We start from the raw sequence: 207,894 nt of genomic DNA on the forward strand, positions 1-207,894 counted from the left end.
TTTTTTACTAAATTTTTTTTTTCAAAATTCGGATTACTACATATTAAAATTAATTATTGTTAACTATATGGCTCTGCAGACTTTGTACTGCCAGATGTTACTGCCCTGTCGGATTCTAATAGAAAAAATAAAATAACGTTACATATTTCAGAGTGATCGCTTAGTACAGGCTGGTTGGAAGAATCGGTAATAGCTTTAAAGTTATTTTTTTTTTGATAAATGAGATATACATTTATCTCTTTATAAACTTTACATAATTATTTATCCTGTTTGCGGCGTTAGGAATTAATAGATAAAACATACTAAATGTATTACAAGGATTTTTGTACTTCTTACTTTTCTACCTTACGCGTGTATAATGAGAAATGTCATTTAATATAAACAAAAATAAAATAAATATTTATTTATAATCTTATTCTGAAAGTGGATAAATATTGCCTATAATTAATTAGAAAGAATTGTCGTGTTCCAATTTAAAAGGCCTGTAATTCAAAATTATGTTTTAATATAGGATAATAAAAGCCACAGACCATAAAAGAACAGGCGAAAAACACTTAGCGGTACTAGATATTTTTTTTTATAAAGAAAGTAAAATAATATATTAATCAACACGAGAGTAGCCTGGAGCAAACAAGTTATTCACAAGATGTGCTCTATGAATTCATTTACAGTGAAGTAACGTTTAGCATACGACTGTTCTTCGACAATTTTTAAATCTAACAATAGGAGCTTTTTGAACGTTATTTCATTCCTTTTGTAGCGTATACAGTGACACAAAACACGCAGAAAAGAATGGAGACCACAAAACGGTGAGCATGGATTAGGATTTTCACTCACAAAGTGAGACGAACTTATTCAGGTTGGATGCTGGCATTAGTCCTATTAGAGACCTTAAGGGAGACCTATGACTAGTAGTGGACATCCTACAGCTTAAATAAATAATGGAATACAATTTCCATAGATTTATTTACTAAATAAAGTCGACTCTTTAGTATTACTATTTAGTACTAGTATTAGGGATATAATCTTTCACTTCAAACTATTGGTGACATCTAGTTATTTAATTTTAGTTATTCTTCTTTATTGTACATGCTAAAAATATATACATGAGTGCTAAAAATTAAAAGTAAAGAATAAAGTACAATGGTCGGTCTTATCATACGAGGCAATTTCTTCCATTCAACCTTACTATAAGACAGCAGAAGTCTAGGTGTCTCTCTAATAACCAATCAAGTTACCATATCTGAATTTCGTACAATACCATCGAAAAGAGATTGTATTAGCTGCAACAAACGATCGAGTAAATAAGTATTTTCATATTTGTTCATTTATAAACCTGGGTAACAGTTACACGTGATTATAGCAAGCAAACATGGGCGCAAGTCGCTAGCTGTGTGGGGAGTGGGCCGACGTTTCGCGAATAAACTTCGTCAGTGTCACCAAAGACTAACTGTTACCTGGTCAAACAAGCATTTGCATATGCAATTAAAGACTTCTTGGAACCAGCGTGAGGAAAAAATGTAAATTGAAATTCTGACTACATGTTCCTTTTAAAACTATTAAAATTTACTTGCTATTTTAAAAACATAACTCTTAATTGTAATTTATATTGTAGAATGCCTACTACCGGGCGTATCCTCTCTCATACATTTCGGTCGGCGTTCAACGTTTTCCGATAAAAATAAAACTGATTAGACATATAAGAAAATCACCTCTTCTTCGTCACACTAAATTTAATCGACCTGAGCCAAGGCCCCTGAAAGAGTCTATGAGTTTACTTACTAAAGTTATCACGCTTTGGATAAGCGCCCTCTACGCCGACTCCTAGATTTAACAAAGAAGATCTCCTCAAATCCAAGGAGTCTTTAAATGCCAGTAAGACAACAGTGACCAGTCGCCATCAAAAAAGGAAAATAAATTTGAATAAACAGCAGTAATATTAGCGGCAAAATATACATCATATAAAATGTAAAAAGTAGATTTCTGACATTTATGTGGTTCTGACATAAAGCTGGATTGTATATTCTCCAATATAAAATACTAGTAATACACGAAATACGAAATAATTTTTTGAAATAATAGACTCAATAATAATGTAATGTCTCTGAATTATCATGTAATAAATTAAAAATTCTTATTAAATAAAACTTAAAGAAATTCCATTACAGTGCGAAAGATTGTTATTGAAAGCTTGTGAATGTGGGCACAGAAGTAAAAACCCCTTCTGAATTTGTTGTAAGCTCTTCGCAGATCAGTACGCGTTTGGCAACTTTGTAATTGAAGGCTTCCATTATAGAGTAAATAATTCGGTTTTTAGTTTTTGTCGAATTGAGCTCTTTTTGCATTTTCGAATGACATACATAATATACTAATAAATGAAATAATCAAAATATATATTCATACTGAAAAAGCAGAGAGAAAGACGAAAATAACTAAAAGAAAGAAGATATTTAGTTGATGTGACAATATACTTAAACATAAGTTAAGTTGAAAAAGGTAATTTGACTTTGTTGTATTTTTTACATTATAAATTATTCACTAAATACGAGTAGCAAAGTCGTTTAGCCGTTCCAAGTCCGTCTCCAGTTCTGGGCGTGTCGATGCACTTATATAGTGTCACAAGACTCCTTCAAGCTTCATTAATTCATACCCGAACCACAATTAATAGCCGAAACGAGTCCATTGTGGTGCGTAAGCGACCGGTATTTAGAACGTCGGCTACACCTGCACAAACATGTAGCGATGAATAATTAAAAATTTTACTCGGGTGATATATCAAGCAAGCGAGCGTTCACGCGTGGGCGACGGCACAAGCGTTCACGTATTGTATGTACTCGATATATCGTGTATTAATAGGTAACGGTGTTGCCAAAGTAAACATGGTGGGATACAGGAAACGATATGCTAATTGTTGTTAAAAGTTCATTCAAGATTAACTAATCTAAAAATATTAGTATAACTCTCTTTAATTTAGTTACATAAACTACTAAAAAATCATACAATGGTTTGAAAGATTTTTCATTAATAATACAAATAAGATGTGAATTGCCCTAACTACAGTATTAAGGATAGTATTTAAAGTGATCACAGAATTAAAATCTTTCTGAATTACTTACGAACTCTTCGAAGACGTTTGCAACGCGTATAGCTTTAAGTTTTATTTTCTATCAAATTGGGCTCTTAAATTCTTCTCTTGTCAAATTCTTGTCTTCACATGTCAAAATCAAATCAAATCAAAATATTCTTTATTCAAATATTTTGTACAAGCATTTTCGAATTATAAATCAATATAAAATATTAGCATTGTCAGTATTACAATGTATCTAAAGCATAGGTGTAGTGTAATTTCTTGATATTCATTTAATGTTAACAATATAACATAGAAATCAAAATAAATAAATTTCAAAATGTCGCAATCGATATTTTAAATAATAATTCTTTCGACTTGTCATTGTGTATAACCTCTAAATAAGGACACACGCCTCCATAAATCGTAATGTGTCATTACCATGTATTTTACTTTACATAGTGTATTTTTTTTTCGTCCAAAATACCGGAATGCCTGCAGATAAAGACCAATGTGTGCTGCCAGTGATAACACACGGATCCGAGACGCGGTCGCTTACGACAGGCCTCATAAGAAGGCTCAAAGCATCCAGAGAGCAATTGAGAGGGCAATGCTTGAAATTTCGCTCCGAGATCGAATCAGTAACGAGGCGTATTTAATGGAATCAGGCGTTACCTTGCGAAAGTCCGTCCTAAGTAAGAAAAGGATCAATATTTAGCCACTTCCGCACTTGCATTAGCAAAGCGGCGACAGACTGAGCTCACTCTGTGTTTGGCACAAATCGGTGTAACATAACTCCTGAAGATGTCCCGTGGAGGGGTTAAAAACGTGTTGAGTGAATTAACGGTGGCAGTTGTGTAATTCACATTGTTTGCCGCATACGCATTTATCAGCGGGCTGGCGGGCGGTGCATTTTGTTGCACGACTTCCACTGCTTGTTCGGAAGTGGCTAAATATTGGTCCTTTTCTTACTTAGTAATGCGGCCATCCGCAAAAAAATTAAGATCACGGATGTAACTCGAAGAATTATGGACGAGGCTCATAGCTCATGAAACCGATGGTCGTCAGGACCTTAAAGCTCTCTAGTGGCAACCACTAACCGATATCACGTGAGTAGGCTTTCCTCTAGGTAGACCGACGATAGGTAAGTTCTGGGAAGTGGATTGATCTTCAGCGGACGCCTATGCCTTGCAGTGGGGGTCTATCGGCAAAGAACAAGAAGAATTCTACTTGGTTACTTATGTTTTAAATGAATATTTTACTGACTATACCTATCTTTTCCTTCCCTTACCTTGCTTTGCTGATTTAGAATTATATTTTTATCTTTGTTTTGATAAGTTTATATATTACATGAAAGATACAAGTGCCCCTGTGAACGAACCTAAGTACAAAATTCTACAATTTATAAACAACTAAATTTAAACTGCGGAAATATTTACTCGTTTCTTCAGACAATAAAAATGATTATAATAATAAATGTTTCACCAAATTATTTCATTGTATCGGAATCTGTATATAAAGGGGCTTGTTGAATCAAAAAACGTATAGAGGAGCCGAGATAAGGGGAGGGCTCTCCGAGGAATACGGCGTTGTTTACACCGCATTTCATTAGGATACCGCCCCCGAGTCTATCTTTGCGAATTTGTTAGACCATAAAAAATAAATAAACCCCTCTATTGCCCCCAACTATTGCTTTGATTGTTACTGGAGATGCATGCTATTAAAGCTGATAATATAAAGCAAGTTTCTGTCATTGAACTCAATCTTTTATTACAAAAAAAAAATGAAATGATGAAAAGTTACACTTTATAATTTCTAATTAAAGAACTTAAACCATCAGAGGAAACTTTTTGCCGAAAAATACTGGATGATTTTTTATAAATGTATATGTCACTATATGTCCAGATCACCTTATTGAAGAATCAATCTTCGGATATAGAACAATAAACAACGTAATATTAGTATAGTTGGACAATATGCATTTGAATCAAACTAATGCTTCTTGAATAGTTACTTCTTAATTTACTCCACTTGTAAATTTTCTATTAAAGGTAAATAAATTTTCCTTTTTAATTAACACTTGGATTATTTCGACACCTTTTCGTGGAATATACTCATACGCCATTAATAAAGTAATTGATGTTTCAATTTGTCAGTAATTTATCTAACATTCCCTATACTTATAATTACCATCCCACGCATGGGGACGACGGAACGAAACAAATGACGCGCTAAACGGAACAATGCGTCTACAAACGCAACCTTTGCCCGCTCCAAACATAAATCTTCTCAAATCCCACACGACGAATCTGTCCGAATCAACGAATCCACATATAATATCCCCTTAATAAATACCAACATGTAGGGGTGAGTTTGCATCCTGGTTATACATGGAACCAAAACGACGCAAGTTCTTCTTACGTAGTATTGAGTTGTGCTGTTTCATGATTCGCAGCTTGACTGCAATTTAACAGTTCAAATGTGCGATTGTTATAATTTGTACGCCAGCACAATGGAGTCGGAATATTTGTCGCGTATGTCACGGGATTATTTAAGTGTACGTGTGGATTTTAAACACTGGCCGGCGTTGCTCCAGCTTTGCCCCATTCTACGGTTTATTACATGCCGTTAACAATTTAATTTGACATTTTATTGGTTTGTTTATAGGTGATTACAGGATGTTACCTTACGTTAAATGCGCAAGTTCTGGACAATAGCACTACCACACGAACACTGATTATAAAATTGTAGAGTTCGAGCGAGAACATCACATAGTATGGCAACTACGGTCATCCATACTTTTTAATATCAGTTTATGATTATACGTACTAATTCAAATTTGAATTTAAACGCTAACAGTCACGTAAAAAGTCTTTTTAATTACACCAGATTCCACCATCAATTCCACCTTCGTTTCTATTAAATAATTTGATTCCAGTCTTCTTTGGTAAACGCCCAAGCCAAAGTTGTCTCCATAGAACACCCGTCTAAGTGATCTAAAAGCCTCCCAATCCTGTAATAATGCAAGTGATGTAACGCCACAGGCTGGGGTTACCGAAAGAGCTCACGAGCTAAGAAACTTAAACAGGATTCAGGCAAAGCGACTTTTACACTGAGATTTTGAGGGGAAAATTCAGGAACATGTAAATATCAATGACGAAGCAAAAAAAAACCTTTTCTAGCTTTATAAAATATCTTATTATGTCAGGTAGCGCCATGGAACTGTTTATGTTTATTCTACAGAACGTCCCGGTAAACTGTTAAAAATATCTCATTTTCGAGGCCAATGTATAAGAATACCCCATAATTCAAATCATCATCACCATTTTAGCCGTAAGACGTCCACAGTTCGATATAGACCTAACCACAGATTTTCCACAGAACCGGTTAGAAGCAGCATTCTTCCAGCATCAACCTAAACTGCTTGAGATTTACATCATTCAAGAAGCTAACGAGAATTAACAAATCAAAACGAAGACACAGGGATAGTTTATTACCTATGATTACCACTTGTTCTATAAGTAACGAATATAACAAATGAAACGCAAGCTTGAACGTAATAGAAGGCGCGGTGTTTATTCTACAGCAACAGGAGTATACATATCGATAGATATGTTAGTATATCGATAGATATGGATACAGCACTATATGTTAGTACAGTATATGTGCAAAGCTTCTAATTGTGCAACCGTTGTGGTTGCAAGAGACTCGATACGATGGTAATTAATTGGAAGCGGGCGGAAACAAACGGCCAGCTTTGAACATCACTTAATAACACTAATTGAAATTATAGCCATACTACTGATAATTATATCATTTTCCACTCTGGATCGATGTTCACGTCATGAGATTTCCAAAATTAGAACAAAATTTGATATCAACTAGAATTAAATGGAGGTTTCACGTATCCTTAAAATGCGTGGCTGCGATCAAATAGTCAGTTCAGACAATAGATTTTTGAGACGAAATTTATTATTATAAGAGTTGAAAATTACGAAGATGCAAATATTTATAATATCTAAATCAACGAAATAACTAATAAATTATTATAAATCACCAATTCAACACCAATTCATTAAAACGATCTCTTTATAATCTTCTGGCTTGTCAAAAGCAAACAGCGGTCCATTTCCAGAATGGGCTTACAAAGCAGTGTTAGGATTATTTAAAAGTAGAGGCAAGGAGTTGAAATCAATTGAAGCCCAGCGGTATAGGACTGAGTTGGGTTCGATTCCTAGGATACGATCTTATATACAATATAACACAGTGCGTGGCGATTATGGTGTATCCTCCCATAGATAGCTTTGCGGGAGGCCAATGCCTTACAGTAGGCATCTATGAGCTAAAACAACGAGGAAAAGGATTCTGTTTGGTGAAGATGAACGCCAATGCATTGCAATAGGGCCTCCTTCCTTGACAACTTGACAGACCTGCCAACTGTACGGTGAATCCATGCAATGCGGGGTGGTAACATCTCTGTAATTGCTTGAAATATTCTTCAAATGTTATGCAGTGGCAATCTAAAATCTAGAGCGATGGAAAGAATTATTTATATTTTATAATCTAAACTCTACGATTACGGTGTGTACTTTATTTTGGAGCAGAAATTAAGCCCACAGTTGCATCTCTTTAGTATATTATAACATTACTAGGCTAACCAGAAATAGAAGTGTTAATTTATTTTAAAACGAACGAAACAACGAAAAAATATGTATAGTCCATTATCTCATTTCGAGTTTTATCATTAAGTAAAAATGAAACATAAAAAGGCAAGGAATTCATTAAATGCTGTATTTGTATAGAAGGACAAGCAATTATGGAGAAACGAGTACTGAACTAACACGGGGCCGTGCGACAGAGAACGTTTCATTTCTCTCCGTTGTATTACCGCGGTTATTAGCACGGTTTTTTTTGTAATTAAGTGTATACATTCATTTTTTGTTTTTCCTAAATTTACGCTTTGATAAAAATAAATGGTACGGAGTCAAGATATCACAGTCGTGTCTCCTGCGTTTTTTTTTTCTAATAATGGTAAAATAAAGTACCCAGATTCAGACCTCACAATCAGCCTCCATTAGAATTCTTAACATGCCTTATGACAGCCCAAGCCAAGTCCATGAAGCGCACACCTAAGCAACGTGAGAGTATGACCCTCTTCGAGCCGAGTCTTCTGAGAAAACTTTCAAACTTTAAACTGAACAAGGGCTTTCAGCGCTTTTTTACAAAGAACTAAAGAAACACAACAAAAAAGCTTCTACTTTTCAAAAAAATTCACTATCATCTTCATCTTCATTTCAGCAGAAGTACGTCAACAAGATATAGGCTCCCCAAGAGATTTCCAATAAAACCAGTAGAGAGCGGCTATCTAGCATCTTCCGACGATCTTAATAAGGCCTATTTATCTTTGGGAGAGGTTGCAATGATGATGAATGTGTTGTCTTTAACCGAGTCATTTAATTTCAACTTTTGGTGATATGTCATTAATAGCACTGCTTGATAAAGTCTGTGATTAAGACGGCAATGCGTGCACGGAGCGATAGCGAAACACCCGTGCCCTGCCGAGCTCCCTGCGGATTAGAGCCCTTCGCCAAGAGCCCTTAACTTGCCAAGAATCCCACGCCGCAAGATGGCCTCGAAAAATTTAATTGTACACTCTATAAGGTTTGCGTCTATTTATTCTAGAAATATCACGATGGCAATAACGGAGTTAATATCGTACTCACTGTTTTTGTATAAAAATGTCATCACTATATTAAGTAATAAAATAACTTATAGTATAATTTTATGACATGAGGGGAAAGTGCCCACAAAGTACAGAAAAAATGTTTTTTTTTTTAAATGAATATGCTATCAAGCAACACTGCCTTTAAATATATTCTAAATCTCTGTTTGATGAATCGGCCAAAATTGAAAAAAAACTTCCTGAATTGTTTATTATACCAACCAAAGCGTCTTTAAAGCTTTGCTGCTTCCTACAACAACAAAATAAAAAACATAAAATTCACTTTTCTTCAGTAACAATATCATCATCATCTATATCGCTCTTCCTGGTAGAACCTTTAAGGCCCCGGCGGCCATCTATTCTGTCCGCCGCTGTGTGACCAGGCACTGCCATTTCAACTTGCCAACCTGCTGGGCTATATCAGTTCAATAATCTCTCCTAAGTAACACAGGAAAGTAAAATATTTGTTTCGAATTTGTAGAGAATGATTTCCATGGAAATACTTTTTAATTTTTTTAATGGTTGCAGACAAATGCTGTTTGCTTGTTTCAATAATCAATACATGAAAAAGGTGCATTTGAGGACAAGAACTGTTATCATGTTATACAATCGTCATTTAAAATTAAAACCTATGTGGCATCGTGTTTGCCGTAAAACACATTGCCAAATACCATAACGTTTAGAGAAATAAATAAAAAGTACTGTATGTATTTGCGCCCAAGTACCTAAAATGCGTAAACAATTACAGTTGCACCGCTCATGATTTTCATTTGGTGCATAAATTAAGCTCGACTCTGGCTGACTCAGTGGTCAATATAGTGTCTTTAACGCTTACCAACACCTTGCTTACTAATAAATTACATCGTATTGGACCCATAAATAAATATTGATGGTAACGGAGTGTCACAAATCAGAAACGTGGTTATCAGAAACCTCTTCAATAGCCACGAGTGACTACCTGGTTACTGGTACTTTTTTATTTCGCGTTATTTTTATTTTTTATTTCTACATGGTACAGATGCAAACCATTAATTTCTATAAGGGTAATAATATTCACAATACGTGAAGTACATACACCCAGAGAAAGGCAATTTAATTCCTACCAAAACAGGTTCTTATTTATGTACCGCCGTGTATTTCGGTTTTTTTAGGCAGTAATATAAATAGATCACGTGGACGATCACCTACTTATCCGCTGGTAAAAAAAAGAATAGAGTCCAGAACATAAACATAAACCATAAACGGAAAGGATAAGCTTCAAAAAGTTCGTCATTGATTAAACTTATTTTTTCTATTGGAATGCGACATGCTATTTCTGGACAACGAAGTCCGCAAAAACAGATAGTAAACAATGATTAATTTTAATATGTAGTAATCAAAATTTTTAGAACGCTTCATATTACTTTATGAAACTTTAACTATTCCACCTCCCGCAGCATAGGATACATACACAAACACAAGGTCGACATACGACCTTATTAATGTCGCCGCAAAAGCTGGATGCTTCCATAGGGTCTTATCATTCGTCGGACATCTTATGGATATCTCTTCACTGATAATAAATAACAGGATACTCGAGTTGTATGTTAATTATTTAGAACACAGCGGTTGTAAGGTCGCAGTAACCTACGGATATCTGCAACTGTCAGTGATATGTGACATTAAGTGTTTCAATCTAACACTAGTAACTATGTGTCACGTATCCGCCACAAGGCAACGCCACGCGTCAGAATTATATCAGCATATTCGTTTTAATATCGCGCCGGTTTGCGCATACACGCGGCTGTGTTTGCGCCACGTGGCTGCCACACGACGTCTCGAGGGCCAGCCACCATCGCTAATATCGTCGGAAATTCCGAATCATAATGAGGGTGAACTTATTGTTCAGTTCCGAAATGATTTGCTCATTTTTTTATTAATAAATTAGATCACTCATTCGACCAGTCTTTCTTACTAATCATCCTCCCTTTTTCACATCCTATTTTCTTTTACGTTGTCTCCGTATCCGCTTGCTTTTCTGCTGGCTTCCAAAAGAACATGTTTAGAGCGACCAAACCTTGTTCTATTTACCGCTTGAGCCTGAATCCACTTTGACTAATGTAACTAAACGATTATTAAACACAACTTGTAAACAGAGATAGTTCAATTGATAATTTTAAGCGAACAAATACATTTTAATAGTTTTTTTTTTAAATTTATTAATCGTCAAGTGAAAAACGTTGGTAGTGTATTATGAGCAAAAATTCTAAATACCTAAATTTATGTCTAACATTAATAATAAATTGTTGTCGATACTACGATTTATCGTCTTTTTAAACGAATTTCTTCTTAACCGTCATAGGTTAAAAATAAATTAAATCATGTTGAAATGTTGAAAAGCAGAATCGCAAGTAAACCGTGGAACTAAAAATGTGATCTATATACTATAATATAATAAGCCAAAAATAACGATAAAAGAGTAAATAAAAAATTTTCGTTGGTATTAAAAATGTTACACTTTTATTTATTTTAAAAAGGCCCCTTATTGGAGATCGGTCGCTCCCACATCATAAAACTACGACAAGACCTTTGGTTTCAAATAATTTTCAGTAATTTTTTATAAACGGTATATATTTTTATTTTTTACATATCTTGTATATTCTTTTCTTTCATTCACAATCTTTACAAAAAATCGCCTTTTTTCTTCGCCGCATTCTTTTAGTATCACAGATATTATTATTCGCGCGTCCTTTAAAAAGTGACTATGTTTAAGTCTCTTTTAATTTCTTTATCTAAGATTTTCATGCTTTTTAATGGTTTTAAAATAATGTTATATTAGCTCGATCATTGGAATATATTATTATATATCTTATATACCATCGTGAGCCTCTTTTATGTTCAAACGTGCCAAAAACCAATAAAACACAATGAAGTTATGTCGCAGCATAAACAATAGCGTAACCTGACATTTTTCTGAGGCTATCGGCGGTCCCTCCCCGATGTTTGCGCGGGAAGACTATCGCCTGCCATCACTGATTGATACGGGCCGCAACAATTCGTGTTTGTTTTCAATTACATACGCCGCGATCCACACTCTATCCACCACCGATACTGGACTTGTCCCTTTAATAGAACGGACATTGCTGAATTATTACATTAGGTTCTGTTCTTTGTGCTATTTAATATTGAATGATCTATGGTGGTCGTCATTATTTCGTTCTATAAATGTCAACTGCAAGCCACATATACCAATATATCATATATATCATAATCACGAAGATTGTAAAGCAGGTTGCTGTCCTCAGTGTGATATTATGGTACGCGGAGGATACTGCTTCAAATCCTCTGGAACGTTGTTTATGAGCAGTGGCAATCCTATATAATTATTGGAAAAAGCGTGAAATACATAACATTGTATATCACTCTCAGTCCACTACCGTTTGGCTACCACTAGTCCACAGTTTTGTTCTACAATTTATAAGCGTCATAAATGAAGTCTTCAATTGTCTGTGATCATACCACATCCTCTAACCAAATTGCAAGTTCTGTTAAGATCGATAAGGTTGCACATTTTGTTTTTATATAAATCAAATTTAACAATATCTATTTTAAGTGATGCAACAAAATTGGAAATCTATAATAAAAACATTCTAATTAACTGTTCGTTTGTAAGTATGTATGTCACTGTTGTTTTAATGTTTTTCTGTTGAACTCTTAGACTGGCTGCATTTGGAGTTTGTCAAAGCTACAAGGATCTGGTCTGCTATCTGTAGTAAAAGTTTTTTTTTCCATAATACCTCCTCAGTATCTGAATGATCCGAATCAGAAGAATCTTCGATAACGGGTAGGACTGGTACTGATCGTATTGGTCTTTATAAATCAGAAGTACTGGGCATAGGTGTAGCTCGCCGAGGACGTGTTATTCTTGTGTTTGAATCAAGATTTGGACTTAAATTATCGGAATGAAATGGTATTGAGCTGGCTAAATTGTTATCAACTTTCTAAACTGGTAATAGTGAACAAGGCCGATCGATCTATCCATTAATTGACGACAGACTAGGCATTGGTATGTTATCTAGTAATAAATTTACGGAACGAGGTTGAAGGCTGAAGGCGAATTGTACTGAAATTTAGGCATTCGTCGTCAGATTCTAAATTATCTTCCGATTGATCAGAGTCATCGGGTAAGCTAAACATGTCTTAAAGAGCCTCTTCTACTTTAAAATCAATTAAGTGCCGATTCATTTCTGAAATCAAACAAAAAAGGAATCGCGAGCCATACCAAGCGACACACAAACGACCGCCACACAGACAGAGGGAATATTCAAACCACCATAAAATGTACAGTCAAACAGGCAAAGGGAATATACAATCTACCACAAAAAATCAAGATTGCCCAAAAACTGCCAATGGCAGACTTGAAAATATTTACATTTTTTTAAGAATAAGATATCATAAACCGTAAAAAAGGAATTACCTAATAAAATTCGCAGATCTTCTAGATAAACCCTGCTTCAATCTCGTCGAAGGAAAAAGTACACTTCTATAAGTTCTCTGAGCTTCCACGAAAGAAACATTTATTTCAACTGTCAAACCTTTCACAGTCAAACTGTCTATTGACAATCGTAAAAGTTGCCTAACTAAAAAAATATGGCTGGTGGACGAAAATTCGGTGATAAAAAAATAAAATTCATGGTGGTGAAAATATCGCCTCTAACTTATAAAGGGTCACTGTGAGATTGACTTTTAATTAGGCCGGCCATCAATGTAACAATGACTCATAGCACTTTTTACACCAAAAGAGTACAGAATAGTTTATAATACCTTTTTTCAAACTGGTATACAGTCATTTGTATATTTATTTTTTTGTAGTAATTTTTTAATAATGCAAATTTTTCTCATTAAGCTGATAATAGACGGAGTATGTATATATTTTTGAATAACCTGAGTAATTTTAACAACTATCATTATTATAAAGAAATTTATTGTGCCGTTGATTATTCCATCGTCTCTACATCTGTGTTAATCCAAGGCAATAAATATTGACCGTTGCCAAAAAAGAACACTCTTACTCGTATAGGTTTAAGATACAAAATAGATTATCAGATTTTCGGTATTGCACCATGATCCCATAGCTGTGATACTTGATCGAATTGCTTCACCCTCAAACAGTTAGCCGTCGGATTTTAATGCTGATCGAATATATTTATAGACTTAGATAACAATATACTGAATATTTTTAATGTTATTAAAAAAATGGGCAGAATAGTTCACGTCTCTAAAGAGTAAATAAGCATTATCTTAACAATTTACATTTAATCAAAGTATAACTGTTATTAAAGAATTAATCATCAACATTTTAAATAAATTTAAATGACCAGATTTTAGTTACTACGATTGCTCAGTTATATATAGTATAAGTAGGCATACTTATTGGTTTCAGTGCTAAAATCAGGCGTAAATACATACGCGTGTAGCGGGTGTCGATAAAAAATAATATTTCTTATTCTTGAATTGCGAGGAAAATGAACGCCATGTGTTATCAAAATGGTATATTTATCGACTACTTACTATTTAAAATTTTTATCCAAAAAAGTATTATTTATAAGGCAGCGACTCTAATATGGCTGGTGTTCGAATTTAAATTTGAAAAGGTATTTTAGTCGTATCGGCTAGTAATATGAAACGTAAGATGTGGACATCATATATATATACATATTATCAATTATTTTTTTAAAATAAGCTGGCCATAAAAGCGGGATATAAAAATAGGTAAAAAATAGAACCATTGTATATATTACGAGTTTATAGAAAATAGGAGCAAAGGATAGATATGAAAAAAAAGGAGGAGAAAAAATAAATAGTGTGACACTTCCTAATGTAATGGCTTAAAACATTTTAACGGACGTTTGAAACCGTAACTATCGAACATTTGTCCGCTGACGAAAAACCTCTCGAACAATCGACTGAAATGCAGAGAGGGAATTTTAACAAGTTAGCCAGTTTTATTTGATTTATTTTCGCAGTACGCCCGGGGCCCCGTGCCGCCAACCTACTACCAACTATTTTAATATTTTATTACAACTAGGCACTCGGCTCTAATAGCTTTCAATGGAACGTTTTTATTGTAGTTAGTCGGTTTTCCCGCTCTGCGAGTTTAGTTCGCGGTTTTAAACCATTACGTTTTGTTTGCGTATTGTTACATATTGTAGTCGTGAAGGTGTTCAGGTTGTTTAAATTCACTAAATTCATTATTTACTATATTGGAGATCCATAAACACTTACAAATATTTTATTTAGATGTTATCTCTTTTTAATAACAATAATTATATGTACATTTAATTTACGATTTACTGCATAAGATATCCGCCCATAAGGTGGACAGAAGTCCTTTTTAAGATCGTTGGAAGACACTGGGTGCAAGCCATTTCCTACCGGTTCTATTGAACATCTTTAGAGAGACCCATAACCAGCAGTAGATGTCTTATGGCTAAAAGATGATGATGATGATAGATTTACTAATAAGCATGTAAAATTTGGATTTAATATTAGTTTCTTACATGCTATTTACAGCGTATTTTTTCGAAATAAATATCATATTTAGTGAAAATTACTGAAATATTTGTGCATATTATTTTCTGACATTTTAATATATATTCTCCTTGAACATAAAAATTAATCTCCAATGGCCTTGGCCACACTGCCACCTGGGAAAAACCTTAACAAAATCATCGGTAAATAGCCATCGCTCATATAATGAATTTATATATTCCGTATTTAATGAATAAATAGAACGATCACACTAAAATACATCATTACACATGACATTAATAATTTTATCTTTATATATAAGTATAAAGTCTGATGAAACAGCTAGTGATAATATAAAAAAACAAAGATATTGTTATTGTATCACCCTTTTAAAAAAAACTGTATATATACCCCCCGTAGGTACAAGCTTCCTTCTAGAATGTGGGTACCGATTACGGCTATAAAATATGGAGGCCATATGTATAACAGATAAAAAGGATATGCTCTTTCCTATCACTCGCACAGTATGGTCTATATGGATAATGTTACACATATTTCGAATTAGGCAGTGATGATCTAATTTACAGAAGGGTGGCCTAATGGTGGCAGAATCTTTGGAAAGACAAATATATATTCCCATAAATATTAATTTTTGTGCATTCAGGAGACTGTTGCTCTCCTAATCTTAAATAGTACCAGTTTCTTCGTCTAGTATCTGATAGATGATTTTATTATGTCTGTAATAAATGGTTGCAGGCCGATTCCAACTGGTCCTATAAGTAATTTATGTTGGAGGTCTATGTCTATGGTGGACTACGTAATGATGATGATGCTGGTGATGTTAAATACTAATAAGTGGACTTTGCTCACTATTATGAATAGAACAAGCACAGAGAGAGAGAGAGATAAAGAGATCGTGATTTCATAACCGGTGTAATATGAAAAAAGTACATAGTAGAATAAACAAAAAGATTTAAATATCATCCGTTCTTTGTCCGTCACCTCACTGAGTTTAATATATAACTCGACGTAGTTTGCAATTAAAGTAATTAAAGCAGCGGGCGCCGGGGTTCGGGTTCGAGTCCGAGCGGAGCCCGTCGTATCGCGAGCGCGCCTTATTTGAAACACAAATATTTGCCCCCGATGAAACTTTTCCAACGTCTCCGGGCCTTTATTAATATTTTATTATTTTGTCTTGTACCTCCGTTTCGGGAAATTTTCCAACTTCCCTTGTTAGCAACTCCCGGTTCTAAAGCGATTATATTTTAAATTATTTTAATTAAAACACTGTGCAAACGTCTAAGAACGGTCCGATGGTTTGGAAATTTCATGGAATTTCTGTAATGTTTTAGTTTTATAACTCCGCTACAAAAGGGAATGGAAGAGTTGCGTCACGTCGGGATTTTAATAAGCTGTAGTAAAACATGAATTAGTGTTATTCTGTCGTGCTGATGAACAAAGGTTTTTTTTTAAATATCGTCGCTATGGTACACTCTGGAGATTACGAAGATTTTGAAATAATCAGCTAAGTCTAAATATTTTTACGAAAGGTTTAAAAAACCATTCAAACAATCTTGTAAAATCAGTGGTGATAAAGAAGGCTCTTTACATAGTCTGCCTGCATTTTTCTCCCTGAGACTATTTCCATGCATAGATTTAAGGTCGACTTCGCGTTATATTCCTTATTCTTTCTTGCTTTATCTTAAGCTGTTCACTAAACGCGTTCAAAATTTATAAAACTCATTTTAAGTTCAATAATGAGAAATTAATCATTATTTCTGTTTAAAAGCGACTTAACTGGACAAATTATAAAACGATTGATACATTCCATCGATCACTTCACAAAGTGACTTATGTAGAATTTTGTGTCACAAAAACACAAATCGGGAAAATTCATCTCACAAACCCATGCTATTATCTGATTGTCTCTTGAATTTAAAGGTATAAAGGAGGACTCTAAATCAAGAAATTGTTTGCTATGTAAAATTCGTAATAAAAAAATCGATAAATCAGTAGAAATATTTTTTTAACATGAGATAGATTTTCTTAGTTTAAAAATGAAGACAAGTTTTGTCAAGTTTAAGTTTACTCAAACGCGTTCGATCTATATAAAATAAAAATTAAATAAATAAAATTAAGAACGTGGAGTAATATTAAAAGAATAAAACTAACGTTACTTTATGACAGTGCTTTACATTTATTTATTTTATTAGGTAGCTTGAGAGCGCTCCAGAAGAAACAAGAAAATATTGACTCATTGAGCCGATGTTGTCCTTACAAATTTCTCCTTCGATCGTTTTTATATTGAGGTGAGTTTTTTAACGTTCACCATAATTTACAATAATTACGGAACATACTAAATTGTTATATTCTAAATCGAAGTTTAAATTACGAATCAAATATTAATATTTCCGGCAGAATCTTTCTTTATCAATTATAAATTCCATGATATACTCGTATTATCAATTCAAGATAAATTAACCATTTAAATAATTATTTATTGTTTTTTTTTTACAGGTTACATCATTGTAATGGCGAATAAACGCCTCTGTCCATTTTTTTTTAATTTGGTCCGGAGTAGGTCTTGAGCATTCTTCAATAATTTTTTAGCATAGACCTTCATTTACATAACCTAGCTCGAGGGCTCCCACAGGAACCACGGCAGGGTTATTATATCATATGCAATATTACTGTATCGGTCTTTATTTATTAGAGAGCAGGCCGACGATCGGGACTAACGATTATTCTCATGCAGTTGTAAACATACACAATCACACATTAAATCTTCTGTATCAAATACATCCAAACATTTAAATATTTTCTCTTAGTTTTCACTATAATAAAATAAGCACAAGCGATATTACAAAACCTTTCTTAAATATTCATTAATTATTAAGGCTTTATTGATGTTAAGATAGTCCGAAGGCACTAGATATAGACCGAACTGAATCGAATTGAACTGATCGTATTGAAAATCTATGGGGAAGACGTGTATCCAGCAGCGAACGTCTTGCGTTCATATAAACTGCATCTCAACCACAAGTGTTGTATTTTCCTCTTAATACCTTAATCTTTTCTCTGTAATTTCTTGCTGCTTTTTCTCCTCTAACATCTTGCGACGCAGAGTACAGTCAAAAATAAAATGAATTTAACAAAAGTTGAAGATCAATAAGAATTCTATTAGGGATTCCATGTTTCATCATTCAATGTTTAATAAATGAATTTTACTTTAAACATGAATTGTGCAAAATGCTTACAGATGTACTAGAAATCGTACTAGTATCCGGCATAAGTTTTGGCACGTCGGAGGTAAGAGCGAGGAATCAGACTTCGCTCAATTTTGTAAATTATTATCCATGTCTATCACAATCGAAGCATCGTGCAATGAAGTCGCTCAATAAAATCTACTCGATTAACATATTTTTTCAAGTAAATAGTCAATACACATAACAATTGAATAACTGTTAATATTAAATAAAATTTATAATTTTTTTCTTAAACAATGGATGATGTATTTGTTTTATTAAATTAGTAAGAAAATGTGTCCCTTAAAACTTGAAATTGTGGAGTATTCATAAAAGTGTAACCAACACCGTTTATTCTGTAGATTAAAAATTTGTTTACAGCAGTCGCTGTGAAAAAGCATTACCATGGGTCGAAGGAACATTGTCAATATTTGACTTCCTTGCTCTTGATACTATCAAATTGGCAAAAACTATGTCATATAGGTCTGTACACCAAGAATGTTTTATAGCTGATGTGTTCCGTAAAATAAAATAGAGAGAACTAAAGCTCAATGATACAGTTTCGTGGTTCTAAAGCGGAGATAACAGACCTCGCAGTCCACCCATAGCGAATTGTATGCCTTATTAAGATCGTCGGAAAATGTTGGATGTAAGTAATCTCCAACCACTTCTAATCTACGGCATCTAGCAGTGGACCTCTTGCGGCTGAAATGAAAGTATTTCAGTTAAAATGTCTGTTCCTATATTATATCTTGAAATCCAAGAAAATCATTGATTCAGATATAAAAAAACGCTATTATAAAATCCATTACATTTAATTAATTTAAAAATTAATTATTCTATGAACCGAAGAATAACTGACATGGTGGTCGTAATTTATTAAAATATTCCGATAGAACTTTGAGTTAAATCTTGTTAGAAGTTTTACCATTCCAACTATTAGGTTCATTGGAAGTTAAAGTTTTCGTGATTTTAACAAAAGTTTTTATATTAATCCAGCGGTTATGACGAAGTTCCTCGATATCGAATAATTAATATATTTTAGTTTCACTTACTACTTGTTTGAATATAATATACATTGAACTTATTGTTTCTGTGGACACCCATCTATTTCATTCTTAATCGTTTTCAATCAATCCATGGATTAATTCTAAATTCTAAAAGTGTTGGTTCTTTACAGAAAGAACCAATAGTTATAAGACACTGCTAGTGTGCGAGAATTTTCATAAGAAAAATATTTTCTATTTCTACGCAGTAAACCTGTTGTGACTCTTCCGAAGATACTCGCAGCAATATTTTCTTTAATGAAATATGTGCAGCAATGTGGTGTATGTATAGACTAAAATTACGTTATTATCACCAGGAACATAATCAACAGTAGAAAGCAAATAAAAACCAAAAATGCGCAAAGATTAACGTCATACGCAATATTTTGAAAAGGAAAAAATCAGCAATGTTTGAACTATATTATGACATGAATGCTTCTTTATAATATGTTATGTACACTTGAAATATAGGTCATATCGCCTCGAGTTAAAGCTGATAATCATTTAAATATATATTTAATGCACGATTTGGCGGGCTGTCATTTTACGTGCTTATTTCGAGTGCCCTCGATGTTGGCTACACATGACGTGCCAAAGACATCGAGTGATGCGACCGACAGATTCTGCCGCAAGCTATTGTGGACGATCTGAATCATTGCGGATGATATCTTGTTGTCGTTCAGGAGGCGCTACCTATAGAATATTTTATAAACATTTCATTGTTGTTTGCAAAAAAACAGTCTACATTAAAAGCATTGATGTTATGGCAACCTTTATTACATTGCATAAAAATAAAAATTATTTTTGACAAGTATTACAATTGTTTTACATCTGTTTAATACTAATACAAACATACACATAAATAAGTACGAAAATGCTAAATACAAACCGATTATAAAAAATACAGAATGAGCGATAATAAATTTGTGTACAACTTCACGTCTTGATTCCAGGACGACGTAGCTGTTTCTCACACATCTAATGCCAGAATGGAGGTCGTGCGAGAAATGGTCTCAATTAAAGTAATAGCTAAGATTGAGTGATCACCATGAAGCCCAGAGTTATCGTCTTGTGATTTCTCTAATAAGAACATCTCAAGATATAAGTCTTCTGTAACTCCGAAAACGCTTATTGAATTTAAGCCCATTCGAGAAGAAATGACGACGATTCCAAGGATTAAACTTACAGCCATGTTTATGAAAATCTTCAGTATCATTTGCAAGAACGTTCCTGAAAATTCTGGAAAGTCAAAAATTGAATTACATTCATTTCTTTGCATAGTAAAATACAATATATAACACAAGTACATTCGCCAAAGCACAGGATGTTTTCTATATATATACACTATTTTCAATGAGCCTGCACGAAGAGATTACTCTGTAATATGTTACTTTATTTAATTGAAATGTGATGGGCCGAAAACCTCTGGCAATACAGTCTCCCGGGACATAGTACACAATAATTAAGTATGTAGTAATCAGAACTATGAAAACTTTATATTATATTGTTACCGTATTTATTATATCTGAAACCATTGATTTTTGAGTAAGGTGCATAATACGTTAATAGAAAATGAGCTATACATTCCCTCTTTAAAGATTTCACACCAATTCTGCATATATAAATAAACATATGAACTTTTTCCAGTTGTAGTGTTTTTGAAATATTTAACGATTTCAAATTAAATTAAGTATTTATATTACGAAACCACGAGGCTACGGCAATAGAAACCGTGAAAGAATATTCAATATTTTTCAGTTAAAATTCACTGAGAACGGAATGATAACATGGTCTTATCCGGCATATAAATCAGTACCGCGTAAATTTATGAGCCCACGGAGCGCTTACGCATATAAATACGTAAATTATTATCACTTTCCAAGATTTAAAAACACCCTCTACAGTATGTAATTATTGTGTGTATATTTTCAGATCTTTGTTTACACTGTTGAAATAATGCTCATTTTTAGTAGACCGCGGTTTATGTTGTTTTTATATCTCATTTACATCAATTGTCGCCCAAAGTCTATACGGTTTTTTACTAACAGATATATATACATATATATGTACATTTTTATCAGAAAAATATCCTCTACATAGAGGAAAGCAGCACTAATAGCCCAGTGGATACACGACTGAAATTAGGATCCAGACAAGTTCAATGTTCACCTGTTCTATTTGTGCCATCCAATGAGAGAATTAAAAAATTATATTCAATAATGATTAAACGGTAAAAAATATTTTAAACTAGAGATAATGCAATTCAGGTATCTTTTACAATTATTTGTCATTGAAACATTAAAATTTTTAATGTACCTTAAAATCGATTGAATTAACGAAAAAAGTAGTGGAAACTATTAGGAAACAATGTTTAAAAAATTATTTTAAATATGAAGTAAGTTTTATAGTCTATTGTATAAGGAACACGTGGCGTTGTTGCCATATCGCTATACATTTTTTCTGTTTAATATTCTCAATTCTTGCTACCGTCGAGACATGTGTTATTATTATTCCACGCTTCATTCACCTTTCTTTGCGTGGACAATGGAACGGTCCACGGAACTATGGCGCACGTATAATAGACGACATTATGTTAAAAGAACGAAAGAGAACTGGGTATGTTGGAAGAAATATGTTACGCGTTTATTCAATGCGCTATTTCGGATGTAAAACAAACTGACATCGAATGTAAATACTATTGTTATGTGTTGTCATCCGAAAAATGACATTCAAAATGGATTTTTAATGGGGCCCTTTCATGTATGTCACCGTCTCATACAGACAAATACTTCCGTCGACTGTGGGTTTTTTTAATGCGTTGTTTTAATACTGATGATAATGTTTTGTTTTGTTTAAACGTAATGGTGAACGTTAAACTAGAATACTGCATTTTTATTTTTAGTAATCTATTTTTGGATGTTTTTTTTATTCACATTGATAACCATTGTTAGTATTTATAGCTCAATCGGGTTTGGAAACTTAGCATCTCCAGAGAAGAATCTCCAGAAACTCAGAAGCTCCAGCTGCAGCCGCTGCTTTAGATGTATTACTAGAATTTGAATGCTGCTCATCTCTAAGATAGTTTAGGCAGATACTCCAAGCAGTGAAAGCACAGGAGCCCATGGAGTGGACCTTTTCTTTGGCTATCATTCGAAACGTGTTTAGTCTCGAACGGCTGCTATTATCAGAATGTTGGAAATACGGGACAGAAGATATAGAAAGAAGTAGCGGATAAAACTCTAGCAACGTAGTTGTCAGTGGCAGTATCCCATGCATGTAGTGACCCAAGAACAGCGTTATGGCTGGTTAATGCTGTTTTACATTGGCATTGTCATACCAAATACACATTTGTTATATTTGCATGATGTTTGATGTTTGAACTAAAGATCGCTAGAGCCTTAAGGATGGAATAGAATGCATAGACCGGGAATTGCCGATTTTAGGAGCGAACATTCTATCATTGAAATGATTTGTTGTTGAGAACAATATTTTCTTTGGGATTTGGTTTGTAAATTTTTTTTGTTATTACATAAGTGTACAATTTGAAAGGTGCAGTAAATAAAATTACTTGATAAAGCATAGCGCTATACTTGATTTTTTTTTAGAAACCCTAGCCAACGATATTGTTATAATCTGGATAACTTTATCCTAATAAAACCAATGATGTCATTTAAAAAAATAATAAGTAGTAGTACGAATGATTTTAAATTATATAATTAGTTTTTTTTTTAATAATAATAACATAATATTCTTTAAATATAAAGATAAAATCAATAGGATGAGTCTATATTGATACGTATGACGACTAAAGGTATATATAATAATAGTACTGTGTAATTACGTATAAACTAAAATAGAAAAGGAATACCCACCGACAACATTGCAAGCATTTTTAATATTTCCATTACTAAATAAACTCGTGTAAATATTAGTTATATGTCCCTCACCTCAACCTATAACTATGCATATATGCAAGCAGAACTGACTACGTCCGTTTACATGGCAGCACAAAATATGTCACGGTCCTCCAACCGACAACGATATACATAGAAATACTTAACAACTCTGAATAATATCAGACCTAATTGCTTACGTATTACGGTACATATTGTATTAAATGCAAATAAAGTATTTTATACTTGTGTAATAAGGTGCGTGAGTGTGAATAAAAACCGAAGCCTTCGTCAGTAGTTACGCCAATACATATCTTAAATCAGGCAATACCACGAACTTGAGACCTTATCATCTTGCTAAGTGTAACGGATAGAACTACGTGTTGACAATTAGGCAAACCTAAATATGCTCTAGGGTAATTTATGTAGGTTAAATGTTATGTTGTGATTAGTTATATGATAAAATAATCAATTTTAAAACGTGCGCCGGTGTGTGAGACTTAGTGCCACAGGCACCAGCGACTTAAACGATCCTCTCCCAACTCCGATATCGATTGTGCTAAAATATCTTGGGAGAAAAGGATCACAACATTCTCCGAAAATCGAGTAGATATCAATTAGTCAATACGATACGTCAGACGACGCATCTGACGTAGATTTTTTTTTATTTATTATCAGGATCCGCGAGCTCTGAGTCCAAAAAAGCTGTAAAAGCGAGAACAGCCAACCGCGTCCAGTATTAATCGAATGTAGCCTAAATGTGTAAAAATATTAAAAGGTTTCACCTCTTATAATTAGAATTGATTGTTCATTTGCTGATAATTTTTTTTTGCCTAATTGCCAGAAAGTGTTTTTGTAATTCGAATTACTACATACTAAAATTAATAGTTGTTATCGCGGATAAACTTTGCACTGAAGTAACTTTCAAGTTCACGGACCCTTCTGCTCCATGAACTCGGTTCTGATGAAGCTTTAAAAGTCTCCAGGCCAACCGCATCAACTTCAACCGAAACCAAGCAGCAAGCAGAAGTAACTGGCCTGTTGCATTTCAGAAGAAAAAAAAACAATACTATATATTTTAAAGTGATCACTTTATACAGTTTAATTGGAAATAGATGTAAAAGCTTTAATATTTTTTGCTTACAAAGGAACTATTACATCTATAACCAACTATCTGGTATATGCGCCTATGATTAGATTTTTTATAAAATACATTACCTTACAAAAACTATACTCCGGTGAACAAGAAAACAACACTCACATCATATCAGTACTGATATGAGTTTTTAATGTTTTTATAGCATGGATCTTGAATTCACGAGCTTTGCGTGAATCGAATATAGAAGCCAGCTAACTTCGAACGTCAAAGAGAAGAAACTTTTCAGCATTTCATGGATTCACCATGCGGGTGCCAGACCTATTTCGTTGTACCGTATTTGGGGCTGACGATCTTCGTAGCAGGCTCAAGGAAGGAATTCTTGGAATGCTTTGGCGTTACCTTCACCGACCGTCTAACCCTCTTCCTAACTAATCCTTGTATTAATATGCTCATATCGATATCCTAAAGATATACTCTTTCACAGTACTATATACATTGATTATACTAGTTGCAGTAATCTTTAAACTATGGCATATTAATTGTTTCTAACTACAGATTGGTTGTAATTACAGTGATTTAGCGTTCACGTTATAGTTTTCTTATTTTGTTAAACAATAGATTAGAATAGGTATAACTATGGTAAATTATTATGCTAATTATTAATTTTTATTTTATTAATAATATATTTTATATATATTTATTACATTAGCATGTATCAAAAATGAGATGTTTGTTTTCGAGCCTTATTGGTTAGATCCGAGGAGATGGATACTGGAGCATTAGGGTTCTGAAGTGGAGATCACGGGTCGGCAAGTGTTGGACAGCAACTCGCAACATGAGCAGGTGACTTTGTCTAATTCGTCGAAAAACCCTTCCCATCTGTCTTCTTGGTTCTATAAATATATGGGTTAGGCCTATGTTAAGCAGTGGAAATCCTACGGCTGATATGATGATAATGATACGATTATTTAATAATTACCTATAATGTTTGTTAAAGTTATTAAAGTGTCTTATTTTATAAAGTAAAAATATATAAATGTAGAAAAAAGTCGGCGATATTAAAGTAGTTTCATGGTAAATAATATTTTGTAAGATGTAATGTTTATTTTCAATACGTAAAAGATATTTATAATTGCCCTACACAATAGAAATATCAAGTAAAGTATGCGTACATCGTACATTGTGAGTAATGTCACGCTCTATTATCAAATTAAACATCAAAATATCAACTAAACCCGCCTCGTACGGAGCTTGAATTAACCGTGACGCAAATACAAGTGCAATGAGTGAATTCCTTACATTACCCTAAAAGGATACGTTTATTTGTCGTACTTCCTTATACTTCCTGTACCTTTAGCGTAACTAGGGAATTAGACACGCCCTAATCAAAATATATTGCTTTGCAAAAGTGCAACGCTGAGTTACACAACATAAAAAGTAATATTTGGTTAACTTTACATTACACATTGGTTCCGTACAATATTCAAATATGAATAGTTTTATAACATATGTTATCATATTTAACCAACTTCAGAGATTTTTAGAACTTTTACTTACCAGATTCTAGTATTAAAAGACTAAGTGATTAAACTTAAACAATACACGACAGATTTCATACACTCCAGATATTACCTTTTTCAGGACCAAAAAAGAAATAAATAAAACATAATTTGTATCGATCACTTTATTTATTGACTTAATGTATAATATTTACAATAAACAGCTACTTAAAAAAATGGTTAATAGTACAATTTTTTTTGTTTGATTACTTCATAACATTTTTTTATGTTTTGATAATTGTCAAATATTTAATAGTAACACGAGTTTTTATTTCGACAGTGGTTTCTATGGAAAGAAAAATTATGATTTTAATACATATATCTGTTTTTTATACATTTTATTCCCTCAAAGAAAATTAAAGAAAAACTGCTGAATTGCAGCCGTTCTAGAGCTTGACGAATCATTTTCAATTCTATTTATTGTAGATTTCATAGGTAAAATTTAACATTTATTATTTATATTGTTTTACTAGGACGTGTACACAGGTCGCTGTCAACCGAGGCTGAAGATGATATTCCTAGGCATGAACTAATATTTAACCTTCGATATTTTATTTAGGAATCTTCCTTCTTGGCAACTGCTTAAAATGATACATTATCAACAAATTACAGTTTGCGGACTCCCAAAAATCACATCGGCGTTCGCACAATCAATCAAGCGATAAGCCAATAAACCTCAACGATGCGCTTTTGAATCGAAAATTCGATTTTTGAATTGAGCTATTGTTGGCATGGCCAGCGGCGACGCGCGAATCTGCCTTGTCGGATTGCACAATGAAAGGGCAAGCGGAAGTGAATATGTCGGTGTCTCCTTATGAATGGGGCGAGCCGGGATGCGCTCAGGAACTATTGAGGTCGATGTACAACTGGTTCTGGTAGATACCGTTACCAAAAAAGTAGTCAATTGGTGAAAAACATTTAGATAGAACACTGTTTTATATTATTCCTTTTTTATCTTTTTAATAACCGTATATATACAGAGTTATTGTTTACAGGTATAAAAGCCTTAAAGAGGCGAATGTATAGCGCTTATGCTGACAAATAAAATATTGTACACCCTTTCCAAAAATCTATGGTTAACGTAATGATAATATATTAAAGAAAAGCGTTTTAAAAATATGGTTTACTACGCATTCAGAAGTTATTGCTCTGGTGCGTTTCAATTTGAAAATAGATAAATGTGTCATATTTGAGAGTAATCACTTTATGCAGGGTGATAAGAAATAGTTATAAAATCTTTCTGCTGACAAATGAGCTATACATTCACTCCTTTAAAGCTTTTAGATCTATATAATATAAAAGTGATGAAGTCTAACTGATATTTTAAAATCGTGTTTTTTTGAAAAAATGGTACCTTTCATCATTTTCATCCAGCCTTTTCTGATAACTTTAACGAGATCGTCTGTCTGTTCATCTTGACGTCTTACGCTGCTACGCAATCTTGATTCACAGGTACCTTTCTAACATTTTAATAAAAATTTACAACAATATTTTTAGATTATCAATTATTTTTAATAAAATGATATATGTACATATATAAATACGATATTTTTGAACGTAGTAAAATTATCGATTTGTTTTTCTAACCATACATTCACTAATGTCTACAAAGTATCAAACTGTATAAAAACTCAACAGAAAAATATTGTATAACAATACAACGCCCCCCGTTCAATAGACGAGCCGGCGTCCTGACTACGCGCTGTGGCAAAAAGCGGGTCTGTCAGAGCTATAAAATTAAACATACCATAAAAGGTAGGAAATAATAATGAAATATGTATTACATGGGTATAATGTTGTTAGCTCCGTTAAACGATTGAATAGATTCTTTGATAACATTTGACTTGTCCTTTTTGATGGGAATTGTCTGTGAAATTTTTCGAGATGTGCGATTGATTTATTGCTAAGCGTAATTCTTTGATTCTAAATACTATCATCAATTTAATATTATAACATTTTTAAACTAATTTGCATCAAATATAATAAGTAATAATAGTATTATATATATTAATAAATAATAATAGTTACGATAATAAAAAAATTATAACCATAACAAAATGTTTAGTTGACTGGTAGTTGTTTGTTGGTTATTAATATTATAAATAACTAATTGCACATCAAGCTCTATTCTTGGAATTTCTATTGGTTCTGATAAAGTTAATGTTGTTAGCCCTAAGGCTTTTACAGCATCATGTAACATGGGTTCACGGAACAGAAGAGTCCGTGAACTATACTAAATTTAAGTCATAGGTCAGATTCTACGATGTCGCTCGCACGAAGGTTGAGAGGGAAACTTACCTCGTTGTGTCAGTGTGGATCCTGGATTTGTTTACACATACGTGTATCTGTTGATATATGAACAGGCCCCGCTCTAGGTAGATCGACGATATAGCTAAGGTCCCGGGAAGTCATTGTGGCGATCTTGAGAGGAGATGTATGACTTTTAGTAGGCGGCTTTCCGCTAATATTATCATAATATGATGACTAATTAGTCAGACGACGATCTTTTAGCATTTACCTCAGTACCTTAAGACATAAGTCTACGACCAAAATGTGTTAGCATTTGATTGTGTTAGCATGACTTACAGCATTGAAACGTAATCGTTTATTTTGTATCTCATTGGCAAGTTCACAATCGCTAAACGAGGCATTGAAAGAAATATATTTTGGAGGGAATGACGAGATGTGTAGATCAATGAAAGTAACCGACGGAGCCCAGCGGATTGGCACATTCAAATGTTGGCGGGCAGGCACAAATCGCGCTGAACAGATAGCCGCTGGTGCCTCCACGTTTACCATCACTGTAGACACCACCGGAAAGCGAAACGTGGTACGTCCACCAACAAGGTGGACAAAGGTTTTTGTTAAGGTCTTCGGAAAATGCTAGACGCAGACCACTTTCTACTAGTTCTAGTGGATTTCTAAGATAGGTTGGTCTTGATGATAGAATACAGGAAGAACAGAAAATTAAGACGCATGTACTTAAACAGATTTGTATTCTATAAAGGTATTATTTTTTTTTCCTTCAACATCAAAACCCTTTAGAAAATAGAAAGCGCTTACTTTCACCATCAAAGACAAAATGTGTTTACACAACATTGTCTTTTACTAATTTAGCTAACGATAAATCAATTTTCAACCTTATGATAATGTCTTATGAGTTACAAAAACGAAAAAAAAGAAAATCATTCAACAATCTTTTAAAAGCAGTTTCAATGCACCGCTAAGCCGTAAAGCCGGTTCATACTAATTAGTGTTAATCAAATAACATCCAATCCGACTTCAGAACTAGTCGTTTCCGGTGTTTAATAAGAGGCTTATAATCATATTTCCTCTAATGAAAACGTAGTAAGTTTTCTCATGTTATGAAAATGATAAGCCAACGGTAAAACCATGAATAATAAATATTCTTTTATAACTAACTGGCCAGACATACTTACTGCCAAAAGTTGTTGACTCGTCAAAGTGCAACTGAAAATTAAATTAAAATATGTTACCCAGTATTCACTTTATTATTTTACTATTCAATTTATAATTTTACTTACAAAAATATGTTATATATTATAAAATGTTATTTACGAAATTATGTTATTTTGTACATAGCAAGACTAGTAATCATTTCATCCCATAGACAGCTACAGCAAGGCCTAGGCCTTTCCCAAAGATCTATGGGGGGATATACCATACGCCGCCCTAGGCAGGTGGGTTGTTGGTCACTGTGTTGTATTATACGCAGAGGACTCTGTTGCCCATCCTCTAGAAACTTATTTGTGAGCAGTGGTAATTTTTTATATTTAATGGAAGTGTTAATTTAAATAGTATCTCGGGATTGAAGCCGCGACCCAGGATCGCAAGTCTTAGATCTCTACCGCTCGGCAACCAGTGCTCAAGAATAATAATAATGTGATTATATCTTTATTTCATGATTTATGTTACACGATTTATTTTTATGTTACACCCCCATATACCTTTTCTTGGGGAAAGCCTATGCTTTGCAGTGGGCGTCTATCGCTTTTATAATAATTACAAACAAATGTTACAATTTACTTCGATGTTCATACGGGAAAAAGCGTGTTTTTTGATACTTTTCTCTTCGTAAGAAACTCGTTCGTTCTCGTACCGTAATGAAGATATGAAAAAAACTAACCGAATGTATCAGGTCTAGTCATTCCAGAGTCCTGCACTTAGCAACACGTTAGGCGATTCATCTAGTATTCATATAGATAACTTTTAATTCATTTTTTCTTAGTTTGAGTTAAAACTCTGTGGTGGAGTTTAACAGGTTAGGTAGGCAATGTTAGAGACAACATCTAACGAGCTGGAGCACAAAAATTAAAACGCTTGGATGAAAGACACAGTTTATTTTAAATGTCATCCGCCTACAACTCCAGATACACCAACTCCGTAATAAATTGTCATGCGAATGGAATAATTTTTACATAAAACTTTCACCACTCATTTGTACATATTAAACATTGATTCAAAATTGATATAAGACAGTGTTTAATTCCTCATTCCATCACAGAACTAAAGGTTCAATACAAATTCAAAAAAAAAACACATACGTCACTTGACGCCATTCGCCATTATTATATTTCATAATATTTTTCGGCGTGAGACGCGGTTTTGACAACCGCCTACAAATCGTACGCCGCGCGTCCTTAGATTTTGCGCATGCGTAGACCGATGGATTGACAGATAAGCGAAAGCATTTTGACTACTGTAATTATTTCGCTACAGGTTTGATAATGAAGAATATGTACTATGTTGTTTCTATGAGATAAGAAAAGTGTAGTGTCTGTTATTTTTCATGTATCTTTCTTATTTTTTCTCTTCACGAGAACCTTTTTTTATTTTGTATCGAACTCATGTAAAATGCCGATTGTGTATCTATTCCACAAGCAATTCATCTGGAATTTATATCGATAACTTTTCATTCCTTCGTTCTGAATTTAAATTTTAAATGTGTACAGAATCTTGTAACATGAAGCAAAGAACGACCACGTTTTAAAAAATCTAAATAGATTAATGTAACTTTTTACGTATTAATTACCTAAGAACAATTATTAAATGCTAATTATAAATAAAAGTAAAAGTTCATAATTTCTTTTGCTAAGCTATACATTCATCAATTTAAAGGTTTTATACCTATGACCAAAATAATCCTGTACATAAAAGTATAAAATTAGAATTTTAGTTCTGAGAAAAAATGTGACTAAAAATATGACAAAATTTGATAGTTTCATAGAAACAATGCTCGTGATATGAGCAAGTATTTGCTTTTCTCCCACTCCTGTGCACAGGAAATCACAAGTCTTAAAGAGTGACGTTAATTTATGATTGATTGACGAGACTTAAAAAGATGAAAGGCCATCTTTCCGATAGCGCTTTGGAGGAGCCTTCTCTTGGCTGCAGTTGCCATTATTTCACAAATTAAACGGACTTGTTCCCTGTTCCTTGTGCAAACTTAAGTAAAGAGAAATCAAAATTAAGTTATTTTACTTACTATCATATGTACTTGTGTTTATTTGTGCACATGAAAGGCATTAAATTAAAGAATTTTAAGCAAATCCTATAATTATGTAAAAAAAGATCTAAGATCTATGTATGGTGGCTAATGACAGTGAAACGTGGTCTCTCATTTTGTTTTCTTGGTCAAGTCGCTCCACGAGCCTTGGAAAGAGCTGGGGATTTCTCTACAAGATCTATTCAGGATTTCAGAGATGCCCAGATAAACAATAGTAGCCGAAAAGTCGACCAGCGGATTAGTAGAAGTAGGAGCAATGAGCAAGCCCCATAGCACGCAGAACAGAAGGCCTCTGGGGATGTAAGGCTCTGGCCTATAGGAGGTCAACCCTAAGAAGAAAGATGTGGACTACGCGGAAACATTCATGACGATGGTAATGAGAGTGTACTTATTTTGTAATGAACATGTAATTACTAAAATGTCATAGTTCCATGTATACACTGATTCAATAACATGTATTTTAAATATTATTGTTATAATATCGCGATATGTCCTTTAATAAATAAAATAAATTTGGCCACCCTTACTTAACAGTAATGAGAAGGTAAATAGTGAGACGACTGGCTGTTATCATTTGATAACCGCGTCTCAGAGGTTGACACGTTCGTGGAATATTTCCACTAATTACTCACTCTCTTATGTCATGCACTGGAAACAGAATCGCTATATATTTAAAAGCGCGTTAAAAAGATTTTAATTATGAAATGTGCAGCATAGGAGTAACTTAGTTTTGAAAAATCTGAATTTAGTTTATATGTATAAACAGAAAATGGGTGTCGACGTTACATATCTGCCATCAAATAAAAGTACACCTGTGGTTTCAAAGTTTCAATATAGCTAGTGAATTCATTAATATGCCAGATAGTTTTTCTATATGTCTCAAAGTGTAACTTACGCAAATCGGATTAGTCTATATCAGAGTTTCTCATCTGTAACCGTAAAACTGGATGTTTGAGGAAGTAATATAACATCTTCTTCAAACTCCTATAATAAAAAAAGGCGTTGGCGACGAATTTGAGGTTATCCGTCGCACTTTTACTTTCGCGGTGGCGCGTGAGCTAAATCTGCTAGCGTCTTTATTATTACGGGTGGGGGGCGGCAACTTTACCCTAAAAATTCGGGACTCTAGGCTACCTAGTTGAAATTATGGAAGTAAAAACGGTCTCGTAGTTGTGACAAAAAACCGTTGGACTTTAGCCGGTAGGAGTCGTGCATAGCACATTTTGTAACCAATCTGTATAATGCCATGCATGCATCCAATGCAATATGGGTAATCCTTTTTAACAATAACGATGTAGATGGAATTATGAAATATAGTTGGACTAATGGTCAGGTATAATAAGAACGCAGTTTACCTGCCTGTATTATAATTTCTAATGTAAAAACATTATCACGCAATTCGTAAGCTGTATCTTAGCTTTTTCTACGGAAGTTTAAAGTTATTGTATTATTGAAGATCTGTATATTATTCATGTTTTCCAGTCATAAGTTGCCAAAACTGTACTCTTATTATCATTAAATATTTGTGTGACCATGAGAGCCCACAGGAACATGGGTATTCCTAGAGTACGTAATTGTTATATTGTACACTGCCTATGTTTTTGAAGGCGTTGTGAAAACTACATTTGAGTTATTGACAGTCAAACGGTTTTGTTACATCATCATTTTAGCCACAGGACGTCCACTGATGGACATATGGCTTTTCCCATAGATTTAAGATAAAACTGATTAGAAGATGTCTATATCAAGCATCTTCTGACAATCTTAAGAAGGACATCTCTCCACCTTGTGGATCACATGTCCTATGCTGCACTTGCTGAGAGGTAGTCTCCACACCAATATCCTGAGGTCCTGAAACCCTCTGTTCTACGCAATAGGCAACGGCCTATGTTGCTAATTCACTTCACAATGTCGATAGTTTTCGTCGGTTATTAAGAATCACCTTACACCCGATCCTGTCAATAAGGCCATTGAAAGCATTGCAAGGCTATGTTATCAGCTTTGGTACTTATATATCGTTTCTGACATGGAGAAGCTTTCTTCAGGTTTGACTTCAGTCTTAACTAAAGAGCTTAGTAATAATCAAAATATCTTTATTCAAGTAGGTATTGATGTGTACTGTTTTTTTCGTCGATATTCGAATACTTGATTTGGGTAGAAACTAACTGCCAAATTATTATTTTTATTTGATATAATCCTTATAAACGATAAAATGAAATATCCTGCCTCGAATAATGCAAAGGATATTTTAAAGTATCTTTTACAAACATAAGGTGGTTGAGTCAAAATGAAAGTCAAAATAGCTTTATTATATAAGATTACTACAGTCATCTATAATCGTAGGAAATGAAATGAAATTAAGTTTACGTTAGTTCGTAACGCAACATCTACAGATAAGAAATAAGAAGAAACTTAGTTTGTTATTTTTTTTGGCGAATCTGTTAACAATTTATTTTTCTTTATAATCAGAACATTTAATTTCCAAATACGTTTATCCTGAACATAGACTGAAACAGAGTAATACACGTTTTGGCAGACCCTGTGCTTAACAAAATAAGTTTACTGCGCAGTTTGGTAATTTGTTATAAAATCGTAAACATTGAGCTCCAAATGAGCCAGCAATAAAAAGCGAAATCCTCGCGTATTGTTTAGAGTATAATAATAATAATGAATTCAATAATAAAAAGTATAGTAATAGTAATAATATTAGTTAAGAGAGATAACATGACTCTAGTACTCGTATCTTCCGGTCAACGACGTGAAAACCCGAAAGGTCTATCTACAGCGCGATTTTGCCATACCCACGAACACTCGTGACTAGCAAGCGTGATTTTCATAAGACACTTAAATATTAAGCATTATATGTACAAAATTTGACACTTAACAAATATGATATTGCTGATCTTTAAAAATAAATGTTACAATAACTTTATTTTCTCACTTTATCTCTAAAGACTAAGAGATCACAAAGTTGACGTCACAAACCTGTACGCAAACGTGACTTGAAGTAATTTACAATATTTACATGAAGATTAAAATTTGATAAGAAATTTGCTACAGCTTTATTTAATCTCGTAAAATATTGTTGCTAATTATTAACAACTACTTATGCAATTCTGGTTCAATGCGTAAATTAAACATAAATATTCATTAAGATTTTCGCTGCATATGCGTGTAGATTTTTTTAATAGTCTTTAAAATTAAATATGGGGACATTCGTATAACATCATATGCCGAAAATCATTTAGGGCACACTTATAGACTTGATCTCTGTATAATAATTTACTATACTAATATATATGTATATATATATATATATATATATATTTGTATATATATAAATATATTTATATATATATATATATATATATATATATATATATATATATATATATACATATATCTAGGTAGTATCATCGATAATGTCTTTACATTGGTCCAGCGACCAAAGTCGTTCCTAATAACAAGAACGCGTATACCGCAATAGTTACAGAGTAGCTCTAGTACCAGTATAGGTAGTAAACCGCATCAATGACAATATTTTATATTCATCATCATTATCATTTCCATTATAAGACGTCTAGAGGTGGATATAGGGCTCCCCCATAAATTTTCTTGCAGACAAGTAGTGAAAGAATGCAGGCTTTAACTGTTGAGTTTATCTTGTTGGTGGATACCTTAAGCTGCGTTTACCGGTTCGTAGGATCTATTGCACTATCTTATGACTCCAGTGGCCACCTGTTTTGAGCGATCTGGCTTGCCTATTACTTCCACTTTCTAATACGTTGTGTTTTATATGATATTATCACTTTTATTAAGGCTTCATGACTGAGAACAAATAAACAGTACTTATGAATCATTTTTTGTTCAGAAAGATGTTCTTTATTCCTTGATATTTTCAGCTTCATCTGATTTGAAGTTGCATAACACTGAAAGGCATGATGAGGGAGAGATACAAGCCTAAATCTCTTGTGCTTTTTTTGGAGATGTGGACAGTTCTTTTATTTTTTCCACCGTATTCGACAGCCGCCAAAGTCTTATTTCACTTAGACACAAGTTGCTGCTAAAGAGAGGCCAAGTTCAGATCATAGTTTGTGAAAATTGTACTAGTTCATTGACCTCATAATCCTAATGTATTGTTAAAATAGAATAACTACCTTGTTAAGATCGTCGGAAGACGATTAAGCAGGCCGCTTCCAACCAATCCTGTTGGAAATTAGGAGACCTTGGATCAGCAGTTGATGTTCTATGAATGAAATTATGATGATGAACATTGTATTTTTCTACGTAGTGGGGCGTTTTGTGTACCGAAAATTAATCAGTAATTTATTTGAAAACTAAAATATGCGTTAGCGTTATTTTTAAAATAATTTTGAATTTGGAACTCTGTCTAAACATCAGACATATAAGTTTAAAGTTACCAGTTTTGAGAATCCGCTTTTACAAAATGATAACATAGCTCATGAGCGAATTTTAAAATAATTGTAAATCTAACAAAACGCTTTAATTAATTAACTACTTCACTAATTGTGTGATTAATAACATTCATTAGTAATTAGCTTTCAATTAACTCAATAAATTCCGAGAGACAAAACTTTCTTCACTTTGATCATGAGACATTTATTCGCAACAAATATTTACTTCTATAAACGTCGAGAAGTCAATGTTTACTGGTAAAATAATCTCTAAGACTCTACAAATTAATTTAGATTGTTGTCTGAATCTACTCCAGTGAGAAATGACAAATTATTTTAAGAGTCCAAGTAGCTTAGCATTCGAGCTCTCTTTTTGTTTATTACAGTAAGATTACAAAATATTTACAAATTTAAATGATGAATATATATACACATATATGAATACTTTATCTTTAAAGGATTTATTAAGTTTACGTGTTAAAATTAATGCCATTTTTAATAGTAAAACAAAATAATATAAAATTAATTATTCTTAGTTCATATAAACATTTAACCTTTACACATATTTTTTATAGTCAGAAATTAAAGAAAAAAAAAACAGTACGTTAATTTTAAACTACCATAAGGATTAGTGCAATTATTAAGTATATTATAAATTAGAAGATAAGAAATTATGAGAAAAGTTACTTTTATTTTATTTTATTTTTATTTTATTTAACAGTTTATTGTACACAATAAAAACACTAAAGTAACAATACAAATATAACTGACACAACAGGCACTACTTATTTCTAACCAGAAATTTCTTCCAGTAGGCCTACGGAAGGAGATTCATAAAAAGTACGGCAGACACAACGTGCACAATAATTAAATTGAAATATTTACAATAGATACGACTTTTGACCATAATTACATACTTAACATGAACATAAATGTATACTTACATAAATAAGCATAATAAATAATATATATACATAATATAAGCATAAATACATATATAACTAAAAATATTATATATACTAGACAACTAGCGATAAATAGTGCTCTTTGACTCGCTTTTTAAATACAGGTAATGATGGACAATCACGTACTTCGTAGGGGAGAGCGTTCCATAATCTTGCGGCATGGACAGTGAAGGAATAGGAAAAGAAATCAGAGTGATGGGTGGGGATGGCCAGTGACGTCCTTACGTTCGTACGACAAGGTTTGTCCTGGGCCCGGGAGAAGTGGAAGAGGTTACGGAGATAAGAAGGAGCAGAGGGATTGTATAGGATGTTATAGAGAGTAGAAAGAACATGAGCGTTCCTGCGGTGACGAATTGGAAGCCACTTGAGTTGCGATCGGAACTGGGAAATATGATCGTACTTACGTAAACCAAAAATAAAAGAAAATAATAAATAATTAGTAAATAAGTTAAAAATCATCATTGTCATCGTTATTTCAGCCATCGATCATCCACTGCTACATATAAGCCCTACCCGTAGATTTTCATTAAGACAGATAGAAAACGGCTTGCAACTAGCATCTTCTGACGATCTTAATGAGATCATCTATCCACTATCCACCTTGTAGTTGAGCATCTTACGAATTACATGCGAGTTTATAGTCACAACTCCAGAACATAAGACCATTTGTTCTGTACAATATATGGTCTGCCTATTGCCACCTTGTCAGTCCTCTCGACCATGTTCGTAACTGACTTTTACGTTCACGAATCTCCTCTTTAAAATATTAAGTTTAATATATTCATATCGGTACATAGGCTTATACTTAAAATTACTGTAATAACAATAGATAATACGACGTATGTAACTAAGGCGAGACACACGGAGACGAGAACGGGATACAGGATGATTTACATGCTTTTTGTGCCGGCTTTGTTTATTAAATCATAAATTTAGCTTCACTGTATTTTTGCCATCCTTCACAGACATGTACAGGACAATTGTTTGGAGATGCTTAAGATTTAAAGGAACGAAGATATAGCTTATTTATTTATATTCAAATAGTTATTGGTAAACCATCTAAAAATAAATGGTTTCAGAAACCATAAAATGGTAAGTAAGAAATAATGATCCAAAAATTCGGAGTACTACATGTAAAAATAAATTATTGTTTATTTTCTGTCACTTTGTACTGCCATTGGCTTATCCAAATCAAAAATGAAAAATGAATTATCTAAAAATTCGGAGTACTACATATTAAAATTAATTATTGACTCTGTGTTTGGCACTAATCGGTGGAACATAACTCCTGAAGATGCCCCGTGGAGGGGTAAACACGTGTTGAGTGATTTTGCGGTGGTAGTTGTGTAATTCGCATTGTTTGCCACATGCGCATATATAAGCGGGCTGGCGGGCAGCGCACTTTGTTGCACGACTACTACTGCATGTGCGAAAGTGGCTAAGTATTGTTCCTTTTCTTAATTATTGTTTATTATCTGTCATTTTGTAGTGACATTGGCTTGTCGAAATCAAAAATGAAAAATTAATGAATGCAAAATATTTCCAAGTGAAAACTTTACTTTGAATGATTGAAAATAGGTGCAACGGCTTTAAAGCTACTAATGATTTTTGCATTCAACCTTTTAAAGTTTTTATAACTATAAGCTATCTCACTACACTTAATGTTTTTATGCGTTAGTCTAGAGAACCATAGATGGAACAATTTTTGTTTCACGGTGTTAGAAAAACAAACGTGGCTAACTCATTAGTACCTGTTGATCCTAAAGGCACGGCCCGATCAACCTACAGCCGTAAGGAGGCTTAAACAAGCGCTAACAATCGGCGAAGTTTATTTCCATATGTAATTTTCCATAACATTCGTCCATGAGGCTTGGTCGTGCAAGATGGCGTCTCGTAAAGCGCTAACATCTCCCGCAAACATAATTATTGAAAGTCGCACGTACACAACGCTGTTTGATCTCGCTTATTGTACAACACGAACGATTACAACTGCTTACTGAAATTAACCTGTAGTTCTGTGTATATATTAACTACAGCCTTGCGTCGTCCCTTGCCTACTTAGCGTCCTTAGCCGCCCAATAAATAGCTTCGAATAGCCACCGATAAATAGTAACTATTTATTTATTTAGCAGCTATATCTCTATTGCAAACTGTAAAATAAGCTACGAAAAATTCGTCGCTACAATATGAGGTTTAAACTTAGCCGTCACAATTCTTCCGGTGTTGTTTTTTGAGAAATGGATTTTTTGTGAATATTTTGCATATTTTGTTTATTTAATCACATTAGAAGCTGAAGAGTATATTTTTCTTCATCATTATCTTCATTGCTGGAAGTCACGCCATTCCTAAAAAGCCTTGGTCGAGGATTCGATAGGTTGCCTCCACAGGTCTCTATAACATGCTTACCTGCACAAATTCCGCCCTTCGGTTTCGTGATCGTTCTCTTTGTTTTTTTCTCTGCTTTTCCTGCAAGCTTATTGAAACTGCCTGGTTTTCTCCGAGGAGAAGGAGCCGAGAATTTGCTTGTAGCAGTTGGTGAAGATGCTGAACTTTATAAGGAGTTGATCGAAAATAGATATGTGGGTACTTCTAGCTGTCAAAAACGTCATTCTCCATTCTGTCGTGTGGGTTGTCCAGGATACAGATTCAAATTCAGGATATATAAAATATGAATAAAAAAGAACAGAATCAACATCAATTTCTTTACACGCGTTGAAAAATGCATTTAGGAAATGGTTAAACAAACCGACGTCGTAATGAAAAATTGGTACAACGTAATTGAAAGAACAAAAACACTGATCAATTTATCATTTATTATACAAAAGGAAAAATTTTTTCGCTGTCTATTAAATTCATTTTAAATTTCTTTTGTTTTCTTTTCTTAAGTTCAATATTGTGCGAAACGTTTACGTATTTTTAGTTGATAAATACACTTCGTATTCGTACGTACGTTTTAATGACAAATTTTAGGTATTCAAGAAAATATTTAAACCAGGAAGAAGACCTTATTTTTTGAGAAGTGATAATTTTGTGGTTGAGTATGTTTATTCTTGTCCGGTGTATAATTTGTGAATATTTTCGACACAAGGCTTCAGTTCGAGAATATTTAAATTACTATACATTAACTACCCCGGAAAATACTAAGCAACCTCCCTTCTTGCGAAAGAATTTTACCACCAGTGTAATCTGACTGTTGACCAGTAGTTAGAAAGAAAAGTCTTGCATTTCTTCTTTTATTCTGCTCTTCAGATACTCTATTACGATGAAATATAAAATTTCTTTTGGGACACGGGATTTAAGTTATTCATATACATAATTGAATTTATTTTTTTATCTTAATAAAGGCAATAGTGAATAATGAAAATAATTTCAACATGCATGCAGCATTTATAAAGTAGGGAAACACGCAATTAAAAAATTCACATTAAATACTACATTTTGACATTGTTCAGACAGTCATAAAAATGCAAAAATATTTTTGTTATTTATTATTATTTATGAATTATGTACACAAAAAATTATAAAGCCTTACTGTTTTGGACCGGGTGTAGACAATATCAATGCATCGTCTAGCAAGGTTTTTGTCGATTTTTGGTATAAAATAACTACTTCGATCTGGATTACTACTTCACCATATTTTAATGTGCAATTTTTAAATTTTAGATTCTCTTAGACTTGAGTTAAGGTAAATCCATTATTCAAATAACTAAGATAAAATCATCATATTAAATAATATTAATATTTAACTTAACACTAATAAAAATAAAAATACTACTTCTTAGAATATTTATTAAACGAGGTTGTTGTCAAAAATATATAATTAATTACGATTCTTTCACATTATAAATACTTAAACACATACAATAAACAAAACAAACTTAAAAACAACACTAACTATTTAAATACACATTAACAGATCTTAATGACTAATTTTTTAAATCTCAATTTATCGGGGCCTTTCGTTCTCGTTCGTGCTTTTGAGACAAGGATTTTTACATTTTTTATTTAAAGTTTTCATTAATTTTTTTTTCCTTTCCTCGTCTATCATTCGACGTAAAATCTGTATGGAAGACAGATTTTTCATCATAAATTCTACAATTTTTCTAACATGTATTTCCAGACTAATATTTCTTTCATGCATCTCCTCTCTTCCTTCTCTATATTATGTTTTCAGATTCACGTTTTACTTTCATTTTCATTTCCTCCTATCTCTTAATTGCTTATTCGTCCGATTTTATATTTCACTTTTATTTAATGACATAATACAGTATACAAGATAAATAAAGATTAATATTACTAGTTTTTTTGGGTACAATTTTTCGAATGACTTACTTGAAGAAAAATAATGTTAAGGATATGTCTAAATGTTATTGTAAGTGAGATATATTATTTTTAGAACTGATCTTTTGAAGCAACGACTTACTAATAAGGTGAACTGTCTGCATGTCTGTGATGTAAAAAAGAAAAAGAAAAAAAAAACAGTATCTAATGCACGACATTCGACCGCAAGCGCGATCAATTACACGTGTATCGCTAAACAAATACGAGTTAGGTTCGGTGTGTTACACGAATCTTTGCGGACATGAATTGAAAACTCAAACACTGGACTTGCGCTTTTGGCGATAATGCCCCGTTTGCTCGCACTTGACGGTCGAGTGGATTAATATGGTATTGTTTGGAACAAAATTCACTTGACGTAATGTTTATTTTATGAATTTCATAATTCTGCTTGTAGTTATGTGAACTTAGATCCTCGTTGCAACATACATCATCACTGCAGTCATCATCGTCATTATGTCGACCTATAGACGCCCACTCCAAGGCATAGACCACCCGCAAAGATCACCACGATGGCCGGTCTTTCGCTGCCCACAACCAAAGACTCACTGCGATCTTGATTATGTCGCCAGTCCATCCAGTGGAGGCTTACTTACGCCGCGTCTGTCGGCTTGATAATATCTGATGCGTATTTTTACTATGCAATTATAAAATTCCTATAATTTTTAAGACATTATTTTTTTTAAAATCATTCATTCGATTTCTTATTCTTATACACCTCTCAAATATTTTTCGTCTTGGATCGTCTAACATGTTGATAGGCTATTATAACACTTCTTCGTCTCTCTATAACTGTCCATGCATGTAAATTTTGTAAAGTAAAACTTGGTAAATAATTTGTTCAGGTCTGTCTACCATACGAATAATCAGTTCTACTGTCTACTCTTCTACTGTCATGTACTCTGATATGGTTCAAGCTGCTGAGCATTCCACACGAATCATATTTTAGAAATTTACACAGCATATTACGAAGTTCTTCGAAAATTTTGGAGTAGCCGTTCTGTTATCCTTCTTTTTCCAAACTTTATTTCTCGAAGGCGTTCATTTTTCTTACATCATTGTGTTCGACACACGATGTCCACTGCTAGACATAGGCCTCCCTGAAAAAATCAAACATCTTATTATCATTTCAGTCATAGATCATCACTGTTGGTCAAAGGTATATCCCATACATATCCAAAAAGATCTTTCACAAAGGGCCTTCTAGTGCATACAATATTGGTTCCGATCATTTGCCATTAGAAAATAAAAATAAACTCTGAACTTAACAGAGCGGCCGAGTTTCAGTTTAGTCAAGTTGCGCTTATGCATAAGCGTTCTAAACAGACGTTTACAAAAAAGGGTACCAGAGGGTCACATTACAGGCGGGCCGATAATTTGTGCAGTCTCGGGTCTCGCTCGACTCATTAGCACGTGTGATGTTATCCGGGTATTGACTTGCTACATTGACTGATTCACGAAAAAGTCGGAAACTAAATTAAGTTATTGAAACAAAAATTTAAACATTCAAAAACCGAGCATAAATAAATGTAATGTACATTTATTTATATTTTTACATTATTCTTTTATCAAGATATATCATGAAGCACTTGTTTCCTGCAACTAACAACCACCATTAGTTCCATCACTTCACAGTCGTATTATTTACATAAAAACCTGAATTGTCACTAGAATCGCTGTACCGCACATTAAGTATGGACGCTATCCTATATAACACAACCCTTTCCTTTATATAAAATACTTGATTTTCATGTATTCTGACATTTTTAATTCTTTATTACATTTCTATTATGAATTTATTATTAATTTACTCGTTTTAACGACTGAAAAAATGTAACTGACGGTATCTCAACTTTTTTTGTAATTAGGTTTTAACATTTTGTTTTCATAGCAACATTCAACTTACATGATTTATGGTATGAGTAGATATCGCTCTCTTTATATCGCGACTTTATATGGCGATATCGCGAGTAGACCTCGCTTATAGATTTCCAAAAAGTTTGGTTTGAAGCGCCGTGCGACTAGAGTCTCCCGACTACAACAAGGTCGTCTGTACACAGAGTGGGTAGCCGTAGCATGCTGCCTTCCTATTCATGGTCACCATTGGCCGCATCACTCATGCGGGCCTTTGCGTCTTCTGTTCTGTGGCATGCCGCTTACCTTACCGCTGGTAAGTCCAACTTCGAGAAAGACAATGCTCGCCGAAGCCAACCTGTATGAGTTCAGAACACTCCGAAACATGTTCAAACTGTATAACTATATATCTTTTTAGTCTAACACAATTTAAAGCATCAAACAACTAATTGATAATTACAGACTTTAGACGATACAAACTTACTCAACCCTCTTAAACACAATGGCCTAAGGATTATCAGTTTCAGCGACAAATTACATAAGTAGCGTTTGCTAGTGAACCGAAAGCCGCTTCAAATATAAATATTATGTTTATATATTGATAGAGTTGAGCGTTCGTCAAACACAGCCGTGTGCGGTGCCAATATTAACTCTAGTTATCAGGCCGATGCTGAACCTGACTGCCAAGGTCATTGCCAGGGTTAACCGTTTACATTTACCGTGTCAATATTGAAAATGGGCGTACGAAAACTCGCCACCTGTAAAATTGTGTAAGCAGCTAAAAGCCCCACACGTAAAAGATTCGTACCAGATAGGTTTTTTCAATCACTTAAAATATCTGTCCATCCATTTCTAAACATAATTATCTTAGTAATGAATTTTTTAAACAATTTATATTTTGAAAATTCAAAACATAAAATGTTTAAAAAATTCATTTATAAATTCACAAATATATTATTTATACCGATTACATTTAATAGAACATTATTTAACGTAGTTATGCAATTTTATTAATGATCAGCAAGGACACGCATATGCTTTAGTCAACGTAAATAAGACTAAACTAAACCTAGAAATGCTTTGCCTTTAAGAGATTATCTTTTATGAGCATATAACAAACAAATAAACTGGACATCCAACTATTTTTAATGGTATATGTAATATCTATGTACATATAAATAAAAATCATCCCTATATCTCTTGGTCACACCATATTTTGAGGTCAACTTTACAAATTTCACTCTAAAAACAAAGAAGAAGAAATCTCACACCCCGAGCAAACAAGACGAACGAATTCTTGGCACCAATACTACAGGTATTTTTCGCTACAATCGTAACATACTATTTCAGCAAAATGAAGCCACTAGTCACACTTTCAATAAGTTCCTGCTGGTGATCAAAGAGATGTTTCCTGCTAGCTGATCTCTAGACTAGACGAGATCCCATGACCATCCAGGAGCCCAGATCTCTCTTCAGACTTCTTTTTGGGGTGTTATTAAAGGAGTCGTGTCTACATCTATGAACTAAAATACGCATCGTCAACTTAAAGAATAAATCGGTGAAGAGATGGAGGTAATCTCGCAGTCTCATTCTTGGGTGACGTGTAATTATTATAAAAACTACCGCACTTGCTTATAAGAGTGCAAAAATCTATAAAAATATTATTCAGATCATACAATTAAAGAAAGTCACTTTAAATAAGCAAATTTTAAAATATATTTAATAGCATTTTTATAAGAATTTTTCGAAAATTAACTAATGGCTCATCCATATAGAAACAAACATCAAACATGATAATAATTCTTGTTTATATTGACTATACATAGTGTAGTAAACGGTTACTTTCGTTTATCATACGACTATGTTGTATTATAAGCAATATTCTGTAATTGTTGCTATCAGAACATTGATTATCCGCGAACGGAACGGCATTACCACTAATCTTAGGTATTGCACAGCGTCTGTTGTAAATATAAACTTTATACATAAACCACTTACATTGTTTCTAGGAATATGATACTTTATCGAATAGATATTTTCGAGTTTAACCAAAAAGAGTTAGCAGAAGATAAATAAACCAAGAATTGATTGCGGTAAATAAAAATATATGATAATCATTCTCAACTTTCCGCTTTTATATAAAGTTCTAAGTCTAGGCACTTTAACATTTAATAAATAAAAAAGCGATTCATTTCACATAACACAGGTTATATACCTTTACTGTAACTAATATCTAGGTAATAGTATACGCTTTTTTAATAAATGCACTAATGATGACTGTGTAATAGTCATGGAAGAAAATTTAAAAGTTAATGAAATAAATAATGAGCAGTGGTATCCAGCGGTAGAGAACATTTGCGATTGTAGGTCGCGTGTTCGATTCAGTCGTATATATAAATCACATTTTGGATTAATTATATAGAATTACTACTACACACAATTTAATTTCCAGAGGATAGCCGCAGTATCTTCTGCATACCATAATACAACATTGCGACCACCACCCAGACTTACTAGCGCGGCGATTATAGTGTATCCTTCCATAAATATTTTTGGACAAGGCCTTGCAGTGGATTTCTACGGACTGAAATAACGACGACATTAAATAAAAACGAATTAAAAATTAATTATAGTTTACAGGAATCTAGTTATAATGTATTGCTCTAACTACTGAATAAAGCTAATATAGATATATACAAAAGCAATTACAAAAAAAATCCTACCAAGTTGATTGAGTGCTCAAGATAAGTTTACATTATTAGCTACTTTGAGTTTTTATCTATAAATATTCCAAAGTGAATAATAATACGCGTATGCCTTGCAGTGAGCGTCTATTGACTGAAAATAATAATATGAATAAACAAATTAATTAAACATACTGATTCTATTACATATTTATTTACGTATTACTCGGTCAAGTACATCATGTAGTAAAAGACGAATAACAGACGTAATATTTTATTATAGTGTAATTCAAAATATCATAATTTGAATTTCGAAATTTTCTCTACATCATGTAATTTCATTAAATGCATTCAATATTTCATAGATTATAACGGCTTTAAAGAAGAATTAGAAAAATTAATTTATCAGAAATAGATACGCAACAGCTAGTATACAATTTTATAATTAAGACGTTTGTAAGATATTAGCAATGTCAAAGAGAATTTAAAAAATAATCAAAATTATACGATAATATTATAATCAAATATTGTCACAAATTACAAAAAGAATTGACCGATTTTAATCTCGACGCATATATGCGATCGGCAATCTGTGTGTTTAATATATCAAGGCAAACTCCTTGGATTACATTGGCGGTGTTACCAAATATTTTCTGTGCAAGCCACGTCGCGTGTGTGCTGTGTACATATTATGTATGTTTGTGTGTTCTTCTTTGTACAGAGCCGTTTAGCTGGCCCTGGTGCAATATCCCTTGATATTTATAGAAGTGTAGAAAGAAAATTCACACTTGTAAAAATTAAATCACAAATTGTGTTTAATTACTTCAATTCGACGACAAGGCTGCAAGCGTAAATGGTGTGCTGCCGCGAATTTAGTATTAAAAACATAGTGCAAACATTAGTTATGAAAGCAAAATAGTTTTTCTTTAATCTAATTTTAAATTTGAATGATTAAAACATTAACTACAACACATAACAGTACTATATAGCTTTCATTTAGGCTACGAAATACTCATTTAGTTCTTCAATAAAAGATATGAGTGCATATGTACATATATGTATTTACATATTTTTTTACAAATATGAAAAACTTTAAAGAACACTTCGTTAGCATATGTTTTTTAAAATAATAAATTTAAGTAAATATGATTCATGCAAGATTCCCATTTATTACAATAACATACTTATAAATAAACCTATAATTATTTAGTGTACGCTTACTATTAGCGATTTATGTAATAAAATTTATAAATAAAACTTATTATTTTTACCCATTACAAATATTAACAAATGGCCTGGACAGCTAAATATATCGAGCTGTTGCTAACCAATCTTCTAAACATTCCGCGATCGTTATCTATCCTGTCTTTATGTGTTTTCCCACCGAATTAACAGTAATATTCATTAACGTATCCATGCTAGATTGTATGCGCCTTATCACGTTATACACTAATTATGATTCACTGCAAAAGATAAATAGAAGACTAAATTACGCAAACAGTTTAATCCTAAAGTCCTCATTTGCATTCTTAGAGTACATTGTGGTCGAGACCTTTATAAAACAGGTCTCCGGAGAACAAACTCTTGCGCAGTGGCGTACGCGACCGCTCTGCAAACAATATGGCGGCGATAAGGCAACGGCCATCTTGGCTTTACGCAGAATGAGGTTACGACGCCACGTTGTAAATGTAAATTATGACTTTATGGTTTCGAGTTTAACAATACATCATATTTGCGAGTTATTTATGGAAAGTTAATTACATTGAGATTATCAAATGACAAAGTTGTACAGGAAACCTTAAAATAATACTTCAGCTTATGAAAACTCTTCATATGGGGATTTTAATAAGATATACCTAAGCTTTTATTTCATAATGACAAATACATGATGACAAAGCGGTCCGATCACTTTACTGCATAGTGCGGGCCTCCCCTATACCTTAGAGAAGTATAGTTTTTTTTTAGGCTTTTTCTTGTTTCTTTGTGGTATAAACCTAAAGTTGATAATTACATTTAAAACAAAGCAGATCTTATCTACCTGCCAAGCTTCTCATCTTGTCATGAAGAGGAAGCTCAATCGCTGTGACCTAGTCACATATGAGTAAGTCACTTATGAATGTAAGAAAACATACATGGCTTGTTCAAAGCAACTTATTCAAGTGGGCTAGAAGAAGTTACTTTGGAAGTGATCAGGTAGATAGCGGAGCTCAGGCTGCCTCTAATTCAGTAGCGGAGTCGGAGTCGCAGAAGAGAGGAGTGTAGTTATTACAATGATTTACCTAGCCGTTACGACTAAGCGCATGCGCCGGATAGTCATCCTCCTTTATTATTTTGGAACAGAGCCAAAAACAAAATTCAACTAATGGTCAGATAAAAGCCTGGACTTTAAAACACATGCTTTCTTGGTGTGCTCTGAGTTACTGAATAAAGGTACGTTACTTTCTGGCGCACCTTTCTTTGAAAGCAGAGGGAGTTCGATGACGATCTGAAGGTGCATAGCAAACTTGCTGGCGGGGCGCGGATATGAGCCTAAGCGTTGCCGGTTTTTTCACTTGGTGTAAATCCGACGTTACCCATCCCTGGGCAGCTGACTATGCAATTATTTTACGTGGGCCCCCTCAAGAGATTTCCAAGGGAACCGGTCGGTAACGGCTTGCAGCCAGCAATTTCCGACGACGGAGGTCCACCCTCAAGATAGGCAGACAACCTTGTTAAGTAAAAAGCCACTACTTTGCCACTTTAACGTGACGATCCGCGAGGCTTTCGTTTATCTACGAATATCCTCAATCAAATTGAGACAAAAGGGGACATCTTTTACTTGCTGTAAGTCATCACTGATATCACACACTAGCAGTAGACCTCAACAAAGATTGGAAAATAAGAAGTCGGATGAGAGATCAACCATATCATTTTGTAACGTATTGGATATGATATGAGTAATCAGATACTGCCAACTTTTATCTGGTATGTACATAAAGTATATTTTCAAGTACCTAATGCGCAAGGACTAAAATGAGTTAAAACATACATACTTACATGTTTAACTTAAACGAAAGGCGTATTCAATTACTAATAGGTAAGGAAATATTCATTAGAAGACTGTCTGAGTAGATGCAACGTTCCGGACCGAAAAACAATGGAGTTATTGAGATAACTAGAAATTCTATCTTACATTTTAAACAACGAACACTAATCAGTTATGTTAATTTTATATTTGAAAATATATATATTGTAGCGGTCTTGTTGCGAGGTAAACGCTTTGCGCATTATTAAAAAAACTTTTTATTTTTGCAATGACAAGTTAGTAAAAATAGAACAATAAAGATTATTTTATAAATAAAAAAATAATCATAGAAAGATTCTATGTTAACTAATAAAAATTGATGATTTATAAACCATCAAAAAAAACTCACTGCAGAGCTGTCATTTTTAACAATCGTCGATAGCATTTAAAACCAATTTGCTTTATTAAGTTTACAGACTTGAGCCCTTTTGTAATAAGTTCATTGTATATGCTTATTCTTTCTCCAGTCTTCATTGATTCTTTTAAAGTTATTAGTATCCTTTATCACCAAGAGACAGAGCTTTTCTGTTTTTCTAAATGATTCATTATCAACTAACGCCGTAATAACAATGGAAAAATAAAAAATAAATTATCTTTTATTTTATTATTTACATATAAAGAACATATAACAAAATATTGCCAATGTGTAATTGATTTATTTATTATTAACACAGAAGATCTAAAACATAAAATACGAATTTTCAGTAATGTTTGAAATTAATTTATTTACATGGGTTCTCAAACTAGAGAAACTTATATCATGAGATCTATCTAACTAACTATACGAGTATAATGGTAAATAAAATTATATTGAATATGATTTAACGAAATATAATTTAAGCCACTCGTTTACTAGGTATAGTAGAAGATTGGTTTATCACCATGTTACAAATTTAAAAGCTATTTGTGCCAGTTAAATTAATTTACAGTACAAAGATATTTATTAATCAATAATTTTTAGAAAAATTTGACAGAAAATTATCTATAGATTCATTTCTTTCGATCACAAACCTATTACTTAATAACTTGTAGACATAGATTATTTAATTAAAGTACGGATATTTTTAAAAAAGTTAAATAAATCACGTTTTTAACTTAAATTCTGACAACATTACTTAATAGCTTCAGTTTTATACTCTTTTAAAATTATTGATATTATTTTAAAAGTTAAAGTTAAATATTATCTAGAAACTTATTTCATGCTTTTTTAATTTCTATTATCATTATTTAATAATAAACTTTTTGACTGTAGTAGACAGTACTCGAGTTTTCTCAAAGGCAACTTTGTTAAAGTTTTCAAAGAATAAACCATGAGTCATGAGAAGCAAAGAGATGTAGCAACTCGACGATGTAGCAAAGATTTCGCAACACAAACACATACAATTAATATTCAACATGATAACAATTGCTATCTTTAGTAGAAAAACAGGCTAATCCCGGCGTTGAGTGAGACAGAGAGTAAATTTGCTGTATCAACAATCAACTGCCACCTAACATTGGTACGTATGAGTAAGGATTAAATCATATCTAGCGGTTTATTAACTCCGAACCTTTGTCATGCGTAAACCATTTATTTCTAATTGAAATTTAAAATTCCTTTTTTATTTTTATAAACTACAGCGCAACATAGACACATATTAATATAAAGAAATAAAAAAGTTAATTAACGCGCTTAAATCAATTAATTGTGCTAATAAAACACAAATTTCGATCTATTTTTTTTTGGAAAATAAATTATGATATTCATGGAATTTGACATTTAAAACATTTTACATTAAATTTACACTACTCCAAATAAAAAAATACACAATGAGCGTCTTTTTTTTAATATTTAACACCCGTTACATGTGTAAACGCCCTTATGGATAGTCACCCACCGCTTACACAGCAAATATTTCAACAAAGATACAGGGGCGCTCAACTCTAACTTTAACTACCCTAGTGTACATAGGGCTTTATGAGAGAAAGCGAATGATGCTTGCTAATGTGTATTCTTATTGTTTTCAGGTTACTGGGATATTTGCATGCATCATGTACTTTAAACACCTGTGCTTTTTCTTACTTAAATACAGAAATTGTTCTTTTGAAGTCCAAAGAGATTTTATTTTATATAATCGTCGTTGACGATATGCCTACAGTAGACACAAATCTCAAAGGGAATAATGGTTGGACGCTAATCTGCCATGAGGGTTTGGTGTGATTTAGTTGACCGCAGATATTTTCAGAATTTTTGATCTACAGTGTTAATGTTTATTTATTTATTTTTATACATTATACAGACAACAGGATACAGCCAATATGAAATCATTTTCTTTTACAATAAATAAGAGACGCATGTTAGATGCATCCCTAATTATTTATCACCATCATAGACACCCATTGCTGGGCATAGGCCTCTTCCAAAGATATCTATGGAGGAGTGTATCATAATCGCCACGCTTGGCAGACTTTTTGGTGATCTTAGTGTGGTATTATAGTATGCACATAACGCTGCTGCCCGCCTTCTGAAAACTTTATGGGCAGTGGCAATCCTGTAATTATTCCACAGTGTGAATTATGTAAGATTGTATCCGAAGTCGAACCCGCGACCTATGATTGCAAGTCCCAGTCCTTACCGCTGGGCTAATATGTCTCAAACTGCTCTGCTAACTATGTATACATAGCAAGATACAGGAAAAACACCTTACATTTTATGTATATAACGTTATACCTAAAAATTATTATAAGAAATTTAAACAAATAAGTAATGAATTTAGAATGCATTCTGAACTATATATAAATAACATGATATAAAAAGACAACGAAAATATTAATTCAGTATAGTATTTTGTAAGATTGTAAAAATGAAAATAAAACAGCTCCTGGATTGGGGTTAAACGTATCAATGTATATATTATCATCATTAATTATTGTTATGTAAAGCCTATCCATTTATTGCAACAGAATATCAATCTCGGCAATAGGAGAGAGAATAGAGAAGAATAACATCGCCCCATTGAATCCCTTGAGTAGAGAGGAGTGTCACCAGATCATTTTTGAGCTCTGAAAAAAGGTAACTGATAAGATAAAAAAGTAATAATTAAATTAAAACATGAACAAGAATAATGGAAATAATAAGCCAGAGTGATAATTTAGCTGTAATATTAGATAGGTAAAGGTAAAGCGAATAAAGTTGGGCAATGCATGGAAGTAAAGTATGCAAAGGAATAAAATAATAAGGATGAAAATGAGTACAGTTAAATAAAATGATGTGAAAAATTATAATCTAAATAAACAAAATGTCCAACCATGAAAGGACTTGAGCGAGATCAAAAATTGGATTGTAAAAAGATATATTATTTTTTAAATGTTCTAAGAAGATCTTACTCCTGCATAAAGTATAGTTAGTGCTGATTTTATTTTTACTTTAAGCTACAATAGTGTGTGTCAGCCGATGAACGCCACCTGCAAAGAATGAGCCACCCCAAAGTTGCCTCAATGACCTGCCTTACGGTGCCCGCACCAGCGACTTCCGACAGCCTTAACTGTATTGTCAGTTCACATAATAGGGGTCGACTCACGATGCTAAAAGTAGACTAAGTTCTGCTTATCCTTTGACTAGGACCTTTGGGAAAGGGAACTCATATCTAAAGAATGAAGTCTTTTATTTATATGACATTATTGAAAATTGCACCTAAGTGCGAGATTTCCGGAACTAACTTGCTAGCTGCAATGATATGTTGGTATACATAGACTCATAACATATATATACAGTTGGTATACATAACTCATAACACTAAATAATATCATCCATAAATAAAGTAATACCGTTTTTTGCAATACAGAACCAAGTATGCATAATTTTATGGCATAGTAATACAAAATTGAGTCTTTTGTGGGTGTTATAACATTCATTCTTGGTTATTTTTAATACGCCAAAAATATATTAGTCTAGCGTCACACTTGAAAGAGTTTTAGTTTGAAAATACTTTGTCTCTTTTTAATTGGACGCCTTCCCAATCATCATTGCTACCAAATTCCAAACCTCTTAGCTTTGTAGTTCCAGAAATATCGTGATGAATAAATACACAGGTAAAAAATCTCGCATATGCATATATGACACATGCATTATCTCATGAGTAGAATTAAATAATAAAATTAATAATTATAACAACACCAAAGTCCTTAATATAAATACTTCAGATAATGTTAGACCAAATGATTATAATGATCAATTTCAAGCCAGTTTGCCATCTCTTCTTTTTTGTCGAAACAAAATAATAAAAAAGGAATAGCATGCAAATTTGCTTAGACTTAAATTTGTACAATGTCAAATTTACGTCTGTTTACACAGGTGAAAAATTTGTCCGCACTTGTTTGCGTATACCAATAAATAAAAATACCGTCGACGTTTATTGCATTCTAACAGGAGCTTCTTATTATATCAATTCAATCTACGAAGTTACTTTTGGTTACAGACAAAAAATGTAACAAAATTTAAGAGTGTAAAGATAAAGTTGTAGTGAACTACTTCAGTAATTTGACTGTCGGTCTAGTTAAATAAACTTGGGATTCACAGTTATAATAAACAAATCATATTTCTTTACAACAAACACATAAGGCATCCATTTTGTAATTTTTTATTTGTTTCAGGAAATGAAAAATACATATATGTTACTCCTAAAATTGGCTAAATTATAATTGAGACAATTTTTTTTACGTGTTACTAAAATTTAGTAACGTAACATACAATATGAATTTTCTATTACCTAAGCGAGCAGTAGGTAACGTAAGAACTTGCTTAATTTGTGAGAGGAGTTTAAAGGAATCCATTAGACCATGAATCACTGCTTCGGGGTATATTGGAGACCTATGAGAAAGGTATAAGCACTACCCAGCATTAAACGTCATACGGTAATAATGACGAATATAATGAAATAAGAGCGCATACATAAAGATGTCATTCTGTATTTTTTTTGATCTTGTTGTTAAAGTACGAAAGTTGTATATCAATCGTTTTTGCATTCGTTTAAGTTTTTCAGAGCGTTCTGCATAGCTAGTGGACCTATTAAAAAAAGTTATAGAGTACACTTTATCTAACAGTGGTGATGACGTCTTTTTAATTTTAATGCATTTCATAGCAGGCTTACTACGGCGACCTCTATTGTCCTAACCGTACAAGATTGATCATAAATTCTAGTCACCTTCGCCTTCTGAAATCTGGAATAAATTAAGTAAAATATAAAAATCTAGCAACCAATTGCTACGCACTATTACAGATGGGCTATCATCTTTCGAACACCCTGCTTATTTAACGGAAGTACGAATTTTTGCAAAAAAAACTAATTAAGAGAGGTTTTTAGTTGTTTGTCTTTAAGTACCTTTTTATTGCAGAGGGTTCTTCATAACTAGATTAAACAGATAACAAAGGAATCCGACGCCGGTATTTTTACACATTCTTTCTTAAATGTAAATATCCTAAACACAAATAGATTATGGTAAAGGAATCTAACGAAGTATTTGTGGTAATTGACATTTAACTTGCAATATTTGTATTTATTTAGATTATCAAGTTAATTGCAATAATGATCAAATGAAAAATCTGTTATTGCGGTAAAGCCCTAATATCGTTTTTAAAAATACTCAAATTGTCGAGGCACATAAGCTGCCTGTGTATATATTATATATATATTATAGATTGTCAGAAGTTATCTGTCGCATTCCAAAGTAAAATATAAATTAATATAACTTATTTCAGAAAGATCTCTTTTTATAGGATGATTAGAAATACATGCAACAGCTTTAAAGGATTTTTCTAACGAATAATTTATGGATTTTTCCTTTTTAAGCAATTACACAGATAACCTATGATCCTGTATAGATACATGAGCATATCAGAGTTTATAATATATAATTCCTATTGCTTACATTCTAAGAATAAAGCGTCTTTTATAAGAAATCTAGAGGTAAACTGAAGCAGATGTCCTTGTTTTTCTTCAATAACGCATTACTGCCTTATAAATTAGCATACAGTTAATATATTTTAACTTACAAAGGTTAGTTACATGGTATATAAAACCAAAGTTATATCCGACAATAAATTAACGTAAAATACCGTTGCCTGTCCCAAACCGAGGTCTAATAAAAAAAAATCAAAACGTATGCACTGCGTCGGCACGAAGATCGCACTCTAATCGCGTCGAGCGTGGTTTTCAAATATTAGTGTTTGTCAAAGAAATGAAGCCGCCGCCCGGCGGGGCTCGCGGCTTGTTTGTCCGTACGTTTGTGCGACCCCAACGACGACTTTTAACTGGGACGACTATTTTTATACACGTATTAGTCGAACATTGTGACACTTGATTACTTCGGTTTTTATTCTTCATTCTGTTTTAAATTCCACAGCTTGAATTTATTTTATACTACCTACCGATGAACTTGCTTTTAAGAGTTATAATAACCTATCTGTGTCCATATTGTGTGTAATAATAAATAAATTACATTTAAAACCTGTGCTGTTTACTTTTTAATTTTTACTTCATACTGTCTTCCGACAAATTTTGCGCTTTCAAAAGTTTTAATCTGTCGTTGCCTAATAAATAAAAAAAAACGTACTTCAGAGTGATCATTTTTATTATTGAATGAGCATCTTAATAATAAACAATGGGTACTTAGAAAAATAAGCAACGCTAGTGGTAACGTGATCATATAAAATGTAGTCGCGTTATTAGTAATACTTTATATATATATAACAAAACATATATATATATATATATGACATCTTAACATTTCTTAATTTTGATTGAAATTATATGTTCCATAACTCGAACTTTTTATGTACTTTGTAGTTCGTAAGGAAAAAAATTAAAAGGTTTTTCTACGATTTTCCACGTTTTAACTTTTTTCTCCATATTATTATTATATATACCTTAATGAAAGTATGAAAAAATGCTGAATTAGTGTGGAGTCACTCTCTAATAATGTTCCTAGTAACATATATTACGTTTCGTTTTTATTTATATGTATATAAGTATTCAAATTTTATTACAGCATAATCGATTAAAAGAAAATTATTTAACTTAAAAATTAGGATCTAAACTATAGATGTATAATTTAAATAATGGTGTAAAAGCTTTAAAGTGATGTATACATAGATCATTCGCTTGGTTAATGTATGGTATACACGCTATGCAAAAATAATGGTTTCAGAAAAAATTAATAACATAATGAAATTACGTTATTATTAGCGTTTACAAAAGTATCTAAATTACAAGTAATTATTGTTTACTATCTATCTCTGCAGACTTTTGTAGTCAGAAGTATTTTGCATATCGTAGTCTAATAGAAATAAAGTTTTTCAAAGTGATCACTTTATACAGATGATTTAAAATGGGTACAAAAATTAAACCTTTTTCTGATAAATGAGCTATAAATCATCCCTTTAAAGCTTTTACACCTATAACCATAAGGTTACTGTCAATCCATTCGACATAAGCTTACTTGTTTTAAATAATTTATTGTACATAATTGAACAAAGTTATGAAGAATTAAAACAATCATGCTCAGTGACATTTCGATATATGTACAACGTCTAAGGGAAGCCAATTTCCCCGGCAGATCTGCTTCCGACCAGTCCCCAATTAATCCGTTTGAAGGCAAGTTAAAAATCGTTTAAACGCTACCTGAGCGGGCGAGCAACCAATTGAATTATTAATGCAGCCTCCACAAACGGCGCGGGTACATATTTACTTGTCGCGTAAATAGATGCGCACACAGCCAACACGCGTATTTTATGTAGTATAACGAAAACTTTCAGATTATACATCAAGAAAATATTTAGTTTGATTTATTAGCTTTTATATAGCCTAAACGAGAGAATGGATAGCACATTTGTTTTCAATTAATGTATAGTACAACCGTTCCAAAAATTATGGTTTGAAAAACGACAAATAACGTAATGATAATATAGTAAAAAAAGCGTTTTCAAAATAAGAATTTATAAATATTAAAATTAACTATAGTTTCTTTCTGTCCCTGTAGGATTTATACTGCTAGAAGTAATTATATCGCATTGAAGAATTCGAGAATGATCTTTTTGTATACGGAAATTCAAAATTGGTATAAAGCTTTTTAACTTTTTTTCTGAAAAAATTGCTATACATTCACCCCTTTAAAGCTTTTTCATCGATAATCGTTCGCCCTGTATATTATTTTGTAAACAATTTACAAATAAATCCAATTTGTGGAAAAAATCCAAACTTCAAACAAAATATGTTCGGTAAACTAAAAAAACATCTTCTCATATTTTCCTCAATACCTTAAGGTAAATGTCTACGACTAAGTGTTACCAAACAGAACTTACAGCACTGAAACGTGGTCTCTCATTTTGGGCCTCACTATTTAGACGTTGTTAACGACGACGGAAACGTTGAATCCTGCCCTCTTACATGATGATACGTTTCAAGTAGGTAAATTAAAATCAAAAGTAATTCATCATCATTTCGAACTTAGATATCCCCTATATATTGCTAATAGGACTGGTTGAACTCGGCCTGCATCCAAAGTCTTTCGACTACATTGTCGTCAGAAGGTAGACTGACGACTGATGCTGTACAAAGTAATTAAAGATCATCAGTTATTAAAACTTAATTGTAATATTTATTTAAATAGGATAGTGTACTCAATTTATTGGAAACACAAAACATTTTTAGCTTCTGTTTTAACTATTTAATCCAAAGAACATGTTTTAATGTTTTGAGATTATTAATAGCTCATCGTAATATTTACAAAAGAAACTGAATGGGTTTTGACTGGTTATCAATATTGCTAAGCCAGCCAACCTCTCGTAGATAAGATACTTTTTATAGAATGTGTAAAAAGAGAAAATAGATATAAGAGTAAATAAATATTACATTCTACTCGTTAAAAACAATAGTTATATACAGTAAAAAATATTAAACCAAAATTTTATGAAATTATGAAAATGTTGTATAATACATAAAATGATTAGTCTTGTTTTTTTATACATACAATCGCTTTTCTGTACACAATACGTACGTAAAAGGCCGTAGTTTTCCCGGTTGCGCGCGCTACCCGTCAATGTGTGCGTATGTGCTTATGTGTGTGTTCAGGGTTGGCCTTTTGCGACGAGGGGCCCGAAGCCCAGTGTGGGGGAAGAGGAGGGAGCGCCTTACTAGGAACCGTGGAGTCGCTCTCTCTACGCGATGTATTTGCCGACTTGTGCAATTAACAGCTCTTTATGAATATTCAACAAGAGTCGAGACGAGAGATTTTTATATTATTCCATGTGTGACTTATACGTGTAATGTTCTGCTTGTTTCAACATATTTATTCATATCAAATCACCTACTCAATCATATGAGAAAAGAAAATAATAAATGTTTTCTCGTTACACGGGACTTGTACTTTGTTATAATTTTGAAAAAAGGTTTCAGAAATCTTTTTTTTAAACTTGCTTCCTATATATATAGTACAAATATATATTTATTGCAAATTATTATCTTATGTATATTAATAACAAAACTGAACTAGTGTAAACCGAGACTCCACGTATCCCACGGAAAACTTTGATGGAAAGAGACGACATTGCGTTTAAAGAGAAAGCAACAACGGGGATGAGTCTTGTGCTTCCAATTCCAAACCGACTTATGTGGAACAGAATACGTTAGCATGATTTTGAATCATGTTCCGCTTAGCTTAAAGTTTAAGATAGCACGATGATATGAATACATGAGCATTGTGCGTGTTGTATTAAGGCAGAAGAGAGCGGACAACAAATATTGATTCGAAACTGGGTGTGAGAGGGGGTTCGCGGAGTGGGGGGCGCACATAATTTGGACTAATTCCTGCGATGTTGACACAGGCTTGTCTGCCAGCCGCATGGCTACGGCCGATCAACCTACCTTTCTTGTACAACTTTTTAATAGTTGCCAAGTGTTCTGTTGAATATTTAATGACGTTGATGGCTTTTTAAATGCCCGATTGTGGCGTTGAGCGAACGTTAATTATTAAGATTATTCGTATACAAGAGTTTTAATAATTGAGTATGCTACTATAAAGAACCTATGAATAATTTTATGAGACTAAAATATTATACACACATTGTGTTAAATACTTTAAGAAAATCCTGCTTATAACACTACTGCTGTCGAAAACAAATAGCAAAGGAAAACAACATGCACAAATAACTAATTCTAGAGACCAAACTAGCACGAAATCTTCATCCAACAGTCGTAACCGAGTCCACGTGTACATCTATTTTCCTCTTTCAAAGGAGGCTATGTCCTAACACACTATCCGGACATATTATATATGTTATAATTAATATATTGAAACCGTACATTTACACAAAAATAACAACTTCCTTACCTTTTCAATTGATTAATGATTAAACCCGCTAATGTGTTTTTACTACAATAAACCATTTTCATTCACAATTCGTAAGATTATATGTATTTAAAATAACTTTATAACTAAAGTACCTAAAAAACACAATAACTTTTAAAAATTTTTGTACATGAAAATTTATAGTTGGGTTGACTGGTAGACAATGCCTAGAAGTCCGCTAACACACAATGTGTAATAAAAGTAAATTAACATATGTATGTATATAAATTGCAATTACTTTGGACAATTCTTTTGCCTCTAAAATATGTTTTTTGCAATATTTTTCTAATTTAAGGCTTTAAATCTGCCAATTATTTAAGACTAATGTCATCGATAAATCCTTACTACCTGGAAAAAATGGGCACCAAATAACATTACAAATATATTTATAATGTTATGTAGAAAAAAACTTCAAACGATCACCCTGGTCTTCTTGAGATTCGATAATATACGTAAAGACAGTCTAAATAGTTATAATTATACAATATATACTTTCTATTTCCATTCTTTACTTTGAGCTTGTACTTATATTATTGCAAGTATATAAGACAACCATACCTTTAAAGCTTATATACAGTGAATGCGCCGATGCGGAAGAGTTTCAATTAAAATTTAAACGTGATAAAAAAATTGAAAATTTGAATTTGTTGTAGTATGTATGTAGTAGTTCTTAAGACGTTCCCTTTTATAACTGGTAGGTAACAAAACGAAAGCGCCATCTTGTATAAACTTTTTAATTAAAATGTCAATGATAATGACATATTTTGGTAGGCCAAAGATGGCAGCTGGAGATTTAAGATTCGGGAATAGGCACCGCGGACAGGCAAAAGCTGCGAAAGACGTCAGCCTAAAAGGTAGACAAACGATCTTTAAGGTTGTCCAAAGACTTTCAGTGCAATCTGCTTCTTACTGATCCCATTGTAAAACTATGCTGGATTCCTATGTCCAGTAGTGGACGTCTTGCGGCTGAAATGATGAAAAAACAAAATTACGTAGCAATTCACATATGTGCCATAAAAGTGAGTCAAATATATTATGTAAAACTAAATAATTACTCATTTACACGTGATGTCGTATTAAATAATTATAATTTTACAAAATAGGTACTATCATGGATTTTATAATTGAATATAAAAACTGCAGCAAAGTTGATTCAATTAAAAAAAAACTCCTTTAAATTCCATTCGCATAGTCGATCATTTGTAATAAGCCTTTATGGAAAAGATTACAAAACATAACGTCGGTAGCATCTCACGTGTACTCACGAATAAATCATTAATAATTCATATTTCTATGTATTAATATTTAACCTATACAATATTAAGTCCTGAATATTTAAATATATGCCTACTGACGATTAATCGTATCTGCCACGCCTTAACAAGAATATACTAAACCAATTCACTTCAAAGTATGATCTTTAGTTTACTATGCGAAAACATTTTTATGAACACACTTCTAAGCGTGAAAGAGATAAATAGATTAAGATAACATATTGAAAACTTTGATTAGAAGAGTCAAAAACATACTCATTATTTTCGGCAGCTTAGTCAGCCTTATGACTAAATATTCCATTAAGGAAAGACGAAATTGATGAAACTATTAACAAGAAAATAAGTCCCGCGACTTATTATTTCTCAGTAAAAATTATTCTACTTCGAAATGCTTAAGTTAATGAATAAATAAATTTATATGTAAATAATTTTGAATGGCCATTTACTACTACATATAACATTACTTGTTTAAAAAATGTACACTATGACTTGCCAACGATATAAACCTAAGTGAGCGACATGTCGCAAGGTGAAAAGTAAAAATAATGTTAATTTACTTTTAAAGTTTTTAAGTAATAAATAAATCAATAAATAAATAATCTCGAAGAGCAGTTGCTACTAAATGAAACGTTTATATTTATCAAGAAGAAATTACTAAGTGTTAAACTTTATTAAAAGACGTGTTGGAAGAAGCAGGAAGAAACTCCACAACGAGTCTTCCTGCTTCTTCTCCACAACTACAGCACCATGCGGAGCAGAGTCAAAAATAAAATTGATTAAAAAATGTCAATAAGAGTTCTTAAAGTTCTAATGTTGAATAAATGAATTTTAACATCGCCTTTACGACTTACTAACAAATTAAACCTAATTGTTAACTTATTTTTTATTAAAAATGAATAAAGGTTGAAATCGTTTTGTGGCAAGTATTAAGTAGGACATTAAATAAGTATTATTAGGAAGAGCAATAATTACTGTTACGGCATTTCTTACGCAGTGCTATCTAAATTAAATCACGTCATTACCGTCTGTTCTTCCGACATTTTGTTCAAAGAATGTTACGTACATTCAATGAAATATTTTCAAACGTTCGAAATCCCCATAAATTGTCAGACGGCGTTTTGTAAAAAAAATCATTACATATTTAAACCGGCCCGCCCTATAGGTTGTTATAAGTATTTTTTATTTATAGCAATGAATTGCCCGCGGTGCTAATATCGTGGAAGATCGCGGATGATCCGCGCAAAGGGGCTGATTTAGTTGGGGCTGGAAGGGTCCGCCTGGGGGGGTGACTTAGTTGTAATTCTACACACCGGGTCGCACATTCAACGTTTATTGTATGACATTTTATCTGTAGAGCGAGACCTTGTTTTTATATAAATCTACAATTATTACAGCAATCTTCGAGTGTTTCATGGTACGATGCGTCATTTTAACACGAAGAGATATGTTGAAGTGATCTGTTTTTATTGTTTTTACGTATCATATGTTTATGACCAACTGTCTGCCTTTATATAGATGATTGGTTATTGTTGTAAAAGATTTTAAAAAGTGATCATTCTAAAATATGGTAGATTGATTTAATTCTTCTATTGGAATGTGATAGTCTAATAAAAACTAGTAATAGGAACGGATAGTAAACACGGAATTAATTATTGTTCCATCCGAATTTTGAAAACGCTTTCTCTTATTATATTATCATTAGTATGTATAATTTATATAAACTATTTAAAATTTTTACACCTATTTCAAATCATCTTATTTACAAATAAACTTTCAACATGTCATAGATATTAAATTCAAATTTTAACTTAGTTTCTTAAATCAACTTTAACTCTTGAAAATTTTGCAAAAACATCAGCTACATAAATAAAATTCAAACGAAAATTACTTGTTGTAACTGGTTAGCACATATTTATATTTAAATAATTATATTTAACGATATTAATTATAATATCGTCACTAAAAGCGATATAAATAATTTTGAAAAATTATAACTTCGAAAATAAATTAGAAATCTTGTTAAATCACGAGACAATTAAAACAAAACATATCGTACTTGTATCTACACTTAGGTATTTGAGAATTAATCACAGTGTAAACATACCTATCTTTGAAGTGCAATAGCCTACACTCTTAGAGGTGACTTTAAACTGATCTTAGTGTTGTGCTTTTTAAATATTCGAGACGACAATTTTATGTACATATAAATTAAATAAAGATTTCTGTAAATATAATATTTACGATCCTCAGATCGTGGTTGTTTACGGCAGCACTTATAAGAAAGCTCAAAGGTCACCCAGGTAGTAACGGATAGAGTTATGCTTGGAGTTTTGCTGCAAGATTTAAAAATGAATGATGAAAAACACAGAAAAACTAAAAGATTCTCGTGTTAACCACTAAACAAGGTGATGATAGGCACTCCACTGAGTGGACCAACGACAGAACTAAGATCACGAGAAGACGCTGAATGCGGGCAGTGCAAGACCAGTTATTGTGGCTGTCTTTGGAGACGGCCCATGCCTTGCAATGGACTTTATCGACTTAAAAGAAGCGAAGAAGCATTACCAATCGTAAAGAAAATTATTTACGATTGGTAATGCTCCTTTGGGTGTTTGCTGTAGTTGGTCAGGATTTTAAAAAAAAACACACCTTTCGATAACCCTAAATAAACGACATAACCATAAATATCAGTGGCCTACTGGTAGGTTCTTTAAAATGAGAGAAACTACTGAATGTATAAAAATGATATTACCTATATGTTGGTTTGTAGCAATACTAGATATCTACATTTATCCTTGTAAATTAACGTCAAATGCATTTCTTTGTCCTTCTTGATATAGGACAAAAAATTTCACTTTTATTACTTTAAATTAAATTAAAACAAAAAGCTACGAATTAATTCTTAAGAATAGATATTGTACGCGATGAAGCCGAAAATGGTCCTAAAAAAATTTTTAGCACTTATCGTGTTCTCAGAAATTCTTGCGTTAAACGACGTATATGGAAATATTTTAAGATAGGAACGAACGGAGTTTGTTCAGTGAGATAAGCGATGTAGCTGATGCCCGTTGTTTGCTTTTATACCTACGTATATACGACTCAGGTACGCTATATAAGCTCATATGCACGTACACTAATTTGGTAAATAGATTGAGGAACCTCCACTCGACTACTTTTCTTGAAACACGTTCAAAGTTTTGGCATATAACTAATTTTAATTTATCTCTTATATCTCAAAAACCGTTATATATCTATATATCTGCTAATTGAAAAAAATGTTATCATCATCACTGTTTCAGCTGCAGAACGTCCACAGCTGGACATACGCCCCTCCCATATATTTCTATTAGGATCGATTGGAAGCGTCTAGCATCCTCATCTTCCGACAACCTTGACTAGGTCGTCTGTCACTAGTGGGTAAAAGTCCTACGTCTCGGTTACCGGTCAGAAAACCATTAGGCGTCAACGGCCATGTGTTCTGCGCAATTTGTGCCCCGCCCACTGCTAATCTAATCTACCAGTTCGCTGGTTTATATCGTTTACTTTCATCTACGGATCTTCTTATACTCGATTCGATCTCGTAGAGAAATCCTGAGCATAGAATTAAACAATACAAACAAAAATTAAAAACATATATAGAGCAAGATCTGATGAACTGACACTTGATACCATGATAGATCTCCTTTGCCCGTGGCTATTTCTGGTTCCTCTCCATTGCTATTTGAGCCAACCTTGATAAGGTTAATAGTACAAGCCGCTTCCAATCAGACCCTTTGGAAATCTATGGGATAGGCATATATGTCTAACAGTGAACGTCTTATGGCTGATGTCATAATGATGATGACATTTCGAAACATATGGTATACATGTCAGAAAAAATCATACTACCGATCACTCGTAGCGATCACAAAATCAACGTGGTCCTGGTTTGAATTGTGCTAGAATTACTGATGTGTGACATGCGCCATATATATAGCGACAAAACCTAAAAATTTCCCGAACATTAGTATAATTGACTACCTAAAAACTTCGAGTTTATTGTCCGTAGTAATAAAAAAAATAGATAAAAACATATTGAGCAATATTGTTCGCAATGCAACAATGTCATCTTTATTGCTTTAACAACGTATATAAAAAGGCAAATTCGGTAGAATTTCTTTAAAATAAGCTCAGAAACGGTATATTTTTGACAATCGGAAAGCGGCCGACTATCGTCGAGCCGAACGCACTTCACCTTTATTTACTTTAATCACCCGTCGGCTCGCAAACATCGCTCGCTGGAATATCTGCTATATCCGCTCAACTCCGATATTCCCCCGTCCAACATCGTACCACATTTCAATCCATTTTCTCCAGTAAAACCATTTTATTAAAAAAAAAGTAACGTTCTATTTTTAAATATTATTTTATGAACCGGTTCATAACAAACCAGAACAACGCCTTTTTTGTATATTCATCTAATAGCTTAAACTTTTTGCTTCTGTTTTCATATAGTAATTGCTTAAAACAATTATTTTAAATTTAAACAACTATTTATTTCGATTAAATATTTTGCGGTTGCCGCCGGATAACTGCGAAAGCAACTGAAAGATAATTTTTAAAACGCGTGTATAACATATCTGTAATTATCTTATACTTTGCTATCAACCAATTACGTGTTTGACGGTGTTAATATTTAATAATAATTTGCCTATGAATTAATATACATATATATGTCTTTATTATCCTGTCTTCTGTAACAAAGGTCACCTAACATAGAAGTCATGTGACTAAACAAATATTGAATTTAAAAATATTTAACGAAGCCATATAAATTATGTTAATAATTTACCAACTTAAAATTTACATAAAATTATATTGATATGTTAGTAATTACAGATGAGCAAAAGCATAATTAGATTCATGTTTGAATTTATTTCAGATAGTAAAATTTAATTTCTTTCTATGTATTATAATATAATATAAATATATATAATTATATTTACTGTAAAACTTGCCAGCAATAATTTTTTAATTTGTTTTCTGAATATTATTTCGTATTTTTTTTACAGATGCCAATAAATTCTCAGGTCATTTTATTATTTCCACAATATTTTTGTACGCAAATAAGACAAAAAGTGAAAGTCTTAGGCCAAGTATTAAAAAAAATATATAAATTTCATTATCGTACTACGTTATATAAATATGAAAGTCCTTTTTACTGACATTGACGTCATTAAATAAATAACATAATCAATGAAGCTTTGTTTTAAAGAAAATGTCATACAATCTTACTACAAATGCAAACAATGACGTCTCGTCGTTTGTAACAAACGGTTAAAATTTTAATAAACAATGTAATTGATTTCTTCCTATATATTCTAGCATACGGTAAAATTTTCCATTTCACTTTACAGTTTATTACCAGGAAGGGCAATAGCTCGAAGTCCAATACGGACTTTGTTAACAGACTTAATTAAACTCCGTTAAAAGTGACCAACCGGATCTATGAATTCCAGTAAAACCGAAAATGAAATCGCCTTTAATTCCCCCAGCGTAGTATCGCCGAAGTAATTCCAGAACGTTCCCACCGGCCATAAATAAAGGCCGCGACTGTGCAAACAGACGGAAAGTGTGCAAACAACATAAAACACGGAATGATTGCAATTAAAAACGCATCGCGTGGTCACGTGCCACGACGCCATCTTGCCACGTTCGCAGAACGAGTAATGGCTCTCGCAAATTATACCTATTTTGAATTTAAGGCATCAGGTATATTTGTCTATACATGAAAGCTTAACTTTTCTCTTTGATGTTTGAATCTTAATTTAAACATGAATTATTCTTTTTATTCTAATTACGTACATAAAATGTACAGAGATTTTTAATATTCTATTCTAAACAAAATTTAACATGTGTTTGCTTATATGAATAAATTTTTATTTCACTTTCTAATGTCATTACTGATAAAAGTTAGAATAACCTTCTATGACCAATCTTTCTTAATAGTATGTGATAATTCTGTACACAGTGTTTATTAATATTTTGAAGTAGACAAAGGTGCACTGATATACCGATAACATATACATACAGTATGATACGAGCTTTTTGAGCATTGAAGATTAAGTTACTAATAATAGCTTACCACCTCCTAAAAACGGAATCTGAAGGTGTTTTGAACAGAAGATCACTTTTAGTATCATCGTTATCACCAAGCGACCACTGTTGTAAGCGGTCTATGTCCAGGGTCTTCCGGGGGCCTTATGGTCGTTTTTTCACCTTGTAGGCCTGGCCCGTGTTATATATTACTTCCAAGACATCAGTGAATAATTAAATGTTTTATCTTTTTTTCTTTATAGTGACTAACGCTTTAAATTCATATGTAATTGACGAAACTTCTAGAATTTTCTATCGAAACAGGTATTAAGCGTTTACATTTCGGGCACAATCTCCTATTTCAGTTAAGTATCGCTGGGAGCATGTGCTGAGTTCGTACAAACTTAATCTACTTAGTGCACGCCGAATAGTTGCGAGGTAGGAGCAACTTGTTTGCTTATCGGCTGGCGTGTTTTACATAAATTGTGAACTCCCTCTGTTTAAGACCTCGATGTCACTATAGTTATGATTTTACGAATGGTTATTACACCGACAGATATAAATTAAATAAATTTGTATCAACTTTAAAAGAAAAGCTCTTAAGTTATGTAATACAAGTAAAAATAATAAAAGAGCTAATAAACGCGGCGTGGGTAAACCCGCCACTAGGTGAACATACGATATACAGTTAAGGTCGCAGGAAATCACTGGATCTTTGGGACACACCTTGTGGTGCGTATCTATAGACTAATATGATGATGATCATTGCAAGTAAATTTAAGAATTATTCATTGGCATTGGGAAGCAAAATATAATAATTTTTTGATTTAGAACATACTCTAATGACTGCGTTTATGTTTTAGTTTCTATTATTTTTCCATAGTTTGTTTTAAATTATGCTGAGTGCTTAGCTCAATTAGTATTTTAAAGTATCATGTGTATTATTTTTTTGGGTACATGCTTACATAAGTGTTAGCTTGTTACTTACGTTTAAATATTTACTATTTGTTTGTAAACTTTTCTATAGTTCTTAAATAAAATAAAAGGAACTCAAAAGTCGCCGAGTGTTTAAATTATCACTCTTAAAAATCCAATTTTTAGACACGTACATTTGTATTTAGTCTGCTCCCGTGTTGTCAAAGGATCAACTTTATTTATTAAGGCACAAGAAAAAATAACTAATTTTGTTTTGTCGTCAAAATGTATTACAATAAACACTACGTTTTAAAATAACTTTTTATTTTTTATTTATTGATGTCCGTACTTATTATTAATTATACAGACATGTCATCTGGAGGGTCAACGAGTATAATCTAGATTCGAGAAGTTAACTCGATTTAAACAATGTCAACACCTCCAGAGCTATCAGTCTATTGCCGACGATAGATTTAGCTTACTGTAGATAATGATTTCCACTATCGGGGATTCTATTCAAAGATTTTCCTATCTTCAATACGGTGTAGATCTCCGACATAATTTCGAGCTCCACACCTAGCCCAAACCTAAGACCTAAATGAACTATCAATACGTGATAATATTGATTTCATTTTCCACTCTGATTACAAAATTTTATTGAAACTCATAACATGTTGAGCTCTCTTATCCACACATCACGTTATTCAACTTTCTTATCTTTATATATAACGTCAAGATTCCCGAAGGAGGCGTCCAGTTTCCTTACTGTAACAGTCTAGGGTGATGAAAACGTTACCACCCCCAAAACCAGTGACTCTGTAACCAACGGGCAAATAAAATTAATATTTTTACTTTCATAGCATCATAATTAATATGGCATTTACTACTTAACTCTACACTAGGTACAATTTAACTGTTAAAGTGAATTAGTTTCAAATAACATTTTGTCCTGGTTGGCATTGTCATAGTGAGAAATTAAGAGAGATAAAAGGAGAAAAATTTAATAGTAACGATATTATAGTTACTTTATGCTATTTATAAAATTTCTGCCGAGTAAATAAGACCAGGATAGATGGCAGCTGAGACTTTAATTTTCTGATGTGAGGACCATAGACTGGCACTAATAGCATAGTACTTCTACCTACAAGGTGGACAGGCAACCTGATTAAGATCATCGAAAGTTGAAGAATGTAGGTTGTTGCCAACCAGAGCTATTGGAAATATTGGGATCACATATGTTCAGAAGTGGACGTCTTATTACTGAAATGATGATTATGATTTAATAATAACAATGTTTATTTCCACAACAACATCTTCACAAGTAACTTACTGTTTTAAGAAAACACTACACTAGATACAACCTGCTTCATAAAGTAAATTAAGTTAAAATCATATTTCGGCCTAGTATGCAGCGTTAAGAAGATTAAAAATATATTAACGACTAGGATAAAATAATAGTTACTTAAATCTATTCATAAAATTTTGGCGATAAATAAAACCAATTTAAAAGTGTAATAGTATTTTCAAGTTGCAACTTTTTAACTTTCTTATATTTGATAAACGATGAGCGAATACTGTTCATACTAAAAACACTGGTATAACAAAAATATTTCACAAAATATCTTCCGATTTCCAAGTTTCCAAGACGATTTCGAGTTGTTAAGGAGTTAAGAGGATTTTGGAAAGTTATTCTTCGTGCAATAATCAACTTTCTCGAAAACTCCTTTCACTAGATTGTATAAATTAAAAAAATACTCTGGCACAATTTATTTGCCGACTATTCAATTATTCTGTCAAGGAACGATCAAACGGCGTCCCCTAGACGTGCATCGTCCCGATAAAACGGAACGCAGCCTAAGTAAATAAGCGAGTTGAACGCATCTGCCCGAACGGTGCCGCCCTTATACCTAACGCGACACAAATGCTTTATGGTATGTAGATAGAGCCCTAAATATAACAATCTATCTAAATTTAAAATATGTTAGTAGTTTATTGTTTTTCTTAACTAATTTCATCAAATAATTCATAAAACATTACTCCTTTGCTAATCTACAGTCTATTGACTATACGTTGATTTTTGTTGCGGTGGTAAAAACATAAGTCTGATATGTGATGTAAGACACAAGACCGGAAAGTAATGTCGCTTTCTTAAGTTAAATTCACACGAATACATTCTTAATGAGTTTTTATTTCTAATCAACAATATATTCAACTTCGTTATCAACAATCTTTTACCATCGAAAATACAAATTGACAATGCCGGAGCGGTAAAAATCAATAGGATTTTATGTAAAACATGTCGACAGAAACTACATTACTTTCCGGTCCCCCTAATACATACATACATACGTCCCCAAATCCATAAGGTGAACGACATAAGGCGAACTCTTTACGTTCGTCGGAAGACGTTGGTTACCAGATTGTTAAGACGGTTTTATCAAGGCCGTCCGTTCTTCCGAGTGGATTTCCTATGCTGCGCTTGCCAGTCCGCAGTCTCAACTCCAGAACCTTAACGCCCCAGTCGCCATCCATTCTACGCGCCACGTGACCTGGCCACTACCAGTTCAACCAGCCAATCCCCTGGACTAGTTCGTCAACGGATCTTCTCATTCTAGATCTCTAGTATACTTTCATTATGACAGGCATACAAAACTAATTTTCATTTTAAAAATCATTACAGCAAATTTCACGTTTCTAATTTTATGTTTAATTTAAAAACTGGTTGGTATAAATCGAGTAACCTGAATAGGAATCCTCATTTTCCTCAATTGTTTAGAATTATCTGAGAATTTGCAGTAATTGAGATGTGGGTGGTGAACCACGTAAGCAAGCCGTGAAGCAATCGTTCTCTGTGCTAAATAAAAAGTAAGGGAAAATATTCTTTAAGACCTAAAAAATAAAGAAATGGTTGAAAAATTTTTATTAAAGTATTCAAAAATATTTTATTTATTTATTGAATAATCTTTATACAAATATATATCAATTCAAACTATCTTTCATTGTTTTTATCATAAAAAGAAAATAATCGTATCGTTCTTGTAAACTAACATTAGGTAAAAAAGACATGTACATATAAATGTAATCCTACTCAGGGTTTTTGGAATATTTCAAATATCCTTCAAGTATTATATAAAAAAGTATTTACGACAAAACTGTTATAAAATACATACATATATTCAGCGTAAATTGTTTAGCACTGTTAAAACGACAAAGTGCATGGTCAAACAACAATCGGAAAAAAAGTTGTCCGTACATCCACGCGGAGTTGTCCGCAATTCTATTTGCGAAAGCAATTTCGCGAAATGCCACAATTTATTTAAAAATTACGCCCTTGTTTGTGTGGGCAAATATTGACGTGTTTGGTTTATGATAATGGCAACACTGAGCGGCAGGTAGACCGGCTAGCGACAGTATTATTTACCTGTACACATATTATTTAATATTTACAGTCACAATGTAAAGTTTACAATATAATATTTATCAAGTATGCTCTTCTTCCGCAGTTTATATTTACACCTTACATATGGTTTTTAATCAAAGGTAAATTTGGAGACTAAACACTCGCATAGACAGGCAGTCTATCAGCTGCAGAGGAATACCTACGTCGACATGAAACAGCAAAATCAATAGTATCTTTTCTTTCATTTATTTTAAATAAAAATACTTTTAATATGTGAAATGTATTAATCAATGTGAAGTGTTGACTCGTTACATTACTGAGAGCTGTCGGCAAGGCGGTGCCAAACAAACTCCTCAATCGAACGCAAAGTCAAACTGCAAACAATATCATCATAGCATTTGTACTGAAACAACAAATTTGTAGCTAGCTTTAAATGCAAGCCCAACACGCGAGCACACACTCACCGTGTGTACAGAGACAATATGTAGGAGACTACTACGATCTTAAGCAAGGCGACAAAATGAATCTCCGCTCGCGACTGATACGGCCCAATTCAAACACAGTCCGCGCCATTTTGTTTTGATAAGCGGCTATCTCGTTCGCACCGAGTCAAACAAACTTACACCTAAAGTTAACTAGTTAAAATCGAGATTGGTGTAAAAACATTGAGTTGTAGGAACATCGGAAATTAAGGGAGGACCAGACACGATTCTGTTTGCAGTCTAACGTGGTCCCAGCACGAAGTTACAAATATTTGACGTGTCAATTTTGTGAATATTGACCGAGAATTGCGGTTAATATTCCCGACCCGACCAACCTGACTGCGTGCCCGGCCACCCTTTAATTAAATGACTAAAACAGACTGGTAATTTCAATTAGAACCGAACGTCTAAGATAGAGTACATTACTCGTAATACAGACAATTTAATTAATAAAACAATGGAATAAGTTACCATTCCATTTTAAAAAGCCTCAACAATTTGTCGAAGTTTGGAATGAACTAACAAAATCAAACATTTAATTGCGAATATATTTTGTGCCAACAAACGCAAATCGATAGAATAAAACAATGTAACAGCTTGTTAGGGCATATTGCTCGTTACCGCGCAGCTATTTATTTTCGAGTAGCAACATCGAAGAGTCCATAAACAAAAAAACACTCCGGCGACTGTTTTCACAGACAACAATGCCGCGAAGCACTCGGCGCGGAGTGTTAAGAGTGAGGTTTTGAGTAGGTACTTACTTTTCGCGACGTAGGTATCTAGTAGGGGCTCTCGGCTCAGTATTTTCATTGTGTGCATTTAATTTTGAGTGCGCGAACTAGCTCGCTCTCCCGGGACGTATGTTTGCGAGGGTAATATTTGCTTCCGCTGTATAATTCAGCCGGCCGCCATATTTGCCAAAGAGCAATCATTTTAATATCGTCAGGCATCACATTAGGGCCGAGTGGGATACTCACTTTGTTGAATGGATTAATTTTTCAATTTTAATTAGATAGCTTTGTGGAAAAATTATGCCGGTATAATTCTGCTTCATACGTATATTTGATTGAGTTGTTCTAATGAATACGTTATGACTTTGACGGTAAACGCCTCCGAGGTTTGCCATTAATATATTGAATTGGTTTTTTTTTGTTGAGAATTTTTCTTTATTTAATAACCTGACTTACTGACACTAAAACGTGGTCTCTCACTTCTCTCTGTTGACTAGCTTACAGGCTCTAAACGAACTATGGAGATGGCTTTGCTTAGGAATTGTCCACGTGATCAAATCAGGAATGAGATGAAGAACATAAGGAACGGAACTACAATACCTAGCGATAATTATTGCACATCGACCTTTGGAAAGAGACAATCGGCTAATTTCGGGTTTCTAAAGGTCGATGTGCAATTTTTATCGCCGGTACTGTAGCATGTTTGCAAGTTAAAGTCACAGTTGACAGACCATATAGCGCCCAGAAGAGATGGCCGCTAAAGCTTTTGTAGCGGACACCACGGATCGGCAAACGCAGCATATACCGTCCTACAATGCGGACATAAAACCGTTGTCACTATCGGAAGACGCTGGATGTAGACTGCTTCAAACCAGTCTTATTAGTAACCTATGGGAAGTCCTTTGTCAAGCCATGGTCGTCTTATGATTTAAATGATGATAATGGTTATTTTAAAAGCTTACTTTACAAAAGAACACATGTTTAAAGGTTATACCTACTTAATAAGCCTGTATATAGAGGTGTTTCTATCTGACCACTTCACGAAGTGTGCAATTAAGTATTAAAACCAGCGTATCTCTACCACGTTTTAAATTAACAGAGATGGTTGGAAATCTTTGCATATTCGTGTTTCTTTTTGGTCGTTGTCAAATACTGTCTTCTTGTAGGCATTTACGGTTAAGATGGTTGAAATGCTTTGAAAGTAACCACCTTGCTTAAATTTATAAATAAGACGATTTTCCTCTTTAGTAGTCCTTGTAATTTTGTAGTAGTCATTGTAATGTCCTATAGGACAGTCGATTTTATTTCTTGATGACGAAGCTAATAAGCTTAATTTTGTACTACAGTATACTGGATACAATACGATATACTAATAATATTCATCTATATTTATTTCAAAATAGTGCTGTAATTACACGCTATTTTCTTTTCCTTAACTTCTGGATAGATACAAGAAAGCCTGCCGTCTGAGAAAAGGACATCGTTATGTGGGATTCCTACCCACGAAAACTCCTTCAGTGATAGTCTCTACGCCATAAACGTACAGTGCTCCTCAGTACTGTACCAAGTAATATCTCCGAAAGCAGAACCTCCTCTGTCATTCTCGCTGTGCCGCAGCAACACGAGACTACTTCACGTACTACTCTACTATTACGCTCCTCAGGTTCGCTAGTAGTAGTAGACAATGAAGACCTTCTCTCTCAATGCCCGTGAAACCGGCGCCTCTTTAGTTACCTTTTACGAAAGACATGTACCTTAGCTCAATTCTAACGAAGCTGGGTTAACGGAACAAGGCGTTCGGTACTTGCTTTGTCGCTCCCCTTTACGAGCAATATCGCTAGGCGGCCTCCTTCTACACCATGATGCTATCGCAGAATAAGACCCACGCTGCTCATGCCATCTTTACTTCTCCATTGCAGCCGCTACTGCTACTGGCAAAGGTTTTACACGATTTCTTGGACTTGGATTTTCCGCTATCGAAATCTCTCTACTGCAACAAAACAGTCTTTTGAAAGGGTTTCGAATAGAAATACTTAACATGTTTCACGTGATAACCCAAGCCTAAGTTCCATGCACCTCATAGGTAGGTTCCTCTCAAATTCCGTCAAAATGGGTAAGAGAATAAAGGAAGAAAGCATTGCCTCGCTCATTGGCGACGATCAATGTCGCCGTGTCTTCCTGGGGTTCTATAGCAAGGTGGTGCAGTACACGAAAGACATAAATAAGACTCTGGGATAAAGCAAGAGTCGGGTTAGATCCACGACAAGTTATACCGACAAGTAAAAATAGATATGTAATAAGGTTAAATAAAACTAGTTTTAAAAATAATATTACCTGCAAAATTATTATTACAAATAATATGTAAACAGAAGCTACAAAGGAGTTAAATAAACTATGATATTGTAATAATCTGTGATCAAGGAATGACAATGTGGGAAGGAAGGCGATGCGTGAAAAAAAGATTGTGAAAAACAGAAGGAAAGTATATAAGAAATTGAGAAGGATTAAAAGTAGAATGATGAATAAAATTAAAATACTGAAAATATTATTTATCCGATAATGTAAAGTCCCTGTCCCAAACACGGTGGAGGGAACGAGAGGTACCCATGGAGACGCCATTAAAAACAGAAGTCCCCGAGGGCTCATGCGCCTCGTGGCTCCATAGAACGTTCGCCAAAGAAACCAAGACCTTGACGGCCACTTTATTTATTCTAATGAATGGCGCTGATCCTCCATTGGTAGAAGCAATTCGGGCATGCCATGTATTGGTTTATTACTCCAACCCAGTGTAGCCACAAATATTTACGGACAAACATCATATGCCAATGACAGCACTAAACATTTAAATAAAAAAAATAAAAATGAACGTGCAGGTCTGCATAAATAAATTTATTGAAAGACAATTTTTGCACAAAAGTTAATTAATAGTTATACAAATAAGTTAAATCGTCTTGTTTTACTGTTTTCTTTAATGAAACTGCAAAGTAGTAAACACTTAATTGGTAGATTATACCTACGGTATTAATTTCGCCGTTGAACTTACATTCTATATGTTTTAATTTGTCAAAAATTTATTAGATAAATAAATAAACAAACCAATGACATTTTATTTCTGCTGTAATACAATTAAAAACTAATATAGCTGCTAACGAGATACTAGAATTATTTATCGTGATTTTAAGTAAATAATTCTATAGGTCGTGTAAAATTTTTAAATCAATTTTTTTAAACAATCATTATTAGAAAAATGATCTTAGCAGAGTGTATATTCTTTAAAGCAGTAACATTATTATTTATGCAATACTAAAATAAACTTTCCATTTATGTAAAACTGACTTTGCATACCAAAAATATGTAAAATTATACATAATTAAAATACAAGATTACAACGCTTATATTAACGACATTATCCGTTGCATTTAGGTAATGTATATACATTTGTTATATTGATTGACTTAAAAATAAACTTTTTAGAAATACAACAATGATTACGTATTTTTTTTACTTTTATTTAAAAAATAGTAGTTTTTTTAATTAATTATACTACTATAACTGAAGAAAATGACAACCACTCGTAAATCGACAAAGTAAACGTAAATTGCAGTTATATAACTTAAAATTCATATTAATTATTGTTCATATTTTGTAATTATTTATAGCTATTTGTAGTGTCGCCATCTATGATGCTTTTGTTGCAACTTTTACTTGTACCTAAAACCAATTACCTTATAATTCTTAGATTTAAAAATAGATGGCATTAGAATTTATAGCTAACGATTATTGATATATTCACTAGATGTCGCTAAAATAATTCATTACGTATCTAACAACAAGTGTCATAGAGGAACTAAACTGGTGTAAAAGAAATTCGCGCTATGATTTATACAAGTATGTACACCATATGAATCTCTTTATTTTCCATGGCATAATCTCGAGTCGGAAAGAATGTTCTTGTGATAGTAAGTAATACGCCATGCCCAATTTGTTACTACCCAGGGTTTTGAAAATCCTGTCTACCACTGCATTTGTTCTTTGAGTAAAGTTATGACAACTTATTAGGTCAGTAACATGACGTATGACAAGCTCTGATGTTCCCTCTCTCCCTATCCCTAGAATCTTTTAACATCTTTTATCATCTAACACAGGTCAGTCATTCTAAACCATCGCCCTAATTGCAGCTAATAGCTTGCAACTAAAAATCTTCCTCAGCTATAGCGCTGTTAAACTGTTTAACGTCCAAGCTATTTATATACCACGTGAATAAAGTCATATAGGGTTCCCACTGTCATGCGCTGTATGAAGTTACGTTTGTCAAGTCAAAAGTCGTTCAAGTCTGCCATCGGTCGGGACTCGCGGTATAACAATTGAGTCATTTTATACAGGTACAAACAAGCTACACACTGGAAGCTTCTAGAGTGGAAGAAGGAACAATGTATACTACTCGTGGTTGTTGGTACTTACTGATGCTTCAAGGCTCTGAAAGTGCAAAGCATCTGCGGGCAAATCAAAGCACTATACGGCCTATTCAACCAACCATTTAAAACCGATTCAACAGTTGGACAGTTACTGCCTGCCCTTGGATCGCCTCGTCTTACTTTCCACCTTTCTATTAATAACTATCGTGCGAGTATCCTTCCTAATTCCTATTCAGTTGGCGAGATGCTTTTATCCCTTTTACAAAAAGTGCAAGGGCGACTTAACCTATGGTGCAGGGTGAGCAATGCACACATGCGCCGCCGTCTCAGGGTGCGCCCTGAGACAGCTAAGAGCATCGTCTTGGACTATCATGGTACAACAATCAGTATCATGATATAACTGAAGCAGCCAGCCAGCGCGGTCGCGGCAACTATTAAACGCGTGCGCTCTATAGGCAGTTTCTTTTTCGAACATTTTGCTAAAACTCGTAATAAAACCTTTCACGGTAGCGAAACAGAAATTCGATTCATATTGCTTCTATTTCGCTGTCCATAAAACTTAAAACACAAGACGAAACATGAACTGTCGCGGTTGTTATTCTGCCGACATAAGAAGAAAAGCCGTAACTAATACCATACTATAAGCTATACCTATTAATAATAATATAAATAGCTCGTTGGAATACGAAAAAACTTTCTTGTTACGACGACAAAGTTAATAGTTATAGCAGGAGGGGGGGGTCTAGGGGGGGGTCTAGGGGGGGGGGTTAATTGAACACGGGCGCTATACGAGCTAGAACCGCCCCTGAAAAAATGATTTCCAAACTGCATTAATAGGCGAAAACCTACAGGCGAAACCTTCCATCCTGTCAGAATACGAGCGCGATTGTCATCGCTCATTAAGGACTTAAGGAAAGTGAAAGTGATGCTTCGCGACAGCCTCGGCCGATACGGTAACCCAGAAACTGGCAAAGACCACATCGGCCCTAAATTGAAACTTCCATACAACGCCATAGACTGCACTACCCTTTACTTAATTGTAAAAAAAATAATGTAGAAACTCAAAGTAAACTTATGCTCTGATCAGTCTAATGATGTTTGACTAAATATTTAACATAACTTGATTACAGCGATTTAAGGACTTAACAAAAGTGACAGCCTTGACAAGCCTTGGTCCATACGGGAACCTATAAACAACCATAGACGGCATCTTAATTCCGATTACTATTTAAATTAACCGTTACACTTTACCCCGTAAGAATAATCTTAGGTCGTCACAAATCTAACTTGTGCTTTTCCATTACTCTTATTTTTACTTCTATATTATTACTAATAAAGGAACTAATATATAGCTACTTCCGCTATGCAGCAGTAGTCATGCAATGAAATGCACCGCCCGCCAGCCCGCTGATAAATCCGCGTGTGATGAAACAATGTGAAACATAACTATCACCGTTAATCTACTCTACACGTGTTTTACCTCTCCACGGGGCATCCTCAGGAGATGTTAGACCGCGCTGTGCCAAACACCGAGTGAGCTCCGTATTGTATTGTATTGTTTCTGAAGATATTAATGCTGTTATCCCTAAAGCTTTTACAGCTTCATCGGTACTGAGTCACGGAGCGGAAGGGTTTGAGAACTAGATATGTGAGCCATAATAAACGGCGTACCATTCGCCATTGTTTGAACTCTTTATGCCCCTATGATTCCCACTGGTGTTAAAACGGCCATGAATTTTTTTGAAAAACAAGCTTTGGGAGTCAGAAGATTCTCAAGTGACGACCACAAGCCGGTAGACGCAGCGTGGGTATGCCCCCACTTGGGGCACCAACAATTTAATCAAGGTCGCAGGATACGGGCAGCTCAAAATCGTACATCGTGGCGTTCTTTAGGGAGGCCTTATCTTGCAGTGAGCGGTTGTCATCATTATGATGAAGCATTTCGTATGGAATATCCCTGCAGTTTACTTCACAAAAAAGTGTTTTATTTCAGTTTAGTATAATAACATCTCTCGGTCCAAACCTCATTATGCAAAGAAAAATTCCATATTTCATTTTATTTGTCTATAATGCATGCAAATCTCTATTTATTTTCAACTCTATTACGCGTTAGGCTAAAGACAAACTATGATTAAAATTAGATGATTTATTTATGAAAAAAAAAAACTAATAGCGACTAAGTATGTGAACATACTTCATTTATACTGCTGAAATAGTATTTTAGCTTTTGAGAATAAAATTCACAAGGCAATTTTTGTGCCATACGAGATTTGGTGACCTCTTTTTGACCTTTGGGGACTATAATCTCTTCTCGAACAGTCGGATGCAATCGTTGAAATAATATGAAATGTATGTACAATATATCTATATATAAGTCTACATATAAATAAAAAGTATTTCAACATCGCAAGAGTCCTAGACACACACTCGACTATTCGGAAGAAGCCACGACAATAAGACAGGTAGCTTACAAAGCAATTAGCAGCATTCCAAAAAAATGAAAGTACAGAGGAAGATAACCCCTCCATTATCCTAGATAAAAGCATTGCTGGTGTTTCTTCCGTCACTTTTTCTCCCTTTGCTAACGCTCTGCGAAGTGATAGTAATGTTAGTTAAGTAATAGCAATCGATCAAGTCAAGGATGCCTTTGAGTCGAAATGCTGAACGTGTATTAAGTGGCAGTACAAGTCGAGGTCTCTTCTCAGGAACCTTACGCTGGTCGCACTATGAGGGGTCGCAGGAAATTAAACGAAGTCATTTGCTGTAGTATTTTAGAAGCGGACGTGAAGAAAGATGGCGTGTATAAGAAAAAACGCAAGCCAGGAGAATATAAGATATTGTGACGAAAAATAGATGATTGATGAATGATGAAAAAATATTTAACACATAAAAAAGACCCTGTCCCTGCCTTGATAGGGGCGAACGGGTAATTTAAAAAAATCCAAGGTTCGTGAGCGGGAGAATATTGTAAATTTTTACAAACGATGCAGCAGACTCATGCGAAGGGACATTCGCGATGAAGATCTGCTTGTAATCCCAAGAACTGATAAAAGATTTTTCATCATTACTTTGACTTTGGCTGCTATGCATCCAATTTCGTTAATTGAAGGTACCGTCATCTATCAAACAATTCCTCCGGCGACATTCCGGACACCATACGTTCTTTCTCTTCTATTATATTTCTTATTGCAATGCTAACGCCTTCCGAAGTGGTAATATTATTAGTTAGTAAACGGATGAAGTCAAAGTTTGACCCTCTTTTGAGTCGAAATGCTAAGCGTGGATTATGTAAGGATCAAATCCGTGGTCGGGGGCCTTTGCACCAGGTCACTTCAAGTTCTCCATGTCTTCGAAGAAAGTTACATAAATGAGTTTTTGAGTAATGTAATAAGTGAATTTATATACTCAAATGAGACCTTTTTATTTATATTCGGTTATGTATGCGGCTGTCTATCTTGAAGGTTTTTAAAAACAAAGTTCCCTTAAGAGACTATAATTTATGGAACGTCCAACTAAGCGACTTAGTAACTTGGCTGTAATCCGGTGAAATAAATAATGTAACTGCCCCGTGAAAGCCCTCGAGCTGAAAGGAGGTCTAATTTCAGTACTCTTTATCGCCCTCCCACCTTAAATACGGTAAGTTGTTCATATCAAAAGAAACGTCGAAAACACCATTATGTAATCCACGAACCTTAAAACTGCATTATAGCTTAATTGGTTAAAACCAGTAAATCACTTTACAGTTTGAAAACTTACCTACCTCGACGGAATCGAGGTCTGATTATTCAATCACAGGAGTGACCAACCTCCGATCATTCTAGACAGGAGCGACTTTAGTGTTCTTTTCTTCACTTCAGCCAGCATTAACGCTTTACGAAGTACTAGTAATGTTAACCGGGCAATAACAACGAATCCTTAAAATATATTAATGATTCACGTCGCTCAAGCGCAATGCGAATTTTATACACATTGGTTCTAGATTTTAATATGGTTGTATGACATTTACTTGGTCGCCGGAGGGTGATTAAAATGACTGTCCTCTACCTGTCTCAAATGTGATCTGTTTTCCAAAAGTAAGACGAAAAAATATATTAATTAGGGTTTTGCGTCATTGCGAATAACCACGAACCACGTATAAAGAGAAACAATACTAATAAGAGAACTAGTTTTCATATAAACGTATAGCCAGTAAAACAAATTCCACCTAAACATTTATCTCAATTTGCCTTTATATTTTCTAATCTAAAATTATTTTTAGCATGAAGGTTACATTTCAGTTCACATTAAACAGATACCTGTTAAATGTGTACCCCGTTGAATATTCATCACCGCCCTCGCGTTCCCATAGGGGTATAAAATACGAATAATTCACATATCTAAGCACATTCAATAAGGGTGAATCGTGTGGAAAACTTCTAAGGTAAGTATTTTTTGTTTGCAATAAATTATTTCTAATATTTTTAAAATGTCATTATATAATTATTTAAAATTGTTTCCATCTTTAACACTGTTTTGTTTTATTTGTGCAGATGTTTCAGCAAACTTTGTTCGTTATCACAGTCGCATTAGTTTCGTCGAGCAGCGGCCATATTGGCGGGCAAATATCGCTTCAGGACGTCAGAGATATGAAACCGCAAAAATATTGCGGTCCGAATCTAGCAAAGACTTTAGCGCTATTATGTTACGAAGAGAACGCCGGAGTTGGAAAACGCTCCGAATACAACTCTGTCTACAGTAAGTCAATATCTATATATAGCCTATAAATTTCCGAACGTTCGACCAAAATGAAAGCAAAATAACGTAGAAATAAAGAATCATATTATTCGATATTCAAAAACAGGTTTTAATAATAACTATTTTTAGCATGCCATAGCTATATTCTCCGAACATATTAGATAGAAGTATTGCTGAAGTTTCTTCCGCCATTTTTTCCAGCGCCAACGATTTCCGAAATGGTAAGTTTTATTAGCAATAGCAATCGACCAAGTCGATGTTCGGTCCTCCCGAGCGCCCTTATGTCGGATTGCTAAGTGGGCATTATCGACTAATGACAGCCAGGCCTAGGTTCCCTCATAGGGACCATTGAGCCTAGTCTCTGCAAGGAGCGTCCGCGGAAGAACGGAACGGATAATTGGGGTAGCAGTGAGAGTCAAATCTCAAAAAAAAACATCAATTACATTTCATTAGATTTGCAGAAGAATGAAGTCAAATCGTTTTAAATTACATTTATTATTTACATTGCTGGGATAATTTGCTTTTTTTATTTTTATAGTCTTAGTAAACTATCTAATGGCTAGAGTCAAACCTTCCTATTGAATCATTCAGCATAATTACTGCAGTACAGAGATAGGGTAAGCGACTTCAGTTGCTTTGTCATATTAAATATAAATTTGGGGAAAAAATTAGCTATAGTCAGTGACAAAAATACAAAAGTCCAGACTTTTAGGTTATAAGACTAATGATTAACTCTTCCAATTTACAGACGCAATTTCCTCGCCATTTTACAAGGAGGTAGAGGTACCGTACTGGCCATGGATCTCCACTGAAAAGTCAAGGAGTATGGGCTTACCAGCTAGAGGCAAACGATACGTGGGAGTTGTTGACGAATGTTGCTTCAAAGCTTGTAGTACTGACGAACTTATGTCATATTGTTAGATATACTATCAAGTCTTCAACATCACATTGGACTAAATACGAATTAGATCATATTTAATACTTGTTTCATACGATCTCTAAAAACGTATGTAAATAGATAATTTAAGTGACATGTATTTATAATATAACAATTAAATAAATATATTTGTTTAGCATCCCATTTCCAAATTTTTTTAATTTTTCGTCTCAAATATTTTTAAATTCAACAACAATCATAATATTTATGAACAAATCATTATTTATATATAAATATAATACCTTGAAATAAAAATGCATATTTTTTATAATTTTTATTAAGAAAAACGAAGTATTAAAATATAATTTAAATCTTAAATAATATGGCGTTCTGCATCGCTCAAATTCTTAATTAAATAATATTTATTAAAAATAATTAGTAGTACACAAATCTGATATTACGGAACGACAAAAATTGCTATTACACACTGATGAAATAAACAACGACTGAAGCTGACCTTGATAACCATGGCAGACCTTGTCGTCATGACTTGAGGCTCCCAAAGGAAACATCAAGGGAGCTCTCTGTACAGAGGTCTTAGCTAAACGTTTCTAGTTGTCACACCAATTCCAGTGAAACTGTTAGCAGCAACAGGCAAACAGCATTTATATATTACGAAAGAAACACATACCATTTTTTCTCCTAGAGGTTTTAAAATAAAGAATAGATAATGCAAGTATAGATAAAAATTTGAATTTTGTTACATTTTATAAAACAATAGGTATTCTGTCGTCCAGCGTTACTTTTAAAAATCAAGTCAATTTTATATTGTCGTCAAACATTACAGGAATGATTTTACATTACATAGACACATGAATATCACAGAAAGGATCAATTTTGGTCCCACAACGTTGTCTGAAAACATAATTTTAAAAAACAAACTTCATGATCTGTTCATCATGAAGTTCTAGTTGTCTTTGCCATTAAAAAACAAAATGGTTGAAAATTTTTATATATATCCTTTCATGATACTGTTTATTTATTACTAAATCATTCATTATGAATCATCTAAGACTAACAACCCAATTCCTATATATTTTCCCATGTCAACAAATAATGCTTACATAGCTATAGTAAAAGTAAAATGTAGCTTATTTTAACATAAATACCTTTAAATAAACAATTTGTTCATGATAAATTGTGAATTTCACCTTAGAGGCCAAGAATAATAATAATTATTCAATAATTTCAATCATAATAAGCAATTAATGTAACACAATCTCACAAGTTTTTAATCATTATTGATATTTTTGTAATATCCTTCAACCTTTAAAAAAATCTTGGCAAAAATGTTACTGGTTGGAATAAATTTTTTCCACAGGATCTATGTAGAGCCACAACATTTTCAAAATTGCACATAATAATCTATTTAAAGTCGTTTTCACTTAAAATAAATTACTCACATATTAAAAAGCTTTAAATTGAGGTATAAAACATGTAAGAGTATCATTTCCTTAAAACTACCTCTTTTAATTACTTGCAACCTAAAATTAACATTATTCTATAACAAGATCAAAGTGGTCAACATCTTCACACATGGAGTTAAAACCTGCTGCCCATGCTTCAGCTTCTTTTTCCTGTAATCAAAATATATTTTATTAAATTATTTCGAATTAACTGATTTTAACATCTTTTTATACACATTTTAAATTAAATTAAAGATTATTTCCATGCATGATTACAATTATTAGATGTTGAATCATTTCAATAACACAGCAGGATAATTATTTATATACTATAAACTATTTTATAAAATTTAATATTTATTTATTGAAATCTTTAATTGCAAAGTATAACATATTGTGTATCAGAAAACACAGAATATGGAAATGGTTTGTTTCAACTAAAAACCAAAGTACAAAATGTACATAATTGAAATATCTATGATATTTTGCTCAAAAAGCAAGTAAAAAAAGAATATAAAATAAAAATATCACAACTGTATTAATACCTCTTTCTTTGAAAACTGTTTCTTCTTCTTTCGGGATTTTTTGGGTTTTTGAGAAGGCATTTGGAAGGTGAGGTCATCTAAATTATCTTCCTCCATACTGGAGCCGTCATGGTTATTAGGAATATCATTCTCCTGGGTGTCACTGGACTCTGAATTTTGCCTGAATGCAACTCTCTTCGGTTTACCATAGCTTTTTCTTGAAGGCTGTGAACATTAAAGACAAAATTTTAGAGTTAATTGTTAGTTTGTAAATTTAATTATTGCTAAAAGTAATACTAATAATATACTTCATTGTAGAGCTATGCCATTGACGACCACAAGGTATATGACCCAAAGATCATTACCACAATCAGTGGCGTAGCTAGGGGGTGGCGAGCGGGGCAGCCGCACCAGGCACCACAAGCAGGGGGGCACCAAAGTTGAAAATATTTTTTTTTTGAATGATGAATAATGAAATGTTAAATAAAAGAAAAATGAAAACCATAATTTAAAGTAAATAACATAAAAAGAATATCGAATTTTACTATTTTTGTGCTAAAAAAGTTGTTAAATAATAAGAACATTAAAAAAAAGTAAACGGTTACAAAAATATAATATACACAGTGTTTAATAAGCCTTTCATTCGCAAAACACATAAAGTGTTTTTTGAAAGGGCCCTAAAAACAAAATAATAAATTATTACATTATTGCAAGATTATTTAATGATAAATAGATTAAATAATCTTGCAATAATGTCAATAGAACATGAACTAGTCGACACTATTGATTTTGAAAATGTGATTATGACTTTGCAGGCCAAAAAGCGAGGAATGTTCATTTTTAAATTTTATAAAGATCTAATGTTATTTTATAAATATTTTTTATTTTAAATATATATTAACTACATTCTGTTCTGAATTTTGAAATTATTTAGACTCTTAAGGGGGGGGGGGGGAATCAAGCCTCAATCTGCCCCAGGCCCCAAATACCATAGCTACGCCACTGACCACAATGACCTTTGGGCACAAGTGTGCCAGTGGTGACCACAAGCGAGTAGACGTGGCATGGCCAGACACCCATCAGGTGGACCAACAACATAGTTAAGGATGTGGAAATACACTGAATGCAGGTAGCACAAGGAATCATCTCTCTTAGACAACCTCTGGATCGATTGCAAATAATTTTGAATATAATGAATGAGTGTTACCAGATACACAAAAAGAAGGAATATTTAAAGGATAACAATAATCCTCTTAATTTAACCATATTATATAAAAGAATTATATGTATGTATATACATATCAATACAAAGTCTTAAAGGATAGATAGTAAACAATTATTAATTTTATTATGTAATAATCTGAATTTTAAAAATGCTTGTTATATTATTGTTACATTATTAATTATTCTTGAAACCTTTGATTTTTGGATAAGGGGCACTATACATTGACATTAAAAGAGCTATACATTCACCCCTTTAAAGCTTTTAAACATATCTTATATAAATAGTTATAACAATTTATTTACAGAACAAAATAGGTTATCATGGAAGAATACATTTGCTCACATTTTTTAAGTCCTTTTGAAGAGAGATTTTTTATAAAGAAGGAATCTTAAATATGTAGTGAGTTAAGTTTTTTAAGAAACTTTTGTATTCATTGAAATTAAATACACAAAAATAGAAAAAATGAGGTTGAATTACGGACCTTGTTATGATGTACAATTTCAAGATCTTCAAACAAATGGACAGACAACGAGTCTTCTTGATTTAACCTTGTTGAGTTATCAATATTTACATTGTCAGCACCTTGAGGCATTTCAGAATCCACAATAGCTTTTAATGCTTCTAAATCTTTATCAACTGTTTTCCCTTCACTAACAACTTCATCATTATAAAAATTGTCATTTTTATTATTTGACACTAATACATGGGCCCTAGTGGGACCAATTTGTGCATTAAATTCTTTTAACACAGCTCTACTATGTGACCTTAAAGCTTTTTTGCGTTGTTTATCTAATTTCTTTTTGGGTGATACATTTTCTTGGTTTTGTTCCTCACTTTCATCAAAACCAAAGAAAGTGATATTTTTATCACAATTTTTATTTTGGGAAGTTTTTTGTTTCACTTTTGGTGAATCATTTTGCTCAATTTCATCATAATCTTTGTCATTCACTTGACTGTTAGATTTATTAATATCATTTTCTGTTAATATACCTCTATTAGGCGTAACACTTTTATTGACCGAACTCGTAACAACTTGTTTTGTCGGAGTAAAAGCATTTGAACTAATTGATATATCTTCAAAAATAGAATTCTCTTTAATTGGTGTTGATTTCAATTTATTTTTTTTCTTTGCACTCCTCTCTACAACTTCTTTGATAAATGAAAGTATACTTGTCTGTTTTAATTTTGATGCTGTTTCACTTTGAACTATTTCAGGTAAGATTGCATCATGCTCTGGCACTATATTTGTATACACATGCTTTTTCTTGTCATTAAAATTGATGAAAGAGCTTTCAAAAGCTGGAGTCATATTAGGTTTAACATAGGTGTTCACTTGCCATTTTATTGGCAATTGCCCAAATTCCACTCTCCATGGTGTTGCTGATGGATTTCTAGCAGACATGTTCAAGCTACTACTTGCTACTGGATGTTCATCAAAGAAACTGAAATCTTCTTTCTCTTGTAGTTTCAAAGGATCTTTATCAAAAGTTGTAACTTCAGTTGCACCATTTATTCCAATTTGAACAGATGGTTGTTCATCATGATGAGGTGAGTTTATAGGCGAGTAGTTAATGTTATCATGATCATTATCAACATGATCCACAAGAATGTCTTCTACTTGGAAAGAATTGAAATTTTGTGGTGAAATGTTCTTTTTAATTGAATCTTCTTTTTGTGCAACATTTTTCACAAAATTTCTATTTCTTTCTTCTTCATTTTGAGGTAATTGTTGTATGGGTTTTATGGTTTTATTTTGGGATTGTACAGAGAGAATCTTTTTTAAAGCTACCATAGATTTTGTTACAGTTTTGTCATAGTTATGTTTAAAAACAGGTTTCGGCTTCTCTTTCTTCTTACGTACAGTTCTCCTAGGTTTCTTCTTTTGAGGTGGGGGTTCTTCAGACGGATCATAGGTGAACTCATAAACATCCAGAACACTAGCATCTCTCTTTAATGTTTTCCTTTTAATGTCTGAAGTTCTACTTGACTTGTTTACTATGGTTGATTTTTTATTGCAAGATGAAGGGATACTGCATAAATTAGTCTGGTCATTTGATTCATTGGCATTATTATTAGAGTCTGCCTTCTTCTTTGTGGAGATATTTTTGGGGTTATTTTGTGTCACTTTCCTGATTGGAAATTGTTTATGTGATCTTGCATTTCTTTTCTTTAGCCTTTCCGTGGATGAATCACTTTTGTGTAAAGTATTTTCGTTAGGATCAATTAAGGTCCTATTTTTAGCTTGGTTTGTCTTCAAGTTGGTTTTCACTTGTACTTTATCTTTAATTGTGACAACTTTAGTAGATATTTTGGCCTTTTTATTTGCTGCAATAGGAGTACTTGCTTTAATAGGCTGTACTGGAATAAATTTATTAGGGCTCATAGAATGATCTTCAAATTTTGATGGTAGACGACAAATTCTTTTAGGACGACTGTCCGTTATCTTAGTTTCTATAACTTTTAAGGGACTTATTAATACAACAAGTTTTTTCTGGCGTTTAATATAACCTCCTTTCCCAACAACAGGTTTATTATGACTATTTGAATTCATAAAAATCGATCGATTTTCAGCATTGTCTTTAGTTAACTCATCATTTACTTTTTCAAATTTTCCATTATTCTTAATTTTATTAGTAGCTTTTCTTGTACGAACACCAAGTTTAGGAGAAGTGGGCGCATCATCATCTGATGCCGAATTCGTTTTATCAGATAAAGCTTTCCTCGGAGCTCTTGTACTTCTGGAACTACGTATTAATTTCGATTTAATGGGAACAAAAATATTCTCTTTTGATGTTGCAATGTTTCCACTCCTTTTAGATTTTGGCGACATGACGCGTAATTAAACTTGATATAATAATCGATGAATTAAACATAAGGAATAATGGACACTTTTTTCATGATTTCCTTTGAACCACCAACTTAAGTTAAATTCACACGATCCACATTAAAAAAATGATCAATATAATAAGATTTTTGTTGTTACAATTTTCGCTCGTTTTTTGTGTTTGACAATCACTATTGACATTAATATTAAGTGTTACTGGTTACAAAAGAAAACATTCACCCTGCCACTAAATTTATATTGTGTACTGTAAAAATTGTATGAAAATTTTATTTCTTTTATAGTAAGATGATTAATAATTAGAAAAAATGAAATACAGAAATCGTATTCGTTTTTATTATCAACATTTGAGCCATTATTAACCTAATAATTGAAAAAAGTTAACAAAATAAAATTATGGCAACTTTGCATTTAATTCAAAAGTGTCGTTGATTTGTATTATTCGATTCTCATCCGTTATAATTTTAAAAGTTTGTACTGGTTGTAGGGTTTACTTCTGTGTACTGTTTTGTCGAATTTCGTTTGTTTCTTTCTTGTAAATACTTCAAAAATTGTTTTATGTGCTTAATACAGCAGGTGAATTTTATCATATACTTTTAATGAATTCAATATTAACGTGGGATTAGGTTCTTTTAAGCTGTAATCAGATATTAAAACCCTTTTTGTAGGAAATTGGTTCGTTGAAAAATGTAACATCCGTTAAATGATAAAATAACTAATTTGTCAGTTTTTTCACTGTTGTTTGTTAGTGTGAGAATATGAAAATTAATGCCTACTGATTCTCTAATATCCAGAACAAGGCCTTATTGTAACAGAGCGAAATAAAAAGTTAAAAAAAATGGTAGACGGTGAGATTAATAAGGGTTCTTTTGATACCGTCCAAGTGGCTCTGCGTATAAGGCCTCTTATGCATCAGGAAATAGAACGCGGATGTGATGAGTGCATAGACGTTGTCAACGGAGAGCCCCAGGTTCAAATCAAAGATCTTGCTTTCACATACAATTACGTATTTCCACAACACATAACACAACAGGAGTTTTACGACACAGCGGTTAAAGGTCTCATTGGAAAATTATTTCAGGGTACGTAACTTAAGATCCCAAATAATATACATTTTAATATTTCTTGTTTTTATTCTATGTTAATGTGAAATGTTTTCTACATTTCAGTCTTTTGAAGATTTTAACAAAATATTTAAAGAATTTATACCAAATTTGGCATAGATAAGTTTTATGTTGTAATGACATGGTAGTAGAATTAGCAACACAATTTCTATAAAAAGTTAATGGTTTATGAGATTTTAAACCATTAGTTGTAATCCTTGATTCATCATTATCATAATTTCAGCTGTGAGACTTATTGGACTAGGCCTCCCCACAGATTTCCGACTGTTTGAAAGCAGCCCTCATTCAGCATTTTCTAACAACCCTATAACATGCAATACAAATATTCTTCCTAAACATTATTATTTGTTTTAGTTCTAATAACTCATAAAACCTTCTAAATTGGATTCCAGGTTATAATGTTACAATATTGGCTTATGGACAAACAGGCTCTGGTAAGACATACACAATGGGCACTAATTATTCGGGATCTGATGGAGATTCCAGTAATTTAGGTATGTTAATTTAAAGTTAATACATACAGATTAAAAAAATAATTATATTATGTTACTATTATTTCTAGGTGTAATGCTAATCTTCTATTAAATATTTAAAACATCTTTTCAGGTGTAATACCTCAGGCAGTTGCTGATATATTTGAATTCATAGAAACCCATGAGGATAAGTTTGTTTTTAAAGTAACTGTTTCTTTTATGGAGCTGTACCAGGAGCAGTGCTATGACCTTTTATCTGGAAAAGAGCGAGCCCACAGTATTATTGAAATAAGGGAAGATATCAACAAAGGTGTTCATTTACCAGGTAGTAACATATCTGTTTCTAGCTGGTTGGTAGACTACTGTCAAATATTATTGACATGTTGCAATCTATATAAGTAAATATAATTAGTGTCGGTCCATAATATTAAAATAACCACTTATTATGACATGCATATATATATGTGGTACATATATCAAAATAACATTTCCATAAAGTTTTGCCTGTTTGTTCTGGCTCATATCTCAAATGGCTGGACCGATTTTGGTGGGACTTACACTGGCAGGAAGCTGAAGCTGATTTTTATAACAATCCTTAAACAAGAATAAAATCTTATTCACCAAAATATTTAGCCATTTCATTAGTGCAGTTAGTCTATTAAATTTCTGTATGATCTAACACAAACAAAAACAAGTTATCTGTTTCATACATTTTAAATTTTAATAATACAATTATATTTTCCTTATGTTTTTAGATATTTAAAGTTACAGGTGGTTAATCTACTCTATGGTTTATGTGGGAAAAGATGTGTTGTTCTACCTCTTAATTTTTAAACTTTTCCTTTCTTTGAGAACCTTCCAATTATCTCAATGAAACTATGTGATAAAAATAAATGGGTTTAGTTACTCCAAATTCCAACTCCTTTGGCATTTTATTTTATAATTATATGAATTGGTCTAAAAACAATGATTTAAATTTATCACGGCTTTGGAGATTGTTGAAAATAACTATGTGAATATATTATACTAGGCCCTATTTAAATAAATGCATTGATAAATTCTTTTTTGTTTGTAGGGATTACAGAACTACCTGTAACCTCCACTATGGAGACTATGATGGTATTAGAGAGAGGATCCATTGGACGAGTTACTGGATCCACAGCTATGAATCAAGCGTCAAGTAGAAGCCATGCTGTCTTTACCATTATTATAGCAAAAGAGAGTAGAACTGATAAGTAAGTAAATTTAATATTTTTGACATGACAGAAAAGTAATAATATCAGTGTTCGTTAATATTTATTTCCTGACTTTTTGGTTTTCAAAAAGTTTTATATAGGCTTGTTGTTGCTCATTTTTGTAACTTAGTCCAGTATGTAGTAGATGAACATCCTCTAGCTTCTAGCTTTACCTTCTAAGCCTCTTCCAAATTTTCTGAACTCTGCAAAGTGGCTGAAGTATTTGCAGATTCTAAGCAAACAAACTTTATAGTCAAGTCCTTGTTTTTATTCACAAATAGTGCAGCCCCGCTGTCCACAAGATTATTAGTATTAGATGCTAACATCACATCATTAATGTGTCTTTCATGCAAGTATGTCTCTTGCCTGACCAAGGCAGAAAAAGAAAAACCAAGCATACTGGTTTCCAACTGGTACAGAAATATAGAGGAGATTTGTATATGTATATATATATATACATTTATTTATATATATAGAAGGATATATATAACAGAAACAAGGAGATACACAAAAGAAATGAAGTTCAGAAGTCATTGATGTAACTAGAAGAATTGCTCGTCAGATTTTAAATTAAATTCCCATTATTTAGCTGTGTTTATTATTAATATAAATAAAATGGAAATCAGATTCATTTGATGTTGTTGATATCAATCAATAATTAATCAAATTTGCAGGAACTTGGCCACTACATCAAAATTCCATCTAGTCGATTTAGCTGGTTCAGAGCGGATTAAGAAGACCAAGGCAAGTGGTGAAAGGCTTAAGGAAGGTGTTAAAATAAACCAGGGCCTTTTGGCACTGGGGAATGTTATATCGGCACTGGGTGATGGCACTAATAGAAGTTTCATTAGTTATAGAGATAGTAAACTTACTAGATTGTTACAAGGTAATTAAATTTTTATTATGATTAAAGAAATTTATTGTCTTATATAAATACAAACTCGTGTATGAGTTTTTGCTTTTTATAGTCTTAGTAATGTTACATACCTATCAATAAAGTTGGTCAGCCATATTTTCTAAAAATAAATCTCGTTCCTATTGGTACGCGATTAATCAATAACCAATATTCAAGAGGGCATTTTAGAGTAAAATATTTGCGGTTGGATTCCAAATCCTACCAAGGCAGATGTTTTTCAGAGGATTTAGTAGCTCCGTGTGGCTGAAACCTGATCATTACAGATTAATTGCCTATCGTCTAACACTTTGCGTTGCTATTGCTTGGCTGTAGCTGATTAGGCCACGGAGTCCGATCTACGCTCGATACTATAGAAGCCGAAGTTATACACAGCGCCAAAAACTAGCTTTATGCCAGTGTAACATACATAGTGCATAATCCTTAGTAATGAGGGATATGATGCAGGACGTAAATTATTAGTAGTCTTCTAATAAATAAAAAGTTAATCTAGTGTTAGTGACCTACGATCAATTACCTTCAATATGTTGACAACCTCTTAAAATTATGCAATTTAAAAAATTACTACCTTTTCATTTTACAGATAGTCTTGGTGGCAATTCATTGACGCTGATGGTGGCTTGTGTTAGCCCAGCTGATTATAACTTGGATGAAACAGTTTCAACACTACGGTATGCGGATCGCGCACGTCGCATTCGCAACAAACCAATTATAAATCAAGACGCAAAGTCTGCTGAGATTGTCAGGTAATAATCATAATTTTATTTGCTTTTTAATTTTTATTTTGCGGTTGCCATCTATGAGATATATATACCCTAACATAAATTCCAAAGTAGGCTAATTGTTTTGTATATTTTGTTTCTATATTATTTCTGCCCAAAACGGCTTTGTAGCATTGCATGTTGTTAAGCTTTTATTTGTCATTTAATTGTACTCATTATATGTATATAATTATTAACAAATGTACGCGGGTGTTACGCGAAATTCGATATTCAGATAAATAGCGAAATTACTCATTTGATGTATTTTTTTTTATGTGACTCGCGTTTTACTGCCTATCTATGAAAAACATAATTATATGTGATCCACTTTTTAGTACTAGTTGACCAGTAATGGATTAATATTGATTCGACTATGTAGTGTTAAGAAAATTTTTGTTTCTATGTATTTATCCAATGAAAATTTCAGATTAAATAATTTGGTAAACGAATTGAGAGTACAATTGTTAGGAAAATTCCCTTCTGTTACCGAACAAGGCAATGAACAATTACAAGAAGAACTGGAAAAAGAGAAAGCGAAGTATGCTGAATTATTGAACAAACACAAGCAAATGACTGAACACCTTAGCAACATGTTGATTGAAAACACAAATTTATGTGAAAAGGCACTTTTAGCAGAAGCTGCAAAGGATAAAATTGAACGAAAGCTAAATGAGCTAACAGAACAATGTAATCAGACATTAGAGAATTTGAACAGCACTGACAAAGTTCCTGATGATGACCGAAGAAACAGTGTTGTAGACTACCTCAAAGAAATTAAGACCCGATTAGAAGATTTACAATCAGTTAATATGAAAACGAATGAGGAATTAATTGATCATGAGATAAAATTATCATTTGTTAAAGATGATAATGGAAGTGACAAAGTAGATGTAGAAATGATTCTAAATGAAGATCAAGCTGTGATGGAGGAAGAAAAACGAGCTATGGGCCAGGTAATATTAAAGGCATCACTCAATATAAATATCCCTCTTTATAAAAACAATTGTCTATAAGTAATGAAACAAATAGTTGTTCTTTTGAAAAGGCTATGCTAAAAAGCACTTTAGCAAAGTTGTATAATATAAACTTAAATATATATTTATTCATTGACTACAGCTAGGTTCGGAATGTTGATTCTATTTAGAAGAATCTGGTAAGAAACTCGATAGTTACTATTTTTATCTCAATTTAAAAAAAAATCCTTTTATCTATAGACTATTTGTCGTCAATATTAGCATGACACTAACCCCAGACCTGTTTAACTCATATACAAATTATTTATATTTGAACTATCTTTATAAACTTCATATCTTTAGGTGGCGCTAAATCAAGAATTGCAAGAATTAAACCGAGCTATGGCTATCAAAGCGTCAGTAGTTCAAGCGATCTTAGCCAATAATAAAGAAATGTTAGATAGTCACAATAATTTAAAAGAAAACGAAGATAAAATTACACACTTAGAAAAGGAAAGGGATGAGCTTTTGCAGCAATTGAAGCAAACTAAGGTACATTATTTTTTGTCACTTTAAGGTGACCATTTGACTTGCTTATAATATATATGAATAACATAACTTTTAATCATTCTATAAGACATAGGCAAGTAATTGATAATTCAAAACCATTATGATAAAAATAGTACAAAATAATTTTATTTAATACAGTTACATAAAATTGCTATAATATTGTTTATTTAAACCTATTGAAAAATGATCTATAAAATTTACGCATTTTAATTTTATTAAAAAAAATTATTTATCTTCATCTTAAAAATTTCACTTACAATATTTTATGATTTAGTATGAAGACATCTAATGGATTCAGGTGTTATTTTGCGAAAGTCCTTTTGCGGAAAGCTTTTCTTACTTAGTATAAAGATATTCAAGTTTATTTTATCGTGGCTTATCTTTGTGGGCTGGTTTTCGTAAACAAGCAGCATTGTGCGCATTTTGCGACGGCATTAGCCTTACTCGAGCCAACCCAAGTCTTGAGGAGGCATCTCCCTGATCCCAGACGGGTAGCCCCGAAAAGTACCAAGTACACCTAAGTTGTAAGTGGGCAGCAGTGCTCTACAAAGTGTTTTGTAACACCTATAGTAAAAAAAGACTATGTCCAGTTAAGATCCCTATCACCAGGTGGAGTCGCGGTCGCGATGGCTGGAGCAGGGTATTGAAGAGACGGCAGCTTATGATAGACATTCTCTTTTGCTCATGGCTCATCAATTGATCAGTGTTGACTACTACTACGTCCTGATATGAGAAATCTGGACTTTCCCATTGGTAGTAGGATGATGCTCCAGGTCGTAAACGAGTTTTCGGCCAGCTAATCTATTGCATTGTTGCCTTTGGAGTCGTTATGATCTTTTTATCTGCTGCAGTATTACAAGGTTCTTACTAATTACCTCCATTATATGTGTTATATTCGAATATTAATCCTGAGTTAATAGTGTGACGGTAAAGAGCTAGTAACACCGCCCTACTGTTAGAATGAATTCGAATGTACGTACTTCTTATTTTTCTAGCAGTCAGGGCGGCAGTCGCATTTATGATACTAATGCATTTAACTTGAAATCTTGTGGTTTGGTTACCTAGTGGTGTTGTTATGCTGATGTTAAAGTTTTCTGTTAATGAGCCGGAGCCATCAGCAGTTTTAATGAAAATCTTGAGTTCCTTTGGATTCAGACCTTCACATTGGTCATCTTCCTACCTACCTTCCAACCTGTTTTTGTATCCTGTCCTTTCTGGTCATTAAGTTAGGATATTTTTCGTAGACCACCTCTTCTCAGGTAGTGTGTGGAACGCCGCTTTTTTTCCATAATATAGGAATTTCAGTCTTAAAGCGTAAAGAGCAGCTTCCTGTTTTACATATAGGTGTAGGAAAGTCAGGTTTATCATAGGTACCAGAGCAACGGTCGATGCGTTTCTTATGCATCCTGTCACGAATGAGTCTTTGGAGTTTTGCGTTTGCTGTTATTTACTACTTTTACTTTAAATTTCTTTATTATATCACGTATTTCACTAGAGAGTTTTTAAGAATTATTTTTAATAAATCATGATCGATCATAACTTTCAGAGTAAGGATCCGACGCATGAGGAACGTCGAACTAAAGTGTCTGCGTTAGAGTCGGAAATATCAGAGCTTAAGAAAAAATGTCAGCAACAAGCACACATCATTAAAACTAAAGAGAAGAATGAAGTTAAGATTGCTGCCCTTAATGCAGAATTACAATCTATGAAAGCAACTAAGGTAACCCGCTTATTAAGATATCTGTAAAATAGTTTTAAATTGCTTTCTATATGACAGTACAGAGATGACCTACAGGTAATATGTTTTGTTCAATACAAAGCTAACCAAGATTTTGACATACAAAATTGTGCATCACTGCATTTTTGCTCATAAACTTGAGATTAAAAATAAAAAAAGACCTGAAATGACTCCGAGAAAAGTTTCTTTGTTAAAAATATATGAAAATCTATCTGAAAACAGTTTATTTGTATAAGTAATATATAAGAAGTGAAATATATAAGAACAATAGTGATTTTCACAATGTTAACATTACAAGCTTATACCTTTTTCCGGGCGGTTGAGATGCTTGTAGATTAAAAAACTCCTTTGTAATCATTTGTACACTTCTATTCCCTTTTTATGGCCTCCTTTACCTTCTTATTGCCTTCCAATTTTTATACAGTCAAATTAAAAATATATAAAACGATTATTAAAAAAGAACTGTTTTACTGTATTGTAATTAATTATTTAAATGATAACAAATCACGAAAAGAAATTTTTAGACTGCTGTATTTATTAAGACTTTGAAAGCAGTAACAAAATAGAACCCAATTCAATTTGTTGAGAGGTTATTGAGGCAGGACTAATTTGGGCTATTCAAGCATTTTTATTTATGACATAATTCAAACTAGTAATGTGACGGGTATAAAAAATAATGTGGTTTTTAAAATGTCTAGGTGAAAATTATAAAACAAATGCGAGAGGAGAGCGAAAAGTTCCGCAAGTGGAAAGCTGATAACGAAAGAGCGATGTTGCGATTACGGAACGAAGATAGGAAGCGCGCCAACGCTATGGTTAAAATGGAGTCACTACATGCGAAACAACAGAATGTACTCAAACGTAAAATGGAGGAGGCAGTCGCAGTTAATAAAAGACTTAAGGTATTTAAATGTTTCATTAACAGTAAATTATCGTCCACTGCAAGGCATAGCCTCTCCCAAAGAAAAGATAGTCACGAAGAAGTCTTTCGCTACCCGTATCCAGCGACTAGCCGCGACGTAAACTATATCGTCAGTTCACCTGGTGGAGGGCCAACCCATGCCAATTCTACCTGCTGGTAGTCGTCACTTGAAAACTTTCGGCACCATGTGTTCTGCCTACTGCTGCTTCTGATGAGCAGTTCTTCAAGCTACATTTCTAAATCGATCTCACAGAGAAACTCGGAGCATATCTATCCATTGCTTTTTAAAGATTCTTCTATGAGTCGGTATACCAAGAAATGTTATTGAAAAGCCTGAAATTGCCACTGATAACCTAATGGTTGTCATTTAGTTGGAATTACTTGCAATGTTTAATTCTCCTAACTAATCCTACTATGGGTATTAATAATTTTATTTTTGTATATAAACAGGAGGCACTGGACAGACAGAAACAAACTCAAATGAAACGTAATGCGAAAGGCAATGTGAAGGCGGGGGCTGTACAACAGTACATTGAACAAGAGTTGGAAGTTCATCTCAGTATAGTGGAGGCAGAGAAGTCCTTGGATGAACTCATGGAATATAGGTATGTTTATGCATAATGTAATACTTGAAATAATTATCATTGCAACTTTAGACATCCTTGAACAATGTATCAGTGATTATTAATTCAACGAGCCAGTTGTGTGGATTTTTGTTGTGTTTTGTATGAGTATTAATTTTAATCATATTTAATTTGCCTTTTACCTTTAATACTTTGTCCAGAAACTCAGCTGGGCTACTAGATTACTTATTTTATCATTTTAGTGCTTTTCTATGAGAAAACCTCATAAGTAATCAGGACAAAAGTATGTCCAGCTAAAATGATTGATGTATACAAATAAACCTTTGGTCCATTTTCCATATATAATAACTATAAATAATTTTTTCAGAGCATTAATAAAGGAACAAATTGAAAATTTGCGTAACAGTACAGATGATGAAGTTACTAGGAAGAAGATTGCAGAACTAGAGGACGATCTGGCACTCCGTAAAGCACAGATATCAGATCTACAGCAAAAGATATTAACTGCTGATCAAGGTATATATTTGTATATATATGTAAATTATTGCTTACATTACTTAATTTTTAATTAATCTAATTTGTCATTATTAGAAAATAAATCGCGGACACAATGGGATAATATCCAATCGATGCTAGAAGCCAAAGTGGCTCTTAAGTGTCTGTTTGAGTTATTAGTGGACACAAAGAGAGAATTGCAGAATCAGAGCGAGAAGGGCTATCAAGCGCGTTACGAACAGGTGAAAGAGGAACACGACCGACTTGCAATGGAATATGAGAGCAGTAAGACTGAATTCGAGAGGCAATTAGCTTTGATTAAACTGCAAAGTGAACAGAAGGTTAATAAAACTTTTTATTATTTTTTATATGAGCCACAATCAATTAAATCATTGAAACTGTATTAGGCTATTTGCTATAACTGCGGTATGCTTTTATATACATATATGTATACACACATATATATATATATATATGTGTGTGTATATATGTATGTATATATATATATATATATGTATGTATATATATATATAACATTAAAGTAAATAATAATCAGTCATATGTAATGTGACCGTAAGACTTTAATCACCTCTTAATTAATTGTTAACGTTTTCATGTCATTCTTTCTTCTTTCTTTCTAAATATTGTGACCTCATTGCTTAGGCCGTGTGACATCCGATGCTGGTCGTAGGCTAGGCCTCCTCGTCCTATTATTGCGTAGTTTATATTAAAAAGAAAACTTTAATTTCCAGTTGAGCGCATTAGTTGCGTTACAGCGAGGCGTAGTGGGCAGAGGTGACAAGAGTGAAGCTTGTAAACACTTGCACAACGTCATAAATTACCAACAGGATCGTTTGGAACAAGTGGAACAAGAAAATGTATGTAGCATTGATTAAACATTTGATATAATTACAATGTCTAAAATTATCCATTATTAAACTCAATTTTCAAGAGATATGGTCTTTTATGTGGTAGAATTAGTGTTCTATAGTTTGAAAAATCAAATAATATTTTCTTTATATAGATATAAATATAGATTGCAATTTCAATGACTCACTTGAGAAACTTATTACTCAGATGATATGAATAATAAATGGATATCAATATCAAATATAACTATTATAAAATCTAAACAAAGTTTAAAATAACTTTAAAGAGGAGTTAATGCAAAAGAAAATAGCTATAGTTTTTTTAACAAGTTTTTGTTTACGATAGAAAAAATTAGCCGAAGAGCTTGAAGAATTACGTTCCGCCGGTAAAAAGGCTAAAAGGCAGAGTAAGAAGAACAATACAGAGAAAAAAGTAGAATACATTGACTACACTGAAGAAGACGAAGATGATTTCGAGGACTCTGAGAAAGACCCGGATTGGAGAGCAACACCTTTATTCAAACGGATACAGGTGAGAAATAGTATACTGAAAATTTGTTAAAAAAGGGAGCTTTGGTTCCAACCCACATATTATAGTTTCGCAAAAAAAACATAGGCTCCTCTGCAAAGAACTTACTTTAATGTCACTATTAGTTTTTTTTTTCATTTTTTTTTTAAATTACTTGCAGGCAATTTTGAAAATGGAATATACTTTTTTAAACAAATCTGATTTTTATAACAGACCAGTAAATGTCCACATAATTAAAAACTTTTTGCATATTTGTGTATTAATAAGTGATATCACCTTAAGATAGAGATAAATCATTAGTGATTGGCTATTATGTGTAAAAGTATTTAAATTATATCTTTATAATATTAAAGTCGTAAACTCACAAAGTCACTGAACGCTTGGCCTGTTTTTTATTACAAAAGTGTATGCAATTAAGATGAACACATCTTACATTAGGATCTCTAAAAAAACAACTAGTTCCATATAGCCCTTAAGGAATCATTACCAAAAGATGGGTCTCACAACCATGTAGTCACAACAATTCAACTTATTATATTTGGTGTAACTAATATAAACTAGGAGAAAACTGATTCTACTACTCTTGGAAAGTCAATCAAGTTATTCAATTCTACAATTGTACCCTGATATCGAGGTAAAACATCTAACAAATTCCAAAATTATTATTGTCAATAACATAGTCTTAAATGAATATCTCGTTCAGGCTCAACGCTCCCGTCTGACGATGAATTTCACGATGAACGAAGGGGACAATAGTCGAGCCTTGAAGCGTGGAAGCGATGGGGCTCCGCATTGTACTTGCCGTGGCTCCTGCTCCACCAAGATGTGCGGCTGCGTCAAGTCTTCGCAGGGCTGCGGTACCGCTTGCCGATGCCAGCCAGCGCTTTGCAAAAACCGACGTAGGACTTCCTCTGATAGTGAGGACAAAGAAAATCAGGTTTGTTTATTATTAGCTCTGTGAAACTTTGGGACTCAAATTACTTGTATTAAATCTCTGACAGCCTACTTTTTTAAAGATTCATTCAAGATTTTGTTAGCTAATAATTGTTAAATATTTTGATGTCAACTGAAGAACATACTCTTTTATTTATACATTGATTTTATTAACTTTTGTGATAATTGACTTAAAGCCTTATAGGCATCTGTACCAGTCAACCCAAGGTGGTGCAGAGTTCCTCAAGCAGTCATAAATGTCGGAGAAATAGTCAAAAGCCTTTAGTAATGTTTTTAAAAAGAGTGTGGTATCTGCTTTGTCACATCACTGTGTCACTAATATAAATTCGATTATTAATTATAGATTTTAATTATTAAAGATTAATTTAATTTAATGTGTTAATTATTAAAGAGACATTTTCAAATGCAATAGTTTCGGATAGTATGAGATATTCAACTAACAGCGTAATGTCTTCTGTACATTGTCCGTTAATTGGTGATGAAACGAAAATCAAACTCATCATATTCTAGCAAGTCAAATCTTATCAAATAATTGTCAAGAGATCAAACGCATTAAAATAGATTAGTTTTAATAAGTTCCAGTTTGCATTGTTATTAAAACAAATAATAGATTAGTTGTAAGCACTTAATAGAGTATTCATAATAATGGGTATAACGGGATGTTACATAGCCATTCTCACAGATCTCTGGCAAAATTTTCAATGTAAACAGTAAAATCTGATCAAAAATGTATTTTTTTACATTCTAGCCTTCAAGCTCGGAACAAAGTGCACTGGACACCACCCCACCCTCTTATTTTGATAAAAGGTGAGCTTATACTGTTTAACTGGCTAAAATAGTAATCTTTATTACTCTGGCAACTAAGATTTTGAACATGTTTAGATTTGAATCGTCACAGGAACTAAAGGAGATGTCAAAACGAAAAGAAAGCCCAGTTAAAAATAACAAAAGTGTAAACACAATTGTTAAACATAATCATCCAGAGGTTCAAAGAGAGTCAAAATGTGACAGTCATAGACAGAAATGGATGCTAGCACTATTGCTGTACAATACATGTGTGGCTCCTATGTCCACATATTGCGCGAACAATATATTGCAGTACGGAATTGATGTCGCCAAGTATAACGTTGTCGGCAGTATCTTCAAATTCATAATGCGAGAGGTTACTAATACAATATTTGAATTGCCGAACTATGCTCTTATCGCTTCATGTTTTGATGACGCAATTCGAATAATTCAAACATGTCTTTAATATACATAAACAGTTAAAACTATTTTATTATTTAGACTAAAGCATAATTTTTAGTGGGAAAAGTACAAATATGTATTTTTTTAACTCCAAAGGCATCCTGAGAAGTATACATTCTATAAAAATTTATCCGGCATTTGGCATATATTTCGGAAGAAAGGACATTTTAAAACAACTTCATGCTGTAAGTGCATAGTTCTGCAAAGCGCTCATGTTTAGTTTGAGTTAGTTTATATTTCATGTACTTTAATTGTAGATTTCATTTGTGAAATTTTTGTATTGATTTGTAGTGTAATCTGCTGTGCAGAACTATGTTCACAAATGTGGTAGTGTGTTTGTACCTGGTGACTTATATCATTGGTTCTCGATCTTTTCCTTTTCCATACCCTTTAACGCCATAGTCCACAGTCGCTCAACGAGCCATGGAGAAGATAATGCTCGAGAATTCTCTGAGATTAAATGAAGAATGAGGAGATCCACTGACGAACTAAAGTAACTGATGGGGCCCAGTGGATTGCCAAGTTACAGTGGCAGTGTGCAGGCCATATAGTGCACTGTTATTTGACCTGCACACTGCATACAGCTGCTGGGGCATCAAAGTTTTAGAGTCCACCTTCATGGTAGACGGATATACCTTGTTAAGGAAACGCTGGATGAAGACTCGGAAACTTATTGGGAAGGCCTATGTCCAGGCCGCGCGGACGTACGACTGAAATGATATTGATGATTTTTGTACACTTGTAGGTGATTTCCATGTGCACCAATAATGGGGATTACCCTCTTTATATTTCTGTACCGTGAAACGTCTTTCTATAGATAGAATTATTATTTTATGTTAAAATTAATATTCCACATTATTAGCAACAGTAGTTATAATAATAGAGAATAATTCATGTTTAAAGAAAGTATTTCCAAATAATGTTAATATTGTATTAAAATTTTAAACTACATAATATATTTTCAGAAATCACCTTGATGCTACCTTTGTAAAGAAAAAGAAAAGCTATTTTTTTCCTCAAGAACAAAATAATGATATCTAAATAAAGGTAAGATCATTTTTTTTACATTTATTTGTCACAAGTTTAGAATATTATTTAACCGTTTTTACTAAAATACAGCTATTGTAATGATTTTAATTAAAATATTGATTATATCTACATATACAATTTATGTAAATGTAATAAATACCAAAGTAATTATTGTTACGATTTTAATAAATGTTGCTTTCATTGTTTTTTTCAGACTGAACACATATCGACTGGTTCGTTTTGTTCGACAAAATGACGATTAAAATCTTGCGGGTTTTATGCCACCTTGGAAGAAGATAACAGACTATAGCAATTTTAAATACTATATACCTTGTTTAGTGATAGAATTATTTAAATTTTCTGCCCAATGTATTGAATTATGATAAAAATGTATTTACGAATATATTTGTTTTACTTAGAGATTGAGAGTGGAGTTTACACAATATGGTGTTTACTTTCAAATTTGTAGAATTCCGGTTGAAATATACGCATTGGTTTTGTCGTGTTATTTATTCCATTCACACGGTTGGAGATGTTCGTGGCTGTATTATACTGCGTGATTGACTACAAGTTAAAAATATAGAGGTGAATATAAAACTCAGTTGTAAGCAAGAAGTTAAAGCTTTTACTTCTATTTCCAACTATCCTTGTATAAAGAGATCACTTTCAAATAAGTTTCAATAATTTATTTCTATTTAAATGTGGCAAGCTTTTGGCAGTACAAAGTTTACAGTGACAGATAATTAAATTTAACATCTATTAATTTTGAGGATGTACCATACAATAATTGACAGCAAATGAAAAAAATATATACATTCATCTCTGAAGCTTTTACAGCTATGAACTTTACTGACCACCTTTATAATCTGAAAAATCCAAGTTACTACAACTCGATCTTTGGTCTCGGTCGATCCTTTGTAAAAATAACAATATATTAACCTAACAGTTGACAGACAAGTAATTTAAGGTAAAAGAAAAAAACAAATGTTTTAGTTTCTCTTTTTTAACTATGTTAATTGCTTTCAACTACATAAACTGATCTACGCGTATGTTTCAAGTCAGTTATCGTCATTCGATCTACCTACCAGTAGTTTTACCGAATAATCTTACCAGTAGTACTACCAGGAGTTTCCCTCTCAATGGGCTTGCTAGTAAGATTACTAGGAATTTTTAACCCTTTAATCTCACCAATAAAAAAAACAATATTATGGACCTAATCATTTTATTGATATGAACGTTCTCTTGTTCTCTATTTACATTATATTTGTTCGACGATTTGTCTCTTATTTTGAAATAATGATACTAATATACATAATATACATAAAGGCGACGAGGAAAAGTATTACTAATAAACGGTTATCTTTACCATATCTTACAAAAATTTCTGTTTGCGTTCATTGAAACAAAAATTATTATGTTTGAATATAAGGAGTATTTCAGCCATGGAACATTTGGTGCGATTGCAGAATCATTTCTACTCTGTACTACTGTATTCATCGCGATCTAGGGGATTTCTGGAGGGATGAAAATAAGGGTGTCTGGGTGGCAGTTTTATATTTTCAAACTTGCTACATAGTTTCAATAAAAGCATTGAAACAGTAAAAATGTGATATTATTTTTTTGAGTATGTCATCCAAATATTTTCTATCGAAACTTGTTTTCTGCACCCAAAGATGCAGTACACTTGGTTCAATTGTGCTGATTTGTCAATGGATATTTTTTTTAATACACAAGAGTTCAAGGATTTTTTTATTGCAACTGATCAGTATTCAGGGAAACGCTTCGCCAAGCAAATTTACTGTAGCTGTGGCACCATCCCGTTGGAACCACGTGTGTGTGTCTTGTCGCTCTAAATAATATGATTTACAGTGCGACTCCAACATAGTTTGTTAATTATGGCTTCACAATTCGTAAGTATGGTGAAGTATACAGGCAGATAGTATTATAAGAAGAGGTTTGTATCCCATATTCAAAACATTTCGATATTTGCAAAGCACCGCAACCGTCTGTAACGTTTAGACGTACAAAGGAATGAAATATTACTTGTGTGTATGTTTTAATCTTGGATAAATATGTTTGATTCATCCCCTAATAAATATGGTACAAATTTAGCGGCACAGAGTCTACCAGAATCAGCTAAATGTTAAAAGTGGACTATACAAAAAAAACGTCTAAGAATCTCTGCTTTAAACGATGAAAATTTAACAGCCGAAATTATAAACTGAATAATTGACAAACCATAAATGTTTGTTTCACTTCGCTGTTTTGGATTGTTCCATCAAAATCGACCGGTTCCGCTGATTGTTAACCGCTGAAGGAATCTCCATTGATTTTGTGAAGCCAAAACAGAAAACTATCGAAATATCTATCATTCCATTGAACGGCCAATATTTGTAAAACATTTGTGTTAATTCAGTAAACTGTATCAATGTAAAGGAATTATGATCTTTTTTTTGAAAATGTATCGTTCACAAGTTTTGGGTTTTGGTGAAGATTTTTATTTCGTCAGTATCTTTTTTGTATTTGATAAAAGCCTAAAAATTGCATAGGATCTATCTAACCGGTTATATAGGAAATCTATGACAGACCTATGAGTAGGAAATTAACAATCTATTTATATGATAGATAATAACATATGATCATTCACAGTTACCACTTTTACGCCACGAGGAGAATGCTGAAAGTGCCTTATTTAAAAGAAACTAGAATCCGATTGAACTTCTCTGCAATGGTATCATTCAATTTAAAGCTACAAGCGTTCCAAGCGGTCCCTCATTCAGAAGGTGTTTTTGGACAATTTTACAACATTCTTAATTATACATTTTACAAGTTCAGATGATTTTCTTTTCAGTAGAATTTAAATAAAAAATGTCATTGATAAATGTTTGCCTGTTCGTACGTACAGCATCCTCGGTTCAGAGACGCATAGTGCTGAAAGCACTTTAGCCTCTTTATATCTCTTTATATCCTCGGGAAGCTACCTGTTGATGCCTACCAAATTTGTATGGCTAAGGGCCACTCTATGTGTCAGTCATCTGAATATATCGCTGTCAAGTAGTCATGTGTGAAATAGAACCACGTGTACACGAAGGCTGTTTGATAGCTCAGTGACTTTTTGAGTTTCTCTTGCAGTAAATTTAAATGCAACATTGCCGTCAACCACTATCTATTAATAGATGACTGTCAAATTTTGTACAAATGCGTCATTATTTTTTCTTTGACTAAAGCAGACAACCTTGCTAATTTTAATAAGAATGATCGTAGTATTTATGACTTTTCCGTCCTAGATGTTAAATATAGAGATGAGCAGTTTATAAGTGTAATCCTTCATTAGGCAAGTTTAAACAGGTTAGGCGAAACATTAGAATATGTTGACCTTAGAAACGATTATGACGTACTGGAAATTACAGGAGCCGCGCTTGGATAATGTATTCGGTAACGCAATGTTTGAATCACGCGGCCTTAGCTCCCGGAGTTGGGTAGAGCGCCTTGGCCGACTTCGTCTTGACGCGCGAACGTCACCCAATGTTGAGTTTGAAGAAAGCCTTTTGATCGGCTTACCACTACCATTAATTTTCGTAATCAGGATCGTTTATTTTGATCGATGTTTATCATTATTTATTTATCTTTTTAAAACTTGGCGTAAATCGAATTTTCTATCGGCTTTAAAATCATTTAATCGTAGGACATCCACTTCTAGACATGGGTCACCTCCATTAATTTCCAATATAAACGGTTGAAACCGGCTGGCTTCTTGCATTCTTCTACGACCTTGACAAAGTCTTCTGCTCAACTTCTAGATGGACGCCTCAGGCCGCGCTTGCCGATCCCTGGTCTTCACTACAGAATCTTAAGGCTCCAGTGGCCATCTGTTCCGCGCACTGTGTGATCTGCCCGTATCATTTCAACTTGTTAACCCGCTGGGCTGTGTGTAACGTTTATTTTTCTGTGGGCCTCCTGATTCCTGATTTGATCTCGAATAGAAATCCCGAGCAAACTCTCTTCATGGCTCGTTGAGGCCTCTTACGTCAGGACGTTTTAACTGTGATTTTGAGTTGAATGATGCTATTACACGGGAGCTCAATCTGATTCTAATTTCTACCCAATTTTCCTCTTCTGGCGTTCTTCTCATAGCGTATATAAATCACAATATATATAAATGAATGTTAGAAAGGATATAAGGGATGTTACATGTAATATGGGGAAGTACCCATTTTTTTATTAATTCTAATTTGTATCGCTAGTGTTTTTTTTTTTTAAATATTATTTTTTCGCTTTTACTAAACGCAGGCAGTTGGGAAAGGGTTGCCGCTATTTGATACGGATCTTTCTTCTCCCAGCTACGAGGCACGACAGCGTTTTATAATTTTTTACCTTTTTTCTTACACAATTTTCTCTTATAGGTGAATACAGCTAAAATTTATACATATTAACAATACAATTTGGAAGTTTTACTCAATTATATATTGTGTTGGTACATTATTTTATTTCAAGTCGCTGCCCAAATGCTACAGACCGTTAAATGCCTTGAGATTTAGGACAATGTGCCGGGCCAACTCATCAAAAGATTGTGCTGTAGATTTTTCTTGAGAAGGTCCGGTAAGTTGAACAGAGGTATATTAAGGGGAAGTACCCATTGAATCTCATCTAATAATTAATGACATCTGATAGTTCCAACTATTTTTATTATAAGCTAAATCTGATAATCTGAAATCTGAAATATTAATACAATATTTATGTTGCATTGCATAAGGAGATTTTTTTATGTGATTAAATACTATACAAACCATTTAAATGGTTTGCAATTGTTCGATGTAGTCTTAAAATTATAAAATAGGTTTTAATGTCGTAAAAGTACTTCAGTTTTTGTACTCCTCTCATTCCTACAATTGTCCAAATACTTTCAGTATTTGGACAATTACAGATTATTTTAAGCACACTTACATGTAATTTAAGGAATTAATATAATACAATATGATCTGTCAAAATAATTTCGAGTGATTTTAATTCGAAAACAATTGGTACAGTTTACATTTCGCCACGAGCAAAGAAAGGCTCGGAAGCGCGCTTTCGATGTTTACGGGGAGAAATCTCGGACCGGTTGCGGCTCCGACGAGTTAGTCAGTGTTATTCGGTGCGTCGCCTCTACACAACGCGTGTTACATTTTTTACTTGGAAATACGTGTTAACGTTTTAAGTTTCGCATATATCATTGAAATTTCGACTATTGTTATAAACACTTGTGTTCTAATTGTGCTCAGATAAAAAACTACACTATTTCATTTATAAATTTTGTTTAAAAGTGCATTCGGAGTGTTTTTCAACCAGTGACCGGTATGTTTTTAAGCGATTTAATACATTAATGTCGGTCCAACAGGGGTTTAAGGTGCGATGCATCGTTTCATCTCCATTCGAGCGCTTCTTAGAAAGGTTTCTCTCGGTTTGCATTTCACCTAGTTCCGTGCGTTGATGACTACAGCGTAAACTTTACCCACTGGCATCTATCCGTTTTGGGGCCAGTTTCACTTCTGAGCAGACATTTATGATTTATTATAAGTTAAAATCTTTAACGACACGGACGGGACTTAATAAAGGCGCGATTAAAATTTATAATAATGTGAATTTATAAAACTGATATCTCTGAATTGATTTAAGATTATTTTATAACTGATTAGAAAGTCACGAACTATCTGAAAAGATATTATTATTAATTCGGTTTAAACATCGTCAATATTTATATCCGCACGAACGCACGAATTCCATTTTAAATTTTTGCAATGATGAATGATATAATTAATCAGTCTAAACATTGTACGACATTGTCGTCATATGCGGTAGCACAGCGGTAGAGGAATGAGACTTGAAATCGTAGGTCGCGGATTCGATTATAAAATGTTATATAATATACATTTTGTGCATTAATTTTAAAACATTGCCACATAAACAAGGTTGCAGAGGATGATCAGCAGCGTCCTCTGTTTACCATAATGCCACACTGCGAACGTCATTCAGTCTCACGAGCGTATTTCCTGATATTTACTCCCATAGATATCTTTGGCGGAGGCCTATATCTTGCAGTGGGCGTCTATGGACTGAACCGACAAACGACCATATCAACATCATTAATATTTAACTAAAATTTTTGACAGATTATCACAAATATTTTATCAGTTGTAATAGACATATAAATTTTTACGTTATCAATGTATTTCTCCCTTCGAAGTAAAATAAAAGTTAAGTTTTTTTTTTTCAATAAAGGAAATTTCTTTATTATAGCTAACAAGAACCATGTGTGTTGAATTCTATCACATAGAGTATACTTAGTTTATGTACATGTCACCTAGCGTGGGTCACTTGGAACGGAGTATTTTAGTAAGTTTTAAAAACAATAATTTGTTAGGCTATAGAAATAACCGTATGTCTTTGTAGATTTGATAGCTAAAAATTCAAGTTAAGTTAAATTTTAATATTACATGTTTTCTTTGTAAATGCTATGCTATTTATATAATTTTATTGTCAGCATTCTAATATTTTCGTACTCTAGAGATCGACTCATGTGTTGCGCCGCGTGTTGAAGGGATTTTTTGTCCTCAGTTAAGGTTATTTATTCACGATAATTACCTTTGCCGTAGGTAAACAGTTGCAATGTCAAATAATACAAATAAAACATTATTTGTTTTATAAGCAATAGAATCAAAATACTTGAATATTGTTCATATATGTTTTACGACATGTTAAATCGAGCCAACATTCCAAACTTAGGGTCGGAAGTCAAATAACCGTTGTAAGGTGAATTTCAATGACAGGTGTATCAGTTAAGTCTTTTTTTAAATTTTTAAACCGAATTCCAAAGACATGGGAATATTTACTTTTGTTCACATTCATTTATTACTACATTTTCAATGTAATATAACAAATTGCCAGTTTTGTTAGTTTCTACAAAAATATTTATTTTTATTTGAAAATATATTTTTATAAGTATGATAATTTGCTTATTTTTTAATTTGGTAAATTATAAATATAATTCTATATGGCTTTACGGGATTTTCTTCTAAGTATTTAATCATGTATCAATGTTTTATCTCTGTTTAACAAAAAATATTAAAAATCCCTAACAAAAAATGAAAGATTTTTTAAGTGATAATAAAACTTTGAAAATCCTTTTGCTAAAAAGAAATCACTCGCCGAATGCTACTCGAATGAACAGCTTTCGGAAAGAATCGAAACACTTCCTTGTCCAAAGTACCGCAATTCCTGAAGACAAAGTCAGTCAGTGATGATACATGGATCCGTGATATCGTCGCTTACGATGTGTTTCATAAGGCTCAAGTTTACCCACAGAATAATGAAGAGAGCTTTGCTCAGAATTTTGATGCGGGATCGAAATGCGAAGATCCGTAGAAGAACCAAAGTCACCGTCCTAGGTGATGTGGGACGGGGTACATGGTTCTTGTAACCGATGACCGTTGGAGGCGGAAAATCGTGCGTGTTCACCACGAACCCGTAGAAGCGGCGTGGGTATGCATTAAGAAAACCGACAACGTAGTCAAGGCTGCAGAAAGTCACTAGAAGCGGACAACACAAGAATGATTATTGTGGTCATATTTAGGATGTATATGCCTTGCAATGGGCGCTTATTATCTAAAAAGATGAAGAATAATATTGAGAATTTTCCACTACTCGAAAAAAAACCGTTTACGTTTATTGACTCTTCTCGAATCGCTCTCTTGGAATTCTCAAAGGTTTAAGTTGATGAATGCGATTATAGGAGAGCAAATTAGGCTCTTCCGACAAAAACAAGTGGTCTATGTAAATGATAGTGTGGCGATAATAATATGAATTAATATAGTAAATGAAATAAGTATAACAGTACACAATATAAAATAACACTTCAGTCCAACGCAATCGTGTGGGAAACGTTACATGTATTCAATTATACGTCACAAATAACTGTCGATACATAGTGACGTGCTATTAATAATAATTATGCTATGAATAATAACAGTAGCTTAATGCAGTTAAGGAACTCTTGAGTGGCTAATCAGCCATAGTACCGTTGTGTTTACGGATTTAAATAGCCGTAGAATGCTTTTAATTTTTGTACATATCTGCAAAACTTAATAATAATTGAAGATTTTAATAGTGCTTCTTTATGAAATATACAGATTGATTAGAAGTAGGTTTAAAAGAGTGAATGAACATCTGATTCGCTGTCAATCAATGCATGGTACATGCTATTTAAAAATCAGTAATTTCAGAAATAATAAACAACTTAATGATAATATAATAAAATCGTTTTCAATATTCGAATTACTACACATAAAAATCAATTATTGCTTACTAACTGTTCCTGCAAACTATAGAGAAAGAAGTTAATGGTGTATCGCATTCCTTAAGAAAAAATAAATTAATGTAACATATTTCAGAGTGATCATTTTAGAAAGTGATCGAGAATAGGTGTAAAAGCTTTAAAGATACTTGTTGATAAATGAGATACACAGTTTAAAGTTAAATTTTAATTCCATTAATGTGCAGACATTCAATTTGGTTCATGATATAAATTAAGCGAAATGTGAAAAAAAATCTCCGGAAGGTTTATGACTCTTGTACTGTTCTATCACTTGTTATATAGATTTGTATACAAAATTTTAGTTGAGATTTCTCAGATATTCCACGCTGCGCGTTGAAGCATTTACATAACACCTCTGTTTACGCTCCAAAAAGAAAAACTGTTAGGCACACTCGAGTAACTTGCGATCGGATTGTTTGAAGTGAACTCGGCGTCGCGGGCGGCGTGTGAGAAATAAATATGAGGTTAAACGAACGGTGGACGAAGCTATCGGCTCAGGGGTGCCATCGTCCATCTTTCTACTTAATATTATTTCATTAAATCGTAACTTATTCAACTATGACGATCGAAAATTTACGTATTAATGATTGGTGTTAGGGCCATAAGATGGAGTCTTTGGAAACATGTTTTTTTTGTTTATATATCATCACCTTCATGTCAGCTGATTGACATCCACTGCAAGGTGTAGGCTTCCGCCAAAGATCGCCACAATGAGCGATCTTGCGCTTTCCCGTGACCTTGACGATAACGACGGTCTGTGTAGGACTTTTATCATCAACCTGATAATCATTTCAGCCGCAAGACGTTCACTGCTGGACATAGGCTTCTCCCATAGGTTTCCACTAGGCCCATTTAAAAGCGGCCCTTATACACGGTCTTCAGTCGATCTTAACAAGGTCATCTGTCCACATTGTGCTTGAACATCCTACGTTTCGCTTGTCGGTTTATTGCCTCCAGAACTTTAAGGTCCCAACGGTTTAGAATATTGACGAATTGTTGTTTTATTTTAATTAATGTAATAGCAGTGTATATTTGGATCATAATAGACGCCTCCCTTTTTTAAGGTTGACAGTGTTTCACTTTATAAGTGGGATAAAAGTTAAAACTAATATTGTTAGATGTGTTATAAATAGTTACCTCAAAAGTTTACCACTATAGCTGAGAGGAAAGCGAACCATTTGTATTGTAAGTGGAACATAGACATGTAGACAAGTTACGCTTAAACTTTTGTTTATACTTAAGTTGTATAGACCTAGTTTAAACTGAAGGAAAAATTTAGACGTTATGTTTCACAGACATGTTTTTGTCGCTCTATTTTTATACATGTTTTCGTTGAATGACGAAAAATACGTTCATAGAAGTAAGCCTTGGGAATATAAGATGGTTGCCTATATGTTAACTCTTATGATAATTATGAAGTATTAAATAATAACCTAAAATTTCTGGTGATTTATTGACCCCCGGCATCTATTTGTAATATTAACTTTTTGAAATCCTCTGTCAGTTGACTTACCCCCTCGCAATTTAAGTAACAACTTTATACGGGCTCTCCTACATATTTAAAAAATCGCTGTCATCGTGAAATTAAACCAAAATTTAGTCATAAGGCGGATAGAGGTTAAAACTTTTTAAAAATTCTTTGTCGTTCGTCGTCTCTGACGCTCAATTTTTTACTACGACTAAACAATTTTTCTTTTCAAAATTTTTTATGTAACTGTAACTCTTCTTATAAATTACAAGTTAAAATTCATACTAAAATAAGCCAATTTTTAGGCTTATTGGCATATTTATGGACATGCTTATTTAATAAAAAAATTGAGTTAACTCATCATAACAGATTCACTGTTATCGTACAAAATTATAAAAACAGAAATTAGTGACGACACAAATATGCAAGACGTCGCGTGGCCGTTCTCTCGGTCTGTACACATTGTCGCAATGTTTTTACACCGTTAAATTAATCGCATATACTTTTTGCGGTAAATAATCGTGAAAAAACTAGAATTACGCTTTTCGTGCCGATAACGGTATGCACGGAAAGTAATGAAAGATTCATTACGTTTATTTCGTGACACTTACAATGTCATCCTTTTACTGGAGTCAACCGTCAATTCGATTCTTACCGTTCCGATTTAAAAAAAAAATTCTCTTTCATCAATGATTTTTTTCTCATAAGGGCATGTCCTGGCGATCATGTAACGGACCCTCATTACTACCAACACATATATTCAAGACTGAATACTGCTTAGTCGGTTCTAGACTTTACTTTTTTCCGAAATCGTATTGGGGTTGATGAACTAAATAATCATCATATGAAGTCCACTTTAAACTTCCAAAAAACCCTTCAAGTTTCAAAAAGACCGGTTGTACTTTTTTACTTAGTGTACTTGGGTTTGTACATCTCAAACTCTAACATTATTTTCATTATAACAACTTAGGTGTATATAGTATATATTATATTTACAGTTTTACTCTTTAAAATTATAAATTAAGTAACTCTTGTTGGTGAATGTTTACACTTTTACACAATATACTCTTATTGAAAAGTTAATCAAATAGAAAAATAATAAAATCCTATATGTAGTGTGAAACATTTTCAAGTTATAAATCTGTTTCAGAACGAAATATTTTAATAATTTAAGAATAAAATTGGATAAAAATAAAATTATTCACATTTTTCTTAATGTATAAATATGTTATATGAACTGTTATCCTTTCTTCTTTCTTCAATCTTGTGATTACTAAATTTTATTATTTGAATTTTTATAAGCGCAGTTTGTTAAGAAATCAAAACTGTTTTGTATCATGTTCAAGCGTTATCTTAGATCTTATACATACTGATTTTAAAGTTTTATATCAAGTTATATTACACTTCAAATAACTAAAAACACCAGACCAAGAAACATTTAACCCGTTTTGAAAACTCGCCGAATTTTTTTCCGGGCAACCCTAAAACGGTCATGCAGTTTATCAATATGCCATAGCCGTGCGACTCCGATGCCTGTTCAATGTTCAGAACGTCAACTCACACGGCGCGAATTTACATGCAAATGTCGTCGGTGGGCGAGTTGGGCTTGCCTAAACGGGGAATGACCTGGCTATCTCGCTATGCCCGTACGCGGCGCCAGTGAACACCTGAGTTCATGACCCAAGCTATTAAAAAAACTATATTTAAAACCTTTACTTTCAAATATATTCATATCTTTATTCGCGTACGTACCTTGAAATCGTTAATTATTTTAAGACTGTAAGTAGTAAGCTACTTCAGAATGCTGTAATGCTGAGAATAGGAAACTATGACAATTACGTTTAACATTATTGTTGTATATATGAATTTTAAAATGTTGTTTGTTATAAGAGAGAGATATAATCGTATTTTTAAATGCCTGATCTAGTTGTGAACCTAAAATAAAAAATATTGCAAAATTAAATGCACTTTCAGCTTTTGCTCTACAGTCTTAATAATAACGCTAGCACAATGTATAGAGTTCATTTAAGTGAAATTTTATGTGTCATATTTTATTATTATTTTTGCGGCCGAAAGGTTCGGAAGTGGACGACTTGAAGAGGGCGTCTATCGACTAAAAAGAAGAAGAGTGCCTTTTATATTTTTCTGATGTATTAGTTTATTAAAGCTTAGATATAAGCTAGCTGCATAAATAATCCTGGGCAATATACAATACTGCAAACATATTTAAATTGAACAATGTTATACCAAATTAGTGTAAACGTATAATGTTTTGCAGTTGGCATGCCTATTTAAAATATATAAATAAGTCTACTAAGTATTAAATTATAATCTAGTGTCCTATAATTGACATCTTTATGTTTGATGTAATTTGAATAATATTCAGACATACGATGAATAAAACATCGACCAACCTCCACAATACTATTTATGGTTGTAATGAAACTAAGATTCCGCTAAATCACAAAAACAGTAATACGAGTGTATCACGTTTCAAACGGCTTAGATATGATAAAACCTTTTACGATCTTTAACATTTTATAATTTAAAATAAAAGCATTTGTAGAACGTCCGTGCACTTCTGATATCTCTTTACAGATTTATTTCCGAAAGCACCAGTTGGAAGCGAAGCATCAAGTGTTTATCGACGACCCTAACAAGGTCATTTGTCCACTTTCTAGGTGAACGTTCTGTGCTGTGCTTACCGGTTCTTGGACTCCATTTGAGAACCTTGCGGACCCAGTGGCCACCTGTTTAACGCGCTATCGGGCTCTTCCATTTTACCTCCCAATCCGCAAGGAGTCAATTATTTTCCTCTGTTTACGGATCTCCTTAATCCTGATTCGATCTTGAAGAGAAATCAAAAATCCTTACTTAAAAATACTGTAATGAAAAACTATTGTTTTGTGATAAAATTGGAAATACATTCACGGAAAAAATTTGATAGATGAACATAATAAGAAAATTTCTTAATTCGTTTTCGTCTTGAAACTCTGACAAATTGCTGATTGTTCAGTTATCAAAATTAAATTTAATAAATTACTAAATAGTAAAGGCAAATTATTACAGAATTAAACTGTGATTTTTGGTTGAGTTAACGTAGAAAAGTTAGTTTAGGGAAAAATTAAAAAGAAACATATATAAATAAATATATTATAAACTTCTAATGTATATATAGTACACGATCATTTTGATTTTAAAACAAAACAAAAGTTTTTTAACACGAAAAATATATTGAAAACAATCCTGTTAAAATCGAGCCGCTGGGGCTTTAAGGTCTGGAATGATGACCACGGACCGGCAAGCGTTGGACTTTCACGTACAAGGTGGGACAGATGACCTTCAGCGACAGTGACGACACTGACGGAGGCCGCTTCCAACTGGTCTTATTAAAAATCCGTGGGGCCATGTCCAGTGGTGCACGTCGTTCGGCTAAAAAGATGGTGACGTTAAAATCTAGACAAACTCACATTCAATCCTTGTTCAATTATGTAAAACTAGATTTTTTAAATATATTTTATTTTGTACAGAAAATGTAGTGTATTTTTGTTTTCTAGTACAATATTGCTTAGTGGAACTATTTGTTTATTTTTAATATTTCTCTATTTGAGTTTTAAAGTATATTGTATACAGTATCATCACGTGCTTAAATTAAGTTAATTTCTCTTATTCTTAATTTTATTGGACACCTGAAGTTTATAGGTTATGCAAATGTATACATATATCAAGATGTCCAATTAGAGTTTGTAAATATAAAATACGACAGTAAATTAATTTAAAAAAAAACACTTTCGGTTTTATTACAACCATAATTAAATATGGTATAATTTCACGGTAAATACCTGTTTATTATAAATGGTTTGCTGTAAAAAAAATATACTAAAGCGGTCTTATAACAGTGTCGGACAACTGTGCCAACAAGAAATTACTTACGAGTGTAAATGACCGCATTCTCAACAGCCCGGTTCCGTATATTCCATGAATTCATCGTTTTGCATCGCTTTGAGATTTACTGATGTAGACGTATTTTTGGAGCCAGTTTTGTAAAGGGTATTTGTAATGGCGTCTTATAAAAAATAATTAGCAGCTCAATTTGCGTTCCGTGGGAAAACCGGAACTGTTGTATTGACCTCCTTATAGGAATGTCGTAATCTCTTTGGTGCTTGGCCGTCTAAATAATTATAAAAAAAAGAACAATTTTTTTGTCAATAACATAATTAACAATTCATTCATTTATTATCCTTTGACCGTTTAATGCATGTATATTCTTTTGTAAATTCATATTCAACGTATGTATTAATTCTTTAGCATATATGTAAGATCGCTATAGAGCATATTAATTGTGAATATGAAAAATTTCGTTCACTTCTAGTCATAGACCTTCCCTAATTATATGATTAAAAAAAACACAATAAAAAATCCTTGTATCAAATAATACATTAATGGAATTATTATAAAACTAAAAGGTGAATTTATGTAACCGACAGTTACAAGGGAAAGCTGCACTGACCTTTTTCGATTGTCATCAACCTGCTCGCGGTATGTCACTTTTTTTAAATATTTTAGAACGGTTATACCTGAGAAAGCTTCAAAGGTGCGAAATAATAAATAACGTAATGATAATATAATAAGCAAAAGCGTTTTCAAAATTCGAATTACTACAATTAAAAATTTATTATACTTTACTATCTGTCCATGCTGAATTTGCTATGCCTGAAGTTATTGGCATTCCAATAAAATAAATAAATGAATGTAATACATTACAAAGCAATCACTATATACAGGTACGATCGTAAATAAATGTAAAAGATTTTACTGATAAAAGTAAAAATATCTTCACCGCTTTAAAGTTTTTACACCGATAAACAATCAACCCGTATGGGTAAGTGTTTTTGAAACTGTACCGATGTACTAGTAAAATTTTATTTTATAATTAATTAAATTATCTAAATTTAATTTCAGTTCATTATTTAAATTTTTGTTATGCTTATTTTAATCACGGCTCTCTTTGTTTTTGTAGAAATTTTTACTTTAATTCATTTTTATAAACTAAGTCGTTTCCTGATTTAAAAACATGATGTTTTTCTAACTTTTGTCATCATCATTGGAGTCATAGGACTTCCACCGCTGTTCCTAAGCCTCCCCGGTAGTTTTCCAATGCAACAGGTTCATCGAGCGTCTTAACAATGTCGTAGGTACATCTATTCCGAATTATGTAGCTTGCCTATTGCCTTTCCAAGCATTCGTCTCTTTATTCATTTATTGATAAATGTAAAAAAGTACACTAACTTATAAACAAAATTTTCCAGGATTTCTACTTATATTAATAATATTGTTCCTTTTCCAATAAACAATTTCCGCATTTGAGTATAAGATGTTTCGTAATGACTTAAGATTTATATAATAGCAATAATATAATATTTTTACATAAAACCTTCACAGCCGCACAAGTATAACATTGCACTTTGGCAGCTTCGGCTTATATTGCCTGCATAATATAATGTCATTAGCATAATGTTATGCAACAAGTTCTAAAGATATTACCTATCACAAAACATGGGAATGTTGATGTAACGGTAGAAATAATGTCATTTTTTAGAATTAATATCTCCTCGTATATTTCGCTTTGGACAGATTGAAATCTGATTAATTTCATTTAAAACGAGAAGTCTTCATACCAAAATTATATTCTGTTGATTACAATTACCTAGTCATCAAAATACACAACCATATAAGACATCTAAAAAGTTGTCCCATAATTCAACGTCAATACCTATTCTGGTATTAAGGCAAGTAGTGGCTAGGCCCTGAAAATTAATAAAAAAATCTGAAATACCTAACTAATACTTCCAGTTTCATGTTACCGTGTGCCTCTTCTATAAACTATAATTTTTTTACTGCATGTATAAAGTTTCTAATAAATAAGTGGCATGAATTCTTTCGACCTTTGATGTATGGGAAATCCTGTATATTTTGATAGTAAACTTATTCGATCACATCTATTAGGTATCGTAACAATAAAAATGTATGAATGTAATTTGTATTATACTTGTTAAAATATATTTTAAAAAATTTGTGTCTGTGGTGTACAGCGTGATTATAAATCACCATGTTACTATACAAATACACGAACAATGAACTCTTACACAGAACAATAAGTTACGAAACATTGTGGTGACCGATTAGTCGAGAAAAACCGCGGGAGAGACCTACTATTGTTAGCACGTGGGAAAACTACGTCTCCGTGTTGTGTGGAAATCTTAAAATAGTCGGCAATCACGATGGAATTGCTTCTGTTTGTGCAAGCGTAATGAGCGATCGTTAAAATACAAATTGGCTTTGGCTTAAGATGTGACTGCAAAATGTTTTATAAATAGCTATTTTTTAGTTACTACTTACAAATAGGTAAGTACAGTTACGTCTTTATTCTATATTTAGCTCTAACATCGACATGTCCTTGTTCGCAACCATTTTATGAAGTGATTGATGTTTTAGAATATATATACCTATACATTTATAGTCATTTAGTTATCATCATCATCATTATACAGCATGCATAAATCAAATCGAGCCAGTTATAGAACAGGTAATGTCTAATCACAGAAAAAAATATTAAAAAAAATGGTTGTCACATATGATAAAATTATTGCCGAAAAGTAGTTTTTAAAACTTAAATAAATTACGTACATACCGTTATATTCTTTTTTTAACTATGACTTTGTCGTCGAAACTCATACTGAAAATAAATACATCTTTACCTTTTTTTAAGAAAAATGATATTAAATAATTTTCTGTGGTCAGCTATTACCTGCCCTATAACTCAATTTTAATTTGAAGTCCTATAACTTCCTGTAAAAATATATCTTATAAAAGTCACAGTCACTTTTTTACCATAAGAAATTATTTTATTTTTGTCATTGATAATAACTATTGTAGATCGAATCAAGAATGACTGCGGAATAAATTATTGGACCATCGTAAGTAACCGACATAGCCCAGTGGATCGGCAAGTTGAGGTAACAGTCTAACTAATGGCCGCTTGCTCCTCAAATTCTAGATAAGGGACTACGGACCAGCAAATACAACTTAGAATGTCTATCCACAAAGTGGACAGACGGCGTTTTTAAGGATGTCAGAGGATGCTTGATTAAACTCGTTTCCAACCGGTCCTATTAGGAATCTATGGAGGTAGCCTATGACCATTTGACTGGACATCCTTCGAATGAAATGGAAATTCAATGATGACGAAATGCTGTAACGTGTTGGTATTTACAGCTTTATTATTTAACGCCACAGGCGAGACAGAGACGCTTACTTTAGGGCATCCACACGTTCCTTTACATTATTTATTTTACTGGAACGGAAGGCTCTCTATCTCTTAGATCGTTTAGATGAACTGTTCATAGAGTAACAAAGCGCATAGAAGAAGAAGGAGAAGGGATTTAGACACGCATTACATTATAAGTTATGGCCCGAGCTTGTAATGCGTTTAGCATTCGTGGATGCCCGAATAAGCCAAACCTTTGTTAAATTTGTAGCTATTATTAGCCAGCGTAATCTATATTTTTGTTATTGCTTTTTACAAAGTTAACATATAATGATAACAATAAACTAGTTAATACGACACGTGACACGACACACAATAAATAAGTTGATGAGACAGGTTTTGCAACATTGTTTATTTATAGTACATCAATTTTATTAATCGAAAATATATAAATTTTAACGGGAAAAGAATCGGTAAAGTTATTCAAATGATTTCTTTACTTTTTGTGTGAACTTATTGAACATATAAACCAATATAAGAACAACTCCGCGGTTTCCCGAGTCTGTGGGAAGACGGAGTTGTGAAGAAATCGGCCCAGTTCTGCGTCGGTCGCGATTTCACCTCGTGGTTATGTTAACTGGGTTTGTGAAGTTGTGTGCTTCATAACTTCAATATAACGATATTTTAAATTGTTTATTAGATCCGGATTCATCGCAGATTGTGCTAAGATGACTTGAATTTTGTGTGGTTTTATATAAACTACTACATTTAGATTTTATTTGCCATTATACACTATAGGTATAATTCATTATAACACTTATTGCTTCAGTTACTATAATTTAAATTATTTATATAAAAACATTCGCTAACAAATAATAAAGGAGAAGATCCGCAGAAGAATTAAGATCAGGAAGTGACAGTGGGCGGAGTAGATCGCTCGTGTATACCATAGCCGTTGGGGCCAAAAGGTTCTCGAGTAGCGGCTATAAGGCGGTAGACGCGGTGCGAGTAAGCCTCCACTAGGTAGACCGACAACAAAGTTAAAGTCGCAATAAGTCGCTAGATGAGAGCAGCGGAAGGCCAATCATGGTGCAATTCTTTGGGGGAAGCTAATGCCTAGCAGTGGGCTGAACTGATATTATGATGAAGATGGTGAAACATTATCCTTATTGAACCCACATCCAGAAAATTCCCGCAAGATGGCCAAATGACCTTGTTAAGTTCGTCGAAAGACGCTAGACCCTGGCCGCTTTTAACATGTCCTATTGGAAATTTATCGGGGAGACCCATGTCTATCAGTGGACGTCTTATCGCTTAAATGATAATAATGATGAAACAATAAAAACAAAAGAAGTATAGAAGATAGCCAGAAAATTTTTAACCTGACCTAATTCGTGAACTAGACACTGGATGCATGTTGCTTCTATAATTGTGAAATAAGTATATCAATAATAATGTATGTAAACCATCTATTAAATATATAAATTAAGAATATAATTAGCTTTTACCATTGTTTGTCATTTTCAATGCTCTTAAAGAGCAAAATTTGTTTACTATAGTTGGTTAAAACAACCATTCACTGTGAAAAAATAAGAGTACGAAAATAACTCATTATGTTTATTCAAACGTAAATTTGCTATTGAATATAGCGTCGGTTGATTTTTTTTTGTTTAGGATTATAAATAATGGAGCTATGGCACGGTTAACAGCAATTGAAATTAAAGAGTTAAGAATTTAAAAATATTTGTTTAGTCTTCCTTATTCAAGTCTACTTCTGTGGGATATAACGACATATTATATGAAAATTAATAATTTTTATAACAAATAATTATTGTTCGAAAACGAAAAACTAAGTTAAATTAAAGATTTGTTTTTTAATCAACGTAAACATTATTTAAGCTCTAAGACGTCCACTGATGGGTATATCTCATAGATTTTCAGTCCTTATTAAAGCGGTCAAAATAACAATACGCCTGACGGTCTTTCGTGGTCTCCAGAACTTTTAGGCCTTAGCGGCCATCTGTTCTGCGAGCTGTATGGCCACTGCCACTTCCACTTGCCAATGCACTGGTCCATCTAGGTTACTTTCGTTCCTTTAACCTTCTAACGGCCAAGCTGTTTTGGCCATGACTTCCCTAGGTGCCAAATGGAAATATCAAGTGTAGGCTTTCCTTATATGAAAATTTGGGATCTTTACATTCTATGAATGAATATAACACATTATGTATATCACACATTATGTATAATAGTGAGGTAGCCGGCGGTCCTCATGGCACTTAAAAGGTTAAGGAGCTCCTTCTTCCTAGTTCAATCTGGTAGAAAAATACAGAGCCTGAAGCGAGAGACTACGTATTAATTAATATAACAGTACCTTTAAAGATTTAAATATTTTTATTTGGCAATACAAGGAGCGACCGCTATCAGCACAAATGCGTACTTCCATCACAGATAATAAAATTTTCTGAATATGTGTGATATTCATTATTATAGTTAGAAGTTAGAAAGTTTTATATAGAAAAGGTCATTATGACCAATTTACGGCTTTAATAATTCTCACAACGTGAATATCTCATTTGTAAGTTTATAATTGCTTTTTGTTCCGTACATTGTTAACGATCTAGTGGAATTATAATCGAATAGCAACAAGATTTTTTTTCTATACGAAGAGTGACTTAATAAACAAGGATTTCAATATGATTAGTGGATATATTTAATAAATATTAACGAAGCGTTGTAAAAACCCTGTGCAGCATTTCTACTGGATCTATCATCGTCATCATCATCATTTCAGCCATAGAACTTCCACAGCTGGACCTTCCCCGTAGAGTTCCTATAGGACTAGCTGGAAGCTGTATGCATCCAGCGTCTAACTTTAACAAGGTCATTTGTTTACCTTGTGAGCGAATATATTACGCTGCCCTTGATGTTCCATGGTCTCCACTCCAGAACCTCAAGGCCCTAGTGGCCGCCATATTCTGCGTGCTATGTGGTATCTGCCACTTCAAATCTGGATCTATAATGCTGCTCAAATGATATTTGCATTTACCGCAGGAACTGGTGGTTAAGGTGCAGGTGACCTTTAGCTTAAATCTCTTTTATAGGCAGCATCGACTTCGACTTGTGCTCGTAGCGAACGATATACCGAGCGAGATATGTACCGGTATATTACCGGAGTAAAAGAAACTAATTTTCATGGTTAATTATCAAGACTTAAGACAGGTCCCTTTTGCGTATAAAAACGAATTTTAGAAGCTGATGGCTTCGTTCTGGTATAAAATATTATCAATAGAAATGTCAAGCAATAAGCTTAAATTTTTGAAATCTTTATCGGATTTATATTTAGAAAGACTGTTGTAAAACCGTATACAAGAAAATACACAACTTATCTGATAGGTCTTTGGAAGACCCTGAAAGCAGATCCTTTATGAAATCTTTGAAGAAGGCCAACGTGCAGCTGTGGTCGTCTTATGGCGTTTACGTGACAACTGTTCCTAAGTACTTTATTAAATCTGAAAAACTTACTACATGGTGTTCGTTTGATGTTATTTTTTGCAATATCTTTCTAATAATAAGTTTCAATCTGATCTATCTAAAATTAATGTTATGAATTAATACTTCGTATATAAAATTAAAAAGGTAATGTTGAAAATAAGGCTTCCATTGCTCTTTTATTGATTGTCCTCCGACTAAGTATATATAAAAATATTGAATGCTATAAGACGTGTTGATTTAGTGTGTTCTTGCATTGATTCCTGTTTGATGCGTGTTTTTAGTTTCGTTGAGAGCGTTTGCAACTGTTTGTACATTCGACAGCATTATTCGTGTACAGAATAAATATATTAAATATATAAATTGTTACTTGCGTCTTTAAAAAAAAGCCATGTCTACTCACATCTTAATTATTTATATTTCATGATGCTGATTACAATTATCCATCTCTTTTATTTGCTTAAGTGTGGCTGAGACAGCGATATTTTTATGTATGTTTTATTACAGAAATGTTTTCACATCAGAATGCGACCTAACCATGTTGGTTAGGTCGCATTCTGATGTGTGTACCAATTAGTAGTCCAGCATTCACAAATTACACGCACTGTTTTAATTCAACAATAAAAAATGGACTATTAAGAATACAATAGTCTGAAATCAGGGGCATCTGCATGTTTAACACAACGGAAAAAAAAAAGAATAAAATCTACCAATCAGGCACACAACGAACAGTAATTATAATTATTAGAGTTATTAATTTTCTTATAACTATAGAGTGAATCAAATGAATACTTTATTTACGATATATTTAATGCACACTCTTACTATGGGCACTTATCAGTGATCTTATAATAAACGTGCCCAAACGTTTTTGCTAAATATCATGGAATAAATAGTAGTAATTAACGTAAATGTATTTTAATTTAAAAATGTTGCTGTAAAGAAAATTGTAAGACAAATGAGACATGCATTCCGATATCTTTCGGTTGCCTAGCAACGATATCGTACTTTTATAAAATAAGGGGTACTTTTTTGATAACATATATCAATGATTTTCCCGGGAAAGATAATATTTACAATGTAAATATTTGACGTAAAAACAAATTTTGTATATCCATGACTTCGTCGAATAAGTAAATCTTTCTATTCACCATGTATATACTTTTTCAATAAGATCCCAGATGCTTGCAAGTTTTGTGTGCTAAGGTTTACTACACTGTAAAATACTGAATAGAAACAGTATACACCTTGGAAATGATCCATGTAACTTTTTTTTTGTTTAAATGGTTCCTGCAATTGGGGACCTCTAATACCCTTTCTTATTTTATGGATACGGCTATTATTACCAATAATTTTTTTCATTTAAATTTTTTATTTTCACGCCCTTCTCTTCACAACTTCACTCTTTCTTTCTTCTTTTGTCCTTCACATTTTCCTTCATACTCACAGCATTCATTTAAATTACATTTACACATTCACGTTTCTTAGAAATTGTTATTTCAATATTTAATAAATATATTACTTTACATTCTATAACATATATCCTTTGAGTTTCTTTCACCTGTTTTTTGCAGGGTTGCAGCATTTATCATCTAAGCAGGTGATAGATACATTTCAATAAGCAATATAATGCACTCAATGTTGAAATTTTTTTTTAAATTTGAGTTCTACGCTCTCCATTGTTTTTCAAAACAAAGTCCTGTGCAGTTGATTTTTTTGTTATTGTTAACGTCAGACATGACGCATTACGTAATTAAGGTTCAGGTGTTTGATAAATAACCGGTTTTATAGCGGTTAATAAAGTATTTTGTATCAACAATAATATTCGTAAAATTCTTTATATTATTTTACAATTCTATTTTCATAAATTACCTATTTAAGCTTTATTTAAATAGTAATTAAAATAAAATAAAAAAAACACTGCTTTCTTATTGATTTATAAAGCATTAATTATGGAAAAGGTTTTAATGATGTGTTTTTGTGTAGCTTTTAATCAATTTATGTAATCAATCCATAAAAAAAAAAACAATTTTTGTCTATTAATCTTTTTATATCCGTATTTTAAGTTTCAGCATTGATTTTTCTTTTGAATTTCTTTTATTTTATGATACTTTGCGAAATAATTAAAATTTCGAATTAGCGTTTGCGTGTTAAGGCGTATTCAAGACTGTACGTTGTAGAAATTTCATTTCCTACGCCTGCCATTTATTTTAGAGCCACCATTGTATTTTAGTAAACGGAATGTCCAACAAAGCATCTAAAGTGTAATGCGTTGGTACTTTCTTTCACCTTAATAACTTTACGACTCTTTGTAAGTGTAAATAATGTGTAAAAGTATAAGGATTTCTTGCACTAGATACTATAGTAGGCTTTCTTTAATTTTCACAGCGTGATTTCTCTTTCGTTTCATTAAAAGCCGTCGGACAAGTTGTTGGTGTTGCTAAGTTTCTGTCCACATATACTTGATATTGTAGTTTACTTAAAATTTGTGATTTGATCTTAACTTTGCGAACATACAAACATGTATAATATTTTTTTGTGACCAGTGGTCGCTGTTACCTCTGTCATATTCCGTTTGTTTGAAAGAGCAAGATAAGGAGGCGCTTCGTATAAACCTCGTTTCTATTAGCAAAACTTGCAGGCTTTTCAGGACCTTCGGCTCGAGTCGCTGCATAACCTTTTATTACCAATTTGGGATACCATAGAGATATCTTTTAGATGTCTTGGGCGAACGCTTCATGGAATGACCTTGAACAAAAGTGTTCGACAAGAGACCTTAACTTGCGCTGTCAATCAGAACGGGCTTAACGCACCGCGAAGATCTAACTTCGATTTGGACGATTGTTACAGCTTGGCTTACATTATTACCACTTCGAAAAATGGTAGTGCTGGTAGAAGATCTATAATTATCGGGAAAAATCTATTTCATTATTCTCAAGTAATTGCTTGTTAACCTCATTATGCCATCCTCCTCTTACCGAGTGTAAGTAATTTATTACATTTCTTTAAAAAATAAACGGCAGTTTTTTAAACTATTGGTTATGGTTTGTTAAAAAACATCATGCCTGAGATAGCGGAGTACTATTACGGGCTGGCTGGGTAGCTTTTATGAAAAACATTTTTAAAGGTAGTTATGGGACTTCAAACTAAAATTGAAATTGAGGTAATAGCTGATCTCAGAAAATTATTTAAAATCATTTTTCTTAAAAAAAGTCTGGTAAAGATGTAATTATTTTCAGTGTGAGTTTCGACGACAAAGTCATAGTTAAAGAAAGAATGTAACGGGATGTACATAATTTATTTATGTTTTAATAACTACTTTTCGGCAATAATTTCAAAATAAGTGACAAATTTAAAAAAATATTTTTTGTGGCTAGCCATTTCCGGCTCTATAACTGACTAGAATTGATTTATGGAACATACTGTATACCTAAATGACTATAAATATAAAGGTTTAAATATTCTGAAACATCAGTCACTCCATAAAATGGAACGTTGTGAACAAGGATATGTCGATGTTAGAGCTAAATATAGAATAAAGACGTGTAACTGTACTTACCTGTTTGACACGTAACGAAATTCGAAAGTGAATGGTTATTTATATGGTTTACTAACAGACAAACAAACAATGACTGTTCCTATTGTTGCCGCGCGCGTTACGCGAGTGAAACAAGGTTTGATGACCTAATCGCTATACAGTTGTGCTTTGCAAAACGAAAAAGTTCGTAGTCATTTCCTAACATAACGTTTATTCCATAATAAATAATTAGGCTAATCGTTCCTTTAAAACTTTTTAATATATAGCAGAGGAGGCGAAGTTCCTTGATAGTTCGGGCCAATTTTTCTCGAGCCGCCATTTTATACTCATTTAAAACACGCAAACGCATATTTTTTTTTACAAAAATTATATTAATTGAAATTATGTGACAAAAGTTCAAAATATGTGTAGTGAAGTTAGATATAATGGCACATATACACGACATCACTCCTAATAATACTTAGGATGCTGGTTAGTTAATTATGATCGGTGTTTAGATTTCGCTAATTTTATGGTGGAATAATAATAATTTTTATTTACACTAGTAATTTGTTTCGATTTCCCAGGAGCTGACATAGGCTATTTAAATTTAAACATTAAAATAATTCGATAATCTATCGGAACCAAAAATAATCTACTGATATATGGCCAGCCAGGCAGATCACCCCCTGATATATAGCAAAGAAAACTACTTTGATTTCTATTCGGTATCTTATTAATTACGATCATCATGTTGGCCGAGAGGCTTACTGCATTGCATAGGCCTTCACGTACTATATTTTTTCATATTATTATCCCTCTATATATTACCGTTTACATAGACCACTTGTGTACATCAGTGTACTTACTAACGTATTTGATAGAAAATTAAACTAACACCGATCTCCCCTTGTGATCGCATTGTTCAACTTAAAGCTATGACGGTTCCAAATGCGCCCAGGTTTAAAAGAACCCACAACAACCTCTGTCGGGTTTTTAAGGAGTAGTACAATTTACCCAAGATTTAATTTACTTATTGTATTCAGCTGATAGAAACACAATCCAAGGCATAGCCTGTTCTAAAAATCTCCACGATGACCGATCCTGCGCTACTTGCATCTAGCGACTTCTATTGCCTTCTGAAGCCCGTTTAAAATATTTGTTCTAGAACGTAAAGTAATTGAACTGAAACTATGTATTTTCTTTTAAATTAATATAAATCATTGATCGGTATAAATAACGACTCGCCGGTATTAGTAAGAGAATTGTCTAAGAATTAGGATTTTGAAGACATGTTAAATAATCACGATAGTAGATTCTTCGAAACTGCTTGCTTCGCCACTACATTTATTTAAAACGCTAGTGGCCCTAAGAAAGTTATGTATTTAAGTTATTAATGTATTAAATTTATTTTTGTTCTTGTTATGTTTTCAGTACATCTGTACATAGGTCTTGTGAATTGACTAATACAGGTTGCTTAAAATTAAGGCCGCCCGTCATCACTCACGTCATCACACATAAAAAATACAACATTTATGTTACAATAGAGCAACAAATTCTGCTTTTCCTTCGTTAATTATGTTAAAAACCTCTCACTATCTTATTTTCGTTTAAATAATTGTGTTTATTTTATTATGTATTTAAAATAAAGGGTTGAAAAGTCAGACTATTTTATACTAGGAGAAAAACAGTTAGACGTTATTAAAGTATTCTATAATTCCATTATGAAGGTGAAATTTACGGTAATATTTTTCTTACCATTAATTTAATTCATATTTTGATTGTTATAATGTAGATGGTTTTCTACTTAAAGTGCCGGGAAGTGTTTATTACATCTGATATAACAAGTAATTCTTAAATGTACTCAATGTATAATCAATTTTTTTCGTGAACAGTATATGTACCGTTATAACTAGCGTCTCAATATTGCGTATTATCTCTTTTGTGATTTCCGACAAGTAGAATCGCAAAGAAAAGTGCTAAACACATTACGCGGTGTACCGCATGCCGGTGTAAATAGCCTCTGTGTCCGACCGTAATAGATCCAATTACATCTTACCGTACAACGACCTGTACAGGTTTTGTTATGGTGAGATACGTCTCGAGTCGTTTTAAATTAGGAAAGTATTTTTTTTTTCCTTTTGGTTATGGTCAAATGCTATTTGACCATTAGCATTCACAGCTTCATCAGGTTTAAAGTGTTACTTTGCTAAAGACACAGCTTACAGTAACTAAGTTTGAGAGTCTGCCCCGGCACTTATACAAATGTATTTCATAGATTAAGTAGAGGCCAAGTCCATGGAATGCTTAGTTCATCTAAGTTACCGAAACAGCCGCCGAGTGATCGATTTAAATAATGATAGTAGGGCGCGTCATAGCAGAAAAAATTAAAGATCGATAAAAATAAATAGAGAATACTCTAAGGCATCAAATCTACCATTGGACAATGTGCATAAAGAATATAGATAAATAAATGCATAATTGTCTTTCATATTTTTTTCTTTTAAAATAGATAATGAATAAAAAAAATTCATACAAAGCAAAATAGGAGAGATCTTCTCTTCGCATATGAGTTAGAGAAATATATAGCAAATGTTGATTTGTCCTGTCAGAGAAAAATCGGTTATAATGTTCCTGGTGAAGAATGTCTCCTTGAAATTTGTCTGTTGTCTGCAGAATTTTAAATCTAAGATTAAGTTACGAATTTGTGTTACAGCTAAACCTATCATCATGGTATAGCTTTCCCCGGAAAGCTGCCTCAATGACCGGTCTTTGCGCTACCTGCATCTTAACTTAGTCTATAAATACATAGAAATAAGCTACTTCTTACATTAATTGTTCAATAAAAAATAGTTATTTGTACTTTTATTTCATGACATCTGCCAATTTAAAGTAATAATATTATGAAATTTTATCAACGAATAATAGATCTTAAAACGTTTATCGTATTTATTTTAAAATTACCTTTATGCGGGTTTTTTGACAATAGTCGGTGTTTAAAAAGCAGAGAGTAAAAAAAGACTGTAATGAATAAAGACAATAAGCGTACGTAGAACCTAAGTTTGCTTTAGAAATGTTGAATGTTTATGCGGGTCATAAATAAAGAATATGTCTGCGTTTTAACTGATAAAATTTGTGGTTGATTGCGTTTAAATAAATTATCCTGTAGCGTTAAATATTACGAATCTCCTTTGTACTAAAAATTCTTCATGTCATTAATACATATTAACAATATAAAACACAATTTAAAAATAAATCTGCATCTATTTAAAAAAAACATTCACAACCTTTAACGAACAATTTACAATTTTAAAAGAAACTAACACGAGTGGAATTTGGTATTTATATTTATATAAATACCAAATTCCACTCGTGTATGATATATCGTATATGATATTTCTTTGCATTTCACATTGACATATTTCTAATATATCTGATCATCATGATAATTTCAGCAAAAAGAATGTAATCGAAGAAAGATATACAATAGAAATAATATAATATATCGTTTATATAAAACTTTATATTGGCCAAATAATTGGTCACACGTATTACGCAAAAATTTTACACTGCGGGCTTCAATTTCTAACCAGATATTGTGCTGTATGTTGAAATGCTTATACAATATTTAACGTTTCTTTGTAAAATCAAAAAAAATATTAATACTACTATTATAGATATTATACAAGCAAATAATAAAAACATAAGTAGTCTTTGTAACTTTATGTATCATTCTTTTAGCCTTCAGGAAAGGTTATGTGGTATTATTACCTATTACACCACCTTAGTGGTTGCCTTCTGAATCATTTCAGCTGTAATACTTTCACTTCTGGACATAGGCCTCTCCCTAAAGACTTCTATTAAAACCGGTTAGAAGACCTGCATCCCACGTCTTCCAACGACATTAACTGTTTCGCCTCCGTGGCTCACTCCAAATCCTTAAGGCCCCAGCGGCCATCTGTTCCGCGCATTAACATAGCCTGCCCAATGCCACTTCAATTGCCAAACACTGGGATATGGGGACATGTCGGTCACTTTCGATCGTCTATAAATCTCCTCGTTAAGAAAAAAACAAGTTTATTATTTACTTTTAGAAACAGTGTACGGAGATTTATCAACCTTTTTTATAAGCCTCAATTATGTGGTTTACAGATGGCGAAGCGGTGATGGCGATGAGCGTTCGCGCAGTGGCGCTGTGGTGCGCCGTGGTCGCGGCAGCTGTGACCACCGCCGCCACATACACAGTCGACTGTAACCACGAGTACACCGACTGCGACACCGAACTCAGTGAGCATCGAAACTCAGGTGAACCAAAGAATCGCGTTTCACAAAACTAATCGAACCTTATTCGTATGAGCATAACGTTTCTTTTTTGTAAAAATAATTATAGTTAGACACCAAACTATAGATATTTTTAGTTAAATAACAAGATTAAAGCCATATAAGTTGTATAACAGTTTAGTGAAACCGTTTCGATGGTTCTAATTAGTATTAATCGAATTTCGGGAATTAACAGCTACTAATCTTGTTAATATAAATAACAATATATTCGGGTAATTATATTCTAACTAAGTTTATTATAGGATTACATAGTTCTAGTGGGATAAAGGATAGAGCAGTATACCTTTTCATATAATTTCAATTAAACATAGTAAGTATAGTAATTATTCTATATAGTTATTAAACTAATCACTTTTTTTGCCTGTATCTTGACTGTTGATTGCTTAAAGTTGATGTGTTTACATGACTAATATATATAACTTATAGTTTTAAATTATAAATAAACATGTTTTAATAACATATAGTTTAAGATTAGATCAAAGTTGTTAGTAAATCATTTTATACTTCGAATAGATGAGGGACTACGCAGGGAAATTCTGGGACTTTTCTTATAATTTGCTAGGAAAATTTACTGTTTAGGTGCTTTCTTTACTGTTGGTTCCGTTAATTTCGAACAAAACTTGATTTTTTTTTTGTTAGCTTTGCAGCAAAATTTCCTATTCTTTATATTCCAACTATCCGTCTTCAAAGAATTCGGTATAAAGACCCGACTATCCGTAATCTGCCTTAGAATACTCTATTACTTCGACAAAGTTACACGGAGTACCTAAAATAATCTTGAAAAGTGTTGTCGGGAATGTGTAGGGTAAAAGGGCCAAAGTATTGTCACCTACTCGCTGGACTGAAGCAATTTCAAAAGCGTGCAACACAGCCGTACATGGCTTTGTAAATTTTTACACAGAATAGAACAGCCTGGAAAAAGAATGCAGCAGAAACTGACGTGCCGCACGATCCTCAGTCTTGAGGAAGAAGAATAAGATGTGTTACAACTACATGATTAGGTTCAGTTCAGGCAAATGTTTTGAAACAAAATGCAACGTGCTGTCTAAACGTGGGTCATTCTCGCATCTATTGTTTTTGATGTTTTGATAACAACAAATGAAGTCAATTTAAACATAAGATCGATTGCCGATGCCGTCTCTTTCGGGTTCATATATACTATGTATAGAAAAATAACAAACATTGTTATTTTCTATTACCTGTTTTCTTCCTTGTTGTATGCGGTAACGGCCGCTGGTAAAGTCAATTGATACAATAAGTTAGCCAGTAGCAGTCAAAATTAATAAATATAAGTAATTTCAAAGAGATCACTTTATTTATCAATGTAATTTCTTAACAACTAACATTGATTACTTAATGTAATAATGTGGTTATATTGTAATGCTTTATGGTACACGAGGTTTTTGTTTGTTAACATATGTCTTGGGTTTCACGGACAGGTGTTTTATTTTCTTCGAACGTTTGTGTGTGCATAATAATCTTTGCCGTGTCTAAGATATAGAAAAAAATAGGTGATGATAGTGTCCTCGAGTTTTGCACTTATTAAAGATAAGATAAGAAAAGATTTGATTTTTTTTTTCGTTCATTGAGCCTATTGCATAAAGTTGAAATATTCCGTATCAGTATAGCAAATTCGTTGCGTGAAGAGATGGAAAGATTCTATCCATCCGCCAGAAGTTATTAGGATCTTATCACATTTGAAAAAGGTTTACTATATTTTTGATTGTCGTAATTACAAAAGTTTGATGAGCCAATTAGAAATAGTAAGTAAATCATTTAGACATACTTTTTTTTAAATTATTTAGTTTGATTTGGTTTTATTCAATCTTGTTTCTCATGAGTATTTAGGAAGGCCAATTTAGATCAACTTGGCCACACTGAACTTACCCAAAAATACTAGGAACCCAAAGTTTTTTAAGTCCAAGACACTTCGGCTCTGTGAACTCAGTTTTGATATAGCTGTAAAAACATCCGGGCTAACAGCAACAACTTCAACTTAAAATAAGTACATAGTTTTCGTGGGATGTTATTTTGGTCATACATAATTCAATCAAGTGAACGTCTCCGTCCATCGTTTGATACAAAATTAAGTCTCTACACGTCCAACTTCGCTTACTACAGCAGTTTGAATTTAAGGAGGGCATTGTCCTTTTTAATAATAGTAAGTGGATATTGTTTACTTGAATTTCGTAATGCCATCACTTAAATAAGACATGAATTGCTGGACATAAACCTCCTGTACTCAGATTGATTGGAAGCTGCCTGTATCCAGCGTCTTCCGAAGACCTTAAAAAAGTTCTTTTTTCACATTGTGGATGGAATATATAACTATTGCTAATTGAACATGTCAATCGGCTGTGCTGTCTTTCATTCCTTTACGGAAATCTCCATTGTTGTTTCGATCTTGTAGAGTAATACCAAGCAATAAACCTATGGCTTATTAAGTGACTTTAAGCTTGTCAGTAAGGTTCAAACTAAGCGACCACGTTTAATCGAAATGAGCTCTCCTAGCATTCTACTCATGACCTACAGAAGTGGTCAATCTAAATGATTCTTGTGATAATAATATTAATAAATAAAATGTAGTATTGTACTCAGAATTAGTTTTCCTAAACCTGCGGCATAAAGAGTCTGCAAGGACCGTTATTATCACTAATTCAATCTCTCATTTCGAAGATGAATGGCCACATTACCGGAACACCGGTTGCTTGGCTCGTTATTTTTTTATCGCGCCACGCCGAAGCCGTCGCATTTTTGGTCGGTGATTTTCTCTTAGACCGTAGTTAATACGAGTTTAGCGCTTAAACTTTTTTTTAAACAAGTCACGTTACGTTATCTTAACATGGACTTGATGTAAAAACAATTTGTCAGTGTCTTCATTTTTAATTAATCTCGACTCTTGCTAACATTTTTTACATTTATTTTATATTAGTTTATACGTATAAAATGTATTCATGTAAAAAAATTATAATCATTTGCAATTTTTATATCATATCGTATTCTATGTCCTATTTCTTAAGGTTTATCTAAATATTACTATCATTTTAACTAGAGAAATGCATAAAAAAATTATGAATAAGTTTATATATATTTCAATTTTAAAACACACTTCACTTAAACCATCTATTTGACATTGCTGCAACCGTGAATTCAAATTCAAAATAAAAATCTAAAATATCCTTATTCAAGTAGGCATTTAAAAGTGCTTTTGTCTGCACATTTGTCGATTATTTTTACCTTATAAGTAGTAAGCCACCCCCGTCTCTGAACCCTCATTTCCTGAGATGAACCGGTAAGAAACTCAACTGTTGCTTTTTTAAATATACAATAGAGACGTACGCGAGCGTGGCGGCCGGCCCGGCAAAAAGGCCGCCACCGGGGTGCGAACCTAAGCACTCGGTGGCGGTCTCGTCGGGGACCGACACGGGCGAACAGGTCCTGGGGAAGATTAGAAAAGCCCTTAACGCCACCCAGACCGGCATAAGGGTCGACCGAGTCCGCAGGGTGCGGGACGGCCGGGTCATTCTGGGCTGCGGCACAGAGGCCGAGCTGCGGAGGGTGCGTGAGGGACTGAAGAAGGCAGGAAAGGACCTGAGCCTCGAGGAAGTGAAGAACAAGGATCCGCTGGTGCTGCTCAGAGACGTGATGGCCTATAATACAAACGAGGAGATAGTGAAGGCCATCAAGACCCAGAATAAACATCTGCTGGTCGACGTCTCTGAGGAGGATCAGAGGGCAGAGGTGAGGTTCAGGAGGAGGGCGCGAAACGTGCAGACGGTCCATGTGGTCATGCGCGTGTCGCCTGCTCTCTGGGGACGGCTGACGGCTGCGGGCTACATGCACGTGGACCTCCAGCGAGTGCGGGTGCATGATCACTCCCCGCTGGTCCAGTGCACTCGGTGCCTAGGTTACGGCCACACCAAACGGCATTGCACAGAGAGCGAAGACCGGTGCAGCCATTGTGGTGGCCGGCACCTACGCGCCGAGTGTCCGGATCGGCAAGCCGGGAAACCTCCCGCCTGCCGGAACTGCCGACTAGCTAAGGCAGACCGGTGGGACCACGGCGCATTCGACGAAGACTGTCCTGTGCGGAGAAAGTGGGACACCATTGCACGGGCGTCCGTAGCGTATTGCTAAGGGCACCCAGGTGACTCACCGCACTCTCCGCGCAGGGCACCACCAGTACCGCGTGGCGCAGCTAAACCTGCAAAGGTCCAAGCTCGCTACTGCCGAGCTGATATGCGAAGCGCCGAAGAGAGGCTGGGCGTTCGCATTGGTCCAGGAGCCGTATATCGGCGCTATTGGCGAGATGAGGCACTACCCAACAAGGGTGGTACAATGTGTCGCGCGAGGCAACGGTGAGGTTGTCAAGGCGGCCATTGTGCTATTCGACGACACCATCGATATCACTCAATGTCCCCAACTCACGTCTGGCAACGTTGCCGTGGCCAGGCTGAGGACTGGGGCTTGGGAGATAGGGGTGGTGTCCGTCTACCTGGAGCCTAATACGCCCGTCGGACCATACCTGGACCGGATCGGCTCGGCCGTGGAGGGCTTGGGGACTGCCAACGTGGTGCTGGGTGGCGACGTCAATGCGCATAACACCTGGTGGGGTAGCCGGTCCACGAACCGAAGGAGAGTGGAGATCGCAGCCGCCCTCGACCAACTGGGGGTGCACGTGATGAACCAGGGGTCTGAGCCGACGTTTGATACGTATCGGGGCGGTAAGCACTACTCCAGTCGCGTCGACATTACTGCTTGCTCGACCACCCTGCTCGACCGAGCGGTGGGCTGGAGCCTCGTGGACGACATATCCTCGTCGGATCACAGGGCAATTGTGTTCAATCTGAAGCTTGACAAGTCCCGAGGCACGGATGTCAAGCGGACCACACGGCAGTACACTACCCGTAGGGCAGACTGGGGCGAGTTCCATCGAACTGTCGCCCGGCTGCTATCGGATCGCTGCCTGACGTCTGCCGAGGTGAATCAAATCACCGAGGAGGGGGCGTTGGACAGCATGGTCGGTCGGTACGTGGAAACCGTGAGGGACGCTTGCGAGTTGGTCCTGCCGAAGGCCTCCAAGCGGAAGAGGACGGAATTGCCCTGGTGGTCCGAACAGCTCTCTCTCCTCAAGGCGGATGTCTTGAGGAAGAAGAGAAGGATCAGGGCCGCGAGGCCAGCTCGTAAGGAGCTGGTCTGGCGCGAGTACTGCGTCGCGAAGGAGGCATACCGCCTCGAGGCGAGGCGCGCTCAGACCCATAGCTGGAAGCGTTTCTGCGAGAGACAGGATCGCGAGACCATGTGGGACGGGATCCACCGTGTGATGCGTCGCACGGAGGTGAGGCGAGAGGACGTCCCCCTCGTCCAGTCAGGTAAAGTGCTGGACGCAGCGGGATCAGCCAGGTTGCTGGCGGAGGTTTTCTTCCCGGAGGACGACCCCGGGAAGGACAATGCGGACCACAGAACTGTAAGAGCTAAAGCCGATGAAGTCAACTCGGGGGACCATGATGGAACATGCGATCCCCCGTTTACGATGGAGGAGCTCCGATGGTCCGTATCGACCTTCAATGCCAAGAAGGCACCTGGCTCTGACGGACTCACCGCGGACATCTGCCGTGCGGCCGTCGCCGTGGACCCCGTTCTGTACCTCGCGCTCTCCAACCGGTGTCTCGCGCTTTCCCACTTCCCCACGAGATGGAAGGAGGCAGTGGTCGTAGCGTTGCGGAAGCCGGACAAGGAGGACTACACGCACCCGAAATCCTACAGGCCCATCGGACTCTAGCCGATTCTCGGCAAGGTCCTAGAGAAAATGATGGTCCGTAGGATCCGGTGGTACACTGCGCCGTATGTCAGCAGCCACCAATACGGCTTTATGCCGCAGAGGTGTACCGAGGACTCCCTGTATGTCCTGATCCAGCATCTGCGAACTCGGTTGAAGGAGAAGGAGATCGCAGTGCTGGTATCATTGGACATAGAGGGAGCCTTCGATAACGCCTGGTGGCCTGCTATACGGTGCAGACTGGCAGAAACTCGCTGCCCCGTGAATCTGCGGCGCCTTGCCGACAGCTATTTTAGCGATCGCAAGGTGTCCGTACGGTACGCGGGGGCAGAGTGGGCCAGAGAGACCACCAAGGGGTGCGTGCAGGGATCCGTAGGCGGCCCAACCTTCTGGACCCTCCTCATCAACCCTCTCTTGGAGGAGGTGGTAAAGACCGGGACACACTGCCAGGCGTTCGCAGATGACGTCGTGCTGGTCTTCTCGGGGCAGAAGGCCCAGGACATCTCGAGTCGGGCCAATGCCGTTCTCGCCCATGTTCATGAATGGGGAGTTAGGAACAAGCTGAGGTTCGCACCACACAAAACCAATGATGGTGCTAACCAACAAGCAGAAGTTCGACTACCCATTACTGAGCATGGGCGGCGAGCCGCTTGGCCGGACTGGGGAGGTCCGGATACTAGGCCTCACAATTGACGATAGGCTCACGTTCAACAGTCACGTGAAGAACGTGAGCAAGAAGGCACAGGGCCTCTATCGTCAGCTGTGCAGGGCTGCGAAGGTATCTTGGGGTCTGAACTCGGAGGTGATCAGAGCGATGTATCTGGCGGTGCTGGAGACGACGATTTTGTATGCAGCGAGTGCATGGGCGCCGGCGGCTAGAAGGCTGCTGGTCCGCAGGCAGTTGGGCGCGGTCCAGCGGGGCTTCGCGCAGAAGATCGCGAGGACCCACAGGACCGCGTCCCTGCACTCGGCCCTTATACTTGCCGGGTTGCTTCCCCTGGACCTTCGGGTCCAAGAAGCAGCCCGCTTATTTGAAATAAGAAAGGGTCATTCCCGGCAGGTGGTAAGGGACCGAGACCTGGAGGTACCGGTCAGATACCTGAGACTACCACACCCGTCTGGTCAAGTTGGTGTGGAGTTCTCCTGTCTGGGGGAAAGTGCGGAGGAAGTCCGACTTGCCACCGCGGCTGCCGACTTGGTAATTTATACCGACGGCAGCCGCATAGAAGATAAGGTGGGTGCGGCGTTCTGCGTCAAGCGGGGCGCCGCAGAGCTGTACACAAAAAAGCTCAAGTTGGGCAACTTCTGCACCGTATACCAGGCAGAGCTGCTGGCTCTAGCTGAGGCAACAGGGTACGCGGCCGGCGAGTCAGCGCAAGCCTGCGCCATACTGAGCGACTCGCGGTCCGCCCTCGAAACTGTCGCAAGATCGGACACCCTCCATCCCTTAGCGTTAAGAGTGAAGGAGAACGTGATGAAAGCGAGAGAAAAAGGGAAGGATGTAAGGTTGTTTTGGGTGAAAGCGCACGCGGGGATGGAGGGGAACGAGAGGGCGGACCAGCTGGCCAAGGAAGCGGCCCTGAAGAGTAAATGCAAACCTGTATATGAGGAATGCCCCATCTCATTCGTCAAGCGGCAACTGAGACTGGAGTCGCTCGACGAATGGAACAGGAGGTATGTGGAAGGAACGACGGCTTCGGTAACGAGGATGTTTTTCCCGGACGCCGTCTCAGCCTACCGCGTGCTCCGCAGCATCGAGGTGGACGCGGTCTCGGCCCAGCTCTTCACGGGGCACGGGGGGTTCTCTGAGTACCTTCATAGGTTTAAGCTCAAGGAGGACCCCTCGTGCTTCTGTGAACCGGGCGTGGACCAGACCGTGATCCACTTTGTGGCCCGGTGTCCCGCATTCGGGGGACTCCGGTTCGGCTTCGAGTGCCGGTCTGGGGTTCAAATCAGGGAGGAGTCAATAGCCTCCCTGATAGGCGAAAGTGTAACTAGGAACGAATTCCTCAAGTATTGCAAAACAATAATAACACAAGCAATACAAAAAAACAAAACTAGGTAAAAGAAAACAAAAAAGACTGAAGTAAAATAAATAATAACTATAAGTAAACAACTGTGATAACATACCTAGTAAATAAGATTTGTAAAACAAAATAAGAGGATGAAAGAAAGAAGAGTAGAGTAAAAGGGCATAAAAGAAAAGAAATATAACATGATAGAGAGAAAAGAATAAAAGATAATAAGATGAATGACAGATGATTATGGAAATAAAAAACTTTGTAAAAAAATATTTGTAAAAAAAGGTCCCTGTCCTAAAAATCAGATAGGGGTACGAGAGGCCCCCAATAGCGGGGGTCATTAAAAAAAAAATATACAATAAAATTATACAATTTTTAATGCGTATACTATTATATCCACCATGTAAATAAGTCAACAAACCAAGTTCCACACATTTCGATTCGAACTAAAATCTCTTCTTGAATGTTGTAATAATATTAATCGAACCAACAGACTACTTACGATTTTATTGTACTTGTTTAAACTACATTAGTATCTTTTAGGATAGTTAGACCATAAATCAAATTAAAGGTATTTAATAATAATTGTAATAATAGTTTTCAGATATAACGCCTATATTTCATTTACCTACATTATTTTCTATTTTGTTATTTTTCTATAAAACAAAAATTTGTTATACCGTATACTGATCGTAAAAATAAATTTATTGTGTGGTAAATCCCGCGCAATAGCACGTTTTCGCTCGCTACCACGATATATAAAATAAACGTTACAATTGTTCTGACTTAGACAACTTAGAAAATAATCTCCAGTGTCCATAAGTCGTTTACAATATCCCCGATAAAAGAAATTTCCTTTACTTATACAATAGAAGTATTAGAAACAAATGTTTATTCAAAATTTTATCATTAATCATAATATTATACAGATTAAAATAAACTTTAAGCTTATATGGACATTGCGGTCATAAAAATACAGACCAGTTTTTAAGTGTTTACGTTTAAATGTCGAAACAAATATAAAATTAGTTGACATTTATAACTTAAATCATTTCCGATGATATATTTTTAGAAGATATTTTAATTTAATTTATTGTTTATGGTGTTTTAATATTACTTTAGTACATTTTCTTCAATTCTTCAATTTTTAATCAGTGTTTTTGTTGGAGTTTTTATATCGCTATAAATATAACTATTAATATTTCGAGAACATATACATTTTTAATAAATTTTTCCGAGACAGAGATAGTGTTTCTAATAAACTATTTATGAAATTAAATGAAAATTATATTTTTATTATTTAATAACATTAGGCTTATCTATATTATGCATTTACGTGACAATACAAAAAAAATCTGAATTATGACGGACGGACCGAATAGTTAAGTCGTGACTCCAACAACGCCTTTTTCGGAAAAAGGTTCAAAGCATTCCAAATACGGAGCGGTTTTTGTCATCTTAATAATTAACTTAAAGTTTTTATTTTAAGAATAGTGTCAGAGCGAACATGGTTACTAATTTAAATAAATAGACTAAATACTTTTCGATTAGAGAAGACTGTTTTTATCTTATCCGTTTGTTTATACATTAGAATTACCGACTCGTCATTTGTAAATATAGGTGATTGGTTAAAAGTGTAAAAAATTCTCTGGGGTAAAAGTGGTTCATTTCTTAGCAAAAAGCTATATAAACTGGTATATCTGTATAAAATAATCACTAATCTCCATAAGAATAACCTATGGTTTTAAAAAGTTTGCAGGGACAGATTGTAAACACTTATTAATATCAATATGTAGTATTCCAAATTTTGAAAAATTGTCTTGTTTTATTTCGGATACCATTGGTTTTTGGACAGGATGTAACATAAATTAATTGACATCAAATGAGATATATATTCCCCTTTTTAAAGCTTTTTCATCTATAATAAATGACAGCGTATGAAACTTGCCCTGTAGTTTTGTTTTGCTTGTAAAAAACGTTTATTTTATCAACTATATTTTTCTATTTTTTCCTGTTAAATTTATGCAACCAAGTAGCGATTCAGAAAGTATGAGTGACGTGAAAGTGAAAGCATTTAAACGTGCGATGCAACTGTTAGTTAAAAAAAAACCAGCGATAGATACGAAGTCTACATCTTTATTAATGTGATAACACTTTGAATATTTACTTTCTCTCTGCCCTTTTTCGATAATAAATAGACTATATTTATCTAAAAATGTTAATAAAACATAATTTATTCATATGCTAATCAACATATGCTAATATGATAATCAGATGCATGGATAAACTAAGGCCGAATTTATTTTAGCACCGATTCGTTATTTTTCTCACAAGCAAATGTGACCACGTAATAAATATAAGAGCGTATTAAAACAAACACGTTATAAAAAGAATATATCAATATTTCGTTATAAATAACGGGTGACTGGTGGCAGTTTTAGGTTTTTAAATATGATTATTTCTAAATGTAATAAAAGATGCTAAAGCAAAAATGCTATTAATAGATATGATGTTCTAATTATTGACTATGCGGATTTACATTTCTTTTTGCAATGATCGAGTGAATATGTTGTATTCGTCGTCAAAGCATTTTTCAAAAAATGTTTTTACATAACTGCTCTTCGATAATTTTGTTCACACTTCAGTATTCGCTGGATTAGTGTTGGACAGAATGTAAATTTAATTCTCTCCTGGTAGCATAGATTTCACGTAACTGTTACGGCTTTGAACACCTCACGGTTCAAGGGCTCCCGAAAACATTGAACCGGTATAAACCAGTATAAGTGAAAATCCACGATTTTCCTATACGAGTAAGAGCAGCCTCATAATAATTAATTTCAAGAGCAATTGTTCACGAAATTTCAAAAAAGGAAGTCTGAAGTTCCATCATTTTTTAATTCCAATTGATCAAGAACTGAAAGAAAATTACATCGTTACAGTGTTTTCGCACTGTATATCTCATTTTTGGTGCGGGGAGGCTTATTTTTACTTAAACGTTTATTGACGCAAAACTGTCGTTCCTGGTCTCCATTAACCCGTAATTTGAAACATCAATAATTAGGGTAAAAGTTTGGTACGCTTTATTCATGATTGGGATAATTAAAATACTCTTTTATATAAGCATTTAAATAATAAAAGCTTTTTGTAAGCAAAATTCGCTTCCAGAAGCTTTCCCTTAAAAATTGATAAGTTTTAGATTAACACTTTGGGTATTTCCCGTGGGCACCGAGGTCATTTGACTTCAATGTAGTTTTATAAGGCTGCCTCAAAGAAATAGTTTAAAGTAATAATCTCCGAACTCTGTTGAATTTAAAAGAAAATATTTGTCTAGCAATCAACTCATTTGAAGCAAGTTTTCTGCAGCGAGTTGCGCAGAACTCAAGACTCCATTTTGGACAGTGTGTGCAACTCGATTGAAGACATTTAGTTGACACACTATTGTAAAAATAAAATTCGCATTACTATCCTATCGTTCGTATCGTTTCAAAAAAAAAAACGTGTCAAATTTGACATTTGACGTTATAAAACATAAAATTGATGTTTAAAGACATAAATCTGCTACTGGAGACCCTGTATTCATATTGAACAAAAATTTTTAAATGTTGTTGATTAAATAATCATTTAAACATTGTAGTAATTTTTTGGAATTTCAGGCATACGTTCAAATGTAATTGTTTGAAATGATTCAAATTTCAAGATACACAAAAGATTATGCTATATATGCCATAACGCACATTGCATAATCTTTTTTTTTTTGTTCTAGATAAATCTAGAATTTTTTTAATGTCAACATTACTTAAATGTTTTCATATCTTGTGATTTTCGCTCACTAGCCCATTTTTATGTTAACTTTTACAAGTTTGCAACCTACTGCATGTAAATATTATTAAGGATAGAGTTGATAGTAGTGAAGTCGGCCTGAAAGGCTCTCGAGTGGGGACCACGAGACAGTAGACGCGGTGTGAGTAGGCCCCCCACTAAGTGGACTGACGACACAATTAAGATCGCGAGATGTCGTTGGATGCGGGCAGTGCAAGACGGGTCATTGTAGCGGTCTTTGGGAGAGTCCTATACTTTTGCATTAGGTGTCCATCGGCTGAAAAGAAGAAGAAGAGGATAGAGTTAATAAAGTGCTGTTTTATCTGTACTTCCATGGAGTAAAAGAGACAGATGATTTTTGTAAACCTTATCATATTAAAATTAAAACATGCTTATTTGCATTAAAAAAAAGTTTAAAATAACAGTTTTCTAACATAACCAAACAAATCGCTCCAAAAAAAGTCTTCCGTTATCGATTTCAGAGTTTCTTATATTATCATTAATATTCCAAATAAATATTTTTTTCATATTTATCGAAAAGAAACTAAACGTAGATTGAAATATAACAATCAAGAATTTTAAAAAGAGTTTCGTAATATTAAAATATCGCATTTGAATCTACAAGTCGCACGAAACCAAGATATTGTCAGCTGACCTTGTACTGCTTAGATCCGATCTAGTGTGTCACGACAGTAACGCGCAGTGAAAGTTAACAGTCATGTATAAAGATTGATGAGTCTCTCGACGATTTCATTCAAGATTACACATTAAGTTGCTATTAGGAGCATAAAGGGCAATAAATACATCGCTTTCCAATCGCTTCGTCTAAAGAGCTCACCTTGAAATAAGTTTCATTGATTATTTTTTTCTATAGAAATGCGACAATCCAATTACTTCAGTCAGTACAAAGTCTGCACGAATAGATTCTAAACAATAATTAACCATAATTAATAATCCGAATTTTGCAAACCATTTTTCTGATTATAGTATCATATCATTAGGTTAATAATTATTCGTATTTATGTACCTTATGTACGTAATATATAAGTATATATTACGTGGGAAAGGTACATATATATATTTGCTATTTGCTATAACTGCAGTATGCTTTTATATACATATATATGTATACATACATATATATATACATATATATGTATATATATATACATATATATGTATATGTATATATATATAAATAAATATGTATGTATATGTATGTACGTCCATCCTACACTGCCCTCTCCTTCATGTCTTTCATCTGCATCCAAATGTTGTCTGGTAGAGATCGCCTCGAGTGTTAATAACACCGCCACTTGAGCCTTGTGAATTGTTTCCTCTTTGTTAGTGTACAAAAAAGTGTTAATAGGTAATAAATAAATAAATTAATGATTATATATTAAGTATTAATACTTACATTTTCTAGCACCATTCGCTTTTTCATATGTCGTTTACAATCTATTCCGTTCATAGGAAGTAAACTTGTTGATTCAATATTGTGCAACAGGATTTCCTTATATCAGATGTCGACAAATCGTAGCTCGTAAGACACATGTTGCACTTTTACGGCATTTTACAAAAAGCACATCGTGCACTTTAAATTTGGAAATTTGAAGTTACATCAATGATATTTGTTTTAAAATAAATATTAATAATAACATCTCTAGAACCATAAGGCTCAGAGGCTTGAAATTTTGTATGAATGTTTCTTACCGTGAGCAGTGGTAGCTTAGCGGTATAGGACTAAGACTTGCAAACGTAGGTCGCAGGTTCGATTTCCTGAATACAATCTCTTTTAAGTCACACTTTGTGCATTAATTGTATGTGATTGATGTTACAATAAGTTTACAGAGAATAGCCAGCAGGTTCTTCTACATAATACAACATCGCGTCCGCCAACCCAACTGCCAAACATTGCGATTGAGGTCTATCCCCCATAGATATCTTTGGACGGGTTTTTTGCCTTACAATGGGCGTCTAAGGGCTGAAACAACAACGGTTCTTTACCGGGTCTTCTACTCGGTCAGCTAAGAACCGGTTTTACGAAATTCCACCCGCAAAAGCGGTGGAGACGGTGTCCATTAAAAATTAATATTTTCAGATTATAGCTTTTATAGGTATAAAACTTGGCAAGATACCATACCTAATATTTTTTTGTATTTAAATATTACAAAGAATGGTTGTTGTGAAATTACACCTACAATAGGCAGTATACGAATCGAGTCAGGGAAAGTTGATATATCTATACGACTTAAGTCTAATTTAATTCAATATTGGGAAAAGTCAATCATATTACATTACAATTACATATAAAAAGTCGTTACAAACACTAGTTTACTTATTAAAAATTGTTCTCACAATCCATTTAAACCAAATAGGCTTTTTATTACATGTTGCCAACCTCTGTCTTATATGTTATATTGTCTTTGACCGTAAGTTTGTGTTTAGCTTCTGTTTGGAAGTATTGCCCAGGCGTGATATTGCACGTCGGGATGCTATGCGGATGTATGGTTTCCGTATTACGCAACTATGGTATAGTCATCATATCAAGTTACTTTAACATTTTAAATACATTTATTCTACCAGTTATGTGTCACAAGTATCGTGGTATTCATTGAGGAAATTCCTTTTCGTTATATTTTATTCCTTAAGTTAAAAATCATTTTTCAAAAAATTATATGATTCTTTAACTGCAGTTAAAGAATAGTTTGATTTTTTATGATAAAAGGTCACTGGTTGCCTTAGTGGCATTTAATTCGTGAATTGGATTTATAGTCCGAGGTCGCTTAGTTTAAACCTCTTATTTAGTATCTAAGTTCAAGGGCTCTTTCTGAAGCCACGGCTTAACCAAATGCAATTATGATCAAATCACATTCGGTCTTCCTTAAGCCTTCGTCTTTACTAGCTGCTTGTATTGCTTACATAACTTCGAAAAACGTAAGAAAAGTGGCAGAAGAAACTTTCTATGTCTATTAATTATTATTTAAAATCTGCTTTCCACGTGTAGCTGCCTGGTCCCTCATTACCGGCTAGTACAGAGTGGTCGTGCTTGACTGAGAATTAATTTGGTTCTGATCTGGGTTACGGAGAAAGCTTGCACCGGAAAGTTTAATCCTGAGATCGAGACTCGTATCTGGACGGTGCAACGTAGTAATGTTTCTAGAGGTATATAGTTTTTAGTTGGATCGACATGCTATTAAAATAGATAAAATAGATTTGAGCATGATCCTATAGAGAACTGTTGGGACGACTTATATATGAATTAGAAAACTAGTCAAATTGATGATATTGTTGCTATATATTATACAGTTCACAAGATTCATTATTTCGTCCATTGGAATAAAAATAAAATGAAATTTAATGACATTGCTGAAGGGAACGATCAAAAAGATTAAATAAAAACCAGCGTCTGGTTCATCTCATTTTAAAAGGCTCATACACATTGTATCTGTACAAGGTGTACTTGAAAAGTACGCTACGTAATGTTGTAGAAAATCCGGTCATTAAGAAAGATTTATTACCCACCGGTCAAGTCGATAAACGTCCTTTGGCTAACCTACATACAAACAGTGGAGAGGCTGAGGTCGTTTACTTCGTGTTAGATTAAGTGTGTACATTTGACTCCAACAACATTATCAGGTACAAATGCCAGCGCCTGTCAAGCCTTTATAATTTACTGTATTACTTATAGTCGTATCGTATTTTTATTCCTAACTTTATTCCGAGTTTTTTAAAGAATAATAAAAAAAAATTATCTAAATCCTTCTCACTAAATAACAAGAAAAGAAACACGTAGATTTCGATTGATGGTAAATCATAAAAAAAAATTTATAACATCAGAATAATAACACTTATAACTTAACATAACATTCTGCCCTGAACAAAAGCCTGTCTCAAAGTCACTCTACTACGTGAAAATACATTTAGGACAGGTGTGCAGCTTTAGAAAATTCCGGAAAAGAAAAGGAGAAATTTAATATTCATCATTACATCCGCACGTTGTCCAGTGTTTGTTATTAGCCTCCTCCAAATATTTAAAAAAGAACCTGTTGGAAACAGACTTCAAGCAGCGTCTTCCAACGTCTTATCAAAGTTTACTTTGTGGACACACGTCCTTCGCTGCGATAGCCGGTTCGTGGCCTCTACTCTAGAACCTTTAAGCTCCATTGGCCATCAGTTCTACGCGCTATGTGGTCAGACATTTGCCACTTCACTCGCTTCCATTTGCCAATTCGCTGAGCAATATCGGTTAATTTTATTCACTTCCGATCTCGTTATTTCAAATTCGATCTCGTAGAGAATTTATTTTATAAGAACGATTTATTATTAACTATCTATTACTACCATGAACATTTTACATAATTAATACTATTACATAAAATTTTCGGTGTATAAGTAGGTCCGATTTTTTTTTTTTTTTGTAATAGTTCTTAGCTTCCAAACAGTTCAGATAAGAGTTGAAGATATTTCACAATCTCAGTACTTCAATTAGATATTAAGTTTTTTAACGTAAATACAGTATTCACAACAACTTGACGCCAGATATAACCGCTGCGGAGATTCTAGTGAGACACCACTTACTAGAACTAGACTTAAAAGTGATAAATACATCTCTTTTTGTGACTATAATAAAAAACCCGTCTAATTATGTTTTGGTCTCTTTCCAGAATAGGATGCGATTGCAACTATTAAAAAAATTGAAGCTGTTATAGGGGATCCTTGATCCTTATTTTGTATTAAATTCTCCTGGTAATCATGACATATACATGTGGCTAGCGTGAATTTGGATCATTTGTGTATTGAAAGATTACAGGTGGATAATAGTTTAAATAAATATCAGAGACCTTTCTTTATTAATGATTTTTATCATTAAAGAAACCGCAGTATTCACAGAAAATCAATTAACATAATATTTCTAACGCTTACTTGTTTTGCATGTAAACAATAATTTTATTATAAACCACAAATACGAGTAAACAGCTACGAAAATAGTCAGTTATTTATTGTGCCATTCTAAAAATGGTATAGTAAAAGACTGGGAGACTTTTTGGATCTACAAAAGAATCTATTCACACATTAAGCCCATTGAGATTTTTAGAATCCCACTATTATACTATTGTTAATACAACCTTTAGATTCAAGTCAAGGCTTAAACATTAGCAAAATTAAGGCTAATTATATGTCAACGTCTTTATGTACCTAATTTGAGTAAACTCGTTTAGTTCTATCATGTACGATTTTCAGACTAATTACGTTTAAAAAAATCTTTAAATCTAATAGTAAATATTTATATCTATTTGCATCCACTAGCGAGTTAAACACAGCTTTTTTAAAAAGAAAGTAATGTCAGCTTTGCCGACACAGTTTCCAAAAATCATCCTATATTCAACTAACATCTTTAAGTGACAACTCTTTCGCTTTGACACTGCCGAGTTGTTATTTATATCTACTAATAAGACTAACGAATATTCGTTTAGACACAATAATTGATTTTTGTAGTAACAAAATTTGTACAATAATTATTTTTAACAATCAAGCGATTTTACAAGGTGGTTACGCCGATATATGTTTATGAATCTTTACAAAAATGGAAACCAACAGGTTATGTTTTGTTTTGTTGCCGTCGCCGATGAATCATAAACCTTTGTTGGTAAAATGAGCTCACCCGTGAAGTATAGTCAGCGGTATTTATTCGAAAAAGTAATTTCAAACCATTAAGGTCTAAAGGCGATTAAATAACAGCAAATCGTTACATAAATCTGAGATTATATTTAAATACGATATTCTATTGCGTAATATATAATTCTATTTCGACTTTAAACAGACGAAGGCCTATTATATGCAGTTCAACCTGTTTTGTTTGATCTATTCTCCAATTAATTAACGTAATTTGTCGACATTCATTTCTGAACTTGTTGACATGTCACACGATGCAAATTCTGGAGAATTATAAATGTTACAACGTACATGTTGTTCACATTTTTTTTTTCAAAAACACAGTTCACAGAACACTTTCAAATAATAACATTAGGTAATCTCGCAAACTGGCAAAAAGCTTATATTTCACTGTTTCTCAGAGCATAGTTATTTTATTTTGGACATAAAAATGACCATTGTCCTTTATCTTTTCATCTTAAAATGTACGTACCTGGAAAAAAATGCCACGAAATACTGATTTAAAATTATGTTCGTGCTACCTAATGACTAGTAGTGTTTTTTTGACACTTATGTACTTTCATGCTTATTATGAAATGTTAATTTATTACTACAACTAATAGAGATTCACTATTAAATACATATTTAATACCTTTAATATCTTAATAAATAATACGGTAATGGATTCGTAACAAGGAACATAGAACCCTCATAATATTTTAACATAATCGAAAGAATAAAGAAATTTAAAGATAAAATTTATCTATTTGTAAATGGAATTACTTTCAGTTACAGAAACTGAGGAATCTGTAATAACTACTGAGTCGTCTACATCGACCAGTCAACAATCGTACATAGGTATTAAAGAAAATATTTTACATAAAATTTTTACCAGCAGCTTATTATTCAACATTCTTCGTTGGAATTCCTCACACGCAAAATACATGCTATGACGAGCATTTTCGCAAGCCAAACATAATGTACTTCATTCATAATGTTTTTTTTGTTTTAATTAATTTTGCACTTGTAATTTTTGTTTTAGATTCACTTAGAAGATTTTTTACTTTTATAAATTAAATTGTATTTTACACTTCTGTAAATACTAAGTACACTATTTTTATCTTTATCTAAGTTAAAGATCGCATTAAAATTCTGACTTGATTCATTATCACATACGGCTAAACTTTCTTCAACAATTTAACTTATCTTGTTATAGTCGTTAAATTTTAACAAAACTCTTTTTGAGACACTTACATATTCGAATCTATGTAACAAAAACATTATAGGTCTGGAAAAAATGTTGTATACGCATGCAAAGGTTATTTCCATTGAACTATATTATATATATACCATTTTGTACGATGACTTTCCGCTATCTTGTATGTGTAGGAAATTTTAGACTTTTAAATATGAAAACATGCAAGAAGTAATTTTTGCGTTACGTCATCCACTTCTCATTACTAGTTATCATTTCTGTATCATTTTATCTCTTCAAAAATAGTTCGATTTCATTACGTTTGAGTAAATAAAACGTCAATTTTCAATTCATTATATTATTTTTTCATTTTTTTCCAACATTTTTATTATAAATAAAAAAAATGTTGTAGTTACTTAATTGTTAAATATGTTTTGTAGCATTTGAACAGTTAAATATTTACAGAGAGAGCTGCGGAATTTATTACTCCGGATTCTACCACGAATTCAAATCAAGATACATCTACAGGTATTCAAAATTACTATATGTAGATTGATCTTAGTCGCTTTGACATTAGTTTGAGTGAAAATATTTTAATTGGAGAGTGCAATGATTATTAATTTTATAGATTAATAATACTGTAGTTAATTCCATTATTTTAATTATGTAGAATTATTAGCACTAGAGTATTATTTACCACTGTTAGAACAGTAAACCTAAATTAAATAGATTCAGGAATATTCCATGTATTAGTAAATTTACACATATACTTTCGATTTCATTATTTAATATACGTATCTTTTTTAGTGACCATTTTAATATTGCAATTTAAAATAGACACTTTGAATATATTTTGTAGCTGCACATAAACAATATTAGTACAAGTAAATCACTTGTAACCACTTTGTAATCGTAATGGAAAACACTTCTGCTTTTTAAAATAAAACGTTTAAATATATTTTGTAGCTGCACATAGGTTTTTAAATGTATTTTGTATCCATATATAGTAGAAAATATGTTACAAACAAGTCACAAAAGTGACCGTTTTGATGAATTTTCTCGTAACGTCAAACAAGTCTGTTATTTGACAAAGACCTTTGTAGATATTGATAGATGTTTGGTAGTTGCACATTATTACTGTTTATGTGCCAGATAGATATTTTCCTACTAGGTAACTTAACTACTCATTAACTTTTTGCTAAGCAATTTATCCACGTAGTTCTAGTGACAGTTTTTCAACGTTTCAATATTTTAGATAACAACGTTCAAACAATTTCAACAAATGTATCAATAGACTTGAAACACCGCTTATCCTTATAAATACGCATTATATAAAAGCAAAAAAAGAAATAATTCAAGTATAGCCTCCATCACCTAGTATATTTTAAAACACTAAGTAACTATAGAACAAGAATGAGCAATGCACAGTAGATATAACCGAGTAACAAATAAATAAATATTATTATTGAATTTAATAATTCGGTTCAAATTACAGACGCCAAGACTGTATTAATACCAACAGAATCAAGTACCACGTTGAATTTATATCAAGAATCTTCAGCAGGTATAAGATTTGTTAGTCGATTTTAATTATTAACTTGGCTAAATAAGTAATGTAACTCTATTATTAATTTATATTAAAAACTAAATTTGTTGATACTTTGCCTGTCTATCAAAAGTATTAGTATGTATAGGCAATTATTACTTCATTTTAATTTTAGGCAAGTTATATTATATACTTAAAATTATTTTTTATTAAGGTCTGTGTGTCTCTAGCTTATTGTTGTGGAGCACACTAAGGCATGCGATCGTAAGACGCGAATTCGATTCCCGGAAAACAGTCTTTTATATAATTCAAACTTTGTGCACTAGTTATACAGGATTACTACTGCTCACAAATAAGTTTGATGATGGGCAGCATCTTCTGGAAACTTATTTGCCACCAACCCACCTTCCAAGCATGGCGATTACAATATATAGCTAAGATATCTTTTGTAGAAGCATATATATGCCTTGCAGTGTGCGCCTATAAGTAGAAACGACGACAACTTATATCACTTGAAACAGATTTTTCAACTTTTCTTTTGTTTTCGTTACCGTGTACAAATCTAGAAAAATCTATCTAGATGTACCTATTTATACCTATACAAATATTATATAATAATTATAATTACACATCTATTAAAATAATTGAACATCTATGAAATTTTCAATTACCATGCGTAGTATTTTTTTTGCATAATGAATGCGTAAAATGCTTTTATTTTTAGACAATACTTACATATTTTTCCACTTGTCTAAAATAATCACACGTAAATTGAAAAGCGTTCATAATTTTTTTTATATTTGTTTTAATTTTCAGACACCGCTAGTTTAACGATAACAGAGCCTTCTTGGCAAATTTCAACGAAAGGGTCGTTGACAGGTATAAATGAGCAAATTTCTACATTATTTTAGAAACACATCTTCATAGACAGCATGTATAACATGCACAAAAACCTAGTTATAACATTCATGTATTATTTTACTTTTACTAAATTAATGAAAGATTTAAAAAATAATTAATAATATCAAAACCATTACTGGTTTTCAGAATCTATTGTCGCTTTATTATTTTGATACATTTGTTATTTAAGCACTATCGTTGTCAATTTCATCGAACTTATATTTGTTTTCATTGCATTCCCTTGATAAATCTGTTATTTTTCAAAATATAGCACGTAATATAGATAATTTCAGACACGTGGTTTAAATATTAAGACTATTTTTTTTACTTTAGCTATACCTTTACTTTTGCTTTTAATTTTAAAAATCTTAAGCACTCTTCAATGGTTTCTATAAACTTTAACTTTATAATGCATACGGTTTATTTTTACAGACGAAAATCAAATTCAGAGACAGGTGAATGCAAAATGCATTGATTGTTTTACATGAAGTCATTCATCTGTCATTATTTATTAATATACTAAAACTAAGAACTAAATTAATCACGTACAATATGAACGTGGATTCATTTCACGTTTATTCTTTAATGCGTATCAAATCTGTAGTGTCTTTATTTATTCTATGTATCATATGATTAGAAACGTTAAAAACAGAAAGTAGAATTAAACGTTGTATGAATTTGTTGCATAATAAGATTAATTTTTTTTAGAAGGCACGTCTAAAAATTAAACTTATAATTTATTTGTATATATAAAATATATACGATATATCTTTAGTTACAGACATAGACATTGCGTCAAAAATAACCGAAGTTATCTGGCCAAGTACACATAGACATGTGTCATCCACAGGTATTAATATATGTTGAAATATGTAGATTTCATAGATTTGGAAAGATTATATATAGTTATTTTAACTACACCCACGTATTTTAGATGTTGATTTTAAATGTTCTCATCATTATTGCACTCATATTAAGGTTTTTATTTTTATTTTTCAAGATAAGAATTACCGCGTGAATTGTCTGTTACTATCAAAACGTGTTTAGCTGGACTAACGTATCGACACAAGACGTAACTTAAACATGGTAAACGACAAAGGTATAATTGTTTACCATACAGAGCCAAAAACCTTTCTAATTTCAATAGTAATTAATATGTCGCGTTATCTACAGCAAAGATTTTTACTAGCATATATTTGACATATTAAAAACAACAAAAATGACTATTTTTTATTAGTTAGAGCACATTATAGTAAAAAAATATGACACACTTTACTTGTTACATGTGAAGAACTAAAACTTGACGCCAATGATATATATAACAATTGATTTTAATTTATCGTAGAGCAATAGAACCTGCACAATTTGATGAACAAAAATAAACTGATTTAAATAGTAGTAAGAAGCAATCTAGTTAAGGGTGTGCGTCGCTTCGTTTTTGTTTTCTTGCTTCGACACCTACTTGTAACCATTATTACAATGTTAGATATTATTAATTTATAATGTTATGTATATGTTTTATGTATATGTTATTATGTGTATGTGTATGTATTATTTTTAATGTCAAAGGAATATTTTTCAAACTTAGGTCGATTAGAATATTAATTACATATTTTATTAACTTAGTAAATAAAGTAAACATGCTTTATTAAAATACTATAATGTTCAAACTCGAATTTTTAACAACATATTCGTTCTGAGTGATTGATACTTCATTGCAGACTCAACTGTTTCATTAACGACGACGATTTCTACGACGATGATGTTAAACGAATCATACAAAGGTATTCATGAACAGGAAACTTGCTATATTTTTTTTCTTTGGAAAAAATCTATCAATGTACTGCTTTTGCTTTTGTAGCTCGATGCTGGTACGTTGAATAGAATTTACACTTGCAGATAGTTTTTATACTTTTTCTTCTTGACCTATATTGTTTTCATATCGGAGAAGGTAGACCTAGTCGATGAACATATATTTTATAGTATATTACTTTGTAATTAGTAGTCAACTAGCGCTAATACAGGCTTTTCATTTTGTAGTTGTAGGTGTAGTTTTTGCTTTAATTTTACAAGATTCTACAGAATAGGTAGTACGTACTCGTAGAAAATAGTAGTTATTGTATAAAATAAATGACAGGATTCTTTTTGCCTGCGTACTTCCCCTTAAAACAGTCTTGGTCATGGGTCTTTTCTCACAGCAGAGCCAATAAATTTTTCGCACAAAATTAGTGACTTCATATAAAATTGGACATTGTATAAAATAAACTTTTTATACATCATCCAATCGGTAAAACATAAAAGTATTGATACTTTTTACATGATGGCAAGTTTGAGATGTTAATTATTTTTATTTTTTTGAAATTGCTATCAAATACAGTGAAATATGCGTTTGTCTTATCTGATTGTCGATTGGTAATAATGAGAATTTAAGATCTTATATGAATTGATGAATTTATAGAATTATTAAGGGTTATAGAAAACATATCTTATAATTCATTTATATGAAAAAGTTGATAGCTGGATGTACAATTTAAGTTAACTGTATATTAATTCAGCTCTGTTGGAGTCGTAGTAAAACTTTATTTATACATAAAAGAATCATCTTAATTGGATGGTAACATTATAAGGAAATTCAATATGATTATAGTTTCTCCCAATTTGGGCTCTTTTGGTATTCATATATTCTCAAAATTTACACAATGTCAACGTAAATAACCCTATGTGGATATTAATATTAATAAATGAATACATATGTAGGAGCACGGGCACTTGAATGATAGCTGACTCTAATCTCTCGTAAAGAAGCTTAATGTCTATTTTTTTAGTTAAAGATAAACACCGCTTTTAAAACACTAAATGCTTGACGTGGATCGTGTTATATTTCAGTAAACTGGATTTTTAGTTACAGATACTGAGGTTACACAAAAAACAGCAGAGTATTCAGTGCCGCTTGCAAATGTAGAGAGATACACAGGTATTCTTATAATGATTTTTCTTTAGTTAGCGTGTTCATTTAATTTTGATTTTAGAAAACACAGAAATTTAAGCAATAAAATATTGAGTAAATACAATTCTAAAATAATTCCTATTATTGACTAGTAATTGCAAACCCAAGCGTGTAATATTAAAACTGATCTTTTCAACAAACTTTTTATCATTAACTTTAGATATGACTGTTTACATACCTTACTCCTTTTAATTATATAAAACATTATGCATTGTATTAACCTCAAAACAAAACTAAACTTGCGTTACATAAAAATTAACGACATTTTTATGGAAATTTTAAGTAAACTTTCGTTTAACATCTACATTTGTGACTAATTTAACAAGCTTATTTAACTCCTTGAGATGCTATTTTACTATATAATTTTTAATCATAATATAACTTCGTTAAATTGGAAAAGTAAACTTGATTTTCTTAATAAGTAATATTGTATTTTCAGGTAAAATGTCCACTGACGATGAAGACGTCGCATCACACCATTCGTCGCATCTTACTCTACCGCCATTTACTTTTACAACAACGACAAGACCTAAGAATGTTTTCACTGATACGTCAACCAATTCAACGTCAAGCACACATTCCCCAGCAAGGCCTTCGATATCAGTCACTCCAACTACAGATTCTAAACTAGATGTAGAAACAAGTACAGAAATGAGCGATATAACCGATTCTCTATTAAAAGCTAAACCCAGATTACTTGATTTAAGCGTTGATGAACTGCAAAGTTTTGCGAATGCGCTTCATAATCAAACTAATCAAAATTTAAATAGAAAAGTACTCTCGGACTTGAGTGAAGTATCTTTAGACGTAGACGAAGATGATGAACCACCAAGACTGATAACAAGTGTGCCCAAAAATAAAGAGATATCTGATAAGTTCTACAGTAATCTTCAAGTTCCTTTCAACCCGTTGCTATCAATTGATAGATCGGATGAAATGGAAATGTGCAAAGATAACGAAATTATGTACAAGGTAAGTCATTTTTAATCATAACGTGCTAAGGCGATATTTAGGACTTTAATCTTAAAAGAATTTGCTAATTAACATAAAATCAACACTACCTATACAGTTCTGGACAAATTAGATAATTAGCGTCAATAGTTTAAAAGACATCACTAAATATATCATGAAGACGCTACTAAATTGATAAGTGTAAAAAACATAACTTTAAGCTTTTTTAAAAAAAAACGTGTATAATGCTTTGAGTTACATAGCAATTACTAATTCCATAATTTTTTTAATAGATAAGATATAGTGATTAGAGATCGATTTATTTAAAGTTTTAAAAATGATATACCAATGATAACAATGTTTTGGACTCCCTGTGAACATATATAACAATGTTATGCCTTAGTTAATAATTCACAATTCTTAAAAAGTGTTGTACAAATTAAATCTGTTTTTAAGCTTCAAGGTCTTTAAAAAATAAAGTATTTTAGGTTGGTGAGCGTATAGATCGCGGTTGTGAAGAATCATGTGAATGTACTTCTGCGGGAATATTCGAGTGTTCTCCGCGTTGCAAACATCCATACTCACGCCGCGGAAGAAGATTAAATGATCCGCTGTGTTTTGAGTCACCTGTAGATGAATGTTGCTCTATCATTGCTTGCTCAACAGGAACTGCAGGTTAGATTTATAAAGCGGATAAAATTCCAGTTGAAAATAGTTAAGAAAAATATTCTTACAACATAAGCAAATGTGTCCTTTTGGTAAATTAAATTTGTCTGTACATCATAAGAGCGGACACAGAACGTATATATGTACATAAATACATATGTTTATATATACATATATATAGATGTATACATAAATGTACCAAAGAACGTTGAAGTTAGTCGATAAACAAAAGACCGAAGTGACATTTTGACGACTAATTATTAAAAATGATTTCAATTTGTCAATTGATGAAATGTAGAACTCTTATGGTAAAAAAAAATCCGTAGCTAAACGAATAAAAATATTTTCAGCGACGAGGCTATTCTATCTGTTGTTCGACATTAATGTTACTATCGATATATTATACGACCATTCGTTCTGTCGGCCATCTATTTTTTTATTTTGTATCCGAACTTCTTTGTGAGGATTTATCTTTTGGTTTTTATTATTTTATTGTTTCCTTGTAACATTTTAAAAATATATTCTATAGATCCAAAGTCAAATCAGGGTGATAAATGTCGATATGGAAATGAAACATATGCTGTTGGGGCAACATGGAATATTGGATGCGAACAAACCTGTTCTTGTGAAGGAAACTCTATAGTTACATGTAAACCTAGGTAAATATTTTTTTTCTTCTAAAAATTTTGATTTAATTAACAATCTCGTTGTATTTATTTCAGTAACTAAAATTATATAACTAAGTTATTATTTATTTTTAAACGTACAAATTAATTTGGCATTTATAGATGCAATCGTCTACAACCATCGGATAAATGCATTAATGTGCAAGATCCTAATGATGAGTGCTGTGAAATTCAAGTATGCGATGTATCTTCTGACGTGCACGAAGAACCTGAAAATGTAACATCTTCATCAACTGTGAGCTCCATTAGCACTTCAACGCTAAGCACCACTACTATGCTCCTTAATTCTAACACATCGAAGATAACTGTCTCGTCTACCGCGGCTACATTTTATGGCAATAGTTCTGAGGTAAGGTCTACATAATTCTTAGAGATTTTAAAAAAAGTCTATGTTTAATCCATTTACATAAGAGTACATATACGCTCAATTTTCCTAGTTATTATTTCCGGAGCGTATAAATACACGGCTGCTTTCGACGTTAGAACGAAATAGTTTAGTAATAATAACTCACATCCTAACCTAACCTAAATATAAAATCACACAGATAAACATTAATACTGATAACTGTTGCTTTGCTTGGATGCAAGAATGATTTGTTATTTTGGTTCTCTTTGTTTACTAACAACTGAATTTACTGGTAACCTAAAAGAAAAGAAAAGAAGTGAAAAGTGATCTACACTTGATTTGAAAATTATGAGAAAATTGATGATTTCAAACGTATAATGAATAAAATTAATAATAATGAAATATGATTTAAATTTTCTTTTAAACAGACTTACATTTGAATACACAAAACGGTCATAAGAGCTTTTTTCATATTTCCATATGTTGTAATTGGGATTATATGTTGTAATTAAGAAAATATAGTTTTCATATTTTTTTTCGCATTTCACAGACGGGAAGATCTTTATCTGATGACCAAGATTCCTTCAGACCAACAATGAAACCGTTAGTTTTATCAGAACCCATCGGTTCTGTTACAGTGCTGCAAAATAATAGCGTACAAGTAAACTTAATGCACGTAAACAAAAGCGAAGATCCGGTTCACTTATTACTGAGCAGCGACGGAGGACGTACGTTCGAAGACGTTGAACTGAAATATACGAATCTGATACTTAACTTAGAAGGGGGCAGGGATTACATTTTAAAAACAAGAGAAACTGGAACGAAATTCAATTTCACTATAACCGCTACAGACGCCGCGGCTAACGAAGTGGCGGTTGAAGAAACAATTAGTGCGTCTAAAATCGGATGTCATCAAGACGGAAAGTTTTATGCTGTTGGTTTGTAAATTCAAATATTTTAGTAGTCATACATTTTATAATAATAACTTAAAAGAGCAGTGGAAGCCCAGCGGTAGAGGACTGAGATTGCGATCGCAGGTCGCGGGTTCTATTCCAGGGATGCAATCTTATGTAATTCACACTTTGTGCATTAATTATATAGGATTGCTACTCACAAGCTTCCAGACGATTGGCAGCAGCGTTTTCTGCGTACCATAATACCACACTACGATATCTTTGGGGAAGGCTATGCCTTGTAGTGGGTTTCGATAGGACCGAAAAAACGACTTTAAAGTTACAAAGAACTATTTTTTACAATTAAAATCAGATATATTATGTTTTTTACATTAAATAAATCGGAGGTTAGCTTAGAACTATTTGTTTGTTATTTTTTAAAGTCAAAACACGCCTCAAGCAGTCCTTAGTACTACAGACTGTAGTCTTGTAGTACTAAGAATATAATATATAATATAACTTTTCTTTTCAAAATTTTTCGAAATTCTTAAAAAAAATGTCAGCGAAATTGATATTTATTTTAAAACCCTGATGGTAGTTATGTTCTCATCAGGAAGGCTGCACTGGTTTTACATATAACATGCAAATAAAAAAATTAGAAAATTATGTAATATTTTTAAACTTGTTCCATCTGTACATGTTTCACACCCCTTTTCAGCCGTAAAACGTACTGCTGACCATAGGCCTATAGATTTCCGATATCACCTGTTAGAAACGGCCTGTCTTCTATTTTGTGACGACCTCAATCAGGGTATCCATCTTGTGGGTGGACGTTCTTTATATATACATTATTTTTGTGTACCATGTCAAAGTTTTAGGTTAAAATAATGATAAAATTAAATACGCTGCCTTCTCGTAAATTTATATATATTATTTATACAGCTATGTTTTTATTTAAAACTAGGTGACGAATTTCATATTGGATGCACGGAGCTCTGTGAATGTACTGGCAAAGAAACTCGTGAATGTGCTGCACTAGTATGTCCATCTCATGTCGGTTTGGAACTAGTATCTAAGGGGTGTGTGCGGTGGGCAACCAGCCCTCCAGCGCAGCCGCCAAACTGTTGCCCTAGAAGTGCAAGATGCTTGAGTGATGGAACTTGTCATTACAAAGGAGTTGCGTAAGTGCTTCATTAAAAAAATAATTCTTTACTGTAATTGGAGCAAACGGAATATAACAGAGTATCGAAAAATATAATAGTATAGTGTGGCTGGTACGAAGACATAGTTCAAGGTCGTGAAAAGTCGCTGTATGCGGGCAGTGTCAAACCCTGTCATCATGGCTATCTTTGGGTAAAGCTTTTGCCTTGCGGTAGACGTCTATCGACATGATGCGGTTAATGAACTTAATATTTAAGCCATACTCTGTACCTCATTTTATATTAAGTCATTTGCTTTAGGCAAAGCATACGCTTTAAGGTAGCCGTACGAAATTTTTTTTCAGTTCCAAACCATTTTTTGCACCGAGACTTTCCGCACCCTCTGGGGAAGATTCTAAAAGAATTTGCACTTAATCCAATGTAAAATTGATTTTTAATTTTTAAAGGTACCATCGAAGGCAGTTCACGTTGATTCACCTATTCATTCTACAAAAACAAATCTATGCTTTGTCTTTCTTTCGCATAACGTTTTCAAAGTATTGAAACAATTAAAAATCATCGAACTTAACTTTAGTGTAGAAATGTTTTAAATTGTGATTGACAAATATTTCATGTACATTTCATAATAACACGAAATTACGAAGTATTTTTTTTACTCTTAAACTGATCTAGTCAATATATATTATAATAAAATAGAAAAATAATGAAAAACAAAAATGTTCCGAATTAATGATGCAAATGATTACCTAGTTACATAACATAGTGAAAATTAATTTCAGAGTACCGAACTGGAGTGAAGTACCATTAACTCTAACCGGTTGTGAACAACGCTGCTTCTGCGAGAATGGTGAGCTCGACTGCCAAGAAGTCTGCACACCGCTACCAACCCTACCGCCGCAGACATTACGGTGCCCTCCAAACCACCGGCCGGCCGCTGTGAACATATCCGATGAAGATTGCTGCAAACAGTGGGGTTGTATACCAAATGGTAAGGAATTCGTTTAAGTTTATGCTGATTAGATTTTGTTAATTCTTCATACGGGTGATCGTTTTTGAAATAAGATTGACATTGATTTTAAATACATCGATTTAGTATTATTCCGAGATATGATTAGTAGAAATATTTTCTCTGTCTGAAATGGCAGTGCGAGGGGTACACTGCTCGGGTAGCTGACGGTATGTGGGACCGAAACGTGGGTGATGACCCTGAGCCGATAGACGCGGCGTATGTAGCTGCCATATTAAGAAGACCTAAACACTCTTAGTTGAGGTTGCGGGAAGTCGCTGAATACAAGCAGCGCAAGACGCTTAACGTGACGACCTTTGGAGTTGGCGTCTGTCGACTACCATGATGATGATGATGAAGATAAACATTTGTCTTGCGTAGTATTGCAAGTATAATACAAAATTTTATTTTAATAACATTATTCTAGATAGACATGTACATTCTCTACCCATTTTATAATTATAATGTACATGGATAATATCACTAGTATTATGTAGAGTTAAATGTGACACAGTCCATGTTCGATTTTTATCTATTCCAAATAAAATTATAAATTTGTAAAATAGTTGTAAACATCTTAAGGAATATTTTTTTAAAAAATTCTATAATAATTTATTAAAAATCACGAACAATTACAAAACAAATTGTAACAGGAGTTATAAGAATAAATAATGTACGTTTGTTTAGTGGCAACATGGGATTTTACTTAAAATATTTTGAATTATTGGTGAAGTTTATGCTCTACTATTTTCTTATTTTTGGTATTAATAATCTCTACATAATGCAATGTATTTATGTACATTTATATACTATTAACAAACATTTTATTGGCGACGCAAATCTGGTGCTATGAACATCAACAACTCATAATATATATACGTATAATCATTTATAATTGCATGACCATTAATAACAGATCATCCATCATATTATTGCTTGCAGCTGGATACAAGAACGGATCCAAATATACGCACGTTTTACCATCGCATGATTCATCGCAACTGCTCAATTATGTGACACCAGTAGCACCCGTTTTACCGACATTTACTACATCAGTACTGCCTACACCGCTCGTTACGACTGAAACTACCGACTTCTTTAGACATTTAAGTCCTGTCAAGACTAGACCTAAGACTAATAAAGCAGTGGCCCCACCGCCCGACCCAGGTCCTATTGTTGACGACTCTGCATATCATTACGCACAAGGATCACAGGAAAATCTAAAGAGTGACAATTTAACTACTTACAACCCAAACGATTTTAACCATAGACCCTTTAAACTACTTCAACCTTTACCTCCTGTCACAAGTATTAACGTCAATTGGAAAAACCTACAGCAACCAAATAAACCTGTACTTGTTGCTCCAACACCTGTACAAAATGTTCCATTACCTCACGAAAACCCGAATATAAGAACTAACAATCAAATAAGTTATGTCATACCCGATAACAAAATGCATGATTTGATTCAACAGTATAAACATAATCACATGATGGAATCAAAATCACTCAGTGAACACGATGCTTTCATAAAACAAATGCACGAGTCAGTTAGTAAAGTACCACTTTTACAAGTACATAATTTAAACTACTTTTTACCAGTTTATGACAAGAAAATACCAACTCATATACCATTTGGTTTTGGTGATACAAAAACAACTCCTCGAAGTGTAAAACCATCAAAAACATATTTTGAACCCTTGTTTAACCAAACCTCAGACTATTATAGGAAATATCCAAATCCATTAACATATAAAAATGGTCGTCATGATGTCCACGGACTGCATGGAAAACATGTAACAATATTGAGAAATAAAGATTTGAAACCAGTAAGACCTTCGGAGATAATGAAAAGTGATAAGCAATGGGTTCCACCAAGCTTACACGTGCTTGCAAAAGCACCAAATCCATATGAGACAGTTTTGTTTAGAGTTTTGCCCGAAGCTATAACAGATATGCAAAAAGTTCCTAGCAATAGTGTTAAGCTTCCGAAGGTTTCAGGCAAAAGCTATTCAACGTTAGACCTGGAACACATGCTTTCACAAATGGAAGTGGAATCAGAAGTAAACAGAAATCTCGGACGTTCAGCTGATAAAGATGTAGGGGAAGCGGTGGCAGGTCAGTGACCTCGCCTAGATTTAGTTTTGTATTTGGACTAATAGACTGAATCCACAAAGTATTGGGGACGAGACTTTTTCCCTGTTGTGCTTAAAACGAAATAGATTACTACCTCTACTAACAACCGTGTATTTATTCGTGTTTTATTTTTAGCTTAAACATCGCTTTTCATTATTCCATTACTCTAACCCTTCATTTATTAACACAATGTAACTGATTAGTTTCAGGTTCATATAATTGAATTTCGTACTAACTTTCTCCGCAAAAAACAATTTTTCAGGGGTTTTCTTTCATAATTTTGTGTTTATTGTGTCAGTGTTGTTTTTTCGGGACATTTTATTACTTATTTTTACTAAAATTATACTTTTCAGGTCCACTGCCAGGATTCCCATCTAAACTGCACCCTCAAGAACCATTTATACCCACTATGCCTCCAGAGATACGATATCCACATGACGATTCTGGTATACCAGATTACGAGCATAATAATATACATCGGCCCATTAATTTAGATCAAGCTCTCAGTGGATTGCCTCCTGGTTTGCCCTTACCCCCAACCTATTCTGACGACAATAAGAAATTATCAGTAATATTATTGCAAGCTGATTCGCCGACAAGTGTTAAAATGATATTCGGTCTTCCTCCTGTTTTGGTGGGACTGCGTGGTAGCGTCGATCTTCGGTATACTGATACAGCGTAAGTTTTACGGAATTATTCTAATTTTACATAGAATAAACTACTTGTAACCAAAAAAGTAAAATTCATACAATACAGACTAGTTCCAATAATTCTTATGAGAAATACAGTGAACATCTTGAGGCTGAAATGATGACTTTGATACAAAATAAATTGACCATAACTTGTAGACAAAAACTATCTGGATACCAATACTGGGTCTGATTCTGCTATTAAGCATAAGATATATACTCAATTGTCCTTTAGCATCGAGACAAGTAGAATAAGCCCAACATGACGTTTTATGATAAAATATGGTTTTCCGACATTTTGTAAAAATCACGAAACAAATTTTGTACTAAAAAGATCTATTTATGTTGTACAGGGATGAAGATATATCGCATTGGTACTCGCAAATTTTCGCCCCGGCTGATGAAATTTTAGGCACGCAAAGACTGGATTTCCGTCTAACTGGCTTGAAACCTTCAACGACTTATAAGATACGTGGTAAATTGTACTTACACAATTTACCAGTGGAACCAGAGAGTGATGTGTTTAACGTACGCACTCTAGATTTACCTACGGTAAGTTATTTAAATCAAACCTATTAATAAAAGTTTTTTTTTTATTTTAAAAATATTACAGATTATATAACACAATAGACTCATTTCGAAGGCAATTCTAATCACTTATGCAGCACCTACATTAGCGACTAAAGAAGTCAAAGGCACTCAATCCAGTGAAAGAAATATTGCAATGGCACTAGCTCAAACAGAAAGCCATTGGGCAATAGTTACTTTAAAGAGATCTAGGCTTAGCGTATTAAGCATTATACTACCTCAAACCTAATGAAGTTATAAATGACTGTGGGGAAACAGTTTTCCTAGGAAAAAAAAAAATCCTAAAAATGCTAAATATTTTAAGAAGGAAAGGTCTTTATGTCGTTAGGGACGAAAGGTGAGGCGAGCCTGTGGACGTGGTGTGGATAGGTCCGCCACTCCGTGGATCGACGACTTAGTCAAGGTCGCGGGAGGTCACTGAATGAGAGTAGCGTAAGGCAGGTCATCGTAAAAATCTTTGGGAGAAGCTCATGTTGCTCAGTTTGCGTTTATTGACTGACATGACGATAATGTTTTAAAAGAAGTGTTGAACTGTCGTTTTACCTGCATAATGAATAAATCTAACTACGTACATTTCTGCGTATTCAAGGTGCAACCTGAAGAAGAGAAAAGACGTGAAGTGGACAGCAGACTAGCTGTTGTAGATGTCAACGATACAACGGCTCGGATTAGTTGGAGACACTTTAACGAAGACGAGCTGCAGTACATTGATGGAATTCAAGTGAGGTATGTATTCATAACAAAGATTTTTTAATACGTAATCCTTTTTAAAACAGATGGCCGCTAGTAAAGTATTGAAGAGTAGATCACAAACCAGCGAGGTCAGTATAGAACGTACACCCATAATATAGACGGACGCCCTTTTTAAGATTGTCGGATGTCGGATCAAAAAATATATTATAATACCTCACTCTAAACTTGCAAAAAGTACCTAATAATAATTTTGTGACAATATAAAATTATTTAGCTAATTATCTGTCATTTAATAATTAATTATATAAATTGTAGTTACTTGATGAAATTTAGAAAGTTAATATAGTCCACGAGAGTATTAAGTTTATCAACAACTGTACTTTATGGTCCAACAGCTATTACAGCATTCGCTGTTAATAGATTAATTCAAAGACTTTTTTTCGATGTTTTTTTAATTTGTTAAATTATTAACTCATAATGCTTCTCTCACTTTATAACATAATTGTATTCTTTTTAGATATCGCCCTGTGGGTACACCGATATTCAGCATGACAGAGCTTCTTCATCACAGTCGGTCGTTGGTTGAGCTTGTCGGGTTGCGGTCTGGTGTCCAATATGAAGCTTCGTTGGTTTTGATTCCTCCACCCCGAACTATGACTGAATTATTCGACCCCGCCAAAGTAGAGTTTACTACTTCACCTTATGTTGGTAAGTAATAAACATAATTATAACATTACTATATAACAAAAAAACCTTTGTTATGAAAACTCCATATATGAAAAAATCCGAATAAGAGTGTAGGATTTTTCTTAGGGCCAATTGGTTTTGAGGTATTAACAATAGAAAGTCCGAAGTAGAAGCGTGTATACTCAATCGAGTTGCGCCCGTATTTATATCGACGTAAGCGAACAATTCTATTTGTCTGGATTTCCCCTCTTCAACGCACCGCTGACGATGAGGTAATGTTGCTGCCATATTACCGATGAAAATAAAGAATTTTACTTCTGTGGAACTCCCCGTTTCGATGCGCCGCTGTCTATGACGTAATGTTGTCTCTACAAGAGTTTCCATGCTCAATAAAAGTTTTAAAAAAATAGATTAAGTATACGTGAAACGACCTAATAATTAAAAGCAAACAAAAGAATAATTTACCTAATTTTAAGTCCAGTTTCTGTTTGTATGGTCAAAAAGATGTAAGAACCTAAAAATCTATCGCTGTTTTTAATAGAATGCTATTATTCTTTACAATTATTTTACACTTACACTCAATATTGTATCATTACTGAATCTATATTAGTTATAATGCTATTATAATTACATGTTACCTAGATTAATAAACTTTACATTTAAATTCATCTTATATATAAGATAGATATAAGTATGACTTGTTATGGATACGGGCAACGTAACACCGCGTAATATCGTGGCTATCATGCGGGCAATATTTTTTTTTCAGATCCATACAACTGGTCAGTGGTGTTGGAGGTGCATACGGTGGGATCTGACGCGGCTGAGTTGATGTGGCATGGTGTGCCAGCGCCGGCGGAGAGATGGGTTCGCGTGTACCGAGCTGCTCACGCCTGCGGAACATCAAGGAAGGAACACGACGACTTCCGGTTGGCGGCCCGCGACCTACCGCCCACCGTCACGCTCAACGGCCTGGAACCGAACTCTATGTATATATTTTTGTATTTTTTAACATAATCAATTTTTTATCGAGATATGGTGCTTCGATGTAATATATAAAATTTAATTGTGCGAAATCTTTGAAAAGGTGTGAATGTATAGCTCATTTGCTGTAAATATATGGTACATCCTATACAAAAAAAAACAATAGTCACAGGAATGATAAAGTAATAATAATAAAGTTTTTTCAAAATTCAGAGTGCTGTATATTAAAATTAATTATTGTTTATTAGCTGTTCTTATAGAAAAATAAAGCAACATATTTCAGAGTGATCGTTTTATACAGAGTAAGTAGAAAATTACGTATTGTGTTTAAGAGGTATAAATTTTTTTAATAATGTTAAAGTGTGGCGAGTTTGAGAGTACAGAACGCAGAGGGCACTTAGTCTAGACCTCTGTTTGAGTAGTATCTTGGGCTTCCTTGTGAGCTTTATTTCCAGAGTGAGTGGCGGCGAAGCTCCTAGATCGTTTGAGTGGATGTTCTATGGAGTAATAAATAAGGGCCCCCGAGAAAGTATCTTAGCGTTGGTTATCACTCAATAAGTGTGAAGAATTCCGACTCATAGGTTACTATTGGATATATAATGTATTACTTACACACTGTATTTCCTCCACAGGTGTCGAGTATGGTTAGAGCTCTTCCTAACAAATGGAAAAGTTAAAACAAGTAACGTTGTCGAAATTCACACTAAACCAGAAGACTCTCCAGAAATTATTGACAGTAAGTAATTGACATCAATATAACTAAAATTATTATTTCAGTTATCGACTTTTGATATTTTGAAAATGTATTACATAAACGCTACTAGTTCTTTGCAGGAAATATATGTTTTTACAATTCACTTGTAATACCAAAGAATTATTATAAGACAGATTTAAAAAGTCCTAGTTGTTAAATGGCGATGAGCTAACTTCAGTGCATTATTTTGCAGATGTAATAGAAGCGTCTTCGGTTTCTGGGGGACGGTCGCCGCCTCGTGGTGACTACTACGGCGCGCTGGTGGTTGTGGGAGTCATAGCTGCGCTCGGGGCGCTGACGTCATTGCTGCTACTGTTGGTAGTTGTGCGCCGACACAGGCCTCGCTCCGTACCCATAACGCGTACGTTATATAACCACTCCATTATTAGCTTTAATATGCATTTAATGTGATTGGACTACACCCCTAGTACACTATTTTTGCCTGACATAACATAGCTTTCTTTTGAACCAAGCAATTGTAAGCTAGTGACACGTTTGAAGATAGTTATGAGCTTCAATTATTTAAAAGATACTGAAGTTTGATTTAATAATACTCCATTGATATTCATGCCATATCTATTATAGTCTAGTAGACGGAATACGTGTTCTAGGGTTGCCGTGAAAAGTTTGGGTGATAAAGGATATCCTTGTCTAATACATCGTCTAATGGGTAAATTTCTACCAAACATGCAGATGTCAGATATGGAGTTTCACATACAAAAATATTAAATCATTAGAAACTTGTTAATGTAGAATGCAAAGAATACACAGTATGAAACTTAAAAGATAAACGAACTAATATTTTACGTATAAAGTAATGAATCAAATAGCTGAAATGGACGGTATATCTAATTAGAAGTACGACAAAAAATGGGTTAAAGAAGTAACAAAATGGTGTCCTAGATGTAATAATAAAGGAAAGGGTAGACAGCAACCTAGCTGTGACGATGACATTAGCAGGAACAACAAGAGACACATTATTATGAAGAACACTTCAGAAGTTGCGCTGAAAAGCAATAAGAAACCGGTGTCTAAAGAAAATTAATATTTTAACATTAATAAATTAATATTACTAAGTAGAAATAGAGAAAATTCTTACTTGAACATAGGATTATTAATAAATGCTAAATTTTTGTTATGTCCAGCTGTGAACTTCCTACTACTGAAATGATGATAATGCTATCTGGTGAACTTTTTATTTCTCTCGTTTCATAACTCGCAAATGATACCGTTTTGCAGCTGTTCCATCTGCACCACGGGAGTCGTCTCTACCGCCATACGACAACCCCGCTTACAAGCTTGAGCTGCAACAGGAAACAATGGGTAATGGAAATTATAAATTTAGCATGTGGTAAATATTTTAAAGTGTATTTATTTTATAAATAAGTGTTTGTTATAAAACGGTAAAAGGTGTAAATAGTTTTGCAATTTTATTATAGTATTTGGATTTTCGTCGGAAGTTAACATACATTTCTAGCATATCATCTCTTCTTCGATTCTTATTCTCAAGGTTTGTGGAATATTACATGGATAGACTTACCTATGCTATGGGCAAGAAGGATAAATCTCTCTAGACAGCTCTTTATAGCATTATACTGTACTCACAAGCTACAACAATTATGAGAAAAATATATATACCTTGATCTTCTACCCGGCATTTGATTTGGCACATCGAAAATATTTTGTGTAAAAGTGATTTTATTATATTTATAAAACCTTAATATTCACGATGTGCCATATCAAATGCTGTTTAATGTATAGACGCTTTTGTAATCTAATTTATATCTTCAATATTAAGGTTTAGTTCAGTGATAAATTCTACTCAATATGGCAGCACATATTTGACAGCTAAGCTCCTTATTGATATTTAAATTTGTCTATAAGCTCCTTGAAATATTTTCCAAAATATCACCTACTTAGGATCTTAGAGGTTAATTACTATAATCAAGCACTTTGGCTATATTATTTATAATATATGTGTACTTGAAAAGTTTCGTTGTAAAATAAACTTGCTGTATTATCATAATTCACTACAAAAACAACATGTCCATAATTTAAGTTATTATGAAGCGAATTTTCGCATCAAATCATCTTTGCTAACGTCTTAAGGTTTTCGGAACTTAGGATTATAGATTTTTTTGTTTTTTTATGGACCCCAGTTTTGGGACCTCTATTTATGTGGGAACAGGGGTTTAATTTTCTATATTCAGTTCTAATTGTATATATCACAGTTCTTTTATTTATCACGATTACTGTATTGCTGTTTCTTACATTTTCACTTTTCCTAATATAGTTAATTCTGGTTTTTATTTCTTCTTGCCTGTTTTCCTTAATTATTTTAATATATCACAGCTTTTGCCACCAAGTTGCAGAACTAGAGGAATATCCATACAATACCTGTAAGCGTAGCGCAGGACTTCCTCTAGATTGACAACCTACTTTAAGGTTCGGAAAACGCGTGGTCCTAACTTCTTCCAACTGATCATTTTAGGAGAGGACTATATCCAGAAGAGGGCGCCCTACGTTTAAAATGATGTTGTGTAAACTACATATTATAAATAAATAAATTTAGTTGAAATAAAAATAATAAATGCTTAACGATTATCGAGTTATAGTTTAGCGTCCGTTAAAGTTACCAGAGGTTGGCAACATCCTATTTCAATTTTTTTTGTAATATTTAATATAAAATAGCCTGATAAAGAAACCGTCTCGCTTAGTTAGTGTTAATAGATTTAAGTTATGACAAAACCAGTAAGGACTGTAAATATCAACAAGCTAACAATTTAAAAAAAAAACCTAAAAGGCTGTAATTTTTGGTATAAGTTCTCATCGCATGCGCTAATTGTTTTGCTTACGACTCTGCCTGTTGTAATTGGTAATGAGAAAAGTATATAGCATGATTGTAACTCGGCCTTTGATTTGGCATATCGGACAATATCTTTGAGCAAAAATACCAAGCTGTAAATAGAGCACTAGATGCCCCGCATCTGCTTCGCGATGTTAATGAACGCCTATTAAACTCCCATTGCGAGTGGAGCCTTATGGTTCAAGATATATCATGATTAGCCCGTATAAATAAGCCGAAATGTCTTCAATGTCGATATAAATATATATATATATATCCAAATTTCACATACATAATGCGCGATTTTGAAGAGGTGAGTTAGCACCGAGCACGAATTATACCCATTCACAGAGAATATTTATAATTTTGACTCTCAACGCAATGGCAGCGACTACATCGCTTTCGAATCTTAATTCGAGCGCATCTACACAAAAATATTGTGGCCGTAATAGGCAGCAGTACGGAGCGGGAATCTTGTATATATACATAATTCTTTAAAGTAATTAAAACCGATTGTGTATATAAAAGATTAATATTTCCAACGTGCCAAATTAAAGTCCGTGTACGGCATTGGAGCCTTTGTAATCCTATTAATATCGTACTTAAGAAGGTTTAGTTCGGTAATAAATTTTACATATTGTGTGCCAACAGATCTTTGACAGCTAAGCTCCCGTGGGCACATTGGAAATGGGCTCAACGGGATATCAGAGCGCAGCGTTGGCCCAAACAATGGACGTCGGCCCTACAACGAAATGGCCGTCTAAACTGTCGCATCGGTGATTGTGTATCGTATTGTGTTGTGTCGAACATATTATTTGTTTGAACGTTTAAAACGAAGAAGACTCTTAAGTGAAGACGGAGCTATATACGTGTATTGAAGAATGCAGAAAATAATTATTAAGTTATAAGGTTGGTACACACTAGCACTGTCAAGATAAATAATATAAAAAGAAAAGTAATTACTCTTGATCTAAGACTTAATACACTTTAGTATGTACCTTACCTTAGATATTTCTGCTTTTATTCTGTTACTACTAATTTAAATCCATTTTAAAGCGATACCTTGTGCGTAGGATTTAAGTAATTTGTAAGTAATGTCCTAATTTATTTGCTTAAATAAAAAAGCATTACAGATTTCATGTACACTAAGTATATACGTGTGGTGCAAGTTTTAATTTAGTCTTTGCACTATGATCTTTGAAATTATATACGATCACCAAACATTGCTAAAACTTATATCATTGTAAGTCGATTAATTATACGATACATGCAATAATTAAAGTGCCTTCTTTGTACCTTGTATATAGTGTTAATATATTGTATTTATAGAAAGTGATTTGTTGATAATTGTAGTGAATATGCTATGGACTTTGGAAAATCACTCGCTAGGAATGTCGACAAAATGGATATTAATGAATCACAGTGCGATTATGACATTTGTAAATTTTAAAAATCGAATATAGATGTCCGTTTCTTAATAAAGCTATAGATGAAAGTATCACATCGTTAGTCTTCAGCTTAAAAGTTACAAAAATACTCTATGTTCAAAATAATAATTAATAAAAATTAACATGTTACTCCAACAGTCAAAGGCGCCATTGTGTTTTACATTATAAGGAAAATTAAAAAGGTTATCTTTAATTCATTTTCGTTGTTATAACATATAAAATTAAATTTACTTGCATAAAACATTTTTAAAATTTGTTAAAGTTACCCAAAAATAAAAGGATGAATTATAACGATACTCACAAACTCTGTTATTTATGTTCTGTTAAATGTAATGTAATAAACAAATTATTTAAAAAAGTTTTTTTTTCATTTATTACCTATTTAATTTAAACACTAAGAACTACAAAATAGGACTGTACTATAATTTTAAGGGTTTGTAAAACTAACTAACATAAATGCATTATTTTTTTTATTTATGACTGACAGTGCCCGCGACTTAGTCTGCGTGGAATTTACAAAAAAATATTGATTCATTTAGTTTATTTAATTACGTTTTTAAGTAATTACTCTTTATTACATTAGCTACCTTCCAGTATAAGTTAATCACCACAACCGTCCAGATATTTCAAAGATTAGCTGAAACAAACAGACAGACAAACAAAAATCTTGATAAATATAAAAGTGATATTTGTACCGTATATAAACTACTCAAAACAAAATAGGGCCCACCGCAACTTTGTTTCTAATCGTGTTTATAAATAACTCATATACTAATCAATGACAAAATGAAGCACTACTACTTCTAGCACACATGTTTATTAGTTCATAATGATGTTTTAAAAGTTGACTTTTTTGTTGATTTCAAGTGGGTAGACAAAAAAGTAAAGTGCTTAAATTTATCCATTTCTTAAATTTTCAATCGTTTGTGTTCTCAGTCTTGCTTTAAGCCCAATACTTTGATCACACTTTGTTTAGCTGTGTTTTTTTTCGTTTCGGCATTATTCCCGATTACAATGCCAGGTTCTCGTCGTCATGTATTTATATGCATAGTAAAAAGCGGTTATTTTAATATCATAAACAGACACATTTTATTTATTGGTATATTAACGTTACAATTTTTAATAGCATGCACAAAAGGCCATGCAGATTTTTATTTTTGCAAAGAAATAAATAAGTGAAACAAAATTTTTGAAAATTGAGTTAAATTATGGAAAAGAGTAAAATAAGACGTAACAAGTCTCTGTTTGCAGTTTCATTAGGAGAATAACTATACGCATTTAAAATTGTCGTTTGTTACATTATTTAAGTAGTAATAGATAAGATAGTGTCTAATGTTATTTGACGTGAAAGCATATTTTAATAATTTTAAAATAAAGTTACCTGTAATAAAATCTTATCTGTTCTTATGTACAACCAAACTTTAGACTTCATATATGTATAAATGAAAGAGATCATAAAATCAAACATTGTTTTAAGTATGACAAAGTATTACAATAGTTGATATAAAGATTAACTGTTTAATGATTTTAAATTTATAAATGATAAATCGTAAGAAAAACTCTAAATATATCTAGCGATAGACGTGTAATTTTCAGAAAAGACGTTATTATTCTAGGAAGCTAATTTTCTTTATAAGATTATGGAAATTGCCGTGGAAGTCCGCACTCGCTAATTGCATTTCGTTGTCTGCACAGTAATTGTACAGTGCTCGAAGTTGCCTTTGAATATTCTTCTGTCTCATTCAGTAGTCAATTAATGTTTATCTATGGCTAAAGCGTCATTTATTATTTGTTAAATTAAATCGTTTTAAATATTTTTAAAAGCCTAACATTCAAAATCTTTGATTAAATTACTTAACCATTGTCGGCACATAGGCCTTTACTAAAAGGGTTGTATTCACCCAAAGGCATACGCAAGACTTATGATGACAGAAGTATCTACCGCATCCTTGGCTGGTTACGACTAAACTATGCAATACGTTGTGCATTTTGTATCAACTTCGTTAGGAAAATATAGTAAAGTGTCCAGTGGCGGATTGGTATTCAACGGATAGGTTAATAAACGATATATTGAGTGTAAATTTAATTCGTTTCGGGGTGCAGAGAATCCGTGCAACTGCTTCTGTATGCAAACCCCGTTACAAGGGCCCAGTCGATCTTCAAGGACCTCCGAAAGCATTGAACTAGTTAAAAGCAGTTTACGAGAAAATCCACAACTTTAAATACGGAAAAGAACAGTTTCACTAGACTTCCAAAAGAGAGAAACTTTCCTCCAAAACCTGATAAGTCGTTCAGGGGACATCCCGAGGCCACTGAGGCCACCCGACTCAAATGGATTTTTACGTAGCTACTTCTAAGAGAAAGTTTACAGTAATAATCCCCGAACGATTGTGAATTATAAATATATACGACGTAAAATCAGCTTGATTGAATAACAACACAAATGGGTCCATTTTGAACAATGTGTTCAAGTCAACCGAGTACATTTGGATGACATACTCTTAACAAATTAAATCTACATTTCTATTTTATAGTTATATGCTTTAATTAAAACTATATGTCAAATATTACAATTTTTTCAGTAAATCTGAATACATATATATATATGCCACCAAACAACCTGTATATCGATAGATCTATCACTGACTCGTAATTTCATTGGTTGCATATTACATTGAAATTTGATACAAGTTATCAATTAATCAATTTTCTTGAGAAATTGCTTAAAACAAATCTGTTATGTTTGCGGCACGTTTAGAAATAATTGAAAACCTAAAATTTTATTAAGCTACTAATATATTTATATTTAGAATATGATACTATGAACAGTTCCTGCAAAAATTTTCGATTTTCACATTACCGAATCATTAGCAGGAAAAGTAATTTTGTTTCCTTGATTACACATATTACACATACATATGTATGAATTCGCCTTTCATCTAGCTCATACATTATATATTTATGTACATTACAGTATAAGATTAATGAGACAATTTCGTAGCAGTCAGATGAAACGATCCGTAACTGTCGTCAGCTATATCGTGTGGAAATGAAATTAGGTTGTATGTCACGGTTATACTTATATTTCTAAGTAATTTATAGTGTAAGAAGCCTATTCAAATATTTGATGTTTTATGAGAAAATTCTTCTTTGTCTGAGAGGGGGGATCTTCTGGGTATTTTTATCTTTACTCATGAAGGGTATGTGTCATTTCTTGCCTCAGTTGGGATGCAGGTTGGTGAATGCAGTTATTAATGTCAGAAGTGTTCCGAAGATGCTGCTACCCATCGTCAGTGAATACTTTTCTCCTAGACCGTTGTTACGCCACCCACTGGAAGAGAGAGTGAGGATTTCTATGCATCGGTCTTATATCCAGCTGTGGGCGACCTATTACTGAAATGGTGACGATGAAAAAATATTTTTGACCTAACATAGGTAGTAACTTATATAATTACTACATACAAATTTCAATCCACAATCACGGATTAAATTGCGGGCTTACCCTAAGTTACAATTTGAAAAATGGCTTTAATAAAAAAAAAACTATATGTTTAGTACGAGCATTTTGATATAAATAAAGCGATAAAAAAATTAAACATTGACTTCTCAGCATTCCATGGATTGCTCGTGCCAGTGTCGGGTCCATCGTATCATAAGAAGAGGGCATGGTGTTCGAGGCTGACGACCCGTGAAACCGGTTTAAAGAGGTTTGAAATATCTGAACACCAATTCAGCTTCACCAATCAGACCTCTCTCCCTACCTGGCTAAAATTGAGCTAATCCTTGTAACTTTATAATACCCGTCGAAGACCTGAGTTGATGCTTGGTCTAGACAGGCCTTAATCATTTAGCAGGCTATAGAAAGATTTTTCTGTTATACACTGACTCCTAGCTTCTCCGCATACGTATTCACTTCATTGACATGATCGAAGTATTTGTTGCATGTATGTGTCCTTTGGTTTATTTGCTTCCCACGGAAAAGTTTGTTCTTAATACTGTACTTTTTCTTTTAAATAAATGTAACGTTCACGTGAGAACGCTCCGTATAACTGACCAATATGGTTATCAACACTTTTTTTAGTTAAATTATTATTGCGTGTTCGAATTCAAATTTGAACGCCGATTTGAATTCGGACGCTGACAGTCAGGTAAATTAATTAAATTCGACCAATTTGCTTTTTTTTTACCGATCGCACTTGGTTTTCATTTTCCTCGTTTTCGAACAAGGAAAAAAATACCGAGCATGGGTGGTTTTCACCGACACCCGTATAACGCGTATATTGGAGTAATCTCAGTCTAGGCGACACAGCCATATCCATTGGAATTATATGCCGTTTTTAAATAAATTTCTTATAAACTATTACATTTAAAAAAATATCATATGCAATTAATAATTTGAGACGAGAAATTCCTTTAATAAGACGCACTAGCCAACTAATTTCATAAACAGCTGTTAATCCAAATTACGCTAACGATGTTTGCAATGTAAAGCACTTGAGTGCGAATTGCTGACCATAGAATGCGGCCGACAAGATTTTACTACAGTAATTGACGGAAACATTTCGTAAATTTCTCTTGAACAAGAAACCTTCAAACATTTTTATGAAATTTATTGAATTATTATGAAATTTTGCGACGTAATAAAATACATTTATAAAGATACTATTGTATTTTTTACTTTGATATTATACTAAAAACAATTATTATTATCTATGAAGCGTACATGAATGACTTATTTTACCGTATTTTTTATTTAAATTTTTAATGACATATTAAATCTAAATTAAATTGGATAAAAATAGGAAAAATTATGAAGGTAAACGAAATTGAAAGTCCTTTTATGAGTAATGAGTATTAAAAATATGAGGTTAAAAATTAATGTTACATAAAGAATTTGACACAGTAATATTTCTTATCTATTAAAAAAATTTTGTTGGTGTTGTCAAAATGTTTTATATTCTAAGCATCTTAAGGAAAAACGTAAAATCTTGGACAGCATCGGCGCTAAGAGATATTGGCAATTTTCCTGGAAGCGCAAAATAACATAATTAGATAAAGGAAAAGGTTTTGCGCAATAGAACAGACCAATTTAACGTTATTTTTCTGCAAGATTCGACCTGTAATAATAAAAGAAATTGATTCTAATCATAGATAGGGATTACAATATTTAATTTAATAGTATAGATTTACATTTATTTGATATTAATTAGAAATATAACAGTTGTATTATTTATTATTAAATCAGTAATATCTATCACAAGATTTTTATTCTATGAACGCTAAACTCTTAGATCGCTTAAGCAGTCACTCCTTGAAATGATGCAGGGCTGCCAACTTCATTCCTAGAGGGCGGAACCTCGAGTTAGTCGAACTCTATTGCCTGGTTATAATTACTACCACTTTGGAAAGCACGAGTGGTCTAAAAACAATTGCCGAATGAATCAGAATTTTTAATCCCTCTGAATAGACTTTTGCAGTATTGTCATGGTTTTTACGTTACAACTATTTTGTACTAATCTAGATAATGTGCTAATAAATAAAATTTTGAAGTTCATATACAATGATTGTTTACAGTAATATATCTGTGAAACTTTTATAAATTTTTGATTGTAATAACAAATTTATGAGTTTTGCGTTTCTTAAACAAATTTTATTTTTTATCTTAAAGTAATTCAAGCACAAAGCCGACATAGGTTTAATATATAAGATCATTACAATAGTCTATCTTAAAATTAAGTTTACGTAAGTTTGTAACGTGCCACCAACTGAAGAACTAACAAGAAACTTAGTGGAGTGTGTTATTTTTATTTTGATGATTGTAATAATTCAACAATGCAGAAAAACTTTATTTTTTCTTAAAATTAAAACAATTAATTTCGTAAAATTTAGTTTGAACATACTCTGAAATAGTTTATAGACCTTTTGGCAAAGCACAGCATAATAAACTTTGAACTCACTAAGAGATAAGCTTACGGCGTCGCTTGATGGTTTGTTATAGAATTGAATACATTGACGTACAAATAAATGAGATACTTTACGGAGGCTAATAGTACAGCAAGTTTATTTTTATTCCTTACATTACATTGATGGAGGCCAATATTTGTCTTAAATTTACGAATATTTTTTAGTACGTACATTAGGTTATAGTAAATATATTGTCAGTGAAGTGTATGTTAGTGTATCTGAATTTATTTTTAAGTGACTCCAGTGGAATCATCATATAGATGACTCGAATAGTCCATTTCTGGAGCATAAAAATTGAATCTATATCAGCGGCACTGCTTCATTACAAAAGACCGTACAGCAATCGTTTAAAAATAGTTGAAATAAACTAAGCACGCCATGTTGACATCGGTCAGTTGATCTTAAATAACATTCGCTGTTGAACAAAGTGTTCCCGATTACGTTTCTATATGCAGACTTCCTGGTATCTTATCATCTAATATCATTATAAATCTATGATGAGCCAATATAGACTAATACCATGACGACTATTAAAAGTAACAATGAAAATGACTAATTGATATCAGTTCAACGTCTGTCACTGTGCGGGTAATTGAGCTTGTGTCAGACATGTAATTGAATTGGGCGCGTCGTTGTTTCGCAAAGGTCATCTACAATAACGTCGGTAAGGGGTCGAGATTAAAAGGGGAAAGTTATGGAGAAAAATTTATCAGAGTACTAAGAGTTTGAAGAGAAAAATGGACTAGTTTTTACGATCTAAAAGGTGATTGGTTATAGGAATAAAATCTCTAAAGAGATCATTCATCAGCATAGAGCTTTTACACATATTTCAAATAACCCTGTATAAAATAATCACTCTGAATATGTTGCATTACTTTTGGAATACGACAGGTCAACTTGATATGACTAGACTATTGAAAAAAATTACGTATAAAAACATTAAAATGCGATACTAAACAAATTACGATAAACAGTAGTCGCCTTAAAAAGATTAAACGTTATCGAAGAATGTTTAAAAAAATAGCGAGTTATACTTTCACATAGCTAATATTCGTCTTATAACACAGTTATACATTGTTTGACGATAGATATACATTCAATAAAGATTAATCTCCGTTAAAATACACACGTAAAATGAGATCGTTATGATCTTTCTATATCACAAAAGAGAAACATAAATTCACATAAAACTTTATAGAACAATTTAAATGTCAAGTGTAACAAGCTTACCGATTCTTCGCTGCGACGGAAAATAGTTGTTAGCGTGTAAATAAAAATCAACAGTTTTCCTACAATTACACTTTTCTTTACAGTGCTGTAAAAGTTGTATTTACGTAGTCAGTTTTTTTCTAGTCTTTATTTCCAAACAGATTTTTTTTTATTATTACACAGTACGTATTCATTATAGCATTGAATTTAAAATGATGCGACTGTAAAAATTTGGTCATATAATAATCAAACATATTATAATTCTTGGATAATATTTTACATTACGTTTTTGTATAATTTGTTTAACATGTTTATTACAACAAATATCTGGCAATTAAAACTATTACTTAGTACCAAAAATTAATAACAAAAGATGACAATTGAATGACACGATGTAATAGTGTCCACAGATAAATAAAGAGGCCACCCTAGTGACATTAGCCATAGTCATTGTCCCGATAAGGCCAAGTAAAGGTTTCCAGCTTTTACAATATTTTAGTAGTGAATAATTATAGTGTAATATTTATAGTAGTGGTATCCAACAACATGATAAACATTTATGTATAAATAAAATATGTCGATGATTAGTCCTACAATAGTAACCAATTAAGCCGAGGTTCGAGCTCTATCAATTTGCATTTTGAGTGATTGTCGAAGCCGATATTTCCCTACGCGGCACCTCGCGCCTAGACACAACAAATAGCTAACCAACTGGTTTAAGACTTCGCCGCTTCCCAATCAAATAAAATATCGTTGTAACGCACTCGAAGTTACAAAAGAAAATCCTGAGCTTATTTGAGAAATAATACATTTATTTCACGTAACAGCACGATATTATGTGTGAGGCAAGCTTATGTCTAATTAAACTTCCCGGTTTTAGTACGTTATCTTAACATATCGTTATAAAGCAGGCTTACTGAGTTATGTAGAGGCATAGGCGCCCACCACAGCATATTCCGCAAGATGAGTACGAGACTTAAAACATAATTGTTTATATTGACTTTTGCGTCCAACTGTTGTAAAACAGAAAACGTTTTTAATCAAGCAACATTTATCATTAATTAACTATTTCACAGAAAAATTATTTTAAATAGTAGTTATAAAAATAGCAAAAACAGTAAATGCTAATTAGAAAAACATTCAGAAAATCAAGTCAAGGATAATAATATTCAGCTTCTTCTTTTTTTAGCCGATAGATGTCCAAGATCACCACGATGAGCTTCCGCAGCTCGCTTCCAACGACTTCCTGCAACCCACGCCGTCTTCCAGTTCGTGGCTGCGACTCGAGAACCTGTCGGAACATTAATGAAAAAAAAAATTCTTTATATATTTATAAACGAAAAATATATATTACAAAAATAGACCGTGTTTTATCTCTCACACTTTACTATCACCAAATCTAGATTAAAATATTTACGAAAGGTAATTCATTTACGTGACTTGGCTCATCCTTTTTTGAGATTCGGATTACCTGGGTGTCGGAATAATCTTGCAATATATTTTAGAAGCCACAATATTTATTTACTCTATGTGAAACATGTTTATTGCTCCATTTCAAAAGAAACTCCAATGTAAAAAAACCATATACTTTTATCATAATAACAAATTAGTGTCAATAATCTTTCTGACAGTTAAAGAGATTTTCCAATAAATTCTTTAGATTCGATTAATCAGAAAGGTATACGTTAGTGATATCAGAGGGACGAACTTTACATTTTGATTAAACTTCGATAAACTTTTCTAATCACAGATCCCTCGAACACGAATGATGTGTATTTAATTTGTTTCAAGGTTAAACGTTATTTAACGTGGAAGACGTCTTAAACTTTTAATGACGAGTCTGATGTACTTAAACATTCTCTTTAAATTGTCCAAAAGTCTAAAGTATATAAGGTATCTTGTTGCTTATATACGTACGCTGGATTGTTAAAAGAGATTTGTTGTTATAAAACTTTGTGTTCTCATACAAGAATAACTGAAGTCTAACAAATTTATTTACCTGACGTGAACTGACTTTTTTGGCCTTAAAACTTTTATTTTCGTGGAAAATTAAACGTGTAAGTTTAAACCACAGAAATAAAGTTTAATAGGTCGTTACCAGCAGAGATTGTGTCCGGAAATTTATACTCATGTCATCCCACGCAGTTAAGTTTCTTATTTCTTCACCGGTATCTCTTATTATCAAAATACAATCTATCGTATATGAGTGATAATAAAATTGTTTATTATAAGGAAACTTTTGTAATTGTTATTGTACAGGATGAGGTTGTAAGTGTATAAACTTTAATGGGTTGAATGTATTGCTCACTTGCTGTCGATCAATGTATCGCAGCGGCTATCACATATTAATTTCAGAAACAATAACGTAACTATAATAAAGTAACAAAAAACGTTTTGGATTCGGATCTCTACATATATAAAATAATTATTGTTTACTATCCGTCTCGCAGACTTTGCATTGCCATAGGCTATTAGCCTGCCGCATTTCACTAGAATTTCAGAGTAATCACTTTATACATAGTGATTGGAAATTGGTTTAAATGCTTTAAAGCTTTCTGCTGACCAATAAGCCATACGTTCTCCCCTTTAAAGATTTTACACCTATAACTAATCATCCTATGTTATTATTGACGCAATTTCTATGTAAAGATAATGCTGGATAAAAATTATTTGTGGAAATAATATTTCTCTATTTATTAACATTAAAAAAAACATACAAAGGTAATAATAGAGGTAAATGTAATGCCTATAGAAACTAACCCGACTCAGTTTGTGTATTTACTTAAAATTTTAAAGCGGCTCTTTTTGATTTTAAATTTCTCTATTTGATTTTACAGAAACAAGGCTCTTTGGGCACTTTTCTCATGACATAAACAAATGATCACTATATGTGATCAAATATGGTTATCAATAGGAATAAATTAATTAAACGGAAGCTTGTAATTATACCCAAAATATTTACTTCGTAAATTGACGTAAGATTAACAATTAAAACGAATTGGACGCTTTAAAATTTTTGGGAAATATCTTATTTGTCCCATAAAATCTTCTACACGTAACTATAATTGTCTGTATTTATCTCTCTAAAAATATAAATTTGCGGGTACATCTCTATGCCGTTTTATCTGTTCTAAAGTACATTTCATTAGTGACAGTCATTTAAATTTTTTTAACATAATTTTTTCTAAAAAAACTCTCCAACGCCTATGTTTTATTTCATACATTTGAACCATATTGCAAAACACATTTACATTGTATTGTTTTAGATGATTGCACGCAAATGTTCTAGACACATCCATTTTTCTATGACACGTGATAATTTCACAATGCTGGTAAAAATATAGAGACTTATTTGAATTTAGAACAAAACACTTTTTAAAACCAATTTTGAAAACGTAACTCGGCAGCATTCTTTATGTAAAAACTTTTTCGTATTACTTTTCGAATATGGAATAAAATAATAAATTTAATTCATCATTATGTCAGATAATAGACGCCCACCGGTTTTGAGCTCTTCGCAACCAAAAAATATTTTACTTTTATTATTTTTTTTATATTCGCTACAAAAGTTTTGTAACATGAAAAGTTTTAAAACATGAGCCACACTTTTAAATTTTTCGGAAGATAATATCCGCATATGAAGTCTATTTTTATCTTCTTTCATTATGAAGCCGCAATCAACAAGGCTTTAAAATGAAAAGAAGCTTTGTGTTATACCTTCGCTTTTAGGGTAAGCCGTTTTGAATTAAATTTTACATTCTGCAATATACATGGTGATTGGTTATGTATGTAAAAGCTTTGAAAGGGTTAATGTATAACTCATTTCCAATCAACTAAATAACGAATGTCTTAGATCTCATATGTTACTTTAATAAAAAAAAAATTTCTATACGAATGACACGTATAAAACTTCTGGTTGTACTAAGTCTGCAGGGACAGAACAATAATTAATTTTAACATGTAGTAATCTGAATTTTGAATATGCTTTTTCTTTATTTATTATCCTTACGTTATTTAGCAATTCTAAAACCATTGAATTTTGGATAGGTTTGTGACATATTATTTTTTAGCAAATAAAGCTTTTACACCTTAAACCAATCAGCCTGTACATGAAACTCGTGTTGTATTTTTATAAAGTACAAAGATTAATTTTATTAAATATATTAAGGTATACATATCCGTTTCGAAAAGTATATTAGTAGCTGAAATAAACAGAAAATAATGCTTAAATACAATCTTTGACCTATAAACCATCGCAAACCGTGTATAGTATCCATTACGTATAGAATACTCCCGGGAAATATAATCCTCGATAGATTCTCCGAACGTATTTCTCTAATGTGATTTAATCCTACTTTAGTCTATTTTGAGATTTCGTATTTTTCCTAGAGAAACATTTGGTAAGAAAAACATTTTATACATGTGAATGAACATGAACATTAAACATACGTAAAATTATATGATAGTATATACAAGAAAGAATGATACAACAAATTCTGGCAGATTGCAAATTTGAACTGGCAATTTGTAAACCATGTAGCTTGTAGACAAGATGACTGCAGTAACCTTAAGGTTCTGAAGTGGAAACCACGGAGCAGCAAGCGCACAACGTGGTTGACCTACGGTACCGGTACCTACCAAACAGACGACCTTGTTAAAAAGCTGGATACCAGCTGCTTCCAACAGGTTCTATTCGAAATCTATCAACGAAACTGTATACAGCAACGCACCTCCTCTAACTTAAATAAAGATGTAATAGGGATATGCAAATTAGTAATGTCTTTATTTAATAAAACTCTATAAGGAACTTTCCACCTGCGTCTATAAAAAGTTTTATGCGTTTGAAGCAAACAACAATTTTCAGTTATCAATAGATAGTTTGCGAACAAAGTAAACGAATCTTCTGGCGATAAAATGTGTATACCCTTGAGCTGATTTATAATTTTAAACGGACAAGAAGAAATTATACCATGCCGTGGCTGTAAGAGAATATGCACACTACCGTGAAAGCATAATTAAAAAAAAACACCACGCTATCAAAATTAAATACATCGATTATTTTAAATATCGATATGCAAAACCACGCTAATAGTTTATTTTTTTAAAAATGCGTGTAATGCGTGAAGCATGGCGGCCATTTTGTGAACCGCAAGTACAAAAAATTGCTTTGCGTCATCCGGCGGAGTGGTCTTCACAATATTGGTTAATATACATGGTAATTGATTATTTATATAAAAAGTTCAAAGGGGTAAATGTATAGCTCATTTGCTGTAAATTAATGTATGTATTTTATATTTGAAATAATAAATAATGTTATGATAATATAGAAAGAGATATATTAGTTGAAACTCCAATTACTGCATTTTAAAAATTAATAATTGTTTACTATCTGTCCTTCTATTAATTAACCTGTTACATTCCAATAGAAAAAATAAATTATTGTAACATATTTCATTGTGATGATGATGAAAATTAAACTTAATGCTGACAAATAAGTTATACGTTCCTACATTAAAGCTTTACAATGTTGATTGTTGTTTATTGAAACGAGATGAATTGTTTTGACAACGGTCGATGCTCGAAAACAATTTGACTTCCTAATAAAGATGTTCATTTAGCGAAACAAATATTTACTCACACAAATTTTAACCTTACTTAATATGTTGAAAAAATACATTTTTCATTTTCTTCACGTCTATTTTTAAAAAGATATTAGTAAAACACAAAGAACGCATTAAAAATTTGACATAGAATTTATTATCAAAAAATATTATTACCCTCGAAATGGAATTAGGCCACGAGGGAATTATTTATTGTTATAAAATGTATACAGAAAGCTCTAATAATGTTCCTTCGCGAAAATAAATGGTTTTCATTCCTGTTTTCATCAATCATTAATAATATGCCTCCTGGTCTCGTTCTCTTCAATACGATATTGAGTGCCTAACCAGCTGGTTGATATTACTCTTTGGATCCCAACTGGTGCTTAGCTTCAAAATGGACGAACTCTTCATATTGGACCGCGATCTGCTCTACTCCCTCCACTTTGCCCGTGACTATTATTCTGCAAGTAGTCACTCGTAATTATGGTAATGCGTCAAAAAATACAGGCACACCTTTAAAATAGTTGCTATAATTGATTTGAGTTGCTTGAGAATCTTATCAATGAGATACCAGTCTGTTATATTTAGATCACGTTAGTTAATGCTTTAAAATACACATACAACAGAATATTTTAAAATTGACCTAATAAATATACCCACTCTCTTTTACTAAGACACTAATGTATTTATTTACTTTTTATTGCACATCGAAAGGACATAAAAAAGTAATAATATGTAATAAGCAAAAAGTTATGAACAATGAACGGTTTTATCTCAAAACGATATTAGTTCAAAACGACTATACGTTTGTGATTTTATTTTAAAATATGAATTTCTGATCGAATCCTAATAAGCTAGTAATCAATAATATAATAATAATGAATAGTGTAATATATATAATTGGTAAATAATTTTAGTAACAATAAAAATCATGACAAGTGATAATAATAAGAGACAATGAGCAATAATAGTAATAAGCGAGAAAAAAATAGTGTAATACAAACGTCACCCACGGAATATGTAATAAAAATTCGTGAAAATAGTGAGATATAGAAAAGTCACAATATGAGACAAAACAAAGCAGTAAAGATAGCCTGTAAGTAAAGAAAATAATAAATGTAGGAGCCGATATTAATTACTAGTTACAAATTATAAGTCTTAATGCGCTAATGGTCGTTTAAGTGCAGACTGGTGTAAATAAAAATTTTAAAGTGATATAAATGAATAATTTTGTTAAATATATAAAAGTGTTGGTTAAGGTATAGACGGAATTTCATTTAAAATTTTTAAACTTTTCGAATTTTTATTATAATTTAATACTTATCATAGACCAACTCTATTACTTGCACAAACCGGGCTACTTCGCGTGGTATATAATGCGATAAACAATTGTTAACTTCGCTTCAGTTATATGCTTTATTTATGCTCTTGATGCTAAGCAGAACAAACAGTTGGTGGAAACTTGTTTTGAAGTTGCCAACAATACTACAATGTATTTGCATTAGCTTTGTTCATGTTAAAGTTGAACAAAGTGGATTAAAGACAATATAGCCATTCATTCAAATGTGTATAAGAATTGTAAGGCTTCATATATGAATATTTGTATTTACTATACTAAAATTTAAATTAAAGTGTAGACGGAATTTCATTTTATAATTTAATTGTTCATAAATAACCATGCCTTTGTTTCATTAAACAAGGAATTGTCGTCGCTTCAGCCCATAGACTCCCACTGCAAGACATAGGTATCTACGGGGGGATACGCCGTAATCTCTTGGCATACGAGTTAGCGATCGCAGTGTGCTATTATGGTACGCAGAAGACACTGTTACCCTTCCTTTGGAAACTTGCTTGTGAACAGGGGCAATCCTACATAATTAATGCGATCGCTAGTCTCAGTCCTCTACCGCTAAGCTACCAATGCTCTGAAAACAAGAAATAGCCTAATTTTACTTACACTTCTCCTTACGATTTAACTTTACCGCTTCGACTAAAAATAAGAATAATAATATAAATAAAAAAAGAATAAGATCCAATGGATATAGTAGAATCATTTAGATTTGTTTCTCATTTTTGTAATTTATTTTTAATGGAATATAACTGCGGACTTGAGTAAGAGCTTTGATAATTTTATTCAAAAGTTCAATGCAATTATTATCCCTCTAGTGTTCATTTTTGGTCATTAACTTTAGACTGACCAAAGAACTACAAAACTGTCTGTTGTAAACTGTCTTTTGTTTAAATTATTGGAATTTAAAAAGCAATTTTAATTCCAATAACAAAGAAAATTAATACGATGATACAATTTCTTAGATGTTTTTATTATTATTATTTAGTAATAAATTGTTACGTGTCTATAAATATAGAATATTAAAAATTAACTTTAGACCATTTTTACATATTCATTTTTCTTCCGTAATGCTGACTTTTGAATGATTTTGAACAATATAAGTACATACTAAGTTTCAGTCATTCGAAAGTTAAGTTACTTTTAAAAATCAGCGACCACCGCGATGCTCACACGGGCAACGAATCAGTAAGCTTCAGTATACATTTACGCTTTGGCCATTTAAGTATGTCGCTAGCTTGAAAAAAACCGTATAAAATTACTGAAAAAAATAATGTTTACAGAAACAGTCCATCATCATTTCAGCCGTGGACCTCTTACCGCTGAAATGATGTCCAGCAGTATAGACACAAGCCTCTCCCATAGAACTCCAAAAGGAAAACTGCAGGCCACTTTCATCCGGTATGAAAGTGGCCTGCATCCATAGTCTACCGACGACCTTAACCAGGTCATCTGTCCATCTTGTAGATTTCCTTGAAGCCTTAGCAGCCATCATTTCAAGTTGCCAATTCGCTAGTACATTTCGGTGACTTTCATTTGTCTACGAACCGTGATTCGATCTGGTAGAGAAACACCAAACACAGCTCTAGGTATAACTTTTTAAGCAAGTGTGAGCATCTTAAGATGGGCCTGGTCAATATTGGTCGTAAAATTTCGTTTGTATATATTCAGAGGTATTGGACTAGAAGATGATTCCTGATCACCTCTCTACTTCTACCTCTTTCTCAAAGTTGATCTTATCTTGTTTGACTATATACCCTAGGTATACGTCTGTAGATATATGAAAAGAAGTATACAATTAAAAATTTTATTTGAGAAAGTAATTTAATATAAATTGTAATAGAACTACATATTTCTACAAACAACAGAACAAATAATTACAGCTAAAGCCATCAAGCGAGAAGTAATTACAAAAGTACTCAGCAATATTCTTTTAATCTTGGTTAAGTCGACGCGCTAGCAATGTAAAACATTTTGTTACAATTTATATACAAGAGATGCGACGTAGTTTTAGAACGTAAATGCTTTTAAAAAGATATTTTTATAAATGTTTTCTTATAACGTGTGTCTCCTATTGTAGTTATTATTTACATTCAATTTATTTCAGCGAAACGGTTGAAAGGATTTCCTTCAATATTTCTGGTCACGTATAACTTGGTTCCTACAAAATTATCTTGAATATGTTGTTAATATATTACGTATTTCTATAAAACAATTGTTTCAAATAAATACTTATGTGTTTAACCTTTAACTTTATTATTATTTTATTCAATCCAATATACGTTTATAGTGTGTTTATATACTAAAATGTGTAGTTTAAAATACACTTGTGCATTAGCTAACCAAAATAAATGAACCACTGTAATAACAAAATACATAATTTTTAAAAATAAAACTTATAAAACATGTGTACTACTGTAACAATTTTATAAAAGGTAGTTTTATTTTTCTTAAATGGCAACACTACCCGACCCCGTCACTCTTTTGTGACAACTTCCAGTAAAAGGATTGAGAGTGGTGGGGTTGAAAAAGCGTTTTGATTATTGTGTCGGGAGCTCGGTCACTCGTTCGATAACCATCGAAGTGATAAGTTGTCTATTGGAAACTATACTAGTTGGCCTTTAAGAGTATTAAAAGTGGAATAAAAGTATTTACTGTGCTGCGAATTGGAATTTTTCTGATACTACCAATAAATGCTACCCATAATGAATTACTGTAATGCAAACTTAGTAAAGTTTTTTAAGAATAAGCTCTTTAAATCAAAGTACGTATTAAATGTAGAATCACCTTCAGAAATAATTAAAGATGCCTGAAATATGTTAAACGTTTTGACAACTCTTCCGATAGTTATTTCTTTTCTTCTGTCTTTAAAAAGGTTTAAAATTAACAAAACTACTATGTTGCGGTAAATGTACTCTGCAAGAAAAGCACGTTATTCGCACATTTCAAAAATATGTTTTTTTATAATCAAAATATATGTGTTTATGATATTATAATACAAATTGTTAATATTAAAAACCAATACACACAGATTGTTAAAATTATAAGTCATCGACTATCGTGACCAATAAATTATTAAAATAAAAGATTTCATAATAATTCCTCTTAAAATTTTCTCCAAACGATTAAATCGTTCATCTTAATAAATGTTTTTATGTTAATAATATAATAACACGAATAATTGAATGAATAATTCACATAAAGACCGCTTGATTTTGTGTTCCACCCAAATTTACATGTTTAAAATTGTTTTATAACTTTTAATGTATTTATAAAACGACTGAAAGAAATATTATGTTTATAAAGCTGCGTTTGGCACGCACAAATCGCGCACGTACAACCTAATGCTGAACAATAACCTCGCACGTCATGAATTTCAATCCGAACAACAGATGTGCGTACACACAAAGAAGATTACGTCATTTAATAATCATACGTCATAGCCATTAATACATAACCCTATGGGTCAACTATGGCTTGTAAAACAGGCTCCAACAATAGGTCAAACCTTTTACGTAATATTTTCCTACCTTTAGTATGTCTCTTTATCTCTTGTTACTTTCTATCTTTTTTCTGTCCTCGTCTGCCTACGTTTTAGATAAAGTGGAAAATCCATTTCCTAAACATATTTTGCCAGATATAAAAATCTTTTCACTGCAAATAATCTTCGACTTGCAGTTCGTTATTTTCTCAAGGGTAATTTAGTTTCTCGAAGTTTCGAACGAATAGGAAATGACGACGGCTTATCAAAGGAAATGAAGATTGCTTTGTAAGATTGGCGAAGGTATGGCCTAGTTTCTTGCTAATATCGGTTAAGGTTAAACTTATCATTATATTTACTGTTTGAGAATATTTATCAAAAAAAATCATCTTTACCTAATCCAAGTGTTTTTGTTCAAACTTCATGCTATCATTATCAACATATCACTTGATAGACGTCCACTGCAAGGCAAGACGCCTGTCCCCATGACCGATTATGCGCTGACTGCATTCAGCAACTTTTTGCTACTTTGACTATGTCGTGTCGTGGCTTACCTCTCGTAAGGGAGCTACCCACACCTAAACTTTGTTCTATAATCATTTTTCATTTGTATTTGATGTATTTGAAGTTGTGTTGCTATCCAATACAGTCTTTGTGCAGCTTCATCGAAATTGATTCCGTTGAAATCGGAGGTCAGCGGATTAAAAATTTACGCTGAGTGATCGTGCTCCAGTTATATCCAACACGTACGCACGAAGAGGGACTAACTATACCCGTATATAGGCGGGTGCGTATAATCATCTACAATAATAACTGTATTAATATCATTATTGGTGGTAGTTGATTTTTCAAAATTAAAATTAAACTTTTATACAATTGTCTAATTTTGAAATATATATGAAGTGTAACTATTAAAACCTTTAATTATCTCGAAGCACGTGAACAGTCCTACATCATTTTCAAAGTAATAATGTAGGACTAAGTATATATATATATATATATATATATATATATATATATATATATATATATATATATACTCGTATATATATATATATATATATATTTGAAAACTGTAATTGATATTTAAAATTATTTACTATTTTGAAGTTTAATAAAATAGAACGATGTAAGAGTAACGATTTTTAATCGTTAAGTTTCTAAATATTACTTCATTCATAATAGTTATATATCTGTGCAATTGACGTGAGCATCCGGTATTCATTTACTGAAGAAGAAGATTCTTTAGAATAATATAACTAACCACTACACTAATTTTCCTAACAAAAAAAACAAAAAATATTCAAGAATTTTCATTGATTTGCCATCCGTCAAATAGATGAAACTAGTGTGCACACGTAAATAGATATAAATAAAAACTAAAAACTAGTATATAACGATAAGAGCCGACGCTCCCCAGGAAGCCGTATTAAAAGAGGTTTTACGCTGAGTGCAGGGCCTCTTCCCATATGCGGAATTGCAAATGGCAACAAATAAGAATAAGACGCATCCCTACATACTAAGGGTCGGTAAGACTGGCCGGAAATAACCAAAAGATGGGTTCTTAAATCTAATTGTAAAGCTAGAAATAAAATAGTTCATAGGAATATGTAATGTAAAATTGTGATCAGGGAATGTAGATGAGGAAAGAAAAGCTTTCTTTAAAAGAAGATTTGCTAATGTGAAAATATAGAACACGTGAAGGACAAAAGGAAGCTATAAAAGATCTTGTTAAAGGTAGGGACAAGTATGTAAATAAAAATTAAAAATACCTGAAAAACTAATTTACAGATATAACGTCTGGTACTGAAACTTCTTTTTACTTCTGGCCTCATTGGCCAGCTTACAGCCACATAGCTTTCTCTACGCTCGTGATTTCTTTACGAGATCTTATTAAGAATGAGGGTAACTGTAGGTAAACGAAAGTAATCGACATCCCGTCGGATTATCAAGTGAAAATAGGAGCAGGTAGGCTGTATAACATGCATAATAATTGGTCGCTAAGGCCTTAAGGTTTTGGAGTAGAGAGAGTAGAGTAAGACCTCCAGCTACAAAATTCATAGTGCATAGATGAGCTTTTTAAAGTCAACGGAAAATGCTAGATGCGGACCGCTCCTTACTAGTAAACGTCCCACGGCTTAAATGATATGCATGGATTATTTAGGATCACTAACAACCATGTTTTGCACATTTTAATTTACGAACTAATTTAGTACTGTATACAAATAAAAGAGAAGCAAACTAAAACACATATGGCTAATTTATTTATACATACTGTAGTTTCGAAATGTCGCTTCTAGTAGCCGTCTCGACGCTAAATTAAATTACAAATTGTCTTTGTTAAGTCTTCTAAGCAAGTAAACTAGAAGTAAACGAGTAGACAAAGGTAAGTTATAGGAGTATAAGCTTAGCATATTTGTTAACAAAATGCTTTTACACTTATTTCCGATAATCTTGCATTAAGTGATAACTCTGAAATGAGTTACGTTATTTTTTTTTCTATTTTAATGTGATTAGCCAATCATTATGTTATAATATTATATATTCTAGGAACGGCTAGTAAACAATAATCAATTAAAATCTGTAATAAATCGAATTTTAATAATGCTTTTTATTACTATTTTATCAGTAAGAAAAGGACCAATATACTTAGCAGTAGTCGTGCAATAAAGTGCACCGCCGCCAGCATTTATCAGCGGGCTGGCGGCAGTGGACACATAGCGGAAGTGGCCGTACATTGGTCCTTTTCTTACTTAGGATGGACTTCCGCAAAGTAATGCCTGAATCTATTAGTTACTATATTATCATTATGTTATTTATTAACTTCGTTATCAGCGCCGGAGTTAACCGGCTTCCACTAGACGCCCCGCGTGTACCAGAGTCAGACGAGATCCACTGGACACGCCGTGTGTACCAGTGCTGCATTTAGGTGGCATGCATTTGCCGTTCTTTATATTGCATTGTTATTGAATTGATTCTTCTAAGGGTACAATCATGTGATTAATAGCGCCTTTACTCAAAAACAATTCTTCAAAAGTGTAGTATGTATTTGGAAACTAAAATTTAAAATATGAAAAAGTATCACCATAAAAATAATTTACTAAGTTTGGCTAAAAGATATTTTACTTTCAATTTATAAGTCAGTAGAAATAGAGTTTAGGAATAGAGTTAGGGAATCGAAGTAGAGTTTGCGTTGTTTGCAGTACAAATGGCATAAGACGTGAATCTAAATATGAAAGTAAAATTTGTAATGTGGGCTTAGGTGTAAATCCTTGTATTAAGATTTATCACAGCCAAAAAAATTACTAAGAATCATCATAACTTCCATTTTTAATGAATATACCATTAAAATCTTTAAATATGTAACACTTAAATGAGAAAAATCATATATTACCTTGATGATGATACCATTGATTTTTTGACGTACCATACATCAATTGACAGCAAATGAGCTATACGTTCAACCCCTTTAAACTTTTACATCCATAATCAATTATCCTGTGACCTAATAATAAAGTTAAATATTAATTACAGTTAATTAGTATTTCACACTGTCGTTAGGCGTCTTCACAGGAGACATGAGAATTTATGTTTAATGAATTTATTTATCAATAACGTTTTAAAAAGAAATCACTACTGATATCGCGCTTCTTTCGCGATTAAAGCATCAAATGCCCTGAAACAATGTTCGTAGAGGCTATGTATAGTATGGTGTAACAACATATGTTACAGAGTACATTGTATTATTGTTCAGGGAAATTTAGGTAGTAATCAGTGTGACGTACCGTGTCTTATACGTCACATTCATTAGTTCGAAGAAATTGACTTGTCTATATAACTATTGTAGGGCGCTCGACTCTACGCAAGTCTATAAATATCAACATTAATTTGATACAAAATATCATCAGTTCTACTGGCTATTAATCAAGCGAATTTATTTTTTAATTCACATAAACTTTAACAGGTTGACTGCCACGTCAGTCGTCTATGACTGACAATGATCTTTCTATTTAGGTCGCGTCAGTCATCAGTGACTGACACAACTTTTCGTTCAGGTTTCAACAGTCACCAGTGACTGACAGTTCTCTAAAATTTATCCTACAATTAATATAATTTTATTCTTTATCAATGCTAGATTTTGCTATAAATGTACTTAAACATGTTCTACTTTTATTAGATTATATTAAAACATAGTAAATTGAAAAATTGTTGCCCCTTATATGTATCATAAAATGTAAATTTTTTTGCGAATGTACCGTTCGATCGAGTAAATTCTATATCGATAGTATTGTACTTCACATTGATATACCATGATAACAGGCCGCGCGGCTTGACGGAGAAGTCGTTTTAAAACTGCGTGGCATTCAATGTGTTAGTACTGAGACAAAGTGAGAATTCACACGTTACGAAAATCTGTATTTTAGTTGTCTTGAGAAAAAGCTTTCAAGGCTCTGGACTGGAGACAAAGGTCCGACAATAGCAGCATAGGACGTCCATCTACCGTCGCAGGATGTAGTTCACTTTTAACCAGGCTTTGGAAATGAGAGAAACCAAACGGCTGAAATATTGTTGTTGCTGTTCCGAGCTGAAGATACAATCTCCAAGCCGTCCTGATCAGGTGTTTATATTTAGTAGCATATATTTTCGCATAAATTTATTTTGTATTATTTATATTTCTTTACATGCTTAATTATTGTTTTAATAAGCATTTTTGTTGACATACTAAAAAAATTCATATTTTAATTTAGTACATCGTACGCGTATTGAAATTGTTATAAATTAGAGAAACTATATACGTATTATTTTTGTATATCCAATATTCATTGCAAGACGGAATGGAAGCATTTTATCCTAAATCAACACAAAAATAAAAACTTTTTAAACACTGTTTTATCATTATAACCCCGATTGTTATTATGATAATCAAGATCTATCATATTCTAAATTTAAACATCGAACATATAACCGTCATGTTTATTACATTTACGTTCTAACATAAAACACAATGCATGCTCTTAAATTGAGAACGCTATTACTTTACAAATAAAGACACAACAAAACGCCCGGTCTGCGTTCAAATATAAGCATCCACGATAATGTTTTTATTTCCATTCACTGCTGCGACAAACCTATAAACTCCGAGTCGACGTTTAAATTCTTTTCGCAGCAGAGAAAATCGCTTTATAATATCAACGTAATTTTAAAAACTCTGCTATAAATCGGTCGCATGAATTTATTCACCTAATTTAAAATAAAGATACTACAGGAGAAATTTGGAAACCAAATTTTCTCAGGACAATTGTCCGTTTGATCGCGCAGGAAATATTGTATTCTATTGTACAAAGAAGTGTCATGCTATAATACAAAAGACCTAGTATTCCTACTTTGAGTAAGAAAAATACGAACAAAGGCTTAACCGTGACATTGCAACGTACATGTTCACAGGGAAATTAAAAAAAATAACACAAATACTCAAACTCTGTTTAGCCCAACCTTTGAAAATTGCTAAACAAACGTGGAGGTTAAATGAATCACGTTTGATCTTTCCTGCATATTTTTTCTTTCCTTTTCTTTATTTTTTTTCCTTTCCTTTTATTAGTATTAACTGGCTGTACCCTGCCCGCTTCGCATGCCATTTGTAGATGGTAGGTGTGTAGGTTGACATGCTAAAAAAGCATCCTGAACAAGTTTATGCCCAAAAAATACATTTTACACGCATTTTTCTTAATGCTCCCTCAACCCTCTTGTGTGTAGATTTTCGTTAATTTTTAACTTGTATTAACTTGGCGAAAGAAATATTGATACGAAGTTTAAAGACTATATTTTATGATGCCAAACACATCTTGCTGAGTCTTGATACGAAAGTCGAATAGATAGACAAATGCTCTTACACGATACTGTGGAAAATTATGAAAATTGAGCGCTTTAAAGCATCCACATAGATTTTGTAAATAATTTTTAGAGGTTAAAATATAATAATATACTTTAGGTAGTTTCAAATAACATATAAATTGAATTCAGAAAAAATCAAGATCAAGATCCTCCGCCAATATTAAATTTACCAAACTTTGAAATTTCAGACAAAGGAAATATTTTCAACATTTTACTCTGTTCGGTTTACACCAAAGAAAATCAAATAGTGCTTTATTGTATTGCAATATCGCTTTACAAAGGACAGAAACGGAATTTTATACGGCATGACACCTCCGTATATTTCTAATAAAATTTCAACGATATTTTCTCTATGAAACATTTCGGTAACATATAATACATTTTAATTTATTTTGGTGCTTTGTTTGGTTATAGATAATTTTCCTATCAAATAACTCTTACCGTTTATAAAAAACTGATTCTTTTCTCGCCTAAAGATTGAATATGACGTCTGCTTATATATAAAAGCTACTTAGGTACTGTCGTAAGTAACATTTGTGAGAATTTTCACGATAAATAATAATAAAATACATTGCTTTTTCATATTTCATATGTGAGAACGAAAGTTGCTATAATCTAGTATATTCATTCATACTCGCCACGCGAGATTATGATATCACTAGATAACGAATAATTACGTCATATAATATCTCGTTTATTAAATCAAGCCTTAAAATTACACAATCCGGTTGAATAGTTACAATTACAATACATTTAAGTATTGTAAAAGTTTTTATTCTCATTAATTTTTAAGTAAATAACATGTAATGCACTGTGATAATACGAGGGTTTTAGACTGGCCATCCAAAATAGCACAACGCAAAGGACAGCAGCGAAGTTTCCGATTGGAGTTACTAGAGTCCTTGAACACAATAACACATACTGAAACCAAAAAAACTACCTTTAAGTTTGGGTTCTATACTTTCAGATATATACTATGTTGAAGAAGGTACAGCGTTGAATATGTACAACATTTAAATATATATTATACTATGTTTGATCAGTTACGATTACGTATACTTTTTAAATATATACCACATATAGGTATATGTTACATTCGTATATATGTGTTACGAAATTCTGCATGTATGTACTATTGTGAAGTTGGTTATATGCTCAAAAAGTAAAATAATATACTAAAATATCTTTTTATATGATAAACCCTGGACTCAGACCGCTTTTCATTAGATATCTTTGGGGAAGACTCGTGTCCAGCGATAGACGTCATACAGCTAAAATGATGAGGGTAGCGGTGTATTTTATAAGTTATTAAAGCACCGAGACCTGTGACCTTTTAAGTCAATCTACCTATTATTATAAGTATGGAAATATAATTAAATTGTTTTGAAATATTCAATCAACAATATATTGCCACAGAACACCGGCTGCCGTAACAAATTTCTCGAGTATTAAACTAATCAGAAGCTGTGACGTCTTTGAACGTCTAGCAATTTGGCAAACGCCTCGTAATTCCCCAAGTTAATTAACTAACTTTGTCTGGTTGGAGTAAAAAAGTAAATATATTTCTTAAGTAAATTATTTATCGCCGTAGGCAACAAGTCTAGCCTATAATCATCTCTTTGATAAGAGATTGAAGGTTACAAATGAATATTGGGATTGAAAGAGTGCTCTTGAAAAATTGATTGAATTCTGTGCTTGATTTCGCGGTCAATTAAGTAATATAACTAGGCTACTAGGCTATGCCTGTTTTTTTAATACATGAATAACACTCATAACACTAAGGACCAATAAAATCATAACATGTGAGCTTTATTATTCAAAGCAGACTCGCATAGACGGTCTCTATCCTTAGCGACAGATGTAGAGAAAACTTTAAAAAAATATTTAAACAATATATTTCATTCGTCACAATTTCGATGTACTTTTTTTAATAATGTTCAGATTCGATTTCAGTAAGCCAGTCTCGCTCTTATCTACAAGCATTAGAAATAAACAGACAACTCTATCTTCCTCCTGGCTCCATAAAATTAATAACACATCTTTTGATTTGCGCTTACGCTTGCGCAATGAACCCCTCCATGTCACAGAATTATAATAAAAATTCATTACACAACAATTAGTAACTAGGCTGTATTCGATTGACGTTTGACGCTGTTAGCCCTTCTGGCTTTTACAGCTTCTTTGGACTAATAAAGTAAGAAAAATCCACATTACATGGGTCGCCTGACGGATTGTATTGACTAATTGTTTCTACTCGGTTTTCTGAGAAAGATGTGATACTTTCCTCCCAAAACATTTTAGTTGAATCGATATCGGAGCTGGGAGCGGATCGGTTTAGGTTACCGGTGCGTGTGGAATACTACTAATAAAAGTGGTATACTGTAATTAGTAAATAAATACCTTTACAATGTAATTTTTTTTACTGAAAATACAACGTGGGACTACTAATGAGCAGTGATAGAGGCCTAAACATTACGATCGCATATCGTACATGCTTGGCACGCAGGTTGACGACCTCATTGTGGTACACAGAAGATGCTGCTATCCATCCTATGACAACTTGTTTGTGGGCAGTGGAACCCTATATAATTATGCATAAAGTGTGAATAAATAATATTCTGTCCTCGAGAATCGAAGCCGCGACATATGATCGCAAGTCTCAAGCCTCCACCGCTAGGCTACCACTTCTACCGTTATAAATTATTTATACGGAGAGAAAGTAGAAACAAATATGCTTAAAACTTATACGATCATTAACGAACCACCTCGTCTAAAGCTGTACAGATTTAATATTGTTGCAAAATACTTATTTAAAACTGGCTCCAGTAACAATGGGCTTACAGACAATACAGTTCTAAATATAAGTCAACAATCGATCGGTCGATCTACACATGTGCTAATGGATTTCACGTTCTATTTCATCTAATGAAACCTGGATTAGACCTTAGACCTACTTTAAACTGATTGGTATTCCGTTTATTTAACTTTATTATTTATTTTTCTCAACTAAAAGATGGCCACACTCTATCTTTGTCAATAAATTTATGGCTTTACAATAACAAATTGTTTACAGTAGAGTATTTGCGTTCGACTCGTTGAGACAAAATGGCTGTTTTATTAATATATATCTCGAATAAATAAATAACCTTTATTGTTAGGTAGTTGAAATTTGTGGTGGTTGACCTTGACTCTTACTATTAATATCTGGTAACAGCACATATATATACGTAAATAAATTGTTACTAAACACTTTCATATAAGATAATAATAATGTTGACACACTACTTGTGTGTATTTTAATATTAATATATATTTTGAATTTTAAGACAAGCATTAGCGGATTAAAACCTAGTACAAACGTATAACTTTATAAATATATGGTAATAAAAAATAAATATTGTCAAGATAATTTAAAAGTCGTAGAAGTAATCTACACCTGGGTGTACAAACTATTTTTTTCTTACATATAAAAATACATTATAAGCCGTAGATTATTTTGTAACTTAAGTGTAAGTTTATTTGATGATGTCATCTAATCTTTAATAAAAATCGCATATAATGTATTAATGTATTTAGTTTCACTATAAAGGTCAGAGGTTAACTATTATAGGAATATGTAAGTACAGAAGTAAGAAAAGATCCCTTTTCAGCAATGCAGTTTATGTGTAATTTAACTTAAAGATTTGTTATATTCAATTGAAATTAAAAATATCTTTATACCAGTGGGCATTTCCCTGTGAATCGCTAATTATTTTAACGGTATATATATATATAAATATATATATATATATATATATATATATATATATATATATATATATATATATATATATATATAGATCAGGGCCACCACTTTAGTGAATGTTTGTGAAGCTACATATAAAAAAACACAAATTGTAATTAAGTTAGTTGTTGCTAACTATGTCAAGTGTAACGAAAACTTGGCGATGTCCAATATTTACATAGAGGATCTCGATCTGTAGTAGTTTGAATATTAGTTCGTCTTCATGCGGCGTCAAACGTTTTACATTTGAATGTAAGTCTACGCGTTAATATAAGAAAATGTTAGGTAGCTTTTTTGTGAATTATAATGTAATCGTTTCTTAAAAATACTTGATAAAACTAACTTGATAAAACTAAACTACTTCTTGTAAATACTTGATAATTACATATATTCTGGAAACATGGAATTTATACATATTCCGATAACGACAGGAGGCGAGACTATTATAGATCTTATACGTAGATGAGTGACATATTCTATTACTATTGACTACGTATTATTTTTTCATGAACTATGAAGGGACGTTTTTCTGAGAAAATTTCTCGAATAATAATGCTCAGATATCTGAAATAAAGTCGAAGACGTGTGTTATATTACAAAGTACGTATTCAAACATCGATCCCGTTGTAATTACTCGCCTGTATGAGATCGTCAAATACGTTCCCACTTAAACGTTAACATGTAATTTATATGATTGCTCCACGAATGCGATGTTCGGGAGAGCAATTATTTAACCTTCTAAGAGCGTGTATAATAATTTCATTGAAACATTATTTTGAAAAGGTATTTTTGTGTAATGGATAATTACGCAAAAAGAACAATGTAAATTTATAAAATAAAATTTCCAGAACACCTAATAGAATATTCTAGAAGACTATTTATAAATATTGTTCAATATTTTATTCCCAGTACGTCTTAAGTTTTAATTTAAAATGCATTTTGACTAACCGCTTTTTAACCACTTAACGTAATATTTAATATTAAAAAACAATGACAAAATTTAAAATTAGATTACCTTCCGCTTTTAGATTATGGTTTTATCACAAATACTGTATCTATTTTCGTCTTCATTTCGTACTGGAGATTTCCTTTAATCTCAGCACTTACCAATGCGAAGCTACATTCATTTCCTTTGGCGTTCGGTCGTCATTTCCTCTTAGTGCTTTGAAATAAAAAGTTTCTGCAGAAAAAAAAGAATGCTGGCTTTGGTTTTTTTTCCTCTGATTTCAACGAAGCTAATACAAAATGGTTGACAAAACTAAATATTATCATTATGAGAATAAATACAGATAAAATAAAGTGAATTTTTTTGTGATTAGTGGAAACATATTTTATCACTGTGAATTGTTCCCTCGAAAATATACCAAGACGAAAGAGGGTTCGGCAAATAAAAACCTTTAGTACATTATCATTGTGAGCAAATACACTAAAAGCAAATCCGTTCAAATGTTGTCCCATTTCACTTTCAAAATGGCTTGCCGTAAAACTGTCAAAGGGTTGAGAAAGCCGCAGATATCAAACTCTTACTGTTTACCTCGGTACCTGTTATAAATGCTGCTTTTTATTTTGTTTTATTATACTTTAATATTTTTTTTATTTTATTTATTTCAAATAACCAACGACGCACACTTTAAGACATTTATATTACCACATCATCATCATTTTAGCAATAGGACGTTCACTAATAAACATTAACCTCCTAATTGATTTCCAACATATATTTTAAATTCGCCTATATTCGACGTCTAATATAATTTACTAAATTAAATTACAATAGTACAATAATAGTAGTAGGTACATTTGTTGGATTATATCAATTACTTTTAGGATTTACTTAGTTATATTATAATAATAGTTAATTTCATTTTGAAAAATGGCAATTACGTTAGATTAATAATACAGGGAGGCCAATCGGCGGCTTGCGAGCCACATGAGACTCTTTGTAGGATTATTTGCTCATAATAAATGTAACCAAGTTCAGTTTCATTTTTGCGTGAATATATTTAAAATAAATTATATCGTTCCGTATGTGTATGAAAACTTCTTTTAAATTAATGTACTATTTAGTTTAAATACATATTTTGAGTTTTTGTAAAAAGTAATTTATACCTTTTTGCATTATTTTATAAACGTATTAATTTACGACTAGCCATAAATCTCTAATTATTAAAATTTCTCAGTACAGTACAGTACTCAGTCACCTCGTATATAAGGTACATCAAAGTTTAAAGTATTTTTAATAATATTATTATTTTTTCAATACAGCAATTGGCATAATAAAATCTTTTGCATTCCTGGCTTTAAATAAACACTTTTTATTCACACCTAATCGTGCGCATTTATACCGTCTATTTATTACAATTTTTTTTCTTTATTCTTTTACCGCTGAACTTTCAAAACAAGTACTGATAAAAGGAAAACACATCTGGGCGTCATTTCAACAATTGATTAGGGCCTCATAATTTGTCCAACTCAACAGTCACATAAGAGCAGTAGTAGCCCAGCGGCGAAGGACTGACAAGCGCAGGTCGCTGTTTCGATTCCAGGGATACATTATGATATAATATTCACACTTTGCACATTACTTATGTAGTATTGCGACTGCTCCTAAACAAGTTTCCTGAGGATGGGCGGCAGCGTGTTACTACCATAATACCACACAGCAATCGCCAATGTACATCTCCCCTTAGACATCTTTGGGGTAGATCTATGCCTTGCTGAGGGCTGAAACTACGTAGAGACACGCTTGGGGAAAAACATACTTCTTTAAACACCAATCATCTTCTGTAACTAAGATAGTGAACAATGAAATTAACGCACACATACGAACAAATATATGTCTGCACTTATATACACACTCAAACACAACGCATATGTAGCATAATCAAGCACGCATTTCTTACACATAATACACAATTTAGTTACATTTTCATTCAACCAGGTTATAATTATTCTAGAAAGACATTGGCCTCTGCAATACAGTGAACCCTAGTTCAGAAGAAACGGCATCACTAATTTTATACTTATATTTATTAAAATAAAGATTAATATTACAACTATCTTAAAATTTCAGCTTGCCGATTCGGCCTGCTGTATAAAGCTTTAAAGATAAAAGTTAACGTCGTAAGCTTATTCAAATGTACAGACTAAACCATTCGGTATCTTTGACTCTTATACAGAGTGTTATATGTGTTTTTACACATGTGTTTTCAAAGTCTGCTTGAAGTTGGTGGATGGACAGGTAATTTGTTCGTTTCGCATTTACACCATATCCAATCAACCTGTAAAAAGTTTTCGGTCTTAAATATGTAACAAAGTTATTTTTTCTATTGGTGTACGATGATGATTAACTTCTAACAGTACAAAGTTTACAGGAACAGATAGTAAACAACAAATAATTTTAAAATGTAGTTATCAAATTTTTTTAAACTTTTATTTATTATATTATCATTACGTTATTTATTACTTATACAACTATTAATTTGCAGAAAATGTTTTAAACAGTCCCCCCTTTAAATCTTTCACAATCATCCTGTGTATATGTATCAATAAAAAGAGCAAACATGACTTTAATTAAAAAATACACAATCCGCGCGGTTATCTACGTGGACGATTACAAAAATGTGCCAATCATGCGGTTCAGTGGAGCACAAGTAATGCTCGCCGCTGCCCGTATAACCCTAGCGCCTCCACGGTGACCTTCAAGGATTTATATGTCATAGCAATTATGTAAAAATATTAAACGAATATATTATGAGACAGACATAGTCCCGTGCGTCATTAGCGCTGTTCATTATATGAGAATATAGGACTTATTTGAATCTTAGTGACGCAGGTGGATTATCCATATATAGAACTCCATATATAAAGAGATATAGATCCATATATAAAACTTTTATGGATGTAATTGGTAAGCTTCAAATAATTTCTATGTTGATGATGTCTATGATGTACAAAGCGATAGACTCATAATTAGAGCTTTAATCCTCGATTCCTTATTCTTTTAATTCATTTTACAAACCATTTAATGCTTTTAATTAAAATTCAAAAACTTTTGCAAGTAATATTTAGCTGTAATTTTAACCTAAACTAAATTTAGTTCTAGCGGATAGGCAAATTCAAGTGGCATTGGCTGGATAATTAGTAATTGATATTTATACTTTTCCTGAAATTTAAAATCATTAGGTTAAAAAAATTGATAATTTAAAATATCCAGGCGTTACATTTTTACACATGACATTTATAAACAAATATTATTGATGGAATAAATTTCGTTAGGAAATTTATCGGACGATTTACATTAATTTAGGGTTGGTCCCAAAAGTTTTAGGTAGATTTAGAGCTAAGCCAGGCGGAATACATTATACTGAATAATAAAAATGGGCTTTGTGAATTGAGTAAAGATAATATAGAACGACGTAAAAATAACTTTCATAATCCTGTTTCAAAAAAGATCTCCGGCGTTAAAAGTAATATATTAAGTAAATAAACATTGTATGTTACGATTTTGCATACATATGACTTCATGAATACATTATTTTTTTTAACTCCTAACCACGAAACGAAGGTTCATGATCAAACCTTATACATAATAAAAAAAAGTTATTTTTACTTCATGTTTTTTTAATTGTCATGATTTAAAATCTTCTGACAAAGCTTAAGGAGCATTTTTTGAATCATACAATGAAACACTAATATATTTCACTGAGATGTCGCTTCTTCTTAACTGAAACATACATTCACTATTTTCAAAATGTTCTCATGTGTTATGATCTTTTAACGACTAACTTCTAATACTGAAATAACTTACTTTAAGATTCATAATTTATTATTTAGTAAAAATTTCCTTCCTATTCGGAAGAATTTTAAATCCGACATTTAACTCGACTCAATAACAGTTTTTTTCTTTATAATAAACTATCTAACCTCATATTATAGTTTAACATTAATGTACAAATTGTGAATTTTAAAATTAACACTAAACGTTAAGTTCAATTTAATACAGCTAGTCTGATGTTTTTTTGATCTATTTATTAATAGCGGCCTTTTTCTCGTAACTTCGTGTTTTTTGTCTCATTAGTTATTGGCAGTAGAAATCCAAATCTTTTGTTCTTTTTCATTCACTCGCAACACAACATACATCATACGCAACATCACCTTATTTTGAGATTACTCGACTTGTACCACAGATTGTAAAGCCTAGCCGACTTTTGGAAATAATTATTAACATATAAATCTTCTTTCAGTGAGCTCGTGTGGTACCCTTATATCGAGCGTATACACCTAGCTATTTTAAAACTAATCATAGCTGCTTAAACTCAATTTTTGATGACAATTTTTTTAATGACGAGTATTACATTTTAATTCGTATTTTCAAAATTGTTTCTGCAGTTCATAAGCTATAAATGGTAACTAGAATGAATTTGTTTTATATATGTATATTAAGAATAAATTGTTATAACATTCTCAACACTCTCTACTTGAATTATAAAAATTATTACTGAAAATATCTGTACTATTGTACTGTATCCCTTTCCTATTTTAGTAAAATAGAACCTAATAGTTTGCAACATTTATTCATAAAAGAAAAAGCCCTCCTCTTACATACTCTGAATATTCTCTTTTTGTGAAACTATAAAAATACACAAACCTTTATACTGAAGAATGAAAATTTCAGTACTTGCCGCTTTGTCGACGCGTTCTACATGTTTACTAAAAATAACTGTAAAGAAATAGGACTGACTGGTTTCTGATGATGATGATGTTGTTAGCCTTGCGGGCTTTCACAACTTCGTCGGACTCAGGGCTCGCGGGTCTTCGACCCGCGAGCTAATATTTATATACTATCCTACTGCTGACTCTCGGCGCGTGTGAGCGCTGCAAGAGACTAGCTAGAGTTGCTGTGGCTTTCCTCCTTCGATGTTGGTGTTGGAGTCGGCGTCGGCTTTGTCGGAGTTTTCGTCTTCATGTCTTCTGTGTTGATGATGATGATGTTGTCTTCGTTTTCTTCTTCGATGTTTTCTTCTCGCTACTGTCTCTTGGCAGTAGCTATTCGGTGCGCCCTCTTCGTCGGGCGTGTCCTGGCCATCTTGGATGTGGTCTACTTGGTGGTGGCCCCCTCTGATGTTTTCAGGGGGCGTTTTTTAATGCCTTTCGGGGTCGGAGCGTCCTCGTCCGGCACTGCGTGGCGTGGCCTACGCTTTGTTGTCGTTGCGTGTGTGTCTGGTATGTAGTTGGCCGCTTGGACCACCAGACTGTTCGGATGATGTATGGCGTCATGGAAGTATCTCCTTGACGCCTCTCCAAAGTATTCTCTGATTGTGGGGAGGTCTAAGTCGCTGTGGAGGTCGACGTCCCTCTGGTATGGTGCCGCACCGGTTGCTTTCCGGATGAAGCGGTTTTGAATTACCTGCAGGCGATTCAATTTCAGCTCGCTGACATGAGCGAAGACTACGCTTGCGTAGGACAGTATAGGTCTTACGCAGGCTTTATAAATGTGAATTTTGTGCTTCAGCGAGAGTTTGCTGGAGGCACAGAGTAGAGGGTGGAGTTTACCCAATACGAAGGCTGCTTTGTTCCTCACGGTTTTGATGTGAGGTGAGAAGTTTAGTCGGGAGTCTAGGGTGACTCCTAGATACTTGACCGATGCTTTCCATGGGATTGGACGGTCGAAGAGGGTGATGTTGCCTAGTTTCCTTCTCTCAGGTACTGGCTTGAGTCTGCGCATCGGCTTTCTTTCGAATTTCCGGCCGAAGAGGACGGCTTCGCTTTTGTCCGGATTGATGTTGATTCTCCACTTCCGGAACCATTCGCCTAGGCGGTTGGCCGCGGTTTGGAGTCTGATCGTGATTCGGCCCTGATGCTTGTCTGTGTAGAACAGGGCCGTGTCGTCGGCGAACATAGCTAGTCCGACCTGGGGGTCTTTTGGTATGTCGCTGGTGTACAGCGAGAATAGGAGCGGTGAGAGGCAGGAGCCTTGTGGTACTCCTGCCAGGAGCGGTCTTTTGGAGGACCGGGCTCCTTCCACACGATATCTGAACGTGCGGTTCTTCAAGAAGGCTTGTATGGTGAGCACAAGCCTGTCGGGCACCTTGAGTTGATAGAGCTTATATATTAAGCCCTCGTGCCAGACTTTGTCGAACGCTTTCTCGACATCGAAGAAAAGTGCGCCGGTGAGGACGGGCTTTTTTGATCTTCCTTGACCTGACAGTATGTGTTCTGTCAGTCTGTGTACTTGGTGTACACATGAATGCTTCGGTCTGAACCCGAACTGTTCGTCCGGGATGAGGTTTTGACCGAATGCGAATTTCTTCAATCTTGATAGGATTATTCTCTCGTACACTTTTCCCATGGTGCAGAGGAGGCTGATGGGGCGGTAGCTGCTTGGCAGCTCTCGGGGCTTGGCTGGCTTGGGGATGCCGATGACGACCGCTTCTTTCCACTCGTCGGGGAAGGTGCAGCTGGCTAGCAGGACATTGAAAATACCTGCAAGCAGAGTTAGTAGCTGCCCGGGCAAGGCTCGGACCACCCTATTGGTGATGCCGTCCGGCCCGGGTGCCTTATTAGGTTTGAGATCTGTTATGATCTCGGCGACTTCCTTTTCTGTCACTTCCGGTAATGCATCTCCCTCTGGGGGGAGTGCGGTTCTCCTACTTACTTCTGTGTTTACCAGATGTAAGTGAATAGGGTCGGTATAGTGCGTAGATGGTGTGCACTGGTTTTCTAGACTGTCGGCTAAACATTCGGCCTTCTCTGAGTCCTCGAAGGCGAGATCGGCATTGTTTGTCCTAACTAAGGGAGGGATGGTTGCGCAGTTGTCCATCTTCAGGCTTCTGGCCAGCCGCCAGAAAGCGTACTGCGACGGTTCCAGGTCCTGAAGCAGCGCATCCCACCTATCGTGTCTAAAGTCTGAGACGCGCGCTTTCACTTGCCTTTGTAGGCGGCGCAGTCTCTGTTTGTTAACCTGAGAAGGATGTTTGTCATGCTGCCTCATAACGGCATTCTTTTCCCTAATCAGCCTCCGAATGGAGCCTGGGAGAGCCCCGAGTCGGTGTTCCGATTCGGGTATCACCCTTGTGGCTTCTTCGATTGCTGATGAGAGGTGAGCTGTTAAGGATTTGATCGCTCGGCATGCTATGCCGGGCGTATCAATTACGTCTGGAATCTCATCCAGGTACTGGGATTTCGTGGCCTCGAGTTTGACCCCGAGGCTACGCCAGTTGACGACGGTTTTGGTCAGAGGGACCTCACCGCCGGACCGGCCCAGCTTCATGATTACTGGTCGGTGGTCAGATGTAAGATCTTGTACCACCTTTATAGCTGCTACTTCTAATGTTATGTTTTTAAGCAGCGCTATGTCTAATGTTGACGGCCGATGGGTGACTGAAGGTGAGTACCTCGTCGGCTTATTTGGAGCAACTATGTCATAGTTAAGTGTCCCCGCTAGCTTGAAGAGCACCTTACCGTTCTGATTTTGGCCTGATGCGTTCCAGGAGGTGTGTTTACTGTTGAGGTCACCTGCCAGAAGCACTGCTGGACCTAGATTCATAATGGATTCCAGGTCCGATTCTAATATTGGTTTCTTGCATTGTTGGTATGCAGACACAATTACTAGGGACTGATGGCCCGTCATTGCCACCTTGCAGATGGTGGCTTCTAAGTTGTCTAAAGGGGGGGGTGTGATAGGCACACAGTGGAGTTTTCTTTTGTAATAGATCAAGGTGCCGCCTAATGGTCCGGTCAGCCTGTCCTGTCTAACTATTTCATAATTGGCTATCTTGGGGTCGCGAGTTGCTGGTTTAAGAAATGTTTCTTGAATGAGCATGATGTCTACATCGTGCTCCCTAAGAAACAAGCCGATCTCGTCCCTCTGAGACTGGAGTCCGGCCGCGTTAAAGTACGCGACAGTAAGTGTTTTAGGTTTAGTCCTTTGTGTATTTGTACTACCCATTGTGGTTAGTTCTTGTGTTTAGTGCTCTGCTTTGAGAGCCCTGATTGTT

At 33.3% G+C, this 207,894-nt stretch overlaps 4 protein-coding genes across 5 annotated transcripts; 3 read left to right on the top strand and 1 right to left on the bottom strand.

Annotated features, from left to right (window-relative positions):
• The first annotated feature begins 81,070 nt into the window (after positions 1 to 81,070).
• On the top strand, positions 81,071 to 82,419 carry LOC137919952 (bombyxin A-7-like). Its single transcript, XM_068763176.1, has 3 exons — positions 81,071 to 81,083; positions 81,193 to 81,397; positions 82,146 to 82,419. The coding sequence occupies exons 2-3, from the start codon at positions 81,193 to 81,195 to the stop codon at positions 82,316 to 82,318; spliced, it is 378 nt and encodes a 125-aa protein (XP_068619277.1). The 5' UTR covers positions 81,071 to 81,083; the 3' UTR covers positions 82,319 to 82,419.
• Positions 82,420 to 83,323: 904 nt separating this feature from the next.
• On the bottom strand, positions 83,324 to 88,487 carry LOC137919681 (putative uncharacterized protein DDB_G0292292). Its single transcript, XM_068762823.1, has 3 exons — positions 85,971 to 88,487; positions 84,286 to 84,489; positions 83,324 to 83,911 (listed from the first exon to the last, which is right to left on the bottom strand). The coding sequence occupies exons 1-3, from the start codon at positions 88,317 to 88,319 to the stop codon at positions 83,831 to 83,833; spliced, it is 2,634 nt and encodes an 877-aa protein (XP_068618924.1). The 5' UTR covers positions 88,320 to 88,487; the 3' UTR covers positions 83,324 to 83,830.
• A 351-nt stretch (positions 88,488 to 88,838) lies between these two features.
• Klp3A (kinesin-like protein 3A) lies at positions 88,839 to 103,328 on the top strand. The gene is made up of 19 exons (XM_068762822.1): positions 88,839 to 89,413; positions 89,848 to 89,949; positions 90,062 to 90,253; positions 91,004 to 91,163; positions 91,838 to 92,049; positions 92,660 to 92,822; positions 93,265 to 93,790; positions 94,154 to 94,342; positions 95,907 to 96,080; positions 96,797 to 97,000; positions 97,471 to 97,625; positions 97,972 to 98,120; positions 98,196 to 98,440; positions 98,852 to 98,977; positions 99,315 to 99,500; positions 100,201 to 100,434; positions 101,200 to 101,258; positions 102,665 to 102,746; positions 102,943 to 103,328. The coding sequence occupies exons 1-18, from the start codon at positions 89,170 to 89,172 to the stop codon at positions 102,738 to 102,740; spliced, it is 3,396 nt and encodes a 1,131-aa protein (XP_068618923.1). The 5' UTR covers positions 88,839 to 89,169; the 3' UTR covers positions 102,741 to 102,746; positions 102,943 to 103,328.
• Positions 103,329 to 107,874: 4,546 nt separating this feature from the next.
• On the top strand, positions 107,875 to 171,769 carry sas (stranded at second). Of its 2 annotated transcripts, none has more exons than XM_068762862.1 (19): positions 107,875 to 108,062; positions 130,972 to 131,106; positions 154,978 to 155,049; positions 155,522 to 156,054; positions 156,522 to 156,708; positions 157,229 to 157,358; positions 157,488 to 157,734; positions 158,282 to 158,669; positions 159,589 to 159,805; positions 160,564 to 160,772; positions 163,280 to 163,604; positions 163,969 to 164,167; positions 164,793 to 164,929; positions 165,414 to 165,604; positions 166,353 to 166,572; positions 167,200 to 167,303; positions 167,515 to 167,682; positions 168,561 to 168,644; positions 170,818 to 171,769. In XM_068762862.1, exons 2-19 carry the CDS (start codon positions 130,986 to 130,988, stop codon positions 170,823 to 170,825), a joined length of 3,540 nt encoding a protein of 1,179 aa, XP_068618963.1. In that variant the 5' UTR covers positions 107,875 to 108,062; positions 130,972 to 130,985; the 3' UTR covers positions 170,826 to 171,769. The 2 variants fall into 2 exon arrangements, with proteins under 2 accessions (XP_068618963.1, XP_068618964.1); XM_068762863.1 differs by having other exon boundaries at positions 154,984 to 155,049.
• The last annotated feature ends 36,125 nt before the right edge of the window (positions 171,770 to 207,894 follow it).

Source organism: Battus philenor, unplaced genomic scaffold (genome assembly GCF_028537555.1).
Source record: "Battus philenor isolate CCGP_79_NKW_IND1 unplaced genomic scaffold, ilBatPhil1.0.hap1 SCAF_17, whole genome shotgun sequence".
NCBI classification, from domain to species: Eukaryota; Metazoa; Arthropoda; class Insecta; order Lepidoptera; family Papilionidae; genus Battus; species Battus philenor.

Bases quoted from the DNA above. Each gene is read 5' to 3' on its own strand.
- LOC137919952 (XM_068763176.1), top strand. From the start codon at position 81,193: ATGTTTCAGCAAACTTTGTTCGTTATCACAGTCGCATTAGTTTCGTCG. The intron at 81,398-82,145 runs GTAAGTCAATAT...TCCAATTTACAG, and splicing joins CGAATACAACTCTGTCTACA to ACGCAATTTCCTCGCCATTT.
- LOC137919681 (XM_068762823.1), bottom strand. From the start codon at position 88,319: ATGTCGCCAAAATCTAAAAGGAGTGGAAACATTGCAACATCAAAAGAG. The intron at 84,490-85,970 runs GTCCGTAATTCA...TAATGTTCACAG, and splicing joins AAATTGTACATCATAACAAG to CCTTCAAGAAAAAGCTATGG. The intron at 83,912-84,285 runs GTATTAATACAG...TTTTGATTACAG, and splicing joins AACAGTTTTCAAAGAAAGAG to GAAAAAGAAGCTGAAGCATG.
- Klp3A (XM_068762822.1), top strand. From the start codon at position 89,170: ATGGTAGACGGTGAGATTAATAAGGGTTCTTTTGATACCGTCCAAGTG. The intron at 98,441-98,851 runs GTTAATAAAACT...TTTAATTTCCAG, and splicing joins AACTGCAAAGTGAACAGAAG to TTGAGCGCATTAGTTGCGTT. The intron at 101,259-102,664 runs GTGAGCTTATAC...ATATATTTTCAG, and splicing joins CCCTCTTATTTTGATAAAAG to AAATCACCTTGATGCTACCT.
- sas (XM_068762862.1), top strand. From the start codon at position 130,986: ATGGCGATGAGCGTTCGCGCAGTGGCGCTGTGGTGCGCCGTGGTCGCG. The intron at 159,806-160,563 runs GTAAGTGCTTCA...AATTAATTTCAG, and splicing joins TGTCATTACAAAGGAGTTGC to AGTACCGAACTGGAGTGAAG. The intron at 164,168-164,792 runs GTAAGTTATTTA...TGCGTATTCAAG, and splicing joins GCACTCTAGATTTACCTACG to GTGCAACCTGAAGAAGAGAA.